At 48.9% G+C, this 283,729-nt stretch overlaps 10 protein-coding genes across 21 annotated transcripts; 4 read left to right on the top strand and 6 right to left on the bottom strand.

Annotated features, from left to right (window-relative positions):
* Positions 1-9,219: 9,219 nt before the first annotated feature.
* On the bottom strand, positions 9,220-41,170 carry ADAM33 (ADAM metallopeptidase domain 33). Of its 2 annotated transcripts, none has more exons than XR_008734487.1 (24): positions 40,606-41,170; positions 37,427-37,509; positions 30,364-30,440; positions 26,849-26,924; positions 26,287-26,363; positions 25,526-25,712; positions 25,034-25,099; positions 24,848-24,919; positions 24,198-24,364; positions 24,007-24,091; positions 23,144-23,286; positions 20,680-20,857; positions 20,234-20,323; positions 19,682-19,877; positions 18,435-18,543; positions 17,680-17,884; positions 16,652-16,729; positions 15,415-15,523; positions 14,920-15,070; positions 14,192-14,282; positions 13,243-13,488; positions 12,777-12,940; positions 11,700-11,842; positions 9,220-10,410 (listed from the first exon to the last, which is right to left on the bottom strand). XR_008734487.1 is itself a non-coding variant. In XM_055723770.1 (24 exons), exons 1-24 carry the CDS (start codon positions 40,730-40,732, stop codon positions 10,359-10,361), a joined length of 2,847 nt encoding a protein of 948 aa, XP_055579745.1. In that variant the 5' UTR covers positions 40,733-41,161; the 3' UTR covers positions 9,220-10,358. The 2 variants fall into 2 exon arrangements, 1 of the variants encoding a protein (XP_055579745.1); XM_055723770.1 differs by having other exon boundaries at positions 11,825-11,842; positions 40,606-41,161.
* A 6,584-nt stretch (positions 41,171-47,754) lies between these two features.
* ALMS1 (ALMS1 centrosome and basal body associated protein) lies at positions 47,755-123,797 on the bottom strand. 4 transcript variants are annotated; one of them, XM_055723499.1, is made up of 19 exons: positions 123,677-123,797; positions 109,148-109,282; positions 107,335-107,530; positions 95,471-95,588; positions 91,929-94,143; positions 88,515-88,674; positions 85,316-86,863; positions 84,563-84,693; positions 74,666-76,415; positions 73,432-73,557; positions 71,510-71,680; positions 66,502-67,697; positions 63,048-63,159; positions 61,554-61,808; positions 59,610-59,854; positions 58,838-59,021; positions 58,558-58,621; positions 54,119-54,218; positions 47,755-48,226 (listed from the first exon to the last, which is right to left on the bottom strand). In XM_055723499.1, exons 1-19 carry the CDS (start codon positions 123,740-123,742, stop codon positions 48,182-48,184), a joined length of 8,817 nt encoding a protein of 2,938 aa, XP_055579474.1. In that variant the 5' UTR covers positions 123,743-123,797; the 3' UTR covers positions 47,755-48,181. The 4 variants fall into 4 exon arrangements, with proteins under 4 accessions (XP_055579474.1, XP_055579519.1, XP_055579646.1 ...); XM_055723544.1 differs by lacking the exon at positions 54,119-54,218; XM_055723671.1 differs by lacking the exon at positions 71,510-71,680.
* Positions 123,798-156,247: 32,450 nt separating this feature from the next.
* EGR4 (early growth response 4) lies at positions 156,248-158,081 on the top strand. Its single transcript, XM_005435311.3, has one exon. It carries the CDS (start codon positions 156,262-156,264, stop codon positions 157,567-157,569), a length of 1,308 nt encoding a protein of 435 aa, XP_005435368.2. The 5' UTR covers positions 156,248-156,261; the 3' UTR covers positions 157,570-158,081.
* Positions 158,082-160,912: 2,831 nt separating this feature from the next.
* On the top strand, positions 160,913-182,691 carry FBXO41 (F-box protein 41). Its single transcript, XM_055706767.1, has 13 exons — positions 160,913-161,374; positions 163,543-164,471; positions 167,611-167,839; positions 168,192-168,271; positions 168,400-168,710; positions 168,861-169,102; positions 170,312-170,427; positions 170,683-170,835; positions 172,817-172,912; positions 173,917-174,035; positions 174,268-174,426; positions 175,113-175,228; positions 176,261-182,691. Exons 2-13 carry the CDS (start codon positions 163,750-163,752, stop codon positions 176,321-176,323), a joined length of 2,406 nt encoding a protein of 801 aa, XP_055562742.1. The 5' UTR covers positions 160,913-161,374; positions 163,543-163,749; the 3' UTR covers positions 176,324-182,691.
* A 606-nt stretch (positions 182,692-183,297) lies between these two features.
* On the bottom strand, positions 183,298-196,431 carry CCT7 (chaperonin containing TCP1 subunit 7). The gene is made up of 12 exons (XM_055706720.1): positions 196,291-196,431; positions 194,710-194,863; positions 193,148-193,254; positions 192,571-192,696; positions 191,867-191,919; positions 190,683-190,854; positions 188,897-189,061; positions 187,600-187,788; positions 186,879-186,976; positions 186,030-186,162; positions 184,753-184,959; positions 183,298-183,924 (listed from the first exon to the last, which is right to left on the bottom strand). The coding sequence occupies exons 1-12, from the start codon at positions 196,294-196,296 to the stop codon at positions 183,700-183,702; spliced, it is 1,635 nt and encodes a 544-aa protein (XP_055562695.1). The 5' UTR covers positions 196,297-196,431; the 3' UTR covers positions 183,298-183,699.
* PRADC1 (protease associated domain containing 1) lies at positions 196,414-200,152 on the top strand. 2 transcript variants are annotated; one of them, XM_055706753.1, is made up of 5 exons: positions 196,414-196,603; positions 197,782-197,882; positions 198,573-198,682; positions 199,126-199,293; positions 199,564-200,152. In XM_055706753.1, the coding sequence occupies exons 1-5, from the start codon at positions 196,429-196,431 to the stop codon at positions 199,682-199,684; spliced, it is 675 nt and encodes a 224-aa protein (XP_055562728.1). In that variant the 5' UTR covers positions 196,414-196,428; the 3' UTR covers positions 199,685-200,152. The 2 variants fall into 2 exon arrangements, with proteins under 2 accessions (XP_055562728.1, XP_005435365.1); XM_005435308.4 differs by lacking the exon at positions 196,414-196,603 and adding an exon at positions 196,735-196,876.
* A 353-nt stretch (positions 200,153-200,505) lies between these two features.
* Positions 200,506-209,118, bottom strand: SMYD5 (SMYD family member 5). 3 transcript variants are annotated; one of them, XM_055706745.1, is made up of 14 exons: positions 208,470-208,675; positions 208,175-208,283; positions 207,331-207,470; positions 206,980-207,101; positions 206,187-206,256; positions 205,646-205,750; positions 205,099-205,161; positions 204,840-204,910; positions 204,439-204,545; positions 203,837-203,893; positions 202,891-202,985; positions 202,577-202,647; positions 202,118-202,199; positions 201,815-201,943 (listed from the first exon to the last, which is right to left on the bottom strand). In XM_055706745.1, the coding sequence occupies exons 1-13, from the start codon at positions 208,563-208,565 to the stop codon at positions 202,142-202,144; spliced, it is 1,164 nt and encodes a 387-aa protein (XP_055562720.1). In that variant the 5' UTR covers positions 208,566-208,675; the 3' UTR covers positions 201,815-201,943; positions 202,118-202,141. The 3 variants fall into 3 exon arrangements, with proteins under 3 accessions (XP_027655820.2, XP_055562714.1, XP_055562720.1); XM_027800019.2 differs by lacking the exon at positions 202,118-202,199 and having other exon boundaries at positions 200,506-201,943; positions 208,470-208,625; XM_055706739.1 differs by lacking the exons at positions 202,118-202,199; positions 206,980-207,101 and having other exon boundaries at positions 200,506-201,943; positions 208,470-209,118.
* A 2,800-nt stretch (positions 209,119-211,918) lies between these two features.
* Positions 211,919-213,396, bottom strand: LOC102056026 (homeobox protein not2-like). Its single transcript, XM_005435430.2, has 2 exons — positions 212,964-213,396; positions 211,919-212,077 (listed from the first exon to the last, which is right to left on the bottom strand). Exons 1-2 carry the CDS (start codon positions 213,093-213,095, stop codon positions 211,919-211,921), a joined length of 291 nt encoding a protein of 96 aa, XP_005435487.2. The 5' UTR covers positions 213,096-213,396.
* Positions 213,397-226,905: 13,509 nt separating this feature from the next.
* On the bottom strand, positions 226,906-229,135 carry LOC102055862 (homeobox protein not2; the record flags this gene model as incomplete). Its single annotated transcript, XM_005435429.2, has 3 exons — positions 226,906-227,142; positions 227,626-227,810; positions 228,937-229,135. Coding segments are annotated over 3 exons (621 nt in total), but the record flags the coding sequence as incomplete, so codon positions are not given.
* A 10,196-nt stretch (positions 229,136-239,331) lies between these two features.
* RAB11FIP5 (RAB11 family interacting protein 5) lies at positions 239,332-282,419 on the top strand. Of its 5 annotated transcripts, none has more exons than XM_027799951.2 (6): positions 239,332-239,882; positions 255,704-256,143; positions 257,515-258,253; positions 268,177-270,027; positions 276,483-276,672; positions 277,959-282,419. In XM_027799951.2, exons 1-6 carry the CDS (start codon positions 239,497-239,499, stop codon positions 278,166-278,168), a joined length of 3,816 nt encoding a protein of 1,271 aa, XP_027655752.2. In that variant the 5' UTR covers positions 239,332-239,496; the 3' UTR covers positions 278,169-282,419. The 5 variants fall into 5 exon arrangements, with proteins under 5 accessions (XP_027655752.2, XP_014132361.2, XP_014132363.2 ...); XM_014276886.3 differs by having other exon boundaries at positions 268,177-270,771; XM_055700916.1 differs by lacking the exon at positions 239,332-239,882 and adding an exon at positions 251,581-251,805 and having other exon boundaries at positions 268,177-270,771.
* The last annotated feature ends 1,310 nt before the right edge of the window (positions 282,420-283,729 follow it).

Genomic DNA, 283,729 nt, shown 5'->3' with positions numbered 1-283,729 from the left:
GATGCTTGTGGTTTCACTGTTCTTGCAATGGCTTTCCTGAACTCTGTCCAAAGCAGAGACATGTCATTTAGATTCTATTAAAACAAAAGTGCACGTCCACACATGCGAGAAGGGAAAGAGGGAAGAGAAAAGAAGGAGGGAGCTGGGTGTCCTTGAGGTCATATAATCTAACAAATCACAGAGAAGCCATTAGCACCAAGAAATGACAGGAGGCAAAACAAGGCAGAACGTTAAGCGCCCGGCGCTACCAAATCCATCAGCTGCCCCTGTTATTCTGATGGTGTGTCGGTGCAGCGTATAATCATCAAAATTGGTATTCTGCTGCAAACCGTCCGTCTCCTGCTTTCACTCCAGGCTGAGTTTCACTGGTCATTAGGGATCAAGGAGAAAGTACAGAGTCCACCTCACATCAGTTCTTGCACAAAGCCTGCTCAGCCCTCCTTCATCGGTGGAGCAAGCAAGCAGGATCCCTCATGCAATAACTTTCGCTGTGTGCTTCTAAGGAGGGGAAATCACTGGGGCAGAGGCTTAATTAGCCCTGGAGTCATGAAGGCTTCAAGTGTCATGTTATTTTGGAGGTGGATGGTAGCAAAGCCTAGGGGCTGGGTCAGCGTTGGCCAGAGCCCTTGTTTTGTTTGCAGCCCTGTGATGGTAAAAAACTGATTCACCATCATTAAAGCCTTAATTCGCCAGCATTAAACCCAACTGTAGCAGATGGTGTAACCCACATACACACATAGCTGTCACTCAGGGGACAAGGGCCACAAGGAGTCTTACAAGGAGGGACTGGCTCTTACCCAGTATAGGACTTGTCTCTCCAGCCTAGACCAGGTTTTTAGGACTCCCTTGCTGAAGCTGGTAGGGAGGTCAGAAGTGACCAGACACCTAGTGCCATCACGACCAGCCCTTTCCTGGAAAGAAAAAGAGGAAAGGCTCTGAGCAGACCCTCCAGACATCCAACAGAAGTCCTTTCCAACCAGCACCTCTGCGATTCTTGGGAATGGATGAAATTCACATTCTGCAAACCAAGAGAGTGCTTTGTCTCATCCAGAGGGTCACAGAGCTTTGCAGCACCAGAGGATCCCCACCAGAGGAAGGTCTTGCCCCTGAGATGGTTGCCTGCAACCCTGCAGTCATTCCCTGGCTCTCAAGGAAAGACCAGCATTGCAAGCTCTACTTGAGAGACCTCCAAAGACCTATGCGCTCTGCAGGTTAGCAAGGTCCAGTTAGAAGATCTCAGACTAGATGTGAAGCAACCAAGACAATTTCACAGAAAAAAAAAGGGCCAGCAGATCTCAAAGCTCTTTTTACACCAAGCTTTTGTCTGAATAGTGTTGCAGATCCACCACACGGGCACCCAAAAGGGCAGTCATGCCATTTCTACCTGTGCTCTTCCATCTTCAAACCCTGCCACAAGACATTCCCAGGGTGCTGCAGGGCATCTGAAAGGGACAGCAGCATCTGAATGTTTGGGATGACCCAGTCTCAGCTCTGCAAGTCCTGGAGAAGACCCTCACATCCTTCTGAAAACACAGCAGAGCTCAGTTTCGCTGTACTCCAGGGTCTGTTCTCTAAGACAGAGCAGAAAAGCAGAGCAGCCATTTCCCATCCCAGAAAACGATGTGCTTTTTCAGGTTCAATGGAGAAAGGTCTCCAGCCAGTTGTCTGGTGGGTTTTTTTAAAGTATTGTGCATGTCACTCAGTGCCAAGTATTTCAAAGTGTGTCATTGTTGATTTTCTTTTGTCATTAACTGCCAGGTTCGGGGGATGGTTCAGAGCTGAGCTGGAGGAAGATCGGAGGCAAAGCTGTCTTGATTAAGACAGTGTTTTGAAACCTTTCTGCATCTTGTTTAAATTGATTTTCTTCTGCTTCTGCTCTAAAAGGGGAAGGGGAAAAAAAAAAAGAAAAAAAAAAAAAAAAAGAGCTCCATCCAAGAGAACATCAAAGGGAACTGAGCTATTTAGCTATTTTCACTGCTGGTATAGAAACAAAAAACATGCAAAGACCAAACTGCACAACTGATGATAATAAAATGCCCGGAAACAGAACCCTGTAGAGACAAGGTACAGGCATGGGCAATAATACCTTGACTTAGCTCTGAGATGCTTGCAATACAAAAGCTTCACACGTGCAAAACCCTCCTGGGAAAGACATTGTTGAGGAGACTGTGTGGTGAAAATGTCACGCTAGGAACGATTTTAAACTCAAAGAATGACTAAACTTTGCCTTGTAGTCATGGCTTTTCATTCTGGAAAGGGCAAGGAGGAGGAGAAAACCCAACAAAATGAAGCTGAAGAAAACATAATTGAAAAAAACCCCTTCATTTTTATGCCCAGGAGAAAATTAGGCTTTTCATCCAAACGCTGGCTCATTCTGGATTCATTAAGCCAAGTCAACAGAGTGGTTTGGCAGGTTGGACTCGGCCTTTGGTCACCTCAAATACAATGGAGACCAAGTACCTCTGTCCTGTGTGTTTGACCTGATGTATATAGTGAGCCCAGGCCCTGCCCCAACACATGTATCTATGGCTGGAGACCTTTGCAGAGCTTGATGAGGCCACCATGTGAGAGCAGGTCTCAGGCTCTGGAAACCCTCTATTTCAGTCCTACCATGGCAGGTCCTGTCCTGCAGCTTTGTTTTGCCCTTCCCCTTGCACTTTCTGCCCTTCTTCATGTTAGCAGAATCTTGCTGTGAATCCAAAAGGGTAAATTTACACCTTGCTGGAAAACTAGTCCAAAAGCTGTATCAAGTTGATCCAGCTGGGAATAGTAAGGTGACTCTAATGAAAGGGGTCTTACAAGGTTGGTAACATTTTCTTGTTCTTCATATCCACCACTGACCACAGGAATAACTGGCTTCTCACGACAAAAGTGGATGCTGGCACCAGGGACTCCTCTAGACCTCCTCCTTTAAAGGTACCTCTTAGATCAGTCCTTTTGCACTAATGCTACCTAAGATGGCTTAAGGACTCTCTGCTTTTGTCTTCACACATTGCTCCACCAACCGTAGCCAGAAGCAGGAGGGTCAGAAACGGATCATCCTTGGCTGAGGAGAGCCACAGAGGTGAAATATGTCCTTTCTCAGCCTAGTCCCAAAAGCCGTGTCTGTACTCATGAGCTGAGCAACAGACTGAGCTCAAGCTGCGAAATTTTCAGTCCTTCCTGACACACGTTTGGCCTTAGCACAAAGCACTATATGATTCTTGCATGGGTCAGCCACTTATGTGGCCCATGAATCATCCCAGCAGACAGTTTGCTGATGGCCACTTCATTTTGAAGGTAGGAGAATTTAATAAAACAGATGAAGGCTGCTCTGTGCCATTGGCCTCTGGACACCCAAAACATTCCCAAGGACACTTTGATCTACGAGCACAGACATGACCAAAGCTCCTTGCTCTGCAAGCCTAGAGATCACAAAGTACATGAAGTCACTCCATCAAAGGAGGCCACTTGGGGCTGAAACGGTTTCTTTATTTATTTTTATGCAAACCCAGTAGAGATAAAATTATCTTTTTATGACAAAAATTTAATCTTATACTTACTTCTTTAAAGCACTTTTGGGTACCAAAGAAGCGGCAGTAATAGCAATAAGCAGCCCTCTGTCCCTAGGCAAGTGCCCCACCAGCTCTCCCTGTCCAAGCAGGAAGATGAGCAACATCCCTACCTCCAGTGCTGTGCTGCAGGCAAGCACAATGGAGGTGTGGGCTGGGGGGGTGACAGCAACCTCAGCCATTCTCATGGGTGCTGTCAGCCCCATTCAGTCCCTGGCTAGCCATGATTGCCCTCTGCGAACATCTCATAGCATATCAGCAGCAGCCACTGTGTAAAGGGGGCCAGGGAAGAGCTTTGAGATATATTTCTCAAGTCATTAATTGGGTTTGTCTTTGCTAATTAGGCCAGAACAGCTCCTCCCTCATTTATGTATCTTATCTGTTGACAAGAGCTGGACACCTGGGTCTCATACAGTGCATTTGAAGCCACACTGTGGTGTATCCACCCCCGTTTCTGCCTTCTTCAACTTCCTAATTTTACTTCTTTGGGATGGTTTGGTTTGATTATCTCAGCTGAGCATCTGGGACCAAAACAGGCACGTTGCACGGGCTCCCTGATATCGAGATACAGCCCTGTCTCCACTCACCGATGTTCTTCAAACCACAGTGGACAGCAGAAGCAGTGTCTGCATCAGGATGCCACATCACCATGAAGCCACAGGGTAGGACTGCTTCTTGGCTCCAAAGGTTGTCCAAACTCACACTGATTTCTTCATTTGTTTCTCTAAGCAAGGATTTAAAACAGAAAGGAAAGCTGGAGAGGGAAAGCTGCATCCTGCTTTGACATTCCTGACACAAAAGTGCCCATCTCCAAGCTGGCTTTGGACTTTGTAGCACTGGGACTTTAAAGACACTCGCTTCTTTAAGAAGTACTTGGAAATTAGAGAGAGAAGACATCAGCTTTAGGCAACACTTGAGTGACAGCACTCAACAGGACCTCCGTCTTCAGCATGTGTGTGTATAATATTATAAATCTATTTCTCTCTTTCTCTCCGTCTGTACAGAAATGTTGATGCAGTGAATTAAAATCAAGCTGTGCTTTATACTTTCATTTTTAATGGGACCATTCCTGGCTCCAAGGAGAGCTCTATCAGCCCCTGAATGGCAGGAATGGGTGGAGAGAGCAATCGTCTTCTACCAAAGACAAATAAAGGAAAAGGAAAGAAAAGGCGCTGGAAGATGAACGAACAGTTCAACTTCCTTGGCTGCAGGAGCCTCTTCATTAACCGCTTCACTGCCCCTTTTTTTTTTTCCTTTTTTCTTTTTTTTTTTTTTTTGTTGTTGTTTTTTGTCCTTTGGCTCTTGCATGCCTCTGCCTACCTGCAGCTCTGTATGCCTGTGAGTGTGTTGCCTGGCTGTGGCTGCACAGTCCCAGTTCAGGTGTCCAGCCTCCTCAGCTCTCCCACTCCAGGATGCAGCATTAAATAAGAAAAATAAAAAGAAGATGATTTTACATTTTACACTGGCCATGTCACCTTGTGCTTCATCCCAGGAGACAGAGCCTGCCTGGTGCCAGGACACCCACAGCAAACTTGGTGCTAACTTGGTGCACCTCAAAATTCAGGCTTCATGGAGCCAAGAAGGACACTTCTTGCCCCAAGGTGACTTCCCCAACATGCTTCAGAAAAGCCCCCCAACTTCTGAAGCTCACTGGAAACCACGCAATCACTGGGGACTCTCCTCATCCCCTCCATTGCTTGACCCTTCTTCCACATTCCCCTTCATCCCTTGGAAACCCCTGCAGAGCCCAGAAGCCCATGGAGATGCTGTTGGTCAGGATCTGGCCTCTTGCTTTGGCTCTTGCACCCCAGGGTGGCTGGAAAGGACAGGGACATGTGGGACAGATGAAGGTGGCTCCATCTCACAAAACAAGGGGAACTGAGGCAACAACTTGCCCAAGGGCAAGGAGATCTTCCCAGCTTTACCACAAGTGTGGTGGGTGACAGTGACCCCCTGAAATGTCCAAGGAGGTACAGTCCTGGGTCCTTCTGCAAGCTGAGCATGCTTCTGCTCCATAGGGAAAGCAGCCAGTCCCAGTGAGCCCAGTAACGTGCTGAGGCAGCTGTTCTGCAACCAGACATCCACAGAGCCACGGTGTCCTCCTCCCAGCAAGCTACACCACTCCTGCCTCAAATGCAGGACTTTTCCCAGGCCCAGTGTCCTGGCCAGGTCTGCCTGTGACCAATAGCTGTCTCAGGGTAGATTTGCCAGCATGGAGATGAAGACAGCTGTAGCCTCCCCTCCACTGCCACTGGAGCTGTTTCTCTATGGTGTCATATCTCCTTGGCCACCTCCAGGACCAGAATGGTCCCAAATGAGCCCTATCATCTCAGCAGAACCTCTCTCCTGGGTTGAGGCTGTGCCTGTCGTATCACCTGGGTGTTTAGTTCAAAGGAGGCCATGATGTTACAAGGAAGCTTATGAAAAGTTAAAACAGCCCCACGTGCACTCCTACACCCCCTAATCAGCCCTGGTAAGAGTGAAAGCATCCAAAAAGCCGAGAGAGCCCAGAGGCCCCTACTAATTTCATAATAGGCTGGATCACGAGCTCTCAGTTTTTCTGTTCGCAAAGCACCTGGTGTGCAGGGACCTCAGAAGTCCTAACAAGAATGCTGATGGTGATGAGACGCAGCAAGAGAACAGCTGCACAGAGGAGACGCAGCTGGAAATCACTCACCAAGTTACCCCAGCTTAACTTCTCCCCCACTTCATTTGCACAGGACCTGGAGCATCTCAATGCAGGAGGAAGATGGAGATGGGTAAATCAGACCAAAGCTGGAGAAAACATTTGTGCCGTGGGGAGGAAGGCACAGGAAGATGCTCCCTGGAGCAGTGTGGGCTTTCCATCACTGCAGGGTTGAAGAACATAAAGGCAGTTATACCAGGACAGGGAAAAAAGCTGGCACCACGCTCCATCAGAAATCAGGTTAAAATCTGAAAGGAGCTGGACTTTGCTTCACCTGTTTTCCGAAATGCCTGGATCTTGTTTCTGTTGGAAATCGGATATCAGACTAGATGGACCAAGGGGATGGACCCATCCTGTCTTCCACAATGCTACTGAGAATTAAAAAATGGTTGTTCCCTCCAGCATGTACAATCTAATTGAATGTCATATAGATGCTTTCTCTGAGCTAGCTAGGAGGTTTTTGTCTTCCTCATTTCAATCTCACAAATTCTGCCACATGGTAAATGCACGTACCACTGGATAAATGAGAAATCTGCATGCAAAGGGACTGCTCAAACCACCAGCAAAGCATTAGCCTGTGCCCCTCAGCCTCAGCCCTTGGTCAAGACCTCATTGGAGGTGGAGAGTTTCAGCACACATCTCCGTAATCACAGTCCCAGGTCCTCCCTTACCTGACCAGAGGGGAAACAGTGAAGCCCAATGTCCCAGCAGACGCAGCATTTTGTGGACATTTATTGCAAGACCGATGCCAAGAAATGCAGATGGGCTAATGCAAGTTACAGCACTCAGTGCACTCACTCTGGTGCTGGTTTCAACCTCAGAGTCATACAGGGACAGACGTGATATACGGCAGCAAAGCTGGGACAAGCACCCAGAAACTCCAAAGTGATGAAAGTAATAGTGGTCTGATCCTCTATCCCACACCCACCCCTCCAAGCCTTCAAGAGACTGAAAGACTTTTAAGTAGCAGATGGGACCATGATGCACATCTCGGTGCCCCCAGGTTTCAGTGAAATGGCTGATCCAGGACCACCTCCACAGGAGCTTTCCCCTTCCTCCTTCCCCAAGCACGTGCTGTCTGAGCAAGGCTCCATTAGCCAAAAAGGTGCTTTGGATGCTGAAGACACGGGAGGGTGAAGGGCTGTGATTTTTCAGCTCTCCTGCTGTCGTTTTCCGAAGGCAGCAGAGCCCTTTGGAAAGAGGAAGGCTCTACTCAGACGGACTGCAAGCTCGACAAGCCATCACAAGCACTCGGCAGCTTTCATGCCCAGCCCACACTTCTAATGGATTCGCAGGTAGTGGGGCAGGGGAGAAGTAGCAAGGAGAAAAGCTGCACTTGAGCACCTGGTCCCTGGAAATCCCAGCAAGAATTCAGAAGGCTGAGCAGAGGATTTCATGGCCATCTGCTGCCATCTAGTGTCACCTCAGCACCCAAAAGCCCTCCCTGGATTCGTAAATTAACCAGGCTTCAAGTCCTGCCTGTCCCATGGCCACATCTTACATTTGTGGATGCATCAGGATGAACATCAACCATCTGCACTCCCTGGGACTATCTCAGGTTAGACAAAGCCAGCAAACAGACCATCGTGAATCACCCCGAAATTATGATCCTCTCAGGGAGCCAGCTTGCAGCTCAAGGGCAGAGTAGTTGGGTTGTGTTGGACATGTGGACTGGAAGGGCTGTTCTCAGCACTGCTGCTCTGCCTTTAGAAAAGGGATGTGGTGGGTCTTTCTGCAACATGGCACAGCCACTCTGACTCAAGAAAAATCCACTGGTGCATGCAAGGACATCTCCCAGGCAGAGAAAAGGTCTCTGAGAAGAGTAAAAGTATCTTTGACTACTTATTGTGCTGCTGAGCAGGGCCCTACACCCTATATGTCCTTGCAGAATCCCTGAGATCAGGAATGGGGGTTTCTACAAATTCCCTTCCAGCCTGAATAGCTCAAGTTTAGCCCCCGAACGTGCACGCCCTAGCTGTGTGCTGCTGGTGAAGTTTGGGTAGCTGTCCCAAACTCCCCATCAGCTCCCCATCTCTCCCCGTTGGCAACAGGAGGAGACAAAAGGGAGCATGATGGCCAGGTAGATGACATTAATAGGCAAGAATCCAAGCCCAGGGAGATTGCAACAGCTTGATGTGATCATTCAGTTGCTGGTCTCACAGTAAGGTGTTTGACTGCAGCACTACCAACCCTCACTTTGTCATTAAGCTAAACCGTCCAACTCATTGGGAAAAGTTTTTTCCAACGACTTCATCATTGCAGCAACTTCTCCAAACCCTCTCCAACTGTTTAACCCTATGCTAACACCTGTACTGGGCAGTAGAAGAGAGGGAGCAAGCCGAGAGCAGGGTTTCCCCTCTCCAGAAACTCTGTAGGCTCTTCCTCAAGTCTGACCATCCTTGGGAGACCACTAAAAAGAATGGGACCTTGGGAAGTTTCAGGGCCCAGCTCACTTATCCTGTCCTCTGGAGGCCATCTGGGGATGATCTCAAGAGGTCTCGGCCTCTTTCAACTTAAATGACTGATTTTGTGACTTGTTATCAAAGAGGAGATTCTGGCTCCTGGGATCCCACCTGGATATCCACCAACCAAGAAAGAGATGCTTCAGGGAAGACCCACATCCATGATCAGAAACTTTGAAACAAAGCCTGGTCATGAGAGTAAGGACAGCATAGGTTAGGGTGGCCTTAACCACAGCCTGCAATTAGCAGCTCGTTTTGTAACACTGGGGATAATGAAACACCAGAACAGCTTCCTGAGGGTTGTCCTGGAGCCTACATCATGAACAGCTTTTACACTGGTTAAACACATCGGGGACCTACCCCAGGGTAGTTGCCATGTCGCACACAGTTAGGACAAATGATCTGAGGTTTAAGGGCTAACAGAAGGGGATCCAGGGATCTATTTGCACCAGGTGGCCTGGAGACCTTGGTGTCTAAAGGCTCAGGGAACGTAGCAAAAAAAGAGCCAGAGGAGCCAGGGGACTGTGCAAAGCCTTTGTTCTTGTTTCAGACCCTGACAGAGCCGCGTATCAAGTCATAGGAAAGTGGCACCGTATAATACTGTGCAGGTCAACAGCACCTTTCGTCTGAGGATTGTAAAGCCCTTTCAAGACATCAGTTTGTTAAACCTCACAACACCCCTGTGAGGTAGGTATTACCCCCCTCCCCCCATTTTAAAGATGGGGGGAACTGAGGCACAAGAGAAATGCAATGGCTTGGCCAAGGCCTTTGGGCAAGCCAATGACACAGGCAGGAGGTCTTCCTGCTCTTGTTCCCGGGTTGTGGCTCCTTTCCCCTTTGGACAACAGAGTGTTAGCAGCTCACAGAGCCACTGCTGGGCTTGCCCCATGAGCAGGGAACACGCAGTGTTTAGGGGGGGCTTTTGAGCCCCTTGAAAGCACCCTGGTAACCAGCTGCCATCAGCACTTCAGACATTAAACCATTTCCCAGACAGCGTCTCCTTCCAGGTACGCCTCCAGGACTGCCACTGGCTTTTTCTTGTGCAATCAGGCAGGAGGCCAGGAGGAGCCTGAGAACCTGGATCCTTGATGGAAATGTCCCAGTACTGTATGGCACAGTCCAAACTGGAAACCATTTTTCTCTCACGGCAAATGTCTCCCCCGAGACAATGCCCAGCACTGAACTCTGGTGGCAATGGGTGGTGGTGGGGTCTCACCAGGCCTGGAGGAGAAGGAGGAGGTAGCTAGAAGGATATTACACGGCTTTTGCTGCCACTGTCATCAGCATTGTTCATCAGTGTTGAATGCTCATTTGACCCCAAGTGACCCCATCCCAGCCCATGTGCAATGTCAAGAAGAAACTAAAGCTGGAGGGTAAATTGGCCAGGAAGCGATGCCGTGAGCTGTGGTGGGGTCTGCATCGTGGTAACCCCACCACCAACCCACCCTAACCCTTTGTGACATCATAGTACCAATTTCCCCTCTCCTCCCACCACCACTGCAGTTTTTGTGCTGAATACATATTCTGTCTTATAAAAATAGTCCTCTGGTATCAAAAGACAAATAAAACAAGAAAGGAATAAAAGACCCCTGTCGCCAGCAGCAGTGCAAATCAGGAGAGCCAGCTCAGGAAGGATGGGCTTAAGGTGTCCTTGCTTTGTCACTTCTTCAAGAGGAAGGAGGTTGACTGGACTTTGATGGCTGGGATTGGCCTAGAGGGAGAAGAAAGGAGACCACTCGTTTGAGTGCAGAGACCAAGCATCCACCACCTCCACCACAACCATCCTGCCACCAGCTGCTGCGCCTGGGACCCGAGAGGACCTGGGACTGTAATGGTCACCCATGTCTTCTCTCAAAGATACAACCCCAAACTGTATCACTTGGAGGTGCTTTCCTTTGGCATACCCTCAAAACCCTGATAGGACCCAGGGTCCACCAAAGCATGTGGTGACACTGAGCAGCTACCAGCAGTGAGAACGGGGAGCCCACCAGCTAGCTGTGGGAGTGAGGTACCCCCCAAGGGGTTACTGCTCTTGGCTTCCCAAAAACAGCCATGGTGATTCATCACAAGACATCACCAAAGCAACTAACCTGATATGGACCATATAGTGCAACCTGGGAATTCATGAAATGTCCCACCTCATCCATCCAGGAAGGACAGTAGTTCCCATGCATTCTTCTAGCGTGTTGGTGGTGCCAGGTAACAAATACGGGCCAAGACAGGAACACGTCGTGCTCCTTGGCACAAGTCTGGCCCTGCCAGCATACACTTTCTGACATGGGCACCATTTCAAGCGAGGATGGCCAGGGACTGCTCTCAGTGGGCAGCAAGGACAAAACTACAGTGACTGGGGAAGGGAGGTGAGTTCGGCTGCCAGGATGCACCAAATCTTTCTCTTTTGGGACCACAGAACAGGCCTTTCTCTCTACTAGAAGATATGAGCTATAGGGACTGAGTTTTACTGAGAAATTTTGCGACCTGTTCAGCCCCTTTGTGGTGGCAACTACAAGGGCATAAGAAACTAAAACAGTGTAAGAGGGTGTCTTGGTTTTGGCTGGGATAGAGTTAATTTTCGTCTTGGTGGCTAGCGAAGTGCTGTGTTTTGGATTTGATGTGGGATTTGCACTAGCCACCAAGACGAAAATTAACTCTATCCCAGCCAAAACCCGGACAGAGGGTCAAAGCAGGAATTAGCAAAGCAGACTGCCTGGGGGTGAGGGCCAACTTCAGTCCAGCACAGTGCCCTCCCTCCATGGCTGGATACAGTCCACAAGACCAGACAGCAGCAGCAGATGCACGCACGATCCCTTGAGGATCCACTGAACTGTATCCAGAGGATTTAGCAGTATAGCAACAGCTGAAAGTGCCAGTGATACTGTAAAGGACTTGGACTTAATCTCCTAGCTCTGAACTGGAAAACCCACACCCTCCATTCCCCTGGACACAGGTGCCCCAGCCCTGCTGTTGCTGGGGTACCCAGAGGAGCTATGTCCTGCTCACCTAGGAGCCTCTGGGAAGGAAGATGTTTAATCCCCAGTCTCCTGGTTCCCAGCTCAGTGCTTAACCAAAGGCCATCCCCCCACAAGCAGTCCCCATGGTCCTGCATGGTGTCATCTGTGACTCACCTTTGAGGTGGCATCGGCCTGCAGGGAGAAAAGATGAAAGAGAGCATCAGTCTCCATCCCTTCACTCCACCGTTCCCCAGCAGAACACCAACAGCTCCCTCCACAGAATCATAGAATCATTTGGGTTGGAAAAGGCCTTTAAGATCAGCCAGTCCAACCATTAACCCAGCACTGCCAAGGCCACGACTAAACCATGTGCCCAAGCACCACAGCTACACTGCCTCTCTGGGCAGCCTGTTCCAGTGCTTGACAGCCCTCCATGCTCTGGGATGGGAGGCCACATGCACCCCCAAAGGATAGCATCTCCCTTAACCCACCAGGACCTTGCAAGACCCAAAGCCCTAACACTCATCACTGTTGGCCAACCTTGGCCAAACCCCACAGGGTCTTGCCAAGTAGAGGCATGGCTGCTGACCCTGGGCACCTGCAAGCACCTTGCTTGGGTGGGCAGCCTTTTCTCCTGCCCCATGCAGGAAGGAGCACAGGCACAGGAATGTTTATGCACGTAGCAGCCCCATCTGGAAAAACACTTTGTTTGTAGTTGCTCCCCAGGTAGCAGAATTTGGGATGTCTTCTGATTTTCTTCCTACCTTTTGCCGCTGCTCCCAAATGCCCCATATCAAAGATCCACCATGCCCTACAGGCCAGTTACCCTGAAGCTGGTAGGCTTTGAAGTCTGTAGCTCCAACAGCGTGCACAGACCAGCACACCCCAGAGCACAGAACACCCCAGAGCATCCTGCTCCTCAGCAGCCTGGCCTGTACACACCAGCTGTATAACAGTAGCAAGAGAAACCCCTGACACAGTGAAGACACCACAAGAGGCAGACCACTACACGCCACAATGACATTTGGGTTGTCCCACCCCAACGTAACCCTTAAGAGCCCCCACTGTGTCCATGTGCAGGACCCCAGCAGGGGTGGGAGATAGCTCAACTCCTCTCTCAACTTACTTTAATGGCCTTGCGGAGTGGCTGACAGCACTTGTACCCGACACCTTGAAGTTGGTAGGAGGGACCATGACCAGCAGGGTCTGTCCATGTGCAGGAGGCAGCTCTTTGGCCAGAAGAGGACTTCCAGGCAGAGGCCGACGAGGGGGCTGGTGCTTTGGGACAATCTAGGATCACAAAGTGTATGGGGAAAGACAACATCCTCAGAGGAGCATCTAACGACCTCCAGCAAACCTCCCTCCACTGCTGCAGAGCTGACATGCTTCAAAGCATGTAACACCACCACCCAAACAACTTAAAATATTCTTATTTTCTAATGAGCTTTGTTCATCATTACAAGACATCCATCTCTTCGGGTGGCATGACAGCTTCTTAATAGTCCGCAACCCAAAAGAGCCACAGGCAGCCAAAAAAAGAGGGAATTTCTATGAGTCTGGAAGGAAGGTACAGCCAGCCAAGCAAAGCTCACCAGTGGGGTCCTCACGGGGCTGCAGGGAAGAGGTTTCTTAGGAGGCGGCAGCTTAACCTGGGAGACAACTGTTTTGGTGGGGACCATAGGCGATTTGCTGACCGGCGGAGGTGGCCTGGCAGGCTTGGGGTCTCTCGGGCGAGGAGGGACGGAGTGGGGAGCTGGGCGAAGAGGGTGGACAACGTTGACAGGCTGAGAGCCGGGCTGGTGTGTGCTGGGTTTGGGGGGGAATGCAGCCCGTGTTGCCTGCAGGGATGAGAAAAGCAGAAGTATGGAGAAAATCCTTAGGTGGGTTTTCCTGGGTGCTGAAAACAGATGTCCCCTCAAGGTCTGGGTGCTAGGGAGCTGCAGGAGGAGCACTGGGTATCTATTCCACTCCACTTTTACCATCCCACCCAAAAGCTGAACAAGTTTGCTCCTCACTAACATATGAGAGTACACAGGGATGAGAAAGGTGCTGGCCTCAGGAGATCCGGAGCAGGGTCAGCTCTGGTAAATCCATCCCAGATTTCCACCAGACAGGAGGCATCATCTGTTTTGCCCTGCTCTCAGGCACTGTGGCCATTGTTCAAAAAACCTAAATTCTTCCTAAATTGAGCCCTGGGCTTACCCATCCCAAGGTCACCAGAGCAGAAGCATCTGCCTCCTCAGAGACCCAGGACAAAGTCATCGGCGGGCTGCACAGCCCCTGCTAAGCTTTGCCATGGTGCTGGGCAGTTTCCCAGTGGAGGCTCCTGGCAATCACTGGGCTGTTTTTGAGCAGGCAGAGCTCCTCAGGCTCACTTTTAGGAGGGATGTCTACTACTAAGCAAGGGCTCACAGTGTAGACACAATGCAAAACTGGCACGAAACACCAGTTGCTTGCCCAGTTGCTAGAGGTAGGTGTGATCGCCCACACATACCACGTCCTAAGGAGGGAAGAAAACCTGGAAGGTGAGTTATTACTTACTTTATTACTATGGCTGGAGGTGGAAATGTTCCGCAAGGTGAAAGCAGCTTTGGGATGGCCACTGGTTGACTTCCGACTGATGGGTTTGCTCCTGCCCAGGATCACAAACATCAATCACAGATGGTAAAATAAAGCAACCATTTCTGCAACAGCTGCCTCCCAAAATGCTGCACATCGGGGAGATCCTATCTCTGTTAACAGATTGTTAACAGTCTTGCAGTGCTGCATGAGCAGGGATGAGAAGACTGTCTTGAGATAATGAAGGTAATGAAGGAGGTTGGTTGGGGGGCGGGGCGGGGGGAAGGTTCTCAAATTATTGCAGAGGCTCTGAGGTGCATGTGTGTCTGTACCTGTATTGGGAGGGGAAACTATAAGAATATCTACATTCAGTGCTCCTTTAGACCCCTTCTAGTTCTTGCAGCCTGCTAGGAGCAGATGGTGAGAAAGCTTCTTGGTACCAGATCACCTTTGTCATCATTCTCTGGGATTGTCTCATCCAGAGGCCCATTCCTGTCCTCTGCTCTGGGAAGAGCTGAGTGCCTCCAATTTTCCCAGATTGTTCTTCATATCTCAGACCAGGTGTCATACCAGTTTGAAACAGACCCTGTGTATTACCAGCTCCCCCACAACCATTCCTACCAGGCTGGATGCTGCCAGTGGCAAGAAAAGAAGGTTTCAGAGTCTCACTGGGTCCTCAAAAGAGAAAGGATTTAGGAGCCATCACGCACCTATATGTCTCCTGGCCCCTCCTCCTCATCTCCTTTATCCATTTATTCAGGAGTGAGTTCTCCCGACGGTACCAAAAGTAGATGATCATCATCAGGGCGGGGAGGAAGAGCAGGAAGATGAGCAGAAGTGTTATTAAGATGGCCTCATGATCTGGCAGGGAAAGCACAAAGATGAGCGTGGGGCTGGGAGAGCCAGCAGCCTCCAGCTTCACTCGATGGAGTCCCATCTGCCCATTCCCAGCCACCCAGGCCAGAGACATCATCGCTGATCACACCTCCAAAAAGGAAGCAGGACCATCCAGCGGCCTCTGATAAAAACAGGTGGCTACCAAGCAACCAGAGCTGGGCACAGGCTGTGAGCCTTCCTGAAGGGACCAAACACAGCACATCTGGGAGCAGAGCTGTCAGCACCTTTACCACCCCATGTCCCCCTCCCGTGGCATCGCTCCAGCCCCACCAGCCTCATAAGGCAGCAGACAACAAGTCGTGACTCACTATCGCGCTGCACGGGGCCACTGTCCACGCTGCCACCCAAGCCCGGCTTCTCGCAGTAGGGGGGAGCCCAGCCAGCATCGCAGTGGCAGTTCTTGTTGCTGTTGCACACCTGTAGAGAGAGAAGGAGGGTTGGAGACCACAGGGAGGTATGGAAATGATGGTCTGTACAGTGGGGGTAAGAGCAGACGGCCAATGGCAGGAGTTCAGGGTGAAGGAGCTTAACCCCTGCCAATATTCACCCCTTGAACATCACTTGGATCGTGCCTGTGTTGCCCTCAAATCTGTGATTGCAATGTACAGAGACATTTTCTTGCTGATACTTTTATTTCCCTGCTCTTTGCAGAAAACCTGAACACAGGTATCTCACACCCTCAGTTTTCACACCACTGGACTAGACAAGCCTGGTGCCCTTAATACTTTGTGCTAAGCCAGAAGTTTGGTAAACATTTTGCCCTCAGGGTCTTTCCCATTAAACCATAGCATTTCTGAAGCAGAGAACCCAAACCAAGAGCCTTGATGATGCTGAGCAGAATGGAAGGGTAAATTTGGGTGTTTCACCTATCACACTTCTCTACATAACCCAGCAACGATTTTCTACAGCAGTTTGTTGTTGCCTTATCTGACAAAGCCCTGCGGTCTGCAGAGGTCACATCTTTGTAGCCTTTAAGCTTTGGACAATAGCAGCTCTTTCTATTTGCTGAACTATTTCCCTGCCTTTTTGCAGTCCCAGTTGTCTTTCTCACTCTTGTTTTGTTCTCAGAGGGAACAGGCACCTGCTCTGAGCACTAAACATTCTCCAGTTTACATTAGACCCTGATCCAAATTTTGCAGATGGTCCTTGCATCATGAATGATCTTCTTCCTCTAAGCTGGACATGGGTGAGCAAAGATCTGAGCTCAGTCTCACCCATAGCTGATGCATGAGATAGTTATGAAAAGCAGATGCCCACTGTGTTGCAAGACTCATCCCTGTGGGAGACACTTGGACTTGCTTGAGAATCTGCGCTCATAGAATCATAGAATCACAGAATGTTTGGGTTGGAAGGGATCTTAAAGATCTTCCAGTTCCACCCCACTGCCATGAGCCGGGACACCTCCCCTCCCACCAGCCCAGGTTGCTCCAAGCCCCGTCCAGCCTGGCCTGGGACACTGCCAGGGATGGGGCATCCACAGCTGCTCTGGGCAGCCTGTGCTGGTTCATCTCAGAAGCCTGCTGTAGGTCTCAGGCAGTAACTCACCCCATGGCCGTTGCACCGGGAAACACACTTTTCCAGCTCAAAAAGGGAGGCATTCTGGCAACGGCGATCTTTGCAAACCTGAGAGGGAGCCAAGAAAGCTGAGGTTAGAGAAAGACCCAAGAGAGGGGGGGACAGTGATCTTCTGGCTTCACAGATGGGAGTCCTCTGGAAGGATGTTGTCCGTTGGAAAATGCCGGTTGGTTAAATTGTATTGTTCCAGGAAAAAGCATTTCACTCCAATTTTCAGTACAGCCCAGGAAACCTCTGCCATTCCCCCATCCAGGACGGCTCAGCAGAGACCAGCCACCCCCACCACCCCCTCCCCTGGCAACCCACCTTGCAGCTCCCAGAGAAGGCATTTCCCATCTGGCCCTAAAACACAGGCACCAAGCCAAAAAAAACGACACTGGATTTTAAGACCAGCCATCCTTTCTCATGAAAATGTCAACATTTTGGCCTTCCATCCCAAACTGGGATGACAATTTCATGATTAAAATGCCGAATAGTAACGGCCACATCTCCACAGCCAGCTCTGGCATGCATCCCTGCTACCGTGTTGTCTATCAGTCTTCCGCCCTTTCTCAGCTGAACTAACCCTCTGTAAAGTGCTTGGAGATGCAGGGACTGTAAAAGAGACTAATGCTCAGCTAGCAGCATCTGTTTGGATCTGTCATCTTGACTCCTAACACAGCTTTCCCCTGGGAAACAATTTATTCATAGAAGGAAGCCTCATCCATCAAGTCCTGGGGCATGCAATTCTTGTGGGGGTTGCTCCACTATGCATTAAATCAGTAAAGAAGCATGGAGACCAGAGAGAAGAATGTGGTGGCCTACACACAAACATCTGATGATGTCTAGAAATGCCCCAGCTGAGATGTCACCAGGGCAATGCCTGCAACTGTGGAGGAAACCACATCCCATGGCCCAGCTGCAATGCAGAGAAGAACCAATGTCCACATTGGAGGTGGGATAAGAGCCAAGGAGATGATCTCCTGCAGGAAACCCCAGTCCTAGGAAGAGGTACTCACCATCCCATCTCCACATTTTGTCCCAGTCATCACCAGCCCAGGGTCAGAGAGATCTTCCTCATCATCCTTCGCGGTGTACATGTAGGTGCCTCGGCACTTCACCTCTCGCCCGTTGAAGCGGATGGTGGTGTCGATGGAGACAGTGTTGGTCCCCTGGGGCTTCTTAGCTGAACTTTGGCACTGGATCTTGCCACACATAGCATCCCTAGGAGCGGGGCACAGCCGAGCTGAGAGCAGGAGATGTGGGTACCGCCGGCCACCTCACCCTCCCTGCCCCATCAGCCCCTGCCCCGCCGCCTGCTGGCTCATCTCCCTCTGAATTTATGGCCATGTTAGGTTGTGATGGGAGAGGCTCAGCAGGTTCAGAAAGGACTTCGCTAAATCACTGACAGCACAAAGAAATGCTGGAGGAAAGAAGCTGGGTGGGTCCCTCTAACATTCCTGGTCTAACTGGGAATAGTGGAGAGCACACACTCCCTAAACAGCACCTCCTGCTGGTTTTTTCCCTTCAGGAAAAAAAAAAAAAAAAAAAAGCCTTTCCTTTCAGGCTGCATCCATGGTGGGACTGCCTCCCAGCAATGATGGGGACTCAGCTCAGGAAGGACCTGGTGACTTCTGCAGGTCCAAAATGAAGCTGGCCCAAGGGGTGATGCCAGGAGGTTGAGGTAGGACCTCTTGGCAGGGGTGGGCAGTGTGGGTGCTGCACATGTGGAAGGAGGAAATGGGGCACCCATGGGTGCCAGAGCTGCACCCACCTCTTGTCACATTTCACATAGCGCCCTTGGCTGTCTTTGCCACAGTTGCCGTAGGTGTTGCCAGCCATGTTCACATCCTGGAAACAGGCATCTGGGGCTGGCCAGGCACCTGCGGAGGAAAAGGAAAGGTCCCGCGTGGGGTGGGGACAGCAGCCAGCAGGGAGAAATACCAAAACCAGGAGCAGCAGCTGGATGCTCATGGAGAAAACACCATGGGAAATTCTCCCAGAGAGCTGCTGCTGCGGGTGGGGGGGCCAAGAACAGCACAAGAAGGATGAAATTCCCTTTTCTCTGGGGCCACGCAGAGGATTTTGATCGTGGGGGAGGATTCCCCCCTGTGCCTGCTGCAGCTCTCTGAGGGGCACCCACAGGTGCTGGCCCTGGGCGCGGCAGCACTGCTGTGCAAGTGGGGCCCTATGTGCCCTGTACGGGGTGGAAGCAGCCAGCAGGGTGTTGGGAGTGTGGGTGTGGGGACCGTAGTGCACACAGGGGCAGGGTGAAGCGTGTGGCTGCACGTGGCCTTATGTAGTGGGGAGGTCCCATGCACCATGGGGTTGTACACAGCTGGGGGCCATACACAGCAGATGGCCGTATAGAGCATATAAGCTATGGGCCATATGCAGCATGGGGGCTCTAGGCAGCCTGCAGCCACGTAAAGTGTATATATATATATATATATATATATATATATATATATATGAAGTGTGTAGCAACCATACGAAACATCTGGCCATGTACGCCTTATGATCCATATCACCTATGTACGGTATACCGCATAAGGTCCATAGGCAATGCGGGGGCCATATACAGGACACGGGCTAACTGAAGTGAGGAAGCCATATACAGTCTGTGCAGCATACGTGCTGTATGCAGTGCTGAAGCCATTATGTGCTGCAGGACAGCATGGAGGTCACCTGCAGCATATGAAGTCATACGCAGCATGGGGGCTGTATGTAGTGTATGGGCTGTCGGCAGCATGGGGACCATAGGCGGAGGGTAAACGGGCATAGCAAAGGACCAGACACCTGTGAGTGTCCATGCACAGCACCCCCAGCCCTCCACGCCAGCCCCGTGGATGCAGATCCCAACCCTGGACGGGGACAGCACAACCCCTCCATCCGCTACCCTGCGGCCCCATGGGCAGGGGGCATGGGGACCCCACATGCAGGCACAGTGCTGAGACCCACCATGGCTCCTGCTCTGCAGAGAGGTGGCAAGGATGCGGGGCTGGGACTGGTGGGACTCACCTGGTCCCCAGAGCTGGACGCACTGCTGGTGGTGGGTCATGCACATGCCGTTGTTGCAGTAAGCCTCGCCGTAGGCGCAGGACGAGCCATCCAGGAGGTACACGTTGGCTGGACAGTAGGGTGAGGCGCCTGTGCAGTATTCAGGGAGGTCACAGGATCCCGCTGCTTCCCTGCAGATCGTCCCAGCCACCTTTAGCTGTGGCAGGAGGAGAGAGAAATACCAGCACTAAGTAACAGCAAAGGGGCCGAGCTGGGATTGCTGCTGCCTCCTGGCACAGCTTGGGCCATAAACCATCTAGTGTGTCCTGTGTGAGTCTGTATGGGGGCTGTCTGGGTATAAAACCACATTCCTGGACCCCAGCCATAAAGCAGCCAGCAGAGACTGCTGCGGACACAAGTTTACACATAACGCTCCTCATTTGGCGCAGAGAGGGCGGTTGACCTTATGGACATGCAGCACATGAGTCTCACGGGAATGGTGGGGGCCATATCTCCCTGCTCAGCCCATGGATGGGCAGGTGGGCATGGTGGGGGGCACAGAGGGTGGCTTACCTTGCAGTTCTGGCAGCAGTCACCGTGGGCACACTGGGCTCCCTCCTTCAGTGTGCAGTTGTGCGCATTGCAGCACGGGTTGGTGCATTCCTGCGTGGGGAGAAGGAGCAGACACCACGAAGGTCAGTAACTCCGTCCCTTCCCTACTGTTGCCTTCTCCACCCAGCACAGCATCACTCTTCTCTTTTTGCCAACGGGGAAACTGAGGCACAGGGGGTATGAGGAAGTGCCCCTTTGCACTCTAAGGCAAAGTCAAGAAGAAAGCCAGGACCAGGTTTAATGAATTTAGGAAGGTGGGACCAGGAAAAGCCCTTGGGATGGAGTCCCTGTGGTGACCAGCAAACCTCTTTCCCTTGGAAATACCCCTCTCCACATCCTGCCACCCAGCACCTGAGCTGAGCTGCAAAAGCCCCTGCAGGAAAGCAATGCAGGACCCAGCACCATACCTCCACCTCCCCACAGTCACAGTCTTCTCCTTCCTCCAGAAAGCCATTGCCACATTTCCGTCCCACCACCAGGTCCTTGGTGTCAGGCAGGTTGAAGAGACACATGCCACCTCCCTTCTGGAAGTAGTTCTCCAGCTGCCTCTTGCTGCAGGAGCTGAACACACGAGGAAAGGGGTGCCTGCACAAGGGTTAGATGGGGAGGGACAGGAACCAGGGTGATTGGGACCAGGAGAAGGTGGAAAACCAGTCAGAACTGGGAAATAAGGACAGGGCAAACTGGCACAAACACATCCAAGAGCAGAAGCCACCATCGGCCAGATGCATCAAGACCATGAACATCTCCCACTCCAACTCACACGGCTGAGCACCAGACTGACAACAAAGGGACACCACACTGAACCCAAATATTCTCCAGAATGCGATGGGGTGGACAAGCAGAGCTGCTATACGCCACCCTCAGAGCATCAACCCTCCAGCAAGAAACCTTTTGGAGATTGGAGACCCCCATGATCTGAACCTCAAAGCCCAGGGAGCACCTGTGCCTGCAGGCTCTGTCAGCTTGATGCTGGTGTAGGTGTCCCTTCTGTGCCTCGGTCCCTTCCACCTGGGACACAGCAGACACCCTCGTCCTAACCGCAAGGCAGCTCTCCACATGTGCAGTGACTATCTGCTGAGGTTGGCTGCTAAATATGTGCCTGTTATCACTCAACCGCTGATGGAAAATACCCGCTCGAGGCTATTTAAATGCCTCTGAGGCTGAGATGGAGAAAAAACATTTAAAAAATTAAATAAATATGAAAAAGAATTACCAAAAAATCCCATATGAAATCATTTACAACACCTGAGCAGCAAAAAAAAAAAAATATTAAAAAAAAAAGAGCCTACAACATGTAAGGTCATTACTCCAACAGCCCAACTGGCCTTTTTCATAAGGAGCTGAAGAGAAACAGTGATTTTCTAGAGCAGCTCTGAGCATGGTTCTTTGGTAATTTTGCACAAATTTGTGGGGATTTTTGTGTGATGTACTAAGAAGGAGGAAGCAGAAAGAGCTGTGCACCACGCTCCATTTCAGTGCTGGTTTCACTTCCTCTTATCGTTGAAAAAAAGTTTCATTTCATATTAGGCCAACTCATTTCCAAAATGATACAGAGGGCTTCTTCTAAAAGTATTTTTGAAGTCTGGGGGTAATCTCTTGAGCTGTAGGGAAAGCTGTAAGTCCATGCAAGTTATGGGATGGTGGGCAAGTAAATACACCCAATAAGCTGGTACATGAACATGCAAATAGGGACAGGATGAAGACAGTCAAAAATGTGTTTTCTGCCCATGCGGGGAAAAAAATATTTCAGCAAAAATAAGGAGGAAACGTCACAAGGGATGTCAGCTCAGAGAGTTTTGCTGGCAGGGGTGAGCAGGGGCACAACTGAGTTAGAGCACCTGCTACTGCTTTGCACCAGTGCATCCAGCTCCAGTGGGTGGGTGCAGGACAGTGATCAGCTGGATAACTAAACAAGTGTACAACTGCCTCGTTCTGGAAAGCTGGTGCTTTTCCCTGCCACAATCCACCTAGGCAGAGCCTAAACCCCCTGGCATCAGCACCACAGTCTGCCAGCCCCAAGAGCCACAAGAAAGTAGCCTGGAGACACCCCGAAACCATATTGTGGGTTTTGACTGCTTTTATTAATTGGAAGAGTGGGTGGGTTCAAATAAAGAGGAATAAGCAGCTGCTTTCCTGCAGTACAGGGTAATCTGGGGTGACTGTATTGTTGGGAGCTGGAAAACCTAACAGGAGGATTTTCAAAAGGACAGTGGCACCAACCAGCTGAGTTTCAAGCAGTTTTGGGCTGAATGAAAGGGTAAAAGCAAAGGAAAACAAACCCCAGATGGATTCTGGAGAGCATGAAAGCTAATGACTGCCACTCTGGAGCATCCCGCATCCAGATTTAGCAGGATTGGGGCGAGGGATGTGAGCTCACTACCTGCAGCCCTGCGATGCCCGGAGTCCCTGCCAGCATGACTGGGGACTGGGCACCCCTGGACCCTCCGGCCTTACAACAAAGAAAAATTCATGGTGCTGAAGTGTGGGCTAGCACAGGACAATGCCTTGGGTTCTTGTCATGTGTCAAGCAGACAACATCAGATTGCTTCCATCCCTAGCTCGTTTGGGATGGGGGCTGCTACCCCTCAGAGACCACCATCCCTGCCTGCTCCTGGGCACTGGGATGTGCTTGCTCCAGGGAATTGGGGTGTGCAGGGCAAAAGGAGAGGAGGGCAACCAGCCGGGTCCTCCTTTGCAAGGGGGCACTGCACCCCCAGTGGTGCCTTGCAGGATGGGACTCCCTTGCCACTCCACCCAGCTGCAACAGCATCCGCAACTTGCCAGGGGGCTTAGGGGCCTTTTAAGTTTTTTTTCAACCTAAATGATTCTATGATTCTATAATTCTATCCCATGCCCACCACCACTTACCCGGTGGCCGCTGCCATGACACAGCCACCTTGCTCCGGGGTGGCCTCCACGCAGCAGCCCGTGCTGTCGTGGCTCATGCCAAAATTGTGGCCGATTTCGTGGGCCATAGTGGCAGCTGCTCCAATGGGCTGCTCTGAGTGGTCCTGCAGAGGGACAGGGGATGTGTCAGCACAGCAGCCAGAAGCGATGGAGAGGGGTGATCCTGCAGCAGGGAATGGGGTTGGGGTGATGGAGGGACCGCAACATCCCTGGGGATTGCAACTGGATCCCGTGGGAGGGACAGAGAGAGGGATGGAGAAGGATTCATGGCAGAAGTGAGGTTTGGTCTCCTAGAAGTCCTGCATGGGACCATTGGGAAGGGTTTTGCTGGAGCCATCTGCTGAAAACCTGGGGCCTTGGAAGGCGCATCCTAAAAACCAGAAAACTTGGTGCCCCACACCACCACCCTGCCTAGGGATCACAGGTCACCAGAGCCACCATCACCCCATCAGGAGGAGGAGGAGGAGGAGAGTTATCCAGGGAAGAGATGACCCTACAAAACAAGAGAGCATAAGCAAGGAACAAACCAGGGTTATTTAACATGAGGGGCAGAAGCAACACAGGAGATCCCAACGCTATTGCTAGCTGCAAGCTGGGGGTGTACATGGGGTGGGACCTTTAAACCTTTCTCAGCCTCCTTAGTACTTGGCCAACACCTGAGGGGGTTAAGGAGCTATTAGCATCATCATTTGCTTTCAGGCTGCATCCCAGGACCAACCCTGGACAGCTGGTCCTCCAAGCCCATGAAGAACCCCAGCAAGACAAGGTGGTGATGGGGTCCCTCAGACTGGGAGGAGCAGTGGAGACCCCCACGCCCCTCTTACCACACTGACGCCTCCAGAGTTATCCACGCTGCACATCCCCTCCAATGGGGCCATGCCGATGGTTGTGCCCCTGAATGTCTTCCCTCTGACCACAAAGGAGAATGGAGGGGCAATTAGCACCCCAGGGGTGGTTTGGAGACCCCAGTCCAAGCTGGGACCCCCCCTGCCCTGAGGTCTGTAAGGATGCTTACGTCAGCAGCTGGGCATTGTCATGCTTCTTGCGTGACCTCAGCGCCTTCTTCCACTGCAGGAAGGACCAGAGCGTGGCATTGGCGTCGCTGGTCACGGCACACTGATCCCGTTCCGTCCACACTTCCAGGCCTATCAGGGCCACCTTGATGTTCAGAGACCTGTAAAACTGCAGGGAGGGGACAGGGATGGAGGGGACAAGGAGTGGCATTTGCTGTGCATCCTCCATCCCTGCCACAGTATTTCAGCTGGTGGGTCTCCGTGCTTTCCCTCCAGCTGGGTGACCCAACGTCACCTGCAGGCATGAACTCTACAGACACAGGTTGTGGACACAGGAGCCAGTCAGGGTGGCACAATGCCATCCATTAGCTGGAAACACCTAAACTTGTCCCTTCTTGTGTCAAGGATTGATGCCCATCGCCACAACAGGGCAAGAGCCAGCATATGTTTGGCTGCTGCTGCTCAGCTGATGGTTGGCAAAACATTTTCCATAACATGCTCACATCTGTCATCTGAACTTATAGCCCTAGTGACATGGGGACAGTCCCTAAGAGCCACCACCAGGCTGGCCCCAAGCTCAGGTGTTCCCACATGCACTGGGAATGATGGAGGTGGTCACAAGGACCAGTAGGTCCCTCTCACCAGCTGTTACCTTGTCCACGTAGTTTGCAATCTCCACAATGCGCTGCTTGGTGTGGCCCAGGTTGAGGTTCTGGTTCCTGTACTGCAGAGAGACAGGGATGGGGAAGGGTCACGGGAGGAAAAGCAGGGAGGGAGACAGAGAGATGTCACAGCTTTGCAGCAGGGGACCAAGTTTCTGTCCCCCCACGGCACTCACCAGTGTGTGATCAGCAACAATGAAGAGCTCCATGTACTTCATGGTCCTCCAGGCATCTCTCTTCGCCTGCAAGACAGACAGCAAGGCTCAGAGAAGTGAAGAAGCAGGCAGCCCATGGCTCTGGGCATCTCAGGCTTCCCAGACACCAGAGAGCTTGCTCAGGAAGGACAGCAGAGAGGGGAAACTGAGGCATGAGGTGACAAGGAAAATTTGAGTGGCTACAGTGCAATTCCCAGTATCTCCTCACATCATGTCCCACACCATATGATGCAGCACCAGTACCCAACCCACACACCCTTCCTTTGAGGTCTCCTGTCCAAACTCAAACTATGTAAACTGCCCATGCAGACCCTTCACGTCCCATCTGCCTGCGCAACCCTGCCCAGATGCCAGGGTGACAGGCACTCCGCCACAAGCTGCAGGCATTTAGCTGGGGTACAGACAGCCCCACTCCCAGCCCTCTGCAAGCAAAGGACCCCAGGATGGATTTACCCGGTGGTACACCGGCTGGAAGAGCTGAGCAATGTCAGCGATGGTGCTCCCAAAATCATTGCCATGGCCGCAGGTCCCTCCTCTGACGGGCAAGTGCTCTGCTCGGTGGATGAGGTGGTGGCCCGGCTCGGGGGTCCCCAGGGGTTTCAGGTAGTAGCTGGTGTTGCTGCTCAGCACTATCAGGCCCCTGGCAATGGAGAGCAGCCCCCGATGGCTCCTGTGGTGCTTTAACTCTGGCTCCCCCAGCCCCTACGAGACCCCACAAACTCACTGCACCTCAGCTTGGTCCATACCCGGGGTGGGGGCAACATCAAGAGGTGGATGTCTCTGCCAGTGCAGCCCTATGAGCTATTACATCCTTAGCATTAAAAGCTCCATGCCAGTCAGACCACATGAACGTGGGGTGGCAGCTGGAGGTTGCGGCAAGGAGAAGCTCAGCTCTGGGGTACCTGCTGCATGGTGAGGGCTCTTGTCAGCACCAGAGACAAATTTTCTTGAAGGCAGCTCACGCTGCCAGAAGAATGGCTGGACCACTGCCCTCCCCACCCCCCACCCCCACCCCCCGGGGTTGGGTGAAGGATGGGAGGGGAGTGATGGAAAAATCAGCCCTGTGAAGCACCTAGAGCTGGTCTTGCAGGACCATCAGTGCTCCTCTGGGGGGTCCCCAGAGGGGGTCCCTGCAGGGAGGAAGGGGGCAGCCACATCCATCCCCCTCTTCATCAGCCCCACAACCCCGTCCCCTGCCCTGCACGTCTCCATACCGTATTCCCAAGCAGGTGCTGAGGACAACCCAGGAGCCTCCATAGCCCCGGACGTGCCCGTGGTAGTAGCAGTGGTCCTGGAGAAAGGTGATGAAAACCTCCATTAGAAACCACCACGCAGGGCTGGGCGGCAACAAACCCCACATGCTCACCCCAAAAAACCACTCAATTTGCCTTTCCCAGCCAGGCAAGCTGTGTCCCTCTGCACCGGGGAATGGGAGGGATGAAGCCAGGAGGCTTCTGGCTCCGGCAGTTCAGCCCAGGACACAGACAACCCCACGCCTGGCTCAGCGTGCTGGAAGGGTGACAAATGGCCGGTGGGTGGACGTTGGGGAGCGCCAGGGCTGCTCAAGCCCAGCGCTGCGTGTGTTTATTTCCTGAGGTGCTGTATCACAGCCAAGAGATACAGGAGCCGCGTGCTGCTGCATTCCTCCTGCAACAGGCGCCGGGGATGCTGCCAGTGAAAACACCCTGACCCAGCCTGGTGGGGCTTTGGCTTCATCCCAAGTGCCGAGGCACCCTGAAAAACAGAGATGAGCTACGCCCATGCCCAGGCACCCACCGTGTGGTTGGGGGACACTGTCACAGGCTGCCCATCCGTGGTGTAGTGCGTCTCGGTGTAGCCTGGTGCAAGCAGCCTGCGGAGAGAGGAGAGGGGTGAGGACCCCCAAGCTGCTCTGGGCATCCCATCACAGGGACACAACAAGTCTCTGTGCCCAGACCCGTGCACCCAAGCAGAGTTGAGCTATCCATGTGGTCCCCCTTCAGCCCCCCTTGCAGACCTTCAGGTAGCGGAGCTGGCAGCACGGTCATCACCGCTGCATCAGGTCTGGCCCTCAACCAGGTGCCTGTGGCCAGTGGGGACAAGAATCACAGTCCAATGTGCCCCCTTGCATCTCAGCAAGGAAGGGGCTGCCCATACTGCTTTGGGGTCCTGCTGGTCTGGGATGGGGGACCTGCATGGGGGGAGTCCAGCTGCCCAACCATCCCCTGCCAGAGGACTCAGGCATGGTGAGACTACCTTGCCACCACCAAGGATGAGCAGCCAGGCAGGGTAACAGCTTCTCCATAGGGACCAAACCCCTCTTGGGACTCCCAAAGTCCCCAGGGGGAAGCATCCTGCTGGGAGAAGAAAGGGTCAACCCCATACTCAGGATCCAGGTGAGGACACTGGGATGTTTGGGGTCTCCAACACAGTCACCCCCTTTAGCCCTCGGCATGTCACTTCACCTCACTCACAGCACATCTAGGGTGACGCTCCCAACCCAACACCCCAGCAGCAAAGCAGGGGGTTCCCAAAAAAACTGAACTGATCGTGAGAAACCTCAGGCTGCTTTTAGCAAAGCCTGCACCCCCCCCTGCCTTCACCCCATGTGCCTCAGCTTCCACCCAGCTGCCGCTGGTCTCCCACCGTGGCCGGTCCCAGGGCTGTCTGTGACACAGTCCCATCCCACGCTGACGAATTGCGTCCTGCCGTGGGGAAGAGCTAGAGCTGAGCTCACAGCCAGTGAGTGAATGGGGCTGGGGTTGCTGGGGAGCAGATGTGGGGGACTTAAACTGAAATGACCCCACGGATGGTGGAAGAGAAGAGAAGAGGATGGGGGTTTCCCACGCTGCCCAAATCTGCGCAACCTTGCCCAGATGCCAGGGTGATGGGCATCCCACTGTGAGCTTGCAGCCACTGTGGGGATGGCAGGTCCCCCACGGGCAGGGCAGCGTGCACGTAGGTGTCTCAGCCATCCAGAGAAAGACAAAGCAGGGCTGGGTTTGCCCCCGCTGACAGTTTGGCCCTCAATTCATGGGGTTTGGCTCTGTCCCAGAAGTTTTATTCTGCAGTAAGAAAATAAACCAAGCAGCCAGCCCCAGAATAGCCCTCCCGCCTCTTGGTTTCTATTTTGCAACTAGTTTGGTGCAAAAATGTCACTGTGGGCACGTTCCTGGCTTCCCAGTCTGCCTGTGAGTGGGTGCCTGGCACCAGTAACTCCAGTTACAGCAGAGGAAGGAGACAGGAGCTCAGCCCTGTTCCTGGAAAGGGACCAGCGGGCAGCCTGGCAAGCACAAGGTCCTATGCAGGATGAAGACAGGGATGGGGACAGGTCGGCTGAGGACAGTAGAGGAGCAAAAGCCTCCATGTCATGCCTGGGGAATTGGAGAACTGAGGAGGTTGAGCTAATCTCCCAACCGGGGACACAGCAAGTCCCATCCAGGGTCACAGCTAGTCCCAGAATGGCTCAGACCACTGGGATGTCCTCTCCAGGGCAGGCCAAGGACCAGGAGCCCTGGGGAAGGAAGAGCAAGGTGTCTTCTCCAGCACAAGAGGCCTTGTTGGAGAACACCACAAAGGATGGTTTTGGAGGCCAACCATGCCTCCCAGTACCAGAAGAAAAAATATTTGAGGTCTAGCATGGCCTTACTGACCCATGAGCTAGCAGGGCTACGGTAGCCCTGTCAGCTGGCACAAGACAGCAGTTTAGATGGCCTGGGCTGCACTGGTCTCCCCAGCAGACACCTCACTAGGCACAGACAGTCTTGGATGTCTTGGGTGCTGTGGAGCTTGGGAGCCATATGGACTGCCTTGGGTACCATGGATGGTCCTGGGTGCCACAGATGCTCTTGGATACCAGACATTATCTTGAGTGTCATATGGATGATCCTGAGTGCCATGGACTATCATGAGTACCAAGAACTGTCTTGGGTGTCATGGATGGTCCTATGTGCTATGGATGCTCTTTGGTGTCATGGAAAGTCCTGGGTGCCACCAAACAGTCCTGAGTGTCAGGGACAGTCCTGGGTGGCATGAATGATCCTGGATGCCATGGGATGGTCATGGGTGCTCAGCTCCCTTTTGCTGCCACCAAGCCCCTCACCTGTTTCACTGTGCCCTATCCAGAGCTCAGCATCCTGCAGCACCCCACGCTCCTCCAGTCCTGCTAGAGGCAGCACAGCCACCAGGGATGCTCTTTACTCCTCCTGGCCACACGCATCCCTTCAGCATTGCAAAGTGATACCAAGCCAGAGTCATGAGAAGACGTACAGACATCTCCAGGGCTGGTGCAGCAGCTAGGAACAAGGCTAAGCTCTGCACATGAGCTTTCAAGCCCCACTACCAACCCCTGCAGTGCCCACAGTCCTAAAACACAATGTGCATGGGAACCCCCCCAGTTCTCCTTGCACACACCAAGCAGCTCCCTGCTGCCTGGCAGGGCAGTTTGGGGGACACCGTCATGGCTGCTTTCATACCCAAACAGCAGCAGGAAGAGGGTTCTGCCAGGCACAAGCCTCCCACAGCTGCTGGCGAGAAGCAGAAGTAGAAGCAGAAGCCCGTCCTGCAGAGATCAGGTTTCTGACCTGCTCCACCATGGGGCTGCCTGGCACCAGGAGGGACCCAAACCCGCAAAGGGACAAGTGCCACAGCTCTTGGGAAGAGGGGCAAGGAGAGCAGGGCAGGAAGATGGAGATGATTGCTCTCCTTGCTCCAGCCCTGGCACAAGGAGATGGCAGGCTGGGTGAGTGTCACAGGGGACAGATGCTGCTGGCACCTGCATCCAAGCTGAATCAAAGAAGAAACCCAGAAAGAGTTGAGCAAGGCTGCATGGCGAGGTCATCAGGAACAGTGCCAGGCTGCCACAACCCCAAAACCAGTCCAGCAGAAGAGCAGCAGAGGTTTCCAAATCACTGCCAGCTGTTGGCATTGCCCACCACAAGATACCCCCAAAGACCTCACAGGATCAGCGCTACCAGCAGTGTGGCAGCCCAAGAGCCCCCTGTCCCGCTGACCCTCTGCCTGGCACATCTCCATCCCCTGCGCACCTCACACCACCCTCGCCCGTGCTGGGTCCTGCACCACAGCATCGAGCCAAGGCTGCTTCTTGCACAACATGGGTGTGGGCAGTGGGAAAAAGAGCATTTCAGCCCAAACTGCTGCATCAGCTGCAGCCGACAGGAAGCCACACCGGGCCATCCCTTCCCCTGCGGGCAGGAGAGTCAAGACAGGGCAGCCAGGATGCTGTTGCTCCAGGTGGGACCATGGACATCCAATGCCCCTTCCCCAGCCCCAGCCCCAGCCCCGACACTTACTGGTTCCTCTCCAGCACCAGGATGAGCTCTCTGCCCTCAGCCATGACGGCCACCTTTGCCCGGGCAGGTGCCAGCACCTATGGAGGAAGCAAAGAAGGGGCTGGGTTAGAAAAGACAGAGCCCAGGATGCTGCCAGCCAGGTGCCGGCCCATCCTGCTGCCTGCCTGTGTTACTATAGGACTTACTGCTTCCTTAGAAACACAGAGGACAGCGGGTGCAATAGATTTTGAGCGCTGTCCCTGTTTGGAAAGTAGGAGCTGCTTTGCCAGTTGCAAAATGCAACGGGAGCAGGGAGAGCATGCATGCCCCTGGGCAGGAGCGGGCATGAGTGGGGACACAAGGATCAGGATGTCCCCAAGCATCCCCAGACACTCTGCAGGGGACAACCCACACAGACACACACCAGCTCTCACCTCCCAGAAGCTCGGTCCCCTCGATTCAAGATGGTGACAGACCACAGGGCACACTGTGCTGTTCCCACCAGGCACCATCTCCTCTGCCCATCCTGGTCGCCAGCACCTTCCTCTGCTCCCCAGCTCAGGGTGCATCCCAGCCTCTCCTCCACGCTCCACCTACTCCATCCCCTGCCACAAGCCCGCAGAAGGGAAGAAATAAACCCTCCTGCTTGATTGCCTGGGAATTCCCAGTCTATCAGGGGGTAAAAGACGATTTGAGCTGAGATTCAGCCCACAAGAATGGGGGTGAGACAGCAAATCCCAACTCTGCTGGCAGCTTCCCCAAAGAAAGGCAGCAAGGGAGAACAGATGCGGGATATGGGATGGGGATTATCACCACAAGCATCCTGAGTGGGGTCTCTGCACGCTCCATCCCACCACAGCTCCATCCTACCGGAGTTTCTGAGCCAGGGAAAAGGGCTTCATCCCCTGCAGAGGCTACCTATGTGCACCCCTACAAGGTAAAGAAATATATAGCAACCACCCAGGCACCGGATATCTGCACTGTTAAAAATACCATGGGGCAGCAAAAGGAAATGATTGACTCAGCTTCCCCAGGATGCCGGTGGTTTTACTCACTCCTTCACTTTGGAGGGTGTTAAATGGGATCCCTATGCAGAGATTCACACCAGCATGGCTTGTCTGCATGTGACAGGATGGACTAGAGCCCAAAAGCACTGCCCTCCTCCCATGTCCCCACATCCCTTCCCTGGCTCCAGCGCTGGGGACACTAAAAGCATCGCCCTGTCTCTTGTTTATGGCCTGGCTGGCTCCGTCTCCCTCGCCTGGGCCCTCCCCATCCATGACAGATGCAGGGACCCTGGCGGGCTACCAGCCCTTGCCCCTACGCTTGGGATCCACTGCTGGGTCCCAGTACACTGGCCATGAGCTGGCAAGGTTTTCCCAGCTGTGGAGGGAAAGGGGAGAGGAAGGAGCCATCCCCACAAGGCTCTGGCTTTGGCTGCTCTTAGCATCACGGGGTTTTGCAGCCAATCACTAGGAATGCAGCGGGGCGGGGGTAAAGTTGGGTGATTCTCAGCTTGGGCTAAAACAGAGGTCAAATCCTGCTGTCCCCTCTTATCCCTATGGAGATGGCCAGCAAGGCTTTGCTCCTTATGCAACCCAGTCCCCACCCCATGCCCTGGGTACTGGGGAGATCAGGGGACCCCCAGCCTGGCAGCCCCAGGGCCACCCTCTCAGGGACCATCATGCTTGTAAAGGGCAGCATCATGGGACAAAGCGTTTTGGGGTGCAGGGCAGCTGGGTACCACCACTGCTGCACCCCAGGGCAGGGGGTGTGTGCTCCCAGGGTGGGTGTTCCTGCAGGTCCACCCCAAACAGAGCTCTAGCAATGGAGGCACCCCATTAAGCTGCTCAAATTGGCCAGGGGTGTGCTTCTGGCCCCAAGGAGACCCATGGGCCTGAGTCCTCATGGCCCCATTTCCCGAGGACAAGAAGGTGACAGTCACCCCAGCCTGCAGCAGCCTGAAGACATGGTGACGGAGTCGGGTCGGCTGAGCTCCCTCTCTGCCTCCAGCACTGTATTCCCAGCTCCAAAAAAGGAGACCAGACAGTACTTAAAAAAAAAAAAAAAATAATAACAGCAAAGCAAACTGAGACCAAGGCCGTGCTGCTTCCCGGCGAGCCCCCTCAGTACAGCCACAGCCATGGCATGGCCATGGCCCCCCAGCTCCCAGCGAGGGGCCCTGTGCGATGTGGGGAGGAGAGAGCCAGGGCAGAGGGCTCCCCTCCTTCAGTGATGGTGGGAAATGGCTGTATTTTTAGAACATGATCTTATACAAACATCACTCCCTGGCCAAACATGGTCTGTACATTTTTCTTGCTGTTTCCCTTCTTTCCCCTTCTCACCCTCCCTTTTTTCAAGCCCATTTCTCCCCATCTCTGATCTCCCTAACACCCACTCCCCGCAGCCCATCTCCTCCTCCTCCCCAAGTCCCTGCCGGCTCCTTCCCAGTTTTGAATTCCCCAGCAATTACTCCCTGCCTCGACTTAAGGGCCTTTACTGGCAAAATGCTCTTTCCCAGCTGCCGTCTTAAAGGGACACGTGTGTGTACAGGGTTATTCCAGCATTCACAGCTCCCCGTGCAAGCACTGTCCTGTCTCCCAGGCTGCCAAAGGCTGGGAAACAAACCGCTGCTAATGGGATCTGCGTCTGACCCCTGCGAGGTGATGCATCGCAAGCTCTCCCCTTCCCTGTGCCTCAGAGTTTCCCCTGAGAGCAAGTGAAGGGGCAGTGGGGAGCAGGGGACTGATCCTGGTTTCAGCTGGGATGGGCTGAAACCAGCTCAGCCCCTAGGAAAATAAATAGCAGTAAAAAGAAGGAGGAGGGAGCACCAGTTGTGCCAGGCAGGCAGGAGCCAAGTAACTCAACCCTAAGATCAGGAAAGGTTATTACATTAATTAAACACTGATAGTTTTGCCTTGAGCCTAATTGGCAGGCAGCTAGGTCCCCAGGAATTGCCTGTCAAGATGCTGTGCACCAGGAATGAGCAGGAATCAGCATCATCCTGGGCCCCAGCACCTTCCTAGGGTCCAGCACCTTCCTCCCCACCCAACCACCACCATATCCTTTCTCCAGCAGCCATGAAAAGGATGCACTGGTCCCTATCCCAGGCTGCAGGAACTGCCTTCTCTCAGCCCTGGCTGGATGTGGAGGTGGTGGCCCCTCTCCAGGACATCCCAGCAAAGCCAGTCCCACCAGGGGCTGGGCTGAGAGAGGCAAAGAGCAGCTGGGATGAATCTGCCCTGGCCGGGACCCAGCCTGCAAGCGGCCCAGAAGACCCACTGGGCTGAGCTCGAGTCTATTTTTCTTTTCCAATCTGCTGATCAGAAAAACCACAGCGATGTTTGCAGAGGAGCTGAGGCCAAGGGGTTTGCTTTGCTCTTTGAGCAGGAAAACGGTCTTTGTTTCCCCACAGCTCCTGGCTATTCTCCTCACCCAGACTCTCTCCTCTGCCCTTGCTGGAAAACTCCCCCTGCCCTGCAGGAGAGCGGCTCTCCCAGGAGTGGGTTCAGGGAGTGCTGAGCTCCTTGGGAAATCACTAGTCAAGCCAAAATCCAAAATCCACATTCAAATCACAGCCTGGCCATCTGCTTGGGCAGGTCCCATAAGCCCTGATTTCCTAACGAAGCACATCCAAGCCTGGACGTAACAAGGAAGATGGGGATCGGAGTTACCAGGAGATGCTCCATAGAGGATTTGGTGATGGGTTTCACAGCTGGAGTATCATGGCTGAGCCAGGTCCTCCCCAGGCAGCTGGATTAAAGCAGCAGAGTTGGGGTTTGAAGAGCATGGCTTGAGGACATTGCCTTGTCCTAAACACACTGGGATTGGGATCTGAGATCTCAGGGACAAGCTTCTCTCTCCAGCTGCTCACTGGAAAAGGATCCCGAGGACAGCCAGCTTGAGGGGGAGGGGTTGTCAGGGGAAGTAGGGCATCAGGCCCTGGAGGCAGAGGCAGGATTTTGGTTGTTTTAAATCAAACTTGGCTCAGGGACCACATCAGGGTTTGCTCAGTCCTGCCACACCTTGCAAAGGGAAAAAGGTTTTCCCTGCAGGAAACAGATTGTAGGAGTGCGTGTCCTTGGCACCTGCAGCCAGCCCCAAACCACAGGAGAGCCCCTCCTCCCTTCCTCCTCCAGAGCAGAGCTGTGACCCCCCATGTATGCGGTACTCCCCGGGGGGGACTCATGGGGGTATCACACCCCAACCATGACCAGAGGGGATGCTCCAAGCGTTGGTCAGTGAAGATGAAGCGGATGGCCATGTCCCAGCCCCAGGACAGGGAGACAGTGGCTGCTCCAGGGACCCAGTGGATGAGCCTGCGGTGTGAGAGGAATCGGTGGGTGGAAGGATGCTCCATCAGTGCCAAGGGTGTTCCCATGCTGGAATGAGGTGCCAGGAGAGACCCAGAGGGAGCTTGAGGGGCTCTTCTGCCTGGGTACCCCTCAGCCCTTGTGATTTATAGAATCACAGCATGGTTTGGGTTGGAAGGGACCTTAAAAGTCATCAAGTCCCACTCCCTGCCATGGGCAGGGACACCTTCCACTAGCCCAGGTTGCTCCAAGCCCCGTCCAGCCTGGCCTGGGACACTGCCAGGGATGGGGCATCCGCAGCTGCTCTGGGCAGCCTGTGCCAGCGCCTCGCCACCCTCACAGGGAAGAATGTCTTCCTTATGACCAATCTAAACCTACTCTCTTTCAGTTTAAGACCACTGCAGTGAGAAACTATGCTTGAGAAAAAGCAATTACAAAGGGAAAGAAATAAGGCAGGGAACACCACAGGCAGTAAGACAGGCTGGGGGTGTCCCCAGTGTGGGGACAGGGGACTCCTGTGCCTCAGGGCTGGGTGCCAGTGAGGTGCCAGGGCCAGGATTCTGGGTACAACCTCCATTTCCACCTCTGAAAAATGGCAAAAGCCCATGGTCAGCTCTGGCAGCCTTTGTGCCACATCCCGAGCTGGGGGGAAGGAGTGGGAGGAGGAGGATGCCGGCAGCAGCAGGGCAGGATCCCACCCCAAGCCAGCAGCAACAAGGGAGTTGTTTGCAATCAGGGTCCCCACGACCTCCTTCCCGGCCTCTCTGAAATTGCTTCCATGTGTGTCAGGAGCCGTCGAGCCCGCAGGGAGTTCAGCCCCAAACAATAGGAGAGTGGAGGGTGTAGAGTGGGGAGGCAGCGTCTGGCCCACCCAGTGCCACGCCAGCCCGCACACGACGGGACTGCAGGGCCACCACCACCATCCTCCTCCTCTTCCCACTGGTGTGACCTTGCTCCTCCGGGAGGAGGGAAAGGAGATACAGTGATGACCCTTGGGACTGTGGCACAGGCCACCCCGCAGCATCCCACCTGCTGTGCAAAGAAGCAGCCCCGAAGGAAGGGAGAAAGGAGCCTCGGGACCATCACCACACTTGAACCCACCACTTCACACACTCGGATGTTTTCCCCTTGCAGGCTCCTGCCCCAAAAGCCAGGCGTGCCCGGCCAAACAGAGCAGGCTGGCAGCAATCACGCAGCCATATTTATTTCCAGGATCTTTGCTGGAGGGCAGGAGGAGATGGGGTGTGGATGGGGCGGACTGAATTGATCCTAAAAATACACGTCAGGAGTACCAGGACGAAAAGGGCTGGTTTGGGGTTCTTTCCACAAGTGGGGAGCCCGCTCGCCCCTACCCCATGCTTTGTCTGGTTCCCACCATCCTTCCCTCACAAAGCCTCCCTGCTCCCGGCTGCGACCACCCTCCCTCTCCCCTCCTTTCCCCAGCTCCAAGGAACAGCAGCCTCCTTGTTTCAGGCTGGCTGGAGCCAGCGGAGGCAGAGCACATGCCAGGAAACACTCTGAGACCTGCCCAGCCACCCTGGCCCCAGACTCTCCCGACAGCTCCCAAAACCCCCCACATGCCTGCGACTTGCACCCACCCAGCACAATTTCAGGCAGCGGGGTGTTAGCTAGAGTATAAATAAACCTCCCGCTTCCATGTGTTCCCTGTCCTGAGCGGCCTCCAACCTAAATATAGACCAACCCAGGGCTGCTAGAAAGGGAAGGGACATGTCTGCAGGGCGACCACAGCATCCCCAACACAATGGGCTATTTCAGCTACCGGAGAAGCACAATTCCCAGCAGGCAGCATGATGGGAGCAGCGCTCCTGATTCTCCCCGGGAAAAGGAATCGTCTAGCCCCTCAGGGCAGCCCAAAGCCCCTCTCTGCTTCACCGATGGGAAGCACAGCTGATTCTGCCTTTGGTATCTCCTGCCTGGAGCAAGGAGGTCTCACTTGGAGGCATCTCAGGTGGTTTCAAAGCTGTGTCCTCAGCCCCTGCTCCAGGGAGATGCCACCAGAGAAGGTCACTTCCCAGCACTCAGTCTTCTCAGCAGCAAGTCTCCTCAGCTCCAAAACACAAGTTTCCCAAAACATCCACATCAGTGCTCATTCTGCTGGGAAGCAATTTGATCTGCCTCGAAGGAGACCACAGCCCCCAGGACCCTCCCAGCTGCTGGGTACAAGGACCAGCTGCTACAACCGATGGGCAGCTGCAGAGCCAGTTGACCCCAGAGTCAGGCAAAGCACCAAACCCAGGCGAGGGTCACCACAAATATCTCATAAAGTGGATTTGGAGACAGTGGGGGTGGAAGGGAGGGTGCAACAGGCCGCAGAGCAGCCCTAGAAAGAGATGTCTTCTCTTCCCTGCAGGCTGTACCTAGCTTCTCCACAGTCTTCCCAGGGACATCGCTCTTAAATCCGGCAGCGCTTTGCCTCTTGTTAATACTGCTGGTCTGTCTACCCTGGCCAAACCATCAGTCTGATGAATTACCTCCACCTCCTTTCTCCAAACTGCCCAGCCCCTTTCCACTCTCCCTATAGCTCTTGGCCACCCCTCCTACTGCCCAGTAGTTAAGACAGCCTGTAATTAACTCACCGTTGCACCCTCTGCTTTCCCTGAACAGAGGACAGAGAAATGAGTCCTGAAAACCTGACATCCTGCTCACAGGTTCTGCAAACTCAACATCTCCATCCGAGTCCCACCACGAAGACCTCCAGGTAGAGGACCCAGCCACGCAGCACAGGGGAGATGAATGATCTCTGCCCTTACCTTTTCAGCCAGGCTGACAGCTCGTCTGGTACGGCCCCCAAGGAGCCAGTGCGGGGTGACCCACTCTCCATGGGATGGTGGTCCTGGGAAAAAGACGATCTGATGAGCGTGTGAACAGCCCTTGCAAACCCCTGAGAGCGGGAGCTACTTCACCACCACATCAAGAGAAAAATGTGGGAGACAGACCAGAGGACTCTGGTCAACATCCAGGGCCACCTCTTAGGTGTTTCTGGGGGACGGACATCACCAGGAAGCCAAAGCATCGCCCTCTCCCCAGGCCAGCACCCTCACTGCTGGCCCAGCCCTGCTGCTGGAAGCCTCCCAGGAGCATTGCTGCCCACCCAGGTCCCAAAATAGCAGTATGAATCCCCTGGAACCCACCCTGGAGAAGCAACTAGCATGTGTGGTACCACCCAGACCCTGCCCACATCCCGGCCATCACCAACCAGCCTGGTTAAACCCCACCGAGCACCCCAGCCCTGGGCAAGGGCAAGGCCTACCCAGGCAACAGCGCATCTTCCTGCCTGCTCCGTCACTCGTGAATCACACAAACAGCTTTCCTTTTTTTTTTTTTTTTTTTTTTTGGCTTTATGCTTTTACACTATTGATCATCGTCATTTATGGAATGGGGAAGTGTAGTTCGATCACCTAGAAATCAAACCACCATGTTTCCAGCCAGAGCTGGGCTCGAGCAGGGAGCAGAGGAGCTAAAATAGCTGCAGCACATTACGGGTTTCTCTGAGCCATCCCAGCTCCCCCGGGCAGAGCAGTACAAGCAATTCCTTGGCTCGATTAGAGACAGACAGACTTTCTAAGATATTTTTTTTTTTCCCTAAACTATGTGGCTGTATTTGATTGTAGCAGAGCGAGCAGCTACTGATGACTTAAGCCTGGACAACAACAGGAAAAAGAAGTAAAATCTGAAGATGCTGCAGCATGAGGATGAGGTCTAGAAAAATGTCAGAGGTTGGACCACCTTGCCAAGCCAAATGTTGTCAGCGAGAGCTCGGATCTAATAACCTTCCCCAGCAAAGGGCAAAGTTATTTACTAAGGGAGTGGAATAACGGGGCTTATGGCTTTATAATTTTATATGCTTGTTTTGGTTCCCTGTGCAACGATCTGGGGGGATTTGGCTTGAGGAAAGATGAAGTTATTGAAAAGAAAAAAAAAAAAAAAGGAGTTATTTTTTGGGAATTGCAGATTGAGTGTTTAACATGATCGAGCTACCCAGCCCAGCCATGTCTGTCCAACGAGGCCCCAGGACACGCCTGGCACTATCGCACAGTGGCATTTAATCAGCTATCATTAAATATAGCATGTAATTAGATTCCAGGAATAACTGCAGATAAGGTGATGGCACGATCCCAGTTTCCATCTCCTCACTTCCCCTGAAGGCATTAGCAAGGCCCTCCAACCCCCCGGCCATATATAAACCTCATTTTCTGGTGGGGAAACTGAGGCACAGCTACCATGCAACTTGCATTCAGCCTCACAGGTCGAGCAGTTCCAGCGGGGTTTGCTGCCTTCCCATTACAGAGCAAGGGGAAACAAACAAATTTATAAAAACCCAAAACCTATTTTTAATTTGCTGGCTGCCACAGAGGGAGAAGGGCAGCGAGACGCTGCGGTTCCCAGCTCACTGCAAAGCCCGTCTTTCTCCCACGCTGTCTGGGGAGTGAATGGGACACGAGGGGCAGCTGTCCTGCAGGGATTACGGGCTGGGCTTTGGGCCACACTGTAAAAACTTCTTGGTTATTAAGTTTCTTACTGTTTTGACTATAGAATCACAGAATCGTTTAGGTTGGAAAAGACCTTTAAGATCATCAAGTCCAACGATTAACCCAGCCCTGCCAAGGCCACCACTAAACCATGTCCCTAAGTGCCACAGCTACATATTTTTTTGAACACCTCCAGGGACAGTGACTCCACCGCCTCCCTGGGCAGCCTGTTCCAGTGCTTGACAACCCTTACAGCAAAAAAATTTTTCCTCATATCCATTCTAAACCTCCCCTGGTGCAACTTGAGGCCATTTCCTCTCATCCTAGCTATAAGCTTTTGCTGGGAATCAGAGAGACTCAGAGCATGAGATCGGACCTTAAAAATCTAAGTCAAATAAACCCCAAATGTAGTGCAGAGGGGGCTTCCCACCCACCCCCTTCTCTTTTATTTCCTGGAAGGCACGCTCATTCCCAGCCCTCTCTGGGAATGCTGAGTTGCAAACAGCCTTGCTTTGGCATTTGGGCTGTTTGCACCACTGCAGCCGGACAGCCTGGTGTTTGGGGGATGCCTGAGCCCCACGATGAGCCCTGTAGCACCCAGACTCCAGCCGAACTGGCAGCTTTCCCGTCTGCTCTTCCTCTCCTCTTTATCCAAACAGAGGTTTCTGGCTCCCACCACCCTCCACATCCCTCTCCCAGCTGCACGGCTTGCATGGACTCTCTTGGACTTTGTGAAAAACTTATTTTCAGGAGCAGCAGAGAACCCAGCAATGCTCAAAAATCAAAAAATAATACTAAGATTTGTGCTTTGCATGGAGAAGCATCAGCCCCAGCTTCTTGGTGGGGTCATGGAAGGAATTAGGGATGGAGAAGAGAGGCTACAGGAGGCTGAATCCAGCCTGGCAACCCCCCTCGTCCTCCAGTTTGAGAAGCAATAGGAACCTCTAGGGAAAATAAGCTATTTCCTCAACGACAGAAAAAGCCAAGTTTCACCCCAAAACATGCATCAGCAGCACCAGCTGCTGCCAGTTCCCTTTCAGGGTGCCACTGCCCAGAGCGGGGATGGTGGTGGGGACCCCAGGGAGGTGCAGGATGGGCAGACAAGGGGGGTCCCTGCTGTTCGGGGTGCTGGGGAGTGAGGAGCTGCATCCAGCCCCTCTCTCAGGGGGCGGGGGGGCTGGCTGGTCCCAGCCCTCCCATCCCAACCAGACCATATAGAGTCATAGCGCAGAGCCCAGCCACCCTGTCCCGGGCAGCGCTGGGATGGGGCTCGGGGGACCAGCCGAGAGGGGGGATTTGGGGGGCACACCCCCAGCAGGGCAATAGGGCCGAAGGGAGGAAGTGCTGCCCACTGCTTCCCCCCCCCCCCCCCCACTCCCCCAAGACCTACATCTTCCCCGGCAAACCCCGCTGTACCCCCCACCCCTCACCGCGGGTGCCCCTTGCCCCCACCCCCTTACCTCCGGGTCCAGAAGCATCCCCCCGCGCCGGGAGCAGCAGCAACAACCCCAGCAACAAAACACGGCTCCCCCCAAAACCAGCCAAGCCCCGGCGGGTGCAGCGCTTGCGGGGGGCCCGCCCGGCCATGCCGGCACTCCCCGGGGCTGTCACCACCTCTGCTCGCCGCCACCAGCCCTGCCTTCCTCTCTTATGCGCTCGGGTCCCCTCCCCTCCGGCCGGCTGCCCCCCGCCAGCCCCATGCACCCGGCACGGCGGCCCCGCTCGCCGGCGGCCGGAGCCCCGGTTCCCCGGGTCCCGGGCTGGGCGGTGGGAGGGAGGGGGGAGGTATTGTTCGCCTTTATTTATTGCTGTGTTTCTTGGCCCAGCCGGGCTGCTTTAATGAAAACCAGACCGGCGGTGAAGGCTGCTCCCAGGCTCCCCCCGCCGGGGCATCCCGCCGCAGCCGGGCCGGCAGCCGCCCTCCCCCGGGCTCCCCGCCGCAGCTTCACCCCCCGGCTCCGGGGGGAGATGTGAGGGGGTACAAGCAGGCTGCCTGCACACGAAAAAGGGGGGGAGAAAAAGAAATTAAAGAAGCCCATGCAGCCCACCGGGGCAAGACAGAGCGGAGACACTTCTATGACCACCCCCCTACTCTCCACAGTTACTATTATTACTATGAAATATATTTTTCTTACAGATGGGTGCCAGCACCCAGCCCGATCAAACCAGCTCACCACCCCGCCCAGTGAGCGCTGGGGATGAGGTGCTGCTCCCCTTCGTTCCTGCACACACACACACAAACACCCCCCCATCTTCTCTGCTCCAGTCTTTTGGGGTTAGGGCAAGGACGCATCCATAGTTATTAAAGTCCCAATAACAACATTGATTAATGCTAGTAATTAAAGCTTTGCAAAGGATTTTACACTAAAAAGAGGGATAAGCTGCATGCAACACAGCCTCACCCAAAGTGCTCGAGGGAGCTCTGGGCACGCCTGCCCAAGGTGACATTTTGGGAACGGAAGGGACAGGGGACTTTTCTGGGGTTTCACAGCACAAAGGGCAAACCTAAATAGCAGAGCTCCAGCAGCAGCACAGTCAGAGCCCTCCTGGCACTCTGACACATGTGGAGGTCCTGTTAACAGGGCCCTCGGATGCAACCAGCAGATGCAAACATCTGGACAGTGTTAGTGAGTCTTCCCCAGCTCAGCAGCACCTTCAAGCCCCCGTTAGCCTCAGGTGCAGCATTTCTCAGGTGGGCTTAATGCCATTTAGCAACACCTCGCTCCCACCACAAGCTCTGCCAAGCATCTTCTGCCCTTTCTGGGCCAAGCTCTGCAGAGCACCAGGAAGGATTCCCCTAAGCTTGAAGACAGCCTCCTGCTAAACCTCACCATGGAGGGGCTGTGCGGATCCCACCACTTCCACAAGAGGACAAATGCTGCAAAAAATAGAGTCACTGCAAAAAATAATGCCACTCCAAAGAATAAACCTGCGGAAACGTGGTGAGAAACAGAGGGCATGGCCATCCCTTCTCAGATCCCGGCAGCTTGGTGCAAGTTCAGCAGAGCAGCTGTAAATCAGCAGCCTGGCACACAACTAGGAGAGATTCAAAGGCATGACAGGGCTTTCAGCCACCAGGGAACCATCATCAGCAAGGTCCAGAGGGACGAGGCTGTGCAGAGCTGCAGAGTGCTGCAAACGTCCTTCCAAGAAAGGGCAGCTGGTGGCCAGAACTGCTGCAGAGGGGTGAGCCAGGGGCTGGGATGGAGTAGGAACCGTAAGCCAGAGGAAACCCTGTGCAGACAACAAGCTCCAGTCTTCCCCCAGCAGCCTGTCACCACGACATAGCTTCACTGTTAGGTTACATGATATTTTTTTCTCATTCCTCCACTTTCTCAACTACAGAAAGCAGCGCAGCCTCAGGGCTAGGTGAAGGCAGAAGTCTTTCTGCTTCCCACTGGCACAGGGAACCTGAGCATGCCCATCAGCTGTGGAGAAGGATGTGGCCCTACACAGGGCTGAGGGTGGCAACGGCTGGTGGTTATCCAGAGCAGCTTATAAAAGGCCTTTTTGTGCAAAGGAACAGGCGTTCTTCCCCCTGCTTACAGCCTTAATCACTTGATACATCTGCTGACAAAAGCCTACAGAAGCTGTGGCACCCGACCATGGTCTGCAGCTGGGTCACAAAGCCTGGCAGCTGAGCCCGAGGTCGGGGATTTCTGCGTCCCAGAGTAAGCCAAGAGTAGCACATGTGAAGCAGGGGCAGGGGGACCACTCACAACTGTGGAATTAAAGACAAGGAGAGCCTCTTGTTATCCATTTTCAGGGTGCTCCTGTCCTCCCAGGCACTCACTGAAGGAGGCAACTAGCACAGAGTACACAAGCATAGGGGGTGTGCTCAGGAAGATCCTGGGCACCCGCACTTTTGGTCTTCCACCACTGCTTCATCCTCAGAAACGGCATCCCTCGTAGCCAGTTACAGGTCCTTCTGCAAAGGACAAGGACAGCTGTAACATAGTAAAACAGCTCTACGCCATTCATAAAAACTTGTGCCTGACAGACCTAAAAATAGTGTCTCCTTAGACCAAAATTCATATAATCTCCTATTAAAATAACTATTCAATCTGCACACAGTGCCACAGGAACTCAACTCCTCATGCACTGGCATTCAGGAGGCCGCAGTGCACGCCTGGCATGCTAGCTCCTCCAGATCCAACTGGAGAGTCTCAGAGCCACGGAATCACAGCATGGCCTGGGTGGGAAGGCACCTCTGGAGATCATTCAGTCCAACCCACTGCTACAGCAGGTTCTCCTAGAGCACGTTGCATAGAATAATGTCCAGGCAGGTTTTGAATGTCTCCAGAGAACACCCAGAGGTATTTTTGAGTATCTCCAGTCCAAGAGACTTACCCTTCTCTGGAGGAATGTCAGGGCTGGCTACTCACCAGATGAGTCAAGGAGATTGGGCAGAGACCAGCAGCACGTCCCCTACGGCAGAGTGATTCATGGGATGTACCGAACAGAAATTCAGCAGAGGAGCCAACACAACTTTAGACAAATGAGCTGGAGTCTCTCCTCTCTTTTGCATCATGAAAACAAGTTTGAAGTAGCTTCCGATAAAGCTAGAAAGCGACAGGGCTGCAGCACACGGGTACATGAATATAATTAGATTGTATTTAAAAAAGAAAACACCTCCCCTCTCAAGACCTCCTACAACTGTCCTCACCACCGTGGAATTTGAGCGCCTTCCAGAAGTGTATTAATCAACATGGCTTTCATTTGTCATGCAGAGGTCATTCACCCTCCCGCAGGGTCTAATTTGGCCCAGAGCATTCAGTTTATCTGCTGATGTAGGGAGAAAAATATTAATAAAAGTTTGACTTTCAAACCTTGCTTGTGTGAAAGAATCGTGTCTTTTCCATTTTCAGCAGTTCAGCTGAATTCCCTCCCCAAGCCTGCGACAAGCATGTCCAATGACTTCATGTTACACTTTCAAGCTTTACAGAAGTACAGCTGCCCAGCTGGCTAACTAATAAATGCAAAATAAAGGAAGAAATATATTAAGATCTTCCTCACTGGATTAAAGCTTGATCTGGACTAATGAACAGCCAGCCAGGAAGCAATTCCTTCATTAGGAAAAGTGAATTATAAACCAGGATGCTCTCACGGATAAGCGGAAGCCATTAGCTTACCTGCTTTCACATGAGGCAAATCTCTTTCTTCAAAGTCATTAAGTTGTGCTCTCCTACAAGCACGACCACTAACAAATTCCCCACCGGCAGAGGCAGATGGCAGAAGTCCTTCTGGGAAGCAGTACCGCAGGAGTCAGCCACTCTGAACCAGGCCATGTCTAGACAGATTTACAGTAACACAACCATGTTCTGTGGGGAACTTCCTTTTGCCAAGGAAGTTGCGCACTTCAACTATATTTTCACATCATCCTTGCAATTGGTTTCCATGGAGATCTTTCCAGGTACCAGCAATGAGAGAACGTGTTCCAAACAACATCCACTCAAGCCCCATCACTGCCTGATGTGGCAGGCCTCTGACTTGACGATGGTTCTCCATAGAAAGGACTCTGAAAACATTCACCAAGAACCAGAGGACTTCCCATGTTGTTATAAGTAGTCCATCAGGATGGAATTTACAGCACAGAAAGTTGAACTAGTGGAAATAGTTGTGAAAGAGGAGACAGAAGGTACTTCTGAAGAGCAAACAAGCCTCTTATTTTAAAATAAGGAACCTTTCAAAGCGTAAAGTGGTTTTTTACACCCCTTTTCTCTGCAGTTTCCTTACCTCATCACCTCACTCACATATCCATCATGCTTCCCACCTCTGGTTCAGTTTGTAGACATCACATTTACAGGCCATCAAAAGCCAAAGACCAGTCATTTTATTTACTTGATGAACAAGGTACAAATGACCAACAATCAAAGCCGCTTTAAGTTTCCAGAGACAACTCAACAGTCAAAGTGCTGCCCTTTCCCCATTTTTGAGAGGGCAGCTACAACAGGTGGCCTTTTGGTGAGACTCAAACATCCATTTTGTATCTACAGAATAATCATTGTGAGGGGTGGGCACAGCAAATGCTGATCAAAGAACATTTCTGATTTACTGAAAACAGAAGCCTGCAGCGTTCAAAAAAACCATTTCTGCCCTCTTTAAGTTTCCCAAGATTTGCAGAACTTACCCTGAAAGTCTTTGTGTAGCAGTAAATTAAGAAGAGATGACTCCACTCTGGAATCAACACAAGACAAGCATAATTTCCTGAGTTTTTGGAAAGAAATTTTGTGTGTTTGAACCAGTGACTCCAAATGTCAACAGACTCCTTCCATAGAACTATAAACACTGGACGCATTTTCACCCAGCACAAGCTTTATCTGACCTGACGACAACAAGGAATGGTAGTGGAATGGGTGTAAGTCAGCTTCACTAGCATCCCTCATGAAGAAATACAGAGAAGGATGGATGATAACACGATTAAAGAGTACAGGGCTGAGGAGGAGACCTGCCTCCTTTAAATCTGCCTATGTGTGACCTAATTTTCAGAAGTTCTAAGAAACTGCAGCTCCTGATTCCATCTGGAATTGCAGATGCTCACTCCTCTGGGGAGAAATGTCAAACAATCTCATACTGTTCCTCTACAAAACTTTCTTTTTCCTCTGCTGTGTGCAAAGCAAAGAGAATATTTGCTTTACAGTATTTCAGAAAGCAGAGTGTAAACTCTTTGTGCAGCCCAAGATGCATAAATCATCCAAGCACAATCTTCAGATCACACATTGTGATATACTAAAGCACGCCTGAACAGAAACATTTTAACAGAAGCAAACACACTTCCCCCCCCAGCAAAGGAAAACCACTAAGTTATTATTACTAAATGAGGAATTACAGCCACTTGTCACTACAGCTCTCAAGCTGCAACTCTAACTCAGAGAATGACAACAATTGTTAGGTAATTTTGATAGTTAGTGAACATTTTTAAGCAAGGTAACACGTTAAAAAATTTGCAACAGCTCTTTGTTTTGAAAGGTTTTATAACTTATAGTTCTCTACTTAGCTGAGGATGGGTACTCCGACCAGTTGAAATGGACTGCCTCCACCTCTCCTCGGTTTGCAATGCGCTTGTTTATTGGCCTCTATGCTTTTGCTAGGGAGCAACACACTGGCACACTATGGACACAAATAAAAAAAAGCCATCAGCTGTGTTATCTGACTGTAAGAAGACTTAGAAGCATCCCCTGAGGCACCAGCAGGGCCCTTAACCTCTCTTCTTTTTTCATTAGTTGAAAGCTTAAAAGCATATTTAAGAAGCTAACTGGCTTTAAATGAGCACTCAGTGAGGCAAGATGCATGTCTCCATGACTCCAACACAACTGAATTTCTTGTCGCAAGGAACAAACCTATTCATATGTATATCAGAGTCGCATGAGAAATCTCAGCACCAGCAAGTTTCAGCACCTTCTTCAGCAGCCTACAAAGCTGCTTTCTAGCCCCAGAACAGCGCTTCAAAAGGCAAAGCAACTTGCATCCAAACTGATCCCACGGACAAGACACTGAAAGGAGCAAATAGGCAAAAACAAGTTTTGAAAAGTGAAAAGGTCTAAAGAGATAAGCCATTTTCTGAGCTGATTTATCACAGCCAGGTGGTACTGTACTAAGCTGTACTTCTAATTTCAGATTTCTGAGACCAGACCAGACATGGCCTTTCAACATATTAGATCATGGGTTTGTGGTGGTTGGGTTTTTTGCATGCTCCAAATAAAATAAAAAAAAAAATCTTTACACCCAGATATATTCTCACACTTGACTCTGGGGTAGGATATAACAGCTGCTTTAAAAGCACATGGTACCACCAGCACAGGACACAGCTTGAAAAATACTATGCCAAATCTCTGCTGAGGGTAATTTAGTGCAGTTCTGCTGACCTTCAAAGAAATCACATCGTTTCCCATCATTTGAAGATTTGATTCATTACATCCCAATGTGAACTCCAGGGGTAACCGGCAGAGCTGGACTGTAGCCACAGCTGGATGGCTGAGCCAAGGGGTAAAACGAGAAGCACTTCGAAATTCTTAGTGAACATGAGAGGTCAAAATCTCTGAGTTGTGCCTCACCCTCCACAGCACTGTGCGCACTGTTACAGCTGTTCATTGAACTAAATTGCTATGAACATTTCAAGTACAGAAGATAAGGAAACCACTGTTCACACCCACTTAGTCTTCCCTCAGATGTCTTTTCCTGTTTGTACACCAAATGAACTCTACTTTGATAAACATATGAAGCTGAAACTTCAGGCTTCTATCACCAAGAACCACAACCTTTACATATCACCTTTTCTCACTGTGCTGTTAGTTAGGTGTACAACCACATATCCTGTCAGAATGCAACTATCTAAATGAAGTGAAGGGATCTCTTCCAGGCAAGACTTAAAAATTTCCAAACAGCATAAAAATTTCTCTGATTAGACTCTCCTGGCTCATACAGAAACCCAGCAAACTAAGCAAAAGATCAGTGAATCACAACTCCTCTACTCTTTCAGTTTAAAGGGCCACTACAGTTACCTTGTAACTTAAGGTCTGTGTTGGGTAAAGAAAGAGGTGATTACAGCCCCCTGTTTTTAGATGTTGCCCATACCCACAGGGACGATACATTCATGATTGCTGCAATAGTTACCACAAACTGATCCAATGTTATTTATTCAAGGATTTTTTTGCAGTACAAAACATTACAAGTCAGTTATCTACATTGAGATAGGAAATAAAAAAATAAATCATTGTTAAAACCGATTTAAAATAAATATATAAAATTGCTATTCCAATCAGGTAGTTATATTATGAGCCAAGTACTCCCAAACTATGTTTATTTTGGAAGTGCATAAAACCACTACAAAAAACACGCATTTATTTAAAAACCTGTCATTCGTATCATCATTGACTCTTAAATGCAGCAAGATTATACTAGCACAACAACAGAACTGAATACCACAAAACAGACACTGCCCAAGTATTCACTGCATTATCTTTTCCACGTTACAATCTCCTTTATGCTGCAAGTTTACTAAGCATAATACACATTCATTTGAACAGGAGATCTTTATCAGTTCCAAGGCACCTTCCTCCCTAAGACACGGTTGGTGATTTTCTGAAAGATAAAAACAAAGTGAGAGAAATGAGTGTTATTCCTCTAAAAATTAAAAACTCTAAGCATAAAGATAGTGCTAATAAGTTCTCGGAACAGAGTATCAAGGGGTGAAACTAGGAAGTGCTTATTTTACACCTTTTAGGACAGCTAAAGCAGTCTAACTGTTTCCCACTCATTGGTATGAAGAACACCAGGACATTCCTGTGCTGGCTGCAGTGGGAATGGTCAGAAAGAGGTCTAAAGAGTCAGAATACATCCTGACATTAGCTGATAGACTATTTCCCTAAGTAACCGTGATGCATGTCCCTCCCTTCATCCTCTGAACATGAGCTTCTGGGAGTCATGTATTCCCTAGTTTGTGATACATTTATGAAACCACACAGGAAAACTGGAAGAGTTACAGAGAACAGTAACAAGCACAGTGGAAGATACAGGAAGTGTCTTCTACAATAAACTGAATAAATTAGGACTCTTCACTACAGTGGGAGGGATGCGCCATGACTGAAGAGGAAGAGATGAAAAGTCTATACAATCCTAAGCAGCCTGAAGAGGTTACAAGGTAAAGTTATTTGCAGACTCTTACAAAAATAGTCTGTGAAGGCATTGTATAAAACAACTGGCAACAGATTTTAAAGTGAAACAAAAAAAACCACCAAATACTTTGAACAGTCACAGTCTTGTACAGTTAAACTGTGAAACTGCCCTGCTGTGTGGCAAACATCAGACATCTATATTTCACAAAGCAAGTGGGCAAATTCATGAGAGGAAAAAAAACAAACCTAAAACCCAAACCACCGATCCAAAGATGGACACAAAACCCCATGGACACAAATCACACCAGACTGTTAGAGAGCATCTTTGAGAAGGACTGTTAACGCTGGCTCTATTACGATATTCTTCCCCAGGCACCTGCTAATGTGACCCGTTCTCATGGCAATGGGCAATCCAGAAAATGAAACACCACATCATTCTGCTAGCTCAGCCAGCAGATCACTGATGTTTTGAAGCACAGAATACATATTACGTGGCTTCAGAGAAGTGCAGAATAAAGTAAGAGCTTTGGGTAACTCGTGTATTACTAACAGCAGTGGGAATGATACAGCCTTCACCTGAAGAGACCTTTTGCATCACAGATGAATGCAGCACACAGCTCAGCTCTTTATACACACACAGAGTATGCAGTATATGTGTATAAAGTATATACACATACTATATATAGTGTATATACCAATACAGAATATACCCTGCTTACACACATACATATAAAAAGCAGCAAAGCTGTTGACATGAATCTCAGTGTGAAATCTGTCCACAGTACTTCATGAAGCCTCAGACGGTCTCAAAACACCTCACCACAAAACCGCTGATGAGTCCTCACAGCTCACAAGCGCTTTTGCAATCCAACAAGCAAACCCAACCAGCAATCAGATGCTATCTTGCCTCTTTGCTCCATTCCAGGAAGCGAATACAGAACAAAAAACCCTAACACGTTGCTGACTGGAGAGAAAATGTAACCAAGGGGATGAAAAACAAACATTAAAAAAAATTTACTGTAAAGCAGCAAGCAAAGTGCAATTCAGTTTCACACATCTAGAAGCATGTGCTTTGTCCTTTGGGGTAGTGACATCTTGTGGCCCCTATCCTGCATAGGCCCTAAAGTACATGTCCCATCCATAAATGAAATAGCGTTTAGTCTTCCTGAATGGTAATATCTTTTTCTTTTTTTAAGGGATAGAGGAAAATGTATAAATTAATAACTCTGCTATGCCCTTTATGGAGGTTTCTCCCATGCTCCCTATTTACAAAAATTACAAACTCACTACATCTAATGGAAAAGCCTCAGTAACAGAACAATTTTGCATCCGATAACCCATAAAACTCATTTTCACTTAATTTGGGCTGAAAGAGTTCTGACTTATGCTGCCAGTGGATCAGAAATCTGTCTTGACTCTACAGTTTTCAAAATTAAAGGGCATGTACCATGCCTTATCAGACTAGTACAATTTTATGCTCTATTTGAAATTAAAAGTAGAAAAGCAAAGGGATAATGGGACAGAACATCAGCCCAGACCCATGTGCATCCTATGATAAAAATAACTTTGCTATCTTATTAAAGATAGGCATTTGACAATTCGAAAAATTAAGAATGCCTGCGCAACCCCTCAGCTGCTTTCTAGCACAGGAATTTTGATACATTTCCAGTTCTATATGAGCCCATATTGTTTGCCCCTGAGGGCCTCATCCTCACTCAGTGCTAACAAAACCGTTATTTCATTCTCTCTTCACCTCCCACTGCGCTGCCCCACACTGCCACTGTAGCACATATATACCTTAAAACAAGCACTGACAGCCCTTACTTCTCAGGTGTCCTGCATGAATATTTTCACTTGTACTTCACAAAAGGTAAGCAAATTTTGTTCATATGTATTTACTAATTTGGGGGCTTATTTTGAGCCAAATAAACTTAGTTGCATCTCATCCCTCAACCTGGACACTAAGGTCATTACTCTTGATTCCCTACAGCTAATGACAGACACACTGCCTCCAGAGCACAGTAGTAGTAGCTGTTGTTGCTCACGCTGCAAACACTGGAAACTTGTTTTCTTCTCACAATACATTTCTAAAAAGCCGTCCTTTTTTCTTCTAAAGCATCAACCCATAAATTACATCAATATGAAGTTATATCTGACATACCTTTAAATCTTGGTGCGAGGGTACTGCAGCAAACAACACTTGACTATGTTCATGTATGTACAGGTATGAGTGTGTGTACATGTTTAACTCATTGCTTCCTTTCCCAAATTTTAATCACCCCTAACCTGTAAGCCCTCAATGCCCTGCAGAAATGGCACACACACTGTACTGCTAGAAAATCCCATCCTCAGAGCCAGCTGTACTGCTATTCGTGAGGTATACACCTAGCTTTACATGGCTACTCCTTTGGTATCAGTGAAAGAAACAGAAGCAACCACTGTCCCAGCACCATATCACATCATGGCAGAGATGTAATAAACTTAGGATATAAGCACACTTCACTATTACAACAAAGTGTTTGGCCACAGGTGCTGGAAAAGGAGAGTAAGTGCTCAGACTCTCCTTTACCAATCCAGCTGGTCTGGCAGTTTAAGACATCCCCACCTGCCCAGCTGTTTCATTAGTGCTCCTCTGCCAGCTATTAACACTTGCACAGCAGAAAGTCAGCCAAGAAAATATGAGTGTAAGCCTCAGGCACTCCAGAACAGGAGTTCAGAAACATGCCCAAGCACACACTTTCACCAGCAGTTTAACCTACTAAGCTGCACTCTGGAGTGGCTGGGGCATGAGTACACCCTTTCTCCATCAAGATGACCAGTGCTAGCTAGACAAAATCCAAAGACTGAAGGACAAAGAAGTTTCATCAGGGACAGGTCAGGCCACTAAGCACTGAGCTGGGAGTCAGAGAATACGAGTACTATGCCCCACTCCATCACTGACCCACACACAGACTTGAGCAAGGCACTTGACTCTCTGACTCCCAGACCTTCCCCCAAAATCTGTCTGGATATATGCCAAATGATCTTGGAAGGAACTGTTCCCCTACTACATCTGTATAAGGCACAACAGGCCTCCTCTAGGTGACTGTAATTAAAACAAAGAGTCAGATCTATTCCAGAGTACTGATCTGCTGTTCTACATCAGCAGTTCACAAACTTGCCACTATGAGAGATACTCAGACCACAGTTTGGGTACAGTGCTACATTTAAATGATACAACCCTAGATTACACACATTTTTACTCTAGCTTTTGTACCAGCTGTTTTCTTCTCCTAATACTCTGTGTCATCTTCGGAGTCATTCCAAAAAATCTGTGGTTCTTTTTTTCATGCACAATCAGATCCGCTTAGATACTGATGCTCTCAGCCACACATTAAGCAAATTCTAAACAAACCATTCACTGTATTTACAGCTACTCACTACAGCTATCCTGCATCAAGGAAGACAAAAAAATTACAATGTTTACTGCAATGAATCATCATCCCTCTCCCAACCAAAAGCATACTTATATACAAAACATCTGATTTGATTCCCTCTCTGCTTCCAGCTGACTAGGCTACTTCAAGTCACTGCCAGCATTCATTGGCTCTGTACAGGCCAGCACCTGAGGCTCTGTACAGGCATCTGAGATTCTCAGACTACTGAAAAAACCTATGATCTGAATATACCCTGCAAAAGTGTAGTATCAAATTCAAGTAATTCTAGTGGTAAATACCCACAATCAGATTAGGAAGGTATTCTGGATAATATACCGCATTACAAGGCCTGACTTTTAAAATCCAATTACTGCTGTTCCTGACAAATAACTAACCCTATTATTCCAGTTCTGGTAGGACAACTCAGCCAGGAAAGAGATGCAATACTCAATCTGAAGTGCAAGCTTAAGATCCAGAGAGAAAAAAAAATAATCAGTTTTTATTTTCAACGCATGTCCTTAAATCACTGAGGCTTATAATGCAGTTTATTGCCTGCTGCCAGAGCTCTCCAGAAGGCTACGTTTTATGGTATACGGGTTAGTTAAAAAGCATGAAGGTAAGTCAGTTAGAACCCCAGTGTTTGTATTGCAAACTGTTGTTTCTCATCTTTTAATTCTACTAAGTCCTAAGAGAAAGCTTAAGCATACATATGCCTACCACAGCTCAAAAAGGGATACGCTAGTCAGTTTTGGAGATGCACTTCTCAGAGGGGACAAATGGGCCTTCTCTGTTTGATCAGGACATTTATCGCATCATGACATATAAACTGATACTGCCTGTTACACAGAAATACTAGATAACTAGATGTATGCACATGGGAGGGCGTAGGGACAGAAGACACTCTTCCATGTTACTTATCATGCTTAACCCAGGTGAGTCGCTACCACAGAGTTTCTCAATCTTTCTGTCATTAATTAAACCTGTGTTTAACAGACTGCCATAAAGCACATTACACAACTTGGAGAGCCAGGGAGGAAGAGCATTAGCAGCAGTTGTTTGCTGGGACAGAAGCAGCTCCCTTCAGGGATCTCACTGCTTCATGGCAGAATGAGGCAGGATTCAGCACAGTCCTACAGTAAGCCAGCAAAATGGGCCCCAATGTTTCCTTCTCCTGCTCACCAAAATCCTGGAGTTCTCAGCCCACCTCTGCTCTGCTGCTGGTTGTGTGGTGAGGCTCCAGCACAGAAACTGTTCTTGAACTGCTGAGTAAGTGTTTGTGGTTCAGTTAGTCACACCCATGCTTCAGGATACGGTTTATTTCTACCACTTGCCAGACAGAGGAGATCCTTAGCTGATCAGTGCCAGTGTGGCAAGGCCATGCTATCAGCTGAACAAACACATAATGGTGAAATCCACAGCCCCCAAACTTAACAAATTATCACCAGGACTGCCAACTCTACACTGAAGCAAAAGAAAGAATGATGACTCCAGGCTTTGTTAACCATGGTTGCGAAGTTAACTGTGAATTGTGTATGCTAAATTCATTTACAGCAAGGGTCACAAGAGCAAAACCAGCAACCTTCAGTTCAGGGAAGCATGCTCCTTTAAGCATGCTTGATAATCCCTCTGTTCTGCCCTCAGGACTCTGCACAAGACCTTCTTTGTATACTATAATCAGGACCATGCTTCCCTGTCTTTTTTCCATACACCATGTGTAGGTCCTGGAAGGATTTTAGGTTAGGCAGGGGGATTTTCCTGTTCCAAGTTTTACTAAGCTTGACTGCTTTGACCCTGATTAAATGCTAATACATCCTAACCACCTAGAAATTGCAAAGTAATACCACAAAATTAACATTTAGTAAATACTACTATGACGCTTGTGACTTCAGGAAAAAAGAAAAATCTAAAAAGTTCCAGCATAAATACTTTACTAGAACACGTACTGTTTTATAAAGCTGTGCTTTCAGGCGGTATGACCTGTATTCCATTTTCCTCTTCTCTTCCTCTCGCTTCTTCTGCACCTCTGGCAGCTGCTCATAGATCCTTAAGTGTAAATACAAAAAGTTAAAAAAACTGACTTGAAAGGATGGAACTTACTGATATTAAAAAAAAAATAAACCTCTGTTTCATATTCACATTCTGTTAAAGGCTACTGGGTAACCACAGCATTGAAAAAATTATTTAGGGGTTAACTAGTGTCACACAGGGGAAATGTGGAATACATAGCAGTTGTGATACCGGAAATTCCCACATCCCATAATGCCTTTTCTCATGCAAGCAGCACCTCCTAAAGCAATAATAAATAAACCCAGTATTTTCAACATTCAAGTCACCATACAGCTGATATGATTACCCAGCTACAAAAGGTAGAGCTCCAGTATCTTCAGTACAGAACAGCCCCACTGCTCTTCCGTACTGGTTATGCTGATTCCGAGTAACATGTTTATCCATCAATAGCGATATCTTTATCCCAAGAATAACCTGAATTAAGCTATTTAGGCATCTTTTCAAAATTTTAGTGTTTTCAACACTCAATAATGTTGCCCTGTTTAGATCAATTCTTTGTCTTCTCCAGTGCTGAACGTCTCCCATACCAGAGGCAAACAGCAAGGGATGCTTTGAATGGAATAGAAGATGACTGGTGCTCAGTACAGAGTCAGTGCGCTATTCTAGTCAGTTTTACATGCTGTCATCTAAAAGAGGAACCCGAGAGCTGGGATGGTAGTGTATTGCTCACACTGCCTTCCCCAAATCTTCCTTTGAGATCATAAAGCTTTACTAATTTCATGAGAGTGGTTGCCAAGAAACATGCAGCTTCAAAAATGTTGCAGTTTATGGGAGGTGGAAATAAACCATGTCCAAAAATTTCAGTCCTGTAATATTTAAAGACAGATCCTGCTATAAGTCCTTTCTTAACATGTTGATTTGATAATCAGCAAATAGAAAAAAATACCAAAACTACTTGTTACAAACACAATGCTGCATTATACTCTTTTAGAAACTGTTCCATTCTTCCATCTGTATAATATCTTTGCACAATTACAGCTGGCATTTCAAATATTTTTAAACACATCTATGCCTTCAGCTCCTATTATCTGAAAATATTTCAGCACGCTCCATTTTGAACATTGCAAATAAATACAGCCCACCAGCTGGGAGGAGCATTTTTGACAGCTGTCTTGGTACTAATTCCAGCAACAAAATAAGTAATACTTCAGACTGGCAAGAGAAGAGCGGGAGGTAAATGTCTATCAGTTTGCACCCCTTTGCTCTATAGTCAGTACAAGTTAGGTGTCACTTGCATGTTTCAAAGCAGAGAAGGATGAGGAGTTAGCTGGAAAACAAATAGGAAGCTGTATGATAACGCATAACTAAGTAGGCAGAATCAAGAAAGCAAAGATAAAATCCAAATCTCAATTAGTACTGAATTTTATGTCCTGTTTTAATTCCCCAGCATCAGCCAGGCAAAGCCATACACATTTGTAGCTTCTACAGTCCTCTACACAAATGCATTTAACAGTCTATCAGACTTCACAGTAGAATTGATGAGCAAGCAAATACACATCCAACACCCAAAAAGAGAAGAAAAACAAGAACAATTGCACTCCTTCCAGTGGCCTACCTTCCTGTGTATACCTATTTTCCTACTGTCTGCAGCTGCTCTTAGGAGGTCATCTTTTCTAAAAATGTCACTACCCACATTACAGCTACAGAAAAGAGGAAATAAATCACATTTAGGTGCTTACTTTACCCCTCTTATGCTTTGCTGGAAGGCATTGGAGGGTGCTAGGTATATACACATGTTACTGGACGGGGGTAGGAATACCCCCAAGATTTGAGGGTTTGCTTTACTGCTGTCTCACCATTCTCTAAAGGATTTCACCATTCTAGGGCTCCCCTCAAAGAAAGATCAAGATTTACCCCTCACAAATCATCCCACCATAAAGATGTTTAGAGCAAGAAGTAGGTAATGCAAAATTGTAGGGAAATTAATTGAAAATTGTTTTCATTACCTAGCTAATTTGCCATGAGAAATTCCATTTATACCCTCAAAGAGAAAAAGAAAAAGCCTTCATACTCATTATAGGTGTGCATTTCAAAAGAATGGTACAGAACAAATTTCTTCCCAGCTCCAACTGAGAGATGGATTATGACAGCAGCAAGAACAAAAAAAAGTCATCAATTGTGACTGCCTGAATCAGTCTCCATAGAAAACCTGGTGAGTTCAGTTATTATGAAATCAGTGTTTCTGAAATTATGAGTTCAGATACATTGATCTCACAGTCCAAGTGACCCAAACCCAAATCCTTCTACTTCAGCTAAAACATCTGGAGATGCATTCCTTGGGGAACTGACATCTTTACTGCATTTACCACTTCTGCCTCCTCTCTATTAATGCCCTAAAAATACTTTTAAATGCCAAAATCTATTGAAATAAAACATCCTTTTTGGACTCTCCAATCATCTCTATCAAGGGGTTTATTTTATATATTGCATATTCCAGCAGATATTTTGTAGAATCACAGCGTAACTGAGGCAGGAAGAGACCTCTGGAAGTCACCTAGGCCAACCTCCTGCTCAAATCACAGTTAACTTCAAGGCTAGGTCAGGCTCATCCTGTCAGTTTGTGACTCGTTCCAAGGATGTGGGATCAACCATGTCTGTGGGGGTCCTGGTCCAGCACTTTACCACCCCTCCTCGTGAAAAACCGATTTCCTTGTCTCCAGTTACAATTTCTCCTTACTGCAACACACCACCACTGCTGCTTGTCCTGTCACTGTGCACCTCCAAGAAGAGCCTGCCTCTGCCTTCTCCTCTGGCAAAGCACCGCTGCCAGATCCTCAACTTCAGCCTCCTCCTCCCCAGGCCAGACAAACCCAGCCTCTGCTGCTTCTCCTCATCACCATGTGCTCCAGCCCCATGACTGTCTTGGTGGCCTCCACCAGACTCAGGCCACTTGCACAGAATCACAGAATGGTTTGGGTTGGAAGGGACCTTAAAGATCATCTAGTTCCAACACCCCTCAAAACCACATTCAACTTTGCTGACCTCTCTCTTGTACTGGCAGCCTGGAACAGGAGAAAGGATCCAGCTGTGGTCCCATGAGTGCCAAGCAGAGGGAATATCCACCGAAATGCAGGCCTTCATCATATATATATGGAATATATATGAATGAAATACATATGAAATAGCTGGCCTTCATCATGCCAACTCACGTTCAATTTGCTGCCCACGAGCTGTCAGGGCCCCACGGCCCTTTCCAGAAGGGCCACTCTACAGGTAGCCTGTCCTTGGGATGGGTTTCTGTCCCCAGAAGAGACTTGGTATTTGCCATTATTGAACTTCACGAGACTCCCCTCAGCGCTGTTCCGCAGCCTGCAGGGATGTCTCAAAACTGCAGACCTACTCTCCAGCATACTGACTAGTCCTCCCAGTTCAGTGTCACCTGCAAACCTGTTCAGGTGTGCTCCATCCCATTGCTACTACTGATGAAGATGCTGTGAAACAGTCCTGGCCCACAGCATTGTCAATTCAGGAATTCAATGCAACAAAGCACTGGCTTGTATGCTGAAATCCCAACTACTTAAAACAATCTTTTGCCTCAAGGTACACTCTTGACCTTTGCTTTGTTTTGACTCTAAACAACTTACTGATTCATTGTATTTTTATGTAACTTTACAAATTATCAGAGACGACTTCATGAGACTCTAATTTAAGTATTTATGTTGTTTCTGAACTGGTACTCTTCTAAACAACCTCCTTTTGACCCTGCTACTGCTTCAGGTTCTAGCTGCAATAAACTCTTATTTTTTATTATACCTTCAGGTGCTCTCTGTAGCATAGGTATGCCAAATGTTTAATACATTGTCAGCATGCTGTGCATTTTATATATGAACTGAGTCAAAAATAAGGCAAAAATCTATCATAAGGTGGTTTTCTTCAAGGGTAAAAGCCTCTGTATTCCTTCGTGGGTAATTATTTCTTACATAAAGCTACTTTCATCTGGTGAAATGATGCCTCACTTCCTGCACCAATGACCTAGTTTGTTAATGTTTAAAACCATACAGATGCTTCAGCGACCCACACCCTACATTTCCTCTCCTTCTGGGATCCAGTACTTGCACAGTTTGCTGTAGTGCTTGGATGGCAGACAGTGCAGCAGAATACTCGGGTTTAGTTAGACAAATAATTTTTTTCCAAAATTATTCTGTTTCTCAGACCTTCTAAACAGGTGCTTTCAGCCTTTGATAAAGTCTCTACATCTTACACCAAAAAAAGAGGAGTTACCTCCAACACCCAATTCTCTGACTGCAGATATGATTAATCCACCTTTCCTATCCAGGTCACTTATCTATCTGAAAGAAATTTTTGTTAATCTTACCGTTTAGATCTTAGAACCATTTCACTCTTTGGAATTGTTCTTCTGTTTTCTCTAAACAGAAAACCTAAATGGAAAATTTTGAGATAACAAAATGGTGAATATATCTATTTCTCACAAAGAATGCTATTGCAACAATATGACTCCTTTATAAATTATGGATTCTTATAGACAATAATGTTAAGTAATTGTAATACTTTTATTACAAGTACACACACCCTTAAGTATAATGTGGAAATGCATTAATTCCTATAGAAAGTACAAAACCGAACCATGAAGGTACCTCGATCAGACAGCATGTGACTTGCATTCCTGTAGCCCTTTCTTTTCTCAGGAGGATTAAGTAGCTCTTCTCGTTTGGACTGCAGTACACTCTGTATCCTCCTTTCCTCCATTACAAGCTTCAGATGCTTCACACGCTCTCCAGAGCGGGAGATGAAATCAGGACGATGCACTGCAAGAGCCTCCTAAAATGGGATGACACAAAACAAAGTTTAAAGTGGCCAGACTGCCTCCCTACAGCTGGAAGAGAATAATCAAAATATATAAACACCATTATGAAAGCACGGAAGAAAATCCCATCAAAGTAGTATTTGGTATAACATACAGATATTCAGCATGACCACACCTGATCTGAAGTGTACGCCCTGTATGCATGTGTGTGTATGTACACACACATACACCATTTGCACTGTATGAATTAAAGCCCATTTTAATTGCATACTACGCACATCACACAGTATTATTTCTGTATGGAAGCAAGTATGACTTGATATTATGTCAGCTACATTCCCTCCAGTTCTTGAAGCCAAATGATTTAAGCTCTAATCTATTAGATCAATTCAAATAGCTTAGTGTATTGTGGAAAGCCAGACTACACAAGCAAACAGGACTGATGGATTTTTTGCTTTTCCAATGATTATAAATGGTTATAAAGGTGATTATAAAGGTGAAATGCTTTTAAAAAAGGATCAAAAAGTGTTTCCACAAGATTCAGCATAACTCCTGAAATCCTGCCAAGATCTCAGCAGCCTTATAGTGCAACATGCCTTTACCTGTAGTGTAAGCTTTCCGAGCGATCGCGAGGACCTGTTCCCAGCATCACCTTCTGGAACGGCTGGCTGAATCATGTTGCCGTGCTGTTGCTCCTTCCAGTTCTTCTTTTGGAGAGGCTCTCTCCAAGGCTTTGTGCTGGTCAATGGTTCAAACCAAGATGGACCAGGATCAGAAAAGGAATTGGAATGGTTTTCTTTCCTAGATTCAGATTTCAAGTCTTCTGCTTGGACAAACCATGAAATCCCTGTTAAAAGACCACAGAAAAGAATAAAAATTTGTAGACAATACATGTGCCTATTTTCCATTCCCATCTATGGCCCTTTATGTCTGTGCTGATTTTGGCTAAGCTAATTTTCTTCATAGTAGCTAATATGGGGCTGTGTTTTGAATTTGTGCTAAAACCAGTGTTGCTAATTCAGGGATGTTTTAGTTACAGCTGAGCAGTGCTTACACTGAGTCAAGGCCTTTTCTGCTCCTCACACCGCCCCACCAGCAAGTAGGCTGGGGGTACACAAGAAGAGGGGAGGGGACACAGTCAGGACCAAAGGGATATCTCATACCACATGACATCATGCTCAGCAAGAAAAAGCTGGGGGAAGGAAGAGGGCACGTTCAGAGAGACGGCATTAGTTTTCCCAAGTCCCCATTACGTGTGATGGAGCCCGGCTTTCCTGGAGATGGCTGAATACCTGCCTGCCCATGGGAAGTGGTGAATGCATTCCTTGTTCTGCATTGCTTGTGTGTGCAGCTTTTGTTTTACCTGTTAAACTGTCTTTATCTCAACCCACAAGTTTTCTCATCTTTACCCTTCCAATTCTCTTCCCCACCCCACAGGGGAGAGTGAGCAAGCAGCTGTGCGGGGCTAGGTTGCTGCCTGGGGCTAAACCATGACAATGCCCCAAGGTCTTGGCTAAATCCAGCCAGTGGCGTAACACTGCAATAAATACTCACTTCAGTTTAATAACAGCGGGACTCTGTAAGAGACATCTTTGGCAGTTTCAAAACAATTCCTTTGCCAAGTGTCAGAAAACCAGCAAGTCTTTATTAAATGACACTTTTGAAAAAGCACAAAATGGTTGAGTTTGCAGGTTTCTCTCTATAGAAAGAATACTCACCAGCAATCACACAATTTCAAGGAGCCTCTCTCCTGTCCTAAGCCCTATGGCTTTCTATAGATATTTTTGAAGATCAAATGCTTTACATCTTCCAAATGTTAAATATGTATATAACAATTAGATTACTAACAATTTACATACATAATGGGATTGAAATGCATCAGCTAGTAGTCTGAGTAGATATTCTAAATTTCCTAGATTAAAATGGTGTGAGAGAGAATGATTTGTCCCTGTAATAACAACAAAGATGACTAAGGAAAACATTTTTAAACATCTAATAATTGTGAAGACTGACAGGAAATTTAAAAGGGACAAAAAAAATCAGGAGGCTACACCATCAGCCCAAAACCAAGCTCTAGCTAAAAACAGGGAGACTAGTCTAGTTCTTCTGGTACCACGGATCTTGTGCTCCCCAAGTACTCCTGAAAAAATACTTGTTCTTGAAGCCTCAGTACATGAACAGTAAGTACAACTTACAGTGACCAGTTACTCAGAGCTTAACAGAACCCTTTACACCTTAAAATCAAAATTAAGTACCTACATGATTCCCATCTCATTCGTCTTTCCTTACCTTATTCATTGCCTCCTATTTATTGCCTTTACTGGCTAGGTTGCATCTAACAGCTTGACTGAAAATACAATCATAATAAAGCACTAGAGTTCATTTGACATAGTGTTATTGTTTAAAATTCATTGCTTAAAACCAGAATAAGAACTGACTGTACTAGTGACAGACTGCTCTGTGTCCTAGCTAATCCTCCCCACATAACTTGCCGGTTGCCGTTGAGAAATACAGCTGTCTGCAGAGAAAGTGTATTTTGGACTGACCTTGTGGTAAATGCAGCCTGCTCCTTTTCATCCTTTTCTCCACGAAAAAATTGCCTGGCTCTCCTTTCTGCTTGTCCTTGCTTCTTGCTGCCTGATGATCTGTGACCACACCATCTGACTCTCCAAAATTACCATCAACACAATGCCAGGGTTCCTGTGGCTGTTGATTTAGCTGGCTAGATCCTGGGGTAGGAAAAGTCACACCAACATCTCGAGTGTTTTTCTTAGTTGCACTGTTCACAATCTCCAAGTCTCCTGTAGTTGAAAATGAAGCAGTAACATCTTATTCCAGAGCAGCTGGAAGTACTTCAACATCAGTATGTGTGACACGCATAGTTCAGGGGATGACCCTCAATTTTTACTTTGAAGCTGAAGGATCACTTTCTTTACCCCACCTTCAAAAAGAAAAATCTTGTATATTCCCACTTCCAACTCTCCCACTTTGAAGAAAGTTTACAGTGACTCAGGATTGTTACTGTATAATAATCTTAGTAAAATTGAAGTGGTGTAAATCAATTACCGCAAGCAAACCAAACACAGATACGGATAGAGATACCAGCGGGGAAGGGAATTAAACTTGAACCAACTATGGCCCTGGCTGGGGATCCCAGTTGACTCTCGGAAGAGTCAACTTCAAATCTGCTGGTGAAAGACACAGTGGCAGGTCAACATAAAGCTTTACATTTTGGACAATGGTACTGCAGGGTTTTCTGAACCTGTTTGTTTACCCAGTGTGTCCCTTCCAAAACGATGTTTTGGCTATAGAAGATTGGTTTGCCCACAGCACTACAAATATTTAACAGAAATATGTAACATGGAAGGCATCAACAACATTCAAAAAACCATAATGAGATCTTGAAAACAAGCCATGAAAATACTTTTCTGGTTCAATCCACTTGCACATGAAAAAAAAAGTCATAATAAATCATTGATATGTCTGACAAACAAAACAAAGCCCTTACTCAATCTGACAACAGAAAGTTGGTGTGTAAATGAAAGCAATGAAGAAACTGATAATTGCCACCAGAAAAACCCAAATGCAGAACTGTACCAGTCCAGGATCAGCTTATGTTTTAAATAGAATATAATATCCAAAATATTACCAAGAAGAATATGAAACACTGCAGTTGCCTTCAGAAATAGCATATGCTTACAAAATACATTCTGTGAGTAACAGATGTCTTGAGGAGAAAATAATGTAAAAAAAACCCTACAGCTAGTCCACCTTTGCTATTGAAATGGATCAGACCCTTAGGTTAATAAACTTGTGAGTGAGGAAACTGGCTACTAAAGCAGACCAAGAAAGAAAATGAAATGGCTCATTTTAATTAGAACATTACATCTTTCTCCAAAAGCATTTGAAGTGAATCTGAAGAATGCTGCTTGTATATACCCATCACCAGAAACACACAACAGACTTTGGAGAATGGTTTCCAAAGAGATGCAAGGCAGAAGCAAATACAGAAAAGACAAGTCTGTAATTCAACAGCTCACCTGCTTGGATACCTTTGTTGAGCATCCGCATCCGTCGCTTGTTACTAAGAGCAGAGCTTGGCCCCCAACAAGCGCTGCTTGAAGTGGAATCTGATGAAAGGGAGATTGCATTCTAGAAAAAAAGGATGCAAGAGAACAGAAATTCCTGAAATTCTAACCAAAATGAACAGGAAGTGGGTTTTAAACAGCAAAAAAGTATAGCCATCACTCTTTGTTGTATCTTAATTCTATGGCTACTTAGATGTTTATCACAAGCTGACCAGTGTCTCTTAGTGCTACACCACACAACAGTCAGCCTTGACTTTATCCTCATGCACCACTGCATTTTCAGAATCCCATTATAGTAAGACAAGGACATTATTTCTGTAGGCAAGAGATTCTGTACAGTGCTGAGCATCCTCCAACTCATTTGTCCAGAGTTCATGGGACAATGTGACCTGTCAAGACAGACTTAGAAAAAAACCTCTGCTGCAGCAAGATCATTTGTTGGCTGGGCTTTCATGAGAGACTGCAAAGTGTGAAATACTTCTGCTTTGGGAAGAGCGAGAATAAACATCTAAACTGAATCGTATATTCCTACCCTCTCAAACCAAAAGCCTTTAAAGGTTGCTGGGTTTGCTGGAGGGACAAACTGTCTTGAAAGATCAACATACTACTTTGTAAATTCACAATGAAATCCAGTTCTGTACCACTGACATGAAAGAGCAGAGTCCTTTCAAAACACAGGAAGTTCTCTCACCCTGTCATCCTCATTATACAAAGTTCTCCAGGCAGAGAAAATTAAACTCAATAAAAACAAGAAATAAAAGTCACATGGTAAAAGCATGGCTTAGGCAAAACACTAGTTTCACATTTTCATCATTCACACAAACAGAAGTGCCAGCTGCAGGGATGTAAGCAGCACAACTTTGTTTTAATAAATTAATTTAAATTTTATGACATTACAAGTTTACAGCCATTTAAGAAGGAATATACTCTGTGAGTGTAATGTACCTAGTCCGCAAGCTTTTTGGTTATATAAAAAACAGAGAAGGTTAGTACTTTATTAATAGCAATTAACTGACAGTGCATCCCCAGGCTTCAAATCCAACAGTGCAGCACAGACCAATCTCTGCAACCATGCTGAATTTAATTTTTAATTATGAAACAGATTTTTTTTTTCCTTGATAATAGCAATTAGTATCCTATTAGTAACTCATAATGCTTGCCATGATGGAAATGAACAGAGGCTTTTTTATTACCTTTTTATTGAACCTCTGCTATCACCACTTCAGTGCTAAACATAAATTTCATTTCAACATTAAAAGGAGGCAATTTTTACTCTCATGCATACTGGCAAGAACTGATTTTTTAGTTTCATAAAACTATTACAGCTCCAGTAAAGTGCACTAGACAGATGTAGTAGATATGCATCTCTTTTCAAAAAACAGAAGCAAATTTAAATACATGCTCGGCAAAAGGGAAGAGTAAAGTAAGGAAAAAAAAAAATCAAGATAACCCATTTACATGCACATGCATATCAGCCTGCTGAAATAAATATAAGCAGCCATTCAATACTGAATATTGACATGCATATTCCTATTTGGACTAGAATATTCAGCGCAGTGCTTTCAAAGCCCTTGAGCAGTTGAATAGCGCAACCTTTAGCTTTGTACCTGCTACCAGATGGCAGCTTGAAGAGTGCTTTAGAAATAACAGAAACTGGAATAGATAAAAACCTTCTGGGATGGGTTCAGCATCTATAAATAAAAAAAGCTGTAACCAAGTTTTCTGGAAGCAGTGCTGACAATAGGCTGTCATAAAAAACTGAGCTACAAAATGCAGTGCTTGCCTGGAAGATTCATACAGTAGTCCCTCTAGGAGTAGGGTTCCTGCTACAAATAAATATCTGTCTCTGAACCACAGATATTTGCAACTAAAACAAAACAGTAAGTGATGATTTCTGTTCAACCAACCACCACAGAAACTACCAAAATTTGGATTTTAAATTAAGTTTACCATTTAGCCTTTAATTTCCTCTTACTCCGTATTTGAGGTTGGTCATGTATCTCTTTGTATGTATTTTTAAAAAAGAACACAACATCAGCAGATGAAAGATACTATTTTCTAAAGTCATATGGGTTCAATGCAACAGCAAGCACCAGGAACAGTGAGCCTTTATTCTCATAAAAGTATTACTGCAATCAGTTATCTCATGGGTGATTTTAACAGGCAAAAGACAAGATGTTGGTTTTAAGGTCAAAATAGACATTGAAAGATTAGTCTTATGAGTGTAATATGGAATAAAACCATCCCCTAAACAGTGCAACCATGCAAGAAATGCTGGATCCGAATTTCATTGTTAGATCATCAGTATTCTGAGTAATGGTCCCAATGTTGCAAGTTTATGAGAATCTTATTTTACCTTTAAATAAATATTATAAATAAAAAAATTAACAAAAATATTTTTAAACATTCTTAGTCTTGAAAAGGACTGCTTCTCCCCTAGACATGCATTCATTACCTTACTTGACACACAGACTGGGTTTGAGTGGTTTCTACTAAAAAACAAAACCAAAACAAAACAAAAAAACCCACAAACAATACCTCATTTTAATGAAAGCAATTAGTAATGATGACAATACCACTGTCTTCCAGTAATACAAAAAAAAAAAAAAAAAGAAATATTTCTTAGTTGTTCCTGTACTTTTCAGCATTAATGTACATTACAGAACACCAAGACTTCGTAATTTCTTACTATATTCACCAAATCCATGCCAAGACCCTCTTTAAGGAAATTTTCATTTCTCCTCCAAAGGACAATGGCCAAATTCAATTGAAGTAATTAAAAACATTTTCTCCACTTTAAGACAGCTTTAATCCAGACTGTTCACCTAGAATTTTTATGGCTGAGACTTGGTCTTTTAATATGCCTCATGTGCCAAATACAGAAATTGAAGAAGCTTACAACCAACACTCAAGCAAGACAAAATAATTCCAACACTTAAGATAGACAAACAGTAAGAAATTTCAAGTAATAATTCCTACTGTTATGAAATGGTATTCATCATTGCACAGAGATAATTCAGGTAGCAATATGCAGTCAGAATCTACGACCTTAATTTACCACCACCATCTTCACAATTGCTAAAGTACAGAACCTGCAGGCAACCAGAAATCAGATACAGGAGGATCTTGCTTCCCAAGACAAATAAAGTAAGAAACAAAAGGCAAGAACAAAGGGATAGAAAGTACAGTTGATGTTTTAAGACAGTTTGATCTCATCCTTATTCCTGGAAAGGCAGAGACACTTGTTTGAGCTACTTTGATCTAAGACAGAAGCCTACCACATAAACGACACTCTCTGGGAAATTTTAAATGATTCTCTGAATAACAAACTCTACTACTATACAGCAGTTTAAAAGTTCCTGTAAAGATTAGTCAAAACTGTCTTTTGGTCTAACCAACCACATACCTGGATCTCTTTCCTTTTCTTGGCTCTTTCAGAAGGAACCTTTGGATATTCTACACCCACTGCTTTGCCGCTTCTCTTGTCCCACTTTTCACAGCGACATTTCTGGTGGTTGATGGTATAATAAAGCTGGGAAAGTCTTGGTGACACCTGCACTCTTTCATGCCCAAAAGCCCTGATTAGCCTGGCAGTATCAATGGTGGAAATGGAACTGCTCGCCTCAGTCTGAGTAGCAGTTTCCATCTCTGTTTGGGTCACTGCATCTGATTCTGAGGCGGTAGAACTGATCATGGTGCCATGATCTCTACTAAGCCTTGACTCTGAGGAAGTGTCACTAGGAGTTTCCAAGCATTGCTGGTGCTCCAAAATTTTATTCATGTGGCGGATAATTTTCTCTCCTGACCTATTTTTCCTGAGCTTAACAAAGCTATTTTTATCATGGGTGATATGTGGTCTTTCTTCAACACATGTTGCATTAGGCTCCAAGGTACTTTCAGACATGCTCTGTTCTGGCAGTCTTATTTCCTTTGGTTCTCTTCCCTTTATTTTCTTTTCAGAAATGTTCTTTTCAGATGTTGTTGGTATTATTATATGCTTAATGGGATTCTGAAGGACCCTGGCCAATCGATGGAGGCGTTCAACAAGAGACAGTTCACTATTACTCCTAAAATCACGGTGCTGGTGTCTCTTCTGGCACTCCAAAAACTTAATCCAGAGCTCATCTAAGCTACCACTGGAGTGGGTTCTCTGTCTCCGTGGTAGGTCTTTCTCCACATTCTCACTAAGGCAAGTTGTTTGACTACATGGCAAAGGATAATTTCTAGCTGCTTTTCGTTCTGCTGCTCTTCTGCCATGCTGAAGTAGCTCCTTCCTTGATGTTTCATTCCCCAAAGATGCACTAGCATTTAGATCCTCATTCTTGCTGTAATCTGCTTCCACAGTGAGTGGAAAGAATTCATTTTCACCATCTTTTTTATGATGAACAGAGACACCACGCTGATGCCAATGTGGTTTTTTCCAATTCTGCAAGACAGCACTTGAGGGAGGTCTAGCATATCCAATACCAGAACTGTCTTCTGACAGCTCACTGTTGGACAGGAAGTAGCTCTCACACACGGGCATTGGATGATGAAGGTAGAACCGTGAAGATTTGAAGACTGAATGAGTGGGTTTTACAGACTTCAAATGATCTGTATGTCCTAGAAGAGAATTAAACACTTAAAATGTTTTGTTTCTGTACAAGGAAGCAAGTAGCAAAGAGCAAATCTTAAGAAGGATGAATTTCATCCTAATACTTTGCAATCACTTCAAAGTATTAAAAGCAGGAATCACTGTACCCATTCCTGAAATTCAACAAACTTAGAAATGAAGTTTCAGCATTATTACAAGTACATAAATAATGTTTTCTATCATTTGCAACACAGAATCCAAGACAATATTCTATCCAACTGAATCTGAAGGAATAATCTAGTCACACCACAGGTAATTACTCCGACCAAAAGTTGGACTGAGTCTTTTTTTTGTATTTATGGAAACTCATGACAGGCAGCTGCAACTCATTTTGCCTCTTTTCAGACAAATGCCCAGGGAGTACAAAGGCCCTCTAAGGCTATGCCTAAACGTTATCTCTTAACTAACTCAGAACAGCACTATACATAAGACAACCAATACCAGCAGAGCTCTTAGTGTGCCATCAGAGATGGTTCTAAAACCTGGCTTTGCTTTCAAGCTCAGATGACACATTCTAGTTCAAAGCAGCAGTTAAATCCCTCCAGAATATGCTACTATCTGAAATTACAAAGGACTATATGCAGAAATCCAATTATAAACTCATTCGTAATAGACATACATTAAGTATGCATGCAGCATGTGCTAGCAGGAATATACTCCAAAATAAGTTTAAAGTCATTTGTAATACACTCTAAAAAAAATAAATTTTAAAAAGTAAAAAGTGTTTAATGTTATGTTCTTTGTATAATGGATTACATTATATCATGAACCATGAAGGCAGAAATTAAGAATTATGGCTACTGCCAGAAGGATTTCCCAAGTACCTATGCTCACTGCAAGATATTCCGTGCCATTTTAGCCAAGTACATCATTTAAAGATGCCTTATAAACTAGTAATAGCTTTAATAGCAATAAAAAGTTAATATAAAAAAAGAACTGTCTAATGGTAACAACACTGACCAGGTAACGGGGAGCTGTCAGCAAATGCATATCAGGCTCCATTAGTGGCAGGAATCACACCCATACTAGTTTCTCTCTATCTCTCCAACATTCCTACCAAGTTTGGGTTTTTGTTTGTATTTTTGTTGGTGGTCTGTTTTTTTCCTTTAACAGTCTTGTTTCTGTGACTGTGACCTACTGATGAAAACAGAACTGGAAACCGGGTCTTCCTTCCATCATTTGAGCAAGTTTTGCCACTGATCCAGCAAAAGCGTGGCAAGTCCCACAACCAAGCCTCTCCCTACCCCAGGAGGAACATACCTACCTACCTCACCAAGAATCACAAGCTATGTTTTTATAAAACCTCAATTCCACATGGAAAAAAGCGGTGCAAGATAAGCTTATGAAAGGTTACAATTGTGTGAATTCACACTGTTAACACTGCCTCATAAACCTTACTTTTAGTCACTTGTTTTCCTTGTATTTTATATAATTTTTCCCTTCCCAACACAAAGACACTGCAGTGTAATGTCAGAATCATGAACAGTGTAACCAGACCAGTCTCACTAACTCCGAAATTGGAGGAATTTGTCTTCCCATACAAGGTCAATATTCATATACTAATGTAAGAGGATTCCTCCACATCCTCCTGACAAATGAAACAGGCTTGGGAACACTATGCAGAATTTTTGCTATTTCTGTATTTTTTAAAAGTTACCAACAAAATGGAAGGAATGCAAACAGGCAAAAAATAAAGGTAAGTTTATATAGAGAAACTTTTTAAAAAATACATAACTTGCATAATTTTAAGCTCTAGACAAGCTCTGTGGGTAGAAGTAATCTTTTATTAGACCATCTAAAAATACAGTGCAAGAAGTCAGGGAAATTTTAGACACACAAGTCTTTCTTCAGAAAGCTTGCTTAAATTTCCGACTGTACTGGCTGGTTTATCAAAAGATGATTTCTGCTTACAGTTCTGTTCTTGCCTGTGTCTTTAGACCACCACACGTACAGAAAAATACTATTAGATAATTTTATATTAACACTTGTGTTCCCCTTTCATTTTTAATCAGGCTATTCAGAGAAAGGTATCTGTTGATCTCTGCTCCAACACGATGTGTTGTTTGTTACTGCAGATTCTTGTTCGGAGAACTCACTTCTATACACGCACTCTTTCCTCAGCACTACCACCATGATCCAGCATTCTTCTTCTGAGCTACCCACAGTGAATGAAGAAAGCATTTTTCTATACGAGTCCACTTCTTTTTGTATTCTTGCATTTTATAAATGCTCTCAGAGAATTATTTCTTCCATTAGAAAAACTAGGTTCAGACAACATTGTCTTTATTGTTGCAATAATTCAACTACTGATCCTTTGTACGCTCACAAAAAAATTAAAATTAGCATGAAATAATTACTTCCAGTGTGTCTTATGCAATTATTTTAAATTATCTTCTGGAAATACCAAAATCTCTCCATTCTGAAGAGAGAAGCTTCAAACAAAACCCTTTCTAAAATGAAAAATTAAAATAATCAGGAGAAATCCCTATTAATATATCAGCACAGCTCTGTGGGGTGACCTTACCCCAGGCATATTGAGCTGCCTGCTTAAAAAGGACAACAATAATCACACTGAGGTACTCCATTAAAATCTGTTCCATTAAATGTCTTCATATAACAGATTTACATGATGCTAAGAAAAATAAAGGGGCTCTGAAAAACCCTGTATATGTGACTGCCTAGAAGAGAGTGGGAACTCTAATTCAGAATCCATTATGCCGTTCATATGTTTCAGGTCCCATCCCTCATCAACAGCCACAATTACATTACCTCCATGCAATTTGCTCACTCTCTGTTTAATATAGAACATGCTGGAAAATACTATACCATGCAATAAAGAGCTTCCCTGAGGAATTCATAGTTGCATTTAGGAGAGATGGCAACTACTCAGCAATTTTCTTTTTACAGTTACTTCTGTCCAGGAACAAGATGCAATTCTCAAACACAACAAAATCCTCATCCCTACTCAGACTCAAGGGAGTTCATCAGCCACCCAAAATTAAAGAACGAGTGCACAAAAAGACTGTCCATCAGGACTAATTTTAGTTACTGTCATGAGATACAGTGTCAAAATCATCAGTTAGCTCAGCATAATTTAATTTTGCCAGTATTCTCAACAAATAAAGCCTTAAAGTAGGCTACTAGAGGAGTAAACCCTTACCTTCACCTCTCAGGAGTACCATCCAACAAGGTTAACGGAATGGAGGAAGAAAGTGATATCAGTCAAATCAAATTAAAATTCAGCTAAATACCAAAATAACAGAGATACTTTACATGACATCACAAGACATCAGCATATTTGTGGGCAGCCACACAACCCCAACCCAATATACACAGCCATCCTCTGCTTTTATTTACCAGGGAATTTCTCTCATTTTCTACATGGGCATCCTTTCTACACTTAATGCTCATGTTCACATAAAGAAGACTTCACATTCCACAAAGTTAACAGTGCCTTTAAAAAACCAAACAAAAAACCCAAACCCCATCATATTTAAAAAAAAAAAAAAATCAACCAAAAAAAAAAACAAACCCAAAAACTTACAAAGGCTCTGACAAGCCCTGGGGCAACTGAAATGCTAGAAAATATCCAAGTATTTGGACAGTTGGGGAGACACAGAAAGTTGGTGAAGAGCAAAATGAGTCAAATTCAGCACCTTCAGGCAGACCATGAACAGTATCATGAGACCAGAAATCACAGATCCTGAAAAGTAATTCTTTTGCTCTGCTTTCTTTCATGTGTATGAAAACACATGTAAAAATAAACACAGGTTTTAACTACCTGCAGTAGCTTCCAGTGGTATCATTTGCTCCTCAGCCCAGGCTAGCTTGGGCTTGGCCCTCTTACTGTAGATTACTTCTTTATGCTTGATAGCCGTACTGTCTGGAGGATTATCACCCCTTAAATCAAGCACGTTTGCCAGAAACCTTGAAGGAAGAGCATCATTTGACCCTGCAGAGAAAGACAGCAATAATTACGAGTAAAAAGAGAAAGCGGGAAAAACAGATAGAGGTTTCACAACAAGGACAAGGTCTGAAAGAAAGCCTGTTATCCAAGCAGTAGTACCAATATATTCACCAGCCAACAGTCATGATCCCTAGCGAGCAGTTCTAGTGACTAATACAGCAACAGTAGGTATTGCACCACATTGTTTTCCATGATCTTTGGTGGCAAGCTTCTTCCGTGAAAGGTAGGTACATTTTACCTATTGTACTAATGAGCAGAGACAAATACAAGGAAACGAACATTAGACAAGTCAGCCAGGAAGCCAGACACAGGACTTGGGTCCAGACTCCCTCATGCTCTCATAAAAATTCCAGACATTTTCACTGACTGATGTAAACATCTATTTTCCAAGCTCAGAATAGCAATAGTGAAAAACTGAAAGACTAGAGCAGGTCTGTATAACCTCTAAACAAGAATTCAAGACAACAGCAGCAGAGCTCTCTTACTAGCATATCATTGATTCCTAATGTTAGAAGCTTAAAATGTCCCCTAACTGATTTACCATCCTTGTCATCACCACCTAACATTCAGTGGACTTACTCCATTTCTTTCAGCTACTACTCGTGAGCTAAGTATCTTAGCTGCAGCAGGGAGTTTATAAAACAAAATATATCTTTTAATTCTGCTGTACATTTTCTAGAATGCTGCACTGCCTCATATGCATACTACATTTTCATATCTAGCATCATAGTTTCTGCAAAACAACAGACCCGCATCACATTTGTTTCTCTCGTTTTGACCATATTACAACAGACAGACTGGAAAAAGGTAATGAGGAGAGACGCACAAACAACTACAAGCACAATCTGTGGCTATAATGACTAACCTGTGCACTTACTGTCACTGCTGTTATCAACCTGCCCCCCTGGGGCACATCTGCCAGGAACTGGACATGTCTGTAATATTAAGTTTTGTCTACAAATAACTTTGGCTGTCAAAAAGCACTGACTGAAAACAACCTGCGAATAAGACTTATAATACTTAACTGATGCATTCTTTGCATACAGGAGAGAACTGAAAAATAACAGCAGGCAAAGCAGAAGTTGATGAATCACAGAGCATCCTTTCCTCCAGTAAACAAGAAGTGTTTTTTACTGGGAGATGGGAGGATGTGGGGAAGAAGTGAATATATATTTTAAACGACAGTTACAAATACACTGTTTATAGAAAGGCTTTCTACACTGGAATCCCCTAACATGGAGGAAAGAAATTCAGTACTGAAAAAGCCATTATTCAAAATGCAGGTTGTATTATGCAGATATTTCAGAATGCACACATACCAAATTAATAAAAAAAATTGGGAGAATGTACATAAATAAGGGAATTGAAAAGGAGAACTGGCAGAGATATGAAAGAGTCTAAACTGAATAGTAATTCCCAGAAGAAAGTAAATTATCAAGCTGTAAAACATTGAGCCTTGTTTCTTTTCACTGCCAGAATGGAGCACTAACATCCCTTTCATCAAAGAAATTGAAACCATAGCCTTCAAGTCAGGACTCGTACATCTTTGTGTTATAAAGTGGTGTGAACATGAATAAAGACATTTTTCTACTTGAAAAAAAACAGTGCACTTAATCTAAACTGCTAGAACAGAAGAGTTCTGAGCTCAACTGAGACAATTCTGCATATGAAATAGAAATATTCTGATCCATGAACTACAACCATCATTTTGCATTTGGAAGACCTAAGATAAGTACCTGAGTGAGAGCTTTCAACACTGGTTTCTGACCCAGCTGGAGAAATTTTAGATCCTGCCTTTAGATAAGGAACATAATACATCCCAGTACTTCCAGAAGGTTTATACGGCAGCAATAAGGGCTGATCTGTGGGGATGGAAGGCAAAGCAATTACCAGAAGTCAGGCTTTAATCCTTTAATGCAACTGAAGAAAAATGCAAGAAATCAGAACCCAAGGAACTACTGACAATGTTCACTGTGGTAAATCTGGAGAAATACCTTAATATTTAGGAAAATAAATTGCTATTATTAATTACTTAATTAACTATTTAATACCCACCCAATGGGTAGAAGGTTGACTGTTGCTTAGCTAGAAAAAATAGCTTGCTTACCTATTCAATACTAGATTTTTGACTAAGGCAACGAACACTGACTTAAAAAAATAAATAACTCTCATACCCACTTGGCTCCCAGTTGATCCATATTTAATGAAACAATTTTAAATCAACATGGATATCTGTTTCTTACATCAAGAAAAAGTGTGCTGTCATAACAGAATTCCAGCAGATGTCTGGACCAGAACATTAGCTGACTTCTGACAGCAAACAGAAGAGGTGATCAGATAGCTGAAATATTTTTTGCACTCTAATATAATGCTCTCTCAACTCATAATATTTTAAACACCCTGAGAATAGACATACAAAGCCTGGAGCCCAGGAAAAAAATCATGAAAGCTACACAAGTCTACACACATCAGTAGTACAAAACATCACTGTGACTGCGCAACATCCACACTCCTCTGTCAACAGATATTAAAAGCCCTGCACATTCTGTTTTATTCCATTGAAAATAATAACGTGCATATTTTCCTCTTAGTTTTTGTACTACCTTGCCTAGCAAATCAGTAATCGGATCTCTCTCTCAATAAACTCTGAACAGTGAGCCAAATCAAATTATCTAGAAACAAATGTCAGAAAATTTTCCTGAACCAGACCTGTACATAACAAATTCAGTTCTAGATAAACCTGAACTGAATCACAACTGTATTGATACAACTCCCTACCCAGAAGGCTGCAGAGCCTGAGTTTAAGGGCTGGGGGCTTTCCCATATGAGTAACTTTAAGCCTCAAAATTATCTCAAGAAAGTTACTTCCACAAAAAAGCTGGGTTTGATTTTGGGTTTTAATACCTATAAATATAATGAGCTTGAATAGACTGAAGTCTATGCATACATATAAGACACTCATTTGCTCACCACCCTGCCTTGGGAAAGAGGAAATCTTGTCAAGAGATGAAGTTGCATTGTTGGGAAGTTCATGTGTTTTCTGGAGAGACGACTGGTGGACAGCATTTTCACTGCCTTGTGAATTAACATAGATTTCTGCTGAAAAGGTTGTTTTTTCAGGACTTTCTGTTGTTATCTGAGTGCTAGCATCAGAAGTACTTTTCCCACTTTTTGCAGGAGCTACAGAGTTGAAGGTATTCTTCAGACAACATCCTCTTGAACCTGGAACAGTGACTTGCGGGCTCTCACTGCTTTGCAGAGGCAGCTCTTGCCCTGCTGTGCTTGTAACAGAGGAAAGCACTGGGCAGGCATCTGCTGAAGACACTGGTATTGGGAAGGATGAAGATCTTTGATCTTCTGGAATAAGGTCAGCAGGTGATAATTGAGGTACAGCTTCTAGTAAAGTTTCTGCAGTTTTTAAAGACACTAGTTGAGTATTAACTTCAGGTTTATCCCCTGATTTCATCTCATGTTCAGTGTTCCGGCCACTATGCAGCTCTGAGTTATTACATTTTGTGGAAAGAGTTATGTGGACACAAGAAAGTGCTTTCTTAGTTGGTGATGAAGGGGATACAGATGTGGTGGATAAAATCTCATCTGTAGATGAATGGTGAGACATACCAATTTGCTTTCTTGCAGCCTCCTTCTGAGTGAGAGGTACTTTATCAGAAGGACTTTTCTTCTCCTTTGCCAACAACTTAAAACGGGTCTTCAGCAAATCAGTTTGTACAGCTGGACCTGAACCTTCTGATCTCTCATACAATTGCATGTGGCCAGGTGGGCTGCTTTTCTCCTGCTGGTATGAGCTTACAGAATGAGCTTCATTAAATCTATTCATTTCTTGACTGACTCTTGTATCACAGTCAATTCCCACAAGTCTGGCAGTATGCCTGCCCAATTCAGCCGCATCTTGAGGCAGAACATCAGAATTTTTTGCGCTAAGAGTCTGTCTTTTATCAGCATGGATGCTTACACAATCCTGATCTGACAAACAGTCTGTTTCTTGATAAGCTCCAACTCTGTTACTGTCAGCAGAGACATGAAACCTGTCTTTCTCAGCAGAATAAGCAATCTCATTAGACACTGAGCCAGCAAGCATTGGACTTGGAGGACAGGTCTTAGATCTTTCCCAGTGTTTGTCACACCTCTGCTCCTCAGTGCTAGCAGGGTCCACATCCAAAGGCATTATCCCATCAAGACCGTCGCTACTAAGACCACTGTCAAGTGCCATGAAAGTCAATGGTGACTGCAAACGTTTTCGGGATGAAAAGGTGATAGAAGTGATTTGCTTAGCCAGATCTTCAGAAGACTTCTCCGTAGACAGCTTCTTCTGAGCTGGTAAATGGACTTCTGTTTGGATATCAGGAGAAGCTGCAGATCTCATTGCACCTGTGTCCCATTCCTTCTCCAACGGTGGATGAAGTTCAGCAATGGCATCAGAATGACTAGCTGCAGTTTGACATTGGTTGCAGATAGGCGTTTGAACGGTACTTAAAGATTTAAACTGCATATCCTTCAGCAGGCAACCATCAGAAGGATCAGCTCTATATAATGGCACAGCTTGTCGTAAGCTTGACTCTGAAAGCTCCTTAGTCCTGACGGCTTGAGAGTGTTTGTCAGTTTGAAATCTTTTGTTACTTGGAGTTTTGAAATGCTCTATGTCCTGTTCCTGGTTACGGCTATACTCAGAAGCAGCTTCCAAACCACACACACATGGATCCTGAAAAATACAGAATTCACAGAGGATAGGTGGATAACTTCCAAAATCTGGATTGCAGAATTCAAAAAAAGGCTAGTGCTGTCAATAATCAATAGTCTGTCATCATGAATGGGCACATGCTTTTTCTGGAACTCATCTATTAATGGAACTAATTTTAAAAAGTCTCTTATTTTAAGTGCTAGCAAATTAGCTATATATATATATAACATGGTTTTGTTGCTATAACAAACAGCAGCAGTGACATCTATAACAGAACCCTTTATTTTTGTGAACTATAAAGTTGTAACTCAGTTAAATAGGCTAAGTTGTAAACACCTCTTCAACATCACTCCACTCCCTGGAAAGCAAAAATAAAAATTTCTTCCTATCAGTTGGCTTCATACACAGTCCAGTTCATAACACACTAGGAATAATGACTATCTTTTGAAGGAATATTCACTATGTAAATTCACAGGTATTTAGAGAGATACATACATATCGCTAAATCTTTGTGACTTCAGTGATAATTTTACTAATTGAAGTAATAGCCAATTAGCCACACACAATATCACAGAAACAACTTCAGTTAGAAGAGATCTCTGGAAGTCTCTAGTCTGACCTCTTGCTCAAAGTAGGGCTAACTACAACACTGAAACTCAGGGCCTTGTCCCATCAAGTTTCAAAAATCTCCAAGGATGGAGATCTTGTATGCAATTTAACCACTTGTGATCCGTAAATTACTGATGAAAGGCAGCCCTTCATAACTCCACGGAAATACAACTGCTGCCAGTTATAAGTACTCAAACCTTAACCAAGTATGTAATGTTAAGTTCTGGTGACCTCCAAATCAGGTGGCAGAGACACACTAAAACTCTTCTGGTTTGGACCAGAGTCCAAACAAACATCGCGCTATCAAAGCACTAGATTACGTGACATTATAGGGTTACAGGGATACCTCTGCATTAGACATTTTGTTATGCCATAACTATCACTATATGAAACAGGAGTTGATATAAAAGACTTTCCCTTCCACTTGAGTTGTTTGACTCTAGCATTTATGAAGCAGAACTAAAATGAAAAGGAACTCAGTCACATTGGAACAGTTGGGAAAAAAAGAAAGCTGTTCTATACAAAGCATGAGAAAATATCTAATTAGAAAAGCTTTAATTTTCTGTAAATGATATTTCTTTTTTCCCCTAAAACAAGTATGCCAATTTCCCTCTCAGACAGGAGCCATAATAAGTCTTTTTATTTTTATGGTCACAGCCCACTGCTGACAGTAATTAGAAAATGACTGAAAATAATCAGAGCTTTGATTTGCTCTTTAAGGTAAATGACAACTTATAAAAACTTTCCAATTCTCAGGTGCAGATCATTTTCATTCTCCCATCACCGCAGATATGTTTGCCACAAACACTATTTTTTTTTTTGTTTGGAAAGCTGATGACAATGCTGCAAAAAAAAGAGAACGTATTCCTAGCAACGGGTAAGACACTAATCCCACCAAAAATAAGGAAGTTCACTATCAGTTGTCTCTGCTCAGAAAGCCTTTTGAAAAAAATGTTACCTTTACATCTTCATCTGATCATGTAAGTTGTCCCACATCTGTATCACACCCAGCTATCAGAGACACTATATTTAGGACTCTGCTATCTGACTACATGTATTGTATTCAGGTATCTGGCACATATTTTACACAACAGTATAAAATGTTGTGTCTTAAATTACCTGCCTGTGGTCATTTAGGAAACTGACACTAATAATTTACTTTAGTACTAACTTCTGTCCTGGTTTCTTTGCCTGATTTTACTAACCCATTTTCAGCATGCTCTCCAGTCCTCATTGCTTCCACTTTCTCCTGTACCTCAAGCCCCATTCCACCATCAAAAAAAAAAAAAATCCCAGCAGCAACAATCAACAACAATTTATCATAGCAGGTAAATAAAATTAAAGCAACATATGCTATAGCCCTCAGCAGAATCAGAAAAAAAAAAATCCACACCCTGCTCTCTGAGCATACTCATCAGATGGTGTTGCCTTTCAGCTGCTTATTAATAAGACAGATTACTGACACTGCAGTTAAATGGAAAATTCCCAGGGCTACAGCACCTGCTCACTAAGGAACCTATACCTTCTTCTGGCATCTCAAAATGTAACCTAGTTTCTCAACATATATTCAATACTTTGTATGCAGAAGGTATCACACAGAGATAAAAGGTATGAAGGGATCAGCAAATGGCTCTCTAGTTACTTGCCAGGCAAAGTAGAAATAAATGTGTCTAAAACCTCAATGAAGTTTGGATATTCCAAACTCTTCTTTCGACTCATTACAAACAGCACATACTAAGAGGGCACATTCATTGTCTGCAAAGATTTACCGAGATTAACAAGACAGACAAAACGTGATCCTCTCACACTGACTGGCTCACCACCCTCATTTCCCCACTTTCTGCAAGTCCCCACACATGTGGAGAGATCAGGAGGAAGGGATGTATAGGGCTTGTGCTTCCAAGACTTTGCTCATTACAGCAGAAGTTCCCAAACGCTGACAGCTGATCTTTGCAGCAACTTACCTGACTGGTGTAAGCAGAAGGTAGTGTGGAAGAAAAGAAATGCAAGTATCTCTATATTAAAGATTGCACTACAAACAAATGAATAAAATACCACACTCGCAGATGCATGCAGAAAACCTGTTACTCTAAGAGCACGAAGAGAAAGCCTTGCAAGAATAACTGGGAAAACCTTAAAGTTACCATTCACAGTAATTTATTGCTATCAGGGTTGATCAAAAAACTGCAACAGATTTTGCCCTGAAGCAGAGACAACTACTCACCTGATCCATTAACACTGCACCTCCAACGAGGGGCAATAACACTGGAATACTAACCTTTGGAAGCAGCTGTATAGACTCTGGAGAAACGAACATTTAACTACACACTGAGATCCCCCTCACTTGTATATGCACTAACCAAAACAGGTATCATACCATTAATCCCATTCCTGACACAAAATACCACACCATACTTCACACGACATGCTAGAAAGCAGCTCCCTCTTACATTATTTCACCCAGATTCTCTTTGACAGGTCAGTTTAGCATCAGAGGCAGTATCATGGTTAGTGAACACTGGAAATAGACAAAAGACAAATAATTTCATCAGCAATCAAACCTTACATCCAAATCATTAGAGCTCGTTAGTGTATGTGAAACTATAGGCCACCAGCCTTCTTTAGAGAGAATTTAAGTATGCCCATCATTTTATTAATTTGTCAGTATCTGCACTTCCTTAATTTAAGTGTCATTCAAGATTACAATACTTCCATTGCGGTGCAGAGACCAAATCTGAGGGAAATGTACTTCTATGGAGACGGGCCAGATAAGCTTATTTCTAGGAAAAAAACAGAATAAAAATCTTGGCTATTTTATTTCTCCTACTGATTGGAACAACTGTGGGAACAGCAGAGTATATTTCATTAATGAAGTGCAACACAGGTCCCCAGATGATTACATCCTCAGCAGCTGGCTGGAATTTGGAAACACAAATCAGTCAAAAACATTTTTGGTGTAAGTCACGGTATAAACAAGTATTGCACAACAGATTTTCCAACCTTTCTACATCCCAGATGTCATTAGCAGTAAACTATTTCAGCAAGGTCTGGATTATTTTTCTGAAGCAGTACTTTTCTGTGGCCTTCTGTATTCTAAGCAAGTAAACTAGTTTATTTGGCTTCCTGTATTTCCTAGAGCCAAGGACAACAAGGGACTGCAGCAGAATGCAAGGACACAGAGCAGTCCTGTGCCAGGGTAGGGGTGCTCCCAAGACAAGCTCTTCCCTAAAACACATATCAGTTCAATGGCCTGAAGTAATACACAGCAACTCCTACTACTGAAAGCAAGCACAGAAGTTGCTATAAACTCATCTTGCTAAGCCTTTCACATGTTTTATTGTGCTTGTTATGTGTCATCTTTCCAAAAAAGATCTGTATGGCATATGATCCACAAGAGATTGCAGTGCAAATTTATAGCTACAACTCAGTGAACTTCCTGAAGAAGTGAGAAAGCACAAGGAGTGGAAAAATACAGCATATAGTGGAAGAATACAGTATACAATGGGGGAATGCTCTTAGGTAAGTCAAGAGACAGCCATTTGGCACCCTTAAAAATACAGGTGGGGTAGTAAGGTCCTCAATTTAGATGGAAAATTCTTAGGTTTAATATGGTAAAACTGTACTTACATCTTACAGCAACTTAAAAATCCCTCTATATCAACTGGGGGACTAAAATGAACGTACAAATGGCACAAAAAGGCAGCTAAACCTGAAAGACAATGCTCCTGGAACAGAAGACAGCCTACATATCTTTGGCTTTTCCCTGTTGTTCTTTACATTCATTTTATCTAGAAAGACTCTAATTACTTCAGTGGAAGGACAGTAACAGGGCTGATTTCTGGAGCCTAGGACTGATTTTTCGTATGTTTTTCCTAAAAACACCAACAAACAATTTTGTGACCAAAGAGCGTCACCCATTCTAGGATTAAACTTCTCAAGGCTATCAAAATAGTAAGTACTCTACTGCAAACTTAGCTGCTCAGGCGAAAAACAGATCTCTACCGCCACACTAGCATGGCCACAGGTGCAGGAATTATTCATCAAACAGTAACCTATCTATAGGCTATAGTATACTATATCTAACAGTAACCATCTACAGGAATGTCTTGGCAACCCTCTGCCTCTATCACAAACAACTTCATAGACAGTGCCATCCGCTTCTCAAGCTTCACAAGACCCATCTCTGGACAATCTGAAATGTCACATATCTTAGGCCTCTTTACAAAGCATTTGCAGTTAATAAATCTCCAGCCTCTGCCTCCTTTTCCTCCTGAAGAAGCCCAATGCACTGCACTTTCTCTTTCCATGAACAGCCAGTTAAGACCCTTAGGAAGAGTCTGTATGAAATTGAGTCAATGCAAAATGTAGGAAAAACCCTCTGTGTCAAGAGTTCCACACTTGCCATCTATTCTTAAGCATTTCTGCCAAGCTTTAGTGTTTATTAGAGAAGCATAACAGCACGAGTGGAGGATTTCTCTCCTTGTGTAATGGAACAGCTATAAAATCAACAGGAAGACTCCACAAATGAAGTGTACCGTAAACAGACTCACTGTGCAAGGTTTGTCAGTCTTACAGAAGAAAAAGAAAATAAAATACAATTCTGAGTTGCGCTCATGACCACTGCCTGCTATTAGAGATATAGTTTCAAAATTCAATTTTCATATCGAATGTTCCCTTTTTTGGGACACTATTCAGCTGAGCACTTGAGTACATGTTTGGAGCCCATTTATGTGCATATATCCCAGTCACCTCCTTAAACACTCTGCTCAGCTAGAACTTGAGAAATCATTATGATGCTTCTTTTCTAGAGCGTCTGTTAACACATCACCAGTGACAAACAGCTATCAAACAGATACTTGACTATCTCAAAAGATAGAACAATCCCTAGAATCAAAAGATCACTGAGAAGAATTCTCCCAAGCTGTCCTGCTTCTTCATTGCATGTTTTGGTGGGTTGTGTTGGGATTTTTTATATATATACAAGCTTCACATGCTTCCTGCGGTAAACAATAAAATATCACAGTGGTACATGATTTTTCTCAAGTTGTCACCTATAAAAACGAGAAGCAGAGTCTAAACTTTCCAAAAAGAACATTCATCATAAGCCTGCATCAGAAGCACTAAATAAAGATGACGGTCTGACGAAAGAATTGTTTGGTTGACTGCTAGGAACAGTTTGTCTTTCTCAGTCTTAAAGTTAAGTAGAAGGAAAATATCTTTCCATAATCTTTGTTCTGTTCTTTTTAAGTCAGCACATGGCCAGCTTTGCTTTATAAATTCAAGGTATTTTTCAGAAGATTTTCCATTAAGTTTACAGTAGATTATTTTGTCAGCAACAAAACTGGCTGCATTTTTTTCAGTAAAATAGTTTTCAACTATCTTTATTTCAGTGACATATTGTTTTGCTTGGAGGGAAAAACACATTTATCTTAAATATAACCAAAAAATCCAGCCACCTTTATTCTGCAAATTCAAACCCATTTTTTATCTCAAATTAAAGCCATTGTAGAGCAAAAATATTTTCAATATCAAAGCAGAAAGTGTTGTGGTAAAACTAAAACAATTTCTTGGAATCCTTCTTTGCAAAACTATGATTAATTTCTTCTTACTTTAAATTGGGATAAAACAATTCATAGCTGACACTGGATTACATAAAGGTAAAATACTTGGTTCCAGTCTGTAACAAGTCAATGTTAGGGACAGAGCTGTGACCTAACAAAATCCGAAAGTTAGGGGGAGGGAAAGCTTCAGGGCCTCTAGTTTTTAGGAGTAGACCGAAGCAAAAATGTATTTGTGTTTTGGTTTTCTTTTTTAAGAACTGTCTGAATTTCTAAAGTCAATAATGTTGTTAAAATAAGAAAATTGTTAAAATATATTTCTTTTTCCAGCTCTCCAAAGATTACATCAATACATGATTAACTGAGAAGTTCGGTCTGATGTTTTTGGGGAAGTTGATGTCTGAATTACCAACACTGTTCATGCCCAAGAAACTATAAACACAAACACAGACTACTCTTAAAACACAGCTTTTCATTCTTGCTAATGCGAGGCTTTTAAGTAAAACAAACAAAACCCTACTGTTTTTCCTGGGAGGCAGGCAGTGTACAGGACAAAAAAAAAAACAAACCAAAACAAACAACAAAACTCAAAACAAAACAAACAGACAAGATAAAAAAAAGGAAGACACTGCGCCAAAACTAAGGGGATTTGTCTGAAACACCAGATTAAGGACAGATTACAACTGCTTTTTCAAATGCAAATTTCCTACATTCTCCTCAGAATCTGCCCCAACCTTTAGGTCTGCCTAATTATCCAGTCTCTCCTCCACCAACTCAAGGGTTCTCTGTCCTGCACACATGAATACATCATACATCCACTACTCCTATTACACAAGCACCTCCAAATTTTTCCAGTCTGTTCTTTTATTCAAAATACTCTCTATGAATAGTGCCTTATCTTGGGACACATGGAAGGCCCCAGAAACCATGACATAATTAGACTGGACACTAGATAAATGCTGAAAATGGATATTTAAAGTGAACTGAATACTCCTGCTTAGACAATTCTCAATCCAGACACACTATATATCAATACATGAACTAGAAATGCTCCAAAGACGACAGGCAAAACATGACAACAGTTCAATATTAAGTTTTACACAAAAAACAGAGCTGTTAAGAGCTTGTTCAGTCTGTATCCCTGCCCCAAATCAGCATTAACTACACTTAGATTATTCTCTAGAGATACTTGCCCAAGCTCTTCTTAAAAGCATCCTATGATTGACACTCCATAATCTTCTTCTCATCATCCTTACCGTTAAGGAATTTCTTTTCTAATATGACTCTTCCTTGCACTTGAAGCCCACTACCTTTGACACAGTCAACAGAAAGGAGGGACAGTTTACTCCCTTCTTCCCTGAAGTATCCTCTCAAAAATAAACACCACACTCCTTTGCAAACGTTTCAGAACACACGGGAAGTAACACAACAAATACTGCTATGGCCTAGACTACTGCACTGTACAGTAAACTCCTTCCACAGAAGGAAGAGTTTACAAGGCACAATCAGCACATGCATATTTTGTGAAAAGCAGCACTCTTAAGCCAATTAAGAATCATGAGCTGTGTGCACTTTCTCACCACAATAACACCAGTTCTCCCATTACGTCATCACTGATGATACCTCTGTCCTTCGCATCTTCCTTCAGGACATCTTCAGTGATGTGTCACTCCCCCTCATCCCAAACCACCACCACCCCACCTGAGATATCCAACTACTGTCTTTGGAAAAACAAAACACAAAAACAACCAAACCCAAACCCACAATATTATGCACTGTGTCCAGTCCTAAAAGATACCCAGGAACTGACTATGCCAAAACAAGCATCCCCCCTAAAACAGAGGTCTCATTAGTCTGTATTCCCCTCTCTCTGTCTAGCCACCAATCTTAAAAAATGTTGCAGGAATATAATTCATCATTTTAAGATCACAAGCAAGAGAGTAGCATTTATCGCCCATTTAAAAAACTTTCTCCAGAACAGCTCGTTTGTCTGTTTTGTACCTTGGCTAGTGCATATTTCCTGGCACTCAGAAGCAGCTCTGCCTTTATTTCCTCTATTCTTTGTTGGTCCTCTTCATTGAAGTCTGACACAGATTCCTGAGATCGGCTGGCCAGTTTTAGCTTCACCCACGCTACACAAAGAACATAAAACAGAAAGCAGTTCCCTTTCCATTTTCTCACATCATATACCATAACAGTTTTATAACTTAAAATCAGAACTTTGCTAGGCATTTCTAGCTACCACGACTAAAGCAACAAAGATCACTATGAAATAACTCATGGGACTGACCAGGAACAGAATTTAAAATGCATCTTTTGAACATTTCTTTGGAAAGGTGGATCCAGGACCCATTGACTCATTCTGTCATCTTTACAGTCTCAGGCTCAAGTCATCACTCTCACACAATCCCTTCCCGAATTCTTAACTGAGCACATGGCTAATAGCTACATGGACAAAACACCTTCTCGCACCAATGTTAGGCAGAAGGCAGCATTTGAACTGGAAAAGTACAATGCTATCCCATTCTATCATACTACATAAGATGACTAAAAAACATTGATCATTTAAGCCCTGTGCCATTAAAGCCTACACTAACAATATAATATAAACACCTTTAAAATCAGGGGAAGAGAATCTGGTCCTCTTACATCCATACCCCGTCATTTCAAAGCAATCCCTTAAACATATACCTAAATAAAGATTTGCCATTCTAACATAACACTTGATAAAACACAACTGAGACATTTTATTACCTCGTGCTTTCCTCTCCTCTTCATCTGCACTCTTCAGAATTTGTGTTGTATGTATCACAGATGATCCATTTCTCAGAAGGTTTTTGACATGGGCAGCTAGTGAATCTCCACTGCTACTGTCATCACTCTCTTGCATGCCTCCTGCCTTGCTTCCAGCTACACTAGCTTTAGACAATATGCTCTGGAAACCTGCAACACTGGCGACACTGCCTAGAGGCTCTGAGGAAGAAGGATTCCCCAGAAGGTTTTTGACACGGGCAGCTAGTGAATCTCCACTGCTGCTATCATCGCTCTCTCTCATGCCTCCTGCCTTGCTTCCAGCTACACTAGCTTTAGACAGCATGCTCTGGAAGCCTCCTGTGACACCAGTGACACTGCCTAGAGGCTCTGAGGAAGAAGGATTCCCCAGAAGGTTTTTGACACGGGCAGCTAGCGAATCTCCACTGCTACTGTCATCACTCTCTCGCATGCCTCCTGCCTTGCTTCCAGCTACACTAGCTTTAGACAACACGCTCTGGAAGCCTCCTGTGCTATCAGTGGCACTGCCTAGACACTCTGAGGATGAAGGATTCCCGAGCTCTGAAGTTCTTACAGTGCTGACTTCACTACTTCCATTGCTTTGTGCAAGACCCACCAAACCAGGCTGATTTCTGTCTGTAGTTACACTACTACAACCTTCTGGCTCAGCCCTTCCTACAGATTTTCCTGACCTGAACTCTTTGGTCATTTCTTTCACCATTTCTTCACGACTGTGCAAACTGGTAACAAAAGAATTTTCCCATCTTAAATTGCATGCGTCATAATTCAGCGGATTTATTACCAACCCTCCTTCTTGCATACTTCTTTGGGTCATACTCTCATCCCATGACAGTATCTTCTGAAACTGAGGGATGTTGTCTTTCCCTAACCTGGAACCTTCAGGGCCATCCTCCTTTCTAATCAGCACTGGGGAAGACTCAGTAGTTTCTCTTGAAGAGGCAATGGAAAAGAGAGGATCACGCCACCTGCCAGCTATATCCTCTGCCTCTGCCAAAAGCTCACGTATTTCTTGCAATGTGCCAGATCCAATCAAAGAATCACTTCCGTGACCCTTACTTCTCTTACTACCTACACTTGAAGTTTGTGATCCTCTGTCAACTTCCATTTCATTTTTAAGTCCAGCCAAAGAACTGGCAGTCCATCTCTGCAGGCTGCTATTCACATCTTTTGACTCACTTTTAGCTAGATGATCCTGAGCACTTTTTGGAACAAGCATGGGACTCTCTTTGTCAGAACGGCAGCCAGGTGAAAGAGTCTGCCGCTGCTGGTTTGGTTCAGCTAGTCTGGAGACAGATGAACACTCTGCCTCCCGCTGTGTGGAAAGCGGAGCAGTTATCTGCAGTTGGTGGCATGACATACTGCACTGACTCACTGGTTTGTCTCCAAAAGATCTCGAGAAGTAGGGAGAGAGTTCACGGGGCGACATAGTATCAGAGCCAACTTCTGAATTCATTGGTATAGACATACTGAGAGCAGAAGTGCCGCAGTTAAAACTTGTTTGCAATTTACCTACAAAGAAACAGAAAATTCATTAAGTTTAGGGCTCCAGAAAACAGCTGCATCAGTAAAGGCTACTTTTTCCTTGTACTAAAGGGCTTGTAAAGGAAAGGAAGAATTCTAATATTGGAAAACATTTAGGAAACTGATTTTAGACTGAGACTCGAACTGAGACTTCCATGCAAATTGTCTACTGAAAGATATCTCTTAGACCATTTTGGATAAATACCAAAGAAACTATAGAACTTAATTAAATTGCTTTTAAATAAATGTTCTTAGGTAAATGACATAGTGCTGCTTGAATGCCCAAATGAACACTCATATTATAAAGGTATCCTTGCAAGAAACAGAAGGGCTGTGGGGCAGTATTTCTAAAATATCCTTTTGGACGAAGTCAAAGGACACACTACGGATAAGCTTGTTTCCCATTACTGGTTAGAAAGGTCCAAAAGCAGACAAGATACATATGCAAACGCTAGAAGTACAACACCTATTTGCTCACTTTGTTAAAAAAAAAACAAACTAATTTAATGGCAAATGCTGTTCTTAAATCCAGGCTGGCAGATACACAGGGCAATGAAGAGCCTGCTCCCAGGTACGGCTGCCAACAGATGTTTACTTTGTTTCACATGCAATTTTGTTTCATGGCCCAACCTTGATATTTTCAAGCACATTAAACAGTCCAGCGCCCAGCTGAATAATACCTCTGTTGAGGACAACTCTACCCTTGTACCAATTGCCAAGTTGTTTCAGTTGCCAAGTCTCCCACAATGCTTAAAGAAGGTAAAAATAATAAAAGAAAATAAGCAAGTCCAACAAGCATAAGAAGAGATGCGCTTAATCACTTCTGGTCAGAAAAACAGGTCAGTGCAGGATTCTTGAAGTCACAGATATTCAAAGGTATTTTGATTAGACAGGTATTTGTGAAAACCCTTCAGATCCACTCTTCCCCACTGGCTACAAGATGCAAATGCCAAGACAGAATATGTTAAGGAAAATACACATTTGAAGTAGTTGCAATGCACATTTTCACATTTTAATGACACACTACATGGGCATGTCACTGAAGAACATCTTAGGCCTAATTGAGCACACACTGTTCTTCATATAGAAATGACTCAATACTTGTTAAGGTCATATCGATTTATTAAATTTTTTTATTATTTGTAATGTTGAGATGGATGGATTTATGAACTGATCTGGTCAGTCATAAAATGCACGTAACTTTTTGTCACAGTGAACACACCAAGAAGTTTCAGAAAGAAAGAGAAACCAAGACTTACTTCTCTCACAGAAAGAAAAAGTCTGGTAACATTTCTTTAATCTTCAGATACAAAACACTTTCTTCTTAAGAACTCTCGTAAAAAGAGAAATAAAGAAAATAAAGAAAAAAAAGATAAAATGTCACTGCACTGGCTAGAAGATGTCACATAGCCATGACTCTCTTAGTGAGAAGGCACGTTTTCAAAGCTTTTAATGCTTACTTTTCCAATGCCAAATATCTCACATTAGAGATGGGAGAAGATCAACTTGTATGAATGAAATGGCACAGCACACAAGAAGAAACACACTTGACACTACCAGGTCAAGAACAACCTCACAGGTGAGTCTGAACTTCAGTGTTCTCTAAGGCTTGCACAACACAAGTTCTCCTTCCCCATACCTTGCGGCTGTGGAGTGGTCCTTGTCAGCATGTCAGTGGAGTCCTTCAGCGTCCTAAGCTCTGAAGGGGAAAATTCCACTTCCCTGATTGGTCCTCTGGGTACAAATGGCATCAGTATAGTTCCAGGTGACTGATCAATGCCAAGGTTGTGAAGATATATCTGGTAAAAGAAGAAGTAACACATAGAGCACTCTTACAGAACGTCAATAGATTCTCAAGTTGCACGTTTTCCACATCATCTTAAACACAAACCACTTGCTTTAAAACATCTTGTGCCTCAGCCTTGTCCAACTTGCACTAACAGTTCACCCAAAACACTAAAGCAGTCACATATGAGACATCATTGCCAGTTTATCCTATTCTGTGGACCATGACTGACAAGCCTTTTTTCTAGCTAGTATGAGTAGGCCTATGCAGTGGACACCTCACAAGCCTTGTGCAGCCCAGCAGAATGACCTACAGGTCTACTCCTCATTAATTTATGTTTGGCAGTCACTTAGAAATAATTTGCAAGATCTGTTCTGGTGGTGATAGCTTGTGCTTGCACTCACCAATAGTTTTCTTCTTGGGGTTTTCCTGACCTTCATCACGCACCAAAGGTAGCAACTGGCAGTAGCCTGCTACCACCAAACCAGTGGTTCAGCCCTTTCCACAGGACCCAGAAACAATGGAAAAGGTCAGCAAAGAAGAGGACACATCTTGCTCTTGTGACAACAGCCAACTGCTTACAGCCTTTTTACTCAAATGCATGCTCTGTACACTGCATGAGCAAGAACTCTGGTACTTCAGAGGAGACTGGTAAACTTCAATGACATTTGCCAGCTGGAAGGAGAACACAAAGGTTTAGTTTAAACACCTTCTTCCACCCCAAATGACTGCTGCACAGAAAACATTATCAGACTTAGAAATTCAAGCTAGGCAGCACGGATGTTCCTCACTCTTAAGGACATGATTGTTATGAGCTAGCTGTCAAGGCAAATAGTTGGAAACCCTTTTGTCAGAGCTGGTTAAAAAGTGTCATGAAAAAGCTTTTGTGATGTTGCTGTAGGGAATAAACTTGTGCTGGCCAGGGGTTAGGATAATTTTCTGCTGTTGATAGTTTTATGAAAAGACACAGGTAGTCTAATAGATAATTGTGCACCTACTCAGTGGCCTAGTGTGCAACGAACAAATTTCAGCAGTGCCTCAAAAAACTCCCCGGCTATGAAATAATTTCTGGATACAACCTACTGCACTGGTTTAAGACTATAAAACGTAGGATACTCAAGCATACAAATTCTGACCACAATCAGGACTTAGTTTTACTAGCGCAACTAAAGCAATAAACCCCTTCAATAGTAAAGACGGCATAAAATGCATGTCTTTTTCCCTTTTCCATATGTACAGAACAAACACACACAGGCACTATTTGCATTTGTATACCACCTATACATGTAAAAATTGCCATCCAAGTATAACTTCATTAACATTTAACAAAGCAGTTAGAGAAGCCAAACAAAAAAAAAAAAAATCACACTCAAAACCTAAACAAAAAAAATACACTCAAAACCTAAAACTCTTCAATATACTAGAGAAAAGTGTTATGAGGCTGAGACCAATTGGCTCTGTGCAACATCCAGGAGACTGTCAGTTCAGACACACACAGCATCATTCCCTGCATTAATATATGTTGAAAGGTGGAGGAGCCTCATGTAGATAAAAGCCTACCAAAGGTCATCTAGGATCTGCTGAGAAAGCATTTTCTTCCCTTTTAACAGAGCAACTAAGTTTAGGTACAGACATTATATGCAGAAAACAAAAAGAAACCACCAAATTTGCCTTGGCTTAACCACCTGTAGGGGCAAGTTAATTAGTTTAGGCAAGTTGTGTCCTAAACTAGCCAACAAAATAAAATAAAATGCCATGTAGATCTTAGCCAACTACGTCCTATGATTTTACTGTAAACCTACACATTAACAGCCATGAATATGACCTAATGTCCTCTACCTTGTCAGTGATTTATGAGAGCAGAATTCCTCAGAACCAGAGCTGGAGAACATGCCTAATTATAGACATTTCAAAAAGCAGCTAACAGACAGCCTTTACATCTCATGAATTTCATTTAAAATATCCTCCCTATGATATTTATATTTGTTTCAACATGTATTTGCAAAGACAACTGAGTGAAGAGTGCTTCTAAAACACAGTTCCAAAGACCTAATGATTACATAAGTCATCTTGTGAGAGGAACAGCCACTTACTCAGAAGATAATTACATGTTTATCATTAACATAAATCTGCATATGATTTTCTCTAACACTCAACAGCTATTAGTATAGTTAACATGGCTGCCACAATCTGCCCTCCATTCTCACCAACCACCCTAAAATGGGGAAGAGAGGAAAGAAATCTGCTTTAGCCAAATAAGATATAAAGGAGGAAAAGTATGGAGAGGCTTTGAACATCCTTTATATACAAAGGATCAAGAATTTATGTCTTAGATACTGGAACAAAGTGAACAAGCAAAATGAGTATTTATAGAAAAAAAAAGCAATTTGATTTGCCAAGGAGTTCTGTGTTGGTTTTGCTATTATTGAAGATCTGTGGGTGTGTGAATTTCATCTCTCTTCTGCAGCCTAGCATCTCCTTAGTCAGCAGTTGAGTTTCAACCTCATGTTTGGATAATTATAACCTGATCTTTTGAAAAAATCTGGAAGATCAGAAATGGCTTATCAATGTTCTGCTAAAAGTGCTATAATCAATTTATTTACAATTATTTTATCAAATGGATTTCACTTTTTATCACTAACACTGTGTCCTGTTCTTGCATCCTTTATGTTCCACTACCATCATCCACCAATCTTTACATTTCTCTTGCATTCTGTTACCATGATACTACCATATATACCTGGAAAAAAACAAAAAATACCTTTCCCATATCCAACCCTTTCTTTGCCCTTGTTAAGTATTACTGAAAAAGTTATTATTTTTTCACCTCTGTATTTAAGATAAGCTGAACTAATATGATGGATGACATTCACCAGTAGCACAGACCAGCATAAACCCATTTCATTTAGTCTGCGGTGATGCAGATCCTAAAAGTCTACTACAAGAACAGTGGGGGGAAAGGGGGGATGGGGGAACGGATAACTCTGAAACCACAGTTTAAATTACAATCAGTTATAAAGGGTCCTTTAAGATTTTTTTATGCTTACATAAAACAATATTTGCTAGTATTTCTAGAAGACAAGCTATTGCATGACAGGTTCCCAACATGATTGGATATTGGAAACTAACCACAAGCATGCTAGCATCTTGTTCCTGAGATACCTTCTGTACTCTGTCCTACTCACTCTATGACAGCCGACTGTACTATGATCTGTTCAAGATCAAAAGTTAAAGAGAAGAGTTAATAATTGTTAGAAAGTAACTTACTGGGATCCTTTCTTCAATATTAAGCTCTTTTTTCTCTGGAGTTTCCAAATCAGTTGCTCCAACAGGGACGAAGTTTTCATCATTTACGCTGGCAAAGAAGTGCCTGGAAACCACTGAAGAGCACTCTGCAGAGCCCAAGCCTTCCTTGTTACTGTCCCCAGAACTAACAGGAAGATTCAAACTATCTGGGGAAATATCACCAAAACTGTCCTTGCTGACATGGCCAGCAGGAATATTTAGGTTTTGAGACTGATTTTCAAGAGCTTCAGAATTCTTCTGGTCATCAGCTGGAGAGTCTCCATCCTCTCTAAGGAGCTGAGCAACTTCTTCACTGGAAACAAAAACATTTGGGTCTGAACTTTGTCCTGTACTATTGCCTTCTGCATCTTCACTGCTAGATCCATAAGCAATATTAGCTGTAAACTTCTGTATCATGGAGCCTCCTAAACTTTCAGACACTCCTAAAACATTGCTTTTTTCTTCTAGAGGCTGCACTGCCCCTGCCAAATTTGCTGGTGGAGTAACTTCAGCCAAGGATGTGTTCCTACTGGAAACATTTACTGCATTGTCAGACTGAGATCTGGTCAGATGGTGGACAAGCAGTAAGTTTTTATTATGAAAACGCAAACTTCCCAGGGAACCTGTCCCTCTGGAGGAAGGAGCAACATCATCTGTGGGGTCTCTACTGCTTTTTTGTATTGACAAAATATTGTTTAAAGAACTGGTAATTGCACTGTAAGCTTTCCTTGTAGGAGAAACTCCACCTGGGTCACATGAAGTCACTACATCAGACAACTCCTCTGGCTGGCTCACATTCCAAGCCCCTACCTTCTCCATGAAACTAAGTGATGGGAGAGACTGAATTCTTCCAGTGTGGGGGTACTTCAATTTGAAGGACTCAAAATGTTTACTGTTGTCTTTCTGAGCACACTGCAGTGAATGTTGCTTCTCAATAGGTACAGGTTTACTGGTAGATGAGCTCCCTGAGGTTTCTTCATTTAAGCATGAAGGAGAGGCCTGAGTATCTGATTTGATCACCAGGACACCAAGTTCTTCTGCCTTAACATTTTTCTTTAGAAGTATCCCTGGAGTAGACTGATAGCTTGGATGTGCAAAGTGTACAGAGAATGAGCCATCACCTACAAGGTTAAAGGAAGGGGAAATGCCTGCAACTTTATGTCCCCTTTCTATGGAAAAATCTGAAATAGTTAATTCAGTCCTGCTTACTCCAGGTTCTCCTTCCACTGGAGCACGCTCACTCCATGAAGGAGGTGCTTCCATGTCAGTCACAACTAGTTGTTTAGGTGCACAGTCACTGGTGCTTGTCACAGTAGGGATAAACTCCCCTTTCTCAGATCTCACTACAGGAGATAGTTGTTTCTGCTGATGATCTAGGAAAGCTCCCTGCAGTTCCTCAGTAACAGCCACAGCCTTCAAGGTTTCAGAGCCATTTAAATCTACTCCATGTTCCTTCCACATTCCACCACCTGTTTCAGAAGCCTTTGCAGAAAAAACATCCTGAGCATCTGAATTTTTACAATTGTCTTTCTTCAAATCAGATAAATTATTAGCCATATCAAGCTCAGGAACCTTCTTTGCTTTCCCCAGCTTCTCTAGTTGCTTTGTGCACCCTTCTGACTCACTCTCAGCCATTTTTACATTTTCCTTTTGCATGGCTCTTTCACTTTTTTCTGAATTCTTAGTCAGTGCTGTTTTACAAGAGTAGTTTTCCAAAGATAAGAACTCATCATGCCTCAGTAACTGTCTGTCTTTCTCTGAAAGCTCAAAAACAGTAGTTGGTACATTGCTGTTAGGGGAGAAATGTTCACCTTTTACAGATGTGCTACAGATCTGCTTTGCAAGAGAAGCTTCCATTTGGTTCAGTCTATTTGCCTTCATTAGCATCACCTTTGCAGTGGAGTGTGCTAAATTGTCACTTGTTCGGGGAATCAATGCCTCCTCATCAGTACAATTTTTACAGTCTTCATTTGTCTCCTTGCTCACAAGGAGTTTTCCAGAAAAAGAGGTTGGCTGAGACAAAAAACCACTACAGCTGGCACCACAAGGTTCCACATGACTGAGTGGAAGAGGATGCTGGGACAACGTAAAGCTGGATACATCAGAGGGAGATTCCATGTCTGTCAGTGACACAGCTTCACTGACCGGCGAAGGCTTTGAACGCTCCTCAGACACTCCAGAAACATCAGGGACTCCCCTAAAAGAGGCAAGAAAAATAAGTGAACTTCTGATCATATTTTATATTTCAACATCCATATTCTCTGCTTTAATGGAAGAGTCAAAAGTAGAACTTCACTCAAACAAGTAACTGGGGTTTAGCAACATACACATAATTACATCCCCTGAACAGGCCACAATGTGCAGAAATGTAAATAAGTCCAAACAATAGCAAAAAGCCCTACTGCCCTATAAAATAAGAAGTGAAAATATTATTAGTTTCTACTCAATATGTCAACATTTTTTAACCTATTTAGGACTAAAGTATTTTTTACTAACAGGATGTTTATTGGTTAAATAGAGGAGCTGCTTACACACATACATAAACTTGTGTGCGATTTGTTGGGTTTTCTTTTTAATATAAATCACCTACTTCAGTTTCATTGTATCAATTATTTCTTTAAAGGATAAAAAATAAGACATGTCTCAGATGAAGATAATCAACAAATTCCTATAAACTTCTACTTTTATTGTGGATTTTGAATTAATAGGGGTTTTTATGTGAAAATGATCATCAAACCCCAATTCATATTACTCCATGCAAGCAGGTGACTAGCTCTGATGGAATGAAGTACTGAACCACAAAACGAAGTCACAACATATCACATTAGGAAATAAATCTGCTTCCTATCACACACCAAAAAAAGTACAAGGAAGTCTAACAACAGTAACACTGTAAATGTGTGTGTTTATATGCAGATTTTCTTTTTTTCCTCTTTTTAATAAAGGGCAGAGGATTTCCTGCCTTCTTTGCACAAAGAGAATCATTTGTCATGCCTTGAAATGAAGGCTTGGACAAAGACTTTTACTGAAATAGCTACTTCTTTATGTATTCCTACTTTCTGTAAAAATTCGTATTTTAAATTACACATAACATATATTACTCCAGTATATACAAACCACAATGCTACTACATGTATGCATGTATTTACCACTGTAAATACAAGCTGTATCTGACTTTTGTCCCAACAATTTCATGAAGTTTATTTCAGAGTCTAAGAAAGCTAAGAAAGTGTCTGAGAGGATGGAGTTCCTCATTTTCCCATTTTCTTCAGGTACATTGGGACGACAAGTTCAGAAGAGGCTTGTTCTGGTTTTCCCTCATTCAAACTCTTTTGAAGGCAAAATAAAAGATGAGCAGAACTCTGACAATGCCTTCTCTATATACAAAACAGAGTAAACCACACCTTTGTCTTATTTCTGTGACCACAGAACTGTAATGATTTAATTATCAAATGTAGGACAATTCACAGCCACTCAGGAAAAAGGTTTACATTCTGTCACGACACCAGGTAACTTTATCCTACCTTAAGGGAATAAAATTCATTCCTGATTGCTGGAAAAGCGTCTCATCTGAAAACCTTTGGCCTTGTGTTGAATACGTCAGCAGCGGAAGACGGGGAGAGAGTAGACTGTCCTGAATATCTGTTAACAATAACACAGTAATAAAAGCTTGCCAGGCAATCCCTCTTTCAACTGCTCTGCCAACTAATATAGCCTTCAAAATCCAAAAAAATGCCAACTGCAGTGAAAATGATGCAATCTCATCATTTAAATCCTCTGCTGAAGCATGTTCCCTCATGTGTTAAATTCAGCTTTCTTATATCAAATTCAGGTTTCTTCTCATCAATCTCAAAACGCTACATGACACTGACATCTTTAACTTACCCTCTTATCCTTAAACTTCTCTTTGCACACAACCCTATCCTTTTCCACTCACTGGTCAGCACCTCCCCTCGTGATCTCCACGGAGTCCATACACATCAGAAAATGACCACAGGGCTTCTACCCAGACCACCCTTTACTTCTTTAAACTGATGCCTTTCCCAGTCTCCATTTTTCAACAAATTTTGATTACGGCAAGGGCTGCATAGTAGTTTTTTTTTCTTAAGGGTTTCAAGGTACAAGTAATAATAAAACTTAGCCATCATAATTATACTAGTAACACTGTCTACCACTGTAGCAATACATTTTAGTTTCTATCATATATTTCTTTGTTCTTTGAGGTAGCTGGCGCTTCTTTTTTCAGTTCACTGCCTACAAAAACAAATTGAAATGTTTTATAGCACAAGAATAAAAACCACTATAAGCTGGTCTTTGGTAAGTGTAAATGACTACATACACGTTTGATAGATGCAAAAACTTTACTTCCAATACTTTGATAAATAAGCTTTTTTTTTTTTTAAGCAGAAAAACTATTCGTCAGAGAGTATGACTTTCAGAACCAGATTTCACATTCACTTAATTTAGGTTCATTAGTTTTCAACCATCTCAGACAAGCCATACTCTGCATCACTTACAGAAGCATAATCACATCAGATAAGATGACCATTACGCACAAAAAAAATCAAGTTTACATTACATCAGCTTTTTCCTGAGGCTCTCTACAATCTGTATTACATCACCTGATGAGTGGTATCCAACCACAAAACATTTCTGATTCATTTTTAATTTAATACTTCCAATTAACTTTTTTTAATTACTTTAGAACACTATGTAGCGAGAAGATAATTATATGGATAGAAATAATTCTACATCACACAGCAAAGCTGGCTCAGAATTTGGATGCCCCTTAGTCCCACCTCATAAGCAGCTAGAAAAATAGTAATAGGATTGCTATACAGTTTCAAAGATCCCCTTCTATCTCAGCAGCTGTCTCTACCACATGGCCAGCCCAATGCCTCTTAGAGGAAGCCAAATTTATACTTTAGCATCTGTAGTACAGATGGCACAAACATGCTACATCAACTTAAGTGGGTAATTTTTGTTTTTCTTACCACCCAGTACCTCTTTAAAGCTAAACTCTTCCCCTTACTTTATTAGATAAATACACTGCACTAGTCACCACTCCATTTCACTTTCATCTTAACTATTTGCAATACCAAACACGAATGAAAAGAAAACAAAGCCACCGGCTTTTTTGGAAGCTCACAGGAAAGGAATCAGACTCACAGACTGGTCGGGGTTGGAAGTGGCATCTGGAGATCACCTAGTCCAGCCCCTGCCACAGCAGGTTCCCCTCCAGCCGGCTGCACAGAGTCGTGTCCAGGCAGGTTTGAATGTCTCCAGGGAAGGAGACCCCACAGCCTCTCTGGGCAGCCTGTGCCAGGGCTCTGCCACCCTCACAGTAAAGAAGTTCTCCCTCACATGCAGATGGAACTGCCTGTGTCACAGTCTGTGCCTGTTGCCCCTTGTCCTGCGCTGGGCACCACTGCAAAGCGCCTGGCCCCGTCCTGACACTGGCCCTTAAGGTATTTGCAGACATGGATAAGATCCCCTCTCAGTCCAGTCTTCTCCAGGCTAAGTGGGCCCAGCTCCCTCAGCCTTTCCTCACCAGGTGATAAGGGGACTGGAGCATCTCCCTTTGTAACCTCTGCCAGTCCCTCTCCAGTAGTTCCCTGTCTCTGTGGAACTGGGGAGCCCAGAACTGGACAGAATTATAGGTATCTTTAAAAAAATAAGTATGCATAGCTACTCCTAAGCAATTTGACAAGAGGAGGCATTCAAAAGAGCCTCTAATGTAGACTGGTAGCACCTGTGCAAAGCTGGTTGAAAAAAAAAATAACTGTAACACACATGGAAGTACAGAAAAAGTAGAGGAGAAAATGGCAGCATCAGCATAGAAGGAGCAGAGGCCAAGAAAATATGGAACAAGGTCAGGGAAGTCTCATTTATAACATAAAAGTGTCTCAGGACTCCGTTATATTACATAGCACAACCTAGACTGTGGTCTAATGTACCAGACTGATTGGTACTTACGTGATTTTAATCACAATTTGAACTGTGATTTAAAATCATTGAACAGGAGACTGATCTAATTCACTATAATCTCCTTAGCATTTATTTAAAATGGTCTTTACAGAAAACAGAGGTTTGTTTTCAGTGGCTGACACTGACTTAGAACTAAACAGAGCTTGCACATTAGATTCCTTATTCCCAACCACTAACTGGGAGTAGATAATATTTACAATGCATTTATTCTGTTTAGTGTATATTTACTCGAACAATTTTTTGTTGTTATACTTGAAAATACTGAGTAGATTAATCATAATTAGCTTGGATACAGAACTGCATTAAAGATGCAAAAACATGTATTTTAAACAAACATTAAGCCAGTTAGAATCTAAACTATCCTGGCTGTGTTAGATGTACTTTTTTCCCCTCCCAAACCTTCTTTAACATTTAGAACGATATTAGTGAACAAAGACAATAGTAATTGCAGTTATCAAATTAGACTTGTCATCTCACATCATGATACACTTCATGTTTTCAGAACTGGCATCTCATTTTTATTCATACAATAGTAGAGGAAAATAAGCTTTCCTGATTTTCAGCTTAACTTCTTTACTTTGAATTAAAATGTGTTTTCAAGCTAATTGAAAATCAGAAGTTATTAAAGAAAAACCTTTTTCCACACAATAAAGACAGGGTATGCTGTCTCTGTAAATGAAGAAACAAAAAAGACTGAGGGAGGGAACCAAAAATAACTAAAAAACTGTCAAATGCTGTCAGAAATAGATCTTGCCAAGCCATTTTTTCATAATGCACCTACACATATATTGATAAAATAAATGTGCATATACATATATATACACACACACAAGTCACAACATTGGGTTGATAAATCAATGCTTTAAAGATATATTATATCAACAAAAATTCAAGTACCACTCAATGTTTGTATTAAAAAAGTTGACCAAGCACTCAAACAGATGAAAAACAATTTAGCATTCTGCACGCACAATAATAAATAGGAAATCCTCACTGCGTCTAGTGGGTCCCTTCAAGACCCATTCTTGTCCCTGCCCTATTTGAAACTCCAGAAATCCCTAGGGTCTTACAGTGCTGGCATGCAGATGAGGCAGGTATCTGCCAAGCAATGAATACTGAACTACACGGACCATTGATACAGGGCAGCCTGGGTCACCTGGCATCACAGCATGGCAAAGGATACAAGTTTTAGTACAACTAAGTCCAGCCCTGCCTTGGTGGGAAACAAAGCACCCCAGCAAATCCAACAGGAGTCAAGAGCTACCTCAGCAAGCAACAACTTAGACGAGGACTTTGGGTCACCATGAACAAACCACTGATATGAGGCCAGCGCAATACTGTATCCAAAATGGCAAGCAAAATTTTCAGCTATATATAAAAAGAATAGTGAATAAGTAGTTACAAGAACTATTCTTTCCAACCTTGTACTGAAACTACTACTGAAATGGTATTTGCAGGTTCTGAGGACCATAACTCCAGTTGCAAATATCACAGGAGGATCAGAGGAAACTGCTACAAGATTGAAGAAACATGCCTCATCATAAGAGCCTCCTGGAACTAAATCTGTTTAGTGTAATCAAAGAGAAGATTAAAGGTGACCCGATTACCTTTGTATGCACATATGCAAGAACAGAAATTTGGTCATTAACTTCAGATAATATACAACAAGAATCCAATGTAAAACGCTGAAGCTACACAAACCTAGGTGACAAACAAGATGCTTCTGGGTGCATCAACACACAATACAATGTAGCTGGCTATCTACAACAGAACGGCTTCAACAGTTATTTGAACAGCACAAAAGTCTTGCTTCAATTCTCTCTTCCCTCCCTCCTCAGCCTCTTACATGTACTCCTAAACAAGAGCCATCAAACTCTCTATTTCTACTGGAAGTAGCAAGACTACATCTCAGCAGGAAGGGACAGCTCAAATCTCTCCACCCCAGCCCAGAGAGGTGTTTCCCTCTCCTTTTCTTGCAAAGGCAAGAGAACTCAGAAATTTAACCATCTCCATTTCCAAAACTGCTATTACATTTCAATCCAAACAGCAAGCTGATCTGATTGCACAGATTCACACAGTGGGTTTAGCAGAGGGGATGCAGCAGCAACAAGCATGCAGAACAAGGAAAAGCCAGACTCTTCCTTTTCAGTAGCAGACTTCAGCCGACCAAATACACTGCAAAACTGTACCCTCAGTTTAGCCTCCATTTCAGGCAGTCCTGCTCCCCCAGCTCCACCAAGGGGTGTTCCGATTTTGCCATGTGTCAGAAATCTGCCTTAGGCTGACAGTACCCTAAAGGAAGGACACGGACCTGTTGGAGCAGGTCCAGAGGAGGCCATGAAGATGGTACGAGGGCTGGAGCAGCTCTGCTTTGGGGACAGGCTGGGAGAGTTGGGGTTGTTCAGGCTGAAGAAAAGGCTCTGGGAAAACCTTAGAGCAGTGTCTGGTGCCTAAAGGGGCTGACAGGAAAGCTGGAGAGGGGCTTTTTACAAGGGCCTGCAGTGACAGGACAAGGAGGCATGGCTTTACACTAAAAGAGGGGAGATTTAGATCAGCTATTAGGAAGAAATTCTTCCCTGTGAGGGTGGTGAGGCGCTGGCACAGGCTGCCCAGAGCAGCTGTGGATGCCCCATCCCTGGCAGTGTCCCAGGCCAGGCTGGACGGGGCTTGGAGCAGCCTGGGCTGGTGGGAGGTGTCCCTGCCCATGGCAAGGGGTTGGGACTAGGTGATCTTTCAGGTCCCTTCCAACCCAAACCATTCTATGATTCCTCAGGGGTTTCCAATTTGAGGAACTGTGGTGGTGATCCCTGACTTGAAACAGCAGATGACTGACAAGACCAGGAAAGAAGAGTGAGGAAAAAAGGGAACAGAAAAAAAAGGAGGAAAGAATAGTCAAGATTCACTGCAGCCACATCCTCAATGGAAACCCTCTCTTCCAGCTTGCCCGCTGCAGCAACCTGCAGAGATGGCCTGTAAAAGCACCCTTGAGGAGTTCAACAGATGACATTTAACTGGGGCTACAAAACCAAATTTTTTATATATATAATATAGAATTCCTGCTATGTCACATGTTCTACCTCCTCTGGCATTTTTTAATCTTATAGCACATGAATTCTAATATTTTCAGTAACTTTTCTTCATGAGGCAGAAAGATCATTACTATCATATTTGGGATGCTTACATTGATTTAGGGGCTCATTACACTCAAGACATAACCTAGGTTTTGCAGGCAGAGAAGCTGGTGCTTGATGCTTAAAGCAGCAAGTGACGTCAGTACAACACTCTTCAAGCATCTCGTGTCAAAACAGTAATTCTTCCTGCTGTCGCTCTGAAGGTCAAAAGCTTCCTCACAGTTGAATTCACTGAACAAGCAAAGCTGGGCACGCTACTTTATCTTACAGCCTGCTGACAATTCTGAATGCCAGAGTCAAATTGCCATTTGTGGAAGATAAAAAAGGAAGGCAAAACAAAAACAAAACCTTCTTGGCTTTGTCAATCTGTTCCACAATGTAAGAGGAGCAATTTCAATACAACTGTCATTGTGATTTCCCTCCCTCCCTATATGAAATTCAAAACACTTTTGAAGAGAAAAGGAACAAAATTAGTATTATAGCTTATGTTCCTCCTTTCCCTCTCACCTTTCCTCCTATATCTGTAAATGTAAGTGCATATACAAAAAGCCTGTAGCTACTGGCACACTCTCTAGAGAGCAACAAATAAAATAGCAGCAGTATAGAGAATTCTCACATCTTTGTATCATATTAAAAAGCCTTATGCTTCCTCTTTAATTCCAGTTGCATTTAAAATGCAAAACCTGACAAATATCAGGAAATCTTTCTTTATGAAATGGTTTCCGGTTCTGCAAATGACAATAATGGGAACAAAATGTTATAAAATATACTAAATACAACAACCTTACACAGAGGATGTAGGTGAAGACGCAGAATGCCTAACCTACCGTGTCCTTCCACTTTCTATCTTCAACCTCAATTTCCTATATGGCAAAACAAAAAAGGGGGTTTTATTCAGTATTAAGCAACTCTAACCAGACAGCAACTCGCTGGATGTTCACATGGCTTTGCATCACAAAGCTGTTTGTAGACCCAAACATGAGATAGTCAAGAGTGGGTTTTATTTCATAAAGGAGAAAACCTCTTTGAAAACATCTCTGTAGTAGTTCCAAACCCACAGCAGCCAGCAATTAATTCAGCTATACAAAGCCTGTGTGCCTGTATTGCTATGTTAGAATAGGACCTCCCTCCATCTTCCTAACACTTTGTCTAAAAAAAGAAAAATCAAAAAGGCTTATCCAGTGTAGACTAAAAGCAACACATTAACTTTCTACGGGCAAATGCTTGGGATTTCCAGTAAGTTACCTGAAATTTTTAAGAAATAAAAAAAAAGTGCTGGTCTTCCCTTTAACACTTTTGTATCACACGCAGGATTTTAAAAGTTCCTTCAGTAGATGTTTATCTCTACTCTAACGTCATACCAGATTCTGCTTTTACAGATAGAAGTCATCTTCTGTCTTAAATGGAAATGCATGTGTATTCACCACTACAAAGTTACTAGAGAATCCCTGAACAAGTAAAACAAGGTTCAAGCAGAGAAACAGCAATTTTTTTGAACCAGATAATCCAAGTTAGCAAAGCCAAACTCAGTCTTTGAAGAAAGCATAACAGGAGACACAAGGGCTAGTTGCAACCATCAGTGTGAGACCTACAGTGGAAGGCACTCAGCTTTGGGCCTCAGAGGGGTTGGGTTCAGTATGAACCAGAACCTCAGAATCCCAGTCCACCAGAGATACTCTCTCTTCTTAGAGGCTCCTTCACAAAGGATAGATTATCAAAATAACCACAGAAACTGATGAAAATGAGCAAAAGCTGTACACTGCAATAACAGCCAAACTCATAAAACCCTCAAGAGTTGCTATGAATGTCTACCACGCTATTCCCAACGCAATTTCAACTCCATCCCCTTAAGCAGTTGTTTAACTTCAGAACAAACAAAAACCCCAGAAGCAACCTACATACAAGTAGGATTACACAAGCAAGTACAGGAATGGCAAACTGCGTGTTCAACTTTCAGTTAACTGGAAGCAATACAGGTTTATTTTATAATACCACAAGCAATCATGTTATTTGCCTACAATAATTTAGTTTTTTCATGAAAAACCCTAGCTCAACCGTGTAGTGAAAGCAGTTTTAGAAACACCTTTATTCAGCAATTTCAGTTACATCCTGGAGAAGTCAGTCACAAATACAATAACTTAATGGGAAGAGTAACACCTGCTTTTGCAGAGTGATCCTCTAAGGCAGGGGTCCTCAAACTATGGCCCGCGGGCCAGATACAGCCCCCAGGGTCCTCAATCCGGCCCCTGGTATTTACAGAACCCCCCCACCCTCCCCCACCGGGGGTTGGGGGGGAAACCAAGCAGTCACAGATGACTGCCTGCCACTTCATCCGCGTGCTGGCCCCCTGTTTAAAAAGTTTGAGGACCCCTGCTCTAAGGGGTATCAATTCAAAAGAAACACTTTAGGCTTAGTAACAGCATTGTTACGTGTTTCCAAGGAAGTGTCTGCAAGTACATGCATAAAAGGAATCTAGGTGGGACATCATAAAATAAAGAAGAAAGAAAAAGCTTTATGAGCAGGTAAGAAGCTCACAGATGACACAACAGTAAGTTACAGTATACATACACAAAGGTTTGTGCAGGAAAAATTAACAATTCAGCTGGAATTGAGACAGAGCTAATTTTGGAAGCCAAATGTTAACATACAGTGCATGATCACTGATGTTAGAACTGGCATTTAAGAGTTGAAAAAACCTCAGAAATCTATGTCTAAATGCAACAACTGCAAACTTAAGAGCAGAATCAACCGATTAACAGTCATGTCTGGGGGTCTGGTGAACAGTTGTTTCGCACAGTAACTTGGACACACAAGGAAGCAGAAATGCAATAAATGGAAATAACGCAAATAAAGTAAGACAAGCAAGGAAAACATTCTAGCTTGGGTAACTAAAACGGCTACTGAAAACAGGCTTGGCTAGTTTTGTCCCCCATAGAAAGCACAGAAGTACACCACTTGAGTCATATGGGTATTGTTAACCACACATTACTTGGTTCTGAATTTGTTAGTTTTGGTTTCATTAAATGTACGTGTACAAAAAGGGGAAGACACAATACTTTGCTGATTAACGCCCACAGCTGAAGCTTGAAGTTAGAAAGCAAGAGGAAAAAAATGAGCAAATAAATTAACAAGAAAAATGGATCTGATAGAAGTTGGCTTTATTTCCATAAGAAACAAGTTGGGGACAGATATGTTAACTATGATTAACAGCAATGACTGAAAATGTGAGTCTCTCCGTTTCCATTATTTTGAAGTTTATTAGAAATTATTACAATGAATCCATAACATGCTTTGTATCTTAAGATGCAGAGAATAATGCTGCATCTTTGTAAAGAGAAGTTTTCTTTTTCAAAGATGTACTACTACCAGTGGACTAAAAATTATAGCACCAGAATTGACCAGAATACTCTGACTCCACATGGGAGAAAATGAATGTAACTAAGAACGGATAAAGGTGAAATACTAAATCTTGAAACTTCCCAAACCAATCTTTAACTCAACTGTGATGAATAGATGTGAAAGGAAGCACAGAAACGCCTAGCTTTTCTGAAGTAGAGATGTTAGAAATGGAAAATATTACTTATATATATAAATTGCACCCAAATGCAAGTGGTAGCAATAAGGATTACTAATAGGACAGTAAACACTATAAATGGTGGTTTATTGCCACAAAAATATAAACAAACAGCCTGGGGGAAGGGGGGGAGAAAACAAACAAAAAAACCCCTCATGTGTCTAGATTGGTGTAAATTCCAAGCATGGAACATAATACAACCATGGTATCAGGAGAAATAAAAACCAGGACATTTAACATCAAAAATAAAGATGACCGCCAAATAATAGATGCACAATCCCCGCTACAATACCAAAAATAATTATAGAATCACAGCATGGTTTGGGTCAGAATGGAGTTTCAAGACCATCTAGTTCCAGCCCCCTGCCATGGGCAGGGACACCTTCCACCAGCCCAGGTTGCTCCAAGCCCCGTCCAGCCTGGCCTTGAATGCTTCCAGGGATGGGGCATCCACAGCTGCTCTGGGCAACCTGTGCCGGCGCCTCGCCACCCTCACAGGGAAGAATTTCTTCCTAATAGCTAATGTCAATCTGCCCTCTTTTAGTTTAAAGCCATTCCCCTTTGTCCTGTCACTACAGGCCCTACTAAAAAGTCAGTCCCCTTCTTCCTTATCAGCCTCCTTTTAGTACTGAAAGGCCACTATTAGGTCTCCCCATAGCCTTCTCTTCTCCAGGCTGAATAATCCATCAGTCACTTTGGATACCTAAAGTGAGAGCTTGATGAATCATTAATGGTGTGTTAATAGAGCTAGAAACACATTATGAAAAACGGAGTTATAACAAATTCATCTGTCCTACATGAATACAGCCTGCAGAATGCTGTACTTGATGCAGCAACAGCTACTTGCACACTAGCACCGATCTGCAGTTAATATTCCTCTCACCTATGATACTGGAAACAGCTGTGTGCACGTTCTTTCCCTGTACCCAGCCTGCTGGGGATCACATCAATAAACTGAACCCCACATAAAAAAAAAACAGTAACGTCCTTCCTGTGTATATCCAGGATGAAACACATACAGCGCCCACCCATTGTGCAACAGCTAATCAGAATTACGGAATGTGGAAGTGTGCTAGTCTGAGATTAGTATGGCTGGAGCAAACATTGGTGAATTACGATAAATAGAAGAAGCAGCTAAAGTACAAGGAAACATCAAGTCAGAAAACACATTAAGCTAGAAAAACAATAGCTATTATGATTAAGTGATGCAGAAACCCTAACTGTTCACCATTGCTGCATTATTCTTAAAGGATGCTCACAGCTGTACTACAAACAGGGCTTTAACACCCCACAGATGAGGGTTTTTTATTCCAAACCACACTGTTAATGGTAACACTTGTAATACGTAAATACAATGCACATGGGTTTTCACATCTTAGTGCTGTAATTAGCAATATTGAAGACAGCACACCAATTGAAAATGGGTGTTCTAAAATGGGTGTTCTACATTCCGAGGCCCAGGTGACCAATATATTGGAAAGAATCAAAATCCCTATTAATGTGCTACATTCCAATATGGGTATTGTCCAAACCCAGAGGGAAATGTAAGGACTTGTAACAAAGATAGTAATATTGATATGAATGAAGACTGTGTGTATAAACTTGTGTTTAAGCACTGGAACACTCATTAGCAGAAGGTCCTGTGCTCTGACAACAGAAGGATGACAACAAGGTTGTTCCATTTGACATACACAGCTCCTTTCTCTGTCAGGCCAACAGGACAGCAGACTACAGCAAAGCACCACTCCAGGACTTGACAGCCAGTATGCTAGGCCACCGTGTTACAGGCAAGCTAGATTACTCATGGGGGGATAGCGGGGAGGGGGGAAGAAACAAAACAGTTGGTGCTTGTGAGTGCAACAGTAGAAGTGGGTAAACATCAACTTACTTAACATTTTGCACACAATTACCACCTTCCCCTTCCATGTAGTCTTTGTTACACTAGCTTCCTACATAAGCAAATCCCTTATCTGGATAGTTTGGGTTAAATCTTGCAGTAGTATAGTACTTCTAGCTATAATTCCTCAGTTTTTCCTCTTATCTGAAAAGGAATACATATACTGATTACTTAAAGAGCAGTAACACTTGTAAGATACCTTTGTAAAGAGCTACTGAAAAACTTTTAAACCTGTATTTGGGGATTACTTTGTCTATAAAGATCTCCTATAAAATGCAGTGAAACATAGAAGCAGTGCACAGTAGCTTCAGTATGTGAGAAAGGGGTGCAAGCATACACACAGTTTTATCAAACTGTTTTTCATGTTACCAATGCAATTATGTCTACTTTATTATTACATCTCCTATTCTAAAATTATCAAATATTTTTTACTAACAAATCTACATAAATTAAAATTTCATTGTAATTTTAAGGACGCAGAGAACTATCACCTCACCTAGAGAGAACCCAAAAAAATTTCTAACTTTACTCAAGTTTACTACTAATTCTAAAGGAAAATAAGACTACAGTTTTACCAGAGAAGAAATAAAATCAGTTCACCTGTTAAAAGATCCAGGGAAGGTACACAAGCCCTTATCTCGTTTTGAAGATGGTCTTTGACAACAAAATTACATAGAATGTACCTTGTAAACACCAGTTCTCAGTAAGAGAAGTCAAATCCAGGTCAGGGATTGATTTAAAAGGAAAAGTAAGATCCTAATTGTTTTGCAGTTAAGTAAAAGGCAACTTTGAACATACCCAGCAGTAAGCCATGTGCTGTATCTCCAGGAAACTGCCTTCCAGATGCTTCTGCTGAAGGCAAAACTCCTTCCTCCAGTGTAGGGAACTCCGTCAGGTCATTTCTATCACAAGTCAGGCAAAGCTTTGTCTCTGAGGCAGCAGTTAAACGGCTGGCATCCACTGCTGCTGGAAGCTGATACCATGACTCAATTCCCTAAGAACAGGTGGGGAGAAAAAAAAAAAAAAAGTGCTCTAGCATCAAGGAAGTTTTATAAGACCTACTTCCAAAGGAAATAATGACTAAGTTGTGAAACAATGGAATTATTGGTTCTAAATTCTGTACAAATACTCAGTTTTTAATGTAAAATTATGATGTGCTATAAACTCCTGAAGTCCAGAGTCAATCCTCACTACTGCCTAAATTGTCATCGCTCACTATATGATCACCAGCCTTCCATCACTTGTCTGAAACTGAGCTCCATCTCCAAATCCTGCCACTGCAGAAGACTTTTTCCAAACCAGAATGAAATCTCTCACTTAAAGAAAAACTGTGGTAAGGACAAACAGTTCAGTAGGATGCCAGGCCAATCCAGTTCCTGACACTGTGTAGTAAAGATGGTTTGCATCATACAACTGGGGATTAACAAGCAGAACGGTTTCTGATTTGTCTTTAAATAAAGTCTCTAGTTACAGAAATTCTGAGTTCACACAGATAATGCCTGAGTATCCTAACCAACTCTTCGGTATATTTTAAGAAAAAGATTTTCAGTTCATGTTCAAATCAAAAGAAGCATCTTTAGTTCACATAATTCATTAAAGAATTTGCATTGGGATTACTGGGGAAGTAATTAAACAGATAAATTTTAATTATAGAAAAGGCACAGACCAGTCTTTAGTGCAGAGAATTAAGAATATCAGTCATTTATAAGGCAAAGCATTATCATCAGATCTTTAAGGTCCCTTCCAACCCAAACCATTCTATGATTCTATATGTTAATAGAAACAATTAAGTGTCCCAGCGATGGCAGAAGTACAGTACTATTCCTACTTAAGAGCTGCAAGCTCTTCTACCTTTTGAAACACTACCAAGGTATTAAAAGCTACTTTTCACATCAGAATTCTGCCATATGAACTATAATTTTTGCACAAGATTCTTATAATCATTTGGAAACCAAATTTTTTTATGAACTGTCTTTTCAAAACACCTGTGATCTTATGCAATTCTCAGAGTAATTAAGTATTTGGCAGTATATCCATCAGATCGAACTATTATGACTATATCACGATGACAGTACAGTTTTTCTTAATCACATATGAACTCATCACTAAAAGTAGTCAGATTTCACATGAACTGAAGCATGGCTCCGTGCTAACATGTAAAGCAGCTATTTTGAGGTAGACAGATCAGATAATTTAAGAGGCAGTAGCAGGACCAGGATTATAGCAAATTACAAACTGAATACTGATCAAAGGTGCTGTTGCAAAGAAGAAAACGTTACACTAGAAAAATATACTAGGCTTATAACCAGAAAATAGGAAGAGGGGGAAGGGGTGGGGGAACAAATGAAATCAAATCACTGAACTACTGTAGATTCAGTTTTGAATGGATAAATGTCAAAAAGCTTTGTACCACTTGGATCAAGACTACATTAGATGACCTGTCAGAGTTCAGAACAGTCCTATTTTTCCATGGTTCCAAGATACAGGAACAGAGAACTTTACAGGGTGAGGACAGTGGAGGTCTAAATTATGCAGATAAAGCAGTTAATATTCTTTTCAATCACATAGTTAACCTTCAATCACAAGCAAAACAAAGTACAGTACAAATAACCTGATTAATGGCAACTTTCTGCCTTATTTCTTCTCCTAGGGAGATCCCACTGGTAACTGATGCCTGGGTTTCACTACTGCTGTGGCTTAAGGATTCTTCCTTCCAGCTGCGACGTGGTGGAGTTGTTGCAATAGGCTAAAAGAAACAATACATGCTTTCAAAACAGAAAATAATTTCTTCGTATTTCAACACATATATGTATTTAAGTAACAGATAATGAAATGTATAAAATACTCAAGCCATCCCCAATGCCAAAGGTTGGACATCTGCTTCAACGTAGTTAGTGACCAAAGTATTATCCAGAGTTCCACAATTTAACTAAAAGAGGTAGATTCATTTGCCACTTTACACCCCAAAAAACAGTAAGCATGATGTTCTGCACATTAGCCAATCATTTCAAAGGGCCAGAAATTTATTTCTCATTCCCAACCCATGTACATGCAGCTCTGAGTAAACCACAAAATACCAAAAAAGCTCATCACCTTGTCAAAGTCAGGTTCCAGCATCTGCCCCATCTCATTTATTAACAGTGATTGTTGGGGGGGTTAATAGTAATATTTTTAATTTTATTTTATTTATTATTTTATTTAAAACAGAAGGGGTTTACTTGTATCAATGTTGTAAACCAGATTTTAAAAGCAACCTTATGGAAGTATCTTAAATCCAGTTGAGGTTGATTTCTATATTATAATTTAGCAATACCTGACATACTTTAAGGGCATGAACTGAAGTTAAATTGAACTGTTGCCTAGAAAAGCAGCTGTAACATTTTTTTTCCTACAAGGCAACAGAAGAAGCTGTTCTGAAGTCAGAATGAGATTTCTCTTCCATAATAGCCCATGCCTGAGGTCACTGCAACTGTACAAGCTTTGCCCAGACAAGAAAGCCGGTCAGGTTCAAACATAATGGTATATAAGTCTGAAAATAGCCATTTCTGGAACATCAAGCTTCAGGCCGAATAAAAATGTTCCAGGAAAGTAGCTATCGGCTTAAAAAAAAAATCATAGAGACTAGCACTGAGTATCAGGTAATATTATTAATATAACAATATAACATGAAGCCTCAACCAGAAGAACTTGTAGCTCCCCCACCTCTTTTATGCCCCTCTCTGTCCTCATCCTCTTCCTCACATCAACTCTATTTCCAATTTAACTCACAAATATATTTTTAAAAAGCCTAGCTACCCTTGGAGTTATTTTTTAGTGACCAAGCCAGCAAATGCTGGGATCTGAAGAACACTGCAGTGGGGGCGGAGGCAGGAGGAAGCTCCTCATCACCTACTCCTGTACCATGAATTATGTATCTACTACCTGGTGGTACCTGGCTGCCATGAGAATTGAAACAGCCCATAATGTGGCAACATGTGAAGGGCCACAGTAAAAGGTCACACACTGAGAAAAGGAGAGGGTCAGTGAGAAAGAAGCAAATGATTTCCCAGAAGCCTGCCTTCCACATGAATAATACTGTTGGATATGTGCCTTCAGTTAAGAAGTCCTCCAGTGACAACGGTGTTTGGGTTTTTTTAAACAGATTTTCTGATAAATTAGTCCAATATAAATTCGAAAATTTCCATTCAGCAGCGCAGATCTACCTTGATGGACTGAGCAAACCATTTGCAACCACTATCACAAAAAAAGCAAACAATAAAAGTTTTCATAAAGACATTAATTACATTCTAAGAGATCAGACACAAGCTTAGAGAATAGTCCAGAACACAGACACACTTCAGTGTAAAAAGAAACATGTAAAATTCAGCATTTGAGGTTGTTTTCTTTAAATGTGAATATTACCTATTAGATTAGCTAAACTGACACCTGGTTTCTGTTTCACTCTTCTTATGCACTAAAAAGCTGGAAAGCATGTGAATAAAAGCTTAAGATTTTTTTTTAATTTTATTACAAAATTGCTAGCCCATATTTGAACTTAAGAAAGGTGAGTTCACTCAACTATTTATGGCACCTCCTCAGTTCAATGTGATTCTTGTACAAAACATATCATCTTCAATCCATCCACAAAAAATAAATTACAGCCATCACAAATGAATATTTATCCATCTCTTGCATTCCTAAGAAGCCATTAATTATGCCATGGAGACAGTGGATTGACAGATTTCAGAGATAAGCTGAGGAAAACCCCTTCAATTTTGACTCACTTGTTGAAGGGACACCTTATATAATCATCATCCTGTGGCTGGGTTGTCTACCTACAGAGAAAGAATTTGGGCCTTCCCTCCAATTCCCAATTACCAGCATCCAGCCTTCCAGGGCATAGCTTATTTTCACCCTTACTAAGTCTAAGAACATGCAAAGCTGAAGATGGGCTGAACCCCTCTTGCCTTTAAATAGCATTTATTTGGTCAGGGGACTGCCCAGACTCACTGGCAAAGCATCACACGGACTCCCATTAACTCCAGCCCTAATTCTGCCCATGAACAAGTAATCCTTAAACTCTGCCTCCCTGGAAACTGCAGCCTACTTTACTTGTAAGAGATGGGGGTCCAATTCAAGATTTTACCTTTCAACCCTTAAACACACAGCTTTTCCTTTAAAATAAGCCACTTGCTCAGATGTCTGATTGCAAACTAAAGAACATCATTGGGGCAACACCTCTGCATTTTTCAGGCACAGCTACAAAAAACTTCAATTCTAGATAGCAATCTCAAATTTTAGCTTTTGGAAGGATAACAGTTTCCCGAATTTCAGTACCACATGGCATCTTAAATCCTTCCACAAAACAGCATCACTGAAATAAAAACAAGATGTAGCTTTCTATACAGGTCAGCACTGTCAAGCAGATTATTCTGAAGAATGACAAGAATATTTTTGTCCAAATTTTAAAAAGCTATAGGACTCAAAAGTAAAATGTTTACTACTGATCATATGCAAATCATACCTATGAAACTAGGACTCAACCAGGCAGAAACTACTTTTCCAAATTAATTCCCCACACAAAAGTAAGTTTGTTTGGGCTTTATATCAGGACTAAAGATAATAATTTCAGCCTGTATGCATATACTCAATGTCTATTACATTCCCCTAGTTCCTGTTGTTCATACTAATCAAGTCATTAAAAGAAGCAGCACTGAAGCATACGTGACAATAGCTCTGAAGGCAAATCATTCCAGTAGCTATTCGGTAATTAAATTAAGGCCTATTATTGAAAATCTGGGTTTACAATACGCATCTTCAGAAAAGGGCAGCTTTATTAATCCAACTGAAAATTAATAGCATTAGGTACTTGAAATTAATAGTGTTAGGTAAGAGACCCATAGTGTGATTAGAAAACTAATTGCAAAAAAAAAGATACTGATTTTATTTAGATATGCTGAGCATAGCTAATTAAGTTGGTGTTCTAGAAGGTATTAGAAGGGATGAGTAATGACAGCGTTCAAGATGAACACAATGAACAAAAGACTGCACCACCAAATCGCTCATGTTATTCTTCATTCTCCCCTTTAAAAAGGCCTTCTTTAGCCTACAGTGAGCAATTTCTCTCAGAATTGCTTAATTACTTGTATACCTGTCAGCCACTTTAATTATAATACTTTTTCTATGCTGCAGCAGTTCCATCACAGAGTTCCCTCACTCTACCCACCAGCATGCCAGAGGAACCACTTCACATGAAGACGATTCTTCAGTTCCCAAAGCCTACTGCTAAACTCGCTTCCAGAAAAATAAAAAAGTTGACTGGCAACCTAAAGAAAATATGATCAAGATAACCACCTCATTAAACCTTATAGCCAAACTTGGAATTTGAGCCTTTTTCTATAAGGTTTCAATGCACCTGGAGCAATGTATTCTTTGTCACAACACTGCAAGAAAAATAATATGAAAAAACATAATCTGAACAGGTTTCTTCTACCTGTAGCTTCACGTCATAATCTTTTATCAAAATATTTTATTAAAGAATGAAAAAAAAAGCACAATTCACTATCTACTGAACTGAAGCTAGCAAGAATCTTTCTTGAGGAGAGAATTTAACTTGAACAAGTCTTAGGCAAACGAGGATAAAATGAGAGTATGAATAAAGTACAACTGAGGTTCCACTTCGAGGATATTTCTTTCCCAGAAGTACTTCCTCCTCCCAAATGCTCTCTTAGCACTTACAGTTTTCAAATCCCATTCATTTCACATTAGAATTTGGGAAAGGTTCCACCAATCTTATTTTGGGAGAACAGAGCCAAAGATGTATCATATGCAGATTTCTCAAGAAGAATTTGGTGGAGAAATGCTAATGAGTTATGATGCGATTACTACAAATAGCAATATTCTAGAAGATTCAGAGTACAGTTATATCCAGAGCTACCAAAGGCTCAAATAATCAGTCACCCAGAAGAGCAGGAAGGAATCATAGTATTACTATTGCTAAGAGTACTTAATGTAGTACCTTCCATGCAAAGGCCCAAAAATGTTTCACAAACACTGATTCACAGCACTGCTTCAGAATGTGCATGATAAATATTTATCCTCCTTTACAAGGCACAGAGAACTTCGTGTACAACAATATGGAAAATCAGTGGCAGAGCTGATTTCCCAAATAGTCTGATCCGACCATAATGCACATCTTTTATTTGATGCTCGGAAACTTCACCTGTCTTTGCCTGATGGTTATAAGAGAAAGTCAAAAACACAAACACCTACAGCAGCACAAGCCAAACAGACTAAAGCATGAATGAGAATGTGAAATAAGATATAACACACTGGAGGGAAGGGATGCCATCCAGAAGGACCTTGGCAGGCTTGAAAGGTGGGCCCATATGAACCTCATGAAGTTCAACAAGGCCAAATGCAAGGTCCTGTACCTGGGTCAGGGCAATCCCCGGCACAAATACAGGCTGGGTGGAGAATGCAGCCTGTAATGAGAGCAGCCCTGAGGAAAAGGACTTCGGGGTGCCCGTTGATGAGAAGCTCAGTATGACCTGGCAATGTGCACTTGCAGCCCAGAAAGCCAACTGTATCCTGCGCTGCATCACCTGCAGCATGGCCAGCAGGTCAAGGAAGGTGATTCTCCCCTCCTTCTCCATTCTGGTGAGGCCCCCCTGCAGCACTGCCTCCAACTCTGGGGCCCCCAACATAAGAAGGGCATCGAGCTGTTGGAGCGGGTCCAGAGGAGGCCACAAACATGGTTAGAGAGCTGGAGCACCTCTCATATGGGGACAGGCTGGGAGAGTTGGGGTGGTTCAGCCTGGAGAAGAGAAGGCTATGGGGAGACCTAATAGTGGCCTTTCAATACTAAAAGGAGGCTGATAAGGAAGAAGGGGACTGACTTTTTAGTAGGGCCTGTAGTGACAGGACAAAGGGGAATGGCTTTAAACTAAAAGAGGGCAGATTGACATTAGCTATTAGGAAGAAATTCTTCCCTGTGAGGGTGGCGAGGCGCTGGCACAGGTTGCCCAGAGCAGCTGTGGATGCCCCATCCCTGGAAGCATTCAAGGCCAGGCTGGACGGGGCTTGGAGCAACCTGGGCTGGTGGCAGCTGTCCCTGCCCATGGCAGGGGGCTGGAACTAGGTGATCTTTAGGGTCCCTTCCAACCCAAACCATTCCAGGTCTCTATGAAATAAATGTTTGTATCATAATTAGATAATTGATAACTTTCACCTATTTAAATATTTCATGTAAATAGCTGCTGTCATTGTCACAGTGATGCTATGGCATCATGAACATGAAAAGTGGTCTGCACAGTGACTGTAGAAGAAAGTGGCAGAACTGTAGAGAAAGCGTATTTACAGAGTCAATTCCTGTTAAAACATAATTCAAATGATTCTGCAGCATGCACCTCCCTGATCTAAACAAGAAACATACTTTTTTTTGTTTAAGCAAGCAGAAAAAAATACAATGATAGAAAAGCAAGAAACACTCATTGTTAGTTTCCCAACTCCATCCAGGTTTACCAGTACTGGTTTCCAGCTCACTGTCAATGCTTCTTACTAAAACACCCATGAACTACTGAGGTGTCTGCAATGCTCCTAGTGGGTGGAAGGGGAAGAGGATTTGAATTGGGGGTGAGTGGAAGGGAGATGAAGCAGGACCCCCAAGAAAGCAACATAATTAGTCAGGAATTCTCCACGGAAACATGCTCCTCCAAAAATATTAGTAGCATTCAATGCAAGAAACCTCATGTGAAAAGAAAAATTACCATGAATTATGTTCTCCCAGGAAGACATCCATTCAATAAGCTGAAAGCTCCACAAATCAGGAAGCAATCCTACCACCCCAACTTCAGAGCAGCCCACCTAGCAAATGCTCAGTGAAACCAATACATTTACCCATTCCAAAACTGCTATTTAAATCATTCAGCTCTTGCACATCACCGCAAGAACCATATTCATGGTTCTCTCAAAGCATATTAGTTACACCAATATACTTCATGAAATTTTCACAGAAAAACCTAAGACTTTGGAGTTTGCTCTTTCAAAATTTCCTTCAAAGAAAACAAAAAAATGCAAGTTTTACAGAACTGCATATATCAAAATTTTATGCTCTGAAATCAAAGAGAATCAAAAGCCAACCATGCCTTAGATACTGAAGTAATAGCAGGACCTTAGGGAAAGATGATCACTTCCTGAAGTCAAATACTTCCCAGACAAGCAGGATTCTCCTGCTAGCACCCAAGCTTGATTTGTGTTTTCATGTAATAAATGCCCCAGCTCAAAGTGGCAGAACTTAAGGCCCACACACTCATCAGCTGTAGTTTCTCATGCTTGCATACATAAGGCTGCACTATGCATTTAGCATTGCTCTTTAAAGGAACCTGACACTGCATTAACAAAACACCATAAAGGAAATAATCTGTCCTTTACAATGGCAGACCTCATGGGTTAGCAGCTGGAAAGAAGCAAACAGGCAACAGCACATTCTGTTTCATTATATCATTTTTAATCCTCAATCCAAAGAGCAATATTAAAGAACAGCACAACCAAAGAAATCTGCCATATATTAGCACTGTGTGTACCAGGGTACAGCATACACAACAAAGCAGTTGCAAGCAAGAATTTAGGATTTAGTAAATTAGTATAATCATCTCCAAGGCCTTCCGTATAATTAAACACCAATTATTAAAATTTAACAAGGTTTTTCCTACTTAAATCCAACACATCAGAACTTAGGCTTTGCTGCTAAATACATAATAAGAGGAAAAGACAAAAATAAAGCTGAACAGCTACAACCACCCACACACAACACAGTGCCATTAACTGAAATGGTAGGAACAGCAGCTCACGTTTGGCATTCTTAACTGATGCTACGTTTCATAGAAATAACTATGAACATTTCCCAGTTTTGAACTACTGAAAGCCTGTATATCCAGGCTTAGCTCTCCTTATTTTATTCTAACCCACAAACCACTGAAAATACAATAGAACACAGCACAACAAAGAAAAAGATCTAGAGAGATATAAAGAGAACTCCCTAGATGAGTAATTCTAAGCTAATCTTCCCAAAACATCAGAAATACACTGTAATTTCTTCCAAACACTTCATTTCATTTCTCCCTCCTAAAAATCAGAGGTATGTGGCCAAGGTAAGTCAGTATAAATCTGTGTTTCAGTTTCCTTATCCATCTGAACATGCAGCTGCAAAATCATCAACCCCGCAAAAACAGGCAGCGGAGTTCAGGACTAACTCTTCCAACATCAGTGAGCATTTACACCAAATAAAGGTGATCACATAAGTGCTAAAGGTAGATCCTACTCTGAACTTGCCTTTGCTGGATTTCATCTTTCTAACTTCAGGAACTATTTTTTCCTGTTTTGTCAAGAACATTCCCAATTCTGATACCATTTCCAAAGCATTTATCACTTTACCCCAGCATAGCCTTATCTACTCATTTTGTAGGTCTCACCATACTAATCATCCAATTCAAAGACAATAAACAGGAACAAGCCAAAAAAAAAAGAACAATCAAAAACTGTACCCAGAATGCCTTCCAAACTTGCTGCCTGTTTTCTTAGCTTGTCCCAAGACCAAAAACTCTTCCGAGGTCACACTACAATCATACTCCACCACCTGCTTAGCTACTAGATCACTTACCCTCTCTAAAGACGGTAATTAAACAGGTTTGAAATCAATTGTCCTTAATAGTCACAGTGGGTATTTTCTTAACAATTATTTCAAGTGGTTTCAAACAGTTTGTTCTAAATTCTTGCATTTCTGTGCTTCTATCGCCTACTCCTGGTGGATAAACAAGTATACGATATAAAAACTACAATTAATGAATAATTAAATAAACAACATTTTATATTTCAGACAAGCATGAATTTGACTGTCCGTACACAAAATTAATTTTGAATACAGATGCAGAAAAGTCCCCATCCTACAAGCCCCAGGCACGTTTCCTGAATAACTGGACACAAAAAATGTATGAATGAAATCCTTTCACTGGAGGTTTCTTCATAGCTGCACAACTTGCACCACGTTATAAAAAGTTCTAGTTTTCATTTGTCCATTGGTTTATGTTCAAATTGTATGTGGTTATGATTTTTTTAAAAGGTTTTTTGTTAAATCACCTGTACCAACAACAGTGCAGTGCAAGCCTCACGCCACTTGGAGTCAGCAACCCACTGCCGCAGGGCAAGGTCTTCCCCAGCTGTGGGGAAGGAACAAAGGAGCATAGAGAAACAGACACATATTTACCTGTTACAACGGAATTGATGACTGTGTCCCTGAAGATTAAAGAAACAGTTTTGCCAGAACACAAAGAATGTAGGTCATGCTGCCTTATACCTACCTGCTCATTTCATGGAGCAATTATCAGCATGTAATGAACACTCAAGCAAAAGCACTTCAGAGGCTACATGCAAACTCAGAATTCCCTTAATGCTACACAAATGCAACTGCACTTCACTGTAACCCAGCAATTTCATTTATCGTGGCTTTATATTCCATATCAACCCTACTTTGTCAGAACACAAAGTAAAATAAAAAAAATAGAAGCCTCATTCAAATTCAGACTCAGTTTTCACATCAGAGATTTTTTTGGCCAGAAGCCCAGTACCACAAGTTGAACAAAAACTTTTAGCATTTAAGTCCAGCTACTGAAATTAATAACAAAACTCACATTGTCTGCAAACAGGTCAACACCAGAAGTTAATTTATTAACATAATAATTTAGATTTCAAAAATACTCAGAAGAATGTAACAATGATTTGGTGCTGTCAGGTATGAGAAACAAATTATTTAAGGTGGCCTTTTTTTTAGTAAGGACTGGTGTGCTAGCAGTACTTTTCAGACCCATACCATTCCCACCCAACATGAAGGCATCACCAACGAGTACAGCAGCTGCTGTGTAAATTCTGTTTACAGAATTTACCCTTCTCTGAAGGGCCACCAGTCAGTACTGATGTACGGGGATTTTCTTTCTCAGTGAGAAACACTGCCCATTTTTCACAGGTAAAGCTTAGGAGGTTTCTCTTGAGCCATTCATCCAAAAACTGTTTTATTACTTTTGTGCAACAAACACTGGACTTTCAAATAGCCACAAGAGATCAGAACCAGTGCAGTGCATCTCAAACACAAGAAGGGAAGATTCACGACACAGTAAACTGTTGGGGATGTGCTGAAAGTGTTCCAGAACAGTAATCTGTATATTTACACAATATACACTGAATTACAAAGACTGCTAGCACATTGTTTTGAATTTCTTGAAACCAGTCATTTCCACTGTCAAGTTTGTAACATCAATAGCTTTATGGAGTGTCCTAAAACAACAAATGGAAAATTAATCACTGCTGATCTGCAACAACTCTGCCTACTTTTTACTCAGTTTCTTAAGGTGACAGCACGCTCTGTTCACAGTCACACCTCAGCCACAGGCACTGGAAGGCAATCTGAAAGTTGATTACTGGAATACATCTTAATGCCTGAAGTAGACGTTTTATTCATGTAATCACAGCGTAACTGAGGCAGGAAGAGACCTCTGGAGGTCACCTAGGCCAACCTCCTGCTCAAATCACAGTTAACTTCAAGGCTAGGTCAGGCTCATCCTGTCAGTTTGTGACTTGTTCCAAGGATGTGGGATCAACCATGTCTGTGGGGGTCCTGGTCCAGCACTTTACCACCCCTCCTCGTGAAAAACCGATTTCCTTGTCTCCAGTTAATTTCTCCTTACTGCAACACACCACCGTTGCTTGTCCTGTCACTGTGCACCTCCAAGAAGAGCCTGCCTCTGCCTTCTCCTCTGGCAAAGCACCGCTGCCAGATCCTCAACTTCAGCCTCCTCCTCCCCAGGCCAGACAAACCCAGCCTCTGCTGCTTCTCCTCATCACCATGTGTTCCAGCCCCATGACTGTCTTGGTGGCCTCCACCAGACTCAGGCCACTTTGCTGACCTCTCTCTTGTACCAGCAGCCTGGAATAGGAGACAGGATCCAGCTGTGGCCAAGAGAAGGGAATATTCAGTTCCTCCAGCTGCCAGTTCTGCTTTTATTAATGCAGCCGACTGCATAACTAGCTTTCACTGCTGCAGAGTGCACTGTCAACTCCAATTCAACTTCCTGTCCACCAGGTCCTCTGGCTCTTCTCTGAAGGGCCACCAGTTGATACTGATGTATGGGAATTTTCTCATGAGGATTATGCATTTTTCATAGCTAAAGCTCATGAGATTCCTCTTGGGCCATTAATCCAGCTGGCCAAGGTCCCTCTGAATGGCAGCCCTGTCCTCCAGCATATCATCCACAAGCTCAATGCATGTGCACTCACGCCATCCACCTGGGTCACCAGTGTGGCATTACACAGCAGTAGCCCAAGGATTGGCCCCAGAGGAACACCACCAGTTAGGTTTTGAACAGCTAAGCTGAGTAGTAGTTCTTCGGGTCCTTTTTCCTACCCTTCTTAAAAAAAGAGCAGAACATCAACCTTTTTGTGGTTACTACGAACAATCTCCCATTCATCACAGCCTTTGAAAAGGTGATAGAGAGGGACTTTAATGACATCAGCCAGCTCCACCACCCCCTCGGACACATCATGTCCAGCCCTATGGACTGTGTAAGTCCACTTGACCTAAGCAGTCACCTTCTCAAGCCTCCACCACCCCAGGTACTATCGCTCACCCACAAGCTCTTCTACTAGGCACACAGAGTAAAAACTAAGTGAAACTATGGGTTTATCCCAATTTTTTTCCAGTGGAAGCTGCATTCCTCTTTATTAATTCAGAATTACTTATTTTGGGTTTCACAGAATCATAGAATAGCTCAGTGAGAAAGGACCTCGAAAGATCACCTGGTCCAAACTCTCATAGGAAAGGCAGCCTAGGTGAGAGCCTATTTCCAATTATAAGATGCTAAATTCCTAGTATGATCACACTGCTACAGTCACTTCAGCAATCTAACAGCTAAACATCAAAACTATTAACTTTCCTCCAAGCATCAATCTCTTGTCTACTTATTGCAAATAAAGACAAAATTGAGTTTCACACAAGGTAGCTTAGCCATCTTATTTTCATTCCTGTGCAAAAATCCATTAACTGCTTGCTGTCCAAATTGTAACTCCAATACGAACATTTAACAGCATTCCTGAGTGATTTTATGTAATGGAAAGGTCTGCTACTTCTTTACATTCTCAGCTTTGGATCACTGAAAAAGCACTGAGTAGCCCCTGATTTTGAATTATTTTTTTTGTTCAGATCATACTTACAAGAACTGTAATTTGTGTTGTACTATCCTCTGTATTTAAAAAAAAAAATGTTCATTGCTGTATCTTTCCAACACTAAGTAACCATTTAAATAAAAGCTAGCTCTGTCAGTAGGTACCTTAGTTTGATGTTTCTACCTAGCTTTAAAAAACAAAAAGGAGGCAGAAATATTTCTATTAATGATGGACTACAGCCATCAGTTTGCAGCACTTAAGAATGAGAACCAAAAACTTGATCCTCCTGGATCTTACTTGTAAAACGTATGCTTAGCTAAATGTAGAGTCAAGAAATTTGGAGGACAGGGCTTAAAGCATCCTCATAATCAAATACAAACTAAAAGAGGAAACTAACCAAGTATTTTAACTCCCAAAACAGAAATTGCATAAATAGTAAAAAGTATCTCTACATTGGTTACAGAATTTCTTCTCACTCTTGCAGTCTGATGGCAAAAGCTCCATAATGCCTAATAAATAAATGCCATAATTATCATAAACTAGCACTTTGGCTGGAAGATACAGTCCCCAGTCTCTCTTCAGTAGGCAAAAGCTTGAGGTAAGAGTTGAGTAGGTGTTACTTAACCCAATTTTAACTGCAGTTAACAATCCACTGCCTAGCTGTGCTGGTTTGCTGTCTGTTGGAATATGTGACAGAACAACCCAGAGGCAACAACAAGCAACCAGGGCACAGCAGCACAAGTCACTTTTTTAACAGGTGAGCTGGGGCTTGCTGATTTATATGGCACTCATGAAACCACAACCCTGCATGTTAGAAGTTACACGTTTTCAGTGCTAATCTTTGCCATTTAAAGTTACAGATAAAATAGTCTCTTGCAACAGAAACATACAATAAAGGTGTAAGAGCAGCCATACTACGACAGACAGAAGATCTCCCTGGCCTACCCTCTGTCTGCACCTGCATCCCCTTGACCCAGAAGAGCAGCAGTACATGAGCAACAAGCTTGGCTCAGCTCCATCTGGTATTCCCAGAGCTGAGCTCTGGTTGTCAGAGCAGCAGTTAAACCACAGCGCAAAACAAATATGGAGAAGGAAGCAACAGCCACTGTAAAACAAGAAAACCTGACACCCAAAAAGGATCAAAATAAACTGACCTGTGATGATTATTATAAAGGTAAAACAAGAAGCAGGAAACAAGTTCACTAGTTTATAACATCACATAGAACTTACTGTGAAATTTGTCTGTATATCAGCATTCAAATTAATTTCATTTCTACTTAAATATATACAAGAACGCAGAGTAGTGGAAGAACTGTCCCTTTATTCTGCTGCAAATTAGCCTTCCTGAAAACATATGGTGAAGGTACTTCAGCAGAAGGCTTTTGGAAACTGAATTAAGACTGTGGCCTTCGAGTACTTAAAGGGGGTTGACAAGAAAAATGGGGACAGACTTATTAGTAGGACCTGCAGTGACAGCACAAGGGGGAATGGCTTTAAACTAAAAGTGGGCAGGTTGACATTAGCTATATGAGGGTGCTGAGACACTGGTACAGGTTGCCCAGAGCAGCTGTGGATGCCCCATCCCTGGAAGTGTCCAAGGTCAGGTTGGATGGGGCTTGGAGCAGCCTGGGCTAGTGGCAGCTGTCCCTGCCCATGGCAGAGGACTGGAATTGGATGGTCTTTAAGATCCCTTCCAACCCAAACCATTCCGTGAATCTGTGATACACTGAGTTCCCATATTCACATGTTTGTTAAGTCCAGACTTTCCTTTAATATGTCATATTTATTCACATGGCTGTTTCCATTCCTTGTTTTAGTTTCTAATATTTCTTCTGATAAGACTGAAACCTATACTAATCTGTGGTTCTTCCCACGGACCATTTGTAAAAATTGACATAGCATCTACTACTGGCTGCCATCTGGCTGTTGTGCCTCTGAGTTCCTTCAGAGTTCCGGGACAAAGCTCTGGAACGATCACCATCGTGTAGCTTTTCATTTTGGGTTGTTCTCTTATACCTTCCTAACACAGATCTGTGGGCACGACATCACTAAACATCTCCAGACCAAAGTGTCTGACACCAGCTGTTCAAGCACCCTGCACAAACATGAATCCCAACAGTTCACAAGAGTCAGAACTTGTGCAGGTGCTACAAGCCCTTTACACTTCTAGAAACTACCATGAAGACAGCAGGACAGTTAAGACCGGGCACCAGAACAGTGCAACAACACGGGAAGAAAGCTTTCCAATGTTGTCACAAGGGGCAAGTTCAGCAAGACGGCAATTATTGGGGTGAGAACATGGGGGTGAGAACATAGGGGTGGCAGGATGCGATGGACACCAGTGATCCCCAGAGAACTCCTGTTCCCCATCTCCAGCTTTGATATGAACACAGCAAAGTGTACAGAGCCATGCATGAGCCCTTCTAGGGCAGGAATAGCTCCATAAGGCAATGCCAGCCCCCCTGGTTCTGACTTCCCAGGAGGGTTAATGACTGAGCCAGCCGCATCCACCCCTCTCTAGGGCAGAATAAGGCACAAAAGAAACAGGACAATTACACACACACCCTCCTCCCAGAACGGGAAGAAAAACCAAGCCAGTTACAGGCACCCTTCTCCCAGGAGAGACTGCAGGGGGTGGAGAGGGATCAGACAGGTCACAGACCCCCTTCTCTCCGGGGCAGGAGATGGGGGAAGGCCAGGTCAGTTGCATCCCTCTTTTTCTGGACCAGAAAAATCAGCCAGTGACAGTCCCTTCCGCGACAGAATGTGAGATTAAGCCAGTTTTCCCCGCCCGGGGTGGAAGGAGAAACCCGGGTGCACCAGCCTGTCACACCCCCCTTCCCCAAGGCCCGCAGACGGGGTGAGGGGCTGCTGAGAGCCGCTACCGCCTCCCTGCCACATTATCCTCAAAGCCGCCTGCCCAAACCCCTCCACCAGACCCTGTACTCACAGGAACCCTCTCCTCCTCATCTTCCTCCTCATCTTCCTCCTCCTCCGCCTGCTCTCCCGGCTCCATAACACCAACCCTACAGCCGCCTTCTCCGCGCAGCGGGGACGCGAGCCGGCGCCAGCCCGCCCCTCCCTGCCGCGCATGCGCCGCCGCCCGGGCGCCAGGGCTCCTTCCCGCCCCGTGCATGCGCGCGCGGCGAGCGGCCGTTGGAGGGCGGGGCGGGGCGGGGCGGGCGCCGCCCAGCGACGGCTAAGGGAGCGCGAGATGGAGTTTTGGCGGGCGGGGTGTTCGGGTGGTAACGCTTCCGCCGCGTCTCCTCACACAGACCGGTCTCCAGCCCCGGCTGGTCGGGCCGCCCGCTGGCTCGGAGTGGTCTGTCCGTAGGCGCACACTCGGGAAATGTCTGTTAAATGAGAGGCTTTCCGAGTGAGTGTGACTGTCAGCAACAATCAGGAGTAAACCTCTTAACACCGACGTCGCATTAAGAGGCTGGCGTTCTCTTTATTTACAGTGCTGGATGCACGGGGGATCACTGCCCAACGTGCACACAAAGTTACGTATTAGGTGTCTATTATATATGTATGAAGGTACACGTTATATACAGTAGAACACTCGCACATTCATAGTGTATTACATACTCATTTTCATTCACACACAGGATTGGTTATAAGTTTCTCACCGCTAATGCAAACTAGTACACACCCTCAGGCAGCACTACTGAAGTTTTTTAACCAGCTCTGTGTGCTCTCCAGGTGGGGTTTGCCCTCTTTTAGGGGGGCTGTTTGCGTCAGAGATCACAATCTCCCACTGCCATAATTACCTTTGTCCTTCTTTCAACTAATTTTCTCTGGATTGCAACACTTAGCTTGTCCTTTGCAGCCAGAGCTTCCTCACTTGGAGGCCTCTTTCTGCGTAACTCACATAACTGTTCTTTCCACCATCCGTTCTTTGTTTCCCACCCTTCCCAAGGCTGACTCCCTTGATTAGAAATCCCTTCATTTGCCACTTTTAACTCCAGAGAGTCAGATTGGCCTAAACTTTGTGCACAGATTTATTTAACATATAGTTAAACACTAAATCAGAGTTTGGGAGTTTGGTAATTTGGGAGTTTAGACATTTAACCCCTTTGAGACTTCTAAAGCAAGATTTCTTTGGGAGTCTCACCTAAATTGCATAATTCTGATAATATTTTCGACTTTCAGGTATGCACAATTGGGTACAACGTGACATGATTAAAGGCAGACATTGGATCATGAATTTGTGTAACGTATAGTTAAACACTAAATCAGACTTTGGTAATTTAGGAGTTTAGACAACATGGTGGCTGCACGCTTTTCCTGTGGCGGGGAACTGTTTCCTCTGCTCCTCTGTGCCAGGCCACTTGTAGAGCAGCAATACCTGGATCGTTGCAAGCTTTGGGTCTTGCTGATGAGCTTACATTAAAATCTGGCAGCAGACATTTTGAGGTAGTGTTGGTGTTACCAAGGAATGGATTTGATTTTCCTTGGTGGGAAGTCCATTCAGCTTGCTCAAAACTTTCCACCAGGAGAGGGAGTCTGTTTGTGGTGGTCTGTCAGCAACCATTTGCGTTGGCAAAAGGACAAGCCTTGAGTTTGGGGGAGATACACGGCGCTGTTTAAAAAGCATGTAGGTGCGGTGCTTAGGAACGTGGTTCAGTGGTGGCCTTGGCAGTGCTGGGTTAACTGTTGGACTTGATGATCTCAAAGGTCTTTGCCAACCTCAACAATTCTGTGATTCTGGGCAGGCAAAGAAGTCAAGATGAACCTCTGCAAGGACCCCGGCAGCCCTGGGCATCGGTGGGCTCTCTGCAGTTGTTAATTGTTTCCCTTTGGGTGCCATGAAGGAAGGAGGGGCTCCACTTCTTCCCTGACACAGCCATAATGCTCTCCCTGAGGCATCCACTACAAGTGCTAACACTTTATGTTTCAGCTGGTTGTCAGCAAGGGCAAGGAGGGAGTTTGCCCCAAAAATCATGTTCATCCAGCTGTGTTTTATTTACTTACCCTCCCTCTAAAGCACGAAGAGCAAGAGGCAGTTGAAGCCGGAGCAGCAGAAGATGCAGATCATTGATCTGGCACGGTACTGACAGTCCTTCCCCAACAGCTCGAGCAGTATGGAGGAGTGAGATGAGTCTCCAGGGTCATTGACTGCAGCTTCACAATCCGTGTTTCACAGACAGAACATCATTTAATCTTTTATAAAGTTATTGAGCTCCTTCTCAAAAGCAATTAAGCTTTTCTGGTGTTGGTATAAGTAATACATCCAACTGTCCATATGAATATAGCTCCAGACTGTCCGCCTCTCTGCATATATGACAATAAATAACTGCACTAGTTTTCATTCTCCACTAAGCAGAGGGAAGCTGAAGTAGACTGAAAAATAAAGGCTCCTCCATAACATTTTCTGTCTCCCGAGTTATTTATTCTCCTCCTAGCAGTTATCTGCCGTGTATCCAGCGTAACATCTCCCAAAAGGCAGTGGATGTTCATTTTTGTCTGCATTGATTCTGCAGTGAATTGGATGTTATTTTTCAGCGCTAGATAAATCAGAATGCTAAAGTATGTCAAGGCAAACATTCCTTGTAATAATTAAAATGCTGTCAAGAAAATGCAGCTTTATATCCAAACCCATCTCCTATTACAAATGCAATTAAATATTCTGGTCTCAGCCTATCCTAGTCCTTGTTTACGCATCCCCAGAAATCATCACCAGAAATCAATTTACAAGTGAAGCTTAAGAAAATAGCACATATCAGGGTGTGTGCCTGGGGTGACTGGGTGAGGAAGAGAAGAGGCAGCAGTGAAAAAGTAAATACTGCTGAAGAAGCAGAGATTCCATGCTTGCTTTCCCCAGGAAGTATGAGGAATAACCTGCTTGATTTCATTGCCATTTTCCCTTAATTACAGCGGTGCAAGGGAGAGCAGAATTTAGCCTGCACGTTGTAGTGCTAATAACAGTTCCAAATGTCATCAGTGAGAAAGCTTGCCATTTGCTTCCTCTGCTGCAAGTGACTGAAGGGCTCCTCTTGTCATACAATACAGAAATTCTGTCATTCCCTTTATTTTTAGAAGATCAATTCACAGGCAGAGAGGCGAGGAGGAAGGGTTTTCTGAATGTTTATCGCTTACACATCATACAGGAAGCTGTTCACATTCTGTATTAATTTTCTAACAATATCCAGAGACTTACTCAGTCTGAGATGTAATACACTAAAATCCTTTCCAATAAAATGTCACTTGAAATGAAAATTGGAGAGGAGTTTTTAAAAAGGCCATCGCTGTGGAAGATTTTCAGAGAGAGCCAGGCCTGACCAGCTCTGCCTGGTTCGGCTTACCCCAAAAAAGCCCAAAGGCTTTTAAAAGTGAAATATAATGTTTTAAAATACAGCGATTTATTGATGTGCCAATTCTGGAGGACAATATAAAACACAGGTGTCCCTGACGACTGCAAATGTCTTGGAAAAAGGAATATTTAAAAAACAGTGTCAATGGCATGTTGATGGGAAAGCTTTTGACATGGGGATTCTTTCTGTCTAGTGCAAAAGCACCCAGGCGGCAGAGGACTCTGGATGTGACCTCAGTGGAAGTGTTTAATAAAATCAGATATACAGCATTGTGAATATTGCAACCCATTAATTAAGAGCCTCTGTCTCTTACCACAACTGGTGGTGCCAGGCAGCCTGAGAGGGTAAAATGTGATCCACGAATGGTTGTGATATCCTCCACTATTGCACTTTTTAACCAACACACTGGCACGCCAGTGAAATACTAAGCTGTTTTTCAAGTATTTTGCTGAAGATCTGGGTTTTCAGGCTGTCGGATTTGGATGCCCTGAAGTAGTTGGAAACTCATCTCAAGAACACTGGTGGAGCTGGCTCCATGCTGTCTTTTCCTAATTTGTGATTGAAAAAAATGTATATGGTTTAGTGGGAGAGACCCAGGTTTGTAATTGAAAAAAAAATTATATGTTTAGTGGGAGAGACCCAGGTAATCTCCGCATCTAGTCTTGGTTAAAATAAAGTGAGGTAAAAAGCAAGTAAGTGAAGACAAAGTGTGTCAGTGGGCAGGAGGGTGGGCAGCAAGGAGAAAGAAAGTGCTCATACGCGACAAGGCTGATGAGGTAGGTGATTCAATTAGTGAAAGGACAGTGGGGGTGTTCCATTAAAAGAAGAGCTGAAATGTGTATGTATTAGTGCAAGTGAGGGAGTTCAAACTCCAAGTGCAGGACATGAAACCAGGTATTAGGATAACAATGATAATAATGAGTTAGAGCTCAAGACTAGAGCACAGGCAACAAAAAGTCAGCACTGCTCAGGAAAGATGGAAATAAATGTATGAATGGGGATGCTGTGTGACATGCTGTGATTTACTAGGCTGGAGAAATAGGAGCTGGAAGGGGTGGAACAGAACCAGTGTAGGTCAACATGACTTCGAGGAAAGCTGGAAAAGATTTTTCTCCTTGCTGTCTGTGGTAGTGCTAACAATCTGCCATAGCTACTGAAATACTGTTGGAGAAAGCAGGAGGGTTTATTAGCTGATTCTGTTTAAATCAGATTGAGGGATAAACAGAATCTGGGCTTAACTGCTGTTCGCAATTTCAAAAAAGCAAATCAGGATTAAACCAAGAAGATACTTTAATGAGATAAAATGGTCTGAGGAACTTCAGCCCAGCATTGCTCCGCCAAACCTCAGGCACCTAACTGGGGTATTTAAGTTGGAGCAATGGTTGCCTTGCGATGCCTATAGAGATATAGGGTCACAGAGTGGTTTGGTTTGGAAGGGACCATAAAGGCCATCAAGTTCCAATTCCCTGCCTTGGGCAGGGGCACCTTTCATTAACCCAGGTTGCTCCAAGCCCCATCCAGCTTGGCTTTGAACACTTCCAGGGTTGGGACATCCACGCTTCTCTGGGAAACCTGGTCCAGTGCCTCACCATTCTCATTGTGAAAAAAAAAAAAAAAAAAAATAGCATGCCTGAGGTCCACTCTCTGAGGGTACATGGTTCCTACCAGTGACCCCATAAGGTACCTAGGATAACTAAACATCTAAGATAGATGCTCTGGTAAGATGCCCAAAATTAGGTTAAATAGACCCATGTTTTGGGGACCTGAACATAGAGAAAGCTTCAGATTTCTTTCTGTCAACAGTGTGTGAATTGTTTAAAATTTTATTCCATATACAGGGGAGGAAACCTGTGTCAAAAGGCTCTGGACCTGGGCAAAAAAACACCTCAAAGAGGGTGCTGGGAATAAACAAGGACCCTAGGAGAGTGAACAAGAGGACTCATTACTAAAGAAAGATTTATCTTAGGGGTCAGAAAGCATAGGATGCAGTCAGGAGCATGAAAGGGTAAGCTGGGCTCAGAAAAGAAACACCAATGCCTGTTGCAGCACTCTCCAAACCATCCGGCTGCAACAAGGTCTTTTACCATCTCATACCATCATACTCTTCATGCCAGTCCCTCTGCTGCTTTCTCCTAGTCTCACCTCATCCAGGGGGGACACGCATTGCTCTCTCTGCTTCTTCCTCCTCTCTCTTCCTTGGCTGCCCAAGATCTTAACAGAGCCAGCCACAGCTGCACCTTGTCTACATCAGCCAACCCACAGCTGTATATTATCAATGTTAATTAACCCAGCTTCATTCTTCTACAATTTTTTTTTTTAACATTTCATACCTTATGTTTTTAACAATCATCACAACCTTTTTACAAATACATTTTTCATACAGTCCTCTAATTTCCCCTTTTTTTCTTTTTAACATTTCATACCTTAGGTATTTAACAATCATCATAATCTTTTTACAAAGAAACATTTCATACAGTCCGGACAACTTGTCCCTGAACTCGTTTTTATTTCTTAAGATTTCATACCTCATGTTTTTACCAACCATCACAAACTTTTTACAAATAAACTTTTCATACAGTTTGGACAACTTGTCCCTGAAGTCATACTCATATTCTTTCTTCACTTTTATCTTGGGTTTTTCATCTTCTGCAGGTTGATCACCTTTCTTCTTATCTGCTGTTTGACATCTAGGATTTTGTTTTCTTCAGAGGAGGGTTCTGATGAACTTATAGTACCTTGTCCTTTCACCTCTTGGGTCACACTGGACAGTAACCTGAATGAGCTTGCAGCAGCAGCAGATCTAGAATACAGTGCTAACATGTCATTCTGTGTCCTGAAAAACTTCTTGACATCCTTGTGGTTGCCCATTTCTTCTTCATCTGGAGACACCTTCAACGAGCACATAAACACTGGCAAGAATACCACCAGCCCGAGCAGAAGCAACAGCGGGAGCCACCTGCAGCACCACGCTGCTCCCACACCTTCCCCCAGCACAACCGTCACCACTGTCTGGCCAAACCCACTCTGGATCCACCAACGCTGTGGGCTGTTGCCATGTCTGGCTATGTACTCTGCTGCTATCACACATTACCCTCAGTCTCTAAACTCCACGGCAGTTGGGCTTCCTTCTCTTTGATCCCAACAGCTCACCATTACCAGCGTCTGATCAAGATCCCCAGGCTCTTCCCACCTATCTCAACGTGATCTGGATCACAGGCTATCCCTGCCTGTCTCTGCTACATTAGGCACCACCGTCACTGTTCAAAACTTCAAACATCCCCTGGCACAGCCATCACCGCTGTTGCCATTCATTACACCCAGTCTCATAATCTGAAGGGCCTCACATGGGGCACCAATTATCATAGCGCTCTCCAAACCATCCGGCTGCAACAAAGTCTTTTACCATCTCATACCAGGATACTCTTCATGCCAGTCCCTCTGCTGCCTTCTAGTCTCTCCTCATCTGGGGGGAGGGGATGGGCTCACTTGCTCCCTCTCTCTTCTTTCTGCTTCTTCCTCCTCTCTCTTCCTCAGCTGCTCTCTCTTCATTGGCTGCCCAACCACTTAACAGAACCAGCCACAGCTGCACCTTATCTACATCAGCCAGCCCACTGCCCCTGAAGCCAGCCCACAGCTGTATATTATCAATGATAATTAACCCAGCTTCATTCCTCTACAAATGCCTTCCTCCCAAAGAGTGGGTAATGCTGAGCCCTCAATCTCAAGCAAAAAGAGAACACTTTAGCCAGCCTTTCTTCAGTGACCCAAAGTAGGCTGATCTTCCTCCTGTAAAAGGTGCTGTTTATTGACATTCCCAACCAACAGGCAGACAGTGTAGCTCCTGCAAGTGTCACTGTCACAGATTCAGGATTGGTGTCTTGACTCATATCTTATGCAATCTTTCTCCTCACCAGGAAGCGAGAAAGAACCTATTAAATCTGCCCACACAGCGTCTCTAATGCCTGAGCTGAAAATGATAGGAAATTATGAGAGATGTATGGAGCCCTTCTCCAGGTTTCAGGCAAATCAGGGTAAAGTTCCTTTGGAAAAATGTACAACTAATTATGGATTTTCTAGCTGTGATAATGTTTGGAGGTCTAAGTCTTTCTTTAATTAAATCAGAGGTTTATGACTGAACACTTATATTTCTGGTAGGAGTCTGTAGGGAGTAGCCTTTGAATTGGTAAATCAGCTGCCTGAATAAACTGCTTGTCAAGCTAAAATGTTATGTTCTTTGAGGTATGTGCTAAGTTTAAACAAGAAAATAAATAAGTGAATTTAGTGGGGATGAAAAATGGCAAACTGGCAGTGCTGGAAGCTGGAGTCTTTCTTTTACCCACAGGTTCAGAATACCTCCTGCAGTGCACTTTCTGTCTGTGCCCTCCCATCATCATGTCTCTGCTCTGACAGTGGAATGGTTTGCACTCCATTACCCATTCAGACCTTGCTTTCCGTGGTGCGCCAGGCTGCCAGAAATACATTCATCTCTGCTAGTTGTACTGGTGACTTTTAGGAACTTCAGACCTGGTTGTGCCAGGGCTACCTCATTCTTCATGCTAATCTCCCTGATAAAATCTGCAGTAGCATCAGGGCTGAGGCTGTGCCCGTGGAAGCCAAGCCATCTGTTTTATGCTTGAAATGTTGAGAAGTCTATTTCAGTTTTCAATCTGTCTTCTTCAAGAGCAGGCTCCTGAGTCCATCCACCACAACAGTGCCCTCATGCCTTGGCATTCAGGGTATCTGAATTATAGACCAAGGGTGAAGTTCAGCAGACAGATGACTTAAACCTGAGTTTAAGTGTCTACACAGGGTTTTCTGCATGTGGACTGTGTGTTTAAACCCCTCTGTAACTGGTGGCAGCACGGTATGGGATCCAGTTGCCTAAAAATAGCACCTAGTTCAGTCCAAGGTATTTCCACATCTGCCTGGAGCTCGTAGGTGGGGGGAAGCCCCTCATCCTTCTGCAATAGCAGCGTTCAGTGATTCCTGAGGCATTCAGCTGTCAAAATCATAGAATCACAGCATGGTTCAGGTTGGAAGGGACCTTCAAGACCATCTAGTTCCAACCCCCCTGCCATGGGCAGGGACACCTTCCACTAGACCAGGTTGCTTCAAGCCCCATCCAGCCTGGCCTTGGACACTGCCAGGGATGGGGCATCCACAGCTGCTCTGGGCAGCCTGTGCAGCTCCTCACCACCCTCACAGGGAAGAATTTCTTCCTAATATGTGGTATCTACTCTAGGGTCAGTTGAATCACTCCTACACTTCACTGGGCTCAACTCTTGTTACCTACCCACAGACTTCTAGTGCCACCTGAGGTGTAGCAGAGTGCCAAGACATCCATGCAGAGATGGCAAATCTGATACCAGACCTATGGGAGAACTACGCCCTTATGGAAATGGAGATGTGATACCACTGGGCATCTCAAGTAGCAGTTGATGCCTATGTTTGGGCAACAGAATTGATCCTCAGATTTTAATTGACCGTAAAGGGAGCTTAGACACCTCATTCAGATGCAGGTGTTCACATGTTCACATGCTCCTGTTTCAGGAGTACAGTCTTGTACAACTCTTAGCCAACTTTCACACTCTCGAGAATTGCCACACACTCAATACTGTCAAGACATGTTTTCTCTAGTGGCAATTTCTGAAGCAACCTGCACTCTTTCAGCATTGACGGTAAACCCACAGTCAGTTTTTCCATGATGTCCAGGTGACCATGAATTGTCTTCCATGCTCAGCTACCTCACCTCTCTTGTCTCCACTCCTCATTTTCTTCTATATTTGACTCTTCTGCCTTCTTTCCCATTGCAAAGTTGCCCATCCCTGATACCAGTTCTCTGCTCCCATGTTCAGACTTCAGAGTGTTTGGGGTGGATAGGCAGTGTGGCACTTACCTGAAATTATATTCCTACAGTAGATAGTTCTAATCTGAACTCGGGTGTGTAAGCTCCCTTTGTAATCTGTGAGAAAAAATTCATACTCTTTTAGGGCATGAGTCAGCTGATCTGTTTTAGATCTCTATTTTAGGATGAGATGAAGCATGCCCTCAAAGTTTCTGTTCTTCTGCATTTACTTTAAAGGGAACCCAGGGTGAGTTGCTCAAATGGAGATACCTGTGCTATGAAAGTCTATCTTTGGTTTGATGAATCGCAACAATGAACAGCAAGGGTGACTTCATCTGTTATATATTCATTCTTTTGAGTGGATTAACTCAATCTTGAGCTCCGCTACCTGACTAATATGCTGTTAGACTCTTGCGCTGTTCGCTCCTTGAGATTCCCTTTTTTCTTTGCTCTGCTTCTCTCCAACGACAGGCCTAATACTCCCAAGAGTGTGTGGACAACATACGTTGTGACCCTTCCCTACCTCTGTACTTCACTGCCCTCCATCTGTTTTTCATTCTTCTCCATGGTCACCTATGTAGGAGTTTTTTGATCATCCTCACACTTGCCTCAAATATCTCATGTTATCTTCTTTACACACACTTTTATCCCGTCCCCTACTCTGTCCTTACACCTTCATTCTTGACTGCTAATTTCTCCTCACAGTACAATCATGCTTTAGGTTCTATCATCTCCAAAAACCTCCACTCTGAAATCCATTTGCCACCTCCATTCCTGCCTCACCTTGCCTTCTCTCTCCACCTCTTAAGTTCATTGAACACACTGAACAATTGCTGCCAAGTTTCATAAAATAGTTCAGGGCTGAAAGAAACTTAGCAAATCCATCTAGATCAGGCTGCTCAGGACTTTGTCCAGTGAAGTTCTGAATATCTCCAAGGATGGACATACCAAACCTGTCTTGGATTCTTCCAGTGTCCATCCCTTTCAACACCTAAGAAATGTTCATTCTGGAGTCCCTCATGATTTCTTTAAAGTTTTATCTCAAAAACAATACTTCATCCTCCCCTTCCCTGACCTGTCAATCAATTGCAAAAGTTACACTGATCTTTTTGAAGTCTGGTCCTTCTCTGGCATCTTCCTATTTCTCCAGTGGCTCCTTCAGCACGGACTTTGGAGAATATTTTTCTTCTCTCTCCCAGGCTCTCTGTGCAAGTCTCATGGGGCTCTATATGCTGTCTGCTGTATGGTCTCCTTGTTACATCTCCTCTGGAGAATCTCATAGAGACAAACCCAGGTACTGCCTCTGTGATAGTGATTTGCAGATCCAACCCTTTACTCCTCCTGCCCTCCTCAGTCTGGGGCAGAATACCAACCTGTGTTTGGTATACTCATACTATGGATGTCACTTAAAGCTCTGGATGGCTTCTGCCAGCCCTCCTCTACTTTTCTTAGCAGGCTGTCACTCAGACTGTTCATTTGGGCCCCACCTTTGACTTGGGTCTTTCTCTTTGTCCCTTTGCTCAAGCTGTCTAAATGTCTCTGACTCTGTCCACTTGAAGGCTCAGAGATGCAGTCACCCACACTTAGCCATCTCCCATCCTGAATGCTGCGATGTCCCCTTCTCTGGACTTCACAGCCTAACCCCACCTGTACTTACCCAAGGAGCAGCTGCAAAACCTAATATTTTGTGTCTGATGCCCTGCATCTTCTGGCTCCCTTCTCTCTGTTACCTCCAATTTGAAGGCTTGCTTTTCATTTTCAAGGCCTTTTTTACCTACTCATGGTGCATCCCTCACCTTTCACCATCATCAGGAAGCCAGCTCTCTCTGCCAGCGGTGCCAGCCTTCATTATCTCTGTGCTAGCCTGCAGGCAAGCACCTTCATGCTCTTTCCCATGCCACTCCCCGTATTTTGCTGCGATCCTGTAAAAAGCTGCCTAACAGACTACTGGGGGGATGAGCTGACTTCCCGTCATGCTGGCTGACATTGTATCATTGTTTTCTTGCTTTCCTCCATCTGTCTGTCTCCATCTGTTATACCTTGCCTTATCCTTAGACCATAGCCTTTGCGAGACAGAGACTGTCCTTTTTATTTCCATGTCTGTACAGTGTGTGGTACAGCCTGGCCCTTGTCTGGGAGTAGAACTAAAAGACACTTTTATGCTAAATGTTCAATAAAATAATAGTTTATTTTATTGAACCCACAGCAATGGGTGCCTGGCCTTTGAATTTCATGAGAAAGAAGAGATGCCCTGAATTTGCACACTACTTGATCTCCCCAAATCCTCTTCAGGGGTGTCAGGAGATTACCTCAGTTTCAAGCATCTGATCATCCTTAAATTCCTTACATTGTAGTTATAAACCTCCAAAGTAAGACTTATAATGTGCAACTGTAGTTAATTTTCAGACTTGTCTAAGAAAAGGCTGTAACCAGACTGAGCAATTTTAATTTAAGCAAATTAAGGATTTAAATTTAGCACAGTAACTAAAATCCTACGAATCATAAACCATCACCCCATGTTAACTGCATGATCATCTTCTACTCATAGTTTGATATTATAGAGCATTCTTATTTCTTGGTTTCTGACCAGTCGAAAATCATGGTTACAGTATTAGTCATGCAAAGAACGTCTGGAACTTACAACGCTTAACATTTTGTTTCTTTCTTACTTCATGGAAGGGGTTTTTTTTAATTACTTTACTATTAAAGTACAGTACTATTTTTGGATAGAAACCTTTAAAATTAACTGAGGTTTTATAATTTGTAAAAATAAGAGACCTACATGAGAAACTGTCTATTTAAATGTTCATTCTTCAGTTTAATATTGAGTACCAGAAGCAGTAAAAGATGTTGCTTTTAATCATATTAATTAACTTGCTTATTTTAGGAATACATGCTGCCAAGCAGGTTATCTATTTTAGAATGTAATAGCATCATAAATTAAATGTAGCAATTAAATGAAAACATGTAACAAATAACAGATATATGAAGGTTTTCACAGGTGGGATGGTTGGGCAGGAACAGAAAAGTAAGAAAGCAACAGAGTCCCAAATATGTATTTTATAGGATCCAGTTGTCTCAGTTGGTCATTCCCAGTGCAGTCAAGAAGGAAGCAGGATTTTCTTCAACAGAAATTAGGATTACATTATCAGTAGTTGTTTTCTACGTGGGCCCTTTTTGGGTTTTTTAGTCTTGAGATATATCCCAGAAACTTTTCAGATTCTAGATACAGATCCACTCCATTGAAATCTGATAATAAAAAGAAATACCTCTGTCTTGGACTGTAAAAACCAAAAAGCCAAAAGTGAAGTGCTAGGCACTGTCCAAGTGGAGGAAGGAGATCTTTGCTATGCAGTTACCCACCAAGACTGAAACAAGAATTACCAAAATTGCCCTGTGGTGGAGACAGTCATCTCTTTGGGGGCTTTGGGTGTTGAAAAGTCATGGGAGCCTTTGCCTCACCACCAACCTACTGGAGGTAGCTTCCTTTGCAGTTCCTATCCCGAGAGCAGTTGTGAGCTCTTCTCAATCACCCTCACAAATTCTGCCCCCAGCTCCTCTTTGTGACAGCTCACCCATGCATTGGAGACAACAGGTTCTCATGGAGGACAGAGCAGAGCACAAAAAAGCCTCATCTGTGCAGATTCCTGTTGTACCTAGGCCTACCTTGAAGGTAGGCACTGATCAGTAGCTCTCTGGAAGAAGAGTTTATGTGATAGTGCGTTCACTTCCCAACATCTTGAGATGACTTCGCCGTCACAGCAATTTGCCAGTTCTGATGAAGAACAATTACGGCTGGGGAATTGTAAATGTTTCCCATTGGCAGGTTTCCTTCTCGCAGCCCACAGCTCTCCGTGAGGGTGGCAGCCACTTGCTTTGCCTAAGCTGAGAGCCAGCCTTGGTGAGGGAAATGATATTCAGGTCTCAGCTATCATCAGCTCTAAATCGTTTGTGCCCTTTTCAACCCACAGATGGATTCTGGTTAGTTTCACAACACGGTCCCTTCACTGCCTGGGAAGAGCTGGCTTACTCATTTGTGCCATTGAGAGCCATCCGGTGATGCAACATTCAATACGCTATCATTCAGTACGCTATCCGTTTAGACTGTGTTAGGACTGCCAGCCTAGCTGAAGGGTGATAAAAGAAAGATGAGATGAAACAAAATGAAAGATGATTGATAAAAATATAATTCCACTGATAATTCCATCTGTCAGTCTAATAACTCACTCATAATGTTTTTTTAATAATAATAACTCATGCTTACATAACAGCTCCTATATGTGGCTTTTTAAGCAGTTTGTAAGTATTAATTAAAGCCCAAAACAGCCGTGTGAGGCAGGTGGGAATTTGCATCAAATATCACTATCATCACTCCCTCATTCCACAGGCAGAGAAGTTGGCAGAGCTGGCTACAGGCTTTGCAGCGCTGCAGGCAAAATTCAGTTTGCTCTGAACAAACTAGTTCCCCTCTGTGGTATGCAGAGACACAGGCATGGAGCAAGGTCAGATGAGCAGGCAAGAGGGTTTGGGCCACCACTTGCCAACACTGCTTCATTCGGACTTCAGATCCGGCAGTCCCTGGAGGAAGTCTCTGCTATCTTGAACGTGGTCGGTGCTGTAGTATTCAGAACTGTCTTCTTCTTACTCGAAGCTCAGCTTCTGCTTGAGGTAACCACCTACTTGTCTGTGTCTAAAGACAATGCTGGCAACTGGGAAGAAGTGCTGGGTAATAAATCTGTAATCAACTCAGAAAAAGAGTGGGGTCTCTTAATACACATCCCTGAGTTACAGGTAACCTTCCTTCCCATTGCTGTCCTCCGGGGTGCACAAGAAAAATGCAGCTGGCCCTGAGGTGTGTGCTTAGACAATCAGTTCTCTGTAACTGCCATGCATTTGAAGGCCAGTCCTGTAAATTCACGCTTGCAGTCCCTGGACTCGCTGTGATGACTTAGAAATCACAATATATGGTGTTGTCTGGATCAGTCCTGTATTAATATTTTTTTTGTTATTTTTTTTTTAGTTATTATTGTTAATATTGTTATATGGGTCCTGGCAGTAGGCCGGCAAAGAAATGGTTCCCCTTGAGCTTCAAGCTACAGAAATACAACTCCATGTCATTTGGTCTAAGCTGAAAGAAAGGGGCACACAAGATGACCCCATTTTACTTGTCTACACACAGGTGCCTGCTTGTACGACTGGCATCCAGGCTCCTATGTAGTCAATGGAGATCAGGCAATGGAGCCTAGGTAGTAATTCACGTGCCCTAAAACGGGTACTTATATTTGCTGTGCTCTTCTTTACACCATCTGAGCAGATCAGGTGTATGTGGAAACACAGACATAGAGCCTGTTTATACCAGCATAGAACTTCATATACTTAAAAAATAATAAAAAATAAAAAATTACAGTTGCCCTGTGCAGATTCTGTTTGCTGAACCAGTTATCTACAGTGTGTTCTTTCTCAGGTCTTAAGCTGTAATTTTTAGTTGCAAAAACAAAATGTAAACCCACAATGCAGCCTTAGGAGGGGTCACAGATCCACTTATGTTGCAGAGGGTCATCAGCTCCTCATTTATATTCCTGAAAGCCTGGCACAGAGATTAAACGTATAGCCCACTCCCACCTATTGACCCTCACTTTCCTGGTGAATCACTTTGTCTATGCTACGTCAACCTTTTCATGCTCTCCCCCACTCTTTTCAATATAGAAACAAATTTAAAATGGTGATTGATTTTAAAAGTGTATTTTATTCCCTTTCAAGCCTATTTGAATGTTGCCAGGCTAGTATTTCACACACACACGCATTGTATGAGCCTGTTACCAAGAAAGCATGATGTTGACTTTTGTCTGACAGGTCACTCCTAGTGTGGGGGTTTATGAATCAACACTTGAGAGGTGTAAGATGTCCATCCTAACTCCTTGAGCTATCTCAGACATCTATGAGCCTTGGCTTCCTTGGAAACAAGGCTTAGGTGACTATGTATGCATCCGTCTGTCTGTTCATCTTCCTAATTTAAAAGGAATAAAGTAATAACTGACCGATAGTCATCGGGCAGCTTCAACCAAATGTTGTGAATGTCCCAGGCGTGGAAGGATTTTTATGGAGTCTGTTAATTAGAGCCTTATGAGACACCAGGGAACCCAATTAAGAGCTACAGCTCTGTAGGACATCAGGCTTCACTGGTTCTACTTACCACTGCCCACCTTGTTCACTTACATGGTTCATCACACCTTGTGGGCAAAGCTTGCTATGTGTGGAGGCCTCACTTTCCCGGTATTATAGTCAAGTTAAACCTGAGTTAACTTGATTTACCTGTCAGGAAAAGAAGTCAGGCAATACTCTGTGCCCCACTGTAGCTTGATGTCTCCCATCTACAGCCAGCACACGTTTGTCTATGCTTAGTGTTGGGCATTGGGCAAACCCATCTTCAGAAAGAGAGCTTCCGCACCTTTGGGAAGGACCATGCTCCAGTTCATGCTCTCCAGGTAGAGTAGGAGCCCAGGTAGACAGCTGCTTCCTCAGCAGATACCCCCAACAGAGCTCATCCCAAGGTGGAACAGGCATCCAGCCCAGGCTACAGTCCACAGTGGGAAAGAAGAGGTGGGAGATCTCGGCATGCATAAGGCTAGTTTTGAGCCTGCTTCAGTGCCTGGTGCAGAAGGTCTGGTGACCTACAGTTGCCTGTCAGATCTAAGAGAGCAGTGCCTGCTCATGGATTTAGATTCAGAAATGCTGGGTGGAGGATGCAGAGTCATCCAGCTGAGGGCAATGACACGTTGAGCAAGACACATTCCTCTGCCAGCTTGGCTTTGCTGGAGCTACTCTTCCTCTGAGATCAAACACAGGCTACCACCCTGTTGCATCCATGACCTGCCTGTGGTGGTACTATTCTCATCTTCCAGAGTATTCTTTATTTGAGAAGTTACCCTTCCCACCTCCATCTCCTTCTCAGCTTCTCTTCCATTACATTACCCTTTTCCCTATTTGGTTTTCACTTCTTGACATGCCCACGATATGCCAACACTAACTTCTTGATCTTTCACAGTGACTAACGCTTCCGTTTTGCCAAACATTCGGAATCATTCTGGCTGGTTCAGCACATATCCACAGAACTGACACATATCATTATTCTTGGACTCAAAGTTGTATGAAGGAATTGAGTCCCCTCAGGTTGCTTTTCTAGTTGCCATTTTTGGCTACAGGTTCACCCGGAATTTGCATGCAAAAAAAATATGGTAGCCTATGTGTTGTGGGTGTGTTACAGTTTTCAGTAATTTTATCAGCATGGTTTCTGTATCTTTCCATCTGTGAAGCAAGACGCCCTTGGCTTATATATTTGTCATCCACTCCACTAAGATTTTAGAAGCTCCTTTGAAAATCCATGCAATCCAAGTTCAAGATTTTCCATTACAAAAAAAGGCCTGCCATGGCTAACCACAGGTCTCTAGAAGACCCTGAAGTCCCACCTCCTCAGAAAGAGAAGACATTTGGGTTTTTGGATTCATTCACTGCTGAAATGGAGCTCAATCATAAAGGCTACAGTATCCATGTTTTTAAGCTTGGAGCAGGGCAATCATCAGGAAGCAAGAGGCAAGGCTCCGCACAGCGCAGACAAGTAGCGAGTGCACTTGTGTTATAACATCTTGCCAAGGACGGTCTTGCCAGTAGGGAAGCCAAATGTTTAAAATGAAGGTTTTTTTCATAGAATCACAGAACGGTTTGGGTTAGAAGGGACCCTAAAGATCATCTAGTTCCAACCCTCCTGCCATGAGCAGGAACACCTGTAGAAGAATTAGAGAGGAATGAAGGCAGGTTAATTAACATTTATAATATACAGCTGTGGGCTTGCTTCAGGGGCAGTGGGTTGGCTGACACGGATAATGTGCAGCTGTGGCTGGTTCCTGCTAAGTAGCTAAATAGCTCTAAGGGGTGTGGAAGAGGAGTATTGGATGAAGCAGAGGGAGGGCCAGGGTGGACTGGCCTGAAGAGGATGAAGAAACAGCACAGACAGTAGATGAACTTTTGATACCTTGTGGGGGATTGGTGGCTGTGCTGGGGCAAGGTGTGGGAACTACTTATTGAAGTTAACCTGGTATGGGATGGTAAAAAAGCCTTGTTGTAGCTGGCTGGTTTTCATAGTGCTGCGACAGACACCTTCCACTAGTTCAGGTTGCTCCAAGCCCCATCCAACCTGGCCTTAACACTTCTAGGGATGGGCCACCCACAGCTTCTCTGGGTAACCTGTTCCAGTGCCTCACCACTCTGAGTAAAGGATTTCTTCTTTTCATGGATGCAAAGCTAAAAAAACTGTTGCTGTAAGTGGCATATACAGTTTGTTGCTAGTTCATCTTGCTCCAGCTGCTCTGTTTATTAAGGCAACCTGGATTTTCCTACTTTCAATGCCTGCTTTCAGTTGCTCAGAAATTTTGCCAAACTGTAATTGTTCGGACAAGAATTAGCTGGGGAGAGACATCTGTCCCAGAAGAGATTTCATGTAAAGTTTCAGATAAAAAAGGTTGAGGGGAAGATAAAAAGATGTTGCTTTGCCAGACTAGAAGATATTTTGGAGTGTTATAAAACATGTTATAAAATGATCAAGGAGATACCTGTCCTACGAATATCCACTGGAACATGCTTAGGTAAACATGTTTGAAAAATCTGGCTTTATTTCCTTGTGTTCAATGAGATTTATGATGAGTTTGCAGGCATGTTCTGTGAACATGAATGAGTCTATCTCTGCCCTCCACAGCTCCTAAATGTGAACAGTATGTACTCTTCTGCCTGCTTCTGCAGCACACAGGACATATGTTAGGAATATAGGAGCTCAAGACAACATTCTTGGCCAGTGCCAAGTATGATCCAGGCAAGAGCTGACATGAGTAGCAGGAGTCTGTCTCTTCCCAAGGCACTGCAGAGGGGTGAGGCACATATGTATCTCTCATAGGAGGAACAAAGGGCTAGAGAGAATCGGAGGTAGGGAAGATGAGCTGGGCAGAAATGTTGCAGGTAATAGAGACTGGGGCATGAATCGGGGACTTAAACCTTGGAGTTATCACAGGGTGCCCTGCTTGAACTCCACCTGCCATTCCAGAAGGACACAGACCTTCTGTAGACAGTCCATCATGTCAGGTGACACCTCAAATGACTCCAGATGCTGGCATTTGGGCAGCTGAGTCCTCCTTTAGGAGCAAACAGCTCAGGTGGATGAGGTAGAAAGGAGGTACACCTCACTCTTGACATAGATAATTTTGGGACCAGGGACCTCAAGACATGCTGCAGCAGTTTTGACATAGCTTGGTGTTATCCTGCAAAGGACAACCTTACTTCTGGCTTTCCCAATTCTGGACAATCTTTTCTACAAGGTCATGTGCCTTGTGCATACTGTAAGCAGATAGTGTTTGCCTTGCTGAAGGAAATATCTCTGCAAATGGTGGAATAACAGGATTGGAAGCACTTAACGTACATATTGCCTAATTTTCATTCCAAATTATCCTGGTATAACAAGTGCTGGGGGCAATAATGAAAAATGAATACAGACATTCTGGCAAAGAGCACAACAGGATTTTTAATATCTCTGGGGAGTTAAAGCCTCAGCTTTCAGTCTTCTCTGGAAGAGTAATTCAATATCAGCCAATTTCATGAGTCAGCTCCTCTGTTAGTGTTATTTGGTTGGCTCCAGTGACTGGCTTTGCCCTGTGATTCAATGGAAATCAAAATGTAATGCCTGTTTTTCATGAACTTAAACATGACAAAGGGGAAGTGAAACCTGATGGTCGGAAACAAACATTCCAGGCTCAGTTCAGGCAAGAGCCTGACATTTGCAAAACAGCGCGGTGTTTTATTTGACACATCAGAGAAGTACCAAATGGTATTAAACACCTTATTCCATGACTACAGAGGAGGAAGCTGGAGCAATGAAAAGTTATAATCACCAAAGACAATGAGGGGAAAGTGCCGAACCACCATCTCTTGATATAATACACCTTCAAAGCATTTTACCACGGGAAAGTCACAGCAGTGCCAACAAAATGTGGCCTCATTTCATCTCCTGGAAACAAGAAGCATGCTTCTTTCCCTGAAACTTTTAAGCTTCCAGTGCTTTGTGGTTTTTAGACCTTTTACTATGACTACTTGAATCTGAAGTCTAAAAAAAAAAGGGGGGGGGGGGGGGGAGAAGAGAATGCTATGTGAAAGTTAAAATAGAAAATATTAGCATGCTTTGTACCAAAACTGGTTGTGTTTCAGAGCTAAGAGTAAATACTCATGTTCATATTCAGACCCTGAGAACAGCTGGATTGTGCTGAGGACAAATCAGGAAATGGGTATTTCCTGAGAAATCAGTTTTATTTATCTCATTGGGAGAGCGGGACAGGAGAATTCAGACCAAACAGTCATGAAACAAAACTGTATATAGCATCAAATGTCTCTGTGTGCATAAATTCCAAGGTAGGGGGGAAACCTACCAGAAATGCTGGTACCCTTGAAGTCAACAGCAAAATTCTCATGGCAGGTTCCTACAGAAGACAGGTCTCACTCATCAAGTCCTTTTAGTTACAGCTCTGCAGGTGACTGGTGGCATGCATGACCTTGGGCAGAGGATATTCGCCTCATAGTCCTTCTAAAACACTTATTAAGCCTTAAAGAATAAAATCACACAATGTTTCTCTACATCAAGTCATTATTGTTATGATGGCAAATCCATTCCCAGCCTCCAAGCCCACCTGGCAGCCACTTCACTCTCCCTGTGTTACCGTAAGCAGTAACTTTCCCAGCCTGGTCTCAAAGGGAGTGCAGGGCTGTAGCTCTGCTCTTTCCTCCTTGGTTTTATTAACACAGGAAACAACAATCAAATAAATCTTTCTGGTTTTGGCTCCTCTCTGAGTTAGCACAGATTGGGAGCTGGGCCAGGGACCATTCCCAGGAGGCGGCTTGCAGGAAGCCCTGCTGTTTTGAAGGGTAAGAAGTTTATTAACCAGCTGGCCTCGGTGCCCGAGTTCCCATGCATGTTTAATTCACTAATGTGTGTCATGCAAGTAGTCTCTGGATTCCCTGAGCCTCAGCCAGTACAACTGGGTAACCTCATGGCTGTGGAGCACCGACATGCACTTCCTCTCTATAGGCGACCAAAGAATGGAGGAGAGGGATGAAGAGATGATGTATAACAGAGTCTTTTCCCATCAGGGAGCTGAAGCATGATCAAGGCACAAATTAAGCCTAGTCTAATTAGCAGAGACTGAAAGGTTGCAGAGGGAGTGCCATCCCAACCTGCTGGGAGAGGGATGCACCTCAGCTAACTTTGGGCAATTAAATATTTGATTGGGAGCTCAAATTTCACTATTCAGCTGGTAGGAAAAAGCTGCTAATTCCAGGTGGTAATTCAAAGTGCCCAAATACCAACTGAGTTCGCCAGATTCTTCTTCATCGTGGGATCCTGATCCCCCTCAACACCTAAACTGCGTAGTCAGAGCTCACCGCGGCTCAACTTTCTGGTGTACCCAGGCTCAGGGGATGAAGAGGAGAAGAGGGGTAGGTCAGTGTGTGCCCAGGGTTTGCCTTGATCTGGAGCTGGGATGGACCCAGAGAGTGAGAGAGACCGGACTCAGGACTTCAGAGATTTCCAAGTTAAAAATACAACCTCAGTTAGGTGCATAGGTACTGCCTAACCCAGATTCTTGCAATCACAGTAGTCAGAAACAAGTGTGAGCACTGCCTCAAAACCTAACAGCAGAAAGTAAATTTAAAAAAAAAAAAAAAAAAGGAATCAAAACTTTCTCTCTCTACAGATCTAGCAATCTGGGGAGTCATCTTTGTGTTTCCTGAATGCTTTGGGTCCACAGTTCTCACTGCATCCTCATCTCTGGGTATTTTTCCTGGCTGTGTAAGAAAGGAATATTTATTTTTCACAGGAACTCATTGATTCGGTGATTTTTCCTGGGCAGAGGTTTAAAGGGCCAGCACTAAAGGAGGTGATCCAGCTTTAGCAATGTCTCCAGTCAGGAACATCACTTTTTATTTTTATTTATCTATTGCCCTACAATTCCTTGAAGCAGGCTCAGCTCCTTCTTCTTATTTTTAGTTGTGAACTGGAACAGTGAAGGAGAAATCAGTGCGAGCTGAGCGTGCATCTGTCATCACTAGCTGTCACACCACCAGAGACACTGTGTCCACCCCTTGCCTTGCATCCGGCATTATCTCCAACAATTACATTCCACTTTCCTTTTTTTTTAATAAAAAGGAGAAATTTCAAACAAGGAAGTTTACAACATCAACAGGCTACAGCATTATTCTTGCCATCATTAAATTAGCATCAGGTTCTCTTGTCAGGGGTTTCTACGGAGACGTTGCACTGTCCTGGCAGGCTGTTTGTGCTTCATGCCAGTTATGTTTATTTGTGTTTGTCAGCGAGCCAGAGTGGGCCAAGCCCTGCTCTGTCCATTTGGAGTAACACGGGATTCCCACTGCCTCCATCCGGCAGAGCTCTGGGCACAGAGCAAGGCAGCATGCCGTTCTTGTCTACTAACGCTTTCTTGTAGGGTTTATTCAATTCGCAGCTCTTGGGCAAGTCTTCCACTAAAAGAAGAGAGTCCTGGAAGAACAGCTGCTGCAAACCTGTCCCACAGCAGAGTTACATTTGTTCCTGTGCTGGGTGCATTGGGGCTGCAGGTGCCACGGAGCCCGCAGCATTGGATAAGTTGTTTAGGAGGATGGGACACATCCCATAGATGTGAGTGAGGTACCCCTGCTCCAAGACAACCTGTGTCCTCTGTGAAGGGCACACTTTGTTAGTGACTGCCTGCAAACCACCCTGTTACATCCCAATTTTAGATCACTAGGATTTTCTCAAGTACTGTGCTTATTTATAGCTGAGTATAAACTGCATAACCGATGATAATGGCTGTAGTCATTACCTGAGTGGACTTAAGCAAATGAGCTGCCATCAACTAGCCCCAGCCTGCCTGGCATCACCAGTTTCAGAAGATGATGGGAACAGAGCGAGCAACAGGGAAGGCTTGGGGGCCAGGAGAGACCTAAAGGCTAGAGAGTTAAGACAAAAGGAGACTTGTTCATCACTCGAACCCGCAGAGTAAGAAGTGTCCTGGGGCCACCTTTAAATGGGTAGCTCTGTTCCCTGCACCTTCTTGGCAGAGACTGCAGGAGTATTTACTGATGTACATTAATGAGTGCATAGGACCAACAGCTGCTATCTTCTTCCATCTGGCCATCTCCCTACCCCACCGCTGACAAAAGCAAAGTCCCTCTTCTGTGTGAGGGGAAGCAGCAGGGAATGGAGGCAAAGGTGGGTGCGAGCCAGTGAGTCAGGGGAGATCCATCAGGAGCACAACCAGTGGGGAAATGCAATATTCAGAGTCCAGAATGTGAGTTACCTTGCAAGAAGCTCTCCACGACGTCCTCATCCTGTAGGCTCCTGCATCGAGGTGGGACATTTAGCATTGCTTGAATCCCTCTTCCACCAATCCAAGATGAATGAAAAGAATTTTCTTAACTTGAGAGAGGAGCTGAAATCAAAGGCATGAACACCCTCGGAAGACCCCTGTGAAACCATCTTGGGATGCTTCCTATTTCTGACTCTCAGGCTACACGAGTAAATACTCTCGCTGATGTGTGGCATCGTGATGATTCATATGTTTATGGGAAAGTTTGAACCCCTGTCCCTCACTTTCCAGTGGCAGACTAATGCTTGTATACAGCTTCCTCACCATGGTATTTAATGATCTGTTCCCAGCTCCAGCTGATTCTAGTAAAAAGGTGATATATGGCCCAGAAAGCATGAGTCAGCTGCTGGCATGGTGTTCTCATCTGTGCTCTGGACCCATAAATGTTCAGGTTCCTCTAGAAGGAGCTGCTCTGGCTTGTACCCTGTGCCCTAGGCTTTGCTCTGAGCCTGACGAAGAGGGGATGCATTGACTTTTTCTGTACAGGGCACATGCAGAAAGTGTTGATCCAGCTGTGTGTTTGAGAGCAAATATAGTCAGATGCGATGCAGCCAATTTATTCCCCTCAAAACACTCTGGTACACTTTAGCCACAGTAGTCCACGTTGTTCCCTGAAGGACAAAGGGCTGGTTGCTTTGAGTCAAGCTGCCTTGTCCCTGGCAGTGTTCAAGACCAGGTTGGAGTGGGCTTGGAGCAACCTGGTCTAGTGGAAGGTGTCCCTGCCCATGGCAGGAGTTGGACTAAATGATCTTTAAGGTCCCTTCCAACCCAAACTGTTCTATGATGAACTGAAGACCAGTCTAGCTACGTACTTCATTCCATGACAGTGGCCACTGATGGACACCTAGAGGAAGGTATAAGGGGGCATCTTTATACAAATATGCACTCATATTCCCTTGGTATGTCCTTCCAGGTTCTGGCAATCTGTAGCAACTGGCTGCAAAATGCAGCTTATGACATTTTTAATGAGTAAGTAAAATCAGTGTTCTCCCATGGTATTTTGGGGTAAAAAATGCATTCTAGGATACACATTTTAAATTAATGCTTTTCCCATTTATACCTGGGTTGGGCAGCCGGATCCTGCAAGTGAGATGGCAAATTCTGCTCATCTCATAGCTGAACTACATAATAGCAATAACTAGTATTAATTTACATACCATACTATATTTAATAGTTTTCCTAATTATATGCCAAGAGACCAGAGCAGTTAATTTGAAGAGTTCTATGAATTTCCATGCACTTCCAAACTTTGGCATGAATATCATTAAGTTTTATTAACATAATTAATACTAATGGCAAAAAAGGACTGCTATCATTTCAGTCTTGTATTTTGGATATGAGTCGAGATCACGATACTGTAACCACAAGCAACAAATCAGAACTTGATAGATGGATTTGTCTTCGTTAGCAGCTGATGGTGACAGCTTTTAAATTTACTTGGGAGGAAGAATTGATGGCATAGAAAGCTGACTTCAGAGGGTGATGGTTTTATTGCATGGAGAGGAGAGTTAATAAATCTTCATGCTGCTCTGATTAATGATTCTGGAGAGCATCTCTCCAGATTCTTGGAAACTTTCCTGAAAAGGAGCAGTGAGCTGGTCAAGGAAGCAAATAACACTCACAAATGAAAAGCTGTCAGATAAATTCATCTCAGAGCAGGCACTGGGCCAGGGGGATGTGTGTCCCTGTCTTTGCACTCAGAGGGGTAAGTAATTAGCCATGGTTCATGGGCACAATTTGCACTAGGTGATTAGGAAATTAATAAGAACTACAGGGAGCATGCATTTAGCTCAAATCTCTGCAAAAGGCTCTCTGCAACATCCTTGGCTGATTCACTTAGTTTGCACCAGTGGGTACAAAATCAGCCCCTTTAACTCCCTGTCTCTTGAGAAAGGCCCCTGCCTGTTCCCAGGGTCAGCCCCAGTTCCCAGTAATCCCTGTGGGCACTGGAAAACTGGATCTTGAAGTTGGCTGGGTACCCAGGGAGGGAGGCATGGGTGGAGGCAAAGCAACCTTGAGGCTTTCTTCCTTTCCCTGGGCAAGGAACCATGCATCTCCCTCTCCAGCCAGCTTCGTTTTCCTTACCTGTCCTTCTCGATAGGTTTTTTATTCTAATGGTTTGTTAATGAATGCCTTTATCTGATTGCAAGGCAGCTCTCTTTCAGGCTGACGACACACCAGTAAAGTGGCCAACATTTGTTTGTGTCTCATTCAGGGCATGCGCCCCAGCACACCTCGGCTGTATCGCTTGTGAAGCCGGAGCCCCAAGGCTTCTGGGTGTTGTGCGAGCCTCTGCTTGCCCTAATGAAACCTGCCTAGGCTGCCAGACTGCAGCGAGCCAAGCAAAAGGGGCCTAGAGGAGACAAACAACCCTCTTGGTTTTCATCTGTGATGGGAACCTAGATGTCCTGCAGCCTAATAAGGATAGAGCCTAACAATGCTCATGGCTTGTTTCGGAGCTCGAGCTCCTGTTCGAAGCCCCCTGGAAACTAAAAACTAAAAGTCTAAGTGTTTTGCTTCAGGCTTTTTCTAAATGAAATAGTCCAACAATTTGGTTTAAAGAATGCTTTCTTATAAAATATACATAATTTTTTTAGAGGTGATTAAAACCAGTGTGAGAATGAGTGGAGAAAGACTTATCTGGGGCTCAACAAATCATTTAATTTAATGTGGAAGGCAAGCTTTCTTGGAAATGTTTGCAGCTTCCCAGTTAATATATCAAGGCAGACAGACTCTTAGAAAAAAATGTGAATCTCAAAAGAAGTTAATAAAATCATCCCCTCCTGCTTTTACTTTATTAGAGCCAAATCATTGTGCTTCTGACAGCCCCGGCCTCAGCTCTGTGCTTACACTGAGCCCAATTAATCCTGATGCCCCTGACCAACCCATGCAAAAACACATGCTAAAAATATTGTGATTAGGATGCGTGATGGAGAGAATAGAAATACCACTTCTGCTCTCCGCCAGCTTCTCTGAGAGTTCACAGCATTAGCACTTTGCCTTTAGTATTGGGTTTTATTTTATTATTCAGGGGGCAGGGGGAAGCAGGAGATGAGATTATTTCTGACTATAACCTATTTTTAGGAGGCGATGCGATCGCAGGAGCTACAGCGACCTCTCCGCTTTGGCAAGCTTCTCTCTGTCCCCATATGCAGTCACTCCCAGACTGTAATTCCCCTCAGCTAAACTGCAGGTAGCAGCCAAATTTCAGGGATTTTACCCCAAAGCTCAGCTGCTGTAATAAAGAAGCAAGGATGCAGGACAAGTGATCTGTAAATTTCAGGAACAGGAAGAGCTGTTATCACTAGCTGAGCACCGGGAGAATATGGTGATGTGCAGCAACATAAAACCTGGAGTGAGATAGCCATCCGCCCTGACCTCCCGCTGTGCCCAGGCTCTGAAATTCCAGCCAGCGATTCCTCCCTCATGCCCGGTAATTAAAAAATAAAGCCCTTTTTGGCAGGCATTTCAAAGAGCTCACGTGCTACTTAAATCTGCTGAGGCCGCCTGGACATGCCTGAGGAAAGATGCTCTTTGGTAAAGATCCTCGGAGCATCCTTCCACTGCCTCGGGGCTGGTGGCATGGCTGGGAGGTGGTGGTGGTCTCCTTCTTGACCTCTCCAGGTTGTCTCCTCTGTCACATGAGCATCCTCTTCTATGGTGCCAGGAATAGGTACACAGCGGAGACAGCACCGCTGGTCGCGTGCCAGTTGCCATGGAAATGCAGAGGGATGTATTCTAGAAGTTTTCCTGGAAGGGGAGACGGTTGGAGCGATTGGAGGGGGAGATGGAAGGCAAAGAGATGAGATCCAGTGGCTGTGCTGTGACCCCTCGACATGCTATGTCCTGCGACCATCCCAAGAGAATCACTGCTGAGTCGCGTCATGCCATCCACCCCCCTGCAAAGTACGTTGCCGGCTTCAAGAGTCTGGGCAGTGCTGCTCCCTTCTCCGTCTCAGAGGCCTGGTGGAGGGAGGTTTGGGGTGGTATATAAAGAATCTGGGTTTTGTAGCAGGCTTTTCGTGTTCTTTTTTGTGGAGGTGGTTTAAGGAAGATGCTCTGCATCCAGGAGATGGGAGTCACGAAAGGTATTTCAGGGGGTTGCAGGAAGCACAGGATGGTGACCAGCAGCTCCTGGGCACCGAAACAGCAGCTTGCAAGCCGTGGGTACTGGCAGGGCAGCTGCCCCCTTGGGTGCCCACCTTTGTCCCTAACACCATGGGGGGAGAAGCAGCAGCACTTCCAGGGGGGATTTCTTTAAAATACCCAATTCCATCTGTTGCTCAGTTCCGTCTGCATAGCAAACCTGAACAACAAGCAGAAAATCCAAGGGACACTGTTAGTCATAAGAGATGGAAATGCTGGGGAGCAAGGGGAGGCAGGCAGGGCTGCAGAGTTGTTGTATTTTCCCCAGCTTCCAGGGAAAAAAAACCACTTGAAGCATCTCGAATATTGAGGACCAGTGGCTCAGAGTCAACAGAGCCACTTTCTCGTCCATGAGAGAAGCCCTTGGAAGAGGTTAGCATTACCAGCAGGGAATTTCCCAGCTATACCCACCACCACAGATCAGTTTTGATCACCAGAAGGAGGGAATTCGTCGCCCTGTGTGAACAGCCAGCAGATTTATCGCACACACACACCCATTTGCTCAGAGGCTTTTCTGAAGCTGCAAGCGTGGAGGCAGTGGGCATGTTCCAAACAAACAGAAAGAGAGATTTCTTCACCTAAAACTTAGATCATCTCACAGCACAGGGAATGCTAAGTGTTCATAAAGGAATCAGACAGTGGAAAAATGCACTGAGGACTATCAACCATAAGGCATCGGGTCAAATGGAGAAGGTGCATGAGCCATGAATACTTGGAGCTTGGACAAGACACACAGAAATTACACTTTTCCCTAGATATCAGTTGGCTTTGGGCACACAGGCCCAAGTTTGCCTGCAAAAGTAGTATTGCCATGACCCAATACTCAGGCTATTCTTTGGAAAAATGAATTCCAGCCTTAGATCATTGTTGCCCATCTCTGCCCTTGCCAGTGGCTCTGGGGCTGCCTCCTCTTGCCCAGCCACAATGGGAAAGGTGCTCCCCAGACCTTCCCTCAGCTCCTTGCTGGCTTGTGGCAAGGCAAGGCAGGAGGAAGAGGAAGATTTGACTCCTTTCCACAGTAGCTTCACCCTTAAACAGGACAGGGACTCCCAAGACATCCAACACCCTGCCAAAATCTCCCCAGACTATAGGGAAGACCACAAACCCAGCCCCCAAAGATGAAAACCAGGGGAGAAACGGGACAAATCCAAGAATGAAGGCTTGATTTCCATGCTCCAACCCCAACTGGGAGCTCAGACTGGGAACCCAGAGGGAAAGGCAGGCAGATATGCCATTACAATGGATTGCACACAGCACGGTGGCGTGGTCAGAAGAAAGGTGACCCCTGAGACCAAGCTGGCCCCTGGCTCTGTGAGGGAGACATCTGGGTGGATCAGCAGGAGCCAGCGAGGAGTTCACCAAGCAAGCACTCACCCTGGCTGGCGGAGGTAGGCAGGCACCCAGGGACAGTGGCTTGTGCCAGCTGGTTCCATGTGGCAGGTGACTGGGGGAGTCCCAGGTCGGCAGCCTGTGCGCTGTGTCATGCTTGGAGGGCCACAGTCCTGGGCAAGCTTGGGGGTGAGCTTGGGGGTGAGCCTGGGGCTAAACAACCTTTGCCCTGCCCAAAAGCTCAGAGATGCCTTTCAGGATCCCAACATCACTGGAGCAAAACCGCTCCTTCCTTTGGAGTCATCATTTGCTGCCCCAAGGATGCTCCCAACACACAGAGGATGCACGGAGGGAGCAGGAGCCCAAAGCCCTTCTGCTTGGGTGAACCTTTGCTGCGAGATGACCCACAGACACACACCATAGCAGCTTTCCAAACCACTTCAGCTCTTAAAGACCTTAAGCAAAGCTTCCCACAGCATCTCAGTGATCAGAGAAGGAGAGAGAGGACCCAAAAACCAGGGCAGAGCCTGAGGTCTGGTACCTCCTCAGGGTGCCTGCATGCGGCAGGGGGGACCTGGCTGCTGCACGGATTTCCTCCCTGTATTTTTATGACGACACATTTCACCCCAGGAAGGCTATCCCGCCTCCTCGCCAGCCAAGTGCCCCTCCTGGGAAGGGAAAGGCTGTGCCAGCACCTGGTCCTGGAGTTTGGCTTTAGTCGTGGTCACGTTTTCCCATTACCTCATGTGTGGTGTCACCTCCACGGTCGGAGCTAACACAGCCACACTCCTCCTGTGGAAATTGCCATCCAAGAGGGTCACTTTAGACTGGTTTTATTTTCAGTATAAGGGGGTTTCTATTTATCTCAGGCTTAAAAGAAAAAAGCATTCATCCAGAGGAAGAGGGCACATCAGACAGTACCTATACAACCACCCTTGTACAGTCAGCAGCGCTTTCCCAGGCAGACAAGGCATATATAAACCACACAATAATTGTTTATTTTCTTGTCTGGGGAACTGAAATGTCGCCACTATTTTAGGATCATGTCTGAGGATGAAGAGAAGTTTACGAGAGCTGCCTCTGCCCTGCGGCAGTAGCAGTGGACCTTCCCATGGCACATTAGGCTGCCATCTATAAAAGGTGGGACATTTTTTTCCATCTCTAGGAGAAAAGGAAAACTTCTTGTGCTGGCAGCAGTTGTCAAAGGGATGTGCATGGCAACAGGCAAGAACAAAGATCTGGACTCCAGCTCAGAAACTGGAGGCCCTACACATCCTAAAGCCTGACATCTCAGTTAAAATGTAGCACAGCCAAATAAAATAAGTGACCAAGGTCTGATGGGTCCATTTAATGCAGCCAAGGAGAGGTGAAGAAGAGAGGAAGGACCCTGAGGTCCATCCCTTTGTCATATCGCACCAGCATCCAGCAGATGCCCTAAGCAGCAGATTGGGGCCGTGTTCAGTAGCCACAGATGGGCTGTTTTGAACCTGTTTGTCATCTCAGTCCCCACAATGGCCTGAAGCACTGAGTTCCAGTTTCACTGAGCATTGCAGGGCTAAGTATTACCTTTGGTTTGCCTGAAACCCACTTTCTGGCCATTGCACTGGGCTCTCCCCAGCTCCTGTGAGACGAGAGAAGGTGAATAATTGGATCCCACTCACCATTTCCACATTCTGATAATTTTCTGAATCTCTCTCCATCCCTCTTCTGTTTACAACCTGAACCTTACAGCTCATTCCTTGACACTCCCTGAATCACCAGCTGGGCTTAATGCTTCTTTGCATTTTTCAGCAGCGATCTGGGTGCATTTTGCAGCAGCAACAATGAACAGCCTGCCCCCAACATGGGGAAGTGCTGCTAGACACATTTCAGAGTGATTTGCCCAAGGTAATGCAGTGAGTCATTGCTGGAGCCAGGAATAACACCGGAGCAGGGCCCTGCTTCAGCTGCTGCACCCTGGCTCAAGCATCACTTGGCCCCATGGACATGGATGCAGGCTCTGCTGCACATCCCAACAGATCTGGCCTTCCAGCAAAGGCTGTACACACATGCAGGCAGGGAAAACACGCAGGTAGGGGAGCTGGGGAGAGATTCCCTCCTCCTCTCTAGCTTCTTTGCACCCCACAGCTTCTCCTGCAGACCCCATTGCAGAGTTCACCTTCTCATTGGCCACCTTGCACTGAGAAATGGTGGTTTTGTGCCTGCTACAGTTTTTATAGATGTGTTTTACAGTGGGCACTGAACCCAACAGCCATATTGCCCAGAGAAAACCTTCCCCTCCCCCTCCAAACTGCTTGTGCTGGGTGCCAGTGGCAACTGGCTCTCCAAATCATCACTGCTCACCCAGGATCATCCCTGAATCAATGCTGGAAAACTGGAAATCTCCAAACAACCAAGCAGGGAAAGCAACAGCTTCCAGCCTTGCTTCACTGGAGGTTTCACCCCACTGCAGCGACCGGAGCGGATGCTCAGGGCACTGCAACGGGGTTGGAAGCTCTGCCAGGATCCTTCTGAATCACTGCTTGTGTTGAGTCTGCTCTTAAAACATACCCTTTTGACGAGCTGGTGGGATTTGCAGTATGGATCTGCCCCCTCCCAGCCCAAATCCATGCTTATTGCACACCGGCCTGGGTAGGAGCCATGAACTTGGATGACTGAAACACGGCGAGGGAGCTGGCTGCAGCCTTGCCTTCTCTTTTTGGCCGCTTGCTCGATCGCAGGAGGAGCTGGCATCCGCTTCACGGCTCCAAATCAAAGCAAATACGAAATGCCAGCAGAAAGTATTGCAAAATCAGGCACAGAAAGGAGAGAAGGGAGGAGGGGAATAGCAAACCCAGCACCTTTCACACTTCTAGAAGGAACAAGAGCAACAAAAGGCATTCACAGGGGAAAAAATAGCATAAGGCAAATAAGAGCCTGGGGAGATGTAAATCTGGAAGAACAGCAGCCCACGTCGGAGGGAAGCCAAAGCCCCAGTTCGTTGCTGTGGTGCAAGGGCCAGATCCGGAGGGGTGCCCAGCATCCCCCCAGCCCAGCCCAGCCGTGGGAACTGCAGGGACAAAGCTGAACCCGGCAGGCGGAGCGCAGGCTGCGTGCAGCTGCCTGTGCGGGCCAGCCTGTGCGCAGCCATGTGCAGGGGGTGCTGATGGAGGGGGTGCCGCGGGGGGCTGCGGGCAGGATGGCAAGGGGTGCGGGGGGGTGCTGTGCACACACACACAGAGCAGCAGCCTCGGGGCCTGCAGCGGTTTCTTAAAAATATCGCGATTATTAGTTTAAAAGAGAGAGAAAAGGTGGGGGGAGAAAAACACAGAGGGAGAGAAAAGGGGGAGGGGAAGGGAGGGGGAGGGGGAGGGAGGGGGCAGCGCGTCACGGGAGAGATTTCCTTATTGGGACTCCCTAGCCTACATCCTGAGTCCATATATGGGCATTTACGTCACGGCAGCCTCACTGGGGACTCCAGAAATGGCTGCGGCGGAAGGTCGGAGCAGCCCCGCTGCAGATATAAAAGAGGCGGCGGGGAGGGAGAGCCGGGTGTCCGCACGGGTTGCCGCTGCTGCCTGCCTCTGCCTGCCCCCGCCTGCCCCCCGAGGCACAGCACCCCCCGGGGCACAGCACGCCCCGGATCGCTCCCGGCACCCAGCTCGAGCATCCCCCGGATTGCCCCAAGCACTCCGCAGCAGCCCCCGAACGGCCCCTGGCACCTACCCCGAGCATCCCCCGGCTCAGTCTGGGTACCCCGAGCATCCCCCGGCTCAGTCCGGTACTCCGCAGCATCTCTCGGCTCGCCCCGAGCATCCCCCGGCTCAGCCCGGTACCCCGCAGCATCCTTCGGCTCGCCCCGAGCATCCCCCGGCTTAGTCTGGGTACCCCGCAGCATCCCCCGGCTCGCCCTGAGCATCCCCCAGCTCGCCCCAGCCCGGCCCCTCCACTCCGGCCGTGCCTCCAGGGAAGATGCTCAACGTTATGGATTTCTCCTGCCCGGACCCGCTTTACTCCAAGTACGAGGAGAGCTGCGAGATGAAAACCGGAGACCTGCAGGGCTTGGGGCAGCCTGAGCAGCAACTTCTGGCAGAGGCCGATTTCCTCGGAGGTAAGGGCGGGGGGGGAGCCGGGCGGGGATGGAGGACCCTGCTGGGAGTGATAGCTGCAGCCAGGAATCGGGCATCTCGCTCTCCTCTGCCCCCAGCCTGCTCCCAGCCCGTGGCTGTGGGTCCAACAGTCCCCCGTAGCCGAGGGAGAGGGTCCTGCCGGGAAAGGGAGGTGAAGCCCAGGGCTCCCTCTGCGGTCCCGGGGACACGGCTAGGATGGGGACTTCGCAGTGACGCAACATCAGCCTCCCGCTGTTCCCCTGTATCCCGCCCCCCCCACCCCCCAACAAGCCCTGCATCCCTTCATCCCTCTAACCACTGTCCCCTCTGTGTCCCCAGGTGAGCTGCTGGACACCCCGATGAGCGAGGGGGCAGTGGATTACCCCCTCCTGGGCAGCCAGCCCTCCCCTTCGCTCAGCTACACCGGCAGCTTCTTCATCAAGGCAGTGCCAGAGCATCCCCAGGACCAGGAATCCCTCTTCAACCTGATGTCAGGGATCCTGGGCATCTCCCCCTTCACCTCCTCTGAGGGCCACCAAAGGCACCTGGATGCTCTTTACCCCTGTCCCGAGGTGGCTCAGAGCCAGCTGGACCTTTACACTGCCTGCCAGCCTGAAATGAATGGATCCACCCAAACACCCTTCCCGGAGCAGGGCTACAGCAGCTTCCCCACGGCAGAGGGTACTCCACCCCTCCAGGCACAACCCACCTTAGGAAACACCTCGCAGTGCTTCTTCCAGCCCAAGCTCCTGGACAACAAGCAGGACATCAAGCTGCCCTCTGGTTCCCCACCCCTGGACAAGTTTAAAGCCTCCTGCACCCAGTGGGAGCCCATCACCCAGCATCAGGCCTACTTGCCCGCTGGCTACCATTCTCCTGAAGCCTTCCTGGCTGGGGAGAGTGGCCAGGGGCTGTTCCACCCGCTGGGTTCCAAGATGGAGAGCGTCTTGTCCATCAGCTGCCAGTCAGAGCTCGGCAGCCTGGCAGAGGATGCTGCCTGCTTTGGCACCCATCTGGGCTTTGGCTGCGAGCCAGAAAACTTCCCGGCCCATGGGGACTTTGCCGACACCAAGATCCACAACCTCCCTCCTCCATTAATGCCGGAGTTCAATGCTTCCATGGCCCAGCCCGAAGTCCTGCCGGGTCTGATGAGCTCTGCCGAGCTCCTCCATCCTCACCCCTCACCCTCTGTCCCCACCACGGACTTTTTGGGCCACGCCACCGCTTCCTCCATCCCTCCCCTGCTGCCCACCAACCCTCCTGCCTTGGCTGAGCCCAAGAAGAAGACTCGCCGGACCAAGTGCTCTTCCAAATGCTTCTGCCCGAAACCCCATGAGAAGGCTTTCGCCTGCCCAGTGGAGAACTGTATCCGGAGCTTCGCCCGCTCGGATGAGCTCAACAGGCACCTCCGCATCCACACGGGCCACAAACCCTTCCAGTGCCGCATCTGCCTGAGGAACTTCAGCCGCAGCGACCACCTCACCACCCACATCCGCACCCACACTGGTGAGAAGCCCTTCTCCTGTGACACCTGCGGCCGCCGCTTTGCCAGGAGCGATGAGAAGAAACGCCACAGCAAGGTCCACCTGAAGCAGAAAGCCCGGACAGAGGAGAAGCTCAAAGGTTTGGGGTTCTTCTCAGTGGGTCTCTCCTTCGGGACACTGTGAAGCCACTGAACATTGGGAGACAGTGTTTCCCAAGGTCCCCTGAGCATCTCACGGGAGAGTCGGGGTGGGAATATCATTCTTCTGGGGTGGCCCCTGAGAAGATGACGACAGATCAGGCCATGCCGGGGAGGAGAGGGCCACACGGGAAGCAGAGGTGATGCTGTGGTGCTGGACTGCTCGCTGTGGAGGTGGGATGTGGCAGCTCTGGCCGCCTGGAGCCATCTCCAAACTGCAGGGACTGAGTCATTTTTATAGCTCCTGTTCCAAGGAGGGGAAAGAAAAAAACATGTACAGAAAGAAATCACCACTGAGGTGGGGTTTTTATATACCCAAACCCATGGACATCCTGCGTTTGTAGCAAGCTGACTGTGATTTCCCCTGCCAGCACTTTACACGATGCTCCCGACTGGTTATTTACCAGCCGGCACAGTCGGGGGCTGCGGCTGCACCGGTCCTTTCTCCCGAAGGAGAGAGATGCTGCCAGGCTTTGGCAGCTGGTGTGTAACGGTCCCTTTGGAAAGGTGATGTCATTATTATTATTATGATTATGATGATGATGATGATGATTATGATTATTATTATTATTATTATTTTCCTGTTTGTAAAAAGAAAAAGCCTCTATCGGGAATATTAGAAAATTGTGTCTATTTTTCTAATTAAAAATTTGAGCTTATCTAAGACCATGCTGGGGTTGCTCTCTGCCTTTCAATCCCGTGTAGCAGCCAACACCAGGAGTATTTCTGTTTGTGTTTTTGACCTCTAGCTGCCACGGATGGGGAAAAAGGTGCTTAAATAATGAGCAGGGAGAGAAAAATCAATCAGTGCAGCAAGGGGGTTGGCGATCCTCCTCCTGAGCATCCCCAAATCCCCAGGATGGGTGGCTCATTCTGGGAGAAGGGTCTTGTCCTGGGGCAGAGCAGGGAAGGGACACCTTCTACAAAAAGATGGATATTGCTCTGGGTTTATTCCAATGAGGCCAAGCCCTGGAAGGATCTGCCCTACTTGGATCCAGAGCTGTGGGGCCCACTGTGGGGACCCTGAAACTTAGCCCAGAGCCCCCACCCTCGGCTCCTGGTCCCCCATGGGGTGCAGATGCCTGGCATGCCCTCGGGCAAGCTTCACCCACAAGAAATGGGGTGAATTACAGCCCTGCTCCTCATTTTCAACCTGGCACATGCCCAGGGCGGGAGATCCAGGCACCATGAGGCAGAGGCAGCCAGGCAGGATACAGCCCCCTGCGAAGCCGAGGGGGGTTGTTTGCTTCCCTCCCTTTTGGTGATTTGAATGGTTGAGAAATGCCACTTCCCTTCTCCTGGGAACAACCAGTGGCCAGACGGCTCTGGAGAAGATGTTGCAGCCTAGAAGGTGCCACCAATAGCAGAGCCTCCCTCCTCTGGTGGTTAAAAATCAGTTAAAACCATACAACCCCAAAATCTCATCCTTCTGATAGGAGATGCTTGCTTGAATGGGGCTCACTGATCTTTGGTTTTAATTAATCAGGAGGAGAAGGTGCCTGTGGGAACAAGGGAGCTGGGCAGTGGGGATGGGCTGTCATATCCCTGGCTCAGGTCTCGGCAGCTGTCATCGATGCTTGGGCATTTTGGGGATGATCGGCCTTTTCTTGCAGAGGGAGAAACTGAGGCAGGAAAGGGGCACGGTTGCAAGTCTGCTCTCTCTGACAGATTTTTCCCCCTCCACCTTGGAGAGCCTTGGAGAGAGGCGATATGTCCCCCAACCATGTTATGGAGGAAAGGGAGGGTCTCCCTACCTCACCCCCTCATGTCCACCAGCCCTTTGCTGGCGTGTGGACTGAAGCATCCCAGGGCTAAACCCCAGTTATACCACTATCCCGGGAAAATCTACTGCCCCACACCGAGCTTGCTATGGGGTGGGAGGACCGCGTGGAGTTGGGTGGAAAGCTGGGCAGGGGACACGGGGTCCCCAAGGGCTGCTAGCAGAGATGGGATGAGGGAAGGAGCCAGAAGGAAACCTGTTGAGAGTGAAATCCTAAATGACTCCTTGGACCTGTTCCTAAGAGCTCAAACCTCTGATGGTACCCAAGGGTGCTCGTGTCCCTCAGGTGAGCACCCAGCAGCCCCAAGCACTGCTGGCCCCAGCAGCTGAACTATCCCATGTGTGTGGGAGCCAGATCCTGAGCAAGGACCACTCTGTGGGATGCAGATGACCCCAAGCACCAGAAAAAAAACCCACAGCTTTTCCAGGGGGACACCCCAGATATCATTAACAAGGAGCTCAGCACCCGTGTTTCCTTTGGAAAGAGCCATCTTTTGGGCACCTTTCAGTGGGACGTCAGCTCTCACTGGGCAGTAAACAGCCCTGCTTTCCCCTGCGCCGCTGGCCATGCATGATGCATGAGATCTTTATTAATACCCCTCTGAAAGTGCATCTATTATTGATGCTGAGCCTGAAAGCTCTGCGGAGACACCCGGGCTCAAGCCTTCACCCTCTGCTCCCCGGGCCACCACTGCCAAGCGAAGAGAGCACCTACCACAGCAGCTGGGTGCAGCTGCTTCTGGGGTGGGATGGGACTGAGCACGTTTATAGGAGGGGAGGATCAGTGGCACCCCAAACCCCAGGGCTACACTGGGGTGGGGACTTCTCCCAGGCCAGCAGCATCCTGGGCCAAATGCTGCCGTCTGCCCCCATGTCCCCATCAGAGACAAGAAAACATGTCAGTGCTGGATGGCTTTGACACTGGGGACTGAGCTGAGGGGCTCGGGGACCACATCAGGGCCAAGGCAGGGACCAAGCCAGGGTGCTCGAAGACTGGATCAGGACCCAGCCAGCACCAAGCCAAGGTACTCAGGGACCAGAACAGGATCAAGCCAGGGTGCTCAGGGATCAGATCAGGACTAAGCCAGGGACCAAACCAGGATTAATCGGGACCCAATCAGGACCAAGCCAGGGTGCTCAGGGAACGTCTCAGGACCAAGCCTGGGTCCTTGCAACCGTGGGTCTAGCCCAGTATGGGGAAGGATAGCGCAGGTGCCCAGGCTCAGCCACATACCCCATGCCAGCTGCTCTCCTGGCAGGGATGCTCTGGGATGATCCCAGCCAGGAGCCTGCCAGGGCCAGGGACTGCGCAGGGTGGGCTCGGGGGGCAGGGGGGCTGCAGGATGAGGCCGGCGGGCTGCCGCATGGCAGCAAGGCCCGGCGGAGGACCCGCGGTGTTCGTGGGGAGACAGGCAGAGGGAGCTGTGAAGGAGGAAAGCGGCAGAGAGAAGCAGTCCGGGCTCAGGCTGCAAAGGAGGAGGAGGCGGCTGCTAGCGCTTGCCCTCCCTCTTTCCATCCCTCCATCCCTCCCTCCCTCTCCCCTGCCTTCACCATGCATAGTCCCCCCTGAGCCCTGCAGCGCTCGGGGACCCTCCGTCCCCAGGGTGCCCAGCAGCCTTCACCCTCCCACCGCCCCACCAGGGCCTTCAGCCTCTGCTTCCTTCCTCCTCCTTCTACTCCTACTCCTCCTCCTCCTCCCATAGCCACCACCCTCCCTCCTTCCCCAGGGCCTGGCTGGCATGGAGGTGCTGGCTGCAGGGAGCCGGATGCTTCCCGCGGCTCTTGCCTCCTCCTTGGGCTGCATCCCTCCTGCCCAGCATCCTTCCTCCCCGACAAAGCCCTGAGCCGCTCAGCAGCCGCCTCCTTTGTGCACGGGAGCGAGTGTGCGTGCTCTGTCCCCCCAGCCCGGAGCCCCCCCGGTTCCTTGCCCGGTGGTTTGCCAGTGGGGAAGCCGGAGAGATGCTGCCCTCGCCGGAGGATCCAAACGCGGGAGGTCGGCGGCCAGAAGCAGGTATGGGGAGAAGCGGGATGCTGCGCTGGGGGCGGGGGCTTGTCCCCAGGCTGCTGCTCGCCCAGGGGCTCCGGTGAGCAAAGGGGACGCAGCAGGGACAAAGCCACTGCCAGAAGGTGAGGAGGGACCCGCTGCTCCTTGCGCCAGGTGCTGGGGGGCTAGGTGAACCCCGGCTTTTCATGCCCTCCTCCCACAAGCCCCCTGTGAGTCCTCCCCAGCCACTCTCACCCACCGCGGGGCCCCCACCCCGCTGCAGCCTCAGCCAGGGATGGATGGGGACCAGCAGGCACACGGCACCAGCAGCATCTGCCACCCTAGCAGCATCCACCACCGCCACCCCTCTTCTCCATCCCCCCTTCCCTCTTCAAACAGGCAGTGGAGCTGCCTGCTGGTAATTTTTTTTTAATTATTTTTTTTTATTATTTTTTTGGGAGGGGGGAAGGAAAAATGTTAAACAATGCGAAGAAAGGATCCATGATGAATCGCAGGTAGTGGCACTGAAACAGCCCAGGGATGGATTTCACCGGCTGCTGCAGTCTCCCGGCGGCCAGGAGCATTTCCCGGCTCCGGATGCCTGTGGGTTTTATTAGTGTGGCCACCGTAGTAATGACTCCACTAATAATTTCCTTAAATCCTGGTCATTGCTGGGTGGGTGGGAGGAGAGGAGAGGTTTTGTGGTCAGGGTAGGACCTGCCCAGGATGGGGACTGGGCGATGTGTGTATTCGGACCCGCCTGGGCCAGATCCTGCCTTGGCTTATGGATAAGAAATACAGACTGAGGCTGATCGGGTACCCCAGGAGACATGGGCAGCGATCCAGGCCTGAGGGATCAGCGGCATGATGCTGTGGCCACATCCCTACGGTGGAAAAGCGCTTTCTCATCCCATCGGCAGCAGCCGAAGTTGCCAGCTGTGCTTTGTGTTCACCAGGTTTCATCCAAGCTGGCACCGGTGGTCGCCCAGGTGGGGTTGATGTGCAAGGGTGCATTTTGTAACGACCTCAAAACACCGCCAGGCAGTTCCAGAAATCCTCCCAGTCACACCTGATATATATTTTTTGCATGGATTTCTTGCCTTTACTGATTTTTCCCTAAGAAATGGTTTCCCAAACCTCATGACCTGGTTGTGCCCTCCGAGAGGGATGCTGAGCCATGGGGGATGCTGCCCTGGGGATGAGCGTGGATGGAGGGCTCAGTGCTGGTTTAGTGCTCACCAAGGCTGGTGGTTACGGGGCGCAGGGGGCCTCAGAGGGGTTTAGGGTGGTGGGAAGAGCCCTCTGTGAGGTATTGCAGAGGGATGAGCAAGGGATGCTCCCACCCATGGGTGCCCTCAGTGCTTTGGGGTGAAAGCATTGCAGCAATGTACCCTGACGCCTGCTCGTGCCTCACAGGCTGGAGACCATGGTGACCTCCCAGGCTGGATTTTTGCTGGCTTATCCCATTTCACAAGGGTGGGATTCCCAGCCCCCTGTGATGTCATGCGTGATAAAACCAGATCCTCATGGGGACCCTCCCTTGCCTGGCCACGGGACATCATGCATCAGACAGCGTAGGGGTCCCACAGCCCCAGAAGGGGACACTATTGAGACGTAACTCTTGGACATGAATCCTGCTGTGAGGCTGCATGGGCTGATCTAGTAGGAGTGGGTCATCCTTTGCTTGGAGAAGGTGGCTCCCAGCAACCCAGATACTGTGCCTGGGTTGTCCCCTGGAGACCCCTGGCACTGCAGAGGCTCGTTGCCTGGTGGTTGGGTAAGAAAGCACATGGGTCACCCTTCTGTGGCAAGCTCAGGGCACATGGGGAGAGACTGCCCATGGGTTGTCCACCTTCATGATGGCTGTGCTCCCAAATGCTTGTGCACCTTCCCAAGGCGGGGGGACCTTCCCAATGGTTATGGATCTTCCTAAGGGCTGCACACCTTTCCAAGTGTTGTGGATCCTCCCAAGGGCTGTGGAGCTTCCCAAAGGTTGTGGATCCTCCCAATGGTTGTGCACATTCCCATGGACTGTGCAACTTCCTGAGCATTGTGCACCCTCCCAAGGGTCGTGCATCAGTGAGAGGAGCACAGGATGGTAGGATGGAGGCAGAAAGGGGACAAAGAAGAAGGATCAAGGAGGGACTTTTGGGGACCCACTGTCCCTATATCACTAACCCCCCTATCTCTTCCAGTGCCTGGCACCGGCCGATGTTGACATACCCCCCAGAATTGCCGGAGCCCCCACTTCCATCCCAGATCTCTCACCCCGCCATGCCCCAGTGGAGCCACGGCCCCACCTCCCGGGGCTCCCCAACCCATTCTGCCTGCCACCAGTCCATCCATCCCGCGCCATGAGCGGGGCTGTGCGGTTCCCCTGCATTGGGGCACATAGCTGAGGGATGGCCTCGCTGGACCTGCCCTACCGATGTCCGCGGTGTGGGGAGCACAAGCGCTTCCGCAGCCTCTCCTCGCTGCGGGCGCACCTGGAGTACAACCACACCTATGAGACTCTCTACGTCCTCTCCAAGACCAACAGCATCTGCGATGCTGCCGTCTTCCCCCTGGCCACCGATGGGGCCCTTCTGACACCAGCCGCCCGGCGGGACTACTTTGAGAGCACCTCCTTCCAAGGCAAGGACCAACGCTTCTCCTGCGACCTTGTCCCCGCTGAGGAGCTGGAGCCGGCCCCATCCTCCTCCCCCTCACCCCGCTATGTCCACGAGATTGAGATCCCACTGACAGAGATCTTCACCCGGGGAAAAGCCGTGGCACCAGCCCCCACACCGCCAGCCACTATGGACGCGGCCTATGAGGAAGGCTTGGCCCGCCTGAAGATCCGCGCCTTTGAGAAGCTGGAGGTGGACAAGAGGCTGGAGAAGCTGACGGAGGAGGTGGAGCAGAAGATTGCCTCTCAGGTGGGCCGGCTCCAGGTGGAGCTGGACCGCAAGAGCTCAGAGCTGGAGAAGGCTAAGCAGGAAAGCCTGCGGCTCAGCCGGGAGAAGCAGGAGCTAGAGGACCGGGCATCTGAACTGTCCCGCCAGGTGGACGTCAGTGTGGAGATGCTGGCCTCCCTCAAGCAGGACCTGGTGCAGAAGGAGCAGGAGCTCACCCGCAAGCAACAGTGAGTCCTTTGCCCCCTCTCCCAGCTGCAGGGTGGGGGGAAATTGGTCCCTGGTGGTGAGCCCTGATGAGTCCAACACCACCACCAAACCCTCAGATGAAGTGCTAGGGGACAATCCCCTTGGCAATGCCCAATGGCATCATCTTGCATCAGGTTTTGCATCTTCTCCCAGACCTTGTCCCAGAGCCACCGGTGCCCCCCAGGATGTGATCAAGCTGGGGATGCACATGGCCATCGTGCTGTCCTGCCAAGGGAAGTGGTGGTGACCATGTTCTAGAACCCATCTCTAGTACCAAAGAGTGTCCCCCCAACACCAGGGCTGGGCTCCACAGCCGCATTGGCCAGCCCTATACAACCTGAGCCATCCCCTCAACCTGTCCATGGTCATAAATATGAGGGAGGCTACCTTGACCATGCCTGATTCCAGATTTTTCTCCCAGAAGGAGGGGGGATAGCCCAAGCAGTATGACCTCCATTTGCTGTTGGGATTGTGGCACTGTCATCTTCATTTTCATCCTATGTTCCCCACTCAACAACCCCTTCCCACCCCAGTGCTACTCCCAAGTTTCCCTCCAGTCAAGCACTGGGACATTTTGCCCATCAGTGTTGCTCAAGCAAACTAGACCTTGATCCTCAGGAGTTTCTTAGCAAAGCTGGAGGTCACCACAGGGTCCAGAAAGTCAGTGAGGAGAGGTTACTGGGGGACAGTCATGGCTGGGCTGAGCTGGGAGCACTGGTGGGACTCCTCAAGGGCTTGTCTTGATCCCCACCATTCTCAGCAAGTTCATTAATGCTTTTGACTCCAAAATGACTGTGGCTCAAAAATGAGGGTCACAGGATTTGCTGGTGGGGGTGATGGTCCTGGGGTGAGGAGTGGGATGATGCTGGAGCTGGGTAAGGGCAACACCTCTTGGTTTGGATGCATGCATATGGGACAGGCAATGGTGAGGATTGCGGGCTGCCATCAGCTGCCTCCTGGGCATCTTGGGGGTGCGTGGTGGCAGGATGAGGGCCCCCAGACTGGAGCAGAGCCTGGAGACATGTAAGACAGGGCAGAGAGGGTGACCATCGGGTCAAACATGTCTTGTTCGGCCCATGGTGGAGCTTGCACACTGCTACCACCTAAGAACTTGATTTTACACCCCAAAACTACCTCCTGACCTTTTCCTTAGAGAAACCCTCCTGCTTCTTCACTGTCCCCATCAGTCCTCAAACTCCTCCAGCCAGAGTGACAAAATCACTTGCCAGGTTGAAGACAGAGCAATGAACAGGGATGTGTTTTTCTTAGATGTGGGGAAATCATTGGAAATCATTTTCCTCAGCAAATCCAGTTTCACCCTTCCTCAAGAGCAGGGGTCCTCAAACTACGGCCCGCAGGCCAGATACGGCCCCCAGGGTCCTCAATCCGGCCCCCGGTATTTACAGACACCCCCCCCCCCGCCGGGGGTTGGGGGGGGAAACCAAGCAGCCGCAGATGACTGCCTGCCACTGCATCCGCGCGCCGGCCCCCTGGTTAAAAAGTTTGAGGACCCCTGCTCAAGAGCAAAACATTGCCCGAGACATTTTCCAGCCCTGCCAGCCCCACCACCATGAGGCCGTTGTCTCCATGGGGGGGCTTATTTGCTTCTGGGTTCCGTTTGCTTTGCCGGGGGTGTTTTTCCACCCAGTCCATGAAGATGAGAGAGATGCAGATGATAACCACCAGCATCACCTTACACTCACTGTGCCAGCACCCCATTTGCCTTCCAAATCTCCTGGGGCCTCTCGCCAGGAGCCTTCCCAAATCGTTACTGGGGAGCTCCCACTCTCACTCTGCAAATGACAGGTTGGGAGGCAATTAATTGGTAATTAAATGGCAATTAATAATCAGCAATGGGTATTATGTCGCTAAGGGCTGCCCCCTCCCTTTCCTTCATGCTCCTGTGCAGATCGGTGTGGCTGGGTGTGCGCAGTCGGGTGTGCACAGTTGGGTGTGCACATGACAGACATGCAGAGCTGTGTTGTGCATCTGCAGGGGTTCACGGATGCTGATGGAACGTGTGAGAGTGGTTGTGCCTGTGCGTGTGTGCACCATCAACCGTGCAAGTGTGCACGCAACCAACTGTAGGTGTGTCTGGGGGTGTATGCTCATGATGCTGCCGGTACTTGTGTGCCAGTTGTCTCTGGCTATGCGTGTGTGTCAGGGTGAACATCTGCATTTGTGTTTTCATGGTGTTTGTGCATGTAAGGGTGGCTTGTGCATGTGCGTGTGGTGCACTTGGGGGTGCGCACGACAGCTCCGTGTGTGTGTATACCTGGGTGCACACATGTGCGTTCATGTGGCACATTTTCAGGGGTGTGATGGCTACACATGTTTTCGGCACGTGTGTTTGCAGGGGTGCGAAGGCCACATGTGTTTTTGGGATGTGTGTGCCTGCAGGGGTGTGATGGCTGCATGTGCCCATGTTTTTGGGAAGTAGATGAGGTCAGTGGGTGGGTGCGTGCCTGGGTGCACGCGTGTGCAGGGCAAAATGGGGCCGCCTTGGGTCACTGGCATGGTCCATCCCAAAGCAGGCCACATTTTGGGGATAACATCTCAGTGCCTCAGCAGGGCAAACCCTGCCCATTCACAGGCTTGAAGCTCCCGAGCACCTGCTAATTAATATGTTAACGAAGGAGCCAGGGCCCTGCAGCCACTGGGCTTGACTTGGTATGGGGCTCAGCAGGGTTTAAGGACTTCAGGCTGCCCTTAGGATCTTTAAGTCTGCCCCGAATGAGGCAGGGTACCACTGCCATCCTCCTCCATCATCCCGCTGTACCATCATCATCATCATCCTCCCTCTTCTCCATCATGCTCAGGCATCACTGATGCCAGTCCTGGCAGTGATATACAGCCCAGCAAAGGTGCTGGGGATGTCGTCTCCCCCAAAACAAGGTGCTGACACCCACTCTGCATGTTGGGAGCATCCCTTGGCCACTGCTCTGCCCTGAACTATGCCGAGGAGCCATCTGGGCTGATCATCCCAGATCAGGCTGGTGATGGGAATGGTCTGGATGTGCACAAGCATCCTGGACCCCCAGCTTGCAGAAAGGGATGGAGGTGCTTAACAGGGGCAGGTGGGAAGTGATTGGAGTGTCACCTGCTGGTCCCTCCACGTAGGGAGGTGCTGCAGATCGACCAGTTCCTGAAGGAGACAGCCGCCCGTGAGGCCAACGCCAAGGTCCGCCTCCAACACTTCATCGAGGAGCTGCTGGACCGGGCAGACCGGGCCGAGAAGCAGCTCCAGATCATCAGCAGCAGCTGTGGCACCACCCCAAATGGCAGCTTGGGACGCTGTGGCACGCCGGGGGCCAAGGCTGCCGGCCGACTGGTACCTCCGCGAGCACAGGCACGAGCACCCCAACAGCTTTGGGCATGCACCCATGTGGCATCTCTGATGGTTGCAAAGGGTTCAGCGGGGAGGTGTAGGGCCCCGCATCTTGTTCCTGTGTGGGGAAATGGATAATCCTGGGTGGGGGGATCCCAAAAAGAAGTTGCTTTTTGGTGGGTCTGTGTTTCCATGGCAAGTGTGGGCAAGGCATTGGCATGATGCTGGAGATGCTCTCTGCATCCCACTTGGGTGTGGCCTCACTCCAAAACGCAGCTGGCACTGGGTGGGTTATCGGGGTCACCTTCCCCAGCTGCACAGCCCACATTTTGGGTTTTGCCACGTTGGCTTCTCTTGTTCCATCTCCCCACAGAGAGACCGGCACCCGGGGCCAGGGGCGGCCGTGCATGGTCCTTACGGCATATCCAACCAGCGCTCCTCCTCCAGCACCGGGTGAGTCCCCTCTCCGTGCTGTCCATTGGGGATTTTAGTGGGATGCTCATTTTTTGGTGGGCAAAGGGCTGATGAGAAGGAGACGCACACCCCGTCAAGCACTGAGGTTGGACATCCTTGTCCCCTAGGGCCTCAAGCCGGGCAAAAGCTGTGTCACAGAGCTCGGGCTGCTATGACAGTGACAGTGCAGAGCCGTGCCCCACCGATGACACCGCCGACGGGCATCCCTACCCAGCGCGGGATGGCACCCGGGGCTCAGGGCTGCGCCGGCAAGCCATCCAAAACTGGCACCGCCGGCCCTACCGCAACAGCACTGAGGGCGAGGAGGGTGACGTCTCCGATGTGGGCTCCCGCACCACCGAGTCGGAGGCCGAGGGCTGGGAGCCGGAGGCACCTGGATCCGCTGGATCCCGACCTGCCGGCAGCTGCCGGCTGACAGGTGAGATGGCACCTGGCTCTTCTGGTGGGGTGGGAGGGTGGGGAGGCTGGGAGGTGGGGGATGGGATGGCTCCTGGGCTCTGCGGGGAGCATTCCTTCCCCTCCTGTCTTCCCCGGCCACCAGTGGCAACTGACAGTGCGTGTCCTACAGCCAGGACCGAGGGGGCCGGGGGCAAGGGGGTCCGTCTGGACAGGGGCAGCCCAGGCCACTCCAGCGAGGTGATCAGCCCTGAGATCCTCAAGATGCGGGCGGCTCTTTTCTGCATCTTCACCTACCTGGACACAAAGACCCTGCTGCGGGCGGCTGAGGTGTGCAAGGACTGGAAGTTCGTGGCCCGGCACCCGGCTGTGTGGACACGGGTTCTGTTGGAGAATGCCAGGGTGTCCTCCAAGGTACCGGGGATGGGGGTGGCACCACTAGGGGTGACAGCTTTCTTCCAGAAAGGTGAAAATGCACAAGCATCTCACTTGTGTGGATTGTCATAGAATCATAGAATTGCTTAGGTCGGCAAAGATCTTTAAGATCATTGAGTCCAAGTGTTAACCCAGCACTGCCAAGGCCACCACTGAACCATGTCCCCAGGCACCACAGCCACATGGTTTTTGAACACCCCCAGGGATGATGACACCCCCATCCCCGGGCAGCCTGTGCCAGCGCCTGCCAGCCCTCTCGGTGCAGAATGCTCCCTCACACCCAATCTCACCCTCCCCTGGCGCAACGTGAGGCCGTTTGCTCTCGTCCTGTCGCTGGTTCCTGGGGAGCAGAGACCGACCCCCCTGGCTACAGCCTCCTGCCAGGCCGTTGCAGAGCCACCGGGTCCCCCCCAGCCCCCTTCTCTCCAGGCTGACCCCCCCGCCCCCCCAGGCTGGTGCCCCAGCCCCTGCCCCAGCCCCTGCCCGGCTCTGGACACGCTCCAGCCCCTCAGTGTCTGTCTGGCCGTGAGGGGCCCAACGCTGAGCCCAGGCCCCACGGGGCGGCCCCACCAGTGCCCAGGGCAGGGGGACGGGCGCTGCCCCGGCCCTGCCGGCCACACCGTTTCGGACACCGGCCGGGACGCTGCTGGCCTCCTGGGCCACCTGGGCACGCTGGGGGCTCATGCCCAGCCGCTGCCGCCCAGCCCCCCCGGGCCCTGTCCCGCCGGGCAGTTCCCAGCCCCCTGCCCCCAGCCCGCAGCTGCCGGGGGCTGGTGTGACCCAGGGGCAGGGCCCGGCACTCGGCCCTGGGGACCCCCACACCACCGGCCCCGGCCCCTCGGCCCGGCCTGCCCGGAGCCTCTGGAATGTCACGCCATTATGGCCATGGGAACACAGGTGCTCACAGCTGCGGGCACGGGTGGCTGGATGCGTTACACTTTGCATGTGCGTGTTTGTGGGTGTGAGCTCACGTGCACACATTGTCAAGTGCTTTTGTGGTGACACTTGTGATTTTGTTGCACACACTCCTGTGTGACCTCATATGTGCATTTTCACATATTTATGGGAGGGGAGGTATGCAGAAATGCATATGTGTGTGCACAGATCTGCCCAAAAAGAGCTGAGTATGGGTGGCACGGGGCATGCTGAGGGTGTCCCCCTCAGTGATGGTCACTCCTGTCCCTCCAGTTCCTGGCCATGTTGTCTCAGTGGTGCACCCAGATGCATTCCCTCACCCTCCAAAACCTCAAGCCACGCCAGCGAGGGAAGAAGGAGAGCAAGGAGGACTACATGAAGAGCACGCGGTGAGTCCCCGCATCCCGGGCACCCTCCCACAGCAGGAGCTGCTGGTCCTCAGAGATGACAATGCTCCATGACCCCCAATGTCCTGTTTCCACTGATGGACATTCATCGCACACCAGCTCCTGCTGTGGATTTTGGGCATCCTGGAGCCACAGATCCCCATGGGACATGTCACCTTCCTGGGGTGACCCCAGGGCAGCCATAAGGGAGTGTGAGCGTGGGTGCCCATGCCTGACCCTGCTTCCATCCCCCGGCAGGGGCTGCCTGGAAGCTGGGCTGGAGTCCCTGCTGAAGGCAACAGGCAGCAACCTGCTCATCCTCCGCATCTCGCACTGCCCCAACGTGCTGACGGACCGCTCGCTCTGGCTTGCCAGCTGCTACTGCCGGGCCCTGCAGGCTGTCACATACCGGTAAGGATGGCCACCAGCATCCCCACCTTGCCCATGGGGACCATGGGGTTCCCTGGCTGGGAGAAGGCTGGGAACATCCATGGGATGTGCTGGAACTCCTCTGATGCCCATCCCCATTCCCTGTCAGAACACAGTCCATCCAGCCAGATGCAAAGGATCCACCTTTCCATGTCCCCAGCCCAAGCAGCAACCCCAGTATCCAGTGTCCCCAGTGCAAGGTGTCCTTGCAGCTCTCATCCTCTACTGGCCTGTTCCCATGCAGATATTTCCCTTCCAGCTCTATTCCCATCGTTCTGATACCGATCTCATCCCAGCTGGAGGTGTGACCAGGGTCTTGATATGGGGACACTGTTTTATGTTAGAGAAGGGTGAAGAAGAGGTGCACCAACACCGGGGCCCAGTGAGGTCCCACGTGACTGTCATGCCCTGATGAAGCTTTCTAATGGGGAGAAGAGACCTCAGGATCCCTCTGCCCTGAGAGGGAGGAACAGCTGTGCCATGGGACCGCTAAGACCCAACTGGGAGACCTAGCTGAAGGTCAAGGACACATGATGGTGTAGGTTCTGGAGGAGGCCACAGGTCCTGGAGGAGATCACTGGCTGCTCCTTGGTTTTGGCCACCTTCTGAAGAGGCTCTGCCTCCTGTGGAGACAGGATTTACCTTTCCTACATACTCAAAGAGGATGATTCTTCCTCTGCTGCACCCTGCAGATGACCATTTCAGCCTTGGTGGCCATTTCACCTGCATCCCATGGGTGTCCCCATCCAGCCCAGGATGGAGTCCTTCAGGTGGGAAAGCACACCCAGCTGGGTCCTCTGTTGTGGACCAAGTGAGCTTAGGCATGGCTCTGATCTGGGGATCCTACACCATGAGGCAGCCCAATGCTGCTAGGTTTAACCCAAAGACTCCTCCATTGACCCTTCCAAGGGTGTTACAGCAAGCCCAAGTGCTCCTGGTGCGTTGCTAACCTGTGACTCTGACTCATGCTCTAATTAACCCGCCACACTCGCAAGGGGCTCTTGGCAGACTTCTTCAGTGGAGATGTGTGAAACACTGACAGTAACACACATCACTTATTTTTAGGCTTGCCTGAAGTTTTGAAGTAGGTAATTTAGAGTGAGGAAGCACGGCCTCAGTCTTCAGGAGGCAGCCTGGTGCAGTGAAAAGGCCAGGGTCCTCTGTTTGGTCTGGTGGCATCACAACATCTCTTCTCCATTGACTTGGTGCTGGGAGCTGATGGCATTAGCGAAAGCTCCTCTGAACCAGCAGCACAAATGCCAGGTGGGTGGGCAGTGTGACTCGTGACAAACCTCCACCATGCCCCTGCATGAATCCAGCAGCATTCCATGAGGACTTACCTCCCAAAACACCAAGGAGGAGCCCACAACAGTGACATGTGGCCAACAGCCACCTACAGTTGTGGTGGCACAATTGCAGAGCTGGTACAAAGGCCATGGAGAAGACGCTGCCCTTGGCTGGAAGTTACCACCCATCAGCTGAAAGGTCCTTACCTGGCATCTTCCCCAGGCTGGGCAGGTGGCAGGTGAAACCAATCCAGTGGGATCTGCAGGGATGTTGTATTTGCTCTGCAAGGGTACACGGCCTGGCAATCTCAGTTCAATCACTTGCCACCTTTGCATCTGGAAGACTTCTGCCTTCACCTCCAACCTCACCTTCAACCACCAACCTCACCTTCAGCCTTGCTTCATCTTCAGTCTCACTTTCAACCTCACCTTCTTCCATTTTTCTTGACATTGCACATCCGTAGGCACAACTCCAAATAGAAATGCCTTCAGCCTACCTGCATGGGTTGGTGTTGGGACCGTCTGTTTCATGGACAGGTGGTGGGTTATCAGTAATGACCAGATTTGTCTGCACCCCGAGGTGCAGAGAGATGTAGTGGCATGGAGGCTGCTGACATAGCCCCCGGGGTGGCATCACTGCTGCTGGGGGCCACCACATGTCCTCTGTGTTGTTCCAGGAGCTCTACGGACCCCGTGGGTCATGAAGTCATCTGGGCCCTTGGAGCAGGTTGCAGGGACATCATCTCCCTCCAGGTCGCACCTCTGCATCCGTGGTAAGAATCATGTCAGGATGAGTGTGAGGGGCACCACTGGGCTGGAAAGAAATTGAGTGCCAGATCCAGATTTGCTTGGGGAGTGGGGAGGTCTTTGTGGGATGAGGCTGGTTTGAGAGACCAGGAGCTTAGCCCCATCTCTCCCTGTGAAGGCTGGGAGCTGTTGGGTGTAGGCACGTATGGGCCGAGTGAGGAATGTTTCCAGGGAGGCTGCTAACACCAGAGATGAAAGAGGAGCCGTGATGGGTCTGGTAGGCGACACTGAACATCAAAGGCTTGTCTGAGCTCCTCACTGCTCATACAACAGCAGCCGTGAAGGGCCTGGATGTTTTTAAAAGGATGTTGAGTCGCTGCTTAGGGAGATGACTGCAGATGCTCTTGCTTTGGAAAAGCATTCTGGGGGCGTGAAGGTGCTGGTGGATCTCCGCCCCACAATGTCAGGGTGCTCAGGAGTTCGTGGCTCACAGAGCAGGTCACCTGGCTCCTCACCTCCGTGCCATGGGGCTGCCTCCTGGGCATTTCTTCTTGTCCTGGGATGTTTGTTGCAATGTCATGTCCCTTGTCAGCCTAGATCAAGATGTACAGAGGGGGATGTCTCTTAGGAAGAGAAGATGTCAAGTCCCTGATGACTCGTTTCATCCCTGGGGGAAACACCATATGGCGTGTAGGGTTCTCCACCTGAGCCAGAGGTGCAGGCTCCTGCTGCTGATTTGATCACTGCAAGTAACAGAGTTCAGGGCCTGATTCAGACCTCCAGAGGTGGAGGGTTTGGGGCAGAGGGACTCAGAATGCATGAACGTGCTCTGTCCTGATTGCAGCAGAGCCCAGGGTGGTTGCTCAGATGGAGACACGTGCTCTGAAGACACCTCCTTACAGTGTCATGACCCCCAGGCTGGTGAGGTGGGAAATGTCCCCATCCCACGCCACTTGCAGGAGTGTTCATGGGGTGAGGGGCCAAGCTTTTCTGCCAGCCCTCCCCAGCTCTTTCTTCTTCATCTCCCCAGCCAGCAGCCGACACGTTTCAGCAACCGCTGCCTTCAGATGATCGGCCGGTGCTGGCCGCACCTGCGGGCACTGGGCGTCGGAGGGGCAGGCTGCGGCGTCCAGGGACTGGCATCCTTAGGTAGGCAGCTCTCCTCGGATGGGACAGGGAGAAGGGGACCTTGCTGGAGGCAGGGTATACCCCTAGGAGGTGCCCTATGGGGAGCATCTCAATGGAGAAGCCCCCACCCCAAGGACCATGGGTGCACCCTGCCCCTCCTTGCTGCCACCCATCCCTCCTACCACCCCTTTCCCATCGGCTGTCCTTATCTCTTCCCTGTGGGGCATTGATGGCAGGTGCTCTGTCCTTCCAGCCCGAAACTGCATGCGGCTTCAGGTCCTGGAGCTGGACCACGTGGCAGAGATCAACCAGGAGGTTGCAGCAGAGGTGTGTCGAGAGGGGCTGAAGGGACTGGAGATGCTGGTACTGACATCCACTCCGGTCACCCCCAAAGCCCTGCTGCACTTCAACAGTGAGTAGCAATGCATTCCATCGTCCATTGGCCATAAGGCCACCAAATATTCAGATCCATGAACCAGACCCTGCCTTCCAGCCGCTCCCACAGGAACCCACTGCCAATACTGGAAGGTGCTGGGAGCTCTGTGGTGGAAGGTTTCTAAGAGGGGATCCAACAGCACCCTGCCAAGGATGGGTTAAGAAGAGCTGATCTTGCCTTGGGCCATAGGGAGGATGGAGACACTCCTTCCATGCTCCCCTGCTGTGTAATCGAGGTCTCAATGTCTGTGGCACAGCTGAGTTTGGGGTCACGTCATTTGCCAGAACAGGAGCTCCTGGGGGAAAGAGGTCTGCAGCCAGCTGGAGGGTCTATTTGAAGTGCTGTTCCTGGTGGTCGTGGCACATGGGACTGTGGTTGGACTTGCAGGGAACCCATCCCTCTGGGTAGAAGCCTAAGGGTTTCCCAAGGAAAAGGCAGGACTGCTGATTTGGGATAGGACAATCAGAGATCATCACATAAACCATCATCCTCCCTACAGAGGTCTTGGTCACCAAAAGCAGGCCTCCTCCATCTTCAGGGTGAGGTATCCCCAAATGCCTAAGGCCTTGAGGAGCACTGGGTGGGTGTTAGGCTCCATGCCAGCTGTGGGGAGTCTGCCTGCCCCCAGGTATGGAGAAGCCAGAAGGTATCTCTGCCCCCAGGTGTGTGCCGGAACCTCAAGTCCATCGTCGTGCAGGTAGGCATCGTAGACTATTTCAAGGAACCCCACAGCCCTGAAGCCAAGAAGATGTTTGAAGAAATGGTGAACAAACTCCAGGTATGCCAGTCCCAGAGGTAACCCATGTGTCACCAGCCCCACGTCCCTGTGGAGTTTGGGGAGAAATTCTTGTCCACTGCTGTAGTCCCTCAGTAGAGAATATTTTAGCTCACTAGGGACATCCTGAAGGCTCTCTCCCCTTCAGACACACATGCCCCAGAGGCTAAACCAATATCTAACATGCTGTAATTCCTTCCCATTGCTTCAACCAGGACTTTCTTCCCTGTGGGTCTGTTCTCCAGGGACAGAAAAGGGCTGTTGCCTCCCTCACAGGGCAACTTACTTGCTGAACTCTGTGAAGTGACTTAAAGTCCACCCATGAAAGCAGAAATAGGGTTAATTTTAGTTAAAGCTGAGTTGCAGACGTTGCTTGGCTTGTGGTGCTCATCAGGGCTTGGGCAGTCCTTGATCTGTTCCCGGTCTCCAAGGCAGATGTCTCCATCTGCGTCCAAGGGGAGAAATAGATGTCTCCATTTCACTTTATCCTACTTTTAACTTCATCCTGCAGCAGGTTGGGCTCCCATCGGGTTGTAAGGTGAAACTCTGATGAGATGCAGAGCAGGACGTGGGGATGGAGACCCACCAGTGCAGTCAGATGGGGTCAGTGAGATTCCTGCTCCACCACCAAGACCTAACATGGGAATAACAACAGGCAGCGAGACCCACCCACAACCACCCCAGGCTGGGGGGCACCTTCAGACACAAGCCCTTTTGGAGGGGCTCTCCTTGTGTGGCTGCCCACCACCACGCTGTGCAAATCCCATGTGTTGATGTTGTCTGCCCCAAACTACTACCGTGCCCTGGAAACTGTGGTTTTAACTGAACAGAAACCAAATCCAGAGCTGACTTCAAGGGCATGGAACTAGGAAGTGTTGAGCCAGTCCTGCAAGGAAGCCAAGGAGGGTTGGGACCAGGGTGGACCCCTTCCCATGGCAGGGATTTGAGATGTTCTCCCCTCTCCCTCACCCACCCCATGGGGCAGTGGGACGGCTGGGTCCAACCCACCAACCCCACTCTCTGCTCCTTTTCCAGGCCCTGAGGAAGAGACCCGGCTTCTCCAAGATTTTACACATCAAAGTGGAAGGAGGCTGTTAGACCTTCAGGGAACCACAAAGCACATTCCCTCCTCTGCCCGGTGGAGCCCAAGGCCCCGTGAAACCAAACCCACTGTCCGCTGCTCACCCGCTGCCGGACCTGGAGCATGGAGACACCGGCTCATGCACAAAGAAACCCCAAAACTCTTGCAGGCCTTAGTGACTGGCAGCCAGCGCTTGTCCCCGGTGCCAGCTTGCGGGCGAGAAGGTGCTACTTAAGGAAATTTTTTGGCTGCCCAAAGAGGCAGGGCTACGCTCTTCCCTGGGAGGGAAAATGGCTTCAACATCCCCCCACCCCCACTGTGGCTGCTTATTGCCAAGGATCCTTGTTTGGGGAATGTCTTTTTCTTCAAACATTGTTTCTGGGGGAGTAGGGGTTGGCCTTTTGATGGCATGGGAGCTGAGGATGGCTCAGCCCATCCCCATGGGCTTCATGCAGACCGCTGGGCTTGGCGCCGCTGTGTCACAGCTGGACCATCCCATCCTCTCCGTGGGATGTTGGAGGTGGGAAGGGGACATTCCTCCAGAGGAAACAGCGCCTAGCATTCTGGCACGGTTTCGGCTCATTTTCATTTCATTTGTTGAACAGAGGGACACCTAAACCTGGGTAAATACTGCCCAGAAACCAGCAGCCACGACAGCACAAGCCTGGATGGCAGAGCTGCATCTCGGGGGCTGTAAGAGCCAGAGGACACCAGGAGAGTTGATCGCTCTTCCAGACGTCTCCAGCCTCACCTCCTCTCCACCCAAACCTTCCTGCCAAGGCAATAAACCATCTCCAAAATCCTCATCCACCAGGAAACATGGGTCATGCTTCTGTCTCCCCCACCATCCCTCAGAGCAAGTTGCCCCATGTGGAGAGAGTGACTGGCATGGGACACCTACATTTGCCATCTCATCGCCTTCTTGAGCAACTTGGAGAAACCCTGGCCAAAATGTCCTGAAATCCAAAGCTGCTGGTGAAAGCACCAACCCAGCTGCCCTGGTAGAACCCTTATCTATGGCCACGGCTGGTTTTTAATTCTGCTTTTTTCTTCTGTCTGTCTTCTGCCTGCAAGGACATCATAGCCCCTAAAACACCCTTCTTTTTCCAAAGGAAAAGGCCTTTGAAAGGCATCCAGCAGGGTCAGGCATCTCCATTCTCCACCCTGGGGAGAAGGTGCCAGGAGGTGCCCACACCATGGGGGACACCCATCACAGACAGCACTGCCAGCAGCAGGGACACACCAGCCTTAACGGCAGCCCCCTGCCACCTCCAGCCCCACCCAGGCGTGCTTGGACCCAATGTGCTGAGCTGAGAGGAGCCAACTGGGAAAAGCAGATCTAGGCAGTTTGTCCTCTTCTCTGGACCTTCGTCAGAGGTTTTGGTGCATGTTGGCCAGCACAGCCATGAGGAGACAGCCCTTCCCATGGCATCTCCCCTTCCTTCAGCCCTTCCGGGGGTTGATGGGCTGCCATGGAGCATCCCCCCTGGAGAGAGAAGGCCACAGACCCATCCTGGTGCCATCTTCCTCACCTACGACACGAGAGCTGCAGACCTCAGCCGATGGCTCCCAGCATGCCAGCAGCCCGTGGGGACCCTGACAGAAAATAAAATTGATTCCAAATCGCTGAAGCTGGCGGTGGGCCAGAGGCAGCTCCTGGGTCTCCAGCCCCAGAAAGCACCTCAGGAGACCATTTCATCCACCCCTCATCCCGTCTGTGCTGTCTCCTCTGAAACACGGTAGGGTTTTTTGGCCATAACCCCTGGGCTGAAGCACCTCCGTTCCCCCACTGACTGCAGCTTTCCAGGAGGAGGCTGCTCCCTGTATGCACAAAATGTGGGACCCCAAAAAAAAAAGCCTGTGAGAAACTACCACGTCCCACCATGCCCCCATGGGCAGCACTGGATGAGCTCTCTGGCACCAGGGGTGAGCTCGCTGCCATGCCCACCACGGGTTTACCTCCGCCACGGGGAGGCTGGGACACATGTAATCCAGGGGCAAGAGGAGCAAGGGATGCCCCAACCAGCAAAAAAACCCCACCCAGCAAAGCCACAACCCACTGGGGACCACCCAGCCCCATCCCACGAGCGTGGTCCCAGCAGATATGTCACCATTCCAAACAGTGCAGAGACTTGCAAAATTCCTTTAAAAAAAAAAAAAAAAAGAAGGAAAAAAAAAAGTAAGTATTTATTTCTATAAAGAAGGAGAGAAAAAAAAGATTTTAAAGGAAAATTATATACTCAGCATGTTTATACACTCTATGCTTAAAGACTATTGTGTTGGAGAGTCATGTCTGAAGACTGAAGGTGGCTGCTCCAGATTTGCTGCATGTGCCTGGCCCCTCACCCAGCTCTTCCGGGTCACGGGGACGGTGAGGATGAGGTGATGGAAAGCAGGGGGAGATGCTGAGGACTCATGGAGAAACCTTCTGTGCTCGCCTTTGAGGCCGGAGTGGCTGCTGGTGCTGTCGGTGGCATGGAGCATGGGTGGGTCTGTGACATCCCCTTCCTCCCACCGCCGTGAGGGTTTCGTAAGTCATGACAGGACAACCTCACCTGAATTTGGTGCTTTGGGATGTCACCGAGACCAGACCAAACCATCTGCCTCCCCTTGGGGCATTCCCAAGAAGTCCAATTTCTGGCTTAGCAAAGCCACGTTTTTACAAAAATCCTGTGATGACACAAGACCTTGAGCAGGTTCGAGGATTAGAAGATGGAAAGTGAGGGGGGTTTCCCCATTTTTCCTGGGTTTGGATGAGTTCCTTTCTCCTGCTCCTCCTCTTTCTCCTCCTCAGCTGGGGATGATGGTGGCTGGCACTGTGGCACAGGCTTGGTGGTAACGAGAGCCCTGCGTCTCCCTGGCTCTCCCGGTGGCTCCTAATTGGCCAGGTTGTTCATGGCAACAAGCTCATTAACGGCTCCGTATCCCTTCCACTGCGAAGTCATATTGATGGTTTCCCTGCTGCTTTCCCTCCCCATCCCGCTGGCACATGGCCCCGTTGGCTTCCCCACAAACCCCCATCACGCACCCCCATCCCTACGGGATGCTCAGGCCATAGGATTCACCACATCGGCCGTGGGGTTTCAACCCGATTTCCTCTGATAATGGAGATGTGCAGAAATACCAAAGCCCCTGGGAACGCCTTGAAATCACACAATGTATTTGGGTGCTGGTAGGGAAGGGACTGCTGCAGCATGAGCTCAACCCCATACTAGACCCTAGAGAAGCCCCAGAGGGGCTCTGCGATGACAATCCTCAGCAAAAGCCAGGGCACAGCCACCTGACCCAGGGTCAGCATCAGCGGCAAGCTTTTACTCAGAGGTCATGGTGGTGGCCAGATCTGGCAGGGGATGGATGGATAGTGCTGCCAGTTCCTGCCACAGCTGGCTCCCACAGGACCAGTTTTGGGGAGATTTATTCCTTTTCTAGGGGATTTGCCCAAAATTTCCCCATGGCCAGCGCTCACGGCATTCCCCTTCACTTGAATTTGGCTGCTGGTCAGGGATCTGAAGAGGAACACCACCAGCAAAACCCGCTCGGGGGCCAAATTTATCCCAAATCCCTGATTTTCTGTTTCATTATGTATTGGATTTTGCTCGACATCCATCGCTCTGAGCCCCCAGGAGCTGGGGATGCTCCGGGGACCAGCTGCCTCCTCCTGCTTTCATCCCCACGCCCCCAGTCTGGGGGGGGTCAAGGGGTGTAAGGGCCTGAGGCAAATGGGAACCCCAGGCTGGTGCTGTCCAAGGAGGTTTTTTAAACCTCTTTATCAAGCAAAGGCAAGAAAAACATACACCACCTCTTGCCGGGGTGTCGTGGCCCCAGCTGCCACCCAAGGCACAGTCATGGCTGGGTCTTGGACAGCTCGTTTGAATCCTCCAAAAGGCTCTGAATTTGGTAAAAACAGAACAAAAACCAGAAAAAGGAAAAGTGTTGATAAAGGCTCTTGAAGCAGTTGACAAACGTTTTCTCTCAGCATTTAGAGGAGCCCCCACCGCAGGAGAGAGCGCATCGCTTCAGCCTCTCATTTTGGGTTAAAAATCAGCAGGTTGGGGTGGAGCAAAAGTATTTGGGAATCGGTGCCAAAAAAAACCCAAAAAAAATACAAACCCAAACCAGGGAGCGGGTTGATTTCAGCAGCTGGAGGCAGTGTGCTGTGACCAAAGCACCGCGCGGTGTTGTTGCGAGGTGAGCAGTGGCGAAGCACCACCTTCCCCATCGGGGGAGGCAAAATAATCCCCGCAGTGGTTGCAAGCGCCCCTCCTGCCCCGAGGAAAAGCCGCTGCACGTCCTTCCCCAGTGTGCAGCAGCAAGAAGAGGAGGGAAAACTGCCCGAAAGCAGGAAAAATTTTCTAATCCAGCCTCGGGATTGAGCTCTGTGGAGTCGGGGTGGGGAGGAAGAATGAAGCAGGTGCGATGGTGCAGGGGGGTGGGATGGCTTTTGGGAAGCGAGCACAGTGATGCACACTTGCTTAGAGATAATCAGAGGATGCACTCCCCATGGGGAGAGAAAAAAAAAAAAAATATATATATATATACAGGAATTGCAATCGTTTCCCTCAAGCGCTTCCCAGCAGTGTTTGCTTGGGTACAAGCTCAGCCCCAGTGGGCAATTTCCAAGGGGCCCTGTACAGCAACCTCCCCCCTCCCAAAAGGTAGCCAGTTTGCCTCCTAAGTTATTTTTTTAAATCTATATAAATTTAGGTCTATTTTAGTCTTTTGCAGCGATGTGCCAGTGTCTGGAAGAACCAAACACCCCTTTCCCCTCCCCCTCCCCGCCCCAGCCCCACAGTCCCTTGATGCTAAAGCAGGTCCTCAACGCTCCACCTGCCGGAGGAGGACGCTGCCCTGGAGGAGGGGGAAGCAGCGGGGTGGGGGTGCAGCCCGAGCTGGGGGTCAGGGGGAGGCTCCGGGTGCTTTTGTCGGCAGCAGGGTCCAACGGTGGCCGGGGAGAGCGGGCGAGGCAGGAGCTGCTGCCCATCGGCCGTGGGAGACTGTGTTTTTAGCACTTTGGTTGGTACTATCACCTGTAGACGCACTTTGATGTTGTTGCTTTGAAACTTTGCCGAGTGTAAACAATGTGTATTTAAAGAATTACAAACAAACAAACAAACCCCCAAGGTGTGTAAAGAGCTATTTTATGATTCAGTGTTGAATAAAGACTCTTGAGATTCAGGTGGGGTTTTCACTCCCCCGGGGACCACGCTAAACCCAGGCCAGTGCCGGCCAGCTCCAGCATGAAACCAGTGAGACCAGGTGCTTTTTGGGGCTTACTGGGAACACCCCTTTCTCCTACCCCCCTCTCCCTGCAGGCAGAGGGGTCTTGGTTGGGGCAGCCCCACAGGGCACTGGGCCAAAGCAGGGGACAGGGACAGCATATAGGGCACAAACATCGCCAGATTAGCTAGGGGGCAAAAAAATCTATTTCTGAATGGTCCTGGGAAGGAAAGGAAAAGAAAAAAGGGGGTGAATTTCTAGTGGAGAGGCCTGGCAGCTGGAGGATTCCCAGTTCCCTGTTTACAACCAAGCAGTTAGGAATCGGTTTTACAGGTTGGAGATTATCAGAGCAAGAGCTGGAAACCAGCTCCCCACCTGGCTGGGGAGGGCAGGGTGGCCCTGGGTGCAGGGAGGTGGGACCTGGCTTCAGGGAAGATGGGGTGGGACACCCAGGACAGGCAGACTGGACCTTGCTCTATGAAGGAAGAATATTCAAGGGAAACGCAAAGAAAATGTTCTGGAAACCCAGCTGGAGTGCTGGGTCCAGCTCTGGGGCCCCAGCGTAAGGATGTGGAGCTGTTGGAGCGGGGCCAGAGGGGACCACGGGGATGGTCAGAGGCTGGAGCAGCTCTGCTGTGGGGACGGGCTGGGAGAGTTGGGGGGGTTCAGCCTGGAGAAGGGAAGGCTCCAGGGGGACCTTAGAGCAGCCTCCAAGTGCCTAAAGGGGCCTCCAAAAAAGCTGGAGAGGGGCTTTTTACAGGGGTGTGTAGTGGTAGGACAAGGGGGAATGGCTTTACACTGAAAGAGGGGAGACTTAGATCAGATATAAGGGTGAAATTCCTCCCTGTGAGGGTGGCGAGGCGCTGGCACGGGCTGCCCAGAGCAGCTGTGGATGCCCCATCCCTGGCAGCGTCCCAGGCCAGGCTGGATGGGGCTTGGAGCAACCTGGGCTGGTGGGAGGGGTCCCTGCCCGTGGCAGGGGGTGGGACTGGATGATCTTCAAGGTCCCTTCCAACCCAAACCGTGCTGTGATTCTGTGATGAATATTCCAGGGAAACACAAAGAAAAAAACCAAACAAAACCTCCAGCCAGGCAGAAGGAAACACTGTCCTCTGTGACAGAACATGCCTCGAATACCTGCACAGAGGGACACAGGATCAGCCCCCACCAGCCCGGCTGTTATCCCTCCCCAGCCGCAGAGCAGTGTTCTCCCATGGTGTTTTCACATTTAAATGCCACCACTAAGAAACACAAAGAGGGCTTTTACACAGAAGCTGTAACTGTACTCACGTTTCACTACAACCGCTCACATGCTGCCAAAACACGCTTCAGCCACGAGGAACAGCCACAAGGGTCTCGTTACGGGACACATCGGCTGCCTCGACGCCTCTAACAGGGCTGGCAGTGGCTGTCGCGTGGCAGCACTTTATGAACGGGGCAGAAGTAACACATTTTGTGGTGTAATGGACCATCAACTCACCTAATTAACTGAGAGCTGCCGCCCTGAACTGCCTTCCAGGAAGCGAGAGGAGAGTTGTAAATGGCCCATTAAACAAAAGCAAGTAGAAATGTCACTGAGCAGTATCGGAGAGGGGTAACGCACAGAGGCAATCTGTCTCAGGGCTGGGGCATGCTCAGAGCCAGTCCTGCTTCCCAGCACAGCGCCTGCTTTTAAACAGGGCAAAAACCAGTTTAAAAGGTTAATCCAACTCTTAACCACAAGCTACCACCCTGCAGAGTGAAGCAAGCAGCAGAAAACAGAGGAACAACCCAGTTTGCCACCGAAAGAAAGTCACTTTTTTATTGTGTTTGAGCCTGGGTTCAAAACCCCCAGCAGGGGGGGGAGGAGGGGGAAGTATAAATATGAACAAACCCCACACTCGCTGCACTGCCTGCCAGCATTGAAGAGGGCTCCGCTCACACAGCTTCCAAGCGGAAGGACAAGGCGAGCCTAAGGGGATCAGTGCTGCGTAGGAAATGTTGGGGCAGGACACCTCGCAGGAGGCTGCCGCTACCGAGGCCAAGATTTACTCTAATTAAACAAGGCCAGTGGTTGCCTGTAAGCCCTCAAAACGACCATCTGGTAAACAGCCCGTTAATTAAACTAGAAATCAATTCTTTTTCACAATGGAGGAGAGCGCCAGCCCCTGTCACAACACTGACGGGGAGCGGGGTTTCAGTGGTTGTGGGGCCTGCCTCGCCCCCGGCCCCGTCCGCTGGGCGCAGCGTCTACGGTGGAACGGGGGTTCTTGATGGTTTCGTCCACTGAGACAATAAGGCAGGCGGCCTCCGAGGCTGCCGTCAGCGCATTAATGCGCACGATGGCTGGCTCCCACACACAGGCCTCGAAGTTATCGGCAATGTCCTCGTTGTTGACATCCACACCATACCACATACCTCCCTGGTGGGAGAGAAGCAGAGACAAACATTCAGGGAGAGGCAGCGACTGGACCTTGCTGAATGAAGAATACTCGAGGGAAACACAAAGAAAAATAAAAAACCAAAAAGCCTTTGTTGTCAGCAAACAGCGCCAGTGAAGCCTTGTAAAACAGGAGGCATGCTCCATTTCAGACAGAAGCTGTAGACGCCTTACAGGACTGACTTCCACTCCACTGCTGTCTTGCTCCCCCACCCACAGCCCTAGTTTTTGCAGCCCAAGATACAGCCGCACATTTTGGGGCATTCCCCCTAACCCCACAATCATCAGAAAGGCAACACATGGTGGGAGTGACTCCCTCCAAAGTAGCAGAAGCAGAGAGAAGCCAAGGGGCCACCTCCAACTGCCTGAATCAGGACTGCACGTGCATGCACATGCGTGCCACTCAAGACCCAAAATGATCAGCGGTCAGGACCTTCAGTCTGCAGCTCCTCAGGCAAACACGTGGCTCAGCCAACTTCTGTACTCTAATCACTTTAATGTTTAATATAGAAGCCTCCCTCCTGACAAACAATGCATTTTTAAAAAGCAAATCAGAACTCCCAGCTATAGAAGTCACCCGACAGCCATGATCAAAGGGAAAACCAGATCACCTCCTTTTATAGAAAACTGCACCAAGCCCATACTTGATCCAAAAAACAAAATGCTGCATGCAATCAAAGAGGACACAAGCCTAACACGGGCTTAGCTGAACTGAGCCTGACTGATCCAGGCTCAAGAAATATAAAGAAAAGAAATCACACACACTACCGGTTCACACATGCAGCCCTTGGCTCAAAAGTGGGCACCAACCTGCGCGTGCTTGGCTCGGAGCTTGTTCAGTATGTTCGTGGCATCAAAGCCAGCGTTGTCACAGAGTTGACGGGGAATGATCTCGAGGGCTTTAGCATAAGCACCTATCAGCAGCTGCTGCTTGCCTGGAATGGTCCTGGAATAGTCCCGGAGGTATTTGGAAAGCTCCATCTCTATCGCACCACCACCAGCAACCACCGAGTCATTCTGAAAGAAAAGGAGACGCTCTCACTGCAAGGGGAAAAGCAGCAAAACCTCCTCTCCTGCGACTGCTGCACATCAGGGTGGTGCAGACACACTAGACCCAGGGGAATCTACAGCCCAGGCTGCTGCCATCCCTGGGGGCACCTGCCAGCTTTGCCAGGAGCTTCCAAAACAGGTCACAAACCTCGAGTGGCAGCTACCTGCAGCTCTCCCCAGCTACACACAAGATAAAGGGATGGTCTGAAGACACCATACCAGGGGAGGGAGGGGAGGGAAGACCACACTCTCCTTGTGCTGGGCACATTTCCCTCTTTTTTTTTTTTTTTTTTTTTTTTTCTTCCAGTAGGGAGATCAGGATGTTCTTTCTAGAAGCAAAACAGCTCCAAAAAATCCTGGCATGCTTCTTCCTATCCCCTCAGGGCACTCGGCCTCAAAGCTGTTTTTAACTAGAAAACACCACTTTAACACATTATTATGCATAACCCAGAAACACCTGCAGACAGGCGGCATCTATCACACAGGACCAGCAACTCCACAAGCAGAGCACACACATTCATACCAGCATCAGACTTCCCTCTCAGTGCTCCCAGCCTACTACCTTCACAGCCAGGGGACAGCTACCCCCTCAGACTGGGCACCAAGAGAGGGAACAAGTGGCTTTAATGGGCACTGACACGCATGCATGCCATCGAGACGAAATCAGTCCTGCTATTCAAATCTACCACAGATTTACCCAACGCACCCAGACTGCGTTCCCTTTAGGATGGGGCTGTTTCCAGAACATGCCACAACCCAGCAAGCCCAAGTTACAGCTGTACTGAAGAGAAAGCCAAAACCCAGGCGTGCCTGAAAAGCATCTGGCAACATTGCAGAGAGAACGCTGCTTTGGCTGAGGAACAGCACTTGAGTTAATCAATCAGATGCTGGCCGTCTGCGCTGAGGTCCTAGTCTCTCCATGGAGACCTTAGTCAAATGCTGGCGTGTGAAAAGGTTTCTAGGAGTTACAGCTGTGCCAGGTCTGATCAATAAACCTCCCTGCTGGCTTGGCACTGGGAATCTCCACTGGTCCTTACCTTGATTGCTCTCCTGACTATCATGATAGCATCATGCAGGGACCGTTCCGTCTCTTCCATGAACTGCTCTGCACCCCCTCGCAGGATTATCGTGCAAGTCTTTGCCTTTGGGCAGCCTGTGAAGAAGTTGTACCTGCCAATGGCACAATGCAAGAAAGATTACAGCAACAGAGAAGCAGGGCTGCTGCTGAACAGGCTTTGCACCAATATGACAGTATGGGAACAGACAAGCTCTTTACAAGCCTGACGCGTGACTGAAGCCATTTCACCCTACGCAGAACCCCTATCAGATCTTGAACTAAGAAGGAGCAGAGCCAGGCAACACACAAGTGAAATTTAAGCTGACCCAGGAAAATCCACTCTCTTCCAGTTGCTAAGGCTTTGCCCCAAACCCATGTTCTCATTTTCACTTGGCAGGAACAGAGCAGATATTAGCAGACAGCTCCAAAGAGGATTTCTCCTCTAGCGACGGGAAGAACCCCATTATATTGTACCCAGCTTCACTTCCGCTGATAGTCAAGTGTCACTGTGGGATATCAGACGAGTGCCACAATCAACCTCAAAAGGCACTGCTTTTAAGTTACAAGTGAAAGAATACCACTATGCTTTCTACAAGGCACTAGGGAATAATAAATATGTATTTTTAAAAGCATATAAAAGAGGTAAGATTTCAGTGAAAGCTTACTCCTGTGCCCCCCCTCAGACTCATAAAAAGCAGGAGTAACACAATCTTGTTTTCACACCATCACCTTGAGAGATACTCAAACTGCCAGTGCTTAGAACTCAACTTTTCAAACTAATACCAGAGCGTTTACACAGGACTACAGGTTCACAGCTGGTGTTACTTACCTCTCTCCTCCAATCTGAGTCTCCTCAAAGAGCTCGCATCGGCCCAGGACATCATCCGATAGGGCATTGACGCTGGTCTGAATGGAACCACCACAGGCCTGCACAGGAAGGAGATAAAGCACAGCATTACCGACCCTGACAAACAAGACAAATTTCCCCAGCAGGCTCCCACTCTTCAGAGACAGTCCAGTCTGTTAGCTGATGCAAAAACCACCCTGCAAGCCAGATTCAGGGAAAAAAAATCCTCTTCTACTTCCCCTCCCATCTCACACATCTAGCCAGGCTACCAACACGAGAAATAATCCTCAACAGCAAAATAAGATTAAGGTTCTTTTAAGTGCTGACTCACAGGCTCTAGAGTCCAACAGCTACACAAAGCAAGCTTAGGAAAAATCCACTCACAAAGGAACAGTCAAGAAGTAGGGAAAATAAACCCCCTACCGATGCAATGTACAGACCCCAATATGTCACAACAGCAGAGAAACAAAAAAAGCAGTGCAGATACAATTAGTGTGTGATTGTTCATTCCATCAAGGCACAGCTTCATCAGTATATGGCAGCTCTACCCAATAACTGCACTGGCAAAAATTATGCCATTTTAATTTTAAGTCTTTGTTAGGAACACTATGTTCAGTCATCAGTCACTGCCCTGTTTTGGGAACAACCAGCTGGGCACTGTTAAAACTAAATCAGAAGTCTGTTCCAAAACAAGGTAGCTCACCATCATAGTTCGCTTGAGATCTTCTTCTGGGACACGGCCAGCACAAAACATGTCTCTGTCTGCAAAGTACTGGGTAGCCACATCACCGATAGGAAGTTTGGACAGGACAACCTTGGCTCCCGACTTGTGGATTTTGTCTAGTTTGTCATACAAGATGTTCCACTCAGCATCCACAATGGCCTGGTAATCCTAGCAGGGAGAAAAGGGACAAGCACTCATGTCATGAAGCACTGCAAATGCCATCCCGCCACCATACCGCAGCGCCTGCGAAGGGAGAGCTCTTTTAAAACAACGGCAGTGGTGACACTGCTCCATGCAGCCCTGGCAGACAACTGCTTTCTAAGACTCATAGGTGATTTTAGGTCACCCAATTTTATGCCAAAGAGCCATGTCTTAAAATGCTTCCAGCAGCAGAACTGAGTCAATAAAGGGGCTGGATGAACTGAGAGAGAGAGGCAGCGACAGCTCAAGACAGAACACGAGGAAGAAGGGATTATACTGATGTCCGAGAGGCGCTTACAGAACACGGACGTTGGGGTGGAGAAACTTACAGTATCTATCACAGAGGAAAAACACAGATCCTGAGAAACCTCATGCTTTACCAGCATGCTCAGGTTTCACAAGCCTGTTGTGCTCCAGCTGTCAGTGAAATGCAGCCATAAACAGCTGGGAAATCTTACAAAAGCATGCGGCAACATCACATGCAGCAGCTGACTACAACAGAAAAGACCACCATCTTCACCAAGGCAGAGAGACTAACTGGAAGGGAACAGTTACTAAGATCACAGTGGGGTCAAGACCCCAAAAGCAAAGCCCCCAGAGATCTTTAAATACCACAATTATGCAGCAACCAAATACACGCAACTTTCCAAGAAGCTGTCCCAGAATGACTGTGTTTCATAGAGGTATTTTAACAAGATGGAAAGAGAACTAGTGTCCAAATGGCTACCTTGTTTGCTTAAATACGAAGCGGCTCTTTCAGCATTTAAAGCACTGCTAAATAAGCTTGCCCTGGAAGGCCACTTGTTAGGCATAAAGAAGCCACCCCACAGCCCACAGCTTATCACAGCATAGCAGAGACACAATGACTGAGCAGAAACAGACCCTAAACCTGCTGTAATACGAAGTCTGCCATACCCTTCTCCCAAACGAGGCAGCATAACCCACCAGCTATTTTGGGGGGGGGGGGGAAAAGGACAACCAGAAGGCAATCCAATTTATCCCACCGGCTCTCTCAAGTAGCCACCACATCTTGCAGGCATGAGAAAGCGCGACAAGCTCCCCTTCCGGCTCTTACCTCCACTGTGTTTACTCTGACTTCAGCATTGTCCTTCTCGGCCTTGAGCTCCAGCTCCACGTTCAGCAAGGCTATCTTGGGAGACTGATACTTCTTGGGCTGCATTTCAAACCCAGCATAGGAGAATGTCTTCTTAAAGGCAACTCCGGCCACCAGCTGCGAGTCCTTGAAGACAGGGATTTGTGTTAGGCTCAGCCTCCCAAGGTTTTCTCAACAGGGTTAATAACTCCCACAGGAAACTCCCTGCTTTCAGAGTCCTCATTTACAAAGCATTCACCAACAGCTGTCTCCTTTGATTAACCCACTTTTAGAGAAAACAAGCAGCAAGTATTTTCTTCTCTCTGTTCACAAAATCAGCTTCTATCACTGCCTTTCTACCCCTCAAGACACCGCAGCAGAAGACGCTATACACAATCTGAAGATCAAGGGATGGAGCAATCTGTTCCCTCTCTGATGTCTTTCCCATTTCTACCCTTTGAAGATGGATACTTCTCATTCACAGCCCCACGCTCGGGGTTTGGGGTTGGGCGTTTTTTTTTGCCCTGGTTTGTTTTTCCAAGCTCCATCACCACCTCTGGGATTGTTTTGCAGCAGGACTGCCCTGCCCCACACTGCAGTCCCCTGAAGTTAACTTCTTGACTTCACAGATGGTAGAGGAATCAACATCTACGTCTCCCACTCCAGAAGTATCCAACCACACGGCAGACGTGGCCCTGCCCAGCCACTGCAGCCCAGAGGATCCCTGTCCCTCCTAAACTAGGACAATCACAGACCACCTCTGCTCCAGCTGACAGGGCAAGACAACCCCGGATCTCTCACAAACCCTGGAGAATAGCATGTTAAATTCTTTGCCCCATCCTCATAGGTCTCCAAGGAGACCTACAGCAGAATAAAGGAGTCTAACAGCAGAATACAAGGGTCAAACAACCCTGACCATGGCGAGCTGCTTTTAGCCAGAACGGGAGACACCACCCTCCCCAGGGGACCAATTTCTGCAAGCCTCAGAACACCAGCAGGCCCAGACACCACAAAAACAGATGCTGAATTGTTCCCAATTCACTAAATTAGTTGTCTGGGCAAGATAATAGCATGATTATAATGTCTCTTCTCAAAAAAAAATGCTCATGAGGAGTGTTTACAGACAGTAACAGCCACAGAATAATAATTCAGAGAGACTGTGGTGAGCTTTACTTTCCAGCAGAAGGGTCCCAAGCAATGGGCCAAACCTATACAGGACACAGGCACGAGAGAGCACAGACACACCAGCTGTCCACAGCCCAAGAAAAACTCCCTGCCACATACCTGCATGCAGTCCCAGGCACAACAGGTATATTTCAGCACTGCAGTATAAACCACACAGCCCATCTACCCTGCCCACCACTAGATCAGCTCATTCACAGCATTTTCTTTGCTTTTTCTCCTCCAACCCAGTAGTCAAGCATACAACCAGGACTGTATGGCTATTGGTTCCTATTAACAAAGACTTCCCACACACAAAAAAATTAATTTACAGAGATATAAATTAAATTCGTACCAGTAACAACATTCACTACAGACAGCAGTGAGATAAGAGTGTATTTGGCTCAAAAACCCCAGATTCTCTACCTACAGAAAAGAAATCAAGTCCTACTCACTAAGCTTTTTCCTCACATCAACAGCTTGCTTTTGCTTTGGTAATTCCTGAACAGGCACCATCAACCTGGGCTGCATTTCTGCTAGTCAACTTATCAAAGGAGCCATGATCACCATCTCCTATCCTTTCAGGACAGGCTCCAACAGAACTTACTTCTAAAGCACCTCCTTGCACCTTCTTTATTCCAATCATTTTAAGTTGTAATAAGTCATCTAACATCATGACAGCATCTACAACCATCTTGGAGAAAAACTCCTTGCTCTGGGAGATCAGCTTAGAGCTCAGGGCTGTGGCTGCACACTTCTCGAGCAGGCTTCTCTGTTCACTGCAAGAGATAAAAACAAGGTCTTGTTCACTTGCAGATTCTTTTCACAAGCTCACAGAACATCATGTATGACATGATTAATCCACTCAGGAGAGGCAAAAGATCAGCTCCCTTCTATCCATGTGGAAAGCAAGACACACACATCAAAGCCCAGACTGTCGAAGTACAATTCTGCCTATCTGAGCCCAAGTACTGACCAGGTCGGCTGGCTACTAGACACCACAAGCCTGAGCAAAACAGCAGGGCTCAGCATCATCTCCTTCAACCAAAGGCAGTAAGAAGTTTCTGAAATCCTCTGAAGGTGGCATCTTCTAAGTATTAACTCAGGTAACATGCCACAACAGAGTGGATGACACAAGGGACACTAGGGAAATATGGCTCCAGCTCCCAGGCTCTTACCACCCGAGTTATTGCTGACCATGAGAACTGCTGTATTTCACATCACAGGACAGCGGGAAGGATATTATGATTTAAGATGGTTATGCAGTTGAACTTGAAATTTTACTGCAGGTATTAGTAAGGTCAGATCAAGCAGACAAGAGCTTAAAATGCAGGGAGAAAACGAACTCTAGCATTCTCCCCTCAGATGAAGGGATCATTTCCTTACTGCTATTAGCTGTCTAAGTTCACGTATTCAACAGCTAAGAAGCGATCCGATTTTCAGAGAAGCACTGAGCATTCAATACTGCCACCAATTACAGCAAAAGCCGTAAATCACCACCACCACTGGAAATAAAGGAATCAGGCCGCTTATTTTGGTACCTAGCTTCCTCCATGTGCACTGGAAGACACTGACCTACATACTTCAGTGCAGCCCAAGTGATGGCATGGCATCTCCCCCAGAGGAGCAGGAAATTCCAAAAAATTCAACAATAAACCTGGTGTGAGGCTGTAGCTGTTTGGCCTGACCTCGAGACCTCAGCCAGAGCCAAAGTATAAGTCAGAAACACCCTCACACCAGCTACCTGAAGCCCAGCTACACGCAACCAGGTTGTTTGTAAGGGAAACTTACTCTTTATCTTCCTTCTTCACTGCAACAGCAATGTCTTTTATCTTGTTTACAGCCTGTCAAAACACAAGCCAACAGCTGGATTAATGATTCATGCACTTAAGCTGACAAGATCTCCAACTTCGCTTTGTATTTTATGTCATCTTCTATTTCCTACTTCAACATCACTTGAAGTTTCAGGCATTTAAGCTATTCCACCCCTTCTACCACAGTAATTCTAAGAAACACACCAGCATAGAGGACTGGGAAGAGGCTCAGAGCTGCTCCGCAGTTTTAAGCTGAGAACTGGGGAACCAAAGGGCTGTTGAGGGAGTTAACCTCCTGAGAAGATTCAGTTTAATGGAACTGATGGGTGTCATTAGATGTAAGGTTTCCTAAGCATCAGTAAATTACAAGAGAATGGGAAACAATTTTTCTCATTTATTCTTTCTTGGAAAAAACACAAAGCAATAGCACTCCAGAGGTACTAACCGCTAATAACAGCTCACTGACACCACAAAAGGCAGCTGATGTTTGCAGTAGGATGACATGAGATCACTACTGTCACTCCCCACGCCCATTCATTACTGAGTTCTGCCTGGAAGTGTGTTATTTTCCCTCTTTGGCACAGACCTCCTCTCCCCAGACACTGTGGAGGAGCCCAATACAACCCTCAGCTCTGCAGCAGCAGCTGAGCCCTCCCTCAGCTATAAGCAGCGCCACCTTACCAGCTGCGTCGCCGTGCGGAAGGCGCGGATGATGATTTGAGGATGGAGGCCTTCCTCCACGTAGGGTTTCACTTGTTTCAGGAACTCTGCAGCAAGCAGAGTTACAGACGTGGTACCATCACCAACCTGCATGGAGAGGAAATGCTCTCTGTCATCCACACACTGCAGGGCCACCATGACAGCAGCTTCATAAACCACACAAGGGCTTCCAGAGAAAAACAGATTTTGTAATTTTCTCCGCTCACAGATTTGCACTTGAATTCTTCAGTGATTAAGAAGAGCTGGGTTCACACTACATCCCATTTGAGCACAAAGTCTCATTTCCCAGTCACCTATGTTCATAAAACATGAACTTTGTATCTTTGAGGTTTCAAACTACCCATCAGATCTAGCTGAAACAGTGTATAAGATCTGAAAGTTACCACAGAAGAGAAGGCATCAATGAAGAAACCAGCATAAATGCCAGCACTCCCCAAGCAATTCCCATCAGTTAACACAAAGCCCACAGAATCACCACCGCGAGGCAAGCTTGCTGCTGCATGTTATGCTTCTGAGCGCAGCCAGGTTACCCTCCTACCTCTGCATCTTGAGATTTGGCAATGTCCACTAACGTCTTTGCAGCCGGATGGACAACATCAAGGAGCTTCAGGATAGTGGCACCATCGTTAGAGATCGTGGCTTTGCCTAGGATTGATGCAGAAAAGGAAGTCAAGCTCAACTGCTGCGAGTAAAGCCCTGTCACTGTGAAAGGGCACCCAACATGCAAGGGAGCTCCTCAGACCTCAGGGAGACATTAATACGATAGTAATTTCAGAGCAGCCAGTCTCACTGTGCTTCACCATTTCGCCTTTCAGGTCAAATGTGGCCTCAACCCATTACTGCACTACAGAGCATCCCAATCAAGCACCGGTCCTGCATCGTTGTGATTTCCGTCATGTCTAAACAACCACAGGATCTCACTCCGAATTTCCACTTAACAGTAATTTTTCTTCAGCTAAATGACTTGTGTTTATCTCCTACGTGATTTGAAACATGATCACCACAATATTTTAATGCACTCCTACAGCCAGACGCACAACTACAAATTGGCTGAAAAGGAAAGTGAAGTGATCACCTTCATGGGTAAGGGTGTTTCACAGAGGGTGTCTCAGCAGGTACCTCCATTCCCTATCAACAGCATCTTTTTAGTCCATTTTTGGAGCAGATTAAGTGAAGTTAGTCTGAGTGCAGAAAAACTCTCGGCATCAATTAATAGGAGCTTTAAATTCATTTGTCTCTTACTTCTCAATAGCCTCTCCAGACAGACATAACCAGATATTCTAGTCTGACACTCACATGAAGAAAAAGACTAGAAATCAATCATACCAGTTATTAGGTGAATTTAAATCTAATGATCCTTTTTAATAAAAGTTATTACAGTTCCCATTTGTAAAAACTATTTAAAGACAGTACTAAGACCTTCCACCCCACCCTCCAGTAACACCAACTGTAAAAAGTAACAAATAATACACTAGTTTGGTGACTTCATACAAGTCTTTTCAGAGTAGGGGCAAGCCTCACCACTAAATCACACCCAAAAAAAAAAAAGTCTACCCAGTAACATCCACTGACCTCACACTCAGCCACAACAAGTGCCGAGTAACTCCACAGATATGAGCCTCATTTAAAAAAATAAAATAACACAGATGGTTGGGATACCTGAAGACCAGGCTCTGGTCTTTCCTGAAACACACTGTTTCTCCTTTCTGGGGTGGACTCTCTTGTATCTAGTCCCACTAACCCTGGATCTACTCGATCTCAAAACAAAGGCCACAGCTGCTTTAACTCAGGCTAGTAGGCAACAAACACGGACTTCCTCAGGTAGGTCTGACAATTATCTTCTCTGCAACAGTGGAAGCCAGAGCCAAGGTATGAAACTGAACATTGAGACATAACCTGAACCTCTATCATGAGAGTTAAGTTTAGTATGGAGTGAGGAAGTTCAAGTCTGCATATATGCAAAAACTGGGTTTAATTGATACGACCACATATCAATTAAGTATGTAAATATGTACGCTGCCAGCATGCACTACACTTAAGAGATTATTTTTCCAAGTCACGTTTCTACATAGCTGTGGAATGTCACTGCCCAGTGCTTACCCCGGTCATCCACGATGAGCTTGTCCATGCCCCGAGGTCCCAGGGTAGTGCGTACTGCTTCTGCGATAACCTGGCAGGCATTGATGTTGCTGACAAGCTGAGGGATCCCCTGTGAGGTATCCGTCCCCTCCTTCAGCAGGATAACCGGCGTTGGCTGAAGAGAGAACCCACAGAAAAGTCATTACTCTGATCCAAACAGCCTGCAGGCAACCTGGAGCTAACTCCTCACACAGTGCAGCAAGCTACAATCATGCAAAAAAGACTAAGACCAAAACCTCCAGCCTCTTTAACATTCTTCTGACTTGACACAATCCGACCACCTTCCATCTCTCGCTGCTTCCACAGTGTAACTGGAATTCACCCAACTGTCCCCAGTAAACGCTCTGGGACATAATAGTCCCAAAATCAGTGGCTTCCCCTGTACAGCATAGCCCAGCAAAGTTCTGATTCTGGTGCTAGACTGGAGAAGACAGTACATGTAGTAGTTACTAAGACTGCAGAGAACTGCAGGAACGCTGTGCCTGAATCAGCGACTTTTTTTTTATTACAGCACCAGCAAGATGTCCAGCAGAACAGGCACAAAGGCCTTTTGCCTGTCACACCTCAAATCAGTGTCCCAGCTGCCCCAAGGATGGCAACTGTTGAAAGATGCTGTCACAGAGAAGATGAAGTAGACCAGCACAATTTAAGGGATTACTCCTGTCTGACAGTAAACTGTGCTGGAGATAGCTTAGAGGATATCAAGATGCCAGAGCAGACAAAAGCTTCTCACTGCTCTGAGAGCACACCAGCCCTTTTCAGAAAGCAAACCAAAGATGCATTCCAGGCAAAGCTCAAACAAAGTTTCAACACAGCCAATGGTTGCAAGGTTTTAAACAGTTTTAAACAGCCACCTGTGGGCAGACAGCAAAATTATACGACTGTTGCACAATAAGACTGACAAGGCTGGGGCCAAGGGTCTGATGTGTGAGTAGAAGAGGGGGGTGAGGATCACAGCCAGGGCTCTCTAAATCCTGGCAAGATTCTGTGAAAGAAAACGTACCAGATTCTTCCACATCCACCAGAGCTAAGACAGTAACGGAACGCAAACGCTTGCACCCCCAAGAAAAGCAAGGCTTTTGTGCCACAGCCTACCTGCTCCCGAGCAACAGCAACGGGGCTCGGAGCTGGGGAGCGCCGCAGCCCAGGGGGACCCGCAAAGGAGGGAGGAGCTGGGCCGGGCGGCCGAGGGAACGCAGCTATGAGGCTGGGGCGGAGGCCGCGGGCCGGGGCCCCGGCAGCCCCACGCACCGGGCTGCAGGCCTACAACTCCCAGCACGCACCGCTCCCACCCAGACCCTCCCCACCGGGCCCAGGAGCCCAGCAGGAACGGGGGGCCGACCTGCCCCCCCCACCCCGGCTAGCGGCAGGCCTCTGCGACAAGGCGGCCTCTGCCATCCGCACCCCTCCACCGACCCAAGCGCGCCCCAGCCCCTCCACAGCCCCGCCAAACAAGGCCCCTGGAGCGTAGCGGAGCCCCGGCAAGCCGCGCCCAGGCAGCGAGGCGCGGCAGCGGCGACGATGGCGGCGGATGACACTCACCATCATCCCGGCGGCGCTCCTCACTCTCGCTGCCCGCGTCTCAGACAGACCCCACCCCACAATGCACTGCGCCCGCCGAGAAGCTTCCCCGCGGCCGGAAGGGAAGGGAAGCTAGGCGACCACTTCCGGCCGCTATCTATGGTACGGGCGGACAGAGCGGCTCCGGCGACCGCCCCTCCCTCCCGAACAGCCATAGAGAGGCAGGGAGTCCAAACCGGCCTGGGAAAACGGCTCGCTGTTTGCCGGACAAGGCAGCGGGCACAAGGCCGGAGGCGAGCAGGGCTGGAGAGTGGAGCTTTACGTGGCAGAGCTGGTGAGGGGACACCGGGGCCCCACCGCTGACACCGTGCTGACAGGGCCGGAGAGCGCAGCGCTGGCCCCAGGCCGCGCAGGCCTCCGTGCGGGGCCTCCCGGTCTCTCAGGAGATTGATGGCAGCGTAAACCAATAGAAAGGCGCGGGGCGGGAGCGCCGCCAATGGGCGCGGGGCGGGGGCGCGCTGGGCGGGGCACTGGGCGGTGCCGGGCGCAGCCATGCTCTGCCGCTCGCTCTGGCTCTGCCTCTGCCTCTGCTCCTGCCCGGCCCGCGGTGAGTGCAAGCGGCCGGCCCGGCCCCTCTTCCCCTCGCACACCGGCCTGGCTGCCTTTCCCCTCTGTACACCCCGATCCGGGTGCATTTCCCTTTCCTGCACCCCGATCCGGGTGAATTTCCCTTTCCTGCACCCCAGTCCGGGTGCATTTCCCTTGATGCACCCCGACCTAATTGTATTTCCCCATCCCGCGCACGCGTTCTGGGTGCATTTCCCCTCCGTGCACAGACAGTAAGGTGCCTGTCCCCTCTCTGCACCCTGGCCCTGCTGCATTTTTCCCCCCCTGCACCCCAATCCGAGTCCATTTCCCCTCGGTGCAGCCCGGCCCCGATGCATTTCCCCCTCCAGCACCCCAATCCGGGTGTATTTCCCCCTCCAGCACCCCAGTCCGGGTGTATTTCCCCTCTGTGCACCTTGGCACCACTGCATTTCCCCACTCCAGCACCCCAATCCGGGTGCATTTCCCCTTAGTACACCCCAGCCCCGTTGCATTTCCCCCTCCAGCACCCCAGTCTGGGTGCATTTTGCCTTGGTGCACCCCATCCCCATGGCATTTCCCCCCCAGCACCCCATCCCGGGTGCATTTCTTTTCAAGGTGCCCCTGCCCTGAGATGGTGTTTCCCTGCTGCGCCTCTCAATCTGTGTGCATGTCATCCCTATCGCCTCTGCGGTCCGGCTGTGTTTTCCCCTTCCCCTTGTGCACCTCAGTCCCAGTGCCTTTTCCCCCATCTCTGTGCTCCTGGGTGCTGGTGCATCTCCCCTCGCAGAGCTCCAGGGCCTGGCCAGGAGGGTGTGTTCCCTTCAGCGTGGTGCAGTTCAGGAGCCATAGCTGGGTATTTTCCCATTTTTCAGGAATTTCCCCTTTTGTTTTCTCTGCCTCTCACCTCTCTCCATGCACACACAGGTTTACGCCTCCATGAATACTTATATTTCCAAGTGCTGAGCCCCGGAGACATCCGCTACATCTTCACTGCCACTCCAGCCAAGGATTTTGGTGGTGTGTTTGTAAGTATTAAGAACTGAATCTGTCAGTTTGCGTCCCTCCATCCTAATATTTCTCCATTGCAGGGCCCAGTCATTTGAACCTTTTCTAAAAATGGAGACAATTATTCTTCCATGAGTCTGCCCTTATGAAGGAGGCACGTGCTGGTCGCTGCCTTCAGCCTCAGCAGGCTTTCAGAGGGGGAGTGTGGCCCCTCTGTGTTCAGGGAGCCCTGGTCTTTCCTCCTCCAAGAGCTGAGACAGGCACAGCCCCAGGATGGCTGGGCTGAGATAAATCGACTGCTCTGCAGATGTAAGACCTTTCCCTCAATAAACCCGGAGTCAGGATGTGGGTGCAGGAGCAGATCTGCTAGGAAGCATGTGGGACATCAAGGACCAGAGGAAAAGACACTTTCTGGCTCTGCACACGTTCCCCAGGAGCACTTGTATGGGTGGATGGTGCCGTGCCTTTGTTTCCCCTCCCCATGGTGGCAGCAAGATATAGGCGAGCTGGTGAGTGAGGTCAGGATGGCTCTGCAGGGGCTGGAATGGGGCAACCAGCCTCCCTGCCCCTGGGAGCCCTAGATCTCCCCAAAAGCACACCCCGCACAGAGACGAGCAGGGCACGGGACAGCAGGGACAGCTGCGGAGGGGCTGGGGGTGGGAAACAGCCCTGATCACCCCCCTTGCTCACCCCTGCCTGTCTCCTTGGAGAACACAAGGTACGACCAGATCCACCTGGTCCCGGCGGATCCCCCTGAAGCCTGCGGAGAGCTGAATAATGGTGTCTTCATCCAGGACCAGATCGCCTTGGTGGAGAGGGGGTATGTCTGGCGCCACGGGAGTGTTTGAGGGGGACCCTTGGGCAGGAGGGGAGCTGCCAGTGGCACAGAGGGTGACAGTGCCATGGCTACGTTTTACTGTCACCTCCAGCTTCTTCCTGTGACTTATGCCACATGGGTATATGAGGAAAATGCGAGGGTGTTCCCACCCCAGATTGTTCCATGTTGCATCTCTTAGAAACAGCCTGTGCTAAGGTGGAAAAAAACCCTATTTGATTTTATATTTATTTAGGAGAAAATGGCTGAGTGTGGGCAGCCGCTGCCTAAAATACAGACTCAAAGAGGAGCAGGGTTTGGGGGAGGCGTGGGGCCAGGGAGACAGCCCCTGCTTTGGGCATCTGCAGGCAAGCTCTGGCGCTTGCAGGTTTCGTACCTGCCGAGGATCTGCCTGTGGTCACCCAGGGTTTTATCACTCTCTGCCCCAGGGGTTGCTCATTCCTGTCGAAGACACGAGTGATCCAGGAGCATGGAGGGCGGGCAGTGATCATCGCAGATAACGCCTATGATAACGACAGCTTCTACATCGAGATGATCCAGGACAGCACCAGGCGGACAGCCGACATCCCCGCACTTTTCCTGCTGGGCAGGGATGGGTAGGTGCCTTGGCCAAGGGACATCTCATCTTCGCAGGTGCAGAATGTCTCACAGGAAGGGCCAAGCAACAGCCTTGTTCCCACAAACAGGGAGGTCCCAGTGATCAGCATGTCCTAGCTGAGCTTTATGAGCCAAATTTTTAGTGGATTCAGTCATAATTAATCCACAGAGTTTCTCTTTGAGCTGGTTTATGGTTTATGCTCACATCTGGGCTCTGCTCTCCCAACTCCAGTGGCTCAGGCACACTTGTCGCCTCTTTGTCCTTCCAGGTACATGATCAGACGCTCGCTGGAGCAGCACGGGCTCCCCTGGGCCATCATCTCCATTCCCGTCAACGTCACCAGCATCCCCACGTACGAAATGATGCAGCCCCCCTGGACCTTCTGGTAGCAGTGGGGGGCTGCAGCGGATCAAGGACTTCTCGGTGGATCCCAGGAGCTTGCCCCGGGGACCAGGTTTGAGGAAAAGGATCCCAACGAACTCAAGAGATCCTACCACACAGCCTCACCCGATTCAGCAACAGGGAGATCTCTGCTGCCACCGGCATGTGGCTGAAGGGCAAACACCAGTGCCAGCAGTGGGAACTCTGAGCCTGGCACCGACCACTCTTTGTAGTGACTTTCTGGAGGGAGGCGATGGCCCGGACCAGGCCAGCACTTCCCCAAGAAACATTTTAACAATGTGTAAGATGCCACCAGTAATTACTGCTGCTAATTTAGAAGGATGCAGGAGTGGTGCAGTCTGACAGAGAGGGGAGGGAGAGTGAGATACAGGCTTGGTCTCTACTAGCAGGACTCGCCCAACATCTGTATTTTTGTCTGAGTTAATGAAGTCTGAACAAGTTTTAGAGAAAGGGAAGTTTCTCTTATTTTTTTCCAGCAGTCGGGATGAAGGGACAAATCTCATCCCCCCAATTTTCCTAGGAAACTTCCCAAGGTGCCTTCTGCAAACGGGGGCCAGGCTCACATCAGGGCCCTGTGCGACACAGATCAGTCATGCACTGGGGCAGAAACAGCCCCACGGGACAACATAGCGTCCAGCACCCATCCCCAAGGGGGGACTGGTCACAGATCCAGAGCCCAAACATCAGCAGGCACCTATTCTCTCATCCCCAGATCTCTGTGTCCCCACCGGGACCAGCCTCTGGAGTGTAGCCCTCATCTCTGCACTCACTAGCCTCCAGTTTACCAGTACAAACAACACAGCCCTGCTTCTAACCAGTCTCGGTTTATTACGAACACTGAAGGGGACATGGCCCCGGGACGGCTGGGGACAAGCAGCGGGGTGTGGGGCTGGCGGTGATGGCAGTGTCAGAGGTGCCCATCTACAGTGTCGCCCTCGCTCCCACAATCCAGCTGCCACGGGTTGGAAGGAAGCGGCAGCAGAAAAAGCTCCCCAGAATGCAAATGGGGAGGAAAATAGGCCGGGCACATCCCCAACCTGCTGCCTGTCTGTCGCACAGAGCAGTCTTCTCCCTCCGGCCGTGTGGTCCGCAGACTGGGACAGCGCAGACAGCAGTGTGGCCTCATCGGTGGCTGGCAGCATGGGATGGATGACAACGCGCAGCTGCCGGTGATGTCTGGGTGTGGGGAAGCACCACGCTGAGTTCCTGGCACAGTGGATCCCAATAGGGCGCATCCTCCTCCCGCAGCTGGACAGCCCAGCGGGATGGCTTGCACACTGCAAAACCCAAAACTTTTGGGTTTTGGATGGTGAGTTTGCTCTGGGCTAGCAGCAGCCTGGCCGTTCCCCCTCCCTGAGGAGCCTGGCAATCACTGCGTGGGGCTCTGCATCGTGTGAGGGATGGGACCGAGGTGGGAGGGATCTGTCTTCCAGGGTCGGCTCCACTCTCCCTGCTGGACTTGGGCATCTGAGCCACCCTCTAAGGTGTCTCTGTCCCACCTGCAAAATCATTTTGCCCCTTGCTGCTCACCAAGCCAAGGCATGGAATGGAGTATATATACGGACCCCAGCTCCTTAGTGTGTAGATAGTGCTAATATAGACATTAAATAGTACCCCTCGTGCACAAACACACGTACACACACACATGCACACACGTTCCCCTCGTCCCTGCAAAGTAAGATAGGACACGCTCCTCCGCATCCACGGCCGGCACAGATGTGGTGGAGCCACCTTGCAGGTGGTCACAAGGTGACCAGCATGATGACCCAGGGGCTGGCTGGACCCTGCTCTCCTCCAACCTCCTCTGCAAGCACCAGCCAGCATGGTGGGGGGCCACCAGCTCACAGCCTGTCCTCACAGGGAGGATGGCGACAGCCTGACATGCACATGCGCGCGCGCGCACACACACACAGACAGAGCACACAACAAGGACAGGCAGGAGCAGGGCCTGCCTCCGGCTCCCCTGCTGTCCCACTCCACCAGACCTCTGCCACTGGCATGTGGCCTCCCACCCGACCCCACAACACAACCCTGTTTGTAGTATTAAAGCTGCTGCCTTTCGGAGGACCCTCTCATCCCTTCCCTCTCCTCTCGCCCGGGGCCAGGATCAAACGTCAGTCATCTCATCCTCCAGCTCAGCATCATCCGTCTCCCCTTCACCCTCCTCCTCTTCATCCGACGTCACGTCGGCATCATCAGCTTGCGCTAGGCACTTGGGACATGAGCAGGTAAACAAGTAGTTCTCCCTGGAAGAAGGGAAGGAAGAAGGAGAAAGAGTGATGGCATTGAGACTGGCACAACCCCAACACTGCTCTGTCCCTGAGCCACTGCCCAGCAGCAGCCAGAAAGGGGATAAATATGTTTGTTTTATTTATTTATATATTAATATAAATATTTATATAAAAAATATAACATATAACCCGTGGAGGAGGACGCGGGTTTGATCACGCTGGGCTCAGGAGAGCTGGAGGCAGTCTGGGTGGACAGGGGGATTCTGCAGCCCTGCAGGGGTGACGGGACATGGGGACAGAGACCATCAGTGCGAACACCCACCCTTGAAGGGTGGACAAGAGAAGAAGGTGGGGGGGGACAGCAACGGTTTGCAGGAGCGAACTACAGAGTGTTGCAGGCCTGCAGAGAGAGAGGCGGGAGGGAACCAAATCCTCAGTCCCTGTGCCTACAACACATAAGAAAGGACTGCAAAGAGCCTGAAGCACTGAAAGCACTACATGCACACCCTTACCACAAACACGCTGGCTGGCACATCAGCCCATGCACAGCCACACATCAAGGCCCCGAGGTGGGGATGCAGCCCAGACAGACTGACTGGGGGTGCACACGGGTGCTGTGTCCCCCCGGGTCCCTCCAAGCAGCCCTACCTGAGTATCTTGTTGCGGCTGTGTCTGCTGCGCTCCCTCTGACAGCAGTCTAAATAACTGATGCAGATTTCCTGTGAGCAAAGACAAACAGGTTGGGCTGAGAATCACTTCTCGCGAATCCAAAGCAACACAATTTGTAGCAGTCCCTCTCAGGCAGAAATATGGGCTCTGGTAGCCCCTACATGTGAAGAGGCATGAATTCCCTTGCCAGGCTCACACAAGAGACAGGAGGTACAGGCCTGGGGTCCACGGGGGATGTAGGGGATACAGGGACCCGATGCCACCCCAGGTTCATCCAGGCCCTGCTGCCTCACCTCTCCTGCTTTGATGTCCTCCAGAGCCGTCAGATGCAGGAGGAAGTTGTTTTCTGGGAAGGATGTCTCAGCATTGGGAATGCAGCTGTGGTTACCTACGAGCAGGATGGGACAGAGCTGTGAGGACATCTCCAGAGGACGGGGAAGACAGAGGCAGGGTGGGAGACCCCACAGAGCCCACAGGACTTGTGCCTGCCCTTCTGTGTGCCCCAGGCAGGTGGCAACCAGTGCCACAGCCTGGCTAAGGATGAGGCAGCACAATGCTGCAGCCACCCCATCCACCTCAGGGACACCAGCACGACACCTTCCATTCACATTGGGGACTACAGCGTTTGGCAGGGCAGGATGCAGGGCCAGGGCTCTCCCTTAGACCCACCAAAAACCACTTAGAGAGAGCAAGCTGTCCTGGATCAACCCCAAGGAGGCACAGCATCATCTCTGCCTCCAGGTGCTGGGGAAAGGATGAATGGGGCAGCGCTTTTTCCATGTTTTGCAGCATTCACAGCAGTCAGCTTCCAGGCCCTGCTTGGCCCTGCTCTGCCATTAACACTTGGGAGTGAAAGATGACAGCTCTGGTGCTGGGACATGCTCTCCTACATCCCCACGGGCCAGCCAAAAAACACTCCCTTCCATAACAGTTTGTTTAGCTCCATTTTGCTCAGGCAAGGTTGGAGACAGTCTCTTTACTAACTGTATACATGGCTCCCAGAGACTACATTGCATCCAAGTCCATTCAAGCCAGGACTGACTATTTCATAGTTAGGTGAAATGCCAGAAGACCCGTGAGAGAGCAGCCAGGCCCCGGGGCAGCACCCATCCAATCCCATCGATGGATGGAAAGCACAAACTCCTTTCTCCAGAGGCTTTTAGGAAGAGATAAGCCAGTCTAACACAGGACAATTCCCTCCTCACTGCTAGTTTTCCTCCCAGTCCTTGCATTACTTACAGCAGCTCTGGAGCACGTAGAGACCTGATCCCTCGCAGTTGAGGAACTCTCCTGACTCTGCAGCACAGAAAGGGGGGTTAAGAGCTTTGCATGGGCTGTTCTGACCCTTCCAAACACACAGCTCAGCATGAGCACAAAGGGATGTCCAGCAATCCTGAACGCACACAGCCAGTGCTGGTTTGGGGGCCAGGTGTTGGAGGGTGATTTCCAAAGCATCCTTCCCTCCCCTCTGGGAAGGGATGGAGGACACAAAGATTTACACCCTCGGGCTCTCTGGCCTATGCCTGTACTCACACAGCTGCACCAGTCAAGTAAGTGATAAACAGGTCTTTTGACTGTTCAGCGTAGATGGGTCTTTCAGGCACAGGATTCCTCCAGCCACCCGTGCGTGACCTGCCACAGTTCACCTGGGCCACACTGCCCACTAGCTTGGACTTGCCCTATCCACGCAGCAAGCCAAAGGCAGCAGGCATGGCTCACATGGACTGGGGGAAGTGGGATGTCCCAGCCCCTAGTGGGAAGCTCGCTTGGTCCCTGAATGCTACGAAGTCTCCAGCAGTCTCCTGCAAACGACACTGCCCACAGCCATGTCAGGGCCTCACCCTTCTCAATGTCCTTGTAGAGCTGGTCGATGAAGGCGTCCAGCTCCTCTCGTTGCAGCATGGGGAGATCCAGTGCATCACAAGCGTGCACCCACTGGCTCAGAGAGCTGTCAGGAAGCAGAGGGACACCGTTACAGTCCCGCAGTGCTGTTGGCACATGGTGGGACCTCGCAGGGAGGATCTAAGGGTTCAACTCGGTGGCTCTGAGAAGCCAAGGTCTGGCAGAGGGACACGAAAGGGTTGGACACAGCCAAGATGAAGTACTGCTTTCAAGTTTGCCTCTCCATTCCCCTAAGTCTGAACCCAGCCATTACCCAGGCCAGCATGAATTTACAGACAGTACATCCCCTCCATGCCACACCCCTGCTGCTCTGCAAGGAGCACCCAGAATGCGCCATTACCTTGTTCCTATGCCTTGGCCATTGGTCCCAACGAGGGCAAAGAGGGATCGAAAGCCTTCTGGAGTGAACCACTGCAGAAGGGAGATGAGAAAGCAGCTGAGGCCAGGCCAGCCTGCAGCAGCACCCCACTCCGCAAGTGCCTCAGATCCCACAGGGAGCTTTGGGGGAAGCAAGGAATGGGCAGAGTCCCAGGGGAAGCCCTAACCAACCGGAGGGTCCCGCCACGCTCCTGGGCTATTCGGGAGGCAGCTCAACTCACTCTGCTGAGATGTTCGTCATAAAGGGCTTCCGTGAAGAGCAACCGCAGCAGCTCCAGCTGGCCCTGGCAGGACATGGCAACACCATCAGGGTGGGGAGATGCTGCTGCGTGTCAGACCCAGGCTGACGGCCAAGCCCAGCACAGGCCAGAAGGCTCAGGAGTCAGGCTCCTCATCCTTCCCTGCAAGGCTGGAGGCTGCTGCCCTCAGAGCAGCAAAAGCCATTCATTTTAGCAGTAAAAGCCACCTATTCAGCAGCTAAATATCACCCTGTCCCATCCCACAGCAGAAGTATCTCCGGCACAGGAACGAGCAGCACGTCCCACTGAAGCACCACAAGCCCAAAGCCCTCTCTCTAAGCAACCCATTTCCTTTCTGTCAGGTCAGCTATCTCCTAATGGGGGGCTTTGTGCCCCCACTTTGAGCCTGGGATTTCCAGGGTCTCCTATCCTAGCTGTAGTGGGGCTTCTGCACCCACGGGCTCACAGACACAAGCAGGGAGAAACAGGCTCAGGGATTCAACACATCCAGGAACTGCCAGAGTCTTACCTTAAATTTGTCCCCCAGAAGCTTGTGCACAATCTCTTCTTCTTCATTTGCTGTCTTGTTGCAGAACTGGGAGAAGGCCTTAATCCACCACTCCTTGTCTTTAGCCTGACAAAGGAATCAAGCAAAGGCACTGCACCACTACTGCTTTCCTGCCCAACAAGGGGAGGGGAGGGGGGAGAGGACAAACACCACTGAGCTCAGAGGTATCCAGCCTGCTATCAAGAACCACCAGAAGCAACTGCATGGCGGTAGTTTATTGTCAGAACAAACGCTGAGAAAGCCAGGCCAAAGAAACAGAGCCAAAGGAAAGTTTCAGTTCTGACTAACTATTTTGGTACAGAAAAAAAGACCTGCTTGGCTCAGGACATAGGAACCTCCTTTGCTGCCTGCTGTCTCCAATACCAGGGACCACTAGATGTTGGTATCTATTCAAGCAGGACCTTGCCAGTTGCCTGAGAAAAGATCAGTCCTTGGGAGTAACAGCCACAATAGGATGAGGAAACCACACATCAGCAGCTGTGGCTGCAAAATGCAGATGTACCTGTTTGATGGTGGCGACCATCCGGGCCATCAACATGATGCTGGAAGTCTCTGGTGGATAATGCATGTTTCTGGGGAATAAGAACAAAGAAAAGAGATGAGCAGATCAGTGCTGGTACAGAAATAAAAAGCTGGAGGGAGGCAGAGACAGCTGCCATCCATGTGGTCAGGCCCGCACTCATCCATCACGCCAAAGCAGCCAGCACAGCATCACTGCTTGGGGATCCAGCGCCACTCAGGGCAAGGAGAAGCCTGCACCCGCCTGCCTACCCTAACCATACAAATAATTCCCTACCATCCTGTTAAAACTAGAGCCCAGGTCCCCTACAAAGCCTAGGACTGCAGCAAGAGCTTGGGTTTGTAATGAGCTTTGGGCCAGGGATGTCGCTTCTTCCCTCTGTGCCCATTTTGTCACCTACAAGCAGGGACAGCAATTTATGTACCCACAGGGGTGCTATAAGGAGGATCTCCCCAAGGCTGGAGATCTGCGGGAGTGCTATAAAATTGCAGGAGTGAGGGATGCACAGCACAGTGCTTTGTAGCTCTTTACTGGAAGAAAAAATAAGAACTGCTCAGCCGTGTGTCCAAACCCTTGCACTGCCAAAACAAATTCACAAGGCTGCCCAACCAGCAGGTAAAGCTGGGCAGCATCCCACAGCCATCACCACCCTCCAGCCGCCCCATGCAAAAATGCAAAGCAAGAATGGTCCTCAGCCCTGGTCCCAGGCAGCGTCACCCAGCCCAGGAGAGCCACCTCCTCTGCCCATGGAGCAACAGGCAGGTTGGACTCCTACCTCCATGCCTCCTGCAGCTTGTTGAGGGGGTGCGTGGGGTCATCACGGGATGGGCCAAGGCAGAGGACCTGGTGGTACTGCTCCAAAGCGGCTTGCCTGCACTCAGCACTGCAGTATGTCACCTAGAGGAGCGAGGGGCACAGCACCCAGCATTGGCTACAGCAGCAGGAAAAGGGGGTCCTAGGCCCAGCTGTGCCCCCTCCCTGACCATCCGAGCCCCAGCTCTCCAGCCATCGCAATGCAGAAGGGAAAGGCAGACACCCATCTTGGAACAGCACAAGTGCTTGGCTAGATGCTGTAAAGGAGTCAGTGACCCCAACAGGACAAGAGTCCCTCCCAGCAGGCCCATACCTGGCATCGAGGACACTGCTGGTGCAGATCTTTCCGGATGCTGCACTGCTCCGGGTGAGGCAGCACCAGTGAGCTCTTCCCCAGCAGTCGCTGGGCATTTTCCTCTGCTGTCTCCAAAGCCCGCAGGCAGTGATCGCAGGCTGTGGGGAGACAAGATGGAAAGATGCCACAGTGAGACCACAGCCTTCAACAAGGAAAGGGACCTGAGCCCCGGGCAAGTCAGTGCAGCTGGTACAAGCATCATCAGACAGGACCATCTCCAAGCCGGAGGCACCAGTCTCTTACAGCTCCCTCCATAGGAAAGACCGTTTCTGCTGCAATTTAACCGCCCCACCCCCCCCCCCCCAGACGTCAACTGCTGCCCTGTAACGCTGGGAAGTGTTTAAGGGCTGTATGATGGTAAGTGTCTCCATGTCACTGACCTGTGACGGAGCTCAGCACACAGCAGGGTCTAGGTAGGATGAAAAAGTTTTAAATCCTGCTCTTGGAACCCTCATTTTTGTTCTGGCACCTCCAGAGAACACCAGCACCTTTGAGGCTGTACTCTGCAGTGGTGTGATCAGGATTTACACCCACACCACTAAAAAACTGGGGTTCCTACGCAAGACGGTGCCTGACAGTGGCACGTGGTGCTTGCCCCCAGGGTTGATGGAAGTCAGCTCCCCTCAAATGACCCCGTGTTCAACTTGCCCACAGTTCATTTAGCAGAGGCAGAAATGGCAGCAGGGCCACTTTCCTAGCAGCACTCAGACAAACCCAAACCCTTTCCTTGAAAATGGGGCTGCTCCTGTGGGACCCCGCCGGGGCAGCTGACAGGGACATGCCACCAGCGCCGGCCGCTCACCTCGGTAGTTGTACAGGGCATTCCAGAGGAACTGGGATGACACCACCGGCCTCTCCACGAAGACGGTCTCCCCTTTGCGGATGTTCTTGGTGGCGAACAAGCCTTTCCCCTGCCGAGGGAGAGGCCTGGGTCAGGGACGCCCCCGAGGCCGAAACCCACCCGGGGGCTGAGGGCCCACCGCCCACCCTGAGGGGACGCCGTCGGGTTTTTACCCCTTTTCCCCCTCAAAATCTCTTCTCTGCCGCAGCCTGAGGGAAGGGAAGGAGCCCCGTGGTGAGGGGACAACCGGGCTCACCTTGGCGCTGCTGATGAACCGCGCCTCCGCTGCAGCCCCGGCTCCGGCGCGGCCGCCCGCCACGGAGCCACACACGTCCCCGGCCGCGGCGGCCATCTTCGGGCGGCGACTTCCCCGCTCTGACCCGCCGGGGGCGGGCTGCGCCTCTTCCTCTTCCCCTTCCTCCTCCTCCTGCTCCTCCCGCGCGAAGATGGCCGCTGGCTCCCCATCAGGGGTCCGCAGCCGCCATCGCCCCCGCTCAGCCCCAGGGCGGCCGGGGGTCGGCGGCCATCTTAGCCCTCCCCTCAGCCCACCGCCACCCGCCAAAAAGCCACGAACTGGGGCTGAGGTGCCTCCACGGCCGCCCGGCAATCAGGCAGTTTTGCTGCCTCTCCCTTATTATTATTACATTTTAACCGTACAGCCAGGGGAGGAATAGCCTTCATATCTCTATCAGGCTGCAGCACAAGGTATCCCCTCACAGGGTGAGGAGGCATCGCTAGCTGCCCCGGCGCACCCAAAACTGACAGGAATTCCCCCCCAAAAAACCAACACATGCTAATGCGGTCCCCGCGCCCTCGCTACCTCCTACTAGGCTGTCTGCGAACGCCTAAACTCCACGCAAATGCGGGTTTAGTTGTATTTACTAATTCCCATCGGCACTGCCAGTGACTGTCCTGCTCTTCATCAACCAGGCAGCTGTGGCGGGTTTGGGAATAGGGGACGACTTCATATTTGGGGCCATTGGGGATGTTTTGGAGTCACTAGATGTCACTGTCGGCCCGCGGCGGGGACACAGCACCGGCGGTCTGGCTGCCCGCCTGGACCCTGTCACCTCCGTGCCCAGGCCAGCAGCCCTGCCAGGAGCATGGCCGCAGAGCAGGACACCTCCCCAGCCACCCGGCTGGCGACAAGGGACGGACAAACAGCCTGGGACACCTTCCCCATCTGTATTTTGAGGTCTGGCCCCGGTGAGGCCAGCAGCAGGCTGTGTGGGGCACTGCTCCACCGCACAACGACCATTTCAGGGGCCTACAAGGAGCTAGGCACCGGTGAGCAATGCTACCATCCGACTATTTCAATTACATCTTCATATTAATAGCAGGAAGACCAGCCATTATTGTAGTAACAGCATTACACGTCCTGTTTATCTGAAGTTTCTGTGCTAAGTGGCAGGGTGTTTTGCACAGAGCATCAGCTTGACTCATGATCCAGCCAGCAACTTAAAAATATCCTTCAACACTTCAAAGCATCCTGTGTCTCTGAACGTGGTGCTCACGTTAATTAGAAGTATTTGTGAAGCTGGGCCAGGATTCCTTCTGCTTCTGTGCTTGCAGAGCAGGGGGATCCTGCTTCTGGACCTCAGTTTGCTGAAGCATCAGCTGGGCAGAGCAGGGGCTGCACAGGTTGCGCTGCATCCACCCACAGATCGAGGTCCTGGTTCTCCAGGAGCAGCAGCCCAAACCTGAGCATCCCCTGCTAAACAGCTGCTACATTTCTTACTGTAAATTTAGTCCTCTCTCTGCAGGAACTGGCCCAGACATAACCTGTGTTACCTACTTTCACCCATGATATGGGTTCATCAATCAATTTCCAAAAAAAATTCTTAAGTGTATATATTTTATCCAAGTTTATTAAGAAAAAAACCTCAGACTTTTGGGAAGGATGAAAATGTTGGGGTTTTTGGTTTTTTTATTAATAATTTCAACTGAAAATTATAAAGAGAATAGTTGGAAATGTGTTTTCCTCCTGTTTTTATGACACTTGCAGGTTTTTAGCTGATCTGCTGAAAAGCTGTTCTTGCTCCATTCCAAATGTTCAAGCTTGAGACCAGTGCACAGTTTTACCAGCAAAAACACAAGCATGAGGGAAAAAAACCCCTGCTTTCATATTTGTATTGGCCTGTCGAGGACTGTGTAAAGAACTGTGACTTCTTTTGGAAAGATGTTACTTTCTGATAACAGGGGTCTTATTAGGATGAGGAAAAGATGATTTTCTTTTCTGGCAGGTTTGTTTTTTTTTTTACTCCATTTCCTCAGAAACACAGATAAAACTGTACACAGCTAAAAGGATGGGTAACCCATCCCTGGCAACTGTGGGGCAAGAAGCCACTGAGGCACTGCTGCCTGCTCAGAAACCAAGGAGCTGCCCAATCCCACCTCAACTCATCCAGACCCCTCTCTCTTTCTAAAATACTAATTTTTATTAAGAAGCAAAGCAAATAAATAAGTGACGGTTATTAAAGAAAAAAAAGTTATTTCTATAAATAACAATATAAGAGTAAAGTGATATACAGTGTTCTTGGTCAGAAAGCTACAGAATAAATTATCCTGGGCTGACAGGATGTCATACCTGGTACCCTGGGCTGAGCAAGGTGACAGCCTGAGCGCCGACAGCCTGGCCTAAGAGCACTTAGCTGCTAACACACAGACGGAGAGAGTCAAGTACTTAGTCTTGACCCCTCAAAGCCCTCCCACCCACCAGAAATACAACTGCTAACTGCAGCAGGCGGTTACAGACGTGCTCGCTGAGCACTCCAGGTGCATTTCCCATGGCACCTGGATGTATAATGAGGAGAGAACAGGGCCACTGCCGTCTGGGCCAGAATCAGCACATCTGGACGAGGGGCAGGGGGTCGTCTGAAGCACCAGAGGTGTTGGAAAATCTTTTTATAACAGCTCAAATCCCTGCAGCTCAGCCAGCCCCAGTGCCTTAGTCCCTGCTGCAGCAGCATACACAATGCCTTGGTGAAGTAAGGCAATGCCAGAAGACAGAGAGACCCACCAGGTTCTGCCCTCCAGGGTTGGGAAGCCAAAATAAAGGCACAAATACACCAAGGCACACAACAAAAGGAGGCACTTCTATTCCAGGGGCATGATCAGACTCTGTTCATCTTATTGCAAGAGTAATGATAGTCTGTGGGTGGGAGCAAAGGGCTTTCCAATTTTCTTTGTTGTTGTTGTAATCTAAGCATCAAACGTGTGAGTCAAATCACCAAGGAAAACCAATCAGGGCTGATTCTCCTCCTCCCAGCACAGGTCTCCCTCCTAGGAGCACACAGCCACATGCAATGCAAGTGACCCCGTGTTCAAATGCCCTTATGTTCACAGCCATCCGAGACACCACCTGATTGTCACCCCAGCCTCCCTGCTGGAAACTGTTTGTGTGTCCTGGTGCTTCAAGAGCAAACAGGAGATCACATGTCTTGCCAGAGCTATGGCACCATCAAAGTACAACCAGCCTGGTAATGAACCCCCAAAATTATGGCACATGGCTACCAAAAAGCAGCCAAACAATATTCAGGGGGTTCCTCCCAGCCAGCTGCAGTTTAGTTCTCTAGCTCCAGCTCTCAGATCAAGACATAATGTCTCACTTGGACTAAAGAAGACAGATGTGCCTGCATCCCCAGTATCTCCATCAAGCAGACACAGCTCAGAAAACAACAGTGGCAGCTGAATCTCATCAGCTGTTCAAAGCTCAACATCCACAGTGTCTTCCTCATGATCCTTGATGTCTGTTGAGTCCGCAGTGGCAGGCTGTATCACCCCAAACTGTGACAGCTTTGCTGCCTTCTGCTCCATGCTCTGCTTCCTCCATTTGATCCTCCGGTTCTGGAACCAGACTTTTACCTAGCAGGAAAACGGCACAACAGTTTCACCCAAGGTCTCCAGGAGCCCCTTTCCAATGGGGGCCATTGCCACGTGCTTCCAAGGTAGATGTCCCCAAAAAGCAGAGCTCCTTGAAGAGGGGGACATGCCCTTTCCTGTCTCAGGGCACAGTGCATGCGAGCAGGAGGAGGTGATGCTATGGAGGGCACACTGGTGCTGGGAGAAAGGACCAGGGGAGGGAGGACACGCAGCTGCATAGAGGCAGCCCTGGCTAGGGGGGAGTGGAAGAAGCACCTCCCCAAGCTCTTCGGAGCCACTGAACCCATCCCCAGGACTATGGCTGTTAGAGTGCACGATCAGACACCCACCTGCCCCTGCCCCCAGCACTGTTCATACCCACCCTGTCCCCCCCAGAACCGCCCTTGCTCTGCTTTCCCTTTTCCCCAGCTGAATTTGGATCCCACCACAGAGGGTCACGTGGCTACTCCTTTCCACAATAAATAAGCAGTTTGCAGTAGGAGAAGCAGAAACTTACTGGGAAGAGCAGAAAAAAAAAACTTAGATCCAGTGTCATAGAAGGACACAAAGCATAAACTGTCTCCAGAGGATCATAACAATGTAGATATGTTAGTCCAACCCAGCTTGAACTCTAAAGCAAGCAGGTTTGCGCTCCTGAATGCTTTTTGTTCCACTTCATGGATTAAGAGGATGTTCTTAATCATAAACCATCTACACCTGTCTTGCATTCCTCCAGGCACATGGCTTCAATGTCACCTTGCAGCAGGGAGTACCATGGGTCATTCTGCATCATGTCCTCCTCCCACCACAATTCACAGCAAGGAAATTGCCACAGACCACACCCAGACCCAGGATCTATGCTGCCATCCCCAGCTCCCCTGTTTCTTACCTGAGTCTCTGTGAGATGCAGAGTTGCAGCCAGGTCTACTCGCTCCGTGCCCACCATGTACTGCTGTTTGAGGAACTCTTGCTCCAGCCGCTCCAGCTGCTCTGGTTTGAAGACAGTGCGGACTCTCTTCATCTTGCAGGGCCCCCCAGACCTCCAAGGCACAGCAGGACCCAACGAGTTGGCCCCTACACAGTGAGATAACTCCAGACCTGCAAGAAAGAAGCAGCAGTTGAAGAGGTCTGCGTGCTTGAGGCCATTCCTCCAGCCCCACTGAAGTGCCAAGCTGTAGCTGAAATCCAAACACAGCTGCTCTACAACACACCGCACTAAAAGCAGCTGGGAGAAAGTAGCACCAAAGAGAAAAGCAGAGATATCCCTACCTAGATCATCTCATCTAGGCTTCCTTTCCCCTGAAAGGTTGGATCAGATGATCTTTTGAAGTCCCTTCCGACCTATTCTATGATTTTGCCCACAGGTACAACCTAGGACAGTCCTGGACATGCAGCCAGACCCAAGGAAGTCAGCGCTCAATGAGGTGAGCAGGGTTTGACCTCCATTTTTACAGGATCTTCGTAACAGAATAATAAAGTCCATCACGAACTGCTGAACACAAAAATCCCATCTCTGTCTCAAGAAGCCCCTAATCACAAATGTCTAAAGGTTGGGCAAGTTTACCCTGTGCTGGCCCCTGCTTTTACCCTTCCCTTGGCACCCATGGTCAGCCAGCATCCAGAAGAAGATACTGAAGCTGGCAGGCTGGCCTGCTGAAGCCAAGAGTCACCAGCCCTCATGCAGGTCCTCATCCTGGACCTTAGTCTGGTCTGAGTAGACTGAACAACTCATTAAGTTCCTAAGCATTAGCAGGGCTAACAAATAGATTTGGTCTCAGTCTCCTATCTAGTTGTGGCCTGACGATAACCATAATTACCTAATTAACATACAATACAACACCAGCTCTGTCACAGAACCAGCTGGCGCCAGCCTAGGAGCAGTGCTGTCTCTCCTTTCTAAAGCCCTCCTCCTGCAGGCACAGACTTGTGATTCACATGCATCTCCCATGTACAAAAGGAGCATGTGACTGCTACCCCTGACCATCTCCCAGGAGCCACAGGGCTCGTGCCAGCCAGTTGTCCTGCTGAAGAACCTTCACATGAGCCACACCTCACTGCCAGGAGCACTGCAGGGTGCAGAGACCACAGTCTGAGCAAAGACAGCTGCAGCTGTCAAGGAAAATAAAAAATCCTGCACCCAAGGTGCTGGTTCTGGAGTCACGGCATGCACAGGAACATTAGCATGAACTTTGCAGGTCTGACCGTGGAGCACTGGAGAGGGACAGTCGAGCCCCTCCTGCTCAATGCCAAAAGCTGCTGGACTGGGGACTCTGCTCCTGTTCTGAATCCCAGAAAGGGACAGTGGGACCTGCCTGCACAGGCGAGACCACTGGGTGCCATGAGAACACCTCCAAATACAGTCCTGCAGGTATTGGGAACCAGAGGAGGCCAGCACTGATAACAAAATCTGTCAGATGGTACCACAGCTTCTGTCCTGCCAACACCCAAGCACATGCTTAATTTGAAGACAACCCACACGGGACTTTTCTGGGTGTACATTTGCGGGAACAGGCCATTAATGCTCCCCACCAGCGCTGTTGTGAAATCTCAGCCCCTGGGCAATGCGATCTGGCTTTGAGATCAGCCCCGCTTGAGCAGAGGTTGGAATTCAACAACTCACAGAGGACCCGGGGTCCACCAACAGCAGCCACCAGGCACGCTGGACTGGTGCAATGTATCTTTATCCTGGCAAACCAAATTTCTTTAACTTTTATGGAAATACTGTGCATAATGACACCGATTCACACCTGCTACTTATCTCTCCTTTAATAACTGATTGTTGTCATGTTCTGCAGGCACAAATGGGTGCCTTGACCTACTTAGTTGCATTAATTGGGTGTAAATTCTGTGGGTGTTTAAGGATTTGTAGGCTGGAGACCCAACAGCTTAACAGCTGTAATTGCACTTAAAACTATTTTCATCATCAAAATAATTTCACCTGTCACATTTTTTTTCTATTTTAATACTGGGATAATAGCAAGTGTGATTTCAAACATGAAATCCTTTGTGCAAATAGCTTTGCAAGTAGTTTTAAACTGTATTTTCATACCTGTATACTTGATATAATACATAGATTGACACAAGTATGCAAATGCTGTCTTGTAAAAAAGAAACTCTATTAAATAGTTATAAAAAAAGATCAAGAGTAGCAAATACTTTTGGTATCTGAATAGTGCAGCTATCAGGACCAAATCAAGAGTTCCTCATACAAGCACATAGGTGCTTGGCTGCAGGTTTTTCCTGGGCAACGACGAGATCAGGCTCTGAATGCTAAAGAGATACTTAATTTCAAGAAAAATATTCTGACTAGAGGTACTTCATTAAAACAAATTAGTCGTCTTGCTTATCCAGAGTTACAGTACCCTTTAGTGAAAATACAGGGAGCCTGATGGATTAGCCACTACCATCTGTCACCACCATCTAAATTTTACCCACAGATCAACAGCAAAAACCTTCTTCCTCAGGTGCTTTTCCACTAAAAATATGAACAGTTTTGGGGGGCCAGATGCTACGGAACACCCAGCAGTTTCATTTCTGAGAGTGAAAAGTTGCTGGGAGAGCAAAAATACAGACGGCCAAGGGCAGCTTTGGGAGGGGAAGGAGAGGGGACCCCACACAGCAGCAGAGAGGTGCTGGCACGGTGGGGAAATTACTTTCAGGGATGAGGCTTTGGGAAGCTTTTGGGAAAGCTGGTAGCTGCAGGCACGATGAAAGCGCAGGTATTGTGGTGCTTTTCTGTTACAGAAAAAGAGAAATAAATGCCCGTGTGTGCAAAGACACCCTTGAAATGCAGGTGGGGGGCTCATGCCAGACATGGGGGACTGTCCCCGATCTGAGACCTGCCACTGAAGGCAAGCCTGAAGGATGTAAATCGTGTCATCTGGGTCTCACCTCACCCAGTATTTAAGGCTGGCTGGGGCTAAGTGGCTAATATTAATTATCGATCATTACAGAGGGGGAAAAAAATTAATTGGAAATTTTTCCCTCTCCCTCCTTCATTTCCCACAGCCCCACGTCAACTCTTCACCTTGGGGCTGGTCGAGAGGTTGCAGGAACGAAACGACAGCCAGGGAGCGGAGGAGTCAAAAAACCCAAGGACCTTCTGATGACCCAAAGCCCCTTATTTTGCAGCGCGGCTGAAGCCAGCCCAGCGGCCGGCTGGAAGTGCGTGCCGAGCCCCCCGCCCGCCCGCTCCGCCCGCTCCGCCCGCAGCACCCCCGCTCCCACGCGCCCCCCGTGACACGGGAACACGCCGCTCACCTGCACCGCCCCGGCCAGCCGCGGCACAGCCCCAGCGCCAGCCCCAGCCGCCGGGCAGCGGGCCCGGGCCCGGGGCGGGCCAGCGCGGGGGCGCCGGGGCGGGGGGGCTGCGGCGCGGCGGCTCCCGGGCGAGGAGCGCTTCGATGTGGAAGGGGGTCTTGGGGGGCGCCGGGCCGGGCCGGGGTCGCGGCGGGCTGCGCAGCATGGCCGGGCCGCTGGGTTTGCCGCCGGCCCCGCCGGCTTATATGGAGGGAGCGGTGGGCTGGGATGAGCCGCGCTCCTATGCAAAGTGGCGGCGGGGGGGCTGCCCTCACCCCTCTGGCCTGCAGCGGCATCCCCACGGGCACCCCTCCTTCCCAGCCGACACCTCTCTTTCCTGACACTCCCACAGACATCCCTCCTTTCACACCGATACCCCCATGGACACCCCTCTTTCCTCACTGACACCCCAACATACATCCCTCCTTCCACACCAATACCCCCATGGACACTGCTCCTTCCCCACCAACATCCCCACAGACACCCCACTTCCCATATCAATACCCCCATGGACACCCTTCCTTCCACACCGATACCGATACCCCTCCTTCCACACCAATACCCGCATGGGCACCGCTCCCTCCCCACAGACACAACCCCCTTCCCCACCTGTACCCCCATGAACACCCCTCCCTGCACACTGACACCCCTACAGACACCCCTCCTTCCACGCCAACACCCCACAGACATCTGTCCTTCTCCAAGGACACCCCTCGTTCCCCACTGACCCCCCCATGCCAACACGCCCCATGGACACCCCTCCTTCCCTGCCAATACCCCCATGGACACCCCTCCTTCCCTGCTGACACCTCCACTGACACACACCTGGACGCCTGTTTTCTTGCCCCTGCAGGGCACCTGCACGCCTTCCCCACAGACCCTCACACTAATGCCCACTCCTTCCCCACAGACACCCCCACTGACACCAGTTCCTTCCCCACAGACCCCCGCACTGGCACCCACTCCTTCCTCACTCCTCCCACACCTTCTCCTACTCCACAGACACCCACAACAACACCCACTCCAGACAAACACCCATGTGCCCGCTGTGGACACCTCCTCCCTTCCTCACGCCCACCTACACCTTCCCCCCACAACCTTGCTGACACCCTCACCTTGCCCCACAGACACCCACATGCTCCCCACCCTGCCTGCCCCCCCCCCCCCCCGACAACCAAACCCCCCTGACACCCAACCCATACCAACACCCACACCTTCTCTCCAGGCCTCACAAGTGCACCCGCAGCATCCGTGCCCCAGGACCAGAGGGGAACTTGTCTGTGTGTATCTGCCCAGCTATGCTGGGGGGGTTTTGGACCCCTGGGATGTGGGATACAGAGCTCACACAAGCTATGAGGTGACTATGCTGTGGAAATTTAACTGTTCGTCTGGTTTGGGTGCTGTCCCCACGTGTCACCCCCAGATAGATGCGTGGTCCTATGGAGAGCTGTGCATGGCACAGGTGCCAGCATGCTCGGCAAATGCAGATTCCTGCTCAAATCTCCAGTTTTCACACTGAAAATTCACTCTGGAATATGTAAACACAAATCCCCAGATCAGAGTCTCCAGGTTAATAAACACAGACAAAAAATTCCCCGCGGCTTAATAACCCAGCATTAAACAACTCGGTGTGTGCGGGCTAGCTGTCCGTATCCAGTAAATCCTGCCTTAAATCAGGGATTTGTGCCATTCAAATTTCTTTTCCCTGCCCAAGCTGTAGAAATAGATGTTATAAATGAGCATCTCTATATTTTTGAGCATTTCAAAGCAAATGGAAATTATGGGAATGCATGGGCAGGATTATCCTGCTCACGAGGAAGCACCCTGGTGATGGCTAGAGGAACCTTAGGGAAGAGGATGCCCGCAGGAGACAAAAGAGTCCCTCAAGTTTGCCTTTAAAACACTTTTTTTCCCCTGCCTTTTAGCATCCTGTCTTCCACAGCAGCTTCAAAATAAGTGAATAAATACAGCTGCTGCTTTATTGCTCCTTATCCAAACAGCCAGCCCCAATCCTGCTGCCGTGTAACTATGTGCTTAATTGAAATCACACGTTCAAAGCTGGGCAAGTGCTGAAGCCTCTTCCCCCCTCGCCCCCCCACCTCCCAAAAAAAAAGCTGCCACCAAGAAAAAAAATAGGCAGAGATTCGCAGCTTCTGACTTTGCTTGCACAGAGGTTGTGTGGATTAAAATACAGGTGTCCCTATACAAGTTTTTTATTTGTTTTATTAAAAATCTTTAATATCTTTATTATTTTTCCTTTTTACAAGTTGTGACTGCCACTGTCATTCCCGTAGAAGGAGGTGTTGGAGATGCTCTGGGTTATGGATGGAGTGGTTTGACATTGCAGTTGTTGGGGTGGGCAAGCGGCTGGCAGAGCAGGGGGTTACGGTGCAGTGCTGCTGGATGGACAGACGGATGGACAGACGGGCAACCAGCACAAGCACTGGCTGCCTTTTCCCTTCAGCTTCACTGGCTTGGCCGAATTCACTGCCTAATGACGTGTCCTGTTTCCCATTAGTACTGTGTGCTCAGCTAATGCATGTCAGTTCGAAAGCTGGAAATTTTCACTCTCTGGTAATGACTTGGGAAATATAGCACCCAGCAGCCAGGCCGAGCCGGGGCTCGGGAGCCCCCGCCTCCCCTCACCCACATCAGGCTGAACTACCTCCTCCATCCCCATCTGCCCCCCAGCAAAGGCTCTTGCAGGAGTTGGGCAGGGGAGATGAAAGGATGGACTCTGATCCTCTTCTTTTGTTGTAATTATTATTTGGTGGTGGTGGTGCGGTGTTTTTTTTATTATTTATTTATTTTGGTTTATTCCAGTTTTGTTTTTCAAGAGCGTAGAAAATAAAAGGGGAGGGGGAGTTTCTTAAGGGGATAAAAAAAAAAAATCCCAACAACAAAACAACAACAAAAAAAAAGCCCCCAGCCCTTTGTAAACACCCCCCCTGAGCAAGGGAAGGAGGTGAAAAGCATTTCCTGATAACTCCATTAAAGAATGAGGCTGCATTAACATTCCAAGTACCTCGACAAGAGATGAAAGTGGGGAACTTGAGTTCAGCCTCTCCTTGCTCCAGATGTTATTATGGGCTCCCTGAAAGGTTTTTTTATTTCTTTTTTTGCAAAGAGACAAAGATGTTGCCTACTTCAAACGGGGCTAATTGATGCTAATGACTATCAGATAGAGTGGGGGCCCTTATTCCCCCCTGCAAAGGGGAAAGAGAGAGTGCATTTTACAATCCCTTCATAGAAAACGCCCCACTCTTCAAACCAGGTTGCTGCTTTGGGGATTTTTGTTCTTCTCTGGCTGCTGCTTTCTCTCCTCCTCCGCTCCCCCCTGCCTTCATCTTTTCTGTCCCCCTTCTTCTGGGCACCCCGCAGCTCTCACTTGTTTGCCCATGAGAAATTTCACACCTCGCCTCCGTCGGTGGGGAGAGCCTGGCTCCATTTCCATCCCTCTCCCAGCCGCAAAACCATCCCAGCGGGCAAAAGAAGTGGCGGAAATTTCCCCAAACCCACAGCAAGCACACGTGAAAACGTGAGGGGGATTTTGTGCATCTATAATCCAGGGCGTGAGTCCTCCTGTAAGTGAGAAAACATCTTCTCCACCCAGAGCATCCTTTCAGTCACATCTATTAGAGAGAAGATGGATCCTAGGGCTCATGTTAGGCAGGCGTGTGCTTGTGCTCATTAGGATAACCAGCCCAGCACTGCCAACCTAGTCTGCAATCACGAGTTCATGCCTTTTACTCTTAAAAAAAAAACCCACCCAAACTGGCTTTAAAATGGGATTCCGAACACCAACTTCAGCTTTTAGCCTTGTGTCAGATATTTGCAGCCATTTCTGCTATGATAATCCACAGTAATAATAAATCACAATCAATAATCCAATAATAAAAAGGCAACGAGGAACATCCCAAAATCACGTGGCTCCTGGAGGTGGTGATTTGCCCCTTTCCAAGCCGGATCCCACTGAATCCTATAGTGAGAGGGGAACGGGGATTCATCTTTACTGTGGAAGAGGAGCATGGGGTTTCTCCCCGGAGGGTAACTCGTGCACGTTCATTCCTTCATTGTAAAGTCTAGAAAAGAGAAATCCCTCAGGCTAACAACAACTCCTGTGTGTGCTCTCGGCTCCAGGAGCACCCAGCCCTGCCGGGTGCTGGGGTGTCACCCTGCCTTGGCTTTGCCGCCTTCAGCCAGGTGCTAGGGAGCTGCAGAGAGCTCCAGAACAAGGTTCTGGTGTTGACAGCTCTTGGCAGAGGCCATCCCTCCCTTTTGCAGCAGGATCTGGCGACTGTTCGCTTTGCTGTCTGGATCCTCGGTGCTTTGCAGGCTCCCATTAACAGACCCAAACTGGAGTGAGGACTGGAATGATGGCACGATGCTGTCTGCACTTTGAGGGTGTTATACAGTAATGGGAGCCCAGGTTGTGGGTGACAAGAGCATGGCCAGCCCCATACGTCCCCCTGAGAGAGTCCAAGGCGGGGACAGCCACCGGCTCGGGGGAAACACTTCTGAGATCATGGTGACCTTTCAGCCGGGCGCTCCCTAGTTTCACCCACTACCCAAGCACTGGTGAAAGCCCCGTGCAAGAAGCAGTGAGGGGTGGACACGTGGACTTAGGAACATACGAGTTTTCTCGAAAAAAGTTATCTCAAACGCTGGCCTGCAGAGGAGACCACCCCCATCCTCTCCATCCCTATCACTTTATCACACCTCTTGCTTGACAAAACCCTTGGGGAGACGGTTCAACATGTCCACGCAAGGGCAAACAACCCTGCAAGATGCAAGTTTCTGCTCGGGGGTGCAGGCAGCAGGGGGAGGCAGAGGGCAGCATCCTTCTGTCCCCTGAGCCTCAGACAGCCAATACACACCCCAGCCGCCCTTCAGACACTGGTCCCGGCTGCATTGTCAGGTTAATTTGTGATAATGGCCTGCAAAGCACCTCTGCCCCATCCAGCTCTCATTAGCACTTGATAATATCAAGCATCCTGAGGAACTGCGGCTCTTCCACCTCCTCCCCAGGGCACGGAGCCCTGCATCCAGCCCGGGCAGGGTGTCCCTGGCGATGAGGACTGGACCTGCTTCTCTTATTCCCCCATTGCTCAGTTTATGGGGCAAAGCATCTCTCCCACTACAGCCTCAGGGCTTTCCTATAATTTAGCACCCAGACTACATCTGAATTAAGCCCAGGTTGTGACGAGGGTCATCAGGGCTGGATTCTCCCCCACCTTTTGGTAGGGAGATGTCCCTGATTCAAGCAGGGCTGTTCCTCGGTGTCACATCTGGCCTCATGTCTCAGCCAGATGTGAAATGAGGGAGCAGGACCTGCTGCATCCCATCATTCTTACCCTCCCCGGCTGCTGGGGGTCTGTCCGCCTGCCTGGGGTCCCTCCAAATACAGCAGCTGGGTGAGTCCACCATGGGGCTGACAGCAAAGTCTGGGTGACACCCCCCCGAAAAATAAGCTGATACCCTCCCGCAAGACCTCGGAGGATGCTCCGTGGTCCTCCTGTCAGGCACAGACCTGAACACTGCCTTCACAAAGGTTGCGACTGTGGGTATTAAGAGCATCCCGAAACCACGCGTTTAAAATTAATTGGGAATTATAAACAAACTAAGCATTGAGGCAGCCCTGGTACAGGCGTGAGTGCAGGATCAGCCCGCTGCTCCCTTCAATTATCTTTTTTCTCCCACATTGTTCTCTCCTAATGAGGAGACTAATGACCAAAGGATGGTTCATAAGTGGTTCCCAGACTCTCCTTGCCCAGGGCAAACACCGTCCACAATAGGATCACAAATTGTAGGGAGAAGCCCCGGCTGATCACATCAGAAACGGTGCAGGGATTTATCTCTCTGCCTTAACAATAACAGTATGTTCTTAATCGCCACTCCAAAGGGACAGCTAGCAGGGGATCTGCCCGGCCTCATCATTAAAAGCTGGCAGCATCTTTGCTAGTGCTGCCCCTTTGTTCATCTTTCATTATTCCAATGCTCCGGCCCCGTTAATTCCTCTCCATCTTATTAAATCAATAGAGATGGTATGGGGGAAGGATGGGGAAGAGCAAGGGTCGGATCCGGCTCGGCTCTCAGCAGGAGTGCCGAGCAGGAGCAGGATCAGATCTGGCTCGCATAAGCATGATTCAAGCTGATACCATGCATGTCCAAGGCTTTATTTCTTCAGCTCCTGCAACGGGGGAAACTGAGGCCCAAAAGCATCATAGTTTGAGTCTCAGGAGGAGGTTTTAGCAGAGCTGGGGAACACTTTGTCTGACTGCCAGTCCTGCACCTCCCAACGAGATCCTCTTACTCATCCCATGCCATCAGGGCTTACTTGATTTTATGATTTAATCAACTTTTTAAATAAAATCACACCGTTGCAGAGGGTGTCTGGTGCCAGCGCTTCTGCTACACCCCCAGTGAAAGCCCAGCCCACCCATGCTGGGGTGGCAGTGCCACAGGACTGAGAAATTTTGTGTCACAAACCATTTGCAAAGGGAGAGATGGTGCAATTTTCATAATTTTTTTCTCTTTTCCCTAACAGCTCATTTCACCAAAATGATGCAAACTGGCTTCTGGCAGGCCCTGCCGTGTGCGTGGCTGGGAGCAGGGCCGGGGAGGGATTTCCTCACGGTCTTTCCATTTTTGAGACTGAGATGGGAGGTGAGGAAGGAGCAGGAGAGCCTGGGAGGTGAGCACCAGCAGCTCCTTAAGGGCTGACAGGCCAAGCAGGAAACCCAGACTGGGGCTGATGGTGCTCCCTGACAGAGCCTGAAACACCTTGTGCAGCCCTGCGCAGGATTTACGCATGGCACTGCTTGCTCTCACTCTGACGGTGCTCAGTGCATGGTCCTGGTCCACAGCCCTGTGTTTCTTGCTGCAGAATAAATACCTTTTAAACCCGGGATTTTTAAACCCAGAGATTTTGTCCACTGCAGTGCTCACTGCATATGAGGGGTCTCCTTAATCACCCGGTTTCCCTGCTGCATTTCCAGACACGTCACCGCATTTCACCCTTATTTTCACACACCCAGGAGCTACTTCCAGCTGAGAGTTTAATGAAAAGAATTGTTGGCTTTGCTCTTTGGCTGAGCAAGGCAACTTGGGGCAAATTCATCCCAGAAAGACCGCAAAAGATGGGATGTTGTGGCATTTCCTCCCATTGCTCGTGATGTCTTCTTTATTTCCACCAAAACCAGGCATTGTGGAGCCGTTGGAGCTGCCTGGAAGCCTCGGGAAACTTATTTGATGTTTCAATCAGGAATTAAAGGGGAGGGAGAAGCAGGGGGAAATGCTCCCTGACCATTTAACAAGATTACATGATGAGATGGAGCCTGGAAACATGCATGGCCAACCCCGGCGCGCTCGCCTCCCCCGCCCAGCTTGGTTCGGGCTTTGCCTTGAACCTCCGCCGCGGGGATGTTGCCCTCTCTGGCACCGCGGCTCGTCCTCAGCACATGCTAATCCCATTTAGCAATTCCGCCCCCCCAGCCCTAAAGAGAGGGCAAGGGGGCAATCAGCTGAGAATGGGGCTCCCAGCTCCGGGAAGGGCTGCAAAAGGTGCCTGGAAAAGTGGCTGGGTCACAGGGACTGGGGGGCTGGAGGGGTCCTGCTGCTCCAGCATCCAAACGGATCATCCTGCAAACTTCTACCGTCCCAAGTCAATGTGACTCATTCAAACAGATCAGTCCGTTGCCATGTGCTCAGCAGGAACAATCCTGCAGGAAGGAGAGCAGGGAGGGGCATGCAGAGGACGGGTATGCTACAGCTCCACCTGGTTATCCCTTCTCCTACCCCTCCATCCATCTCCCATCCCATCCCATTTACCCAGCCACCCATTTGCACCTATTTGCCGGCACCCTGCATTCATCCCCAATCATCCACCCACCCGTTTTACCCACAGGCAGACCAGGCTGTTCCTCTGGGCAAATAGTCTGCCTTAATACATCCGCCCACCCATCTCACAACCTACCTGTCCTCCTACCAGACGCCTACTTATCTATGGAGCAGAGATTTGCTGGGGAGGGCTCAGCACTGCTTTAGCTGATAACCTTTATCCTCTTAATAAGGCTGCTTAACTCTCACTTCCTTATAATTATATGTCACTGAAAGCCAACTCGTTTTTTGCAGATAGGTGAAAAAACAGCATCTTTAAGAGAGCAATGGGATAGACAGGATTGGGAAGGGACTAGTGGGGTCTTTGTGATGCCTGTGGGGTTTGGGTAAGGACACACAGCTCTTACTCTGCACAGGTGGATGAAAGGAGCCAAGGAGGCTCTGTCCCAGGTGAGTTGATCCAGCCCAAGACCTTGCCAGCTCTTTGGAGCATCACTTGCCCTTATTTTCCACAGGGCCAAATCGCTGTGCCTGGGTTTGATCCCAATCCATGTGTTCTGGTAGGGCTGCCAGGAGCTGGGCAGAGCTGCAAGACCTCCTCTGCAGACTGAGGAGGGAGATGTCTCCGATGGGAGAAGGAAATTGCATTTCTACCCGCTTTCCAGGATGCCAGAGATGGCAGGGGAAGGCTTGGCAGGGCACAAAATGACCCACCTGAATCCAGCTTTTCTGCGAACCATCAACTCCATCCCATTATCAGGATCAGACCTGGGGGTTTGGCTTTTCTCATCCCCAGGAGCAGCAGGCTGCTTTGTACTGCAGATATGCTCCCTTCCCTGCCCTAAGGAACCTGCAAACAGGTTAATCACTGGATGAGAGGAAGACAGGGGGTGGCCTTCCCCAGCACCCGGTTCTCCCATGGCAGGTAGGAGAGGGAACACAGGTGCCCTGAGCTCTGTGCACCCCAGGGGACCAGCCACCCCCTCAAGAATTACCACCCACCATAAGAAAAGCCTCCTGGGCAAAGCCCAAGGTGCCAGAGCAATGGACATGGTTTAATTAATCTCATATAAAAATCACTTTTGAAAAACCTCGGTCAAACACAGCAGTTTTAATTAAAGTCACGTCCCTGGTGGGACACTGCCTGGAGAGGGGTGTGAGCTGGGCAGACCCTGCAGGAGCATTCTTTGGAGCAGGGACAGGTCCCCTGCTCCTGCCCTGGAGGAGCCTGGCACCTCGAAAGGTCCAATCCTGCCTGAGGCTGAGTGCTGCCAGCTCCCAGGGGATTAAAGGTGTCCTGAGAACAACTTAACTCTCACAATCAGCTCGGCCCCCAGCTGGGTGATATTAAAACATCTCCCGTAAACCCTGTTGTCTCGGGGATGATGGCGATAAAACCCACCGGCATGCGAGATTAGCAGGTTAAACCCACTGGCACAGCCTGGGCTCTCAGCAGACATGTGAAGACATTAGCACAGTTTGGGCTCTTTGAGACCCGCCAGCTAATCCTGGCTCTGAAAACGGCTGGAACAAAGGGCAGCTTCTGTCACATCGTCCCCTTCTCCTGGCACCATCCCCTTGCACTGTCCCCTTCTTGCATTGTCCCTTTTTCCTTGCATTGTCCCCCTCTCCTGGCATCACCCCCTTCTTATATTTTTCCTTTCTTGCACCGTCCCCCTCTCCCGGCATCATCCCCTTCTCCATGCACGATCGTCTTCTCCCAGCAATGCCCCCTCTCCTTGCCATCATTTCATTCTCCTTGCACTGTCTCCTTTCCTTGCATCATCCCCTTCTCTTTGCCTCATTCCCTCTCCTTGCATCAGGTTTCACAGCTGCTCAAATAAACCCTCCACCTGGGTCCCTTCTTCCCACAACCCCAAGCCCCGAGCAGACATGGAGACAATCTGGTTAGCAGGAGCTAGTGCTGCCCAGGCAAGCGCCCCAATGTCCCCATTGCAGCTCTTTTCCAGGAGGTCCAGGGCTGCTGGTACTCATGTGCTTTGCATCTTTGCAAGGAGCTCCCCACGGAGCTGCCCTTGGCTCATCCCCAGGCAGTGTCCAGCCCAAACCTGCTGGATTTGAAACCTCAACATCTGCCTAAGCCACGCCAAGCAATTAAAATAAAAGCCTTGCTAATCTTTGCCCAGCTGAGATGGCACCCCAGGTGCCCATCTCACAAAGTTACCATCAGCTCCGTTCTCCAGGTGAGTTTTCTCTGCTTTCCCAGCTCCAAAAGCTCCTGAGAGCAGGATGCCATTGCTGGGTCGGGACGTGAGAGCCGTGGGCAGAGCAGGGTTTTGTTATGGTGAAGGTGCTGCTGGCAGGAAGGGAGATGGATGAACTGGGAGATGGAGGTCTTCTACAAGGACCTGGGCTCTGTGAAGGTCCTGAGCTATTTTAGAGCACGAGGAGGCATCTGAGCACCCAGTGCCGCTGGGATGAGCCTGGCTATGGGGCCAATTGTGGGTGGGCTGTGCAGGTGGCCCCCACTCCCCCAGTTCTCCAGGGCTTGCTCCCATGAGCAAACATGTTGTTGTTCCTCCTCCTGCTGCAAAGATTAGCCCAAGAGTTGCATAAATAATTTATTTTCGCACTGCAAAAATAATTGGTGCCCTGTATATATTAGATACACTCATTGCCAGCTATGATACACTCATATAATACACACAGAAAAGCGGCCCAAAAGGGGCAATTCAGCAGCGCTTTGACACAGTCTGTGCAGGTGCTGTCCCTGAGCCTGGGGACAAGGACATGTCCTCCTGGCCATCCTCCGGCTCTGCTGGGAAGTCCTTGTCTTCCTCAGTGTGGTGGCTCTGTGAGTCAGGGCTCCGCTGCGGTGTGGCCAAACCCATTTTGGCCAGTTTGGCTTGTTGCTGTTCCAGGCTTTGTTTCCTCCACTTGATCCTCCGGTTTTGGAACCAGACTTTCACCTTAGGAAGAAGTAAAGCTTGGCTCTCAAACCTGCTTTCTTAAAGGACCAGAGGGTCACGGATCTGCTAAACCTCTGTGCAACGCCCAGATGCTCCACAAACCCTTGGGTGCCCATGGCCTCAGACATCCCCTGGCTGGCCAGGACAGAGGTCCCCTGCCATGCTCTGTCCCTAGCAAGACGGAAAACTGTCCCCTGCAACCCAGCTGAGCCTGCACTGGTGAGCTGGGACCTGCCAGTGGTGGAGAAGGTCCAGCCTGAAGACAGACACAAGTTCAACCTCTCCACGTGGCCCTAGGACAGCCAATTTGTGACTCAGTTTCCCCATTTGTGATCCTCCACCCTTTTAATGTAAGCTATTTGCAACTGCTACCCCACATGGCTCCTTGCCCCAGGCTGAGGGACGTGGCCCAGGGCCCACCCTTTGGGACCCTCCCTGGACTGGCTGCTGGGGCAGATGGAGATGGAGCACGGTGGGGCTTACCTGTTCTTCAGTGAGGTGCAGGGAGGAGGCAAGCAGGCACCTCTCCATGCCCACTAGGTACTGCTGCCGTGCAAACTCCTTCTCCAGCCGGGCCAGCTGGTCATTGGTGAAGATGGTCCGGACCCGCTTGGCTTTGCCAGTCTTGGCTTTGAAGATGGGGAAGCAGCACTTGGAGATCAGGAAGCCTGGAGGTGAGGGAGAGAGGGGTGGTTAGGGTGAAGAGCCTTTGGAGGGGTCCCCTTTAGAGTGGGGTCCCCCTTGGAAGGTCCTTTCCTGGAGAGGCAGAAGGGATCTTCCTAAGAGGTAAAAGGGGTCTCTTTGAAGGGCGTCCCCCATTTGCAGACGGTCTTCTTGAAGAGGTGGATCCAAGTGCCTCTTGGAGACAATCCCTTTGGAGAGAGTCCCCATGAAGAGGTGGAAGGAGCTCCCCGGCCCCCCCCGCCCCGCCCCGAGGCCTGAGGGTCTCATTTGGAGGGGCAGAAGGTCCTTGTTGGAGAGATCCCCTTGGGAGGAGGCAGAGCAGATCCTCCCATATGGAGACATCTGAATGTTCGAGAGGTGCCCCCCTCCAGAAAAAGGCCCCTGCGGGAGACAGGTCCCTCATTTGGAGAGGCGGCCAATGGTCTCCCCTTGCAGAGATGGAAAGAGGTCCCCCATTTCGGGGTATCCTGAGAGAGGTGGGCATGAGTCCCACTGGAAGAGATGCCCTTTGGAGGCGTCCCCCCTTGGAGAAGTGAAAGGAGATCCCAATTTGGAGGTGGCCCCATGGGAGAGGTGGATCCAGGTCCTCCTTGGAGGCATCCCCTTTGAAGGGGGTCCCCTTGAGGAGGTGGAAGGAGATCACCCTTTAGAAATGTCCCCATGGAAGAGATGGATTCAGGTCCCCATTTGGAAACGTCCCCATGGGACAAGTAGAGAGGGCCCTCCGTGGAAGAGGTCCCCTTGAGAGGGGTCCCCCGGGAGAAGTATCCAAGGCCCCCCCTCAAAGAGATGGAAAGAGGTCCCCATTTGGAGGTGCCCCCCTGGGAGAGGCGGCCAAAGGTCCTTCTCGGAGGCATGGCAGGAGGGCCCCGTTTGGTTACGTCTCCATGGAAGAGGTGGCGGTGGGTCCCCCTGGGAGAGGTGGCCGAGGGTCCCTCCCCCTGGGAGAGAGATGCCAGGAGCCCCCGTTTGGAGGTGTCTCCACAAGGGAGATGGATGTGGGTCCCCCTGGCAGAGACGGGAAGAGGTCCCCACCTGGAGCTGTCCCCACAGGAGAGGTGCCCGAGGGTCCCCCCATGCGGGGGTGCCCCCGGGGGGGCGCGGCGGTACCTGTGGCCCCGAGGCGGGCGGCCCAGGCGGGGGGCGGCCCCCCGCAGCAGGCGGCGCAGAGCGGCGAGCGGCGGGCGGCGGGCGGGGGCGATCCCCAGAGCGGCGGCGGGGGCGGCGGGGGCGGCGGGGGGCCCGGCGAGGCGCGCCCCAGCAGCGCGGCGATGGTGAAGGCCTGGCCGGGCCGGGCGGCGGGCGGCGGGGCCGGGGCCGGGGCCGGCATGGCGGGCTGTGGCGGGGCCGCGCCGCCCGCCTTTATCCGGCCGCACCGAGGGGACGGGGCGGGATGGGGCGGGCGGGGCCCGCGGGCATCGCCCTCTGCCCTGCCGGGGGGTCCCGCCGCGGCCCCCTGCCCTCCCTGCGCGGGTGTCCCCGCCGTGTCCCCCTGCCGTCGATGGGGAGGCATGTCCCGTCGTGTCCCCCTGCCCTCCATAGGGATGACGCCCCGTGTCCCCCTGCCTTCGATGAGGAGGTGTGTCCCCCCCGTGTCCCCCCGCCCTCCTTGGGGATGTGTGTCCCCACCATGTCCTCCTGCCCTCAGCTGGGGTGGCCCCCTGCCATCAATGGCGATGTGCCCCACCACCACCACCCCCCCGTGTCCCTCTGTCCCCTCGACGGGGATGTGTCCCTACCATGTCCCCCTGCCCTTGATAGAGATGTCCCCTCCCGTGTCCCCCTGCCCACCATGGGGATGTGTGCCCCCCCTATGTCCCCCTGCTCTCGGTGGGGATGTCTCCTCTGCCATGTTCCCCTGCCCCTGACAGGGATGTGTCCCCCTACCCTTGCCTGGGGTGGTCCCACCATGTCCCCCTGTCGTTGATGGGGATGTGTCCCCACACCCTGTGTCCCCCTACCCCTGGGGTGGAGACAGCCATGTGTCCTACCCCAGGGTGGACGCCCCCATGTCCCCCTCCCAGGGTAGCTTTGGCCCTGAAATACTTAGGCTGGAGGATCCAGGGGACACCACGGGACAAGCCAGTGTCACACCAAAGCTACCAAAGCCTCTGGGGGAGCTCAGTGTCCCCCTTAGCACTCTGACTTCATCGCACCAGCATGCACCCCGCTGCTCAGCTGCTTTTTGGAGGGGGCGTGATATACTCCAGGCCAGCAAGGCAAAGGGACAGGACCAGGGATGCTCTGCGAGGCAGTGGCAGAGGCGGGGGGCTGTCCTTGAATCCCTCCAGCTCGCCCCTCTCGACTGATGGGATTCAGATGGTCATTAGGGTCTGAGATTCTTAAAATCGTGCAGCTTTTCCTAATGAGCTGGGAAAAGTCACACCTCGAGCCCAGCGCAGCAGGGGAGCGAGCCCCGGTCAAAGGACTCCACCAGGGCTCAGAGGTTTATTGGGGAGGAAATGGGGCGCGGGGGAGTCGGGGGGCTGGGCCCCCACATCTGCACCACAGCAGCCCCCCTCACTCGGGTTTCACCAGGTCCCTAGGACCCGGCAAATGTGTGTGCAGCCCCCCAAGCTGGGGAAAAAAGTACAACCAAGGACTGCTCCGGTGCTGAGAAAGTCATTATGGGGCTCTGCCCTGGCGGGGAGCATCCTCTGCTCTGCAGCTGGGTGGCCACCTCGGGGACGGGGATAGGGGACAGGGATGGGGACCCCCCCTCCCAGCTCCACACTACTGGGGCACAACCAAGCCCAATAGCAGCAAGTGAAAGCTCCCTGGGGGTGTCTCTACAGAAAAAAAAAGCCATAAAAACCTCGTGGTGGGTACTGTGCTAGTGGTGATGCCACGTTTCCCAGCTCATCACAGGGCTGTCACCCCACTGCCACGGTGGTGGGGGCAAATAAAGGCCCTGGTGGGGGCAGAGATGAAAGGGTGGCAGATTTGGTGTTATTAGGTTTTAATTACAGTCTTGAAAAAGCCAAGATAAAAAGGCAGGAGGCCCCTTCCCCGGGCTCTGTGGGCTCAGAGTGTTTGCTTAGGAGGTGCTTTCCCTTTTTTTATTCCCTTTTTCCTCTCCCTCTGTTTGATGGAGCTCAGCAAACACACACCCTACAACCCTCCACAGCGGGGTGACCCCAGGACCGGGGGTGCTCAGCACTCCTGTGCTGGATGGGATGCTAATGGCATCCATGGGGTTGGGAGCCAGGTGATATGGGGCCAAAATGGGGATACTGGTACCCAGTGGTTCCTTGGGACAGCCAGGTGGGAAAATTCTGTCCTGGAGAAATGGGGGGATGAGTGTTAGTAGTTGCGGGGGTAATGTCATGCAAGCAAGGAGCACAGGAGGGTTGGAATTGGGGTTTGCTGCCCACAAACCACGCATTTCTTTTCACCGGGTCTGGATCCAGAAGGGGAATGTGAACCCAGGGATGGCTCCTGCCTAACTTTGAGGCAAAATTGCACCAAGGCTCCTGAGCTAATTAATAACAATGCTGCTCATTAGCCCACGGCCAGGCTATCTGGGCAGGGTGTGGATTGTCGGTCTGCAAGAGGAGTGAGGCCTTCAGGGTCACCCCCATGTCCCCAGAAAGCCTCAAGGGTGACCTCCAGAACCCCAGGGGCCCCCCTTGGTCTTGTTCCTGTAGCACCCTTCTGTCTGGCCATTGTCTGTCCATCCATCCTGGCCCTCAGAGCTTTGCCCACAACACTCCTTTGCATCCGACAGCTAATAACACCGTGCTGGTCCTGTACTGGGGCTGGGGGGCTATAGATACCCATAATTTGCAGGGCAAAGAGGTGTTTTCTAGCAATACAGCTGAAATTCTTGGAAAAAAAGTGTTTGGATACCGGCTGCCATCAAGTGGCTGAGGAGGATCCAAGCCTGACCACAGATCATTTGAATCCCAGATCTTGCCCCTCCCTAATTAAATACACTCTTCTTTTCTTGTTATTAAAGGTCTCACCACCTGGATTTGGGACCCAGAGCCAAGCCCTCCCTTAAGCATCGTAAGATATGCAGCTCTGCTGCCTCTCTCGATAGACTTGACCCAGCTCTAGGGAGGTTTTCTCCAGCAGGACTCATACATGCACAGGTCACCGCCACCGCTGGGGGGCTGTTTGTGGATGCAAAGACAGAAAAAAAAAAAAAAAAAGCTTTTTTTTTTTAAAAAAAAACCCTGCATGTGGTTGAACTGGGGAACCCCTTGCCCAGGAGCTCCTGGAAGTAGAGAGCTTCACTAGAGGAGTTTCTGCAAATATCAATATCTGAGGCTGTATGATACAGGCTAAAATACACCGTGGCCCAAACTGGGGGAGTCCCATGGCACAGCTGAGTGGCTTGGTGCTGGGATGGGTCTCCCCGGGGCTGGGACAAGCCCCCCCCAGCAGACAATTGGAATACAGAAATGCCTTCAAGATTAAAGCAGGAGGGATATGTCTTCCTTAAATGTTATGCACTGTTCCATGCACCTGAAGGAAAACTGGTGGAGTTTCCCACCCCCACCCCCAGTCTTTCTGTTTCATGGCTTTTTAGAGCTTTGGCTCATGGGGTTCGTGGCTAAGGACAGATCCTGCCCTGCCCTGTTCACACTGCTTTGGTCCCGATCCGTACCACAGCTCTTTTGGAGGCTGGTAGTGGCAAAGTAGCCACTTCCAGCAAAAGATCTGCTGCTCAGAGTATCTGAAACCAATTCCCAAAGGCACCCGCAGTGCCGAGCATCTCTGACCCACACAGACACAAAAGCACCCCAGTTAGCAAGCATCCCAGTTAGCTGACACCCCATTTACTGGGCTTTCCAGTTACCAAGTATCCCAATTAGCAGGATCTACAATTAGTGAGCATCCCCACCTTCAGGCATCCCAGCTAGTGAGCATCGCAGGTAGCGGGGCTCCCAGTTATCAAGCATGCTAGTTAGTGGGGCTCCCAGTTTAGCAGGGATCCCAGCTAACAGGCACCCCAGTCAGCCCAGTTCGAGTCAGCTGGCTGCCTGTTAAATAGGGTCCCTGTTACCAAACGTCCCAATTAGTGTAGTTAATTAGTGGGGATGCCGGTTAGTGTAGATCCTACTGATCGTATCGCTACTCATCTCTACTTGCTCACAGATTCCAGTAGTAAGCAAGCATCTCAGTTACCGGGCTCCCGGCTGGGGGGTACCCAGCGCGCAGGGTCCCTCCGGGGCCGTTCCCCCTCTGACCGCCAGAGGGCGCTGCCCGACCGCGCTGCGTCCCGGACACCCAGCCGGGGGGGGCCGGGACACTGCGGGGGGGACAGGGCTGAGGGGCGGGGGGCCGGGCTGTGGGGGGACACACATTGGGCTGGGACACTGGGCTGGGGGGGACAGGGCTGGGGGGGGGGGGGGGACACCGGGCTGGGGGGGGGACGTGGACGGGACAGGGCTGGGACAGCGGGCTGGAGGGCACAGGGCGGGATGGGGGGAGCGGCTTGGGACAGCAGGCCGGGGGCAGCCGAGCTGGGGGACACTGGGCTGGGACCATGGGAGAGGACAGCGGGGTGCGGGGTGGGGGACACTGGGCTGAGGGACACCGGGCAGGGACCGCAGGGTAGGGGACACCGAGGTGGGCCAGTGGGCTGGGATCCCTACAGCTGGGACAGCAGGGTGCAGGGCACTGGGCTGGGACACACCAAGGTGGGACATACCAGGGTGTGACAGTGGGATGAGGGACACCAGGCTGGGATAGGACAGTGGTACGGGACACACTGGGATAGGACACACCGGGGTGGGAGACACTGGGAAGTGACACTGGGGTAGGGGCACTGGGGTGGGACATTAGTATGGGACACACCAGGATAGCACAGTGGGCTTGGGACAGACCAGGGCTGGGACATATTGGGATGGGACACACCAGGGTGGGACACACCAGGATAGCACAGTGGGCTTGGGACAGACCAGGGCTGGGACATATTGGGATGGGACACACCAGGGTGGGACACACCAGGATAGCACAGTGGGCTTGGGACAGACCAGGGCTGGGACATATTGGGATGGGACACACCAGGGTGGGAGACACTGGGAAGGGACACTGGGGTTGGGACACACCAGGGTGGGACATCAGGATGTGACACACAAGGGTGGTAGACACCAGAAAAGGACACAGGGATTGGGACACACTGGGGGGGCACATCAGCATGGGACACACCGGGCTGAGGCATCAGGCTGGGACACACCAGAGTGGGAGACACCAGGAAGGGACACTCCGGTTGGGACACACTGGAATGGGACACGTGGGTGGGACAAAGCAGGCTGGGACACACTAGGGCCGTCACATCCCAGGGCCAGGAGGTTTCTCCCAAGACACTGTGTGGATAAAGGGTGTCCCGGTTGAGGGTGACAACCTGTCTTCTCTCCACACACGGGTGCCACCAGTGGCCACGCAGCTCTGGCTGAGCTTTTGGGTGGTGACAAGGACCATCTCTGAGCCAAGCACAGTCCTGCCACGCGTGCAAGTGAGCCAAGGGCAGACCAAGGACAGCATCACTGCCCTGCTGTGCCCCACAGCACCGGTGTTCCTGGGGGCTCGGATCCACCCTGGAGCTCGATCCAAGCCACGTGACCTCAGCCAGGTGATGGTAACTCTGTGGGGGTGGCTCCATCCGCTGCATCCCCCTTGTTGGCCGATCCCGAGGCAAACCGGCCAAAATTCAGCCCACTGCTAACCAGAACACGTGGGCTGCAACTGGCCCCAAGACCCTATAAATCAACCCTAAAGGGGCACATCCCTGGGGCACCATGAGGCTGTGCCTGTCCCCACCATCCCAAGGGACGGCATCGAGTGGCAGCGACAGGGACGTCGAAGTTTGTCCTTCTCCACACGCTGGATTTGGGGCGGTGGGGCCAAGCATCTCTTCTCCAGGATGGAACCTGGCGCAGGGGGGGTTGCAGCATCCCCAGTGTCACCAGCACCTCTGCAGATCCCCCCGTTTTTACACCACCATCTGCCCCCAAAATCTGGGAGTGAGCCATGACCCCCCCGCATCCATCTGCCCAGCCGGGAAAGTCAAAAGCAGTGTCATTGCCAAATCCAGAGGCACCCGCGGAATTGATGGCGACGGATTTCCACCTTTATTTGTCAACAAGGCGCGCTGGCCTCCCCCCCAGCCCTGCAAAGCCCTGCTAATCTCCCATACAATTGCAGTTTGCTGTGCAAACAGCTTGGGGGGGGGCAGCCGGGGGTCTGCATGAGAAATGTGTCATTTGGGGGCGGCCGGCAGCCTTGTGGGTAAGCCAGCGAGTGAATCGCGGCATCGCTAACGCCGGATTGAAACGATTTTGAAGCAATTGCCCTTCAATAACCCTAATCCTTGGCCGTGAATGGGGGGGTTTAACTCCTGGCCTTTATTCCCACCTTATTATCTATTGATTGACTTTTCAAAAGGGTAATAACATAAAGAGATTGATGCTCTGAATCCTGCCTGGAGATCAAATGGAGCCGGCAGTTGATTTTCTGTGCCGGATCTGATGGATAAAGCCCCGAGCTTTGATTTTTGCCCCCCGAAGCGGAGATGGGGGCAAAGGGGGCAAGGAGAAGGGGAAAGGGGAGGAGGGGACCCGTGGGGAGCAGCAGCCTCCATCCCTCCGTGCTCCACCAAACAATCAGAATAAAAGCAAATTATTTCTCCTATTTTCCTTCCTGAGATGAATGATAAACTGTCCATCGCCGAAAAGAAACTGATAACGCCTCTAATTTTACTGGAAGGCCTAAAAATGCCATTTCTACGCAAAACAGGGCGCCGCTCTGCTCCCCGGCCAGCTTTTGATAAATGTGGGGAGCTTTTTTTCTTCTTTTTTGCCTGTTTTTTTTTTTTTTTTTTTTTCCGATTTCCCTTTCAGTTTGCAAGGGGAAATGCCCCCGGAGCTACAAACAACGCACAATAAAGCAAAATAATATTTTAGTCAAAATAGGCAGACGGCGCTTGCAGCCAACTTTCAAATTAGCATTTTGAGGGCAAATATGCAGACAATTTGAGATAATGAGGCCTGATTATTCAATCCAATGAATGTTAAATAGGCAGCAAGGGCGCCCGCGTCTTATCTCCCCCGCTTTCGATTTATTTTAGTTTAGTTTAGTTTTAATCGTTTCCCATTTGAACTCTTTATTTGTCTTGGCTCCAGCCCCCCCCCCCGCCTCCCCGCCCCCCCCCCCCCCCCCCCCCCCCCCCGCCTCTCCCTCCCTCCATTCCCGGGCATCCCTGCGCTGCCAGCCAGGATTTTGCAGTGGGAAATTGCCGGCCTGGACCCGACATCCCTTTTGCAATCTGTTTTCAGGGAGCATTTTGCAGCTTGTCCCCCAAAAAATCAGAGTGTGCAGACTTTTGGGGGCTGCTGTCAGACCTGGTTCCCCAAAGCGGGGGATGTTTGGGTGACATTTTGAGGGTGGCATGAATAATTATTTGCAGGGTTGTGCATCACTGGCACAGAGATGTGGGGTGATGCACCCCCACCTCTGGCTCATCCTTCATCCCTTTAATCCCACGGCTGTTTGTGCAGGTGGTGGTGCAGTTACTCCCGCCTTGGGTCTCAGCACCCATAGTAAAATGAGCACAAACAGCAAACGAGCCCCAGGGGAGAAGAGCACAGCACCCACTGCCACCCTGGCTCACCATCCCCACCAGGCATGCATCCCATTGTGCAGCCCCTGTGACCTTCCAGCAGCATTTGGCTTCACTCTTGCAGAAATGCAATTTTTTTGCAAACCCGAGGAGCATTTCCTATCCCCAAGGAGGAAAGGATCAGCTCCAATGGGAAGCTCCTGGGAGTGAGCAGCACCGGGTGCTGCTGGAACACCACAATAGGGAGTGGCATTTTGCACCAAAAATGGGGGGGGGGAAAGCAAAAATACGCAATTAGCATCATTTTCCAGCTCCTCACTGGCAAGGCAGCTGGGTTAGGTGAGAGCCCTGTTCCAGGATGCCATTGCAACGGTATTTAGGGGAGCATGGGGGTGAGCTGGGGCAGATGCATGGCTGCCATGGAGGAGGAAAAAGCAAAAATCAAAGTTAAGCAAGAATTAAAGTTAAAGAAAAAAATAAAGGAGATATTAAAGTTGAAGCAAAAATTCAATCGGAAGCAAAAACTAAAATTGAACCAAAAATGAAATTCGAAGCAAAGATTAAAGTTGAAGCAAAAATTAAATTCAAAGCAAAAATTAAAGCAAAGCTTAAAGTTGAAGCAAAAGTTAAAGCAAAATTGGACCCAGCCCAGGCTCAGCAAGGACGGTGTGAAGGGTGCCCAGAAGGCAGCCACACAGCCCCGCGCCACCACTAACCCGTTTTCTCCACGATTCAAGAGGAGAATAATAGTAATAATAAAAATATCATTGATTTCAGGGGTAATTAAAAAAGCTCTTTATGCCTCAAATGCAAAGGTGGTGGTAAAATCAGAGAGATGTGTAAGTAAGACCTGGGAAGCGGAGCAGGGCAGGGAGGTGAAGTGAGACAGAAAAAAGACCCCCCAGTTATGGAGGCAAGGATGGAAAGTGGTGGAGAGGAGGAGATGCAGCGCAGGAGAGATAATCAGAAAGCAAAAAAAAAAAAAAAAAAGGTGAAAAACAATCAAAAGAAGGCAAAATATAAAGCAGATGCTGAGGAGGGATAAGAGGCGGCCAGCAGAGTGGGGCCATGTGCTGGACTGGATGGATAATTGGATTTTGGTTCGTCTTGGGGGCGATAAGATATTCCCTGTGTAGTTTTTTATTCCTATATGAAGTATATTTTAATACAAGATTTGAATATGGCTGGGGTAGTGCATCCCACTGGAAAAAATATGGAAAAAAACATTTCCCCCCAGTTTATGCATTTGCTTGGAGGTTTTTTGGGGCAGAACGCGGCTCTTCCTGCTCTCAGCGGCTTTGGTCTTGTTCGCAGCTGTTTGGGGTGAGCAGGAGCAGTGCAAAGCCCTGAGAGCAAAGAGAGGGGCTGCCGCAAATCCCGAGGGGACCATCACAGCCATGCAATGCGGTGGGGGCACCCCGTGTCCCCGCGGCCGAGCGGAACGGGCAGGCACCGGCCCCTGGCGAGGGGACGCGAAGCAGAAGGAGGCCAAACTCAAACCCACACGGCTTGTTTGATGCCGGAGATGGGAGCGATAGAGCAGGGCAGGCAGACCTGGTCTCTTAACCCAGGTGGCCCCGGACGGCCCTTATCGCGACGGCATCAAAGCCCCAGGGCCCAGGTCGCCCTGGCACAGCCCAGCCGTGAGCACCCAAAATGCTGGCACCGAGCACAGTGAGCCCTGGCACGGCTTCTTGGTGTGACCTTGCTTGAGGGGCCAGGGAATACGGGCTCTGGCCGTGCAAGTCATTAGGGTCAGCGGAGAGAGTTTTAATTGCTTATTAGGGTTGGGGCCCTGTTGGGGCCGCTGCTGTACCCCCATCGGGCTGCTGTGTGGGAAATGCTGCTGAATATTTATTTATTCATTTATTTATTTGTTTATTTCCACAAAGCTGGGGCAGGGGGAAGGTTGTATGCGGCTTGTTGCCAACCATCATCCCCCAATAATCCCGTGGGAACGCTGGCAATCTGCTCCCATGTGCACACACTCCAGGGCGAAGCATCCTGCAAACTGTGGGTGATGGGGGTGCTCTGCAAAGCCCCTGGCAGGGGGCATGCTCACGTTCACACATGCATACACGCACTTGCACGTGCACGCATGCACAGGCTTGCCCACACATGGCCAGGCATGCATACACTTGCACATGCACAGCCCCACGCTCCTGCTTGCACATGCATGCAAGTGCATGCACATGCATGGACGCACATGCATGGACACGCATGCTCACACTTGCGCTTGCATGCACATATGCTTGCACACGCATGCACGTGCAGGTGCACACGCATATCTTGGGGCAGGGTAACCGGGGAGGGCACGAGAAACGCCACTTGCAGGAGCACCCGGTGGGGGCTGGGGTGGGTGCAGCCGGATGTCGGGGCACACACACGTGGCCCCCCTAGTCGCGACACTCTGGGTGCCCTATCGTGGCTTTGCGGTGGCCCCAGCCTCCTGCGTGTGCCGCACGGTACACAGCCCGCGCACTCTGCGGTGCACGCCCCTACGCTGCACGCCCGGTGCACGCCCGGCGCACACACCCTGCTCGTTGCACGTCCCGCCCCGGTGCACGCTCGCTGCAAAGCACGCCCCTCCCCCCGGCACATTCCCTCCCAGTGCACGCCCGGTGCACGCCCCTCACGTTGCACGTCCCCCCAGTTGCACCACTCCGTTGCCCCTCCCTCCTGCTGCACGCCCCCTGCAAAGCACGACCCCCGGCCCGTGACCTTTCCCCCTCGGTGCACGCCCCCCCGGTAGCCCGCCCTCTGCACGCGCCTCCGCCCCTCCCTCCGGTGCGGCGGGGAGGAGGCGTGGGTTAGAGCGGGGGCGTGGCTTGGGCGGTACAGAGGCGGGCTTGGATGGGGGCGTGGCTGACATCAGAGGCGTGGTTTGGCGTTACGGAGGCGGAGTCTGGGCGGTAGTATGGGCGTGGCTTAGAACGAGGGCGTGGCTTAGGACGGGGCGGGGCGGCCGGTGGCGCTCGCGCTGCGGCCCGGCTGCGGCAGCGGAGCGAGGCCCGGCCCGGCCCGGCCCGGCCCGGTTCCGCCAGGTTCTATCCGGTTCCGCCCAGTTCTGTCCGGCCCGGTGTCTCCTCAGTGTTCCCGCTATGGCGCTGCTGCGGGCGGCCGCGCTTCCCGCTGAGCAGTCTCCGGCCTGGCAGCCCACCCATGTCCAGGTGACGGTGGTGCGGGCCCGCGGGCTGCGGTGCAAGGGCGGCGGCAAGCCGGGCACCAGCGACGCCTACACCATCATCCAGCTGGGCCGCGAGAAGTACAGCACCTCGGTGGCCGAGAAGAGCACCGGCAACCCCGAATGGCGGGAGGAGTGCGCCTTCGAGCTGCCCCCCGAGCTGGGTGCCCCGGCGGGCCTGGCCCGCGGTGGCCTGGTACTCACCGTCATGCACCGGGCCCTGGTGGGCATGGACCGCTTCCTGGGCCAGGCCCTGGTGCCGCTGGAGCCTGCCCTGCAGCAGGGCCGCGCGCCCGAGGAGCGGTGAGTGGGTCCTGCTGGGCATTGCCTGGCACCCATGGGAGCAGGGCAGGGGAGGCCTCCGGGGTGGGCGTCACAGGGGCCCTGTGTGCCCCAGGGTTGGGCATCACACATCCATGTGAGCCCCAGGAAAGGCATCGCAGTGGATGGGGCATCATGGGGTCCCTGCGTGCCCCAGGGTTGGGCTTCACAGAGTCCCTGTGTGCCCTGGGATGGGCATCATGGCTCCATATGAGCCCCAGGAAGGGCATCACAGTGCATGGGGTGTCATGCAGCCTCTCTGTGCCCCAAGGTGGGTGTCACGGAGTCCCTGCATGCCATAGGAAGGGCATTGCAGGAGACAGGGTGTGGTGAGGTCTGTGCATGTCCCAGGAAAGGGCTTTGTGGGATGTAGGGTGTCACGGGGTCCCTGCATGCCCCAAGAACGGTGTTGCTGGGGACAGGGAATTGTGGCAACTACTCGTGCCCCAGGAAGGGCACTGCAGGAGGTAGGGTCCATGCATACCTGGGAAGGGCGTTGTGGGAGGTAAGGCATCACAGGATCCATGGACACCTTAGGGAGGATGTTGCAGGGAGCAGGGTGTCGCGAGGTCCAGGTGTGCTCCAGGGAGGGCTTTGCAGGAGGTTGTGCACTATCACGGGGGCTGTGTGTGCACTCAGAAAGGTGTCACGGGAGACAGGGAATCATGGGATCTGTGAGTGCCCTGGGAAAGGTGTCACAGAGGATGGGGTGCAGGTATGACCCAGGAAGGGTATTGCACGATACAGGATATCACAGGAAGGACATCGTGGAGGGCAGGATGTCACAGGTGTTCCAGGAAGGGTGTTGTGGACGATGAGCTGTCTTAGGGTCGCACTTTCCCCCCTGGAAGGGAGTCATGCAGGGCAAGGCATCACAGGATCCTTCCTCCCCCTGGGCAGGGGGTCCCAGGGGACAGAATGTTGCGAGGTTCCTCTGCATCCCGGGAGAGTCCCCCTGGGATCTGTCACTCCTGGGAGGCAGTGGCACAGATGTAAGTGGTCATTTGTCCTTCTGATGGCTGCGGTGGCCCCACCAGCTCGGTGGGACTGTCTGTGTGACCTGGTTTGTTGTGGTGCTGCTGCAGGAGGGTCCCCCAGTTTGGGGGACCGAACACCAGCCCTGTGTTGTCTCCAGCATAGATCCCTGCCCATGTGGGAATTGCTGTTCTTCCTTCTTTCTCCAGAAGGATTTAAAACAATAATAATGTTTTCTAGCCTTTGCCAAACAGAGAAACGTAGGAATGCAGATGAAATTCCTTTAGGGAAGAAATTTTTTGAGTTTTGCTCCATGCTGACCTGGCCAGGCTGCTGCATGCCTCTGGGAGCATCCCCATTGCTCACTGGCTCCCAGGACCCCAGGAATTCGGCTGGCTTGCTGCCTGAAGCTGCAGACTTGGAGAGAAGCCTCCCTCGCCCTCCTACCCAGGGCATGGCTGGGGAGGCGGTGGAGGGAGCACCAGGGCTTGGCAGATGGCGCAGCCTTGCTCCTGGGGAGCAGGATTAGCGTGAAAAGGGGCTGGAAAAACTTTTCCTGTGGAGAAATGCGGTTCATTTGCATCTGCAGCCCGTTGAGACTGCAGCTTGCCCTAAAATGGGAGCATGGGCACAGAGGAAGAGTGACTAACCCCAGAGTTGGTGTCTGAGTGTTTCCCCCCCAGCGTTTATTTTGCTTTTATTAGTGCTGCCTGGAGAATGGGCGGTGTTGGAGTAGCTGGATCTGAATTCTTCAGGCCTAATTCAAACCAGCATCGTGCACAGACTTCAGAGCGAGCATGCCGATCCATGGCCTTTCGGGTGCTCTGAGAGAGATGTGTTGTTTTGGCACAGGAGCATGTGAAATAACTTTCCGTCCTCTTTGTGGTTTGGGTAGTGAGCCCTGCGCTGGGAGCCAGGGCAAGCCATGCTCCTGTTAGCAGAAGTTTACAAAGATGTGCAAAGCAGGGGGTCCTGTGACAGTCCAGCAAAGGTTTCAGGAGGCTGAACTCACGGTCTTGTCTCAAAGGTCTCAGTCTCAGGGGCTGTTAATCCCATGGGTGCAATGTCCAGCGTGGCTGGACTCCGTGCTGCCTGTCATGGCCACCAGTCACCCCCGCGGAACTGTTACTGCAGCCCTAGGAGGGGATCTGGGCTGCAAGGCAGGAGATCCCCATGCTTCTTGCTGTCTGCCTCCCTCCCTTCCTGTAGCTTTGCTTGCATAGAGAAAATTAACTTCCCCTTGCACTGCTGAGGATTGCAAGAGCTTTTAAGGCTCTTTATCTTCGCCCATGGCCCCTGATGATGGAAGTGAGCACAGAAAACATGACAGAGAGCTCGCACCCTGAGCATCTCCATTTGCTCGAACCCCTGAGCTGGAAGGTGTCTCGAGGGTGGGTGGCAGGTCAGCAGTGTGGAAAGGGCTGCGCTTTTTTTTTTTTTTGAGGGAAGTCCCAAGTGCTGGAGCTTGTCCAGCCAGGTAGGAGAAGAGTTGGGGGAAGCCCTGGGCGTCTGACTGTGGGCCATGTAAGCTTCCAACCAGCTTCTAATGTCTGGTTCAGTCCCACTGTAAGCAACCTTGTTTAGGAGGAAATTTTAGTCTCAGATTAAAAAATAGCAGAACAAACACACAGAGGCTCCCCCCGCTCTAGGGTTGCACTGCAGAGCACACCCATGCCTGTGCAGTGGAGATAACCCATGAGCGAGGGACGTATGACTTGAGTCTCCACCATACGCTGATTTTAGGACCCCATCTACAGTACTTGTTTCTGGGCATGAAACTGCTGCCAGTTGGAATGGGACCTGGCTTAAAAAAAGGCTTTAATTGTCAGCGTGTTGACCTTGCTCTCATTTTCCTGCTGATTTTTGTTGGACGGAAACTTTACCAGTGATGATTTTTATACTTGTTTTCAGCTCAATGGAAAATGTTCCGTCAAACTTGGACTCTTCTTCAGGAATGAGCCATGAGCCGGTGTCTGGGGGTGTTTATGAGCTGCCTTGTTGAGCTGAATGTCTCAGTCATTTCAGTGTTTTGCCTGGGAGAAAATCAACTCTTGGAGTTACACAAGAGCAGCCTGAGAGCTCTCGTGGCCTTTTCAGGCATCCCAAGGCTTGTCCCACGCGTAGCTAGCTCCAAGGCTTGGGATTGGCAAGCAAAGCAACAGTGCTAGGCATCATTTCTCCCTTTCTACTTGAGCTGTGTAGTGCTTTTATTTTTCACCTATGCCTTTTGCTGCCCTGCTGAGCCTGATGTGCATCTCTGGATGCAGTACCTTTCTGTATCAGAAAAACCCTGTGCTGCGGCCCTGCCCGGGCAGGATGCTCCTGGTCCTCACCTTTCCCTCCCATGACCTGGTCCCCGCAACTGTCTGTCCTGCCTTGTTTTTTGGGACCCCAAGGCCCAGCGCTGTCTGCAGGATGAGACCATGCAGTAAAGTGCTTGCATACTGGCATGGTGACCATCACTATGGCTGACTAGCAGTCTGGTGGTGGGTCCTTGAGCGCTGTCAGCTCAGCACAGGCACTCAGGGAGATACGGTTGTTTGGTGGGGTAGTCGGTGCCTCTGAAACAAGGGCTCAGCCTAGCAGAAGAGGGTTTTTTTTCCTGTACTTACAAGGCAGCTATCGCTTCTGCTTCCTGACATCCAGGAAATGCTGTTGCAGTCCCCTGTGGGGACTCATCCTGCCCTCCCTGTGGACCAGGGAGCATTACCTCCGCATCCGCCCCCATCAACAGAGCATCTGGGAAGGGTGGAAATGCCTCCAGCTGCAGCCAGACAAGAGCTTCAATCCAACACCCATCAGGCTGTGTTTTCCCCTTGGCCAATGTTGTAGCATCCCTTATGTGGGTGGCGTGGTGGGAGCTCAGCATTGCAGGGGACAGAAGGTGCACAGTAACGCCTGCATGATTGGACCTTGGACCCAAAAGGGCCTTGAGTTTGCTCCGTGGGCTGTGAGGCTGGTGGTGTGGAGGGACAGTGGGCATCCAAGGTTTCCTGGGCTGGGTAGAGAAAAACCCTAACTGTCATTACTCCCTTTCCTCCCCCTTTGAAATACCGTATTTGTTTGGCTTCTTTCTCTAGGACCTCACAGGCCCTTGCAAATAGGAAAGGTTAAAGCCGTGAGCTTCCCAGGGTGAAGCTCTGCTGACTTGTGTAAATGCTGGGCTGCCAGAGCTCTGGAGAGCAAAATTCAGGGCTTTGCATGACTGGGATCCTGTGGGTAAGAGGGCAGTAAGTGTAGCAAAGGAGTTGTAATTCCTGGCTCTGGTGTTCTCCTGCAGTGACTTGCAGTTGCTTGCTGGCTGCTGCCTTGGACAGGGAGCAACGGCAGCGAGTGGCCTTTGGTGTCTGCAACAGGGAACTTGTCTTGTGGAGTTGTTACCTGTGCAAAATTAGCTCAGCTCCAAATTCCCCAGAGTCCTCCCTGCTGCAGTCCCCTTTCCTCATTCCTGTCCCTCCTCAGCTGTGGAGCAGCTGGTTGCTTGGAGGGGTTTGGGCAGCGGCAATAAGATGCTGTCCTTGCTGTCCATCAGCAAAGAAGCTACTTGGGGTACAAAACCTTTCCTCTGGGTGCTGAACTTTTCTAGCTGAAAAAACTTTTCTTGAGGCCACTGGGGGCTTCTCTTCTCCATGTCTTGATGGAGCTCAGTTCTGGGGCAAGGCTTGGTGGAAAAGGGATGGGGATTTCCTTGGGCTTGGGGGGAAGATGTCACGGAGGAGGAGCTCATCAGCCCCTCACTGCCTGTGGCTTCGTGACTTGGCATGAGGAGGGAGAAGCAGCATGGCTGGGGGAAGGAACGGGCTGAGATGTAGGCGGCTCAAGAGGATGTTGCTCTGAATTTGCTTTGGCCCCAGGGTGATTGAGAAGCCCTCCGGAAGGTCACATCATTGTGCAATGATGCATGCTGCCCATTTGTTCAGCAGCAAAGGGGTGCTGGGACCTTGGAGGGGTGAGAAGCACCCTCAGGGCCAAGGGACAGTCCTCCAATCCCTGCCAGGGCTCCCTCACTGTCTGTTGGTCCTTCCTGAGCGAAGCCCCGTGCCAGGCACTTTTCCCTTCCCCTTTCTGGTTGTACCCATCATGTCCCCTCCTTGCTGTGGCGAGAGCAGGTGGGTCACATGCTTTCTGCAGCATTGTCATTGTGTTTCCCCTGGGTGCAGACCTGCTTTCATCTCCTCCGCCAGCCCCTCTGAACCGCTGTCAGCACGTGGCATGCTTGTGGCCATTGCCCTCCCTTGTTAAATTAAAATCAGTGGAGATCATTAGCAGCAGAACACGTGCTGTGGCCTGTGGGCTCTTGGCTGTGGCATCTCGGATGCGGCGGTTTGTGCTCATTGCCATTCCCACCACGGCCTTGGCTCCTGGCTGCATCTCCTAGGGGAGATACTCACACCCAGGGTCAGAGCTCACTTTCTGCTCCCTGTCAGGCAAGAGCCGAGGTCATGTCGCTGCAGCGTGTCCTCTGCACTTCTGTCCTTAAGCCTAGGAGAGGAAGAGACCTTGCAGCAGGGTGGACAGGAAATAGCTGCTCTGTGACAGTTTGGGGATGGAAAAATTTAATACAAGGGCAAACAGAGCCCTCATCTCCAGGGGCTGTGATCAGAGGTGCCCAGCGAGGCTGGTGAAGGTCTTCAGGGTGGCCTAGACAGTAGTGAGCTCCTTGGACGCCCTGGGCTATGATGAAATCCTTGTTTGGGGGCTGGAAAGGCAGCTCTGAGCGGTTGTTGTGTTGTTGTGTCTTGGCCAAGCCAGGAAACGCCCTGCTGTGTTGAAACACTACCAAGCTTGGAGGGGAGAGGGTTAGTCCTGCCAAAAATCAGGTCAAAATGCTCTCTGCGCTGCTGGAGGCAAGGCTGGACTGGAGGCAGCCAGGTCTTGGGATAGGCTCCTTGGTGGCCAGCTTGCCCCAGGCAAATGTTTGCCCCTAGCTGGGAGCCCAGGGGAGAGTGCCAAGGCACTGCAGTGCAATGCTGCTGTTTACGAAATGGTAGCAGGGCTTAATTCTGCTCCTACCTGCCCAGTTACCTCCATTTCCACCTAGTTGCCAATGCTGATTTAAGGGGTTTAAGGCCTTTGCTTTGTTCTGCTCCAGGTAGGCTTGGCTTTTGTTGCTTTTTAAAAGATATTGGAGCAGTTGATCCCAGCTTTGCAAGTTTGGCATGTTGGGTTTGGGCTGTCAGTGGCTGAGAGTGCTGGCCCATCACCTTCCATCATCTTAAAAAGCTGCAGATTCAGGCTTCATATTCTGCTTCACGCTAATCTTCAGAGCCCTAACTGCCTCCAGCTGCCTTTTTTCTCTTAGCAGCTGCAGAAAAACCCGCAGCCAGCTCAGAAAATGCCTCAAACCTGTTGGTACAAAGATCTAGATGTGGGTGGAGCTGGTGCTATTGCATGTGCCAAGTTCAGCTAGTGCTCACACTGTGCTTCAGGAGCCTCACCACCTTGGTTCATCTTTTCAAGGTTATTCCTTCCCTTCCCTACAGAATCTGGCCTAATATTTCTTGCCAGTCCTTCCTCTTTGGTGACCAGGAAGGCTGAGTGGGCTCTGCTCCTCAGCCTCCAACGGGCTGTGTCATCATACTGGGCTCAGCTGGGTGGCTCAAAGGCAACATCTGCAGCAAGAGAGGAGTTTTTTTGGGATGGTCTTCATAGTTCTTGGGAGGGATCTGCTTAGTTGTAGCATTGCCCCAGAGGAGAGCGTCTGTGGGTGCTGTAAGCTGCTTGCCAGCAGCATGGTCCCTTGGAGCGATGTGTCACAACTCAGGGGTCTGCTGGAGACACCTCTTCTTTGTCACTGTCACTAGAGGGAGAGCATCTATTGGGGTCGAGAGCATGTCCGCACTGTGGCTGCTGCCAGGGCAGAGTCTCAGCTGGGTTATTCTTGCAGGTCCACTGTAGCTGGCTCATGAATGCACTTATGTAGGTGTCTGCATGAAGGGAAAAGATGGGAAAATGGGCTCCTTGACCCCAGTAACCCTGTGGGCTCCAGGTGCTCTGGCATCGTCCCGCCTGTTGAAATCTTGCTTGGGTCTGCTCTGTTGCAGGCATGCTGGTGTGGGTGGCTGCCTCAGCACGGCTGCTGAGCAGGGCTTTCTTGATGAGAGGAGTCCAGGAAAGACCTTGCATCCTTTCCACACATGGTCTGTCAGGTGAAAATGGCTTTTAAACCATTGCTGCCACCTCTCTCTCTGACCCAGGGCCTGTCGGAGCCTGTGCTTGTCAAAGGTGTGCAAATAACTGCCATGGGAATTCACTTGCTTTATCAGAAGCTTGGTCTGGGACACAGGGTTTGGCTTTCCAGCAGGACGGCCTTTCCAGCCCAGGCTGGGGGTTTGGGAGCCCCATCCCCGGAACAGCATCCTGTGGCCTCCCCAGCTCTGCATTTCCAGCACGTGGGTCTCCTCACTGGCAAGTCCACTGAGGATAAAGGTGTGAGATTCATCCCTTTTTCTCTCCCCCGTGCCGCCCCCCCCCTTTTTTTTGTGTGTGTGTGTGTGACTCATGCCCGAGAGCAGGTTGCAGCATCTGTTAATGTGGTGAATGAACGATCAATGTGTGAGCTGTTGCCAAAATGGGTGTAGCTGGTATTTTAAGCTGCGTGGAGCCCTTGGGGTTGATTTCCCCTTTGGAGGACAAGCCTGCTTTCCCAAGCCTTGCATTGCCTCTAGGTATTAGGTTCTCCGTGCAAGCCCTGCCGAAGATGCTCTTTCCCAGCTGGAAGTGGAAGAGGATTTACAGCAAAAACATGTTTCTCCTGCCCATCCTATGCACGTTAAGTTGTGCATTAAGCAGCTCCCTGGAAGCAAGTGCACCAGGGGAACCTGCGGAGCAGCTCCTTGGTGTCTGTTGTGCTTTGCAATCCTGCAAAGTCAGCTTGGGGCTTGGTTTTTTTTTAACTTTTCTTGGTTTCTTGTGCATTGGGTCAGCAGATCACTAGCACTGCCTCCTCTCCCATCCTTGCACGGAGGCCTCATCCCCTAGTCTTGCTGTGCCTGGGCATTGCTGGCCTTTGCAGTTCAGGTCATTCAGTGACCACAAATGTGGTTTATTGGCTTGTTCACAACTCATAGGATGCAAAGCTTGGACGCTCTGGAGTGTAAGCAGATAAATATAGCTGAAGAGATCACTTTCCATCTCCTGCTATTGCTATCCCCATTCATAAATGTTTCATGCTCCATTTTACAGCTCTTTAAATCTTCCCTCCTTTCCTCTTCCTACCCGACCATCCTGTGCTAGAATTGGGAAGACCTCTGATCTTCTTAGCCTAAATTGATTTGCAATGAAGTTATTTGCTCTTGTTGTCATGCCAGCGCTGTCCTGGTGGCTGATAGCTCTTTTCCATCCCTGTTGTCTACCCTGCTCCTAAAACTGTCCTCCTCCATGCCATCACACCCCCCTGCTTGCATCTGCCAGCTGGCACAGAGGCCATTGGGGCAGATTTGGGGGCAGTGGGGTGGCTGGGCAGCCATCCTCTGTCTCCTCTGGGTACAGGGTCAAGAAAAGTGCCTGTCGGGGGGGCTCCCCAGGTCTGGGCCACCCCAGTCCCCTCCATAGCCAAGGGGAGGTGCCAGGTGCCAGGGTCTTGTGGGGTACAGGTCCATCTGGGATGCAGGAGTGAGGATGCTTGGGACCCTGTTGGGATGGACCTTGTGCATGGAGGTGCTGCCGGATACATGCCTGGAGCAGCAGCTCCCTAGCACAGCCTGGGTGTTGCAGCAGGCTTGCCAGTGAATTCTGGACACGAGCAGGGCTGTTTTTTTCCCCAGTTTTCATCATGCTTTGCAGGTTTGCAGACAGTTCCCTGCCGTCGAGTCCCACTGGAGTGACAACATCTCTGTTCCTGGCCGGCGAGTTGTAGGACGAGCCCTTCAGCAGGGCAAGGATACGGTAGAGCATGGACGGCTTCTCTGTCCTGGGGCAAGTGTGAGTCAGTGGTGGGATTTTCTCATGTGGGTTCCCGGTTGTTCTGTGCTCCATTGGCTGTGGTAATCCATCACTTGGAGCACCAGCACCATGCCCGTAGCTACATTCTCTTGTGCCCCTCACCGCACACAGCTCCTGCTCTTAGTTTCTGACATCCCATTTAGCCAGCATCCTCTTGAGCAGCTGAGTGGTCATGTCAAAGCTGGAACCCATTAGAGGAGCAGGGTTGAGTTGCTTTGTTAGCAGTGAGCTGAATTATCTAACGAGCTGTGGGGGGTTGGTTTGTTCGAGTTTGGTTTTGAGCACTTTGCAGAGGAACGTTTGGAGAGATGAACTTCTTCCCACCTCAGCCGCTTGAGCCCTTTCTTCCCCATCACAGGGAAATCAGCATGGGTTTATTTTCCATCTGTGCTTTTAGCAGCTAACAGGGATCACCTTACAAAATAGGCCATCCAAAACCAACACAGAAATGAACCTACGCTGCAGAAAAGCTTCCCAGTGCTGGCGGGGGAAGCTGAGTCAAAAACACGAAGCCAGACAAAAAGCACAAAATTCCCCAGGGTTGGGTTGTTTTCCACCCTATGCTTCCTTTCTTGGGTAGGTGAGCTTCCTCCTGGCCCGATGCGACGCGCGTGTTTCTGCAGGGCTGCTTCAGCTCTTGTCTCACTGCGATGCCTCTTTGCTGTCGGTGCTGTGCCCATCAAGAAGGGGTCGTGCCAGGAGGAGCGGTGCCCCTTCTGCCAATACTTGTGCTTCCCTTGGATTGCCTTTTCTTTGCTCTGTCCCTCTCTGTCACTGTAAGGGCCCAAACAGTCTTTAATTAAAGATTTGGGGCTCTTGTAATCCAGGCTGACCTTGTTGCAGGGATGAATCAGCAGTAAATAACAGGCTGGTGCAGTCGGGGAAGAGGCTTTGGCTCTGCATTGGGCTGTCTCTTCCTCCATACTGCAGCTCAGGTGGCTGAGTTGTGCAGGGCAGGAGGAGCATTTCTGCTCAATTTGAGGTGAACCTCGACCACCCTGACAACACTGAGTGGTTTTGGGAAGCTTTTGGGAAACACCTGATGGCTGAAGCACTCTAGGAATGCTCTTAGAAACGCTCCAGCTGTGCACCCTTCCCCATATGCATCCGTGAACGCTGCAAGTTGCTGAGGGACTTGGCTACCCAAGAAAACTCTCTTGAACTCACTGCTAGTAAAGTGCTGGGACCAGTCTGAGAATGAAACTGGAGAGCCATTGCTGAAGGTACGCAGGGTGCATTGGACAGGTCTATTGAGGCAAGGTAGGTCCAGCTGAGCTGGAGGGTGGATGGGGATCTCTTGGACATGCCAGTCGGACCCACAGGAGAGCAAAGGTGGTCCTCCTTGGAAGGACCCACATCTTCCCTGAAAGTAGGGCAGGATGGTGCCCTGATGGTGCGTGTGGCATCTGTAAGAGCTGTGTTGTCTGCGCTGCCCTGCTCACCTGATCTCGTCTCATCCTGGTGTCACTGGGCTTCCTCCCCTGTGTGATGTTGCATGCGACTGTAGTAATCCTGAACCAGTGAAATGAGCTTGGGTCACCCCAGGGCTTTCAGATGCCAACCTGCCAAGCTGCTGATGGGTTGGGGGCTTCAGGTTTGGGCTTGGTTTTATGCTGAAGGAGTTGCTTGATGAGGAGGGAGATGTGGGAGGGACAAGGTGACAGAAAGCCTCAGATCATGGTCAGCTTTGCCTTTCTGTTAAGGGTTGGCTCTGTGTCCTCCTGGTCATCCCAGATGTCTTTCCATCTTGGGACGTGCTTGGGCAGCCCACGCAGAGCAGGTGCCTCTTAAGCCCAAATGAGTTTTCTCATTGATGAGAGGGAAATACTGCCCAAGCATTTTCCCCCTGTAGCTTGGATACCCAACACAAGGTTTCTAGAAATGGGGGCTCCCTGTGCCCCCCACAAACAGTCATGTGCAGCCCAATGGAGGACAAAGAGCAGAGGAAGGGGGATGGTGTGAACCAGGTGCTGACCCCGAGCAAATCCATCCTGTTAGCACCCTCTGTGGGGTCATTTTGCCTCCTTAACAAGCAGCTCCTATGCTCTTGTTTCCATGCCAGAGTGTTTTTTCCCTTTGCTCAGCACTAGCTGGCTTTCTGGTATGGGATGCTGTTGGAGGATGAGGGAAAGCATGTGTTTTTATGGGGCCTGGAGATACAGCAGCGCCTTGTGTTCTGCTCTCCGTGCCTCCCTTGCTGCTCCAATTGATCCCAGCAACAGCAAATGTAAAAATAAATGCCGTGCGCTTTCTGCCTTTCCTCCCAAACCTGCCTTTTGGCAGCCGAGCTGCGTGGCTTGCCGTTCTTGACTCTCAGTGGAGGCGAGTGGGAGGAGAGAGGAGCCTTGGCACAGGGAAGGGTTTTGCTGAAACTGTCTGGAAGCAGTTTGGATGTGCTGATTCAACACGGTGACCTAAATGAGTGTGCACAGCCATGTAAGGGGGGCTGGGGAGCCCTCTGTCATATATCAGTGCTTGTGAGCAGTGTTACAGCAGTGGGATGTGAGCTTGCAAACCCCCAGAGCATGTCTCACTTCCCAGGAGCTGCCCAAGAGCTCACAGAGGACTCCAGCTGCTTCCCCTTTCTGGGGTGTCTGTGGGGAGTTTTCTGTTTGAGGTTTCCTCTTCTGTCCCTGTGTGCAGGGGTGGCTTGCTGCTTCCTTCCCCCTGCAGAGATCCCCAGGGCGCCTGCCTGCCCCTTCCCTGCTGCAGCGTATTCTAGGGTGATGCTGGGAGAAGCCCTCTGCCTTTGGGGGGACATGTGCCCAGCATGGTGCAGACAGACGTGCTGGACCCATGGGGCGTCCGAGGGAAGAATATAGTTTTTTTTAGAAAAAGCTAATTGCCTGAGCTTGCAGCACGTGTCTTCAAGCTGGCTCAGGCTGCATTCCCTGGACATGTCACGTTGGAGATGTCTCTGAGGAAGCTTGGCTCTCCATGTGGCCAGGGCTGAGGTGTCTCAGCAGAAGCATCACCTTCAGGGAAGGTGAGTGGGTAGCTGCCAGGTGGAAAGCAGCGGTTCTCCATGGGGCAGAAGGGCATTGATATGGGATCAGCAGGCTGGGAAGCAGCAGGTTTCATCCTCTGCTCCGTGTTCAGGGGGAGACCTGTTTCCAGTTGTAGGGAATGAGGAAAGGAGCGCAGACTCGGGCACCAATCATGTCTCTTGAGCTGGGAGCAATCCTGCTCCCGATCACCACCAGCTCTGGCAGCCTGTTTAATTTAAGTTTTTTTTAACTAGCAAAGCCTGTGTCAGACTGTGACCCCTCCAAACCTTGCTAAGAACAGCACCCGAGGAGCAGGTTGCCAGAGGTGGGTGGCTTGTCCTGGATGTCCTGTGTAGCGAGGAGCTGGACCCAAGCTGGTGGCACCTTGCTCAAGAGAGGCCTCCAAAACGCCTCAAAAAGGTGGGTCCTTGCAGTCCTGGATCCCCAGTGCTGGACATGCTTGGCTGGCTTCCTCAATCTCACAATGGTCCTCAGTGCCAGCACCTCTTCCACAGTCTGATTAAAATAACCCAGTTAAATTCAGAGCAATTGTTCTGAGCCTGAGCTGTGAAGCTCACTGCTGCTATTTCAGGCCTGGAAAAGGGTTTGTATGGGCAGAAGCTGGTTTGTTTCTCCAGGTGTATCTTGAAGTCCCATAAAAGCATCTCCCTCTGAGACCTGGGCTCAGGTGGCCCCAATCCAGAACCCCCCTACCCAGGGCTTACCCCTGAGGGCAGCTTGTGGACAAAAAACCATGGGAAACTGAGGGGTGTGGGGTGGGGTTAATAGTGAGAAGATGCCATGGGAGTTTGTGTTTAGCTGGGCTAGGACTTGAAACCCACCCCAATCCTGCTCTCCTGCTGCATCCCAGTTGAGGCAGTGTTTGCATCTCCTGTTTCCACTGGAACTGATTCATAAAAAAAAAATAAATTACCCAACACGGAACAACTTAATCCTTCGAAACACTCCTCTTGTGCCATAAATCTAGAGCTCAGCCTAAAATAGCTCAGTTCCCTGTTTGAGGTGTAGTCCCCGCTGTTTGCCGACTGCTGATTAGGTCTTGGGAACTAAAATAGCTACTTAATCCAGCACCAGCATAAGCAGAGATTTTTCCTTGAACAGGCGCTTTTTGAAGCAGATCAGGTTTTAAGGATTGTTCTTTCTGAGGTGGTGCTGCCGAGCACCCAAATTAATTTTAATGACCGCAACATTATAAGTAATGGGACAGGAGATGCTGAGAGCATATCTGTGTGAGCTGAGCTAGTGCAGAGTTCTTACAGGCTGTTACATCTTATCATCCTCAGAAGCTCATGCCTTTCCTTATGTTAATCCACCCAGATGTTCTCTCTCTATTTTTTCCATGGGATGATGTAAGATATAAAAAACTACTTGCAAGATTCCCCTGCCCCCTAAATGATTCAGCCCCCAAATCTTTCCTCTCCCAGCTGGCAGGCTGCTGCAGCCCTTCCCTTTTGAACTTCTTCCAGGTCTTGCATCAAACTGAATAACATAGTATTTGATGTGCTGTGGCCACAGCCTGTTCCAAGCAGCCTTTTCCCCAGCGCTCCTACGGGAAGTGTCTGCCTGACTCACCTGCTCCTGCTGCCCTAATTGCTCCCTGGCAGCAGATCAGACTGTTTGGGTGTCTGTCACTGCTGGCTTGCTGTAAGGAGTTAATGCTGCTTTTTTTCACGTTGTTTTTTTTTTCTGCATGCCTAGATATTTTCAAGCCTGAAGTCAGAGTACTGAAAATTTTGCAGTGGGCATCGTATGGGGGTGGGATAAGCAAATGGTAGAACTAGGAGTGGGTTCACTGGGGATTTAACACTGTGTTTGTGCCCAGCAAAGTCCCAGGTGCTGTCCCTCCTGCATTTCGGTAGCATCTGAATTGCATGGTGAAAGACCTGGGTGCTTTCAGATATGCACTCGTGTTACTTATCCAGGCACCCCAGCAGGGGATTAGGGGTTTTGTGCCCCCTTCCCAAGGTGTGGTGTAGGCTCTTCAGGCTTTCCAGCTCCTCCCTTCGTTCAAGATGCAGTAACTTCCCCAGCAGTGATGCAGAAACTTCTGGAGTACATGGTTGAAATTTTATCCTCACCCTGGTGATATCAGTATGGTCACACCCATCTCTATCCCTTCACATTTTCCTTCCCTTTTTTTTTTTTTTAATCTTTTCAGTGACTTGACTTTACAAGTGGATGTAAAACACTGCTGAGGTTTTTATTTTCTGAGAATTCATTGGGAAATTGTTAATCCAGGTTTAGAAATTTTTTCTACCTTCCATTGCTGTGTGTTCCACCTATGAAGCATGTCATGGAGAAACAGGGTCTGTCCTGAACCTTCAGGTTTCCTTGTGCCTTGTTAAGGGAAATTTTAATACTTCAATCTGGGAGGGATCAGAGCTGCTGGAGCAGTGGCTGTGCTAGAGATCCGCTTGTCCTGCTGCAGCCGCTCTGGGAAGTGGCACTTGAAACCGAGGCAGAAAGATGGAGCATCTCCCAGGAGGAGAAGGGAGCAAAGGACCACTGGGTTGACAGCAGTTTGGGGGAAGAAATGGTTCCTTTGTGGCCTGTGTTTTGTGCTGCCCTGTCTGAAGCTGGTACCACAGCGAAATGAAGAATTAGAAGGTGCCTCTGGACATCTCTTGCTTTAGTGTCCTCTCACCCACCATACGTTCCAGCTGGCAGGAGGCAAGACCCCTCTCCCATCGCATTCCAGGGGTTGTTCTCTACCCTGCCAGTGCTCAGGCTGTTCCCTGCGGAAGGATTGGGCCTTAAATGAAGGTTGTGAGGTTTTTCTGCTTGTGCAGTCAATGTTTTGGAGACTTTTTCCATGCTTCTCCATCTCCATGTGCAAAGCTACGGAGCAGAGTCTGCGTAACGGGGTTCATAGCGGTGAGCATCCCCCAGTAATGTGCTGCAGAGTCAGTTGAAGCTTTTGTGCTGGTGGATATGGCCAGTATCTCCTTTGGGATCTTCTACCAGCCCCACAGGTGTGGTGCTGGGCTTTGGCAATTGATGTGAGGAGCGTTAAAGTAAATGGCTTTCCCCCCCTTGGCTCAGGCTCTGTCTGCCTCAAATTTTACAGGCATTTCAGCAGAATTGAAGGATTTGGAGGAGGGGAAGGCGATGAACGTAAAGGTGTGCTGCATCCTCTGCCATCGCATCGGGTCGTTGCGGATCCCAAAGCTGTACTGCAGGCTAGAGACTGCCATTGGCCGGCTGTGGGAATGCAGATAGCTCCCAAAAATCCAGCAGGGTTGGGTTGGTGGGTAGTGTAAGTGCTGTATGGCACCTCCTCCTGCCCATGAAGAGCTACCAGGATGCAGCATCCTCTAAATACTTGATGCAAAGATTTCTAGGCAAACTTCAGCAACTTTATTTAGGGTGAGGCACGGAAGGTCTGGAATAAAGTTATTTTAATGAATGTTGTTGAGTGCCTTTGCCATTACGGTACTGTCTCTGACTTGAAAGGATTTGTTCTGAGTCACAGGCTCTTGAATATTTAAAATGCAAGCAAGCACTGTCTTTTTTTAAACATGGGCTTGCAGCAATGTATCAACTGACCATACAAAAATTTGGCCACCGGTAGCTTTCCCTGAAATGTACAGCAGTATCTGACACCAGGGTGAGCGAGATGGCGTTTGACAGGTTATTTAGTGGAAGGACAGTATTTAGTATTAGGACAGGGATGGAGACAGAGGTCTTACAAAGCTGCTGCAGTTCAGGGAGGGATCTAGTCCTGTGCAACACCTCTGTCTCTGACTCAGGTCTTAGTTGACTTCTGAGGTGCTCATGCTAGCTGCCACCCAGCAGCACCCTCCCTGAGGTCTTCCTGGCTTGTGGCTCTTGGAAATGACGGAGGGGCCTTTCCTTTTCTTTCCTCTCTGGATCCAGGTGGCACAAGCTACACTCCAAGGCTGGGAAGAAGGAGAAGGAGCGTGGTGAGATCCTGGTGAGCATCCAGTTTACGCGCAACAACCTCACAGCCAGCATGTTCGACCTGTCCATGAAGGACAAGCCGCGGTCACCCTTTGGCAAGCTGAAGGACAAGGTAAAAGGCAAGAAGAAATATGACTTGGAGTCAGCCTCTGCCATCATCCCCAGCAGCATGGGTGCCCTGGACATGGAGGATGACTACGACATTGCGGGCAAGAAGTCCAGAGTCAAGGGCTTCTTCTTCAAGAACAAGCTGCGCAAGTCATCCCTAACGCAATCCAACACCTCCCTGGGATCTGACAGCACCATCTCTTCTGCCAGCCTGGGCTTGGCTGCAAATGTTCCTGAGGTAACCAAATCCCCGAGCAGACACAGCAGTCTGTCCACAGAGCGCTCTGGTAAGAGGATAACAGTTTTAATTCCTTCCCCCCCGACTTCTTTTCCTTGTTTTCTTTGTAAGGGACTGGTGAGGCTTTCTTGCAAATCTGTTAACTAATTGCTTACCTAAGAAGCAGCATCCTGCACAAACCCTTGGAGACCCTGTGTGTGCTGGCAGTAACGTGCTTGCCAGAATGGGGGGAGATGTTCAACATTTTGCATCTCTTGCTGAGCCTGTACAGAAACAATCTGACTTAGTGTTGATGCTGCATGTGCTCCCTGCAGCACATCACGAACTTGCGGGCTACAAGGGTTCCTTAACCCCCTAAAAGCAGGTCGCTCACACTGACTCGTAGGAATAAGCCCTTGGGAGAGGGCTGGGTGAAGCAGAGCCCATTGCTGCTGTGCTGCACTGCTGCCCGGCTGTCTAATGAGATGCCTCCGGCTTGGAGGCAAAACTGAAACAGTGACCGGTTCCTGGTGATTAAAGCAATCTGAGCTCTTGGCGCTTGCAGAGCGGCGATTTCCAAACAAAAAAGGCCCTTGTAGTGAATTAATTCTTGCCATCTCTTGAAAACAAAATATATAATTAAATAGTTTAATTGGCTGGAGACAGCAAATTCCCACATTGGGTGGGAGTCCCTGGCTACGTGCTGCTTCTCACCGTGTTGGTGAAGCCGCCCACGTGATGCTTCTCAGTTTCTGCTGGGTGACGTTCCCATGTGCAGCCAGAGAGCGAGTGGAGGCACCGGTCTGGCCCCATCATCCCCATGTTGTGGTGAAGGAGACAGCATTTCTGGCTAGGAGGGGAGAGCAGTTGCGTACCACCTGAAGTCCAAGCAGTCTTTCTCACTGAGCTCTCCGTGTAACCCCAAAAGTCTGCTGAGTGTTAGCAATACCCACAGGGTCAGGCAGTGGGAGGGAGAAGCAGACACTGGACCCTCCTGGCTTACATCACGCAAAGCAGCAGTTGGGCCTGTCTGAGCAGAGCTCAGGGGCTCCTGGTCTTTTATTCAGTGCAAACTCTTAAATCACACAGAAGTGTAAGCCATTTAAGTAGCTTCTGGATAGTTTCTTGCATTTATTATCGATCTCAGATCCTCTCAGACAAGGGGTTTGTCGTCTTACAGAGATTTCTCTCCAGATCCTGCAGTGGGAGGTGATGTGCTTGGGGAGAGTATCGTGTGGCCTGTATAGCCACATACTTGTGACCTGTGCTTTGCATTTCTAGTAATTTAATTATAATCTGGTAGAGCCTGGGAGGGAGAAAGCCAGTATGTTTTCACAGATCTTTTTAGTGTTTGCAAGTAGAAGATGATAATGATGCTTGTCGTTCCTGTGCCTGTTACTCAGATGGCCTCACCTCTGTTTTGTGTTTTATTTCCCGCCAGTGAAAGACTACTTGCCCTCTCCAAAACTGACCCACAAGAGAGCATTCAGTGATGATGTCTCCCAAGTCAGCCCAGTCCTGGAGCCCAAAGCAATCCAAAGCCTGAAGCCAAAGAATGATCCTGTGTCCCGGTCTTCCCTCTGTATCAATGGGAACCACGTTTACAGTGACGAGCCTGTACCAAAGAGCCCCATGTCTGTCCCGCAGAGCTCTGCACCACTGTCCGTGCCCAGCATCCCCAAACGGCAGGAAGAGGGTTTTGGCTTCACTCCCCTCCATTCTGACTCCCACGAGGTGCCTTGGGGGGTCAGCAACTTTGAGAGGACACCGCAGAGAGACGAGCCCAGGTTTATCCCGTCTCCTCCCAGCTTAGCCTTGCAAGAAGAGCTCAAGGTCTCCACAAAAGCCGTCACTCTCAGTAACCATCTGGGCAGAGCCAAGATGGAAGAAAGCAGTCGCTTAGAGAACAAGCCAACTCAAGCTGCAATGCCCATAGTCTTCTCCACGGAGACAACAAAGGACAAACAACCCGAGGAAATGAGGAAGGAAGACAAGAAAGCAAAGGGCGGCCTCTTCCACCATGGGGGCAACAAGAGCGATGCAGGGAGCAAAGGCCAGGGGGAGAAAGTGGGACCCTCCCATGGCTCATCTGTCCACGTGATGGCAGGAGGAGATGAGAGGAATAAGAGCGGTGGCTGGTTTGGTTCAAAGGAGCCCAAAGAGTCCCCTCAGAAACCCAGGTCAGTGAAACGGGTGTGTTGAAGTCTAGGCTGTTAACTAGCTGCCCCAGCCTCCCGTCTTCAACAGCTGTGCTATTCAGTGCTCTCCAGCATCAGCAGAGACCCGGTCCCTGTTGCTCTGACAAGATGATAGCAGGGGAAGTACTTCCTTGGTCTTAAATGTCTCAAAGGGAGTGTGATGACTCCTGGATCCTCCCCTGGCTTCTCCAACAAACCAACTCCATTTGCCTTCCTAGGCCCTGTTTCCCACTTGGGAAAGGGAGGGATCCCCTTCATGGAGAGGGAGATGTTTCCCTCTGCAGAGGCTCAGTGTGGTCATGGCAAGTGTTTCTGTGGCCTTGAAGTAAAGGATCGTTATCCTTTAATTAGCTAAAAAAGCGTCCCTGGCACTCAGTGTAGAATGTGGGACATGGTGACATGTAATCACAATTTTTTTTATTAACTTCCCACCCCTCTACGTCGCTGGTCTGGCCTGGGGGTGCAGTACTTTGGTAACTGGGGATATTATTAACATTTCTGAACTAACTGATCCCAGCCCTGCTCTTTCCTCTTCCCATCCCACCCCAGCTTTCCCTTCTCTTGATTATGAATCTCTAATTGTTCTCACTTTGTGTGATGATTTCATCCCTCCAAATCCTCAGCACTGTATTTGTGGCACACAAAACATGGTGTTCGTGCTGTTTCTGTGTGGGCTTTATCGTGACGGTGCGTCACTTGCATCCATCCTTGTAGCCTCCAGCAGCTGAGCTGGGGGTCCAGAAGTTGACTGAGAGCCCGGTGTGGTATCGTTGCTCAGTGGAAGGGAGGAAACAGGGTTAAAATCCTCCAGAGAAAATAACTAGCCGTTGAGTGCTGGTTGAATCTACAGGGTTGATTTATTATAGGGAATTTCTAATCTGGGCTGACTTTAACCTAATTTATTAAGCAGAAGGATTTTAATTCAGTCTAAGCCTCCTTTAATGAGGAGGGCACTCATGGTTTGTTCAACCTAACCGGATTTCCACACGGGTTAAACTGCTTTTGAAGTGCTACTCAGATGTAAGTGAGGGGGTGAGCACTCCGCTCAGTGTGGCTTCAGAACAGAGGCAGCCCCAAAAGTCCTCATTTTCTCACCCCACAGATGATGTCATGCTTGTAGTGGTTTTTAAGGCCAAGGGGAGGCAAGAACATGCTGCCACCCCCCTTCCCAAGGACCAGAGTCCTTGTGCTGTGTAGCCTGTGCTCCCTCGAAAGGAGCATGTGCTGTTGGTGCGAGGATGGAAGAGGAGCCACAAGGGCTGGTAAGGCTTGGTCCTGCCCACAGCCAGCGTTCCCAGCTACACAGGCAGAGCTGTGTGTTTTTCCAGGAGGCTTGAAGCGCCGGTAGTTATTTGGTGTCACATCCCAGTACAAGGTTTGTTTCTGGATGAGACTAAAGGACTCTGGTCTCTGAATGCTGTGATTGAGGAAGGACAGAATATTACCGTTCAAGATTGGTCTTTTAGTTTTGGTTTTTGTTTTTTTTTTCATTTTGTGATAATAAATCCGCTGTTTGATTTAAGTCCTAGAATAGAAAAGATACCATATGAAAAATAAACCCATAAAAAATCCTACTGTATTAGGCAGCGACTCCACAAGCTGCCTGAGTCAGCGCAGTACTGTGAGCCTACTGTGTACACATGTGATGGGATGGGAGATGCCCTCTGCATCTCCCTCTAGAGCTTTTTCCTCGATAAATGGGTGAGAAACCTGCAGGTTTCCTGCTGCTTTGCAGTTCTAGGAAAGAGGCAGACATGGGCCATGCATCACAACTCAACGTGTGAGCCATACTTGCCCCACTTCTTGATGGATGCTGCTGTCTTCAAGGCAGGGAAGTCTGATCTGGCTGTAAATTGGCTCCTGAGTGCCTGTAGCATCCAACTCAGCAGATAATCATCATGAGTACAGAGGTGCCCTTAAACACTGCTGGTTTCTAACAACCCTCTGCCTTTTTTTAAATCACAGCTGCTGGACCCATTCCCAGCCTTATTCCTTTCCCAGAGGGTTTTCACTCTGGGTTTTTTTTTTTTCTTTTAAATCTACTTCAGTACTCACAGTTTTAATTTCAAGCTGAAGCTAAGCTTTGCTTAGATTTGGTTTGCTGTGGCATGCTGAGGACATTGCCTGCAGACGGCTGTCTTGTAAGGAAAAACTTGGATGAGCTGTACAATAGCAGCTCCTCTGGCTGGGTTTTTCTCTCCCAAAAATAGGAATTGCTTTGAAACAGCATGGGCTGGAGGGAACAAATTCACAGGGGGGCCCCTTTTAGGGTGTTTATAAACATCTGAATGAGCTTTAATTGCAGCTTGCAATTTGAAAATGAGAAGTAATGAGCTTAAACTGTAGCAAGGGAGATTTAAGTTAGACATTAGGAGGAGTCTCTAATGGAGGATGGTAAAGTGCTAGAGGTGCCTGGCTGGGAAGGAGAAGCCCAGCATCTGGGGCTTTGGCGACTGTGGTAGATGAGCACCTTTGGGGAATGTTACAAGAAGCATTTGTCCTTGCATACGGCCCAGGTTGGGTGGTGGGAGATGGTGACCAAGTCTCATTTGATGCAAAAATGGCCTTTCCATTATCACAGGGAGACGGGCTGTCTCTAGTCTGCCTTTCCTGGTTCTTCATTTTTTCCCTATTAATTACAACATCATTACTTACTCTAATTAGACAGAACTCTTTAACTTTTCTCATTTTATTCTCCTTTCTTGCACTGAACAACCTTGTGGACCATGTCACTGACTCAAGTCAAAGCTGTTGAGCTGATTAGGTCTTGATGGTGTCAGGCTGAACATAGGGTCTGGTGCCATCTGATAATCAAATGCACATGGTCTCTCAAGTGTGTGATTGAATTAGCTGTGCTCATCCTTTGGGTGTTCTACAGATGTCTCTGCATCTGGATGAGCTATTCAGTTACCAGTGTAAATTCTAGAGCTGAAGATGGATTAACTTTTGCATTGTAGAGAGAACCAGCCTCTGAATCTAGCAGTTTTAAGTCTTTGAGTTATCTGCAGAAAGGATTTTTTGCCTCCTGCTCTCCTGATTCTGGAAACTTTTGTGGCTCCAATGAGCTAAGCAAGCAGCACCTTCTTGCCCACCATGGGTAGGTCCACTTTCACCCAGAGCTGAACATGGGGAGAAAGCATCAAAAGCAGTCACCTTTGCAAAACCAAAACACTCAACCTGTAATTAGTTAAAAGGTCTGTAATTAGAAAGATGTTTTGCTGTTAAGGTTTAAATTAGCCTACAGCTAAGGCAAGTTTGGCACAGCTTGTCTTTAACCACTTGCTTTTGCAAAACCACACCCTTTCTAAAATAAGGAAGCTGCTGACTTTCAGCTGGTTTTAACTTCCAACAGGTTTTCTATTCTGTTAGGAGCGGTTTTTGGTGCGCAATGGGCAAGCACCAACGAGCTGGTGCTGCCCTATGAGCTGCAAACTTGCCCACATGCTTACCGGGGAGAAGGCTGGACATTTCTGCCTTCAGCCCTTATTTACACATCTTTGCTGACTCGTGACAGCCAAGCAGGTCCCAAAGGCTGTGCTTTTCAGCCCTGCCTTTGCTAATCTGTGGCAGCTGGGGGCTTTGATACTGGTTTGAATGGAAGCAGTAGGAAGATGGTGTTTTGTCTTTGGAAACCTGAATAAAAAGACTGGAGTTTGTTGTTTTTAAGGTTGTGTGGTCAAGAGTTGTATGTAAGGAAGAAGCTCAGCAGGTTTATTTGAGGCAAGGCCTGGGGCTAAAACAATTGGTTTAACTATTTTCAGGGTTTTGTACAATGTTATCAGAGCTGCACAGGTCCCGCTTCCTGCAGCATGAACTGGGATGATAAAATGAGGCTGCATCTCATGCTTGGCAATAGGAAAAAAGAGAAATGGAGCGCTCTCTTGTAAAAATAATGGCATTAGTGCTGTTTGCAGATCAAAGACCCTTCCCTCTGTTGCTGCTTTCATGGGGGGGAAATGTAAAATCACTCCCCACCTTGGTTTGTCACTCCTCTTTCCACAGTCCATACCCTCATATCCAGCAGCGAGGTCAAATTTTGACTCATCTTGTACTCCTAAAACATACATTTCCTAAATGCTGGAAATAGGAAGAAGGTTTTGAGCGACTGGAGCATGGCCTTGGACAGGCTGGCAGTGGGGAGTGGTGCCAGTGGACGAGGTGAGCTTGTCAGTGGGATTGAACACAGACATATGTGGCAGCCCCCTACAAAACACCATTAACGGGGACTTCCAGAGCAGAACCTTGGGAGGCTGCAGAGTCTGATGAAGAGGAACACTGTGCTGTGAGAACCAAGGTGTCACGGATGACGGTGGATCTGTGGATAAGTCCATCATGGAAACCATCAGGGTCACGTCTCTGGCACAGGTCTTGTATCCACGTGAGCTGCAAAACTGTGTGCCTGCATTGGATCAGTCACAGGGTAGAACTGATGAGGGATGGAGCTGGACATTTCCCCTCTGGCACGAGAGGTGCAGGGAGCCTGCAAGAGTGAAAAATGTCTGTTAAAATGCCTCTGCCTTCCTTTTGCCTGCTGATCCTGCATTTCCCAGGGATTGACATGAAACAGGAGGGTGAGTTGGATCTGAAGCTGGCACCAGCTCAGTGCTGATGAGACAAATCTGCTTTGTAGCTGTCCAGGTAGAGCAGAGCCCCACTCCCACCCCTAAAAGTGGGTATTGGGATTAGCAGTTTGCATCTACCTGCACTCCTACTGCCCAGATCCTATCTCTACTATTTTATTTATTTTTTTTAATTCCTGTGGTTTTGAGGCAAATCTATAAAGCAGGATTTTTCTGTTTTAATTGGGATGATGGGCTGCGAGGACCAAGAGCAAGGCAAACCAGTTATGGCACAGATAACTAAACCCACTGCTCTTACCTCTGGAATTCCTATTTAAAAGCAGCATTTGCATATATTCTCGCTTCCCATTTGGGTTCTCACCTTAAAGAAAAATGTCCTGGGCTGCCGTACCCATCTCTTTTTTAACTCCTTTCTGCACAAATTCTGCTTGCCAGCCTTCCCCATGCTGGTGGGAGAAGATTCCTGATTCCTGCCAGGCTTTGAAGCTGCTACTGGGACCTCCAGCACCCTGGTCCAGCTGGTTTTCCACCTCCCCAGCTTGCTTCTTCTAGGGCCCCAGTGGCGTGCTTGTCTATGGGGAAATGGTGGAAAAAGCAGCTTGTGAGTGGTAGGGTCACAGCACTCCCCTGGATCCAGCCCTTCTAGGAGCTCCAGTGCAGCTTTTAACCTCAGCACATTATGGCTGGATTTGAGCCCTGCCCTCCCCAAATCCCTGCTTTTTTAGCACATGTACTGTTTTCTTATATTCACAGTGCAGCGTTACCCACTGTCTTGCAGAGGGACATTGCTCTGTGACTGCGCAGCTGGCGCAGCTGTCTTCAGCCTGAAATTTAGGCTGTGATCTGTAGGGAAAAATCTCCCTGCATTGAACAAGCTGTTTCAAATAGACTTTCCATCAGGGGGTTGCTCAGCAATATTTTATTTCCCCCCGCCCCTTCCTGAGAGGCTAAAATGCTTCTGTGAAGTGCTGCCAAACAAATAAATGAGGGCAGAAAGGTACCCACTATTTATTTTGGCTGGTGGAGCTGCGTGCTGGGGTACTTGGAGGAGGAGGGTGAGTCAGCATTTCAATGCAGCAAAGATCTTTGGTCAGGCTGCTGCAAGCGGAGGTTTCCCTCTAGAGGAATACACTGTCCTTGGCTCCTTGTTTCGCTGAGCATCCTTCTTCGGAGGGGACAAACAGGGCTTTTTGTGGGCTGGGTTATTCGTGGGAAGAGCAGGTCTGTTGCCAGCACTGGGCTGGTAACCAAAACTGGATGCTTATCCTGAGGAAAGGGGTTGAATGATGGTGGTGCAATAGGTGCTTTGAAAAGCCAGGGGAAAGACGTGGGTGCTGCTGCCTAGAGTTTATGGCTGAGAGTGGTTTGTGCAGCCCCTGAGCAAGCCTTGGTGAGTCCCAGCAGGAATGGGGACAGAAAGGAAACTTCAGTTAGGGGTTTTGGAGGAGGAAAACCAGAATCCAACAAAAAAAGGAGATGGATTTAAGTTCTGTCTTTATATCTTTAGCCTGGCCTGGGCTGCACATGCTGGGGGAGGATCATACTGGACCGCTGCCTGGCAGGGGAGAGATTTGGGTCCTCCTGTGCTGGAGCCACATTGCTTCTTGTTTCCTTCCCTCCCAAGAAAAGATTCATGTTCACCCACCTTGTTTCCCAGGCAGAGTACAACCTTCATTTTGCTGCATCCTGACACTGATGTGTAGATCATGACTGGCATGGGGCAGTCAGGGGCTTGCTGAAAGCACCATCTCAATCCCTGGTGGCCCAGACTGCATAGGCAGCAGCTTGGGGCTAGGACCAGATCACTGGTGTGGCTGAGAGCTGCTCTTTCTCAGCAGGTCCAGCACCCTGTGAGCCCTGTCATGACTTGGGGAAGGAAGACAGGGTCGTCTTGGGTGGGTTTAAAGAGACCTTGAAGCTGTTCCTCCACCTGTGCATGTGGGGATCACTGCAATTCAGGGCACTGTCCATTGCGTCTGCCTGGGTGAGGGGCTGCTCTGGCATCAGCCATCCCTGGGGGAAGGAACTTCAACCACTCATTCTTCTGGCAGCTGTGAAGGTCGTTAGTAGCAGGCACTCATTAGAAGCCTGAAGCTGATAAATGCTCTGTAGCCATTTAATAATGCCAGAGCCCAGCGGAGATGGCTGGATCGGGCCTTGGTTGCTCTTACTCAGCACTTAACGCTGTATAAGCAGAGTGTCAAATGAGGTATCTTAATCTGGACCGAAAACATTAAAGCGATTGCTAGCAAGAAGGAGGAATCGCAGAAGCAAGCAGAGGTGGGGCGGTGGCGTGTGCCATTTGCAGCTGCCCTGAGATTGTGGTGTTTTAGCTTGGACTGTGCCACCTTCCCTTTCCATCTGGAAAGGAAAATTTGCCGTGTTTTACCCTGTTCCACCACAGATAAAACCCATTTGTGGATCTTGTGAACTCACCTGGCTGGACCCTGGGTCACAGGCAGCTGTGCTTCTCTTCTTGAGAGCTTAAATTTGAGGGTGGTTAGAGAAAAAGGTCAATTTGCAGCAGGTGGCAGCGGACAGGAGCCTGTGCCTCCAGCGTGTGTGTTCAGCAGAGGAGCATAGAGCTGCCCCGCAGCTGCAGGCATTTGTCTGCACCTTCTGTATTCAGAAAACCAGAAGAATTGAGGGAATCTGTCAGTACGAGCCATAGGCTTGAGATCTTCGGCACAGGTAACACCAAACAGCGGTGACAGAGAGCTGGGCAGTGATGGGCTGCCCTGTTGCCTTGTCCAGATGCTGTTGTGCTGCACCGCTGCTGCCTCCTGGATGGTCTTCTACAGAACAGCGATGATGCCCAGTGGATTGTCTGGAGTGGGTCTTGTGCTGGAGGAAGTGTTCAGATGCAGAGCACCCCAACCGCACGCCTGTCTGCAGGTCACAGCATGCCCGGAGAGGCTGACTTCCAAGCAGAGAGCAGCTGCCGGTCTCTCTGGGATGGTTTGTGCCTAAAGGTACATCACCTTCTCCATCAGCTTCTCCCATCACTTCTGGAGATTTTCTGTGCTTCCTGAGAGCTCAGAACACCTGGGAAGAGTTATCTCCTGTGGAGGTGTGTGCCCAGCTGCCTGCAGCGGGTTTTCCCACCCTGCTACATGCCAGCGATCCGAACTGGGAGATGATGCAGAGACACTGTGGAGCAGTGTGGGGATGGGGACAGGCACCTGTGCCACGGTCACCACTGCTGCTTAGTGACAGCAGGAGAGGGCACCCACGAGCTGTCTCTGCCCGCAGCACCAAGTGAGCTGCAGGTTTGAGTTGAAATAAAGGTTTCATGGCTTTTTTTTTCTTTTTTTCTAGTTCTGCTAAGTCGTATCTCCTGTAGTGTCTGATGGGTGCTGGAGTTGAGCCTGTTGTGCTCAGCCACTTGCTGTGTGTGTTACCTACCTAAAAACTGGGATGGGGGGACTTTGGTGGCATTGATTGCATAAATAGGCACCTTTCCAAGATAGCCACTCAGAAGATGATGTGTGAGGCGGGCTTTGAAGGTGCCAGAAGTGGGGAGAAGTGGGTCCTGCTGTGCTGCTGCAATGTGCATGGGTTCCTGCCCATCTGTGCATCACTCGTGGTCCAAAGTGTGCCACTGGCACGTAACTCTGCCTGCTTTAAAAGCAACTGATGCTGACTGCACCTTTACACATCATTAACTTTTGCCTCAAGATGGCATTTTTGCGCTTTAAAATGTGTCGCAGGCTTTTTGTACATTCATAATAACAGATGAAAATAGTTGTCTGAGCAACTTTGCCGTTTGACAGCATGTTGACCATGATCTTCTAGTGCTGCCTGTGATCCTTACCAGCCACATGGGTGAGGTAGGGAAATAATTGTGATGTAGCCCTAGGGCTGGACATACCCTGTGTATATTGGCAAAGCAATTACTTTATTCGTTCCTTGTTAAACTTTGATATGCCCAGTGCTGGCTGATCAATGTCCATGTTTCTCCCAAACCAAGACTGGGCTCTCTTTGAAGCTCAGCTGTCATGGCCAATGCAGAAGGAAGTAATCCTGCCAGCTCAGTTACGGGGCAGTGCAGCCACACGTGCCAGTGCTGGGTGCCTCCATCCTGGGGTTGGGATTGCTCTTGGCATGGGTGAGTCAGGGGCACAGGGGTTCAGGAGGGAGCACAACAATCAGAGCACCAGCTGAGGTGTGGGGTCTTCACACTGCACCCTTCGTGATGTGAAAAACCCCAAGACAGCCAGTCCTGGCTTTATGAAGCTTCCCTGGGGGTAGCGATGCACATTGCTGAGGGAGTTCTCAAAGGAAGATTGATGAAATCCCAAAGAAAGGTCAGTGTAGTCCCTCTTGAAAAGGCAGCAAAGAACTGTCTGCCTGACTTGGGGCAAGGTGCAGGAGAGTGACAGTCTGAATTTGAGATGTGCTGAGTCCCTTCCTCCTTCTTGTGGTCCCCCATGGGGTTTCAGGCATCTCTGAATCTCTGGCCAGAAGTGATGTGATGAAGGGTGTGCAGGGAGGCTGGACCACATCGTGGCCCCATGCTTCCTCCTGCTTAACTCTTGTTCCTTGGCTGCCTGCAGCCGTGCTACCCTCTGTCCTGTGTAGGGGGGAGCTCCGCATCTGCTGTTGCTGTGATATGTTGCCAAACAAGTAATGAGGCACTGGTGTAAACTGGGAAAGACTTATTCCTGCATGCTCTTACTGGCTCAAGTAACCCTGACCCAAGATCCCAGCTGGGCAGCCTGCCCTTGGTACGCACCAGTGTTGGGACAAAAAAAAATGAGCTGAGTCCTTGGGCTGCAGGAGGTGGGAAAAATCTTGTGGGCCTCTGAGTCTTAGGGCTTGCTAAGGCAGAGAGGGGAAATTCGCAGGGCTGTTGTAGAAGAAGGACTGCCCTTTCCTTTTTATTGTGCATGCCCTTTCCATGCCTTGACTCCATAATCATTGCTCTGCCTAACGAGAGGAGAGTATGTATTTGATCATTGCATTGCTTTGAACCGAAGCGTTTGTAGTGTGTGTGGTGTATGCTTACAGCGCTGTCACAGCATTAACCAGGAGGACTGTTTTGTCTTCCCTCCACAGCCTGGAAGTGTCTCCTCAGGTAGAAACCAGCTCAGATGCTCCTTCTCATTTTCCTCCCTGCTCCCCTGCCCAGTTTCCTCCTGCTGCTGTAGCCCATCTCGCTAGCATGCCCAGCGCTAACCTCTCTCCCGCTATTGGAGACAGTCAGTCTGGATGCTTGTCCCCTACCAACCCATTCCTCAACTCCCTGCAGAGCAATCCGTTCTTTGAGGACCTCCTCGCTGACCAGGTACTAAATTCTCCTTCACCTACTCACTTTTTCTCTAGTTTCCCGTCTGAGCCGCATGCTTCAACAGAGGTCGCTGGGAGCTTTTATTCTTCTGAGGATTGCAGTCCCTCTGCCTCCCTAAGACATAAAGATCCAGAGAGGGAGTCTCCAGCCAAAAGCGTTTGTGTCCCTGTTCCAGAAACTACTCCCCTATCACAAGGAGACCTTCCTTCTCCAGACAAGAAACCTGTGGTCCCTCCTCCACTCTCAGAGTGGGACGATACCTTCGATGCCTTTGCGACCAGCAGGCTTAAGCCAGAATTGAAGAAGGAAAACTTCTTTGCTTCGGTGGCAGCAGAGGGCATGGCTTTCATCGACGATCCTGGTGCAGCCAGCCCCACAGAAAGATTAGCCGAGCCAACTCATGAGAAGGGGACAAAGGTATTTGAAAAGGCTGATCCACAAATCAGCAGAGAAATGCCTTCAACTCTACGGTCTTGGACAAATTTCTCCAGTTTAGATGTGGGGGCAAACTTGGTGAGCACAACCCAGGAAGCGACTGTGATAGAGGATGTGCTGAGCCCTGTGTCTGCAGGGTCAATGGGAGGGAGGAGGAAAAGCAGCACGCCTACAGTTTGGACAGCTGCATTTGCATCGGGAAGCCCAGGGGACAAAGAGGCTTCAGCATCACTGATTGCTGAAAATAGTGCTAGGGAGGAAGGGGACAGTAATGAGGAGGAACACTCTAGTGCAGGAACAAATGGATGGATGACCATAGCCACTGAAACTGCTCCTGACCTGTCAGAGAGCACCCAAAGTGTGGCTGAGCAGGAGCCTGTGGGTCAGGATAGCGCATTTGGCCCACGACCAGCCTTCCTCGGTGAAGGCACCTTTGAAGCGAAAAGTGGACCTTGTGCTGCCGCTTGTGTGTTGCCCAGAAGCACCTTCACCTCCGAAACCCTGCCAGGCAGCAACGTGGTGGCTGTGCCCCCACGGGTGCTTGCAGATGTGGCACCACGACAGTTCCCTCTGGTCCCCAAGCCAGGGATGGAGCCCCAGGGTGCTGGCAGCGAGGAGGAAACATTCGACATACGGACTTCAATCTACCGGCTCCAGGCTACCATGCGGCTTGAGGCCAGTGAAAACCGTGTAAAACTCAGCTCCGACATTTGCGAGAGGCATGTTGTCCTCTCTCAGTGGACAGATACCAGAGAGAGAGAGGAGATGGCAGCAGGCTCAGCCATGCCACCCCCCAAACCTCCGAGGTGGTTTGCAGCTGCAGGAGGCAGAGGGGATGATGATGATGATGAGGATGCTTGTGACCCACAACTGAGGCAGCAAGGCAGCGAGGAACGACGGGAAGACACAGAAGGCCCCAAGGCAGACACGGAGGTGCCGAGGAGCCATCTGAGCAGTGAGCCCTCTGTCCCAGTGTCTCCCAACCCACCTGCACTGGGAGTAGACATAGCTGAAACCAGGAGCGAGTTCCCAGTCTCTAAGGATGCTGAATCTGCTGCTACGGACTCAGCAGCTAATTTGGAGGTGGCAGCTGACAAGGTGGCAAAAGGGGACACTTCTCTGGGGGAAGACCAGTCAGAGATGAATGAGATGGATGTGGCTGAGCAGTTTGAGACTTGCCCATCGAAGTTCTTCCTAGACGGATTAGGCCAGTCAGGTGCTAAGGAGAGCTGGAGCCAGCCAGGTTTATCCCCTCTGATGGGGGCCACAGACAGTGCTGACTGGGACATGGCCTCCAAGCAGGAGCTGTTCCCTGAGGAGCTCAGGATGTCAGGACTAAACCAACCTTCCAAGCTAGACTTGGGTCAGTCGGAAATCTTCTGGACGGCTCTGGAAGAGCAGGAGGCAGCCGGTCACCCTGTGGGTGTTGGCTCGGCGGTGCGACCCCAAAGGTTAGCGCATGGGGAGAGTCCACCCCAGCTGGAGCCGGCATGGGATGATGGTGAGAGGCGGCACGAGCCAGTGGCTGGTCCCACCAGGCAAGCAGGAGGCCAGCCTGAGCCTTTTGCCTCCATGGCAGTGGTCAGCCCTCCCCAGGAGGCAGAGCAGGGCAGACCCCCAGCCAGTGAGCCCGAGGGGCCATTGCACCAGTTCTCAGCAGACAGCAGGATAGACTTCAAGAAGGCTGATTTCTGGAAGCCAGATAGGGTGGAGGAGAGGCACAAGCAAGACGCTTCAGCCTCCAGAAATCCCTTTGCTCCAGCACTCAGCCCAAATACCCCAAGCAATCCCTTTGTGGAGAAGGCACCAGACCCTCTCCCTGTTGAAGCTGTGCTGCCCAAAAAGCTTGATCAGGGCGGCTTCAGCTTCACCAACCTCCACGAGGAAGCCCTTGGGCAAGGCTTCCAGTCCACTAACCTTCCCGGGGACCCGCTAAGCAAGCCTCCTTTCCTGCATGTGAACCAGCCCTTGGCCTTCTCCACCCCTTTCCTTGTGGCTGCAACTAACCCTAAACAGTTTGATTTCCCTTCCCCTGTTGCGTGCCCCGCGAGCAGTGGGGTCCCTGCCGCGACCAGCCGCGCAGCTGCCCAGCCCTGCCCTTTGCCGCAGTCCGGTGACACACAAGCTTCAGCGCTCGTGGTTTTGCCCAGGGAGACACAGCCAGCTGAGAAGCCCTTTTTCCAGCAGACAACCAGGTGAGCACTCCGGGGAAGGCGAAGGGTGTGTATTTGGTAGAGGTGAACCCTGTCTCCCTTCTGCTTTTATTAGGACGCCAATGAGTGGACCCTGGCTTAGTGTCAGCAGCTCACGGTTGTGCTGACTCCAAGGAGGCCACTCCACAGGTTGCTGCAGGTCCTCTTCCCTCACCTTCCCGTGGTCCCAGAGAGTCTAGCCTGAACAGCTTGAAGCCTTGGCTTTCTTGGATCACGGTGGGGAATGGCCATTGGTGTCCTGTGTTTGTCCTAAAGTAGGGCAAACAGTTTGACACATCCAGGTCCTGCCCCAGCTGAAAATTCAGCCACAGCAGAACTGCATCCACATTTCACTCGATGCTAATTTTTGCTCCCATCTTCCTGTGCTTGCAAAATAGGTGCCTTTTCCATGTCTGCCAGGAGAGCTTCCAGCCATTAATGGTCTCACAGGTTCCTTCATGGCATGTGCATAGCTACTGCCCCTTCCCTTTTCATTAATTCAGCTTTGGTTTCTTTCCTTTTTAAATGACCGTCAGGTACTAAAAACCTTCTTCTCTCCATAGCGGGGGGGGGGGGGCGGGGGGGGGGAAGTAGTTTCACCAGGGTGGTGGCAAAATGCTGTTCTCCCTTCCCACCTGCCGAGATGCCCGTTGGTTATGAAGCAAGTGGGACTTAGCTTGGAGGATAATGGGAATAGGAAGGGGGGTTACCGTGGTGGTGCATCAGGGGAAAGAAGGGGCTGTTCCTTCTCCCAGGTCAGTCTTGAGCTTGTAGAAATGCTGTGAAGTGGAGAAAGATGCTGAGTTTAGGGCATGGGGTCTTGCTCTGTGTCCTTCAGGTCATCTAGTTTTCCTGGTACATCTTCCCCTGGTCTGCCTGGGCAGGAGGAGATTGTCGTGGGCTCAGTCTGCCCAGAGTATCAAGGATTGAGCTCTTAGAGTTTACATGGGGACCCAGGTCTTCTAGCAGTGATTTCTTTGATCAGCCTCACTCCTGCAACAGAAGGCAAATGGGGCTTCATGGGGGCACTGAAAAATGATAAAATCCTGTCTGGCTCAAGAATAATATTGGTCATGGCCCTGGGGAGAGAGAGGGCAGGAGGATGGGGACAGCAGAAGTTAGCTGAGCTCCAGTCCTTCTTGCCCATGGGGATCCTTCCTTGGCTTGAGTTTGGGTTTGACGTTTAAAATGACCTCGGGAGCAAAGACCAGCAAGAGATGGGTCTGATAGCTGAGGGTTTTTTCTTTATTGAGGCCAGGTCTTCAAACTGTTCTTAATTGGATTATTCATCCTCCAGCAGATAACCTTGTTCAAAATCTGCAGATAGAGAGTATACAGAAATCTCCTGAATTTTGTGGATGTTTGTTACATTTCATGGAAGGAGAAGTGTCCTGCAATCCCAAAGGGTGAAATTAGGCAATGAGAGAAGTATGGTCCCAGGACCCTCTATGTCAATGGTACATGCTCACAGTCACCTTCAGGCTTGACTGTGCATCCATCCAAGGCCTGACGGGCTCTTGGGAGGAAAGTGGGCTTGGACCCAAGAGCTGGTTGTCATGTCAGTGCTGGCTTCTGTCATGATACATATCTGAGAAGTCCTTGAACATCTCTGCTCTGGTTTCTCTACCTGTAAAACATGGATGGTTTGGATACGTGCTGCTGGGATTGATGAACCTTTGAAAGAGTTACCTTTGAAGACTTCCTGAGGTCTCTGTGGAAGGCTCTGAGGTTCTGCACTACTTTATAAGACTGGGGAGATGTGACTAATTGTCATGTGGGGAGAGAGGAAGACTGGAAGGGTCCTTTTCCAGGTCCCCATGGTGATGCTTCCCTGTCCTGGAATCATCTCCTGTTAGGACGGCACACAGACAAAGAAAAGATACGGTAGGAAAAAGGACAGACTTCGAACTTAGAACAGGCATTAAGGCTTAGCTAGGACAAAAGTGTCTTCCTCCGGTGAAGGAGGAGCTGGTATCTGGCGTGGATTATTGAGAGTCTGGTGTGCTGGGGTTATGTGCCCTCCTTGGGAGGGATGGAAGCTGGGTGTGGGGTCCCATGTCTTCATGGTGAGTGAGATGTCCCATGTCACTGGTGAGTGGCCAGAGGGCTCTCTGCTGGTCATCTTGTTCAAGATGGCAAGTCAAGTGGTAGACCTGTGTATCTGAGTGACACCTCCTGCCTAGTCTGGCTGAGGCACTGCCTGGTCACAATGACCACCTGTTGGGATTAGATTTGCAGGTCTTTCCTCTCTCTCCTGCGGTGAGAGATGGCTCTTGCCACAAAACTAGTGTTTCTGGGGTAAGGTGTGTTCTCAGAGCATCAGTTGCATCACTCAAGTGTATGGAGGCTCCCTTTCTGCTCTCTGGGGAAGAGTGGGATGCTGCCTTCACCACTGGGAAGGTATCTCAGGTCACATCCCCCAGTACAGGTGGGACCTAAAGGACAGACCATGACAGTGCCTTGGGGACTCTGCTGTCTCGGAGGAGCCCAGCAGTTGTGCAGCTCCTTTCCCATCAGTTGGGAACTCAGATGTGTGACTGTTGCAGGATGTCATGGTACTTGTGACATCCCCAATCCTGTTACCAACAAGTGCTGAGGTGGTATTGATGCACATTGCTTTGTGCCTTCCTGATGTCAGGAGTGCAGCAGAATTGTTCTGTCCTGAAAACAAGGTTCCAGATTAAATCATATGCCAGTCTGTGTGATCTAAATGTAATCCTTGTGGAGCCCTTGCAGCTCAGTGAGTGGCTGCCACATCTACATACAGACCTGGGGGAAGAGCTGCTGATCCTGCATTCGGTCATTCACTTTCTGCACAGAGGTCTGGCCCTCAGGTGCTGTGTGCTGCTGCAGGCACAGCGGCTTGCCCACGAGAGACTGGTTTTCTTGGATTTGTCCTTTGTTGTGTTGTTGCTCTGTGAGAAGCATTTTAATGGGATGGTGAAGACTTTAATTTCTGAGTTGCTGCAGGGGGATCCCCCCCCAGTTTTTTGCTGTGCTCAGCAGTGACCTCAGGAGTGTCAGTGAAAGCTGTGCTGTGACACAGCAAGGCTTGCCCAGAGAGGGGCTGGGCTATGCCACTCAGCAACCCTGAGATGTTTCATCTTGAATGTAATAAGCTTCATCGTAGACTCTCACCGTGAGCAACTAATTCTGCTCTCAAGTTCATATTCATTGACCGGCAGATGGAGGCAGGTCCAACTTCTTGGCAGATCCATCAGGACTTCAGACATGGCTATAAGGCATGAAGCAACCTCTGCTCCCCTGGAAGTAACTGGTGCCAGCCATCCTGGGGCGGGACACAGGTGGAGGAATGCCTCCTGCTTTTGGATCCTCTTGGATCTCGGACAAGTCGAGGGGGCAGAGCCCCTGTTTTGCTCAGCAGAAGCTCTGTGCACCCTACCCTCTCAGCAGGAAAGAATGGGATAAGATTTTTTTAAATATAAATACCTTTTCCTGCTCTGCAGGAATTAATGTATTCCCACTGGCAATGGGGCTGAAAGCTGCCTGTGCCCAGACTTGCAGTGGGAAGTGTCCCCTGCTTTCAGAATGCATCCAAGGTATCCCACTAGCATCCCAAGGCTGTTGCTGGTCTTCGTTCTGTAGAGTGGCCTTGGTAAGTTTGGTTCAGAAGAGCTCCCCTTCAGAGGTTTAAAATAGTTTGAGTGTTCATGATGGCCAGTCAGTGCCCTACAGACCTCTTGTTTAGGGGTCTCAGTCTCCTGTTTCAGCAGCCATACTTTTCTGGTCTTAGTCTTTACGCTTGCTGTGGGGATGCATGAGGCGACTGTGGCATTTGGGGCTGCTTATCTTCAGACCTGGCTGTGAGGAGCAGTCCTGGAGGCTCCCCTGGAGCTCTACTTCCCAGACACTGTTTTGAGGAATGGTGGAAGTCCTGCTGTGGTACGAGAGCTGTCTTCCCCAGATTCTGCAGTGAGCCCCACTCATTTTGGGCTAGGAAGGGAGCTAGCAGTGGTTCAAGCAAGCAAACTCAATACTTCTGGTTTTTCAAAGGATTTGAGAATGACAGTTTTTCAGGATCTGTGTATGGCCTCTGGTCCAGTTCACCCTCACCCCATTTTACATCGTAACAGACAGACAACTGCACAACTGTTTGTAATATGGTACCATGGTGTTTCTAGTTCTGCTGGTGAAGGTTTGGTCCACGGTGGAGAGCTCTTGAGGCTGATGTGCAGAACAGCAACTTCTCCAGCCCGTGACACTGGGACTCCTATTTAGGTTCATGGGATTCCTCTCCATCCTTTCAAGCTGCCCAGGAACTGTGGGCTCTGTTCACATGCTTGGACAGCTTTGACAAAGGATGTTGATCCTTTGGCTTGTTGGAGCTGGTTTGTGGCTACCATTGCTGTTCTCTCCTAGCAAGTGGTGACAGGAGGCATCATCGTGGTTGAAGAGGACTTCTAGACATGCCCTGTGAGCACGATGGGGAGACCGCTTGGTACGTCCTGATCCCATCACCATTGACAAGGCATGAGGACACCAGCCTTGAGGACTTGAGCCACCCACCTGATACCTTGTATGATGTTGCCTTTGTCCCAGCCTCACCCATCATCTCTGTCCTGGAGCAGGGTTGGAAGCCACCTGCTCTGCTTTCAAAATGGAAATAAAATCAAGCACTTACAGCACAAGCTGGACTTGGGAGGCATCTCTCCCAGCCTGGCTAATGGCTCACACAGTGACTGTGGGTGCTGTTCCTCCTCCCACAACCTGTCCTACCAACACCCTGAGGTCCCCATTTGTAAAGAGCTCCTGCGAGCAAGATGTCCCCCTTCCCCTGCAGCACTATTTGGATGCACAGCAGTTGGGATTATCACCCTTTGCAGGGTGGCTGCTTCATCTGATGAGCACAGAGGCTTTGCAGACCTCCTGAGTAGATTTTACGATCTTTTCATTCTGAGTATGGTGTGCAGGTCTGCTTGTTGTGTGCAGGAAGGAAGCGTCAGGTCACTTCTCTTTCCATCATGCTGAAAAGCAAACATACTTTAAGCCCAGAAACAATCTTCTGGGTGAAGAGTGAGGCAAAACTGAATGAAAATGTAATTCCCCCTACAATGACAGAGAAGGTGCATTTGGACACAATCTCCTCACCCTCCCTTTTGGCTGCTGGAGGGGGACAAATTCTGTGGTGTCTTCCAGGCAGGTGGAGTCCAGATTTTGGGCTGAGGCAGTGCAGGAACTGATGCATAGTGGTGCAGGAGCATCCCTGAAGCAGCAGTTGTGACCACAGACAGTAATCTGGGGGGTCCTGGGTAGCAAAATGCCCCTCTGTGCAGTGGATGTAGCAGCCTCCTGTTACATTGGACCTGGCTTAGATTTCCCCAGCTGTACTAATGCCAGGCAGCTGGGAGTTTTGACCCACAGCACTCCCAGTGTGGACTGAGCAACACAGGCGTGGGCATGGGGATCTGTTCTGTATCTCAGCCGAACACATGTCCTGGGGCTCCTTATCTCATCTCTGGGCAGATATGGTGCTGGAGAGCGCTGTGGGCTGCCTGCGCTGTAGGATGCTCACTCTCCTTTCTGTCTACAGAGCAGGCAAGCTTTGAGCAACACAGACACAGAGAATTTAGCTGTGTGGAGCTGATTAAATTTGATAAGTGGGTCCCATCCCCATAAAAACTATAGGGAGAGCTAGCAGCATCACTCCTCAGCTTGGGAGGGTGTTAACTGTCCAGCCTTCTTGTTCTCCTTAGTCCTCACCCAGTGAAACCCATCACTGCTGCGGTGCAAGAGGTCTCCAGTGAGAAGAAGCAGCAGCACAGGTCCAGCCTGACGACTGCTCTGAGCAATGGCCTGGAGAAGCTGAAGACTGTCACCACAAGCAGTGTCCAGCCTGTGGCCCTGTCCTCTCAGCCGGAGAAAACAGACTCAAAGAAGTTAAAGGTAGGAACCTACCACTGAGGTGAGAGCTGCGTTCCCACCTGCTTGAGATGGTCTGTAGTTGGTGACAAAAGTGCAGAAAACTGCCGTTGGAGGATGTGGAACGGGTTCCTGCCACAGTGTGAGCAGAACCATGTGTATTAACGCTGACATCCTGAATCCTGGTTGCCCAGCCTCCTGCTGGCCTCCCTTCCTCCATGACCTGATCTTTGGACCTTCTCACCCCATCATTCTTCTCCTATTGCTTGCCTTGATTTGGGGTTTTTATTGTACAGTGTGTGAGTGAATGTCTGGTTATCCACAAGACGTGAAAGGTGGAGGATGTGATAGCTCCCTGATTGAAGGCCTGAAGTGTTTTTTTTCTCCTGGCAGAGGCAGAGGGAAAGTGCTTCCTGGAGCCTTGCTCAAATGCTGCTTGCCTGGCTGTATTTCAAATGCTGGCGTGTTGAGGCATGCCAAATACCTGTGTGGTATGTCTGAGGGCACGGTCTCATGAGATGCCTTCTCCTTCCCTTTGTCTACTGCCACTCTGTTTGCCTGACTTGACATGTAAAATGCTGCTGCTGGGGTTCATCTGAGTGGAAGGACAAGCATGAGCTTGGTGCCCCCAGAAAGCCCTTTGTGGTGCCGCAGGTAGTTCAGGTTGTGGGTTACAAGCATTTAAACTTTCCTGGGACAAGGTCTGTCTGGGGCCTGCTCCCCTGTGCTGCTCCAGCCTGTCTGGCAGCCCCAGCTCTGCTGGGAGACCTGACTCCCCCAGGGCTCTCGTCCTCTGGGAGCTCCTGGAGGGTTTTTTGGTTCTCAATTCTCCTCTTCTGCCATCATCTAGGCCTGCGGCTGGAGGACTGGGGAAGGGGAAAGCCCCAGAAAAGGGGGAGTAGCTAATGGCAGGCCTCATTATGCCAGGCTAAAGGGCTCTGTTGTGCCCATGCCCTTAGCTTTTAACTGTTGGGGGAGAGAGGTTTGACACAGTCTTTGTGGAAGCTTTTGTAAGTGGTTCACTCAGCTGGTAGAAGTGCTCCGTGGTCACCTCTAGCCATAAGGAGGAGGCTGGATGTCTGGGCAGCTGCTTTGTCTCCAGTATTTTTGGGTGACTGCATGGCATGTGGGAAAGCTGCTTTGTAAAGACAGGACTTGAGAGCTGCACAATGTCTCAGGCTCATCAGGTCAGATCTGAAAAGAAGACAAACACAGAAAATGTGATTGCTTTGGTTGTTGCTGCATCTTGCAGATGCTAAAGGGAGCAGCAGTTTTGACTCACTGAATGTTCCTCTTGGTTTCTACCACAGGATCCCACCATACTGGACCAGTCAGCCAAGTATTATCACTTGACCCATGATGAACTCATCCAGCTCCTGCTGCAGAGAGAGAAGGAGCTGAGCAAGAAGGAGGAGCACATCCATGAACTAGAGAACTACATTGACCAGCTGCTGGTACGCATCATGGAACAGTCTCCCACGCTCCTCCAGATCCCGCTGGGGGAAAGCAAGACCAAGTAACCTCTCCCCAGAGACCAGCCTCACTTGCCTAGAGCACTTCTCCAATAAACACGCTGCAAACGTCCCTGCACCCCCGGCTCCTCTTACAAGAGGGCTCCAGTGGCTTCTGTTCACCGAGTTTAGCAGGAAAGGTTATCTGCTCCTTCCCAGCCCAAGCTTATCCCAGCTCTGGCTCCAGGGAGCTATAGGGTGATAGGCTGTCATCCACCCTATGGGGAGGAGCAGAGCCCTCCACCTGAGGCCAATGCCTCCTTAGGTTCCTGTCATTGTGACCAAGTGGCATCTTTTCAGGCACTCGTCCTGCCAATGCTTTAAGTGGTCCACAGACATTTGAGAACTGGAAACCAACCACCTTGCCCACGTCTTCATCCTGCTACTGCTGCTCTTCTGCCCATACGCTTCCATATCTCTTTTCTCTGAAGTGGTGTACCCTGGCTGAGGGATGGTGTTAAATTGGTTGATGACATCAGGGATGCTTAAACTGAGCAAGGCTCTACCAGCATGTTACTGTTCGCTGAGCAGGCTCAGCAGGGCAGTGAGGGGAAGGGACTACTATTGGATGCCTCTTTCCCTTCTTTCCCCCTGTGTTGTACCCCCAAATGAAGGGTCCCCATCTGAAGAGCTATCTCCAATTTGTGCCGGGACCTGACCACGTGGGAGATGCTACACAAAGTGACAGTGCTGGAGTTGGAGGCTGTAAAGGACTCAAGGCGACATCACTGCCTGACCGTGAGCGGTGTTGGTTCCTTTGCTGCCTGCACACAGAGTCATGATGCTGCCTCAGTTACCCAGCTCAAAACTGAACTTGCAGTATGGAAGAAGGGCCAGTGCTGGTTTGTGCACCAGTAACACTGCAGGAGATCTTCTGGCACACCACCCAACCTGTCACCGGGCTGTCTGGCACCAGTGTGCCCTGGGGGGACTCCTGTATGCATAAACCACAGCTGAATTTTCTACTCAGTATTATGCTTCCCCCTTTCCCGCATCCACAGGAGTTCCTTTCCACTGGCTGCCCACCACCACTGACTTTGTGTTGTCTTTCTCAATGCAACAGGAAGATGCCATCGGGACCGAAGCTCGTGTGCAGAGAAGGATGTCTGACTGCCTGGCCACCTCTATGCATGACATCCTGCTAGGTCAGGTGTAGAGAGCTTCACAAGCATCGTGGCCTCTACCACTTGCAATAAAGCTCACTACCGTCAGGCATCCATCAAACACCCTCTGTCAAAGCTAGCTATTCAGTAATCGCTGCAGACCCCCTTCAAGCCAGCATTAGTACCAAACACCGCTTGAATTGTATTGCATCTACATGCCAGCGTCAGATTTCTGGCAGCTTGGGCACGCCCTTAGGCATTGTAGGCCAGCTCTCTCAGGAGTTGAATGCTTCTTGCTGATGTTCAGTGACCGTCTAAAAGCCTCCAAGTTATGCAGTTTAAAAACCATAGATGGTGTTAGCCTGAGGTTGGTGAGTGATGCTCCTGGCCACTCTGCAGTACAGTGCAGCTTTTGATTTGGAGATGCTATGGAAGGGTATAGGAAGGAGGTTGCTCCCTCTCTTGTTCTGCCAGGATTTGGGCTAGAGAAGGTGCCTCTGCAGGTGGAGGGTCAGTTGGTGTGGAATTTGAGCGTCTTGACATGTAAGGCATGTTCTCTCTCCTGCACATCTCCTTGCCAAAGTTACTGGATTCTTTTAAAACCTTCATATTCTTTTCTGCTTACTTGCTTCAATGTATATATGAGTTTGAAAAATCGTGCCTTTTGCAATAGGACAGTAGCAGTTTCCTACCAAAAAAGGCTCTGAAATCCAGTTCTTAGTTCAATGCAACCCATCTTGGGCAGCTTTCTTTTCTCTTTGCCTGCTAATTTGAACTAGGTGAATTTCTTTTTAAACACAGGCAGCACAGCCTTTCCACCCTGTGCACAGGTTGCTTTTGGTTTTTAGCAGTTCTGTCAGCTCACGTCACATGGGAAGTAGAGGTATTAAGAGATGACACTTTGGGGAGAGCAGGCCAAAATGTTCCAAAATACAGCTGGATAAAGACATGCTCCAAGTCTGAGACTGGAGAAGCAGGCTGTTGGGGTAGGAGCTATGGGGAGAAAAGGAGATCTGGTGTCGCTGTCATTGACAGTGGTCCTATCTAGCCTGTAGACCATCATATAAGGAGGAGGTTTTGTTACCTGGGAAGATACTGGCCACGAGCCTTTTGTTCCCACCTGCCTTTGCCCCTAGTAGGAAATAATCTGGGGTTTTGCCCTTCTCTACCTGCATCTTTACGTTCCTCTTCCCTGTGTAAGTCTCAGGTGTGGGGACTTTGTTTCTGGTGTAAGAAAGACATGAAGGTCTGAGAGGAAGGTGTTTCTCCCATTTTAGAAAGTACCAGAAACCTTTCTCTGCCTATATAATCAAAAGATCCCATGGCCTGAGAACTAGATTCCCTTTCTGGGTGCCTGTCTCTCATGGAGAAGCTCTCCCTGTTACCTGAAGGTGGGCAGGGAGGCGTTGCAGACAGCTAGAAAGCAGTCCGGTGTCACAAGAGTGGTGTGGCGTGGCATGAGAAGGAGGGCTGGGCAAAGGGGCAGCCGCACCGATGGGCAGGGGCACTGAGCGTTGAAGGCTTACGTCTCACAGGTGCTAATAAGGGGGAGAGCCAAAATCTCACATGAGAGCCAGGGGCCTAGGCTGGCTTTCCACTTCCTGAAAAATTTCTGCTTCCTGGGACTTGGGCCCCAGTAGCGATTGGCGTTGTAGGTGCTCCCCACACACAAGTGCCAATGTTTATAAGGATCTTGCTGTACCTCCTCCCTCTTCCATCGAGTTTCACCACCTCCCTAATTCCCTCTCTGCCTTAGTCAGCTCTGCCTTTTTTTTTTTCTCCAAAGCTTGAATGTTATGCACTTGAATATGTAAAGTTAATCTCAGAGCTATGGCAGGCTGTATCTGGTGTACGGCCTTTTCAGCAATACGTGCTTCCTCCCATCACCTGCCTCCGTTGCGGTGGAGCAGCACAGTCCTCGAACTGCCTTCTGCCATGGGAGCCTGTGCCATCTCGGGGGAGGCTGGAGCAAGCGGAGCTAAAACACTCTTCTTGCCGTGACTTTATGATAGCGGAGTGTCTCCAAAGGCTGAAGCAGGGGTATGGCACGCATACCTTGGCATCACATGTGAGACAGAGGCTACGGCAAAAAAAAAAAAATGGTGATGACAGCAGAGGCTGCCCTGATCTTTTGTGCCTGTCCTTGAGCGTTTAGAAGTCCAGAGGTGTCTACAAATGACAACGTGTGCTTAGGAAAAGGCAACTTAAAGATGCTTCTGTCTTCGTTCTCTGTTTCTCTGCCCCACTGCCCTGCAAATGTGTGGGTTTTTTCCCCACGCACAATTTTTATTCCCTGCATAAGAGAAGCAAGCTTTGTCACACCACACAGCAGCACTAAGCTGGAGTCTGTATAATTTTTTTGTTAAAACCTCTTAAGTTACCAGGGGAAAATGGTTTTGAGGACCTAGATATTTTCTCATTGGGGAGGGGTGAGAGGAAGAAGCTGGGGAAACGTTCTCAAGTTTTTCATGTACCAAATATCCATATTTAGTGATTTATTTGCAAAAACAGGGAGGTGAGCGGCACTTTGGTCTGTGTGCAGCGTAACACTCCGAGGTCTGTTGCTCTTTGCTGAACCGGGCAAAAAAAAAAAAAGAGTTTTGATGGGCCAGCAGCAGCTTTTCACTGGTTCTGTTTTAAACATGGCCCTAACAAGGCCTCCATGTTCTTGCCTCCTGGTCTGTCTGTCTCTCCTTGCTCAAGCTGTTTCACAAGGTCTTCCGCAGGGTGCTGTTGCTCACAGCTGTGCTCTGCCTTTGTTGTCAGCCCACAGCTGGGTTTCTTGCTTTTAAAGAACTCTGGCCAAGTGATTTATTTTTGCCTTGACTGGCTCTTCTGGCCCAGAGTCACGGGCCAGGAGAACCACAGAGGTGTGTCCTTAAACTGGAACAAACCTGAAGGGATGTCATGTAGACTCAGCCTTACGACTTGTCTGTGAAGAAACCGCTGTGTGTTTTGTGTTATAAACGCGGGGTGGAAAAACATCCCAAAATGGGAGAGGTAAGCACTGGGGTTTTTGGAGTTGTTGATTTCCCCGTGCAGGAAGGGGTTCTGCGTGTTTCGTGTTTTAATAGTTGCAACTAATGTTTATAAAGAGCTTGTTATTTACGTTTTAAGCACTTTAAAAAAATAATAAAAGTTGTTCAAGCTGTTCCTAGATACTTCTGCTTTATTGACAACAGCGTCTGTGCTGATAGCATTTGGACAGTGAGTGACATTTATCTGTTTATTTTCTGAAGTAGGATGACGGTGGCCAACTTCTCCAGCAGCTTTTCCAGCATTGTTAACAGTCCCCACGCTCCCACCGGCATGCGGTGGCTGCTGGGGGTGGAAGTGTTGCATCTTTGCCTTGAGTTCCTCCCTGAATATTGCTCCTGCCTCAGCTGATTTGTGCACCCAAAGGGTTTAAGCTCCTCTGAGCTTTCTTACTTGTGCTTTACTGTCGTGTTGTGTGCTGAGCAGCCGCAGGAGCCTGGCTCCGGTGGCCTGGCTGCCCTGGGGGATCAGATATGCTGGCAGCTCCCTTACTGCTCACCGTTGTTGACTTTGCCCCTGTGTAGCATTCCTGAGGATTTGTGGGAAATCAGCAGCTGAGTGGAGGAGAGCTGCAGCATGCTGGAAGAAGAAGAAAGGAGAGCCTCGTGTCACAGCTTAGACAGTGGAGAGTTCAGCCTCAGGGTGCCCAGTGAGGACACGCGGCTCCATCAGTGCCACTGCTCACAGGACAGGCAGCTCTCACCTGCTGCTGGTGGGCACAGCACTTCGTGCCTGCCCCTCCGTGCAGACCTTGCCCAGCACAGCCCTGATCCCCAGCCCAGACCTTTGCCTCCAGCTCATCTGCCCTAATCCCAGCCACCTGTTCCACCGCTCTGCTGTTTTCCTTCTCAAGGCCTGCTGCTTTCTTCATTCGTGCCTTGTCCCTCAAAAAAAAATTAACTCCCCTTAAGCTTCGATAAATGACTTTGCTGCTCCAACAGAAGAGTTTCGTTAGCTCTAATCCCGGTTTATTTTTCATCCAGCTGGATGGCAGGCCGTTACTGAGCTCAGCACCTGTCAGGGGGGATCACGTTAGCCCTGAGAGCCTGGATGGGCTGGGGGGAGAATGTTTGGCATGCTGCTTCGCAGGATCGGGGTGCTGAACTGTGACCTTCTGAAAGACTATCCTAAGAAAAGCTGGCCTGAGGCAACTGGGCGAGCATGGGCTTCCCCGGGCTGCAGAGGTGCAGGGGTGTAAGCAGAGCAGCAGCCTTGGGGAGGCTGGGGGCACTGGAGGCTGTCAGCTCAGAAAAAAGGGAGATTTTAAGACCCTAGTCCTGCTATAACAGCCATGCATGATCAGATCTCTCTGCCTGCTTGAAGGCTTAAGCGCAGGCTTGGGAGTGATGCAAATAATTCCCATTGCTGCAAGAACTGGGTTTGCTGTTCAGAGCCTGAGTTTTCTGCCTGCCACAAGTTTTTCTTAAAATC

The sequence above is a fragment of the Falco cherrug genome, chromosome 1 (assembly GCF_023634085.1).
Source record: "Falco cherrug isolate bFalChe1 chromosome 1, bFalChe1.pri, whole genome shotgun sequence".
NCBI classification, from domain to species: Eukaryota; Metazoa; Chordata; class Aves; order Falconiformes; family Falconidae; genus Falco; species Falco cherrug.
Note: the sequence above shows the minus strand (reverse complement) of the source record. Positions and strands in the feature narration are given on the sequence as shown.

Bases quoted from the DNA above. Each gene is read 5' to 3' on its own strand.
- ADAM33 (XM_055723770.1), bottom strand. From the start codon at position 40,732: ATGGCCGGGCGGGCCCCCCGCAAGCGCTGCACCCGCCGGGGCTTGGCT. The intron at 26,925-30,363 runs GTAAGTGTCGGG...CTCTCTCCGCAG, and splicing joins CTGGTGCTGGAGAGGAACCA to GCTGCTTGCACCAGGCTACA. The intron at 15,524-16,651 runs GTGAGTTACTGC...CTCTCTCTACAG, and splicing joins CCCGGTGCAACGGCCATGGG to GTGTGCAACAGCAACAAGAA.
- ALMS1 (XM_055723499.1), bottom strand. From the start codon at position 123,742: ATGGAGCCGGGAGAGCAGGCGGAGGAGGAGGAAGATGAGGAGGAAGAT. The intron at 84,694-85,315 runs GTAATAAAATGT...TTCTTTGTGTAG, and splicing joins AGAGGAGAGGAAAGCACGAG to CGTGGGTGAAGCTAAAACTG. The intron at 71,681-73,431 runs GTACTTATCTTA...CTTTCTCTGCAG, and splicing joins TGTTGAAAGCTCTCACTCAG to GGTCAAATGATGCTCTTCCT.
- EGR4 (XM_005435311.3), top strand. From the start codon at position 156,262: ATGAGCGAGGGGGCAGTGGATTACCCCCTCCTGGGCAGCCAGCCCTCC.
- FBXO41 (XM_055706767.1), top strand. From the start codon at position 163,750: ATGGCCTCGCTGGACCTGCCCTACCGATGTCCGCGGTGTGGGGAGCAC. The intron at 168,711-168,860 runs GTGAGATGGCAC...CGTGTCCTACAG, and splicing joins CGGCAGCTGCCGGCTGACAG to CCAGGACCGAGGGGGCCGGG. The intron at 175,229-176,260 runs GTATGCCAGTCC...CTCCTTTTCCAG, and splicing joins AAATGGTGAACAAACTCCAG to GCCCTGAGGAAGAGACCCGG.
- CCT7 (XM_055706720.1), bottom strand. The intron at 193,255-194,709 runs GTAAGCACTGGG...CATCAATCCTAG, and splicing joins GCTCATCGTGGATGACCGGG to GCAAAGCCACGATCTCTAAC. The intron at 187,789-188,896 runs GTAAGAGCCGGA...TCTCCCTGCTAG, and splicing joins TCAGAGTAAACACAGTGGAG to GATTACCAGGCCATTGTGGA.
- PRADC1 (XM_055706753.1), top strand. From the start codon at position 196,429: ATGGTACGGGCGGACAGAGCGGCTCCGGCGACCGCCCCTCCCTCCCGA. The intron at 198,683-199,125 runs GTATGTCTGGCG...TCTCTGCCCCAG, and splicing joins ATCGCCTTGGTGGAGAGGGG to GGGTTGCTCATTCCTGTCGA. The intron at 199,294-199,563 runs GTAGGTGCCTTG...TTGTCCTTCCAG, and splicing joins TTCCTGCTGGGCAGGGATGG to GTACATGATCAGACGCTCGC.
- SMYD5 (XM_027800019.2), bottom strand. From the start codon at position 208,565: ATGGCCGCCGCGGCCGGGGACGTGTGTGGCTCCGTGGCGGGCGGCCGC. The intron at 207,102-207,330 runs GTATGGGCCTGC...TCGCTCCTCTAG, and splicing joins AGCAGTGTCCTCGATGCCAG to GTGACATACTGCAGTGCTGA. The intron at 206,257-206,979 runs GTAGGAGTCCAA...CTTATTCCCCAG, and splicing joins AAGCTGCAGGAGGCATGGAG to AAACATGCATTATCCACCAG.
- LOC102056026 (XM_005435430.2), bottom strand. From the start codon at position 213,095: ATGAAGAGAGTCCGCACTGTCTTCAAACCAGAGCAGCTGGAGCGGCTG. The intron at 212,078-212,963 runs GTAAGAAACAGG...TTTTCCTGCTAG, and splicing joins TGCATCTCACAGAGACTCAG to GTAAAAGTCTGGTTCCAGAA.
- RAB11FIP5 (XM_014276886.3), top strand. From the start codon at position 239,497: ATGGCGCTGCTGCGGGCGGCCGCGCTTCCCGCTGAGCAGTCTCCGGCC. The intron at 258,254-268,176 runs GTCAGTGAAACG...CTTTTTCTCTAG, and splicing joins GAGTCCCCTCAGAAACCCAG to TTTCCCGTCTGAGCCGCATG. The intron at 270,772-276,482 runs GTGAGCACTCCG...TGTTCTCCTTAG, and splicing joins TTTTTCCAGCAGACAACCAG to TCCTCACCCAGTGAAACCCA.